Source organism: Alligator mississippiensis, chromosome 8 (genome assembly GCF_030867095.1).
Source record: "Alligator mississippiensis isolate rAllMis1 chromosome 8, rAllMis1, whole genome shotgun sequence".
In the NCBI taxonomy this organism is placed as follows: Eukaryota; Metazoa; Chordata; order Crocodylia; family Alligatoridae; genus Alligator; species Alligator mississippiensis.
In genome coordinates this window covers 21,711,610-21,957,306 of record NC_081831.1, presented here as the reverse complement: position 1 = coordinate 21,957,306, position 245,697 = coordinate 21,711,610, and the positions used below count along the sequence as shown (strand labels likewise).

Genomic DNA, 245,697 nt, shown 5'->3' with positions numbered 1-245,697 from the left:
CATTGCTTTGATGCACAGAGATGCTGTTAGCATCAGCAGTGTGGCCAGGTGCTGGGGCCCAGTGGCTGTAGATGCATATGCTCCTGGTGTGTTTTGCAGTGGAAAACCCTGTGCTCTCATAGTGAGTCACTGTCAGGGCAGGCCCTGCTGTAAAATGTGTTTCTGTGGAGAAGGCTCCTAGGCCATGGTGTGGCGAGCTCTCACTGTTCCTGTAGGCCAATGTCCCTGCCTCCATGGAAGCAGCTGCTAAGGCTGTAGTTTCAGAGCCAGGAATGGAGTCCATTGCACCTGGCCCAGGGCTGCTTCCTCTTTCCCTCTGTAAAGGGGCAGGTTGGTGGGAAAGGTCTCCATCCAGACCAGAGGCAGGACCAGTTCTCTGGCCAGACAGGGATGGCAAGATTCTTGCCCAGGGGCACAGCCTGTCTGCCCATTTGCTAGCAGCACTCTGCTCACAGCTCTCTGATGCCCAGATACGTTTTTCTTCTACATCTCTAGCAACAACACTTTAAAGGAGTCAGCTGACCAGAAGACAAGAGCACTCCCCTCCATCCACCCAGCCTCCCTCATCCCTGGAAGTGACCCGATGTCAGCTGGAGGGGTGCCAAGTTAAGCAACTGTGTGTGTGAATGGAATGTGGTTCTGTGCTGTGCTCTGCCCTCTGCCACTGCCCAGTTCAGAACTGGGCCTGCCAGCAGCACTAAATCTCCCTTGGCAAGTGCCAACACCAAAGGAACATGCTGATTTATAGCTCCTTTAAGTAAGAGAAGCAGAGTGGAAAACAAGAGCATTTTCTGGATGAAAAATTAAAGGGATGCTTTTGTTAGTTCCTCATTCTGGGCTCATGTGTAATTCACTGTATTGGTTTTCAAGTTCCGCTTGAGAGGAAACGAGCCTGAAACCAAAGTCAAAGCAACAGGCTGCAAAATTGCCAGCACACTTCAGTTTCTATTCGGAATTGTCTGCACCAAAAGGAAACAGAAAAACAGAGCAAGGAATTTGCTGGAGGAATGGGGGAATAAAGATGAATAAAGCAGGGCACAAGTCATGCAGTCAGCCAGAGGCAGAGCTGGGAGCAGAACCCAGGAGTCCTAGTACCCGCAGTTGTGACTGCCCAGCTCAAAGGGAGAATGCTGCAGGGTAATAAACCCAGAGCAAGAATGTGAGAGACTGGTCTGTAATGAACCTGGGAATTTTCCAAAAGGACCTCAAAATGGGGCTTCTGGACGCCTACCCCTGGACGCTACAGAGTTCGAGCCTCGAGTTGGTCTGTTCTCTGCTCACGATGAGGATGGGAGTGCCCATCTACCAGCAGCCTGCTCAAATCCATTTTCTTACAGCTCTCACCATGGGAAACAGACTTATCCGCTTATTGATTTGGGCCATTTGGGATTAATTTAGCTGAATCTCTCTGCAGCCTTTGGAGACAGAACAGAATATACAGGTTTGATTGACTGCCTGAAGACTCTTTCCCAGCTCTGCCTGGCGTTGGTGCCTGCTCTCACTTTAACAGCTTTCTGGGGTTGTTTCTTGGGGGGCGATTCTCACCTGACCCCAGATGCAATTGGTGGCAATCCCAACACTTGGTCTTGGCCCACATGCTTCTTTGCTGGCTCTGCCAGGTCATTCTGCAGTGGGTCCTCACTGTCCTAAGGCCCTGGAGCAGAGATGAACCCATCTAGGGTTTCTAATGTCTCTGATTCTAAGAGGCTTCCACTGCCCCCTTGTGCCTTTTGGGAACAACCTTTTCTATCAAATCCCCTCTCTGAGAGGATTAAAAACAACTGGATCTAGTAGTGCAAGCTTTGCAGCATCAGATCTGAGAGCATCTGTCCAGTCCACTGTGGCCAGTACCTTGTGCTCCAGAGCGCTTGCTGGCCATTGTGTCCTTTCTGGCTGTTTCTAGCTGCTCACTTGTGTGCCTGGCTCACTTTGATCCACCAGCAGTTCCCTACCATTACTTCCCCAAACCAGCAACTGCTGCAGTTGGCACCAAGGCTTTAGTTCAGCAGCAGGCTGATGGAAGCAGTTCAAACTGCAAAGGGAAGAGGAAATGGCCAAGAAACATGCTTCTTGCTATTGCAAGACTGGAGGCCTCCCTGCCATAGAGCCAGGCAGGGGCGAGACCAACTGACCACGCAGCACTGGCCAGAGACAAATGTTCCTCCTGGGCTCAGAAGCTGAGAAAACCAGGCGACTGCACATCCAACCCAAAGGGAAAGTGATGGCTGGTCTTGATGGGGCTAACTGCCCTGACATTCCAGAAGAAACCTGACAATGCCACTGGTTGAAGTCAGCAGGGAACTCCCCTCTGGCTGTGCTTGGTAATTCTGGGGAAGATGATGCTTTTAAAAGCTGCCCACCTCTGCAATTCTGCCGCATAAGAGTAGGCCCCTTTCTAAGCCCTGCAGTGCACTGTTTCATCATACTTCCTACCCTAACTTGCACATAATTGTTCTGGATCTGAAGCTGCCCTGCTCATCCCCCATAAGCAAAGTGATGACATTACTTGTCAGGGTGTAGCTGATTGACTGAGCTGACATCAGCAGCCAGCACATGGCAGCACAGTGGTTAAATAGACCAAGCAAGTAATAATGGAGCAGCTCAGGCTGCCGACTGGCAGGAGACATGGTTGGGCTTAACGGGGGGCCCAGTGCACCCTAAACATAATGAAAAACGGCTTTGCCGCTGACGAGCTGACATTTCAATACAATTTCAACAGCGTGTAAAGCACCTTTGTTTCCACGTAACGGCCTTCTTAATAAAGCTCTGCCCACCACAGATATTTATGACTAATGGGACGCTGACTGCTATAAATAATCCCAAGGGATCAGCTAAAAATACCTCTCCCCTTTCCTGCTAGCAGTTGCATCCTCTTGCTGAGTTCACAGCAAGGCAGAGCTGCCATCGCATCCCCTCCCAGCTTCCCTGATTCTCTGGAGCTAGCCCTTTCCCTGGAAGCTGCTCCCAGAGTGCCTAAAGCATGCAAGCTGGACAGTTCTCTACCTCCCTAAAACGCACATTGTTATAAATGACTGACCCCCAGCACGTGGATTACTTGCTACCCCCATAAATACATCACTGCTGAAATGCAGCCACCTGTGGGGCTAAGTCAGAAGCCAGTAGAGCCCCAGCAAGCTGTACAACAGCACTGCCTGCCAGCTGTGCAAGTTGGGCTCTGCTAGGAGCTGGAACAGATGAACTTCAATCTGCCACCAGCTCCCCAAAGGAGGGAACCTTTGCCAAGTTGGTCAGCTGGAGGGCAGTCACCAAATATCATGCACTCAAAGGCAAATGCTTGGACACCTGCCTCTGCTGAAAGGTGGAAAAGGAATAATGTGTCCTGGGCAGGGAGCACAAAGGAGCTAGGAACCAGGTCAGAGCCAGCCTGCCTTGCCCACAGAAGGCACGTAGGCCCCACGTTAAAGAACGCTGCGAAGTTATGCTGGGGTTTAAGGCAAATGCTAGACTCCGGCTCTATGGGACACAGTATCCTCCTTTCCATAGGAGACCTGAAGATTTAGCCCTGCCCAGAGAACTGCTGCATGTGGGCCTGAGCCTGCTGCGGTTTCCAGGCCTCTGGTAACACCAGCAGCCTGCAGAAGGTAAGCTCATAAGTTCTTAGTGTGTGCAGCTACAAAGCCCCACTTGGGCTTGGGAGGTAGAAACCATCACCCCAACCTGACATGCTACAGAGACTTGCCCAAAACATGCAGCAGTGGCCAAAGACCTAGAAATAACCTGGAAGTCCTAAGGCCCAGTACCCTGTATAGCCCCTTGTACATCTTTTTCCACATCTCCAGGTGGTTTCCTTTGCAATCTGAGGGACCTGCTTAATTCACTCCTTGAGAACAGTCAACTACTTCTGGGATCACTTTTAATTCCCATCTAAACCAGAAACAACCTCTTTCCATCCCTACCATGCCCCTTCCACCACCTTTGGGAATGCTGGTGCTCTCCCTGAATTCAATGGTTGCTCCATCATCTCCTTTCTAGCCAGGGGCTGTAAAGCACTTTGGAGCACTTGTTACTGCAGTCTCAGGTCTTCTGGCAACAGTGCTCCCTCTGCTGGCTCTAGAACAGAGCACAAGCCAAGCTACCTCAGCCCTTCAGCCAGGCTGCTCAGTCACCAGGCTATTTTAAAGCGAGACAGACCTGGGACCTGAACAGATCAGGATTCTCACTTCAGTGTTTGCCGGATTTCAGTACAGACAACCCCACCAAGCAGCTCCCAGGGATGATGGGAGAAAGCCAGGGTTGGCACTTTGGTCTTCAAGATGAATTTTTATTGGGGTAAAGGAACACCAGCCCTCAGTATTCCAGAATTGCACGCAGAAGGAAGACAGGACAAGGACCTAGTTCAGCATTCAGTCTCCATATCAGTGCAGAAGAGAGTTGGCCCTTTCATGTCACTTTAATATAGTCTTCGCATAGATTATTGGTGAATTGCATTGTTCAGAACTCTGCCACCAGCACTGACAAGCAGCAGCATTTAAGGGCAGGCCAGGAAAACAGGTAAACCTGCAATGTTCTAGCATCCCAATGTGAATCCAGATTTCTTTGAAGGTGAGAAGCTGGCAGAAGTAATGGTGCAGGAACTTACACACTCCATTTTCAGGGAAGAACCACTGGAATGATGCTCCATGAAAGATTATCGTCCACCCATTTTGGAGGCGAAGGTCCCGGGCACTACCTACACAAAACAAAATATGAGAATGTGAAAACTGCCATTTACTAGGTCAGACCGTAGTCTATTTCACCCTGTCTCCTGTGTCACATAGTGGATGATGAAAGGGTAATGAACAGAGCGTAATCAGTTTTTCCCCTCTTCCTCTCACACTTGCAACCTCCAACACTTAAGGTCCAGGAAGTTCAGAAAGAACTGGCGCTCTGTTGGATGCAAAGCTACAGGTGCAAGATTGCCATATGGTACAAAGACAATGACATCTGCCGCACTGGAGGAATTTCCAGAGTTAATAATCCCTGCTGCAGCTTAGTCACGTTACATGTGGGGGAAGCATGTAGGTCCCCGTGAAATAACCAGGCCTCCCTCTGGTTCTGGTGGAGAAGTGTCCCCAACCACCCAAGCCACTGCCCCCACACACAACCCTTATCCTGCCCCTTGTTGGGCTGACCAGGCAGACACCTGTCACTCACTCTTAAGTTGCCAGCTTCACCTGCTCGGCACACAGTAGGAACCGGTTGACGTGTTCAGTGCAGTTCACCACAGCTGCCTGGTTCTCCGCCAGGCACTGCTCGAAGGCTGTGAAGGACGCTGCACACTCGTGGCGGATCTTCCTCACGATCGGGCTGCAACAGACCATGCCCCTGCGCTGAGCTCTGCCTGGGGGCCTGGCTGCAGAACCCCCGCGGCCGACCAGAGCGAGTGCCGGAGCCAGCCCAGCCTGGCAGTGCCGGCCACCAGTCTGGGCTCGATGCTCAGCTCTGCCACAGGCTGGCTTGTGCAGCCTGGGGGCAAATCATGTGCTGCCTCTGTGCCCCCCATCTCCCCCCTTGTCTGTAAAACAGCACTTCTGTCCCCCACCCTGACATCTGCTCTGGTGCAGGGACCACTGATCACTGGGGCAGGGCAGGGCAGCGCAGGGCAGCAGGGATGTCACTGTGGACTCCCTGCATTCGTTACAGGCTGGAGAGCTGACACACTGGGAAGAGGAGGGGGGGAGGTGCATTAACACCTCTCAGCAAGTTCCCTGTGCCCTAAAGCATTGCTGTGAGGAGCTGGACTGTCTGCCTACCCCTGCGCCCATGCCTCACCTCCACGTCTGCGCACACACGTATGTTGCACGCAGGCCACACACCCACACCGCTCCCGTGCCCCAACGTGCACCTGCGCCCATGCACGCGCGCTCACACCCATGCGCCCACACGTGCACGCGCACACTCCCGTGGCCACACGTGTGCGCGTCCGCGCCCCGCACACACGCTCCCGCACCCGTGCGCACCCACGCGCCCCCCGGGGCTCACTGGGCCGCGGCGCACCGCGCCATGTCGCGCCGGAGGTCACTGCAGTCCTGCTGCCACGAGGCGGGGCGCGCGGCCACGCACTGGCCGTACAGGTCCATCTCGCGGCCGCAGTACCGAGCCGCCACCTCCAGCGCCGCCGCCCTGCGGGGAAACGAGGAGCGTGGGCCGGGGCGCGCGTGGGTCTGCCCCCCCACACCATTGCGCCCCCGCCCTGCGCTCACATGTCACCTGTCCCTGCTGCAGCCGCGAGCCAGACAGGCGGAAGCGACGCAGGGCGCATGCGCCCCACTGCATCGCCATAGCAACGGAGGCAGGCCACGCTGGAGTCACCCTTCGTATCAAGGCGGCAGCTTCCTGCGCACGCGCAGTTGGGGAAGAGGAATCGCTCCGGGGCCGGAAGCGGAAGTACGCTGCAGCCTGGCGTTCTGTCGCAAGATGGCGGCGGCAGGCCCCGCACTCCCGGAAGCGGAAGTAGACGCAGGCGGTTTGTAGGCGGGCTCCCGGAAGATGGCGGCGGCCAACCCGGCTCCGGGGTCCATGGACGAGCTGGTATCGGCGGTGACCCTGTACCGGCGGCGGCCGCGGCTCCTGCACGGCACCGTCCTGCCCTTCGTGGCGGGGCTGTACCCGGCCTGGCTCTGGTTGTGGGGGCCGCGCGTCTGGGCCGCCTGGGCCGGGGTAGGGGAACCCGGCGCGGGGGAGCCCGAGGCGGAGCGCGCCCCGCCCGAGGCCGCGCTGCTCGCGCTCGCCGCCATCGGGGTCGCGCACCTGCTTACCGCGCTCTCGGGTCTCTGGTCCGTGCACGCGCACTGCGCGCTCACCTGCGTCAGGGTACGTCACGGTGTCGCCGCGTGGGGCAGGGTCTCGGGTAGCCGTAGCCGGGTCAAAGGTCGCCACGTGGGAGATTTCCTTCCCTGTCCCTCCGCCCTCAAAGCGCCCCCTGGTGGATCCTGGCCGGGGGCGGGCGGGCAGGTCTCTTCCAGGGCAGCCCCCAGTGGGGTTCACATCCTCCAAGCCCCTGGGATGCTGCTGCCCAGGGCCCCACGGTGCAGGGGGCTCATGCTGGTACTGCAGGCATCGCCACCTAGCCAGCAGCTCCCCAAAGGCTTTGCCTTGGTGCCTTCGTTCCAGCCGCTCTCCCCTCCTACCCCCAGGGGAAGGGCAGCCACCTGCAAAGTAGGGCTGGTGGCTCAGCAACGGGCATCGCTTCCTTCCTCTGTCAGTGCTGCCACGTGACAGCAGCCTCGTCACTGCAGAGCTTGGCCGAGGGTTCGGAGCAGGAAGCGGAAGGAAGGGAAGGGAAGGGCAGGGACGGAGCGAGGGGTCTCCAGCCCAGGGATGGGCTGAAGGGAGTGGCAAGCAGCTGGGCAGGCCAGACCCAGAGGCCCTATGTGACAACTGTGTTGTCTGGGTTTGCCCTGGTGGCAGGTGCCGCAGGGCTGAGAAGCCCTGGTTGCAAGTTAACCACCTGTTGGTAGCGGTGCTGACTGGTTTGCCCCTTCTTTGATAGTTCCTTTAACTGTCTCCTTAGCTTTGTCTGAGAAATGGTTATACATCCTCTAATGTAAAACATCTTGGCAGAAATGATCTTGTTTGCCTTGGTTAGCCAGGCTCTGAAATATAGCTTGGCATTTATTTTGATTGAGAAGTCCCCCAGACAAAGGAGCCCCTCAAACTGGTGGCCAAAACTGTGAGCTTGGCTCCTTACATTTTTTTTTTCCCGATGTCCTGACAGTGTTCCTGATTTGGCAGCTTGTGAGAGCCTTGGACTGCAAGCTGTGATTGCTCATAGCCCTTGGTCTCTGTACATGGAATGGAATAAATTTATCTTTATTATTAACTGTAAAATTTGAAGCCTTGAGCTGAAGGAGTTGAAAGGGGCAAATGGCAAGAAAGTGGGGAGGTTGATCTTGCACCACAGAATAAAGATAGGATGAAAATGAGCAACGGAAAAATTAAGACTGATTGAGGAAAGTGCTCTGACATCTGTCAGGTTGCAGATTATTTCCATCGGGGTTGGAATTGAAGTGATATAATTTGGGATAAAGCCTTAAAGAAAAAGATGTTGGGAACATTTCTGCTTCACTGCAAGGGATAGGGCAAGATGAGTTCAAAGAGGCACGTTCACATTTTATTTCTGGCTCAGTAGCTGGTGTCCCTGGCCCAGCCAGGCTGCAGCAGCAGTGCTCAGGAAGGGTGAAGATTCCTCTGCCCTCTGCGCTTTGCCTTTGGGCTCTTCTGGATGTTTTTGTTAGATGGTTAGATGCTGGGGCGGTGGCAGATCAAATGACCTAAGCTCTGAGGTGACCGATGCACTTGGTCAGGAGGAGGGTTAAGTTGTTTGATTCTCTCTCTTCCCTTTTCCTTTTTTAAGACAAAAAACCCCCCTCCCTTTTTCCTAAAAAGCTGCTGGCTCCTGTCAAGCTATCTGTAGGCTCCTCTCCACTGGTTTCACTGGGGTGCGAGTGGACTTTCACAGCCACATATACGTGCAGGATATTAATCCCATGACCTTTGGTCAGCGTGTCTAAGCCATGGCAGGGCAGAGCCTTCTGTGATTGGAAACAATGTTTTCATTTCCGATTTTGACAATCTGAAGCTCCCTGTCTTGTGGGAAGTAGCACCTTGGAGTCGTTACATGTCAGCTGTTTATAATACTTTTTTGTCGTATCTATTCTCTTTTAAGCCATTCTTCTAAGCAGCTGCACCCTCCTTTCTCACAGCGGTATGCTTAAGAACTGTTCTATTCACGCCCATCCCAGTGTCACTAAATCTTGGCCCAGACAAGTACAGGCTTTACTATAACAGCAGAAACTGCAGATTGGTCCCATTGGGTACTATCTATTCCACTTGCTTGACCCTGAAGACCAAGGCAGCATTGTTTCCGGCAGCATCTTCCCCAGTGATTTATCTAGTTCTGGCCACGGGGGTTTCCATCACTCCCCTTGGAGAGCTATTCTGTTACTTAATGAATCCCAAGCATCAGGAAGACTTCCTGACAGTGCCTGCCTAATACCTGTAGGAAGCAGAAGATGCCAGTCTGCTCCTGCCCCCCTCCTCCCCGCCTGGAGTCAGTCCCTTCTCTGCTTTGTTTGAAAATAAAACACCCACGTTTTGAACGGGAAATTTGTTAACAAAAAGAATATTTAAAATAGACCAGACTTATGAATAGTTTGAATTCAATGCAGGCTCTTCTTGGCTTCGCATGAAGAATTTGTAGCACTTCCCCTAGTGATCCCAGGTTGCAGGATCTCTAAGCCACCAGACAAGCCCTGCATGAATGTTACTCTAGCTTGGTAAGCCTTGAATGGAAGGGAGAGCACTGACACATGACTGTGGCTCTTGCCTTTTCAAAATGATGGTGTGTGTTCTGTGAGAATGGGTTCTGGGTTTCAGGTGATAAGTCCCTCTTGTGTCTTGGGCACACTTTGTTTCAGGAACAAGCCCTCATTTAGTGGCACCAAAGGATTCCTGGTTTGAACTGTGTGGATGTCTCCATCTCTGTCACAGAGTCTATGCAGCAACAGGCCTGTGCAAAGTCAAGGCCCCTCCCTGTTGTGAAGGGCTTGCCTTCCTAGTGACTTAACAATGCCTGCTTGAGATTTAAGAGATGGGTCCTGGTGCACCCTGGATCTTAAAGGGATCTCTTCTGGCTGCCATGAGCCCCAGTGTGCTTGATCTGCTTTACAGAGCATGCACCTGTTTTGTGTCTTTCAGGAACCCAGTCCTAAGAAAGCCACATTGGCTAAAGTTGTGCCAACCCCAAATAATGGATCTGCAGAGCTGGTGCCACTCCACCGTGACCAGGTAAGGGCTTGGCTTTTATAAGCAAAGGTGAGGTCTACCAGCTTCAGGGGAGCTGCTGTTTCTGGTCATATGTAAAGATCTGCAGCCTTCATTACCAAAGCCATTAGCTGCCACTAGCCTAATTTGAAACTGTGGCTGGATGAAAGCTATTTGGTATCAGTCACAGGTGGGAGTAGGACAAGGTCTTAGAGCATGGGTGGGCAATTATTTCAGCTGAAGGGCCACTTAATGAGTTTTGGTGAGCTGTTGAGGGCTGCAACCATTTCGCCCCCTCCTCCCCCCCAAAAAAAGATGTGGGCATGTGGTAGAAGGTGTGGGTATGGGGTGTATGGGAGGATGTGGTTGTGTGTGTATGGATATAGTGGGGTGTGCATGTGGGAGCCCCTCCTCACACCCCGTCCCATAGTACACAGCTTCCACTGGTGGCGGCAGCAGCCCTCAGGGCACTCATGGACAGCACTCGTGGTCCCCCAGCAGCATGCAGCTCCAGCCAGTTCTGGGAGCGGGGCCAAGCCAGCCTAACTTCATTATGCGGAGTTCCCCATGTCTTGCGTGCAGTTCCTGGGACCTGGCCCGAGCCACATGCCGTGGCGGGGACAGACCCATGCAATGGAGTTGGTGGCCTGGCCTCTCTTCCTGCCACCATGTATAGCTCCCAAGACTCTGCTAGGGAGTGGAGCCGAGCTGGCCTGGCTCCATTGTGCAAAGCTCCCCACCACTTTCAGTGGAGTCCTGGGAGCTGCATGTGGTGGCAGATGGGGAAGGTCACTGACTCCTTCATGCAGGGCTTCCCCCCAGTGGCAAGTAAGTCTTGGGAGCTGCACATGAACCACGGGGAGTCCCATGCAATGGAACTGGGCCAGTCCAGACTCCACACTCCCACTAGCCTAATGCTCTGTGTGCCCACCCAGCTGCAGCTTCCCCCTACCTGCCCCTGTTCCCCCTCCTGCTGCCTGGAGTGCTGCAGCCGGAATAGGAGGAGGAGCTATGGGAGGGTGAGGGAGCTGAGCTGAATGCTGGCAGAGTGCAGCAGGGACACCTGCAGCCTGGGCTAGATACCATTAATTGGTGGGCGCCTGCCTGTAGGCCAAATGAAATAATCTCGTGGGTCATATTTTACCCATACCTGCCTTGGAGAATGGAATTAACACCTGCATCCCAGATGATGCTGTTTAGGAGCCAGACCTGTGAATGGCCAGCGAGTCCTGTCTGTCTAGCCCTCCTGGCTAGGCAGACGGTTCCCTACAGGTTGCATGGTGATGTAGCCCTGTTGTAAGGGCCCTCGGGTGAAAGTCTTGTTGCTCTTCCCTGTTGTGTAATCTCTGCAGGGGGAGGATGGGCAGGAGGCCCTGTCCTTTGAGTTTCAGAAGATCAAGTACTCGTATGAGGTAGAGGACAGGAAACAGTTTCTTCCTGTTGCCTTCCCTGTGGAGCATCCCCTGTCCTATTACCAGAATGCCCGAGGCTACCAGGAGGACAAGGATATCCGAGCAGCTGAGAAGAAATATGGCACAAACAAGTGAGTGTCCACAAAGCAGAGCTGAGCTGGACAGAGGCTTTCAGGACCAAAGCCACTTTGAGTAGTATTAAATGACAAGAAAGAGGGTGGGCTGTTGCCATGAGTTTTTTAATATCCTTAATCCAGGTCATCAGCTTCTTCGTAATTGGATCTATTTGAAGGATATACCTGCTTTTGAATAGCATCAAATCTGGAGCCTCCTCTCCCAGAAAGGGCCTGGCTTCAGTTCACCAAATCTAAAAGTAATTGGGGAATAGGAAAGATTTGTTTATCTGGATGTCGTGGGTATACAGGGAGCAAAGCCTCCAGGTTGTATGCCAGTGAGATGTTGGTTGGGATGTTGCTGTAAAACGAAAACAGAGATTGGTAAGGATTTGATTCTTTCCCAGGGCTGAGATGGTGGTGCCAGAGTTCTTGGAGCTCTTCAAAGAGAGAGCCACAGCCCCTTTCTTCGTCTTTCAGGTAAAAAAAAAAAAAAAAAGCTGTAACTACTTTTCCACTGGTTCAAGGGAGGGGTATCCCTTCGAACCTGCAGCCCTGTTTTTGGTGGCAATGAAGTATCAGTGGGTACTGATAACTGAAAATTGTTACTATCCAGTAATCATTGGCAGCTCTTAGTCCAGTCACAAAGAGCAGATCTCCAGGCTACAAAAATCATAGCTAGCATGAACCAGCCCTTTTGTTGGTAGTTCTAATAGAGCGGTAAAGACTGAGTGAGCTGTGACTATGAAGTTCTCTCTTCACCTCTAGCTAATTTCTGAATCAGGTATGGAAGCAGCTTGCTGTGCACAGGCTGTCTATTCTGTGGATAAGCAAAAGGGTTCAATGTCCCATCTCAGACTAGAACAAAGAAAGACTTGGGATTCCCTGTGGTTCTTCTTCCTGAGCCATTACTGTGCCTTTGTAGGTTTCCAGTTTGTGCCATTGTATTGCATGTCCTACTACAAGAGTTCTGAGCTTTCAGGAATATCATAGTTTCTAGGTGGGGTGTGTTGTAGAATGATTCCCATATCTGCTGCTCCCCATAGGTGTTCTGTGTGGCGCTGTGGTGCCTGGATGAATACTGGTATTACAGTGTCTTCACCCTCTCCATGTTGGTGGCTTTTGAAGCTTCTCTGGTCCAGCAGCAGATGAGGAATATGTCAGAAATACGAAAAATGGGGAACAAGCCATACATGATTCAGGTGACTGCTCACATCTCCCCTCTGCTTTCAAACCCAGCAGAGCATAGCGGTGTGCAAGATTTTTTTAGACATGGACTGAACAGGCAAAACATGATGAAAGGAGTCAGGGAAGGGAAATGGGAAGATTTTCCGGTTTGGTTTGGTTTGGTTTGGTTTTGCCTGATTATTCCAAGTCTTTGACCATTTCCTTGTAATAGTTTTTGCTCTAGCCCAGTTTTTTTAGTTTTATGCTGTTTTCTAATGTTAATATTGAGACTTGCTGTGGGACAGCAGGGCTTTGTCTGTTCAGCAAGGAAGAAGGCAGTGAGTTGACTGATTTTTAAAAGGCCCAAGCCCTCTTGCATTGGTTTGGAAAGTGTATGCAGTTCCTGTAATGGTTGTGTATATGGGCAAACATATGTAGTACTGAGTACAACTTTGTGTGCACCAAAGAGGGGAAAATAATTTCAGAGAGGAAGAGGACATCAGCTCCATCCACACTTCTAAAGGATGATGGTAAATGGGGAGTGATAATGGTGTGTAAAAATGCCTCCCTCCCCCCAGGAACTCTGTGATGTTTGCTGAAGTGCTGGAGGGCTCTTTAGGAGGAAACTGACCATTCATCACGGGTGTGAAAGCGGGTTTTAGTTGCAGCTATCTTGTGGGGTGGAAGTTGTTGTTTCTCTTTCTCATGGGGTTCTTTTACTGATCCTCCCCTTAGCATCAAGGTGTTGATTTCTCAAATTGCATTTGTTCACAGGTTTATCGAAACCGGAAGTGGCGCCCCATTTCCAGCGATGAGATCATCCCAGGAGACATTGTTTCCATCGGTAACAGCCTGCACGCTTGCCACAATCAGAAGCACTTGTAAAATGAGACTTCTGGCAGGTGCCTTGACTTGGCACCCTAAGCTTAAATGCACTTAACATTGGACCCACCGGCTGTCTTTATGGAATTTTTTTGTGGGCATTTAATCTGATGCCTGCAGGTCTTGAAAAGCTTCCCTCAGATTCTTATCTCCCAGTCATCTAGCAGCTAACCTACTTCAGCTGGGGTTCAGAAGGTGAAAAGTTCCCTTCTGTACCTGAGATGCTCTGGGGGGTGGATGAGGAAGAGGGAACAATATTTTATATCCAGAGCTCTAGCCCTTTGCCTGTTCCTTAATTTCATTACCCCAGGAGTGGCCCTTGGGGTCTAGAGCCTGAATGGCAGTAGAAATTGTGCTGTTTGCTTTCAAATCTGTCCAGCTTCAGTGCATTCCTAAAAGCCTGCGGGTGATTCTTCTGGTTCCTATCAACTCTGTCATCATCTTCTGTGGAGCCTTGGGACAGATTTGGCAAGTGAGATTTGCCATTAGAAATCCTCCATCTCAGCCAAAGCAAAGGGGAGTCACGCTGTCTCAACAAAACTGTTCTTAATAAGCTGTTCCCCCCATTTGCAGGGCGATCGCCTCACGAGAACCTAGTCCCATGTGATGTGCTGCTGCTCCGTGGAAGATGTATTGTGGATGAAGCCATGCTGACTGGAGAGTCAGTGCCACAAATGAAGGTTTGTGCAGTCCTCAGTTTGGGCCTGTTGTGCCTTCATTGTGTTTACTTTTGTAATGCATTGGGTCCCATGCTAGCCTCTGCAGCAGATAAAATGGGCAGTGTTTATAGGTACAGATCCATCTTTGTGTAAACTTTGGCCCAGGAAATCAGGGTCTGTCTGTGCACTATCACCTTATCAGTGATGGATGATCTCTGGTAAATGAGAAACAGAACGTCTGTTTTGTCTGGCTGAGTCTGCAGCTGCCGGAGCTGGACTGCAGTGTGTGGGCATGGCCCAACGCTCCCCCACATTCCCCAGTCTGGATTCCTTTGACTGGTCAGACAAGGGAGGGACAAGCACAGGGAGCTTCAAACCCAGCAAACATCCCTTGTTTTTGTGCCAGTGGGTAATTTACAAACAATAAAGTCAGACTTCAGAAAGCCTTCTCTGCTATGCCCCTTGTGCCCTGAGTGAACAGATCCCTTAGATCCAGAACTCACAGATGCCAGGACAACTGAGCTAGACCAGATTACATCAACATGAGCAGCTCATTAACATCTGGAGTCAGTTCAGGCTGCTTTTGCCCAGGGGGAGCTGGGAACAGCAAGGGGTAGTGCAAGGTCATTTGGTTGCCATTAACCCAGAACAAGCTCTGCCTCTGAGTCCTGCTGTATCTCATGCAGGAGCCTGTCGAGGATCTTGACTCGGAACATGTCCTGGACATGCAGGCGGACTCCCGGCTGCACATTATATCTGGGGGAACCAAAGTGGTGCAGCACATCCCACCACAGAAGGCCAGCACAGGACTGAAACGTACGTACCTGTGTGGCCACAGGCTGTTGCTGGGTGGAGGGAGGAAGTACCCTGACCTCTTCCACTCAGTATAACTGGCTTGATGTGCTGGGGTTGGGAGCTGTGTTTTCCTTCACACAGTAGTTCAAAATGAGCATTAGACTGAAGTAATCTTCCTGCTGGGTGAGAGGAACATGTGGTCTCAGTTCTGTTCTAGCTGCTATGCATGCACCAAAGAGCCGTATTGTGCGTCACCCCTGTCCCTGCTTCTGTTCCAGCTGTCGATAATGGGTGCGTGGCATATGTGCTGAGGACTGGCTTTAACACATCACAGGTAAGGAAAAAATGAAAGGCGATCTCTTTCTGTTTTCCAGGGTTTGGAGGAGGCACTGGCCTCTCATCGCTTATCTTGGCTCTCCAGAGATGTAATCCTGATTGATTTCATTAGTACAGAAAGTTTAAATCTGGGTGACAAAATTACTCGATTGTTCAGAAGAAGAAAAAAATACGAGCATATCTGGAAATTCCTTTGCCCTGTATGTGAAGAGAGAGATCTAGTGGGTACAGCAGGGGGATGGGACTCAGGAGTCCTGAGTTTGCATCACAACTATTCCAAAGCAACTGAGTCTTTGGACAAATCAATCAGTTAGCATGTGCATAATTGCCAAGCCATGTGATAGCATCCTCAAGTGTCTGTGTGCAGTTCCTGTAGTCCACGGCTGAAATTAGCAGGCAGTCATTGACAGTATGCAACATGGTGTGTGTTTTGCCACAGCTGCAGTCTGGGTTGTCACAAAAACTCCAATGGCCAAGTGACTCCACCTCTTAGCTCTCCTCACATATAAACCAAGTGTGAGAATAGCTACCACATTTTGGTGCTGAACACTAGAAAAGTGCAAGGCAGTAAGCTTTTTTAATAGGACAGGGCAGTGGAACATGAGCTTAATTGACCTAGAAACTACTGTTTTACTAAAAGCCCTGCTTGTAGGAGGCCATAGGCTGGTGACCTTTGTTGTGGCCATAGCAAGAGAGCAAGTTGTGTAGTGGCAGCAGAGGGTGAGAATACAGGGCAGGTTGTAACTTCGAACTTCACCATGTGCTGCAGTCAGCTCTGCATGCTGAAGCCTGTTCTACTCTCAGGGGAAGCTGCTGCGTACGATCCTCTTTGGGGTGAAGAGAGTTACAGCCAATAACCTGGAGACTTTCATTTTCATTCTGTTCCTGCTGGTCTTTGCCATTGCTGCTGCAGCGTATGTCTGGATTGAAGGTGAGTGCTCTTCATGCTTCTTCCTCATGACTAGCTTCATAGAATCTTAGAAGAGTTGAGCTGAGGGGGACCGTAGGACGTCATCTAGTCCAACTCCCTGTTCAAGGCAGGGCTGTCCCCATCTAAGCTTAAGACTGGCAGGATGGGCTGTTCGTTTAGAAGCGGCAGCTGAGGAAGTTGGCCAGTTTTGTTTCATGTGTAAGCAGGATCCGTACCTCAGTAAATTCATCGTTTCCCTCCCTCTTGGGTAGTAGCCTTCCCCTGATGCCTTATTCATCCATCTTTTGGCTATGGAGCACACTGTTTAGGGATGAGAAGTAATGGGTCACTGGTTTTATTGTGTAATTTGGTCTCCTCAGGCACCAAGGACCCAGGCAGGAATCGTTACAAGCTGTTTCTGGAATGCACTTTAATACTGACTTCAGTCGTTCCACCCGAACTTCCCATTGAGCTTTCCCTGGCTGTCAACACCTCCCTTATTGCCTTGGCCAAGCTCTGTAAGTACTGAGCCCAGAAGAGGGAATACAGGCATGCTCTGCTCTGGTGCCCCATTTCTGGGAACGGTAGCACATGGGTATGCAAAGGTGCGTGAAATTGCTGGCTTCTGTGTCTCTTGGCAGCTGCCACCTTCTCCCAGACTCAGTCACGGGGGTTGGGTCCTATGCCTGGGTTTGTTGTGTAGGGGTGCTGCGATGCTTTTTGATACCTCTGAGGCAGCGATCTGGGAGGGGGCAGAGGGTACAAATGTCTCTTGGTGGGGGAAGGGAGTGATATATGCTGTTATATAGTTCTGTGTCGTGGGGCAGAAGATGGGCTCCCCTTCGTGAATCCCAGTTCTGTTGAGGTGCTCTGATGCTCAAGTGATTAGGTGTCTTTCTGAGAACTTCAGCACCTGGTAGCCTCTGAATCTGTCTCCCACTTGTGCACCAGGAGTTGCACCTGGTTTTAGACTCCAGAGCTGTGTGGAGTACAGTGCTTGGGGATCAGTAAAGAAATCATTGTGGTTGAGCACTGTGTTCTGGGGCTTGTTTGTTGTGGGAAGGGCTGTGGAGCAGGGGAGGACCCTGACCTGTCACAGGCTCTCATCCATTCTCTTCCAGATGTGTACTGTACAGAACCTTTCCGAATCCCCTTTGCTGGGAAAGTTGAGGTGTGCTGCTTTGACAAAACAGGCACCCTCACCAGCGACCACCTGGTGGTGAGAGGGGTAGCAGGGCTCAGGTAAGCCATAGGAAGAGCTTCCCACCAGCTTTATTAACTGTACGGTGCAGAGGTGAATTGTCAGCCCAGGGGAAAGCAGATGATGACTGGAAAGGTGGAGAGGAAGGGTCTGATCCAGGAAGGGTCTCTGTATGGAGGAGAGCAGTTGGGTACATCTCTAGCTGTGGCACTTGCCCAGCAGTCTGCAGCTTCAAAGTCCTTGAATTTGGTTCCTCGTTCAGGGTTTTCTAAAGAGGCTTTAAAATGGCTAAAGCCCAGCTCTGCCCCTGCTTCGGTGTCAGCACAAGCAGCTGTCTGCTGGTCAAAGAACTGCAGCAGAAATTATATCCTGGACATCTTGGCAGCAGAATAACTTACACAGCTTGATGGCCTGTGTGGGCCTGTTAATGCGGTCAGTCTCCTTCCCACTGCAGGGATGGAAAGGAAGTAACACCAGTGTCTGACATCCCCGTGGAAACCCACCGAGCCATTGCTACTTGCCACTCACTGGTGCAGCTGGATGATGGGACGTTAGTGGGAGACCCATTGGAGAAAGCCATGCTGATGGCGGTGGACTGGACCCTGACCAAAGGTAAAGGCAATGGCCTGTCCCTGCATGGTCCCATGCAGAAGCTGGTTTTGGAGCTGTCTCTGTGCAGCTAGATATTAATGACAAAAAAAGGCTGCTCCTCCCAGTTCTTTCTCTGTGGGTGAAACTGAGTACTGCAGTGGGCAGTTTCAGGCCACGTGACCTCGGTAACTGGCCTGTGGAAGTGCTGCAGGGGACTTTACCTCCAGGCTGCTGTGAGGGAAATGCACTCTCAACTTAGAAGACCATTGTCAGGGCTGCAGACATGGGGTGCGCTGCAGCCAGCATTGCTCAGAGGCACCTCCTTGTCTCAGTTAAGTGCATCCATGCAGGAACACAGTGCTGGAAACGCCTCAATATAGGCACCAGTGCATTTGAACCAGCAAGGTACCCTGAGGGGCTGGGCTCTGGTGGCTAGCTTATGCTGAAACCCAGGCTGTTGTTACCTGTGTTGGCTAGCACAGGCACATGCAGGTTGGCTTGCCCTTGCTGGAATTATACCTTCCTCTTTTTGCATTGACCTTTCTGCAGGGGCAGTCTGATTGATCTGCCCCTTGGTCTGTGGGGCCAGAACTTTCAGTGTTGTCACAGTGCAACAAGTAGGCCTGGGAGGGGAGACGTATGTTCTCAGTGGGCTCCCCAGAAGCAGAGGGATGTGATGCTGCTTGTGATGCTGAGAAACCTTTCAGGATTTCCTGATGTGTTTGTTTCCAGATGAGAAAGTTTTCTCCAGAAGTATTAAAACTCAGGGACTGAAAATTCACCAGCGCTTTCATTTTGCTAGTGCCCTGAAAAGAATGTCTGTCTTGGCTTCCTACGAGAAGGTTGGCTCGACTGATCTCTGTTACATTGCAGCTGTGAAAGGGGCCCCGGAGACACTGCACCCAATGGTGAGCACAGCACACTTGGAGAGTGGCTTTCAGGCCAGTGGAATCTTTTCTGAGATGGGAGTCTGCTCATGCTCCCTCTTCCCAGTCTGCTTGGACTCGCGGCCAAGTTCAGAGGGGCCTTTGTCCTGATAACGAGCCCAAACAGCCCCACATGGCAAAATTGTGCTGAAGAGATTGAGCACTGATCCTAACGACACCAATGGCACTTCAGTGCAGGGTGTTCCCGGCCTCTGCTTGGCGCCCCTGAGCATCCTGCTCCCAGCTTGGGCACGGAGGCTTCTCTCTGCTCCTTGTTTGATGTGAAATGTTACAACCTGTTTACTTTGTTGTGTGCTGGACTGTGCTTAACGCAGTCATTTTCTTCACCCTTTCTCCAGTTCTCTCAGTGCCCAAGCAACTATCATGTCATCCACACGGAAATCTCACGCGAGGGGGCCAGAGTGCTAGCACTTGGCTACAAGGAGCTGGGGCATCTCACTCACCAGCAGGTATGCTGGGCTCTGTCTAGGACTGTGATATCCAGCTCCTTCCAGCTCTCTGTCATGTCTGTCCCCTGCTCCCCCACCCCACCTCCTTTTGGGGAGGGAGTTGTCACCGTGCTTTGCTTGTTAAGCTCTGACTCCTGTTGGGGTTTAATGCAGGAGACCAGGGCATGGGTCTCCTAGGTTTCATTTCTGGCCCTGCCACTGGCTTCCCATATTACGTAGGGCTATACCTGTCTGTATCCCATTTGTAAGATGGGGACAGCACTTTCCTGGCAGGGGCTTTAGAGCCTCAGCCCTGTGCTACCCTGCCAAAAGGCTGACCAGAGAGGGGAGGTAACTTTTCTTGGGGGAGGCCATCTTTAAGGGCACTCTCCTGGGGAGGCTTCTTACCTATGGCAGTTGAGGCAGCGTGTAATGCACAATTTGATTCCATCCCTCCCAAAGGTGCGTGAGATGAAACGTGATGCACTGGAGTGTGACTTGAGGTTTGTCGGCTTCATTGTGGTCTCCTGCCCTCTCAAAGTTGACTCCCGGCCTGTCATCAGAGAGATCCAGAATGCTTCGCATCACGTGAGTGTCTGCCAGAAGCTGGAGGCTCAAGTAGGCCGGAGAGTTTCTGATACTGGGACCCTTGGAGCTTTCCAGGAAATGCAGGCCCTTGCGCTTCTGGATGGGGACTAGGGAGAAGTGGGGCTGGCACTCAAAGGTGCAATGTGAGCTTGTGCTGGAGATGCCACATGGTAGTTCTGCCCGTGCAGCCCATGCCCTTGGCTGCCAGGGACTTGTCTTTCTGGCGAGACACTGGAATGAGCATGCCTGGTCAGCAGTAGCATCTCATTTGGGGTGTTCCCCATGTCAGGGCTGGGACCCCCTGGGCCTGTGTGCCTCACAGAGCACTCAGGCAGCAGGAGAGCCTCTGTGGTGCAGTACCACAGGCCAAGCCCCTGAGCCGAGGCACAGCATTGTGCGAATGTGACTATGCTGTGTCCTGTTTGGGTGGTGCCTAGGAAGGCAGCTGAGAGTCACAGATGCACCATGTCAGCTTTGTGCACATACAGCCTTGCAGGTGTAGTGTTACCTTCCCTTGTCGGTTTAACCCCCATAGGTAGTGATGATTACAGGAGACAACCCCCTCACTGCCTGCCATGTGGCTCGGGAGCTTCACTTCATCCAGAAGGAGCACACTCTCATCTTGCAGCCTCCTCCTTGCAAAGGTACGGCATCCCAAGATGTGCAGCCTGCCTCTTCTAGCCCATACTGTGCAGCACTGCCCATGGAACTGCTCTGAGACCAGGGTAACCATCTGTTCTCCTGCAGGTCCTTCCTCCGCGCGTCCAGGAGTGTATTGTAGACAGTAGGAACAGTTTGTTCTTCCACCCAGCCCATCGCCAAGGTATCTGAGCACCTTAACAGTAGTAACTGGGAGCCCTTCCCTTTGTATAAAGGGTTGGGTACTAGAATGGCATCCTTCTCCTGCCGCAACCCCTCACTGCTGAGTCTGTGCAGGTCCGTCTCTGGGCTTCAGTTTCCATCTGTAAGAGGCAGGTAATGGCAGGGGACTGTGATGACAAAGTCATTCCAGGCTGAGGTGCTCAGATGCTGCGGTGTTGGGTCCGCGCATGCATCGTAGGTAGATAGGTGTAAGGGATGGAGCAGGACTGGGAGCTGCTTGGGTGTCTGTCATCAGGGCCATTGGAGGGTTTCATTCTGTAGCGATGAGGGGCTTCAAGCAGCAGGAAGCATCATGAGCACAGCACTGATGCAGCCCCACCTCAAACTGCCTGGCATCATCTGTGCTGATGCCATGTATGCTCTCGTTCCAGGCTCTAGCTGGCAGTGGCAGTCCATTGATGGCACTGTAGCACTCCCTGCCCTCCCTCACACCCCGCAGGAGCTGACGCAGCAATATGACCTGTGTATCACAGGCGAGGGTCTTTCATACCTGCTGGCAGCAAGAAGGCAGCTCCTGCTGAAGCTCATCCCATGCATCCAGGTGTTTGCTCGAGTAGCACCAAAGCAAAAGGTGAGGCTCACGGCTGCCCCCTGGCTTCACGAGCAGATCCACACACCAGGGAGACCCATAAGCTTCTGGGGCTCAGTCCCTGCTGTGTTTATTTTAATCAGAATCCTAGGCATTTGGCACCTTAGCCCTTTGTAGCTCACAGGTTTCCTGTAAAGCAGAGGCGGTACAGAGGGTCTGCCAGGCTTGAAAAGACGGGGTAACTATAACTATTGTCGTCTCCAGAGCAGCATCTGGCATGTGCCTATAACTGATGTAAGTGGAGAGACTGGATGGGAAGTGAGCGTGGTTTGGCTCCAGTAGGATGTGTTGCCCAAGGCCACAGCCCCTTGCCTCCAAATACACAGGCTTCTGCCAGAGTGGGCAGGTACAGGTGTTTGACGCTGCCTTTACCCTACAGGAATTTGTGATCACCACACTGAAGGGACTGGGCTATGTCACACTGATGTGTGGGGATGGGACCAATGATGTTGGGGCTCTGAAGCACGCGGATGTGGGTGAGTCCCAGCACAGGGTAGACAGGAGGTTTGCATGTGCCCCTGTGGCTAGCTTCTGGGCCTAGGATTCGGCATTTGGAGGCTGCTCATAGTTCTTTTTCCCACACTGGTTATGCCCCCAGCAGGGAGGGGGTCAGCAATGAATCCTGTTCCCTTTGGACAGAAATTTCTCTTGTAGGAAAGCAAAGCAAGTGCTGGACTGGTGAAATAAACACACAGCTTGTGATTCTGGGCAGAGGGGGGAGCACAGGTTGCAAACTGCACGTCCTGGGAAAGTCTCATGGAGACTGGCCAGCTACCTCGGCCCTTGAGCAGGGGGTGCGAGTGGGGGAGCCCAGCGTGCACATGACATCCCCACATAGCCAGGTTATGCATGAGGCTGCTTTCAGACCTGGAGGGTGGTGTTTGCCTCTGCAAGCCAGGCTTGATCCTGCTAGGAGCAGTCAGAAGCCATCTCCCACAGAATCATTGGGTTGGTATATAACATGCTCTGAACTTTGGTCCTTTCTACCCAGATGAGGCTTGTAGCCTGCTTCCACTTTGCTATTAGCCTTGCTGTTGTTCCCTATGTGCACAGTGATGGCTGCTCCCAGCAGTGACTCCTTGGTAGCACCTACCTCCTGCCTCCAGGAATTACCGGAACATTTCAGAGCCGTTTACACAGGGAGAGGATACGAGCTGCCATGTGGGACATAGGGACCTTGGGGTCCTGGCTTCCAATTCCTGTTCGGCTTCCCGACCCAGACTCATAGCACGGGGTCTTCCCTCTTCTGCTGCCTGCAGCTGACATTTTGGTCCTGCAGGGGTGGCGCTCCTGGCGAATGCTCCGGAGAGACTGCCCGAGAGGAAGAGGAAGCCTCGTGATGGGCCCAGTGATGGGAGACCTGCCCTGCCGGCCATGGGGAGCGGCACTGTGAAGCCGACCTCCCGTGGTGCCAAGCACCGGGTCCTGTCCCAAAGAGAAGAGCAGCTGGCCATCCATCGGGTCGGTAACCACATCTGCCAGGCCTAGGCCTTGCTCTGCCACCTAGGGCTTGAGGGCCAGCTTTGCCCCTAGTGCCCCTACCACCCTCTCCAGCTCCTCCCAGTCCAGAACCTTTATTGGTGGGAAATATTGGGCATAATGTGGGGCACTGCACTTGCTGCACCTTAGAACTTTGGGGGAAGAAAGGGGGTGTGGAGCCCAAGGCGGGTTGCATTTCCTCTCCCTTGGCCCCTGGTCTCTGCCCAGCTCAAGCAGGAACGTTCATGACAGTCAGTTATTTGCATTGCTTGTAACTAGCAGCCTTGTATAGAGCAACAAGCTTGGCCTGTCTGCTTCCCTGGAACACTGGGGGAATTGGCCAGCTGGCTTCCATGATGCAGGATCTGTCATGGGCCATCTAATGGTTGGCAGCCAACTGCCTTGATGGAGAGGTCTGGCAGGGGCAGGCAGGCCTGGAGCATGTCTGTCTCCTAGCCTGTTATAAAAACACATGCACGTCTCTCCCTTTCTCTCTTGTGCTGACAAGCAGGAGAGGATCAGCCAGGTTCTGAAGGACTTGGAGGATGATCATGTGCCCGTTGTGAAACTGGGTGACGCCAGCATCGCTGCTCCCTTCACATCCAAGCTCTCCTCCATTCAGTGCAGTAAGTGCCAGGCTGGGGGGGAGGAGAGTGTGCACAGCTGGGCATGGGTGTAGGCATACAGGATGACTGCCACCTTCCCCCTGCAAGTCTGGCATGAACCAGTCCAAGTTTGAAGGACAAGGTGACTTCAGAGGTGGGAGAAGGGGAGATTCAGACCCTGACTGTCATGGGAAATCTGCCCCAAACCACAGCTCATGGAGCATCCAAACCTAAGAACTGCAGTGCAGTGGTGGCTGAGGGGCAGGAAGAGCCTCATCTTCTAGCCTCTAACCCAAGCACACCAGGCTCTGAGCAGAGTTGTGCTGTCTGTCAGAGGGGAGAGCAGCTGCACGGCAGAGCTGGCTCTCGAAAGGACAGGGCATTTCTATCTCTCTGCAGTCTGCCATGTGATCAAGCAAGGTCGCTGCACGCTAGTGACCACGCTCCAGATGTTTAAAATTCTGGCCCTGAATGCCCTGATCCTCGCCTACAGCCAGAGTGTGCTCTACCTAGAGGGGGTGAAGTTCAGTGATTTCCAGGCGACACTGCAGGGTTTGTTGTTGGCCGGCTGCTTCCTCTTCATCTCCAGGTCAAAGGTACAGGAATCCAGTCAGGGGCTCCTGGACTTGGGGGGTGTTCCCCAGATCATGGAAATGGGGTGCTTAGCATGTTGGGAGGAGTGAAGGGCTCTGCCTGGTCAAAGCAGCTCCTCCCTCTATGCTTAGCCAGAGGTTGTTCATTTCCACAGCGCTAAAATGGAGGGCCGTTCTGTAGCCCACTGGGCACTGCATCCCTGTCCAATTTGCTGGGGTGTGGGAGTGGCGATACAAAGTTCAGTGCAGACCATAGCCATATAATATACTGCTGCCAGGGCTGCACTGCAGATGGTGTCGTGGCTACAGTTCGTACCAGCAGAGCTGCATCCCCCCAGAGCTCACGCTGTCCTGCCAGCCAGTGCTGTGCTCGTTCCATGCTGTTGTCCCTGTGCAGATCCCTTCCAGTCAAACCCTGACTCCCCTGTTTGCTTCCAGCCACTGAAAACTCTTTCTAAGGAGCGACCATTACCCAACATCTTCAACCTGTACACGGTGCTGACAGTGCTGCTGCAGTTCCTCGTCCATTTCCTCAGCCTTGTATACCTGTATCGTGGTGCACAGGTTCGCAGTGAGCCCAAGTGAGTGAAGTGCATTTCCCCAGAATGCCATCACACGGCTGAGTGGGGAAGCCCTGGTTGAGCAGGGAAGGGCCAGACAGACTTGCATTTATCAGGGTGCTTTGTCTTCCCTTCTTGCAGAACCCCCAGGTCACTTTGGATTCAACTTCTAAGCAGCAGGGGAAAGGGAAATGGTCCCAAAGCTTATTTAAGAGTAGATAGGTGGAAGTAGACAACTTGCCAAAGCTCAGTTGAGACTTTAAATTTCGGGGGGAGACTAGGGCACTTGTATGGACCACATTCCGCTGAAAAATGGATTGCTGTCACCATGGGAACATGTCCTGTAGTTGGGCATGCTGGAGGTGAGAGGAGCAGCTCAGGCAGGTTCAGTTTCTCCTTCCAAAAGGACATTTGTTTTGGTCAATCTGCACTGTGTTGTTACAATTAGATAAATTCACAGCAGAAAATTCTAGCAAGTCCTAATCTCCCTACAGAAAACGCTGGGGCTTTGCTTCGCTCTGAAACAAGGCCATGTTTTAGGAGCTCTTGTGAGCTGCGCCTGCTCTGCCAGCCTCTCCCACACAAGTTCTGGCTCAGGGGCATGATGCTGAGAATGGGGGGTGAAGGTCTATGGCCTATGATGTCCCAGAGCCCCTCTGGCCTGTAGAATCCAAGTGCGGACAGGGCCCTGTGTAATCCAGGCCAGGTCCATGGGTCTTTCACAGGGGTACATCTCCATTTCTTTAAAGGAAAGAAGAATTTGTGGATTTGTACAAAGAGTTTGAGCCCAGCTTGGTGAACAGCACAGTCTACATCATGTCAATGGCCATGCAGATGGCCACCTTCGCTATCAATTACAAGGTGAGGTGCACAGGACCTGTATCCCTGGGAAGGAACTGTTCCAGACTGCAGCCTCACCTTTGCAGTTCACATGGAGTTTGGGAGGGGTGGTGCAAAAGGACAGGACATCAATCAGCATGAGACATGTTGCTGGGATATAGAAGGGAGCTCTTTTGCAGGCAGCAGGTGTCAATCCTATGCTTCAGGCCTTTTCCTGGAAGGGGCCAAGAAGAAATTCTACCTCTGGGTGGCACTTGCTTCTGTGGGGCAAAGGATGGGGTTTCTGAACCATTGGGATGTTGGCCAAGGCTGAAGTGAGGTTTGGATTAGGGTGGGCTTATGCAGAGCATTGTGGCTTAAGGGTGTTGCTGTTCTGCTCAGGACTTTTTCCCTGCATCATACTGGGGAGGGCTTTATCACCTTCCATAGTGGAGGGCAGTCTCCCTCCTAGGGTCCTCTGGGCCACACACTAACCAATTACTTTGTTGTGGCATTGGATGTGTCCTGTGGCATGTGGTTGGGTGTTCCTGTTTCTGGTACCTTGCTTGTTGTGAGGCTTTGAAGTGACAATTGAAGGAGTCCTTCAGTTGGCATTTGCCTGTGTGTGATGGGGATGTAGCTCCACAGCCCCGCAGGTACCTTTCACGCCTATGTAGACCTTGGTCCTGAAAAATGCCTCCCTCTGCACCTTGTGAGCGTAGCATGTCTTCCGATGTCATGACTTGGTGCCATGTTACTTTTTCCAGGGCCATCCTTTCATGGAGAGTCTGCGAGAGAACAAGCCTCTGCTATGGAGCATTGTCCTTTCAGGGCTTGCTATTGTGGGCCTTCTGACAGGCTCCTCGCCAGAATTCAGTGAACAGTTTGGTCTGGTGGAAATCCCCACAGAGGTGAGAAGGGACTTGTCCACACACTGCACCACCACCCGGGGGTAACTGCTGAGAAACTTCATGGCACTGGGACTTCCAGAATGGGCTGAGAGGTCAGGGTATGTCCCCACTGGAAGTCACACACTTAACTCACACAGGCACCTTTGCAAAATCCCATGACAAACCTTTAATTACATTGGAGATCACGGACCACAGTGCAAATGGCTGCTTGTTGTGCTGACTTTTCCAGGAGTTGGTATGGGTTCCGACTTCTGTAAATGAATAGCTCACTTCTAAGGGCAGAACAAATCCCTTGACTTGATAGGAGTCCATACATAAGGAATATTAATGGCTGTGTGTTCACTATGAATTCAGTTACTTGTCTGGGTGAGTTAAGATGTCACATCTTGAACAGCAATTTAGTATAGCTTTAAATAGCCTTAAACAAGAACTGCCTCATTTTACACACACACCCCCAGCCCAACCAACCCTTTTTACAAGATACAGAAGATTCTCCCCTTTCCTTGCTCTGAGCACGGCACCACTGCACTCTTGCTTACGCAGCAGCACAGAGTCACTAAACTTTTTTAGCCCAGCCCCCTGCAGGCAGTGGTGCTGGAATATGGCCTTATTATTCTCTACATCATAATCCAGTGTCCTGGTCAGATAAAACAAGAGGTCACTCTTCATATCTGTTCCTTTTTTGCTAGTGCACCATATAGTAAGGTACAGTAGATGCTTACCACCAATCCCTGGCACTGCCAAAAGGCAGACTCACTGTACTTGTGTAAGGCTGAAGCCCACTAAATTCCCCCAACAGTTAATTAAACTATAACTTTATGCATAAAATGAACTGTGTTTGACTAATCTGAGCTCCTGTTCTCTTGGTCCCTCAGTTCAAGATCGTGATCGCTCAGGTCTTGCTGGCTGACTTCTTCCTTGCCTTGTTGGTGGACCGAATTCTTCAGTTTCTTCTGGGGAGTGCAAAACTTAAAGTGCCTTCCTGAAACAGGTCACAGTCCCAGCCCCCCTACAGTGCCAGGTGTGAGGGACAACACAGGAGGACCAGTTTCCAGGGTGCAAGGAGAATCTTTATTCTTTGGACATTGACTCTTAACTTCGCCTGGAAGCAGGCACGGAAAAGCTCTCTTATGTATTCATTGGGAAACTACCCCAGTGTAACACTCAACTGCAAGGGGCATGCTGCTGACTTTTAGATGTTTCCAGGACATGCCACCGCCTGTTGGGAGTTTTGTACTGCCCCACGCTTGAGGAAGCGTTTACAGGATTTGGTAATTAAATCAGAATCAATGTATTTTAAAACCTGTTTGGAATTTCTTCTTTTGGGGACTAAGGACATGAAAGGTGTTCAAGGCAACCTGGTCAGCGAGTGCACTGGTTACAAAAGAAGCAGAGAAAAGCAGGTTACTTGGCTTGTTTACTTGCATATAAACAGGCCTGTAAAAGCTTTGGCAAAAAAAAATCTAGTTTAATCTGTAGGAAAGTATCAGCCTCCAATCCTTTGGGCTGCTTAGTGTTTCTACCATATAAAGAAAGGGAATTATGCACCATGCGTGCCTCTGCTCTGGTGTAGGGAGAGGAGAGTCGATGTAGGTACATCTACCTCCATCAGAACAATTAATGCTGATGGGCCAACACCTCTCACTGGCAATATGACACGCATGATCCCTTGCTGTACAAAGGAATAACATGGCAAACCCATCCTGAGACCTTGCACAGGATGTCTAGCCTAAGTCAGCATGCTCCTCCTCCTGGGCAGGTCACAGGCTAGTGTTCTTCAGGCTACAGCTACAACTACCCTGGGAACAAAATCTTACAGAAGTTGCTAAACAGGAGCACCAAAGAGATCCAGACCCATGTGCTCTAATGAGTACAAGGCTAGAAGGCAGAAGAGAGGGTTTGGTCTGGCACAGGACTGTTCATCTGGGAGAGTCAAGTACAACGCGGCGGTCGTGGACATCGGCCTCAGTGGGTCAGATCTTGCCCACATTTGGAGCCATCTCTGCTGTTAGCAGATGCTGGGTGGGAGTCTGGCAGCTGCAGTCCTTTCAACTACAAAAGTGTAATCGTACTGGAACAAAAAGAGAACAAGCCAAGCTTTGTGAATACCAGGGCCAGCACTGTGCTGCCATGCATAAAGATCCAGCTGCTCCCCCTGTCAGACCAATCTCCTCCCCCAGTGTGTTACCAGTGAGGCTGGAGGGCTCAGTCCTGAAGTCCTTACCTCTTTCTCAATGTCAGCAAGTGACTTGATATTCAGATTATTTAAGAAGGAAAAGGCCTGGAAGAGAGGTAACCATGAGAAGTAAAGCATTTGTGTGTTCTTCACAAGACCCCCACCCCTGCTGCTTCATCCTTAAGGGAAGTCATTTGTTTTAGATTCAGTTCACCTGCTTTGTGTTCCCTGATCCCTACAGGTGACAGAAGGAACTGCCTGCTTCTCTTCTGCCTCTGATGCACAACTGGGTTTTTGGGGACTTTGATGCTTCCCTCAAGCCCAAGAGATTAGCCACAGCTCAAAGGAGAACCAGTCAACTTGGTCTATGTCCCAAAGGACTGAGAACTTCTGCATGCATTGCCAGTGTGTCTTGCTCCAAGTTAAACTGGTCTGACAATCGGAGTATTGACTGACTGTCCTACCCACATCCCTTTTTCCCTTCCTGTTACATAGGGCAAGGTTCATCTACCAGCATCTGAGCACAATTCACCTGCTGTTGCAGAGCCTTAGTCTAGGGCAAAAGCCTCAAAGGTTCTGCCCTGTCTGTTAGACCACAGGACACCAGTGACTAGGCTTGGGGATCCTGGTGGTCCCTCCTAGCCCATTATTCCTGAGTGCTCTGAAAGGCATGTATGGAGTTGGACAATACTAGATGCTGCTCCAGGGATACTGCTGTTGTGCTAACCTATAGCAATACTCACATGAGTGCCACGAGCGAGGCTGCTTTCGAATTTGGGGTGTAATGTAAATGGCACTCCATCCATTGCTGAGGAGAGAGAGATGCTCATTAGACTCAGGCTGCTACCGTCTAAGCCCCAGTACCTGCCATTGATTCCATGCTAGTCTTCCTAGCAAGCAGTGATTGAGTTCTGGGAAGGGATATGCAGCAACTCAGTACAGTGCATCCACATGGCTTCTGTGGGGGAAACATGGGGAGGGGAGGAAAGTGGCTCAGCCTAACTGAGACATCAGTCTTCTGGCAGAAGTACAGGTAAGCTGTCAGTGCTTAACTTCTGAACTAGCAGAGGGCTTGATGCAGCAAGAACAAGTCTGGCTGGATTCCTGTAGCAACTCTACCACCCAAATACCAGAAGGCAGCACGCCCCAAGGAGACATCCCAGCGGTGTGAAAGGCTGTAGCACGCAAGAGATGGAGACCATCTCACAGTTGCTTCTGACTGAGCTACGCAACTGCACTGAAAAGCTGACAGGAGGCCTCCTGCTCACAGATGACTAAGACAGGGGTGGTCTATTAAGCAACTCCTCTGGTTTCAAGAGTGAGCTGCACTTACCCGAAATGCCATAGAGATTAGAGGCCTCGTAAATGGAGTCATGTCGCTTAAGAGATGTGTGTTTTGAGCCAAAGTGAGTGGCAGACTTCTCTGATGGGAACTCCATCCTGCAGAGCAGAAGCTTAACTAAGTCTGTGAAATCCTGTGGACTTCAGCTGTTTTTATCTGCCAGTTCTATGGCACAAATGCCTTCCTCTGCTTAGAGCAGGGGTGGGCAAAATGTGGCCCACCAGGCCATTCTGTCCAGCCTGTGGGCCCCCCCAAAAATTAGGGAAATTAATATTATCTGCCCCTGGCTGCCTGTCATGCAGCCCTTGATGGCTTGCCAAAACTTAGTAAACGGCCCTCTGCCCAAAATAATTGCCCGCCCCGGCTTAGAGCCTTAAAGCAATGCTAACCTGGGCTTCCAGTACTCCTGTGGACAGCAAGTCTCCTCTTTGTGCATAGAAGGTGTAAGGTACTTCCCTAAAGCCTCACCATATAAACAAAGCATTTTAAATGCACAGTACTTTACTGTGCACCTGCTGTATCTGCCTTGCTCTAAGAGAAAACTTTAAAGCTGGTTGTTCAGTTTGAGTAAATGAGCAAACTCCTGAAAGAATTTATCAGTTCAGCTAATGGTGTGTCCCATCCCCTCACTCCTTTAAAATGGCTTAATGTTACAGCTGTCCTTGGGGAGCACAAGCAAAGTGTAACAACAAACCAAGCTGAGGCCGCAATAACCAACCAGGACACAATCACAGTGCAGAAGCATGTCATAAAAACAAAGGTGGCCCCAAACACTCACTTGGCTTGGTTGGATTCAGCTGTTTCTAGTGAAAGCTGCTTCAGGGTGAGACTGATGTTTCTTGGCTTGGGGAGGGGCTTGGGTTTAGGAGCATGCCCCTTTTTACACCAAATAGCAAAGCTGCCAATTTCTCTAAAAAAGACAAGAGCACATTGAAGCCACAGAAAGCAAGTGCTGAGGGGGACCAGAAGGGGAGGGGGCAGCGTGTTACCCAATTTTCACGTAGTGTGGGATTGCTTTGTTTTTGCCACTCAGCTTGATGTCGAATACCACAAGCTCTGCTGTGCCTACGGGCACGAGCCTCACGCACACACGCTTCTTCTTGGAGATTGCCGTTCCTGAGGGGGAGCGAGGGGGCCGTGTCACTGCTCGTATGAACTTGCAAAGCACTAGCATGCAGGGGTCAGCTCTGCCGGCGGCCCTCCCCACAAGCCGCATAGACCCCGCAGGGCTCCTGATGGTGGGAAGCGATACCAGCCCTCTCAGCAGCTTCCCAGCAAGAGCAGGACTGAGCTCTTAAAGCATCGGGTGGTGGCAAAATCCCACTCCCATTAGGGGGGAGAACTGGTCCTAAGTACGGGCCCTGGGAATCATTGGTGGGGCTTTCCCCGCCCCTGCGGGCTACAGGCGAGCCCGGGAGTCGCGGCGCCGCGGGCCCCGAGCAGCCGCCGGGGGGACTCACGGGGCTCCAGGAACTCCTGCGCGTAGCTGTAACCCGCGGGCAGCGCCGTCCTCTCGCCGAGCACCTGCACGTCCGCCACCACGTCCCCCGGGCCGGCCTGCGGGGAGCAGAGGGGCTGAGCACGCGCCGCGCCGCGCCGGGGTCCCGGCTCCTCGCCCAGGCGCGCCCCTCCCCCCTCACCTGGCTGCTCTGGCAGAGGAAGTAGCTGGATTTCTGCCCGAATCCCTTCCCGAAGTTGGCGGCGGCGCCTTCCACCGTGCTCGTGATCTGAGGGCAAGACGCGGGGCTCGGTCAGGCGAGGCCCCGGTACTAGGGTGGCCGCCGCCGGGCAGGGGGCGGTGCCGGGGGCTCGGGGCGGGGCTGCTCACCGGGGTCCAGGCGGCGGGCAGCGCGGCGGGGCTGGAGGCCCAGGCCACCCCCGACAGTGGGACGGGTTCCGCCGGCGCCGCCATCACACCCAGTTGCCGTTCCTCGCGCCGGGAGGCGGGGTTCCCGTACCTCACACGGCCTTTTGCCCCTATTGGCCGCTAGGTGAAGCATCACCCTGCGATTGGCTCCCCCGATGCGATGGACGGCCATCGCAGCCAATAAGACGTTTCCGTGCAGGACGAGCATTACGTCATTTGAATGCGGAAGCGGGAAACACCTGGCGCGAGCCTGGGTTGTGCACGCATGCGCAGCTCGCCAGCTGATCCAGCCCGCGCGCCCCCCCCCCCGCACTGCAGCCCACGAGGCAAGGGCCGTCGCTTCAGCTTTATTCACGGCACCGCAGGCAAGCCCGATACAGGCGCAGACTATTGTAACCACCCACCCCCGGCAGCTGCTGTCCCGGACGCCGGAAGGGGGATGCAAAGGCGGGAGCGACCCCTCTCAGCGCCTGCCTTCAGCCCTCGGCTGGCTGCTGACTCCCAGCACCATGGAGCTGCTTCCTGGACCCCCCCAGCAGCTTCCGCGCAGGCGAGTTCTCCAAGTGGCAGAAGGCTCTTGAGGCTGGAAGAGAAGTCACCATGAGAAGCAGGGCCTGGGACTGGCTCCGGCTTGGTGCACGACAGGGACTCCCAGCATCTAACCACCCGTTGTGCAAGGTGAAGGCCCCAAACCTGTCCCAGCCCTTCACTTAGCCTCAGTTTCCTCATCTCTACAGCCCAGATTTTGTTTTGATGGTACCCTCCACAAACCCCAACATTAGACTCCAACCAGTTACTCTTAGTTCTTCCTCCTAAAAAGCTAGTACAATCCCCAGCAATTTAGGGCTGATGTTGCCAATTCTTGGCTCAAAGAACACCAGGCAGCAGGTTTATGTGGATAGTTTCAACAGGCAGTGTTCAGAGAGGTGCCATATGTTTTTCAGGGTCACATAGAAGTACCTTGGTATCAAGCAGCACAACTTTTAACTAAACCTACGGACATCCTTTATCTAACTTCCAGCATTAGCTAACTGATGGTTTAGATGTCTTAGGGTTGTCCAGAACAACAAATAAGTAGGAAGCATATGCTTGAACAGAGACACCCTGTCCTCTCCCTCCTTTCCCCACAAAAAGGGGGACTACAAGCTGTAATAAAAGTCAATAAATCCTTTGTTAAATAATTGTTCTATCATCCTTAGTCCCCAATACCTTTTATGCCACATAAGACAGTGTTTGCTGGACTGAGCAAAATGCCAGTTCTGAATTCAATAAACAAGCAGCAAGTACTGTCCCACAGAAGAAACAGCCCCTTACCAAGTTGTTCTGATAAATTCTGGAGGTACTGGGTACTGTCTCTCATGAATGCTTGCAACAACTTCAGTGCCATCTGCATTTCATCCAGCTGCAAAACACAAGAGGGAAACTTCAGGGAAACTTCCAACATGCAAGAAAAGCAATGCTTTTGATGGTTTAATGAACTAGATGAATAAGCAAACATTAAACCAAAGCATCAATAATTAATTCAGTAAACATGTTCACAGGTTTTTTAGACCTGTCATACAGGTATGTAACACAGAATGAATATAAAACAGAGCAACACCTTTCTCGTGTTTGTTGTTGGAGAATTTGTCTGTAAACAGTGAATAACCCTTGTGCTAAAATTCCATGCTGCAGAGTACAGAAGAAAACCCTTCTTGAAAGGATCAAAAGTACTCTAAAAGCTCCCACATATTCTGTCTCTTCCGAAGGCAAGTGACCTAACATTGAGAAAAGAATCTGGTGTTTCCACAACAATATACAATAAATGTGTTCTCTCTGTATAGTGAAATCTAGTTAATTCACTGATGTACCCACACAGTGATACTAGTTCACTGTCATTCCAACCCCCTACCCACACCCCTTTCCACCAACAATCAACATCTGATCACTGTTCTCTACCAAATAATTCAACATTATTTCCATTTCCCTTGAAGTGGTAAATTAATACTGTTGCATCTCAGTCCCTGTTACTCACCACAAGCTCCATGCAATCAAAGACCTCACTCTGGCTGTCTAATATTCTCTGGTAGTCAGGCTTGCTGTTGATAACCTTGGCCTGAGATGATCCTAAATAATCAGCAGGATCCACCTCTACTTCGTTTGCCTTGCACTTCTCCAGTTGTCTTTAAAAAAAACCCCAAAAAAATACAAAAACAGCAAAGAACAAATTTAACCACTGCACAATGTTAACTGTCCAGTTTCCATGAAGCCTGGCATAGGCATGACTGGCAGCAGATTATTTGCATGTTATCCCATAGGTGTAACTGTGGGCTGAGACTATGTAAATTCAGTTACACTTAGAGCACACAATTTACAGGTGACCCCAAATGCCAAAGATTTTTTTAAAGTAATTTAAATCTAAAATAGTGCAATAATACTCATAGGGTCAAATTAAAGCCCTGTTAGATTCTCAGTATTAAATCTCATTTTCTTTAATTGAGAAGGATAAGACATAGGATAATCATCTAACCTGGGCATTTCTTCAGCCATTTTCTCATAACTTATTACAAGCTGATCCCAAGACTGACACTCCACAGTAAACCTGCAAAATGAGCAAAAAGAGGACAGGAAGATTAAGTATGGGAGAAAGACCAACTTGCTGGGTTCTTGAGAGAGTTTAGTGTGTTAGTCCTACGTCAAGCTTCTCTTCATATACAGATAGCATTCTCCCCTCATTTCAAGTGCACAACTTGGTGTTTAAACATGGGGCTTAATGACAATACAGAAAACTGCAAGAAGAGGCTCATCTGTATCCAACTGTAGGAAGCTAGGCTTGGACTCAGTTTAATCTCACCTGGCTATATATTCCTTAATCTGGGCCAATGACTCGCCAAGGGCAGGGTCCGACAAAACCCTAAAACACACAAGCATGAAATGAAATACATTCCAAAAGGTATATCAACAGGCAGTTTGTACCCACACAGGATCATGATGATTGCTTAGCTTTTTTGCATTGTGCCTGCACAAACACATAAGGTAACGGACTACAAATGCAACCAAGCACACACTTGTGGATGAGTCTAGTACTACTCCAGACACGAGTGCCCCGACTACTCCAAAGAATATTTTCCATCCGTAGCAGCAGATTTCTTTTTCTTTCTTTAACACATGTATGACTGACCCACCTACAGAGTCCCCACGTTTGTCCAAAGCATGAACTCTCAGGGGCTGTGAGTTCAGTGTTCTCACATGACTTCTGCAGACAAGAGTTGTGGCATTTTAGCTTGTAGACCTTTATCCGTAATTAAAACATTCCAGTACTAAAGACTGTAATCCTGCAACACATCATATCATCCTCAACATCCATATGAGCTTCTTACTGCCTATAGATGCAGAACTTTGATTAGTTTAATGTGCTCCAGTGCAAGGTAGTTGAACAGGAGCTAAATTAGACTCTCCACTCCAACATGGGACAATAACACAGTGACCGTGGAGACGAGTCATTACCCTGGAGTCTCCTCTGTACATTTCTTCAGCGTTCCATCCAGCTTCAATCTCTCTATGCAGCGCTTCAGCTCCTCTAAAACCGAGTTCCCTGCAAACGAGGTCAGTTCTGCATCAGTGGACAGTTTAGTGATCAGTTCCACGGACTTCAATAGAATGAAGCTCAACTCTGCAATCAATGCTTCATTTGGTGCTCTACTGACTTACAGCTCTTCAGCTGCTCACACCCCTGCTTCCCAAAAAACATTTTTTCCATCTTAAACAGAAGATACGACTCTCCCAATGCAGAACTAAAAATATTCCAAAGAGACTCACTGTTTGCTTTAAAAGCCTCAGGGCTGAACCCATCAGTCTGCATCAAGGCACATTCCAGCTTCTGGGCAGAAAACTAAAAGAATAAAAAAAGCAATATCCTTTTTTTTTTTTTTTTTAGAACAGCTATTCAAAGGACATTGAGTAGCTTTTCATTAGGCTACCTGATAGAGAGAGGAAAATGACTGTGGTTTAGCCAAGTGCAACAGGAGGAAGAGTAAAAAGCACTGCAGCAAATTTTCTCCTCTCCCCTTACAGAACTAAAGCCTCACCTGAAAACTGGACAGCAGGAGCTCAGCAAGTCTGTCAGTCCCTGGCAAATCCAGGCTGATTGATTTGCTCAGTTCTAAAAAAAAGGTAAACACAAAACTTTTTAAAAGGTAGCATTTACCCCAAGCTGTGAGTAGCTGAAATAGTCCATACATGGACTCATGCTTTTGCACCTGAGAGACATCAGCAAGACTGAGGAGACTGTTCATTGCAGCAGAACATTTAACTTTCAAGTGCGGGCACAACCAACGCAGTCCACAATGAAGCAACTTTGGGGGCCAAGCTGGTCTCTTTGCGCTTTAAATACTACACCCATTGACTCAAAGCTCTGCTGGCCCAAATTCTCACATAAGTTTCCCATCAGCCTGCTCGCGATAAAGTAGGCAGCACGTACCGGTCACATCAGGGTGAAAAGGAGGCAGTGACTTCCGACGCTTGGTTCCCTTCAGACTGGAGCGACGCCAGGAGCGACGGGACGCTCGCGACCTGGAGGACGAGGGGGGCAACCCAAAAGCCAGGGCCCTCCTGGGACTGCCCTTCCAGGGCGATGCCAGCTTAGGACTGGGCCCCTGCCTGCCCATGGTGGGGCTGTGACCAGACCAGGACCTTTTCCTTTCTTGCCTCTCGCAGGGGCTCGCTCGTGCCCTTGCTGCAGCTCCAGGACTCGGTACTTTCTGCATCTCCGAACAGCCCCAGCGTTCGGCTCCCTCTGCCCCGGCCTCGCCTCCTACGAGAGACAACCAACCAACACATCACCAGGCCGGGGGGTACAGCGAACACGACCTCCCACGGGACTCGCCCGCGGGCCCTGGGCCCGACCCCAATGGCGTCGGCTCCGGCCCGGGGGGCGGCCCCGGTTTCTAGGCAGGTCCGACCGCAAGGGCCGCGCCCGGGACCAGGCGGGAAGTCTCCGGTCGGAGCCCGGGCTCCCGGCTCTGCCGCAGCTGCGCGCCGCCTCACCTTGGGGCATCCCGCCGCCCCGCAGAGGAGTGCTCAGGGCGGGCTCCAGCGCGCCTGCTGCCCCGCGGCCCCAGCCGGGCTCCTGAGCAGCTGCCATCTCTATCGCGCCCGCGTCTCGCTCAAACGTCCGCGGTGCCTGCCGGGACCCGTAGTACTCCGCGCATGCGCCAGCTGCGAGCTAGGCAAGAGCAGGGATGGGGCGAGGCTGAGCCGGCGCGGGGCATTCTGGCTACCGCTAGGGATGCTGGGCAGTGTGGTCCTGCTAGGAGCTGGGCCCCAGCGCACATGCGCAGTCACCGTCGCCCTCTGTCTCGGGCAGACCCGCAGCGGTGGTGCCAGGTGTACGATCATTTCAACCCTTGTACGATGCACAAACAATAAAAGTGCTCACATTGTACAATACGTTTGGAGGCAGCTCACTGATGCAGCAAACTCCAGTCACTCTCAGGGAGTCTTAACCTACTTCTGGGTTTGCTTCAGCACTTTCTTACCTTGCTGGCCTCGAAATAAAGAAATGCCTCAGCTTTAGACAGAGACAGTGAGCAGTAAATAAGACTACTTATTTGGATACGATTCCAATGTACACTTTTTTTTAGCAAATGCAATAGTTTTGAGCCTCCAATATGATTATTTCGTATTTAAGACCTGACCATGCTGACCTACAGTGCCAGGCTGCAAACTCACTGGAACCGCTCTGGAAAGACCAGGAAGCCTCACAACTCTGGCAGCTCCGCAGGAACAGCAGCGCAGAGGGGCAGAGATGGGCCAGGGCCAGGGAAGGAGAGCAGCTGCTTCCCCAGGAACAACTGCCCTTGCAGGTGCTAGCACTGTTGCTCTTCCACTCCCAACCTGCGAGCACTGGGGGCAGGTTTAAAATGAAGGAGATTATTTTTTCTTTTTTATGCAACACCGTTCACTTCAGGAAGGCTTTGCCCTCAGGGCAGCAGAGCCCAATGCACAGAGGGACTGGATACATCCATGCTTGATGGATTGATGCGTTGATTTATGGCTGCTAATCAGAACAGCTTAGGGATGTTTCCTTTGACATCTCTAAACCAATATATGGTAGAGGCGAAGGAGGTGTTGAAGAAAGATCGCCCTAGAGCAGTGGTTCTCAAACTCTTTTGTACCTGGACCCATTTGTAAACAACTACAGCCAGTCCTGAACCAGTGTCCCTCACTCCTGACCTGCAGCCCCTCCCCTCCCCCCCCCCCCCCCCCCAGCACGCTAGGGTGTAGGGCAGGGTGAGCCCCAAGCAGCCCCCTGCAGGCTGGAAGTCTGATGGCCTGCAAGGGAAAAGTCAGTTTCCCCATATTTTTCTCCTTTAAAAGGATAATCCATTTTTAAAGTTTGTTCACAATTCAGATTTTTGCAACCCACTTTTGGGTCACAACCCACAGGCTGAGAAACACTGCTCTAGAACAGTGGTTTTCAACCTGTGGTTCACAAACCCCTGGAAGTACACAGACTGCATCTAAAGGGTCTGTGAAAGACAACTATGATCAAATCAGAAGTACGTTTTTCATTTGTGGATCCCTTTGAATAAGGGTGAAAACTACTTGTTCTAGAGCTACCTGGTTCAACACTCTCCCCCCCAGCATCCACTCCTACAACTGGGCTAGATGGACCATTGATCTGATGAAGCACAGCACTTCTACTGTTCTTATGACACACATATGATGGTTTCCTGACTCTTGAAACAGCTGCAAAATTACCTGCTACTAATTTGTAAGCCCCTAGGAGTTTAAGGAAAGGCTGATAAAAAGGCAGGAAGGAAAAAGGCTTTGGAAGTTTATTATCTTTGATAAAATTTCAACTGAAAATGATGGACTTTGTCTTAACATTTCGTAAATGCACAAAAATCTATTCACAGGGAAGTCAGAGTTTACACTAGACATTAAATTCGAACTATATGAAATGACACAAAAGATGGAAGTTCCTATTCAAGAGCAAAGTCCAATGAAAGTTTTGGTAAAGCAGTGTTCTGTTCTGGTTAATTAGTTCAGAATGAACTTGAGTTAAGAAAAGCTTATTTTCCTATACAAAATTACAATACAGAGAACGCATACAATTACAAATACAGGGGGTTTAATTGTTAGTATCTATCAACTAGAACAGAAGTTTCATAGTAAAAAAATTTTATGGAAATTAAAATAAGTCAATTTTTTTAAACTGGAAAACTTGAGACAAATGCCAAGTCCTAGAAGAAGAGAGATTTTTCAGATTCTTACCATAAAATTGATATTTAAAAAATGAATTTGGTTAGGAAAATGAAGCAAGTTCTTTTAAAACAATTTCACATCCCAATGGGCAGAATCAAGAACTCAACTGTGTGAGGCTGAGAGGTAGAGAGGTATCATTGAAATCACAATCTTCTTCTATTGGTTCCAGGGTTTTGAGGTAATTAGCTGTGTGTCAAGTTGTACAAACTATAATATTGGCAAAAGCAACATTGACAAATTACACTAATGACCTCTTTCCTCTCATCAATCGGTCCTAAAAACTTAATTAGATGCATCCGAATTAACACTTCCAGGGTCTCCAGCAGGTGACGTGATTGATGAAGGAGTTGTAGTGTCCTGCCAGCTGCCATTAGCCTGGAGGGGAGGCAGAAAAAACATATCATTAAAGCCTTAAGATGGAACTTGGATCCAGGACCATCTATGTTCCTATTACCACATCTGAAGGGGAATTAGTGCTTATGAAAATATAGAACTAAATATTAGTTTAGGCAGGACATAATGCAGTTAGATGCCACAAAATGTTGCTTCTGTGTACACTTCTCTGCTAGCACACTTGTGACCTGCACTAGGTTGGTTATTCTTGTGCTCCTTGTACAGACATGGTGGTACAAATGAATTAGAGCAGAGGTTCCAAAACTTTTTCTTATTGCGTACCCCGCTTCCAGATTTACTAGCTACCTGCATACATTTTATAATTATTATAATGGAAATTAAATCTGCTGTTACACAATTTCTCCTGTGTACCCCCCAGAGATGTCCTGCATACTCCCAGGGGTATGCATACCACAATTTGGGAACTCCTGGATTAGAGGATGCAATATATCAAGCTCTCCCTATGGACCTAAGCCAGGTTTTTCCCTGAACTGAAAGGTGGCTTCATAAACATCTTTGTCATTTCAGACCCTTGCTACCACACCCTTTGGGAACATTTCAGGAGACTCCAGATGTCATTAGCTACCCTTTCACAGACAACAGTTGTGTGCTAGTGAAGCAGAATACTTCACACCAAAATTTCTTCATGCCAAAGAGAATAGTTGTGCTGGGCTAGGTAGAGCAAGCCACTAAATGTATTTACTTTGTGAGAGATTTTTTTTTTTTTTTTTTACAAAGCATTACAGTGTAGAGAATAGTCTTTTAGTGGAATAACTTAGACTCGCTAGTTCCTTCAGCTATATGGGCAGGCAGTCTAAACCACTGAACGTTTTCCACTAGCTAAGAGCAAAAGGTCTACAAAGCTTCATCTGTGATAAAAGCACAAAACTCCCCCTAGTGTCTCCTAAAACAATAAATGTTATTAAATGATCAAACTCCTTACATCAATGCGCTGCGTCGTATACAAAGGATTCCCCACAATGGTGTCATATCTTCCCGTCTGGTGTATGACATGATGTAGGGAATCCATCTGCAATAAGACACCATATGGAATGAGATTAACAAGCGAAGTCATTTGGTCAAAAAGAAAGCTGCATAGCTGTCATACAGGTATTATAAAATGTAAGTTTGAGAAGTGTCTTTGGGGTAGGGGTTTTAGTACTGCTGTTTTAGTTTGGCTTTAAAATCATTTGTTGCAAATTAAAGCAGTCCAACAAGAGTTCCAACATGTCGGGAAATGAAAAAAAAAAAGCTATCTATCTTTATTATTGATAAGCTTCCATATTTCATGATATGCTGCATAAAATCTATTGCTTACAATTTAAAAAAGTTGAAGGCACATGAATCTTCCCAGGAAGCAACTAAAACCATATGGGATTTTAGCATCTGAACTGTTACTGAAGTTGTATGACAATCCTCTACATACCTACCTGTGACTGCACATTGGCTCCCACTGGGGAGCTCTGGTAAGAAGTCAGTGACTGCAAGTTTATAAATGAATCCCCAGAATTTGTCATCTTAAAAGAGCCAGAGGAAGCTGAAAAAGGAAAAGTAAGTTCAGCAAGGTGCACAGAAACCATCAGTTCATTCCAAAAGCAAAACTGAAGAGACACCACTTTCACTACACTGATAAAGGGTAACACTAGAGAAGGATGTCTTCAGGAAATGAATAAAGATTAAATATGAGATTCTTTACAAATATCTTTACCTCTATCTGCTGCATGTTACACTCATTCATTTGGTAAATATTTAATGGGACACAATTATAAAAAAATAACAGTTACTAAAACATGGCTTTCATTTCAATCTTCATTTAGATAGCCCTGAATGTTCACACATTTAGGATCAGATTTTTGTGGCAAGTTTTGTGGCATCTAAAAGTTGCAGTGAGATTTTCAAAAGTACCCATGCACCTAATACAGGCTGAGTTCAGTGTAAATCCATTTGGCATTACAATATGCATTTAGGCTTTCTGTTTATTTGCTTTACTTCAAACCATTTTTAAAAGGAAGTGATGAAAGATCCAGGGTAAACACAATTACACTCACACACAACTGAACTTTAGGGACACTACAGTAGAGCCTCACTAAATGTGCGCTAGTTTTTTTAAGTAAGCAAATTAAAGCCCAAGGATAATTATTCAACTGCATATGTAGCTTACATTTTACTTTATATAATACATTTGCATCATCCTATTAAGTCTTCTACTGCATGATTTATAAAGCAATAAATACTTGCTGCTTGAATAGTACTTCCTACCAAGAAGTGGCTTTCCTATAGAATCCAATTTTTTGTTAAGGAGGGAGACCATGATAGTGGAAGGATGTCCTAATTACATGATGCAAAGATTAAGAAGGTAGGAGTTAATATGGTTAAACTGTACCATTAAAATGTCTAGATAACCAGTCAGCAGGATCTGATTACACACCAGCTTCCATCTTTTACAGTGCTCTAATAATTCAATATAAAGAATAAGTGGACAATTTGCAAGAAGCTGGAGAAAGCCTGGGAGCTGTACTGCAGTGGCTTCCCCAGCAGGAGGCAGGGACTATCTTCTTCAGAGATGGCCTTTCCTCCCTGGAAGTGTCACTTACCAGAGTTTGGCGTTGATGGAGAGTTTGCCTGGCTGCCCTGTGCCACCACATTTGTTGCATCCACTGCTGTTTTTGCTGCATAAATATTAGCCTCCTCCTGGAACTTCCCCATGTTTTTTTTGTACCGGATTCGCTTGTTACCAAACCAGTTAGAAACCTAGAAAAGTTGCGTTGTCAGTAAGTATTTCATCACATGAACACCATCTCCTAGTAGTTATTGAGGCCACCAGCAGAGGATGCTCTTGAACTATGCATGAGGATGCTGGGGGGGGCGGGGGTGGAGGGGGGAGCAAGTTGTATAACCTTAACCCGAAAACTTACCTCCCCTCCCAAAAACAACAAACAAAAAAACAACAATTTGTGATCCACAAAAGCACCTTTCTTTACAGCAGATAGCCATTCTGAGCTGGGAGGGTTCAATTATGGTAGTGGTTCTTGGTCACTTATCTAAAGAAGCCACACAAACTTTTCTTTAAATAAAAGAAAGAGCACATTTACAATGTGAGCAACTCCAGACCAAAAAAAACCCCCTGTTCTTACCTGTGAGACTGTAATACCACCCTTCTTTGCTAGCTCTTCTTTGGCTTCTTCACTGGGGTAAGGATTACTCAGGTGAGAATAAAAATATTCATTCAGCACTTCTGTCGCTTGTTTGCTGAAGTTACGTCGTTTACGCCTATAAACACACTATAATTACCCTTACTGCTAGAGAGTTAGGGAATACAACACAGGGTATGTGTCATCTCTAAAATCTGCTCTGTTTGAGTAACTACACAAAAGCAGACCAAACAGCAATTAAATTAGTGTTAATCTTTAAGTACACTTATGCAGACATGATGTGGTGCATTCTTAAAAGGTATTTATACTAGGTCAAGGTTAGGATGGCAGCACTTATAATTACTGGCATCAAGAAACAAAAACAACTTGTTTGGATCCATCAGTTGTTGTCATCAAGTTGTGCTTGCTGATTACCTTGCATCAAGAAATCGTGAACGCAGAATCATCACCGCTTCACATGTGCTCTGTTTCAGCTGCATCTGAATGGTGCTGAATTTGCCATGGATTATGTTCACCATGCGCTCTATTTCTTTTGGTGAAATTGGCCTTGTTCTACTCTGTTCCCTAAGCAGGTTCATAACATGGGTGGTGAATTCGCTACAAGCCTGAAAATAAATTTAACAAATACATTTAATTGACAAACAATAAAAGATCTCCTCAAATTAATTTTCCCAACAAAAAATCTTTCCCAGAAGATTTTAGGAGTCTACATGTTTCAGTTTACTCCATTTGCTCTTAAATGTATTGCAACAAGTATGAACAGACATCAAACTGAAGATAAAAAGTGTCAAGTCCTTTCATCTTATCCTTATTCTAAAACAGTGAGATGAAAGGTTTTTACTTGAATTTGCCCTCCTTGCATTCATATGAAATGAAGATACTCCCTGTTCTGTGCTCACAACCAACAGCAAAGGAAAAATGGTTAATTTTTTTTAATTGAGATGATAAAAACTCTTCCATGCAGAAAGATCACCTGTTCATATTTCTCTAGCTCAGAGTGGTATATCTGTCGGATCTGTGACAGCTTGGCCCTGTAGTCAGAGTGTTCAATGCTATTGTCATTTGGACAGCCACCTGATGTTGCTGCTACAGCCATCGGTCCTCCTCTTCCTCTTTTCTCGGGCCCGGAGACACCCTCTGCCAGCAACATGTTATCTAGTCTCATTAGTTGAGCATCGGGGGGATCTTCCTCCTGAATACCGCGAATACTTAACACTAGATAAATATGAAGAGGAATCACAAGATTATTTCTGAAGCAGAATAAAAAGCCAACTTTAACGTTGATAATTTATTTAAAGTCCTTTTTACACCAGACTTATCAGAATCATGTCTTCAGGCACAAGAAAAAGGAACATAATGAAGCTGGAAGGCAACAAAATTAAGATGCATAGAATATCGTGATTAAGAATAAATATCCATTCAAAAATAGACTGCACACTTCTTCAGATAAATCCCTATTTGTAGTATGTATTAAAACCTCTTGCTTCAGTGCTTAGGCCAATTTCTATCATGTGTTCAAGTAACAGATTATCACCTGTTGGTTTACTGCAAGAGCTCTTACACCACTGAGGTATCTATCCAGTGCTGACTACTGCAAAAAAAATTAAATACATCAGAATACTGACCAGAGGAATCACCATGTCTGACCCACAAGGGCCCTTATTACCTAAAAAATTACACAAGTGTCAGTTCCATTGAAGTCAGTAAACAAGGATGAATTTGATCTACTCCATATTTACACATCACAGATTTGGCAACACTACAGTTCTCTCTAGTAGTACCACTTCATAAGCAGTCCAAAAAGCCACACAGTTCTACATTTGTAACCAAACTGTAAAAGAACCAATCTGCAGGGGAGTTCATGAACTTATATACACCTACCTGTAGTTTGTCCATTATTACCTGTTGAGTCTAAGCTTAGTTTTAACACAGCTGAACACTCTCCATTATAAACTACAGCTTCCAGAATATAAAAGCACAACTTGTTAAAACTAGTCCTTTCTTAATCCAGTTTTTATTATTGATTTGCTAAGAACAACATTTTAAGTCTTTTACAGGGCTTTAGTGCTAAAGATTCTGAAAAATGAGTGAAAGCTTCAAAAGCTTTCTAAACTGGAAATCTTATACGATTAGTATACATTAGAGTACAAACACTTTTCTATTCTACACAAAATAAAGGAAGTGATCTTTCACTGTAGAGTGATCTATATAGTCCCTAGCATACTGAGACCTGGATTTAGGTGAACAACATTAAACTACATACATAATATACATAAAAAGTAACTACTAACTTTCTAGAAATCTACAAATCAGAGATGCAATCCTCAACACACACTGGATTAAAATAAAAAAATTAGCTTCTAATTAAGTTCTGTCAAGTCATAAAATGTTGTAAATCATATGAATGCTATTACACCGTTCTACAGCTAATAAGGATGATGATACAAGGAGACAATGCAGTCTTACTGTAAACTGAGAACATAGATTCTTCTCCAAATCACTGCTACCCATTTGCCAGGAAAAAAGGGTAAAGCAAAGGTTGATTGTGTTCCTGTGTCAGCATAATAGCGAAATTAGTTGCTCCCCACAATGAGGAAGCTCTTCAAAGAAAAAGATAGATTAGACCAAAGCAACCTCCCCAGGTATTTAACTTCCTAAAATGAAACAACTCTGGGGGCTGAGAAGGGAGGTGTCAGTCTCTGACTACAAAAATCAGGAGGACAGACTCCATTTGCTAACTACTTTTCTTGGCTAGAATTCACCCCAAGGTATTTTGATGGGAAAATACAAAACACAATGGACAGCAGTAGATATACTGAAGATCTCACTCCACCGTTGGGAAGGGCTTTGGTAGAACTTCTTTCAAATGTGGACTGTGCTGCACATCAGAGTCTGCCTTACACTAGCATCATGCTCCCAGCTGCAGTTTAATTTTCTGTCACTTGTCTAATTATGGTAATTAGACATTAGTTATCATCAATTACACGTAAGCTCATCTCAAGCAGACTGTTGAAAAGCATGTATAAAATGCTTTTAAATTCTCCAGGGAAGAATTTGGTTGGCTGCCTCTGGTTAAGTCACAAGTGACTGGAGAGGAATTAAATATCATTACCATATCATAGATTATACTTCCAAGCTAGTGAGTTTCATTAAAATAAACTCTGTTAAGATGAGACCTATGAAGTGACTAATTTTTTTTTGTTTCTTTTTTCAACCTATTGTACCAGAGATTTCAAACCCCTCCCCAGCCTTGGCTTACCTGTAGTAAGCTGAGATGTGAGAACACACTTAAGTCGCTTTAAAAAAAACAACAAAACTGATACCTAAACTTACCCAAAAGGAGACCTCTGAGAATAAAACCATAAATCTTCTAAGCAAAAAAAAAAAAAGTGAAGAGCTCATCGGGGCAGCTGTTAATATAGTTCTAGTATTTTCAATAATGTTATTGTTCATCTAGGTCTCAACATTTTGTTGATACTGGCACAAACACAATGTCATTAATTTGTACCGTAAAGCTTGCTGTTAAGAGAGAGATGAGATTTCTACTTAGTCAGGGTTTTTTTGTTTTGTTTTAAACACAGGTTTGCCACACCTACCTATTCATCTAGCAACAAGAATCCAACCCCCCCCCCCCCCCCAAAGGTAATTTCAGTGTTAAGGATGTGAAAGGAGAAGAGTGGAAGCACTAAAGGTTGGCAGTCAATATATCCTCCCAAATTATCTGCAAAATAGCAATGGACATATATAGCTCAATTAAAATGTTTTTGACTAAAATTAAATAACGAAGACAATCAACAGTGCACTAGCTGTCCTCCTAGGGAAGGATCAGGATCTGGAGAGTTTTATTGGAGTTGTCCCAACCTTACTGGATTTCCTCATTGCTAGTAAGGAAATTACCTGCCAGTTTGCTAGGCTGTATCTCTACTAGGAGGACATGAGATATCCAAATTTAAAACTGGCACTGGCTCCTCTAGTTAGAGATACTTTTTCAGCACTGGTCAAGGACAGGGTGCTGGCCATCACCTTTGAAAACTCATGGTAATCAAGAAAGGTGCTGGATGATTGGAAAAGGGCAAATAATGCCCATCTTTAGAAAAGAAAGAAGGAGGATCCAGGGAACTACAAACCAGTCAGCCTCACCTCAGTCCCTAGAAAAATCACGGAGCAGGTCCTCAAGGAATCCATTTCTAAACACTTGGAGGAGAAGGTGATTTAGCAACAGTCGGCATGGATTCACCAAGGCCTGAGCAACCTGATTGCTTTTGACAATGAGATGACTGGCTCTGTGGATGCGAGGAGAGCAGCAGACATGATAAAAGCCTTGCTAAAGTCAAAGTATGATAGTCTCCCACAACATTCTCACAGGCAAGCCACGGAAGTACAGCTGGATGAATGGACTGTAAGGTGGAGAGAGAACTGGCTAAATTGTCAGGCTTGAAGAGTGGTGATCAACAGCTCGATGTCTAGTTAGCAGTCAGTATCAAGTGGAGTGCCCCACAGGTCAGCCCTAGGGCTGGTTTTGTTCAAGGATCAGATGGAATGGAGTGCACCCTCAGCCAGTTCACAGATGACACCAAGCTGGGGAGAATAGTAGATACACTGGAGGGTAGGACTAGGATTCACAGAGACCTTGACAAATTGGAGGACTGGACCAAAAGACACCAGATGAGGTTCAGTGAGGACAAGTGCAAAGTCCTGCACTTTAGAACAGAACAATCCCATGCACCAGTACAGGCTGGATGCTGACTGGCTGGGCAGTAGCTCTGCAGAAAAGGACCTAGGGGTCACAGTGGACTGCAAGCTATATATAAGCTAGCAGCGTGCCCTTGTTGCCAAGGCTAATGGCATACTGGGCTGCAATGGTCGGTGTGTTCCCTTCTATTCATCACTGATGAGGCCACATCTGCAGTACTGTGTTCAGTTTTGGGCCCCTTACTACAAAAAGGATGTGGACAAATTGGAGAGAATCTAGCAGAGGGCAACAAAAGTGGTGAGGGGGCTGGGATCATGACTTGTGAGGAGAGGCTGAGGGAACTCAGTTTATTTAGTCTAGAGATGAGAAGACAGAAGAGATTTAATAGCAGCTTCAACGACCTGAAGGGGGGGGTTCAAAAGAGGACAGAGCGAGACTGTTCTCAGTGGTGGCAGATAACGGAACAAGGAGCAATGGTTTCAACCTGCAGTAAGGGAAGTTTAAGTTAGATATTAGGAAAAACAATTAACTCACTAGGAGGGTAGTAAAACACTGGAGCAGATTACCCAGAGAGGTTGTGGAAATGTCCATCCTTGGAGGTTTCTAAGACCTGGCTAGACAAAGCCTTGGCTGTGATAATCTAGTTGAGGCTGGTCCTGCTTTGAGCAGGGGGTTGGACTAGATGACCTCCTGTGGTCCCTTCCAACCCTAATTTTCTACAATCTGACTATAGCAAGGGTGGGCAATTATTTCAGCTGGAGGGCCACTTAATGAGTTTTGGTGAACTGTTAAGGGCCGCAACAGTAGCCTCGCCCCTTGACAGGTGCCCCACCCCCTGGTCGCCAACTGGGGACTGGAAGTCCTGTCCCTAACCCCTGACCTTTGCCACCAGAAGTCACCCCATTTAAACCTCCCCCCCACATCCCCCATGCCCCTAGAACCCTCTTCAGGTGTTGCCATCTGAACCACAAAAAACCCAAATCATGCACTAGAAGTCAAACACCTACTATAACGTATTTTAATGTTATTATAAAAAATAACTCATAGAGTACGAGTGCCAGGTTCTGCACGTGCGCTGTAGGGAGCCCTACATGATACAGGAAAACCAGCCTAGCTGTGTTCCTTGCCCTCCCATGCAGCACTGGCTGGAGCAGTGTGCTGCTGGACAGCAGCACCTGCGTGGGCCACAAGTACCCAGAGGGCCCCCACCTCCTGCAGCCACTGCTGGCAAGAGCTGTGCGCCATGCAGTGGAGTATGTGGAGGGGTCCCCACACCCACCACCCCACCCTCTCTCTCACACGCCCTACCCACCTGAGCTCTGCACTCATGCCACCCACCCTGAGCATGGGCTCTGCACTCCCACCAGCCCCAGCCCCATGATCTCCACCACTGCCCAGCTGCAGCTCCCTCCACCCCCATTCCCAGTGCAGCTCTCCCATATCCCCGGCCCTGCTGCTTGCAATCCTGCTGTCCAAAGCAAGCACTGCAGCAGTGAGACAAGGAGGAGCTGCTGGATGCTGGGGAAAGCTGCATGCTGGCTGGGCTGGGCTGGGCCGGGCCGGGCCCTTCCATGCACAAGGGTGGGAGTGAGGTGCATAGGCTGGGTGGGGTATAATTAGTTGGTGGGCGCCCACGTGTCAGATGAAATTGTTTGGTGGGCCGGATGTGGCCCACCGGCCATATTTTGCCCTCCCCTGAACCACAGTGCCAGCCACTAGCCTGCCAACTACTGCCAAGCTGCACATTCTGTTACTGTAGTAAAAAAACAATCCCCAAGAGCAGAACAAGCTATTGGGCTATGCAAAGCTTCAGTCGCTGATTTGATTCAGTGGCAATTTGGCCTGAGTCAGTGGCCAAATCTCCAAATCCAAATCAAATCAGGAGACCCATTAATCTCTCCAAATGGAATCGGAAGCCTCCGATTCAATGATTTAGACACAGACACAGCTTTATATGTTTTTTCTATATACCTCAAGGTCCCCAGGCAACCTGTTAACGCTACGATGCTGGGGCAGATGGAGCATCCCAGAGGAGCACAGGGGGGGCCCTCAGCACACTTCTATGTCCGCCACGGAGTGCACAAGGGATGCCCCCCCAGCTCAGCAACTGGTGCCTCCTGGGTCTTGGGGGGAGGGGGGGGGGAGGGTCCCCCATGGCCAATCGCCAAGCCAGTGGGGGCAGATGGGGGTGGTTCCCCCCGAGCTCAGCGGTGGACCCGTAAGTGGACCAGAAGTACTTCCAGCCCACTTCTGGGTCCACCACTGAGCATGTGGGGGCCCCCCCACGTTCCTGTGTGACACTCCATCCACCCCAGCACTGCAGCATTCACGAGCCGTGCCTGGTACCTAGAGGTATGTAGAAAAATATAAAGCTGTGTCTATGGTCAAATCACCGATTCTCCAAATCAGAATTAAATCAAGTCGGAACAGTAATCTGAATCAACAAATCGAATCACTGTCCCCCGAATTGGGCTGAATCCAAATCGAATACAGTCTGCTTTGCACACCCCTAGAAGCTATCCTTGTAAGAGTTCTGTCAGTATAACTGCATCTATACTCTGGGCTTCTGCTGACATGGCAATCCTAGTCAGGCATCACACCTTTTCATGCTTCTGAACAACAGAGCTCTGGCAGCAGAGGTCTGTAATCTATGCCTGGCCTCAGACAAACAACAGATTCACTAAACAAAAAAAACCAAAACCAAACATCAACAAAGGATGAAAAAGTTACCAAGCAAGTTAAAAGCTCCACAAGCAACATAGATGCACCATTTTTTCCGCTCATAGTACTGTGTGGGTTGCCCAAGTCACAACCACTTAAAATAGTACTAACAAAATATGCTTTTTGGTGACCAGTTGAACCAACATTCTATCAAATCAGTTTCTTCACCAGTGTTGCACCAATACCTAAAGGTGATCATTATAAACAAAATAAGAGCTGCAACACATTTTTTATCATTTCAGTTATTCTAATATGTGCTAATGCTAGCCTTTTGGCCAAGATCAAGTATTTTAACACACTAGAATACAAAATGAGCAATATTAATATTCTGAGTCAGAACTCTAGTGAACAGAAGTGGGAGTGGCTGAATTTGTCTGGCAACTGTACTGGATACCAAGCAGTTCACAACTAACATACAGTAGTATCGGAGGATGGGTAAATAAGAGTATAATACTTCCACGGTTCCTACTTTATTATTTTTTGGTTCAACCTGGGAAGACAGGCTAATTTACTGTCCACAAGACAGACAATTTTTAAACCTATTACCAGAATAACAGGATATTACCTTATAACGAATGTTTTAAGTGAGACTTAAGATATATGCTTGCTTAACAGAAAGATTTGGGCATACATTATCCATCCATCATTTTTATGAAAGTTTTTATCAAATGCTGCTCTGGGGCTGTCAGACATACATGATATTGCATACTCCCCAGCAAGATACCCACTCATCAATAATTATACTAAACCAAATAAAATTCCCATCATTTCTAATTAATCCTTAATTAAAATACATCATAACCCAAGGTGCTGAAACTTCACTCAATATGCTAATGTAATCATTACAATATTTTTACATACTATTCATTAAAAGATACACAGCTCTGTGATGAACTGTATGAGATCACTGGTGCCAAAATAAAAATATGCACTTTGTTTAGACTTGTTTTCCTCTCCCAATTCTCCATCAGGAAACAGAGCAGAAAAGCTAGTGGAAAACACATCTATTGGCCACAGAGCACACTCTCAGAACCTCAAATTTTACCTGGATAACCCACTTTGTATAAGTGGCGTGGCATGGCATGGTACTGAAAAGTCAAGTCCTGTGACTCAAGACTATATCTACATTAGATACGTTTTCCTAGTGTCGGAATACTTGCGTCCTAAGACGACAAAGTGTCCCTAGTGTTGATAGGCAAAGCAGCACTTTTACCAGTACAGTAAACCAATCCTCCCCCCCTTCCCCCAACCAAAAATACTGCACAGCCACATCAGGGATCACACCCCTTGACAGACACAGCTAGGACCAACCCTGCTTAGTCCACCTGTGAAAAAGACAGTGACATCTACTTTGTAGGACCACTGAGACTTAGTGAATGTTTGCTCTGCACTTGCAAGATGCAGGGCACTATAATCAGCAATAATAGTTTGTCTTTGCAGATAGCTTCTCTTAAATTTGTCAAGATCTGCTGAACTAGGCTTAAAGTACAGTCCTGCCATGCAAAGCAACATTAACAAGAGTATTGCAGGGTTTCATCTCTCAATAAATCCACAAATATGCTTAGTTTTCCCAAGAGATAGTCTCTTTAAAATAGCAGTTATGCAAAATTCAAGGCGGTGTCTGAAAGCCAAGCTGGAGTCTTCCTTCTTACAAATCAAAAGAAACAAGCTCAGCAAGCCAATGCACACCCTTGGCTGAACACACGTCTCCCTTTGTCTGTGGAGGCCTTGCACCAGGTGTTGGCAGACTGGAATGTGGAAAGCAATTCTGATGATATTTAAGTAAATTCCTCTTTACCCACTGCTTTTAAAAGCAGAAACAGGGAATATTAGAGTAATTGGCTCTGGAGAGGAATTAGGCCTAGAGACCACCTCTGTAATATGTTTGCATACACATGTATTCCAGGACTCTTTGTCCATCATTAGGGTTTGGTTGTTTTTAATACACATTCCATATACATACTGCAAGTATATGCCATCATTTACTGCTACCAAAAGAAAAGCCTCAGCTGCATCGTTCAACAAATAATCCTCTTTCAGCATCCTGAGGGCTCTCACATTCAAGCACAGCTAGCCGTAAGTACAGCAAATTCCACAGCCAACAACCTTCAGCTGAGTAGACCACAGTCACACTGCCAACAGGTCTGCTATTGGGAATACCAAAGGTTGCCTCAGTTGGTCTCAAGTATATTATAATGGAGCTTTCTTAGAATTCAAGACTGATGATCTGACATGCTCACCACAGAGGGCAAGAAGAAAACTTGAATAGGCTTTTAGTATTCAAAGAAAGTATAAATGCTTCTGCCAGGTCTCAAAGAACAGGGCGCCCCAGTAAGGATGTTCACCATGTACCTCAATGGAGTATGAAGCCACTAAATACCACAGAGAGCAGCACTGCCTTAAAACCCCATATACTGTTTGAATTAGCTGTACCTTCAGTGAAGATGTATGAGGACTGCACTTATCCAGGATGCCCTTGAAAATAAAATACATAGTCTGGTATATTTTTCTTGGTGTAGCAATTAACGTCACCTACAACATGTATAGCAACTGATTTAAACCAAAAGTAACAAAAAGAATCTTATAATCCATAGTTTAAGTGGTACTTTGGGAGAAGACTGGGAGTCGGCTAATTACATGCAGGAAGCAAATTGGAAAATTAACATGCACCTTTTAAAAAAAAAGACAGTGTGGGCAGAAGGTCTCTGCACCTTTCAGTTGGCTGCTCAATGGCAAGGCACATGGTTTAGCCTCGCTGTTGTGAATGACACTAGCACACCAACAAAGGGAATGTGGGGGAGAGGTTTGGGGGAGGGGCAAACTTATTTTAAACCGATTCAGAGATAGAAAAGAAGCTTGTGTGCCTGTGTCACAAAGAAAGCCTAAAACCTTGTGCTACAGTATGTCCAGGCTTTTGTCTGCTTCAAGCCATAACATCTGCTCCCCATAATTTAAATAAGGAATAGACAGACCAGCAGACATTAGAAAATCTGAGACCAAAACAAATCCAGCGTAACCGAGGTACTGGAGTCTTTGCTGGCAAACATGCTTAAGTCAAAAGGGAAGTTGCATTTCCAACTTATAAAACAGAGTACACCTAAATACACAACCAGAGTTCACTTGGATTTCTTTCTTTTTAGCAGTCCTATGGTTAACATGGTCAACAGTTTGGCATTATGGAAAGAGTGACTTAAAGTGAATTAAGGTATTTTTTTCAGCACAGGTTCAATACTAAAGGCATTAGGATATTAAACAGACTATAATAAAAAATAAATCCTCTACAATTAAGTTGCTGCTGTAATTATCCACCCTCTAAAAAAAAGCATCCAAGTTCAAAAGGCTCAAAAGTTCACCTAACAAAGCACTAGAAAACATCCAGACATCTCTGCCTGCAAGTTCAGACATGATTAGCAGATATACTGGGTGGCCAAAAATCAGAAGTCCACCAACTCCTACCAGGCCTGCTTCCTCAAAAAGTCACATAAACTACCTGTCAAGACAATTTCCTGCAACTCATGCCTCCTCTGTTCCAGTGTTTCTGGAACTTCTCTCGCAGCCATTTTTCTGTTGATGGGCTACAGCTTTTTCCACCGTTGAGCTCTTAGTTCTTCCAAAGTTTTGGCATCATTCCCTTTAAAAAAATGATACATGGACAACACCTCTAAAGGCATCTTTGGCTGTGCACTTGGGGCATCTGTGCAGCAGCTCACACTGTAATTAATGCTTTATTTGTCTCAGGTTTTCTTTCCAAACCAAAATCCTCCTAGTGAGTAGCAATATTTTCTTCAAGTCAGGGCACTTTCTACTTTATCCAACACAAACTAAATATAATCTACAGAAGAAAGACAACTCAGGCAAGAGCCCTTGTAAGGCCTCAATTTGTAGAGCTTCCACAACAAAAAAAGGCCCATCTGAATAGCACCTGACCTGGGAGCCAGCCATATCTGATACTAGCTTTCCAAAAAACCGTTAAAAATTCCAACACACCTGTTTTTTCCTTGATCTCACACAGCACGCTGAAAAGAGCAGGTTTCATTCTGTGGCAATTCAAGGCATGTTTTCTGCAAAGGAGAGAAAGAAAGGATGAGTGCCAACTGGAACAGAAGAGAGCTAAGAATGCCAAGGTTTAGAAATAACCGGATCTACATATTATTAAGATTAGCATAAATTTAGAAGTTCTGGCAATACAACTCAATCAAGATGCACAACCAAAGTAATTTATAGCCTCAACATACACTGTTTATTGTTCGTGGAAGCACAATAGAAGTTAAGCTCTGCTGAAAACATATTTTATTGATGGGACAAAGGTCTGCCTTCAAAATTAAATATTGTTCCACTTCCTCTAAACAATGTAGTCCTGCCAAAACAAGGAGCATCAGCATTTTTACATTATACAGATTTTAATTTGTTTCCAACATTCAGAGCAGAGGTGCCATTAATTAATCAAACTCCAAAGTATCCATTTATCTGTCTTCTGATGGATAGGAGTTTGCCTTTCCCCTAAAAAGGAACTAGAAGGTGGTTTAAAATTCTGTTATCTCTTAGGACCATAAGTGACCCATGCCCTGTCAGACCCTCCCTGGCATCAACGCTCCTGGCTTAGGAATGTCAGAGGACACAATCCAAACTGTTCCATTTAATAGCTCCCGATGTACCAGAGAATTGCTCAGGTGTCCATACAGAAGGGATGAAGAGTATAGACATCACCTAAGGTGGGGGTGTACTTAATGGGATCAGCAATCTGATAAGCAATACCTCAGTACTAGCAAGTGAGCCTAGTGCCAGGACCTCTCTCTCACATTTTGTTATATTCCAAACCATGAGTTTTCAGTGTGGACTGTCTCCTACATCCATAGTAAGAATCCACAGCACACACTAACTGCTGCTTTGGAACTGCTAAGATGTTTACTGTCATCAGTGTATTCACAACTTTTGCATATTGTGGGATCTCTGTCCCCCTCCCTTGAAGCTGTCACAAAAAAGGGTTACAAGCAAGAACTGACAGCGCTGTAGCTAGAGATGCACCCCCAGCTCCAAAGTCTGTTTATGCTTCCCAGCAACCTCAAAACCATTTGCTTTGACAGAAGCCATATGGCAGTTTTTAACAGGTATAAAAACTCATTGTTAGTTTCTGCATATCTAACAAGAGGCAAAGGGAAGGGAAAAAAAACCCTACACTTGTTTGCGGACAGAACACACTGCTTACACAAGGGCTGTCCAATGTACGAGTGTTCAAGGACCACTTGTCCCTGCTGGTGCAGTCCATGGGGCTGTACCAGTAGGGTCATGGGCCCCTGGCCTGCATACCACATAGATGTCCCCCTGCTGCACCATGCAGCCCTGGCCTCACCTCGAGCTGCCCAAACTGTGCTGAGACTCCCTGCCCCCTGGGGTAGGCACAGAATACAGAAATTGGGGGGAGGGGGGAGGAGACACAGAGCCTAGAGACTCCAGTTGCTGTTATAGCCACAGTGATAGGGGAACTGACAACTGGGCAGGAGCCTGGGGGCTGCAACTTAGCTCATAAGCTGCTTGCAGCCCAAGGGCCGCCAGTTGACTTACACAATTGACCACCCTTGCAAAGAAGCCCAAGATATTACCCCAACAATTATTTCTTATTTGTATTGCAGGAATACCCAGTGTCAAGCCTTGTATAGATGAGGATGTAGTTCCCGACTCAAACAGCTTATAACTAACACAAAACAAAAATAGATAAGGGAGAAAAATGATAAGGTGGAGAGAGGTACCATCCTATGATTTATACATTTTTTTTAAAATAGGAAAAGTACTTGTTCTCTTTTTAAAGAGAATGGAAGCAATGGTTTATATACAAAACCATCTTGAACTCCTTTATAAACAAACTATACTTTACAGGATGCTGCTAATAGATTAAGGGAAGCATAGTCAACTTGGGGAAAAAGCAGCTCTCAAAGTTTTTTTGTTCAAGTAACCACTACATTCATTGTAACCAAGGGATGAGACAAGCACACTGTAGTGCGTCATTTTCCCCCCTTTCCCCCCAAATCCTCTCCACCATTTGATAAAACCTTCATATAGTTTCCCCTACATATCAGGTCTCTCACTTTGTGCTGATCTTTTACAATACAAAAACATTTAACAAAGAAGAAAACAAGAGTGTAAAACTATAAAACTGGTCAAAAACTGAGTGGCAAGTGGCAAGACTATAAGCTACTTTTTATAGCCTGAAATTCACTGCGTCTCAAGTTGACAGTCTCTATACTATTTCAACAACAGCCTTAGCATTCAGCACAAGTTAAATAATGTTAACGTGATTTACTGCATTTGTGAGCAATGTCACAACAATTCTGTGTACATGAGGGGAATGTTATAAGGTTTCACGCTTCCAAACAGTGAGCAAATATAAATACAAAAAACACTCTATAACCTTCTCTGCATTCTACTGAGGGGGGCTAGCAGAGAAACCACAAGAAGAACATATATATATAAACAGCCTGCTGAGATGCCAGCAAAAACTGTTTCCATCATCCTAAAACAAGTTAATTCTTTTGCCCTAACTGAATTTCTACCTCTTCTTCCCATCATCAGAAAGTCTCTCCCCATTACTGCTTCCAGTTTTTTTCTGAGGTTAAGACATACATTTTGATTTCAGTCTCTTTCAGAGGTCTTGATAATAAAGAAGGCCAAGTTTCTTGCAGACTCTGCTACCTTCATTTTTGTTTGGCAGACATCTGCTGTGGGATCTTCGCACACAGTTGGATACTTAAACTACATGAAAATACCTTATACCAGTCTGCTACAATGCAGAGGTGGCAGTGGCATTACATACAACATATACTTCACCAACAAAATAATTCAATTGCTGCTATGCCTCTGGCTATAATTCAGATGAAGCCATCACAGTTGCTAAATAAACTATGTGAGCAGTTTCACAATGTGTCAGAAAAATCTCAGGAGGCTCTGGAGAATAGGATGCTAAAAAAGCTAAAGAAATTGTCATTTCTTTGTGGGAGGTTGGTACCCACACTGACTCCTTTCCCCTCACTTTCAAAATATTTCTTTTTAATTACCACTTAAAGAATATTCATAGCCAGGGGAAATACCTTTTCAGATTTTTTTAAAACATTAAACAGATTGACCTCTTGTATAGCATTAGCACAGCCATGGACAACAGCTCTAAAGAGCACTCAATTGCTTACAAGCCTTCTCCAGTCATGTTTACAACAGGCAACTGCAAACCTCCCATAAACATTATAAACAGAGTACAAGAGTTAAATAGAATTATCACAAGTTGAAGTTCACTGAACAAGTTGATTCACTGCATACAAACAAGAGAGGCCTACTACACACTTAACAAATATCTAAGCAGATCAAGATATGCCCACAGAAAATGTGCCTGAGAACAAAGGCAGCTGAGAAGACAGCCAAGCGGAGTCTATTGTCCTTGCCTGATGACAAGCAAGGAATTCCTAGGCCTTGGAACTCTGCTTGCTTCAAACTAGAACCGAAACCACTGGCTTGCACACAAAACAATAAGTCAGATGTCTTACCAGGTGTATAAAGCTACCCTGAAATCATAAGCCTCTCATTCTTGTGTAAAAGAATGAAGTTGGTAATGTAGTCTAATAACAATGTTACCATAATTTTGGCAGGCTTGTTTCCATGAATAAAACTTCAAGTCCACGTATTTTTAGCTTGCAGCCTAAAATTTACACTGTAGAAACTGAGAGGCCTGGATCTCCAGGGGCCCCAGTAAAGCTTGCAAATTGTAACATGGTACAGTTTAATTACAGGCTTTTTTCAGAAACAAGATAAATCCCTAGCAAGTAAAAGAACTGAAGCTAAACAAATAAGTTCCTGTGCAGAAAGGCAGGAGTCTTGGAACACCCTGCCTATATCCCTGAGGCATCTTGCTGTTACTTACACTGGACTAAGGAGCTTTTCTTTGCTTTTTTAATGGCATTATAGGCCTATTTACCCCAGGTTTCCAGTTCCCAACTACTCCATGAAGATGAAGATGAACTCATTATTGTCAAGGCAAGAACCCTTATTGTGCAAGAACCCTTATTGTATATGTATGATCACTTCAAATGCAAAAAACTTTCAAGTTTCCAGGTCTTCAAAAAGCCACTGTACTCAAAGAGACCTTTTGAATAACATGTTGTTGCTAAAGACCCTGAGATAGCCCAAGCAATAACCTGCACAAAATGCACTAGGCAGCTCAGAGATGGCTTGTCAGAAATAATTGAATTATGACAACACAAGGAAACTTCCTGCTATCCTGAAAATGATTTTAAAAGAAGAAAACAGAACTGCAGTATCATAGGCAAAGATTTTTGTGATTTTTTTTTAAACAAACTGTATGCTTGGAAGAGCATACATTCTGCACAGCAGCTATGGAGAGTTTTGACTGAAGTCTAGTAACAGAAGAGAAAGGAAAGCATTGTAGGGAAGCCTGATCCCATCATTTGTTAAGGGAATTCAAAGGGATATGGCTAAAATTTATCTTAATGAAAGCTGTTTTAGAGAGGTGGAACACGACATCATTTAAACATCCTCTCCCCAAGTCAAGCTAGTCTAAAATATTAATCAAAATTAATATAGATCAAATGCAGCACAGTACAATGTTTTCTTTCCATATATACAGTCTGCAAAACTTTACCATGAATTTCCTCTTAGGACTGCTCCAACAAATACTCTCTTATTCCATCACAATATTGACAGAAACACAGCTACAGTTTTGCTTATATTCCAGTCATCTAGTCAACAAGCTTAGGAGTTTATTTTTAGCAATTCTGTATTTTTACTTGAGTTGCTTACACTAACTGTGCTCAGGGGACAGCACAGCAAGACTTCAAATATAGACAAGAACCAGCCTCGTTCAGCATCGCTTTGGAGGACAATGATAGCCAGTTAGAGAGGTTCTGGAACACTGAAACACACCTCATTTGGGGGGTTTTATAGTGGACAATCAGACAGGCTCCTGACTGAACTCACAGATCACTGACTGCTATTTGAAGTATGAGTATTCATTTAGCTAATTTCATAAGCTAGCTCTGAGCTACAATCCTCCCTTTTCTAAACTGCCTGCTCGTGTTTACCTATTTGCTATAACGGGTACATGTCAAGTGAGCAAAGCATGCAATACACAGAGCCAATCAGGGACACACATCTCTAGGGCAAAGAGAAGCAGCTAGAAAATGCTGAACGATGCCAATATTTTTACAATCAGGTTATGTTACTCCCTGCAATGACTTACATCCTAGAGAGGACTGTAAGAGGCTACAACATACATAGTCTTTCCTGGGCATAGTGCAAGCAGCAATTTAAAGGTGAGTAGGGGACACTTAACTCTTGAAGTGAAGGATTGATAGCGCAGCATCCTTTCGGCCTAGGAAAGGCAGACGTGAAAACTGCTCAAACCTGAACTGCAGTATTCTAGACATTCAGGTCAACTCATCTCCTTGAGCACTTCAATCTTGCCCCACAAACACAAGGCTTTGCAGCCCCCTGGGCCCAGTTCTACGGTAGTTGTGCAATATTAAACACAGCGGCCGTGATGAATCTCAGCCTTCAGCAGTGGAGGGAGGGAGAGCGTAACTCGGCAGTTAACCGGCAGACAAACTTTATATGCCAGCCTAAGGCACCCGTACGGCCGTGGCCCCAAACACAAGCACTAAGCAACCTCCTGCTCCGTCACGAATAGCGCAAAGGGGCACAAAGCAGACGGACAACACGACCGCTCGTCTTCCAAAAGGAAGCTGCGAGCACTCCTTCATGGCACGACAAGCCCACGCCGCTCGCTAGCTCGGGTCCTTCCCAAACGCCAGGCCTGGGGCAGCGGCTCCCAGCGGGTGAGAGCATCCGTCGGGTTCCTCAGGTTGCGGGGGGACAGGCGTGTTCCTCCGAAATCAGCCCCGGCCAAACCCTGCGGCCCTGGAGGGGAGGGCCCGGGCCCGTGGCCGTGCCCGGTCGGCAGCGACTTCCCGCTCCCCGCGCCCCCGCGAGAGACGAGCCCCGCGCCGCGGCCGCGCCCAAGCCACAACGGGGCCGCAGACAATGAACGGAGCCCGCCCCAGCGCCGGGCGCACCCCGCCCTGCAGCCCCCGGGCCGCGCCAGGCCCCGGCGCTCGCAGCGAGGCCGCACCCGGCCGGGCCCTACCTGGCCTGCGCCTCGTCCAGGCTCTGGTCCGTGATGGCCATGATCTGCTGCAGCACGTCCCCGGTGTCCTGGTGCCCGGGCGGCGGCGGCGGCGGGGGCGGCGGCGGGCCCGGCTGGTGCGGCGGGGGCGGAGGCGGCGCGGCGGCGGCGGCCGGGTCCCCGGCGGAGGGCGGCGGCGGGATGCCGCCGGGCAGGGGCACCGCCGCGCCGTGCGCCGCCGCCAGCAACCGGGACGGGCCCTCCATAGCGGGCGGGCGGAGCGGCACCGGCGGCCCGAGCGCCTGGCGCACAACAGGGCCCAGCGCCCAGCAGGCCCCGCCCCGCCCCGCGCGACGTGGCCCCGCCCCCTCCGCGCCCCGGCCCCGCCCCCTCACCCGGGCCCCGCCCCCCGCGGCGGACGGCGGCCGAGAGGGGTCTTCCGCCCCCAGCGCCCCGGCCGGCGGTCACGGGCGGCTGTGCTGGTTCGAGCCCCGCTCCCGCGCTGATGGTTGAACCCATCCCCTGACACTGCGTCTCTCGCGCCTCCCCCAGCGGGCCCGTCCAGGCTGCGCGGCCTGCGGAGCAGGGCTACGTCCCGGCTCTGGCACCTGTGAGGCCGTGGGGTGCCTGCCTCCAGCCGTACGTGCCAGAAGAGCAGCCCGTTCTCCGAAGTGGGGCCCCGCAGCCGCCGGCAGCCCTTTGGAGGTCGCTGGATTCAATCCTGCGGCTCGGGAGTGCCCGCAGGGGCTGCACCGCCGTCAGGTGTTGCATGTGCGCGAGGCATAAGCAGGTGCTTCCCTACGTGAACGCAGGGAGCTGCACGGCTACAGCTGGTCCTGGAGGGAGGCCGCGCCAAGAGGCGTCATCCCGGCGCTGCGTGGACTAAGTGAAACGTCCCGCTGTCACCAAACCCCGGTCGTAAGCGGAGCAGAGACAGTTAAAACGAACCGTGGAATAGGTTTCTAGCGTGATTTTCCAACGCCCTCATTATCTTTTCTTATTTCCATCTCGGGACATGTCCCAGGAATCTGCACTGTCCTGCTGAGCTTGTTTTAGCAGCATTTTAATTATACATCCACACTGGGAACGTATTTACGTATGTTTCCAGAGATGGAAAAAGCGGCTCTTACTGCAGGTCCCAGGGAAGAGACGGCTTGTTTGAAAAAAATGACAGGATCAGTTTCCTCACTAGGAGAAGGAAAGATGAAGCTGAGAGACAGAAGGAGGAAGCTGGGAAGAGGAGAGGAGGCAGAGATAAGCACTGTGAGTCCCCAAGCCCCAGTAACAATCAGCAGCAGCCAGCTACTGCCAGGGTTTATTCTTCGGGGCACATTTTCCAAGCAACATTAGGGAAACCCAAGCAGTTTCTCACAGAGAGTCACGCACTCATTTTCCTCCAGGGCATCATTTTAAAAATGTTTCCCTCTGATTCTACAAAATGGGAGCTGTTCCACTGTGAATATTGACACGCGCACTCGTCCCCGCAGCACTGTCTATACGTATAACCCAATACAGGCTTCCAGAGAGGGGCTGTCTAAAAGCCAGAGCACAGGATTGGGACTTAGGAAATGTGGGGTCTGGTCCCAGCTCCACCACTGATTTACAAGTGACAAATTATTTGGAGAATAAGGAAGAACGGTATTTTGTCCTGGTTTCCAAGTGGGTTGAGATCCTTCAGTAAGAGGTGCTATAAAAACACAAGCTATTCTCCATATTATCTTCAAACACAGCAGTATGCAGATACTACATTTGCAAGCAGGCAATGTATCAACCCTACTTCAAACCAAGATCTGATTCTCCCCACACTTAGGCTAATGTAAATCACCAGCAACTTCACTGAAATCTATGGAAATACACTGACCATAAAGTTAGTGTAAGAAGAGGAGCCCAGCGTATATATATAGCACATGATATTTATGATCCCAAATTACATGTGTCACAGGGATTGGCATTATTCATAACCAAAGTAAAACATGAATCTCTAGCTAAGCTGGAACATTTCTAGGGTTTCCCTGCAAGACCTCCTCTGTAGCAGTCTGTTTCACAGGGTCCAGGGACAATCAAAGCCCACTTACGTCCTAACTGGAGCTAAGAGCCACCTTTAACAGCTAGGTTAGGTCAAAAGTATTTAGCCTGCATGATTCAAACAGCATTCTTTCAGTGTGTCAGCAGAGAAAACCTTCCTTTTTTGCAGGCTCTCTTTAGAAACTTCCATTTCTTGCATTATTATAATATAATTTAATGCCCCAGTCCTGTAAAGATGTAGGTATTTATTTAGCTTTTCACACTGAAAGTAATACCACTGGAGATGACAAGGCAACAAACCTTTGTCTCAGTTGTATAAAGTTAAACATTCATAATTCTGAGATTCTTATTTTATTCATCATATCTTTCATACAAGCTGTGAGCCAGATCCCATCTCTGCTACTCCAGTTTACCTCTTGAGGAAGTTAATTGATAGGCAGAATCTAGCTCAGAACATTTACATTTGACAGGTTTTCATAAAAAAGGAGCCAATCTTCCCATGTCAAAGGGCTGAGCACAGATGACCCCATTCCTCTTTAAATGCTGTGGGAGTGTGGAATGACATAATAAAAGTGCAAGAAACATGGCTTGAGAAAATGCCATATTTTTCAACCTTTTGGTAAAAATGATTAATAAACCATCTTTTCTCATTCACAGGATGCCTGTGGGGGGAAGGAGCTGAATTAAAAGATGACAAGAAATTAAATTGTATTGCAAAAGTTCTTGCTGATGCAGCCAATGGAGCTTGGAGAGCTGTCTCCAGTCCTCTGATAAATCGACCTGTGTATTTTGATAGGAAATAGAGTGGGGTATAATTAGCAAGTGAATCCTCTCCTGTCAGCACAAAAAAAAAAATAGAAATTGAAGCCAAGACTTGAAGCTGATTGGCAAGTGTGTGTGCTAAAGAAAAGCCCATGGAGCCATAAATCTGCAAGCAGATTCATCCCCACCTGTGAACCATACCTTATCTCCATAAACAGCCATAGCAAGGGCTGCAGCCTGAATAAATATTTGCATGGTGATGGTATTAGATTACCTACCAGGCCACTGATCACTGCTTTTCCAATTCTTAGAACTGATGGGTTCCATCTAGAAAACATGCAGCAGTCTCAGAAGGAAAACTATCCTCACTGACCCCACAAATTGCTTCTCTCAGAGTTTATCTGACCAAATAATATACTGCATTTGTATGCATCTAGTCCTATTACATGGATATGTATACATGTCTAAGTATCTTGATATGTGTACACACATGCGTGTGCATGAAACAGAGACTATCTGTGCATGTAACTGCTGCCCCTTGTCAGGATTCCTAGCTTCTAGCTCAATTCAGAGAGGGAGTATGATGTACTGATTCAGCAGGGACTAGGAGGCAGGTCCTCAGTTTTATTCTCTAGTCACGCTGATTTGCTTCGCACCACTGTGTGTCAGTAAAATGGACAGTAACTCTTACTGTTCAAACAGAAAGATGGTGGCACTTCACAAACAAGTATAAAATGATCTAACCCTTATCTGAAACGCACTGTAGAAGTACAAAGGATTCCGTTCTTCCAAAGAGGAAGAAGTTGGTTAGTTTTATAAAAAATACTATAACATTTTCTCCTTGATCTCAAACTATTGATCCAGACTAGGCAAACCTGCCCCACCCATGGGTCTTGCTGAAATCCCCATGCAACAGCAAATGGCTGTATCTGGATGGAAGGGAAGATAAATGCTTAGGAGGCTTAGAAATGTATATCTGCCCTTTTAAAACAATTTCAGGATTCTCCAAGCCCAAGACACTTCTGGATTCTGACTGTACACAAGGGGAGCTCCAATGATCAATGGATGGAACTGGTACTTTCACTATTGGACCATCACTGCTCATCTATTTTCATAACAAGACACTCCCCTGCAGAGGTCTTAATTTTTATCTCACCAGCCAGCATCAGCTATACTCATTCTATCATCTGTCCTTATCAATATGATATCTGAACATCTCCTTCACCTGTCTCCAGCTGACTCAAGGCTGGCCAAAAACACTTGCCCATACAGAAACTGGGCCAGAGCTAAGTTAGCACCTAAATGAAGCCAGGCTTATCCTGCAGCAGCAAGTCTGGTGTACAAGACTCAGCAGGCGCACAGTCTGGCCAGACCTAGTCAGACACCAGAGATGTCCATTAGAAAGAAAGAGGTAGCTAGCTGTATTAGTCTTAAATCAGACAGAAAACAGGGTAGATTTGTACCTTGTAGACTAACTAAATCAGAGATGTGATAAGAGCATTAACTCTTGTGATCCTGACCTCACTTCATCAGATCCATCACTTAATCAGATCACTTCACCTTCATTAGAAAGAGCTGATGGGTACTAGGCACTTGCCTCCCTCAATCTTCACATACTGGCCCTTATTCCCAGTATTCCTTGCCATCATTAAGATGATCCAAGTTCTGGGCTTCACCCTTCCAGCTGTGAGTGCACGCGAGACACAACCCTTTCCTGCAGCACTTCTGAGGTCCAAACAAGAAGCAGCAGATCACCAACTGAATTATTCTACAAGTTGCCACAAGTTTAAAAAATTAAATACAAGCTTACTTATCTCTGTCTCCTTTTTGGCTTCCATTGCAGAATTTTACAATAATCTCAACACACAGATAATAACATTTATGATAGAAGCTGGCAGCTTGGGGGGTGGGCAATACATTTTTTCTAAAAAAAAATAAAAAATCTGTTTAATGGAAAAATTATGAAAAATAGTTTCTTACTGTATCCAAGGAGATGATTTATGTTTAGATGATGCATTGTCATAAATGTGTCCGATATTCGCTGATACTAGATCATGTTCTGTATGTGTACTTGATGTAGATCAAGTCATCAAGATAACATTTCCTAGGTTTTTGTGTTAGAAGTATGTGAGTATTATTAACATTATGAGTCAGGAGTGAGATGAACAGCAGGCAGGCTGACAGATTAGAACTTCTGCTCTGGGATAATGTTCCAGGCCCCATACACAATACAGAATCTGCTGCATTCAATAACTGGTGATGTAACAGTGCCTCCCGCAGAGGCACATGCCATTTTGTCCATGCAGTTTGCAAAAATATGTTCTTACACCAAAAGTCTATTCACTTCACTGAAGAGAATAGTCACAGCTAGCACCTGCTCTGTATGCACATTTCCAACAGGGAGCTGCATCAATGCTAGTACACTGTTGGGAAGCTTTAGGGACAAGGTCTAATGCAGACAAGGACAAAGGATGCTGAACCCAGCTGAGCCTGTTTACCTAGACAGACAGCAGTTTTCAACACTGGCTAATTTTGGAGGGTGGAATTTGTATTTTACCCTTGTTGCAGTCTGAGTTTCTTGCCACTTACTTTATTTGGAGACAGACACTCCTGTGATGTAGAAGAGAATTTCAGCCTCTGTAGTGGCCAGACAGCCTCTGACAGGGGAGGCCCAGAGCTGCATTTCAGAGTAATAAGATAATCAGGGCACCTCCTAGAGGTATTTACATCTTTTTCAAGTAGCTGAAGAATCAAAAGCAAATATAAAGACATCAGCCTGATGGGAGAATTGTAGACACTTTGAACAAGTGTAAAGAGAATCTCATGAAGTGAGCTTCAGCCCACAAAAGCATGTACTGTACACATCTACTGTTCTAGAAGGTGACATTTACCTTGACTTCTACTTGGCTTCAGACTAACACAACTAACTGCAGGTCTCAAGTGTAAATACTTTACATAGCAAGAGTGTCACAAACCAATAAATGAAACACTATTCTTGAATGCCTCCTAGTGGACATGCACTATCTTACGTGCAGAGTGGCTTACCAAATATTCGGTACTGCTGTCTGACACTAACAGTGATTCTGCTGTAAGATTTTCCACACTCATTGACAAGCACAATATAAAGCAAATTCCCAGGAGACAGGAGAAACTGAACCATTTATTTAGGAACATTAAGTCCAAGATGCTCAGGTGCTAGACAATGACAAGGGGGTAAATATCAGTGAATCACAGGCTCCTCCATATTTGTTAAGTGCCCTTTGGCCTCTCCATCAATATTTCAGGCTCCCCCCATAGACCAGCCTTCTTTAGATTTCTTAAAGTATAGTAGGACTGTCACTGAGATGGGACACCACCCAGTGGGCATTTGTGGCAGCACTGATGCTTTTCTAGAGACTCACTGGTAATGCACATTTTCCACTATTGTTTCCAGCACAAAAATTTATAAAATACTTCTGGGTCTTGCCCTGGGCTTTGAGCTCAATATTTACAGCTAGGTGGTTTTATTTCTTTTGAGTTTCTGACACTAACAACCTCACTGCACCCTCTAAAATTTCCTGGCAAAAACATAAGCCACTGGAATGTATCTTGTCTGAACTCCAAGTCTCTGCAATAAAGAAGGTGACTTCTCTGAACAGTCCAAAGGGCCACAAAAAAGAGAGAAAAATCATCAGAGCTGAGGAGGCACCAGAGGCACAGAAACCCAAGAAAGAAGAGAGAGAGAGACAAGACCAGTAGTAGGTGCCTATGGGGCACAGCTAAACATCCAGCCACTGGGATTTCCAGGTCCTCCCTGTGCTAAGGTGCTGTGCTGTGCTTTCATGGTACTACTTTTTTCTGGGCTTTGAAGTACTACCATTCTGACTTGAGAAATACTTTGTGCAAATGCCTATCCAAGGGAGCGGGTGAATCCCCACTTCCCATAATTTTGTTTCCCTTTAATTTTCCAGAACACCAAGGCCTAGACAAAAGGGATTTTATGGTGTTAGAGCCATTTACAGAAACCTCTTGGTGTAACACGTGCCAAATTCCACTTCTTGTTCTCAGTGAATTTTGAGCTAATATTGCTAACTGCTATTTTAAGTGGAGAGAACAAGCGCTAGAGGGCAAGCAAGGAAGATGAACCACACAGTCCACAATGACAAGGGACAATTGGATGTTTCCTTATGTTCCTGCTTAGATGTATACTACATTGAAGCCAGTGCAGGGCTCTATGCTTACCATCTACAGGCTTCATTAAAGAGGCCAAACTTATTAGCTGATAAGTCTGCAACACTAAAGTGTGATTTTCTTCTTGTTGGAAATGTGGGCAAATCCGAGATCCTCCTTGCCACATCACATCTATCTGGCACCTTCTGTAACACTGCTCTGGTCACTGTAAAATTACCAGTCCTCTCTGCTGTGTCATACCTGAAATCCTCCCTGTCTGGGTGGGGCAGGAAGGGCTGGTTGCATTGTCCACAAAGGAACCCTTTTCATCAAGAAGTCAGTGTCAGGCATCATTTGCAAAAGAATTTCTTCCCTAGCCCTGCTGGATGCTATGGTGATGATGCAAACAGCAGGTGTTAGCGGTCAAAGGAACAGATACTAAGGTCAAAGGAATGTTTAAAAAGATGCTTGTAAACTACCAGAAGGCTCCAACATTTATTCTGCTGCCTGATAGGCAGGCATTGCCAAGCAAAGGCCGAAACTACCCCAAGCTATAGAGAGAGAGTAGCTTTTAGCAAAGAAGTCAAGAAGCTTTCTGCAATGGGATCTGCTCATTAGAAAACAGTTCCTGGCCTCTGGATCTGTCCCAAAATCTCAATATTTAAAAGGCCAGAGGATGTAGTGTGGACTTTGCAAATTCCCAAGGAAAAGCTAATTACATTTTATTACTAGTTTTCATTGTTTACCTTACCTTCTTATAAAACTAATTTAAAAACCTGGAAAATATAAGGCCATAACCTGAGTGCATAAAATTAGACATCTAAACAAAAATGACCTGATAGTCGGAGATACTAAACACTCTTAAGTTTTGCTGGCTTCATTAGGAACTGTCAGCAGAGAATGATGCAAAGATACAACTTGATATTTTGAGTAAAGTTTGAAGATGTAACATGAACAGAGTAGACCAGTGGTCTTCTGCACTTCATGCTTGCCATGTGGTATATTATTTTGTTATTTAACATATCAGTACTTGAGCATTCTTATTTTGCATGCTTTTTAAAAAAAACATAGGCTCCATTTGACACAGACACAGCTTAGTCATCCAAACTGAATGTACGTTTAAATGAATGTAAACTGGAGATGTGCATTCTCATTGGTCTGATTTATTTACAATGTGTGGTATATACTTTAATAAAAAAGCTAGATTTATAAAGAGAAAGATGCATTTACATACCCAACCGCCAAACAAAAAACTTAGGCCTATTAAAACAACCTCACTTAATGAGTTGTGCTGCAGCATGCAAGAAAGGACAAGACATTTCAAAAAACAACTTTGACCAAGTAAAGCATGTCAGTAAACAGTTTACTCACATGGCTGATTTTCAAAGAACACACTAATAGATTCCAGTCTCCACCCTCTTGTTGTACTTACTACAGGGTAAGTATCACAGTTCCTACCTTAACTTGAGGACTGTCAAGGACCCATCTGCAGTAGTACTGTCACGTGTTTTATACTACACCATCAGCTTTGTATCTGAGCATCCTAGTTCTGAAATTCAAAAGCAGCCAGCAGCCTAGTAGCGAGGTCTCTGAAGATGCAGTAACAGAATCTCCAGACTAGATCTGATCAGGGGCCCAGTTAGCCCAATCTCTGATTGTAACTACTATCAATTCATTCAGAAGATGCCAGACACCTTGCACTGCCCATTGCAGGATAAACTGCCCCAGGAAAAATCTCCTCGTATGTCCCAATAGTTGGAGTTTGCTTATGCCAGAAGTATGAGAACTGCCTGTGGTCCAGCAAAAGAGACGTTCCCATAGGATTTATTTACTCACAATAACTACTACTGAATGGCCAGGGACACAGCAAGCTACAGAAGTGTAGGGAGATCAACCAAAAACACTGCTCTTTACAAGAGGCAGTATATGATCTGCTTCATAGTAGAATCTCTTTGAACCTCTCTGACAGCGTGGCAGTGTATATAGGAATCAGGCATTTTAATAACCGGACAGCCCATATAACACCTGAAGCCAGTATTTTCCAGCTCACATTCCTAATGTCACGTACCCAAATCTATGTGTAAGCACTTACTTGAGCAGCCCAATTTTCATGGATGCTGAACTCCCAGCTTCCTCAATGGAAGCTGCCACTGAGACCACTGATTTACCAAGCAGATCCCTAAACATAGCTCTAGGTGCCTAAATGTAATTCTCCAAGTCAGAAAACATTGATCCTGGTTCACAATCTCTGCTACTATCTCACAACTGTGACACTATACTTAAGCTTCCCTCCCACCATGATCACAAGATCTGGAGGGGCTAGAGCCAAACTTTGTGAAAAAGTCCATTTAAAGCTAGGCTATTGGGCTGGGGCACATTCTATGTAGCAGCATAGACAGCCCTCAAGTATCCTGCTCACTGCTAACCCACAGCCACAAGCTGTGCATAAGAATGACTATTAAATGACTGACTGCAATCCCCAGACGACCCATATTCAGGAAACCCGGCTGCTCTTGGATACTACCATTGTGCTTTTTATAAAAATGTTTGTATTGGCCAAAACAAATATTCCCCCTCAGGATGATTTAAAGGACACAATGGAAAGCTTCTCATGGAAATACCACAGGGAATAACTGATGTGACCTTTCTTTCCTGTATTACCTCTTTTCTACATGCACTTTCCATGGCAGAAAGAAGCCAGGTTTTGCAGCTACATCAATGCATGTCCAAAGCCAGAACCCCCCCCCCTCCAAACCTTGATGTCCATTGTTTACTGAACTCATAATCCTCTAACCTGTGTCCATCTCCTTACTAGCCTTAAACATTAATTGTTTCCCTTCACTTAAACCAATTATTCTTTACTTATTAAAATTAGATGACAGGCTTGTAGTTATTCTCAGTTACTTGATGCCGAAGTGGTCACTACAAAATGGACATTTTCCCCCAATTCTTTGGAAGGTTTTGGGGGTATACATAAATAACTTCCCCTTGTTAACAATTCCACTTCTCTTCACTCATCTTCACCCCTTAATCCAGTTTCAATTCCAATAAATGAAACTTCCACAGAACCTTCAATATTAATCTCCAGTGTGTCAGGTCCTTTCAGAATACACTTGCCCCATGTTACTTTTGGCAGCAACTTGCTTAAGGAATTCCAACTAGCTAGTAAGCCATGACCTCTCATTCTTGGAGCCATGCAGCCTATCTTTGATCAAGCTGTGTGTCCTCATATGTCCCATATTTGATCCCTTAAAAATAGTTCCTAGATCTCTCTTTCCTCCCACCCAACGCTCAATAAGTCTGTAATAGTTACATGCACCTCTGACATCTAGAACAATACAATGCTGGCCAAGTTCAAACTCCAGAGAGATTTCTTCATCGGAAGAAATTTGATGAAAGATGATGAGCTTTCAAAGCCACTTTCACACTGATTTTAGAAATCTTGAACAGAATAGAGTGAGGGATGCTAGCTTTACAGCCAGTACTGTTGCACTGTGCACTGAGCCAAGACATCTGAGGTGAAAGAACTGGCACAGGTTCAGTGAGTGATGAATCCTGTATGACAGTAAAGACAGAACTCACATGCACCCGATGGCATCTCATTTATCGTGCAATGAGAAAATTAAATCTGGAGACTCTAAGTTGCCCAGAGAAAGTTAATATATTGGCAGATAACATCATAACCTTTCCTGCAAAGTATTTAGTTAGGCATATAGTAAGACGAATGGGAAATCTAATATAAACATGCAAGTCATGACACCACATAATTGGATGAAGTTTTGTGTTTTCAACAAGGGAAGGTGGAAAGTGAACACAAACAGTATATTTAAGCGTCTAAGATCCCTTTTGATTATGTATAGTCTATACATACCATTTATTCCCCCTTCTACCACTGTTTTCAAGTGCTATGTGGCTGGTCTCTGCACATGCTAGAATCCTTGCTGTATCTCCTCCAACTTACTGATTTGCCATGTCTTTTCAAGTCTTATCTGAAAACATCACCTTCCAACCCCTAGCTTCTATACCTCCTGATTTCATTCTGCCTTGTGTGTTTCATACATCTTAAAATCTGCTGGATTTCTACAGGTTAAATTAGTCAGGAAGAAAAACCTTATTAAAGACTCAAGCCGCTCTTAAATGAGTGATAGCTGTCACTCAGATGCTTGTTTTCACAGGAGTGGGACGTCCCCCCTTTCTTTTTAGTTACTATTTTGGTTGAAGGAAGGGAAACATATTTTGAAGGAGGAGACTAAATCATGAGCTGAATTTTTGCATTTTGCCATCATTATTCAAACTCAAACTCCACTGGGACAAATAAAGCACTGGCAGTCTCTGATGCAGGAGACTCTGAGGGAAGTGTCTGGCTGATAAAAGTTAGCCAGATCCTAACTATACTTCCCCCCAAAAGTTTGACTGTCAGGATAACTTTAAACAAACCAAGTAAAAATACAGAGACAATACAAGCCTTTACAGTATCAGCACATCTTCTAATAAGGACACTAACAGAGACAGCTTTCTTACCTCTATGAAGGACACCTGTGTGAAAGCACTTGTAAGAAGGGACTCTTATTGCTCTCTAACACTGTACAACAGCTGCAGCCCAGCAGGATGAGGTCAGGCTAGTTTGCAGGGTCCTTTGGGAGGAATGTGCACAGCTTATTAAAGGCCCAATTGGGCATAAAAGCCAATTGCAGTTCTTTGGAGGGCTGCATGTCATTTCACCCACTACAAAGACTCACTCATAGTCAACTGCAATATGATAAATATTCTGTCCCTTGGAAATCATTTTGGCACCAATCCTCATCTAAACACTACTATTTATGTGACTGTTTACAGGTTTTTTTCCTGTTACTAAATGAGGGACTCTGAACAAATATGTATTTCCAAGATGGGACTTTTTTGCTTTGTATTTGGTGGAAATCTTTTTAATGACTTGCTGCTTTGAGGCTTTTTGTGGAAACAGCAGGAAAACTCTGGGTTTGGACTATATTCAGGAGTCAACAAAGCTCCTGAATCTAACTCTTACTAGTCCACCTGGAGTAGTGGTGCCCAAATCTCCAGCCCACAAGTGTGTGTTACCTGGCCTGTGGAGCTCCCTGCAGGTCTGTAGGGAGCGGTGGCAGTGTTAATTACTGCAGCTCTGATCAAACAAACAGAAGCAATTAACACTGCCACTGCCCCCCAACCATGAAACTTCTGTACATGTGGGGAGCCTTGTGGGTGGGATGACAACTCCAGGTACCACTGCATCACAGCTGGATCTGGCACATAGAGTTGAGCCAGTGTGTGCAGTCACACCAAGGCCAGGTCTGGCAGGTGAGGCTGGGCTGATACACAGGGTCACACCAGTAGCTGGGCTGGTACATGGAGTTGGACCCATGGACTGGCCCCACTCCACTCATCTAGCCTACAGGGCTAGAAGGTTAAGCACCACTGCACTGAATTGATCTGTTTCCTTAAATCCTTACCAATATGAGAAAGCACTACTCATTTTCTTTCTGGAAGTTTGAAAGCTAAGCAGCTTCCAAGCATACCTAAGCTCTGTGTTTGGAAGCTGTTTATTCTGTGGCTGGTGATAATCATCTATCTAAAAAAAAAAAAAAAGTAACTACATATGTAAAGTTGTCCCTGAAAGATCTCAAGGTTAGAGACTAAACAAATGTCTGTCTAACTCCACACTGGCTCAGCAATCCCTTAATTAACTTTGGGTCTGTGAAGGTCAGAGTTTAAGACAGCCAGGATGGACCTCAAACCCTACAGCTTCAGGTTCCTGCATGTTTGAAAATCAAATATTATTTGTTAGAAATTATGGCCTAGGCTTTCAAAAGTGTTCAATATTGTTTTGTTTCTATGGACCCATGGGTAAAATACCCACCAACTTCCATGGGGGCAGAGTTAGGCCAATATGAAGTAGTTTTGCAAATCCCACCTAAAGCTTTCTGAATGACGTGACAGCATCTTGAAGTACTTTGTAGTCACTCACATGCCCAGCATCATAAATATTATCTTTCATGATCCCAGTGACATTATATGCAATGTTCATATACATTTCAAGGGCCAGAATCTCTGATGGAGAAAACACAATGAAGTAAAGATTTACTCCAACAGAGAATATGACTCTAAGTGAAGTAGTGCTGAAAAATCCTTTTCATTTGTCAGGCTGCTGTGTGAAAAGGATGGGGTTTGGTGAACCAAGTTTCAGCTGCTAACAAGCTGTTTGAAGAGTTTAAGCTACAGACCGTATATTAAACCTACAGCAAAGTGCTGATTTCTTTGGAATCTAACATAAAACCTGTCCCAGAGAACCTTTAATGAGTGGAAAATTATTGTTTCAAGGACCATGACTCATCCCTTCTTTACAAACAGGCAACAAATTTTCAGTCAAACCTCCCATGTAGCATCACTTAACAGAAGAATAACACAACTGGATTTTTTAGTTGCAGCATAGCTCTCCGTCTCAGGAAAGCGTTATGCGTTCCTGGACCATCCTAGGAAAGTAATGAATACTTTGAAATTCAGTAACAGACACCATACCAAAGTAGGAACATGCTTTTTAAAAATGAAGTTCATGTAAACTGAAGCCTCTCTAGAGGGTCTTTGAACAGAACATGATTTTAGAAAACTCTGGATCAAAACCTAGCACAGGACACACTCAGGAAAATCATCTCACTGAAATCAGAAGATGCTATGCTTAATGAAGGACTGAATAAAGTGGGGTTTGGCCCTGCAGTATCCTAGTACTGGAAAGGTAATTTGTGTAGACATTAATACTGAAGAATTAAAAAAAACAAGTCTCTCTTGTAGAAAGAGTTATGCAAAGGTCTTGGTTAGCATGTAGCATGCCTGCTGGATGCTGCTAGATTAAATCAGCTATGCTATTAAAATAGCAGTCTTTAATAGCAGGAATATATTTCAAAATATGTTTGTCCCAAGAAATATACCAGTGGGTATGTCTTTAAAGCATTTTTGCCTCACAGAGCTGACAAAAATATTTCATCCAAAAATTTTTGCTGGAGAAGTTTAAAAAAAAAATACTGTTGTTCTGCTTTACAAATGAGCCACCCAAAGTCTTTGCTATCCACAGTCTTCAGATATATATAAGTATATATATTCAGATATATATACACACTGTACATTGGAACTAGATCGAGGAGTCCGCAGTAGAGTGACCATTCTGAGTGAATATCCTGCGGTCTGCAGCATTTAGCTTCATGGGTGCAGGTGAGTATTTGGAATTCCTATAGCAGATGAAGCAGAGAATCTTTCGGAAGGTGCTGCGCATCTCATTGTCCCGGTAGGAGTAGACAATAGCATTGATCACTGAATTGATCTCTGCCAGCAAGAGGACATATTTCTCCACTGCCAGCACATTGCAACTCTTGCAGCCCAACCCATCCAAAAGAAGCACCACCTGTCCGGGAGTCCAGCAGATAACAAAGGCACCTGGCAAAAAAAACAAAAGAAATTAGAGGAAAAGAAAGGCCTCCTTGCTGTGTTACTGACTGACAGGGGGATTTGGGCAAATCATTTGCTTCTAGAACTGGTGAGGAAACAGGGTTTTTCCCTGCCCCACAAAAATTTTTACATGAAAAAGAATTATCAAAATTTTCAAAACAATTTTGTCTTAAAGTTTTTGGAGTTTTCATAGAAAAACTTGTAACCTGTCATTTAAAATGAACACTTCCAGCAAAAAATCTTGTTTCTGCAAAAAAAAAAAAAAACAAACAAAAAACATTTTCTGTTGAAAAAAAACGTAGATGAAAAAATATACAGCTAGTTCTACTCTTCTCCCTTTTCCTCATTTTTTCCATTTATAAGATGAAGATGGAACTGACACTCTCCTCCTTTCCACTCCTCTCCAGGGAGGAAAAGAATTATTATGTACATATAATTAAATGTAATTGTTGACACATGTAACAACATGCACATTGGAGTGAATCCTTTTAATGATTCACTTTACAAGACTCCATTATCAGTATTGACTCAAGGAAAGTCCCCAGCATTACAGTAGGCAATTGAATGGAGCCTTCAGTCCACTGTAAAGCTGCAATGTAAAAAGCAAATAAAACAATTGGATGGATAAGAAAAAAAACCCACAAAAAATATTCCCATGACATTATGTAAAATCAACAGTTCATCTGTACCAGGATTCTGTGCGCAATATGAATCAGTTACCCTATCTCAAAAAGGCACTGCAAATTACAGTGGGTTCATAGAAGAAAAACAAGCTATGATCAAGGACCTGGAAAAGCAAATGCATGAAGTAGAACAGAAAGATTGGGATGATCTCTCTTGGAAAATAAGTGATTAAGAGATGATGGGATGCAGGTAAGCAGAATAATGAATGTTTGCAGAGTTTCTAATAACCCTATCATAACCAGGGATCCAAAAATGTAAATTTGGAGTTACTTTTTTTAAACCGAAAATTGGGGTTTTTTTTTTTTCCCAGAGAAAACCAGGATCCCTTGTCTTAACACAATAGGGAAACTGAAAGGAGGTAAATCCAACATTGAGAAAAGTAAACATTTTCCCCCCTACATAATGCAGTTATCTAGTGGAACTCACTGCCACAAGGTTTCCCTAAGGAAAAGAGCTTGACAACATTTGGATATTTAATCATTTAATTAATGACAAGACTACCCAGAATTATAAGTTAGAATTAAATAAATAATCTAACCTTTCCTGTAACAGGGTATAAACTCCAACTTCTGACTATGAGGGCTCGGGAGATGATAGGATCCCTGTCTCACACAGGCTTCTTATATCTGGTCAGACCCACCTAATGCTAGTCACCAGAAAGGGGAGACTGAACTAGATGAACTGATAGTGTGATCCAGTCCAACCCTTCCTATAATCCTACCATTTGTAAAGCTGTTATGTAGAGGAGGAGTGTCTAAGGGCAAAAGATAATTATTATCCTGTGTGTGAAAAGGGCGCAGGGGGAGGATTTCTAAGGTGAATATTGTGCATTCTGAAAACTTGCTGTTTATGGTCACATTTAAGAAGCTGTTTAATGAACAAGTGCACTTCCTCATACATGTTTCTGACATGCTAGCTCAAGGATTTGTCTCGTTACCCTAGGGTTGTACTGTGTCCTTTGTCCTGGGGAAGGGTGAAGGAAAAGGAGTGGGTCACCAAGAACTTCTTAGCTATACCCTTTATTGGAAAACATCTGCCAGAGAAGACAAATGGCCAAAGGGGCTGCTCTGAACAAAAACACGGATCCCTGAAGTGGTGTAGCAACATAAGAAAGTATAGAAGTAGGGTTGCCAACTGTCCATTAAGTTTACCGACACTATAAATAACCAGGCAAAAAACACCTGTGAAATCTTAAAAATTGTGCTGTCCAATAAAACACAAACCCACCAAAGCTGACTGTTGCTCTGTGGTGGGAAAGAAGTTGGACACAGTGTTAAACCACAGACTGAGTAGAGCAGCATCACCTGATGTTTGAGTGGAAGCACAGCACCCTGAAGGGAGCTCTGCGATCCACAGGACTCTGTGTAGGTCCTTCCCCATCTCCCAGCCACATGCTGGTGCTGGGTCCCATCTGCCTGAAACACTGGTGGGTGGCAGGCAGGCAGACAGCAGTCCTTCTTTGGGGCTCTCTTCCAGTATAATGGGAGTGAGGCTGGAGAGGCAACATGATTTGACTATGGTTTGTATCCAACTCTTGCCCAGGGTCTGGCAGAAGAGTTATATTTACATTATGTAAATCATACATCAGTAAAAAAAAAAATGCAGTTGTTAATAAAAAGTTTTCAGATTGTCAATAATGACAAAATGGTCTTGGGTTAGAAACCCTGCAAAAAAGGAACTTCCTGGGTCAGAGTCCCCTTCCCTGCTATCACAAGGAACCAAGCAATATAATCTCTTGAGCAAACTGATCAAACTTCAGTGTAGTCAAGACAGCTGTAACCATGTTCTGGGCAGCTGTACCTCCAATAAATTTACAAGATTGCCACTTTGGTCCCATTTACTTCTAGCATAAATAAGTAAGTAAGTAAGTAAAAGTAAACCCACAGCTGTATCATTAATGCCATCCCATCAGCTTATGCAAACCTGCACCACAGCAGTTGCAGGACCTGTCTTTAGCAGGCACAGGTTTCTAAGGGGTCTGTCACGGCGGGGTCCTTCAGGAGGGCCGTGATCTCCTCGAGGTCCCTCGCTCCATGTCAAGGCCGGCCCAAGGCACCCTCTTATTCTCGCCCGCCACGTCTTTGATGTTCAGTAGGTTCGGGAGGCTGCCTACGACTCCCTGGGCACGGCTGCTCGGGACCTCTGTCCCCGTGTGTTCCTGGACTCCTGTGGTCTCCCGATATGACGGGTGCTCCCCAGGCACCCTAGACTTATGGGCTGCGCGTGGCTCCTACCACCCCTTATACCACGCCCCAAGCCTCGCTGATGGGATAGATGTTGTCCAGTCACGATGCACCTATGGCCACTCTTGGCCCTTCTCTACAATACACTAGTCCCCTCTGGGACGTCCCCTCGAGCCACCAGTCCTTTTAGGCCCACCGCACCACTACCCTCTCTGGTACAGGCTCACTGCACTGCTATCCCCTTTTGCCGGGGACAACCGCAGCACCTTGCCCTTCTCCTGGGGCGCTATGCCACTAACCCCTTCCGTCGGGGTCCACCGCAGCACCCTGCCCCTGTCCTGGGTTTTCCTCGGTGCTAGCCTGTTACCGGGCTCGCTACTCCTGCCCTGGGCTCCTCAGTATTGCCCCGCTCTAGGGTTCCTAATATGGTGCTCCCCCTCTTCGGGGCTCGCCATGCCCACGCTAGGGCTTCTCAATAGTCCGATATGGCGCTCCCCCGCCTTGGGGCTTGCTGTGCCCACCTTGGGCTTCTCAATTCTGCCCCACTCTGGGGCTGGGGTCTACGTACCCCGCACACAACCTGGGGTCTTTGTTCCCCGCCCGCAACCCACTGGTTGCGCTTTTCACTGCCAGTTGCGCTCTCACTGGCGCACAAGCCGCGCCTTCGCTGGCGCTGGGGTCCCCATGAGAATAATGTGCCCTCTTAGCGCTAGACTGCACCCTCACTGGCGCTAGGACACCCCACCCCTATGGGGTACCTACGAGGCCTCCTCCAACCCCTACAGCCTCACCCAAGCCTCTGGGGTAATAACAAAGCCTGAACAGAAACATAAACTAGAGCCTCCTGGCCATAACTCAGCTCAAAGCCACCTGGCTATAACAACATTGCTCCATATAACAGTGGTACTTGCTATTAGGCTCCTTTCTGCATCCTCACTCCCAGAGCTCCTACCTCCCTAGCTGCTGGCAGAGAACTGCCAGCCTAGCCTCAGCCCTGGGCTTTATGAGGGCCAGGCCCTGCCCCCTTCTGGCCAGCTGATTCTTATTAGCTGCCCCGCAACTGGCAGCTGTGCTCATTAGGCTCTGCCAGGGCTTTGTCTCTCTCTCCCTGGCAGTTCCTCCTCTCTAGGAGCAGGGGGTACCAAGGTGCCCTGCGACAGGGTCCACAACTGCAAAATCTGGTGCCAGTTCTGCAGAACTTGGTTCCTACCAGCTCCCAGTGTTTCATGAATGGTTAGTTTGTCACAAGTGCTCAGTACACAATACCCAGGGTCACATCTGATAATTTGATTCCTACTCTTGTGCCTAAAGCAGTGTTTCCTAACCCGTGTGCTGCGGCACAGAAGTGTGCCATCAGAAATAAACAGGTGTGCTGCAGAATTTTGTCATGGCAATTAGCTACAATAGGTATGAGGATGGAGACTGCCTTAACAGGTTTATTAATGTAAGTGAGCCTTGGGCTGGAAAAGGTTGGGAAACACTGGCCTAAAGGACTGTGGATTTCCTTGGAAAATCCGACTCATCATACCAGACAGTTCACAATGCGGGCTCAACAGAAGACTTTATTATCTCCATCTCCTTGTACTTTGCTCACCTAACAAAGGTACTGTCTAAAATGTTACTTAGAAGTAAAAAAAAATCCATGTACTTTTGGGAAAATCCATATTCACCAATCTTAACAACCTACTGGCTGAACCTGCTCAGGCTAACAACTCTGATGCCTCTCACCACAGAGCAAAGCACTTTCCTACACCATTTTTGTAAACACTATTGATAGCCTCATCAAGATTATTCATGTCAGCAACTTTCTAGTTCTCCTATAGCATACACTTATTCCTCCCCCCTGCCAAACACCTGGATGCTTAACATAAGCCAAGTGCTTCTTATTCCCTTTAATGAACAATTAACTGCTTCACAATCTTGCTCCATTTTCCCTAACTGTATGGAAAGAGTGAGGACTTGTCATTTTGCCTTCCCTAACTAAATTCTAATAATCTCCCCTTTCTTCTAGAGGTGATCAATATTATCACTCACATTTTACAAGTAGGGAAACTGAGACACAAAGCTAAGAGACTTGCAAGGATCACAGAGGAAATCAGCAGCATAGTGAGCTTTAGTGTTCAGGGATTCCTGGATTTCAGGTTTGTGCTCAAATTGTTAACTTGGAAGCTGGTGACTTCAATTAGATATGATCTTTTTCTGTGTATTTTATGTTTATCATTCTCTCAACAATCTCAAATGGGTTAGTTTACTTGCGCAAATTCTTTCCCAGTTAAACTATTCTAATATCAACAGTTACAGCACCAAAGAAACTGGTCCATTATGAATTCCCTGCTAGCCCTCTGGCCCTGCTGGTTTTGGCCAGATGCCTGTGTGCAACGGGCAGATGGTCTTTGAGAGAGCAGGGAGGCAAGGCAGGTAGGCAAGCAAGGCAAAGGGAAGAGTTAGCCTGCTATAAAAATACCTGATATTTAGTCCTACTCCCACCACCCTCCCTTGGTCCATGGCACATGACACGAGACATGGCACATGACATGTTGTCTGCTTGCTCCATCCTTTTGCTCTCATCAGATCCGAGACTTTCAAGGGACCCAAGGGATGGCACGTCATGCACATACCCGCCCACATATCTAAACAAGGATGGGATGTCTCACTGTCAGACCCAACAGCCCTGACCTCATCCCAACTTGCTTTAAAGCCCTGAAGGGCACAGACATTTGTAAGACTCCACAGCTCTTATCTGGAGTAGCCCTGTTAGGATACAGCTGAAGTCCATGCTGTCTGGACTGAGAGATAATGCCTCCTGCTGTCCAGAGTCCCCATGGGCTTTTAATAACTCAGTCTGAAGCCTGCTCAGCAATGACTCTGTTTTGCAGGATTAGGGGCCTGTTTTGCATCACTGGACTTGCAAAATTTGCTCTTGATTTCAGTGGGAGCAGGGCTGGCCCTTCCCTTACCCATCTCCTGCACCTCCCACCCCTACTTCCTCCTTCCTTCTCCTTCAGTGCTTTTCTTTTAGGTCTTTGTACCATATTTTTAACGTTTGTGATCTACTGGTTTTGGAGCCACTGCTCCCTCACCGTCCGGAGGAATTAGGCACACAGGGCCTATGAAGCTCCTCCACCTTCCTTCTCGTCATCACACGCCCAGCAGCAACCACACCCTCCTATGTGTAAGGGGCAAAATATTCTTGTGTGCAGAGCCTCAGCTTGAACGGAGCCTGGGCGTGGGGAGGAACTGTACAGAATTTTTCAGAGGGCAGAAATTCTCTACACTTACAGCTCTGCTGAGGCATGACATTAATAGGTATTTTCCAGTATTGAATAGTAAAAACTCCCTCATTCTCTTCTCCTTCCTCCCGTGCACCCAGATGTTTGAGTGAAGAGATGGTGCTGGCACTTCCCCCAAATATGGATCCATAAAGATGGCAAAACCAGACAGCTCATTCAGTTCCTCTCCTCCCCAAGTACCGCTTGTCAGGTTTCCCCCACACCTCAAAGAGCTGGTGTTCTTCTCTCTGCCTCCACTCAGCCACCACCTCAGCTCCCTGCAGACTTGCACCTACAGTGGCTTTCAAATCCTGCCCACCTGGCTCCCAGAGCAAGGCAGCAGGGGAAGGCAAATTCTGTTGGGAGGACAGACTTGATGGAGAGGGGGCAGAGGGAGTTTTTTTACTGTGGGAGGTAGGTCACGTCTGTATAAGTTTTCACCCTAGACACCCAGTGTGTCACACCTGTCTGGTAACCAGAACCCTTCCTCCTTTATAGCCTGGCTCTCCCAAATCCCAGGGATTAGTCAATCCTGGAACACTCACCCAGGGTGGGAGCAGCGACTAGAATAAGTGGGGGACAGAAAACAAATTTCCCTTTCCCTGGCTTTGCAAAATAAGCAAAACAAAATGTTTTTCAAGTTTTTGGATCCCTGTGCTGCATCAGATTGATTCCCAGGCAACTACAGGATCCCTGCTGAGAACAGGGCTGATTTGGGGAAGACACACAACTAAATCAGAAGGGCACAAAATCCTACTGCTGCTGTTTGCAAGTTGCAACAGGATAAAAGAGCTTGTTCCCCCTCCAACAGGAAGACACCAAGGAACCACTAGGCTCAAGTTCCTATTCCCCCTCCCCCTCCTCAGCCCAGCCCTGCCAGCAGGAGTTTGCAGGGAGTAGTTTCTTTGTTTGCAGTTTGAAGGTTTCCCTGACAGAGCAAATTCTGCACTTATCAGAAAAGATTTGCAAGCTAGGAGGTTGTGACTGCAGTCCCAGAACCCAGCTCGGCTGCAGTGGAGCTTAGCAAGATCATTTATTTTATTCTGATTAAACACTTTAGACTATTAAGGGTGAGAAAGAACTAGAGAATCTCACTATGCCAGTACTGGACACACCACACTAATGTGCCAGGTACATGGCAGCACCTAGACATATGGTATCAAAGTGCACTGAAGCCTGCCTGGCTGTTACTACAAATAATATTTCATGTATATATGAGGGCTTTCCATTCAAACACCCTAAAGCCCTTAACCAGCACCATACCTAGACTCCTGGGGGCCCCAGACAAACTTTTAATATCAGGCCTCCTTTCACCAGAGATAATGATAAGAATAATTTTTAAATTACCATTTTCGGGCCTCCTTTCTGTCCAGGCCCTGGACAGCGGTTTGCCCATGCCTGTTTCCAGCCCTGTCCTTTACAAACTGCACAGCACTGACATGCAGCTGTTTTGGGGATGGAGAGCACTGGCTCCATGCAGAACAATGACCAAAAAGACTGGGAGAAACCTATATGGACCACGTTCTCTTAACGCGGTTTGGACAGAATTCAGCTGACTTCACCAGAGCATCACCAATTTACCCAGGAGTCTGCCCCACTGATTCTCAGAGAGAACGTCCCCTTGGAGCACACAGGACCTGGTATTTCACTCTCCAGAATTATGTCATCTTCACAGCAGATTCAGGAAAGCTCAAGTAGGACCCAAAATGGGGATTTTCAAAGAATCCAAATACCGGTGACAGTGTTAGCCACTAGATTCTTTTGCCTTCCTTGAAAATACCAATCTAACATATCTTTTAATTGTCATCACTGCCCTTTATTAAAAGACTAGCAAATGGCCCACGAATGGGGGGACAGGGTGACACCACCCAGTGCCCTGCAGTGCCACTGCTCTGCCCCCTGGGGCCTCCCCCACACTCTCTGTTCGTGGGGGGGAGGCACGTAGCCACCCCTTGGATGCGGTGACGAGGCCGGAGCCAGGGGACAAGTCCAGCGCTGCATTGCCAGCACCCTGTGCTGGTGCTGCCTCCAAGGAGCAGGGCCAGGGAGAGGACGAGGGCTGGTCTTACCCTGCCACACCACTTCGGCCCCTCAGTCCCTGCTGTCATGGTGTTCTGCCGCATGTGTCTGTCTGTGCAGGGCACTCTGATCGGTTGTGTCAGCCAGCATTGATTGGCTGCCAAGACAACCAGTCAGAATGAAAATAAAGCCTTACGGACAGACAGACAGACACACTAAGGCTTTTATTATATTAGAATGATGCACTGAGGACTTCTTTATTAAGCTCTGTTATAGCTCCCAGTTCTATGCAAGTCCCTGATAAACTCCCATTTTATAAGACCCAAATATTTTGGAGTATTTCTGTACCCAAGCACCCACCAACAGGCAGATCTGGTAGAAGAAATGAACTATCATACCTGTTGGAAGCTCAACAATTAAAGCTGCAGCTGCTGAAGGGCCATGTTAGGGCAGAAAAAGGAGAGGGGGGGGAAAATGTATAACTCCCCTCTTTTCTCTCTCTCATTAGAAAAAAAAAGAAAAACAGTAAGCAAGAAAGGGGAAAAAGGGATGTGGCAAGCAGTGAAAGGAAGAAAAGAGAATAAATATTAGTTTCTCTATCTGGCCATGAGGTGACTGAGGAAGATGAATGGGACCTCGTGAAGAATTTTAAACCGGTGCACAGGTGATTTCTGTGAGATACCCACATACTGTGGTGATTAATACAAATTGATCGAGTGATCAATAGATGTTTGATGTTGCCACAAGTGATCAGATCCTTCAGAAGCACAGCTTATATTCTGTGAAACACATTAAGAACACTCATAAAAACAACAGCTCGCTTTATACAGGGCAGGGCTGGATACTCAGCCTCTCTGCCGCCCTCTGCGCTGTCTCCAGGGACCTGTAAAGCCAGCAGGTCTGGCTGGCTGAGGATTCTGTCAGCCTCAAGGAAGCCCCAGGTGGCAGACACCTGGCACCCCTGGCTCCACCACTACCAGGAAGCAGGCAAGGTAGGGTGGAAGCACTGGGCGTAAATCTAGTAAAAAGGGGTATAGTCAGAGAGCACAAATGTCTTAGTGCTGCCCAAAACAGCACCTTGGCAGCCACCTGAAGTCACATGCAGGTTATAACAGAACCAAGGCATCTCTAAACTATACCTTCCCCCTGCATTCCCAGGGATAACAGAAGCTGGCAGGTATCTCAAAACCATTTCTCTTGTCTTAGCTGCACTGGGCATATGCCCTCTCAACAGCCAAGGGACAGAGATCCAATGTACCATCCCAAACAACTAGAGCAAGAAGTAACTTACTGAGGATGATGATGACAGTCTTGATGAGATTGATCATGGTCTCTTTATAGCGGGGGTGAAAGCTGGTATGCTTGGACATCCGTGTCATCTTCCTCTTGACATAGATGAAGATGTGTGTGTAGACAACCACCATGATAAGGAAGATGACCAGGTTGGAAATGGCCCAGAAGGTCAGATAACTCCTGCTGTAGAGAGGTGCCATCCTGGAGCACTTGTCAAGGGCACACAGACAGTGCCAGCCATAGGAAGGAATAAGGCCCAACAGTAGGGCTGTGATCCAGATACAGAAAATCAGAAACACCACTCGCTGGTTGGACATTTTGCTGTGTAACTGCATGGTAAAGACAGTCTGATGCCGTTCCACTGCAATGGCCAACAGATTCACCACAGAAGCAGTCAGGCTGGTGTCCAGGAGGCTCTGCCGGATGAACCACGTCTTTAGGGAAAGCCCTGCTGTCCGGGGCCCCGTGTGGAACATGAGGAACATGTAAGCAATGCCAGCAAAGAGGTCTGCTGCTGCCAGGTTCCCCAGCAGGTAGTAGATGGGATAGTGGAAGCGCCGGTTAATGATTATAGCAGTGATGACCAACAAGTTGGTCAGGAGCACAATGACACTGACTGTAAGGCCCAGGGCAACAACCAAGACATCTTTTGTCCTCCAGTAGGTTGTCAGCTCCTTCCGACTATTGTTGTAGAAAAAACCTACGGTCTCGTTATAGTAGCAATCCCTCATCTTTACTATACCTAAAGACAGAGGAGAGAAGTATTAGCACATTCATATCCACCTATTGCAGGGGTGGGCAAAATGTGGCCTGCGGGCCGGATCCAGGCACTTGGCCTGCAGCATCCCCCAACAAACTGTGCCCTGCCCAGCCCTTCTCTCCACAGGGCTGGGAGTGAGGCACCCATGTGTACACCCTCCCATAACGTAACCTATTGCACCTTGCTCCCTGCTTCTTGGGCAGAAGGGCCCTGCCCAGCCAGCAGCAGCTTCCGGGCAGGGCTCCTGCTGCAGCCGCCCCACAGGAACCTGCTTGGTTTCTTGGAAGTCCAACTTGCTTGGGGCAGCTGGGCGGAAGTGCAGAGCACAGCGTGAAGCCTGAACCCAGCAGGGTGGCTGGGCTGGGCAGGGTGTGGGTGTGAGGGTAGAGGGTGTAGGGGCCCCCCCACACACTCGCCCCATGGCATGCAGCCCCTGCTGCCAGCAGCAGCAGCAAGTAGGGAGGTCAGGGCGCTCGTGCTGGTGCAGGCGCCCAGTGGGGCACAGCTCTGATCAGCACCGCGCATGGCGGGGAAAACACAGCCTGCCTAGCTGCCTCTTTCACTGGGGCTCTGCTCTGCAAGCCTGCAGCTCCAGCACTTGCAGCGGGGGAGCTCCTGCAGACACCACTAGCACTGTCAGCAGCAGGGTGGGGAGTAGTGGCGAGTGCTGACCAGGGGCAGTGGCCAGGAGTGATCGTGGATCACCCACAGACACCGCCAGCAGTGTCAGTGGCAGGATGGTGAGCAATGACTGTCCGCAGGCACTGCTGACAGTGTCAGTGGCACCTTTTTGCAGAGGATGCACTGCCATGCTCAGGGAGTGCACGTTCACCTGCGTGCACTCCCTATACGTTGCCCCTGTGGCCAGTGCTGCACTGGGGGCAAGGATCGCAGCCCCAGTGCAGCCTGCCTGGCTGCCTCTACCCCAGGGGCTCTGCACTGTGCACCTGCAGCTCCCACACTTGCAGTGGGGAAGCCCTGCACTGGACTCCATGGGGATGGGGCTCCCTCCTCTCCTGGTGGTGTGCAGGGTCCTGCACAGCAGGGGAGGCAGCAGGTTCCAGCAGCAGGCTTTCTCTGCTGCAAGTGCTGGTGTTGCAGGCATGTAGCGCAGAGCCCCAGCAAAAGAAGCAGCAAGGCAGGCTGTGCTCCCTCTGCTGCACACAGCACTGGCACCAGGCAAAAGTGCCCTGACCTCCCTGCCTGCTGCTGCTGCCAGCAAGTGGAGGCTGTACGCCATGGGGGGAGTTGGGGAGGGGTCCCTACACCCCTCACCCTCCCTCACACCCACACCCTGCCCCCACAACTCCCATCAACATATACATACACCCCGACATACCCTATGCCCCTCTACACGGCCACACCCTCTCACAACCCCCCACACCCCACCATACACACACACACACACACAATATAAGCGACACTTTATTTGAGAGCTATTATGCAATCCCTTCCATATACAGTACACAATCAGAAGTCATGACAAATATTTTTTGTAATAAAATTAAAATATATTATAGTAGGTGTTTGTTCTAGTGTATGATTTGTTTTTTTCTGGTTCTAAGATTTCATACATTTCATAGACATTAAGGGTTGGAAGGGACCTCCTGAGATCATCGAGTCCGGCCGCCTGCCATAGACAGGAAGTCAGCTGGGATCACGTGATCCCAGCAAGAAAACTATCCAGATGTTTTCTGAAAGACTCCAGGGTAGGTGCTTGTACCACCTCTGGGGGGAGTCTGTTTCAGACCCTGGACACACACACCATAAAGAACTTTTTTCTTATGTCTAGTCTAAATCGGCCTTCCTGGAGTTTATCACCGTTGGACCTTGTTATCCCTTGGGGAGCTCTGGTGAACAGCTGTTCTCCCAGGTCCTGGTGTACCCCTCTGTGGCAGGGCACTGTGTGTGCTGCCACTTTAAGGGCCAGAAGACAGCAGCCAGCAGGTGCCTGATGAGGGCAGCTATTTTGGATTCAGGGCTGCCCATATAAACAGGACTTTGCTGCTAGCAAGCCGGGCAACAACATTGCTGGGCCGGAGGGCTGCTGGTATCATCTAGAGGTAAGGGAGGAGCTGTAGGGGATGGTAAGGAGGCTCCTAATCCTGGGCATGACCTAAAACTGCACCCTGCTGGGAGTGGGTGGCCTGGTGGGGCTCCCAGTGGCGTGGGAGCCCCCAGGAAATGCCAGGCCAGTTACCACCCCGGTGAAAAGCGGGTTGGGGCGCCTTAACCCCAGCTCCCACAACTGGGTGGGTTACCCACTTTGTAGGGTCTGGAAGGTGGACCCTAGTTAGAGAGTGGAGCCATAGACTCAAACCTGTCTTAACATCCCTGACTGGTCCATGCTGGGCCCAGGACCGGAAGGGCTGAAGGGCTGGGGGCCCACCGCGAGGGATGCCCAGAGCTGAGGGCCTGGGGCTCCGACTGGCCTGGAAGTGGGCCAGGGCCAGTAGAGCCAAAGGTCCTGGGGGGACCACACCCGTAAGGGGGAGCCGCTCAGGGAGCCATGCAGCCGGGAATGAAGACAGCACAGGCCGCTGGAATTGAGGGATCTTAGAGGGGTCCCCATCTGAGAAGTCTGGGCCCAGCACGGGGCCAGTGATTGTAAGAACTATAGATGCTACCTGCGAGGCTTGGGCTGTGGTGTAGGGAAGGAATGGAGCCGCAGATAGCACCCCCTGGCATCGGGGCAAGAAATGGGCAGCCTCCTGCTTAATTAACATCAATCAATTAATTAATTAATTATCATCAAGGTATGGCAGGAAAGAAGGTGGGCGGTTAGCCCAGAAACAGGTGGGCGGGCCACAGAAAAATCAGCCCTGAGAAGGCCCCCTGTTACACCCTCTTATATAATTGTAGGCTGCCACCAAGTCCCCCCTGAGCCTTCTCTGTTCCAGGCTGAAGAGTCCCAGATCCCTCCGCCTCTCCTCATATGACCTGCCCTCCAGGCCTTGAATCATATGAGTGGCTCTCCTCTGGACTCTCTCAAGCTTTTCCACATCCCTCCGGAAGTGGGGGCCTGTCACGGCGGGGTCCTACAGGAGGGCCGTGATCTCCTTGAGGCCCCCTCTCTGTGTCAAGTCGGCCCAAGGGCACCCTCTATTCTCGCCCGCCACGTCTTTGCTCTTACGTTAAGTTGGGAGGCTGCCTTATACCCTCTTGGACACGTAGACTCCTGGACCCCTCGTGGATCTTGTCCAGCACAAATGGGTGCTTCGGGGCACCCTAGCCCTATGGGCTACGCGTGGCTCCTACCAACCCCTAATACCACGCCCCAAGCCTTGCAGATGTGATAGACATTGGTTTGTCCCTCTATACGTACACTGCCCCCTTCTCTGGGGCCTTCTCTAGTGCTGCCCCTTTCTCTGGGGCCTTCTCTCATAAGGCGCTCCCCTCTTTGGGGCTCGCCGTGCCCACCTTGGGCTTCCTAAAATGCTGCCCCCTTCTCTGGGGCCTTTTCTAGTGCTGCCCCTCTTCTCTGGGGCTTCCTCTAAAAGCGTTGTCCCATTCGGGGACCCTTGCCCACTTTGGGACTCTATATCGAGCCTCCAGTCTTTCAGGCCCACTGTGCTGCTTCCCCTTTTCCTGGACGCTGTACTGCTATCCTCTTTTCCTGGGGACCACTGCAGCACCCTGCCCTTCTCTTGGGTGCACTGTGCTGCTAACCCCTTTTCCTGGGGTCCACCGCAGCACCCTGCCCTTCTCTTGGGTGCACTGTGCTGCTAACCCCTTTTCCTGGGGTCCACCGCAGCACCCTGCCCTTCTCTTGGGTTTTCTGTAGTGCTAGCCTGTTACCGGGCTCGTCATGCCCCTCTCGGGCTTCTCACATATTGCCCCTCTTGGGCTTCTCACATAGTGCTGCCCCCTTCTCTAGGGCCTTCCGCAATGCTGCCCCCTCTCTGGGGCTTGCTGTGCCCATGCTGGGCTTCTCTAAAGTACACTCCCCCCTTCCTGGGGCTCGCCACGCCCACGCTCGGGCTTCTTAGTAGTGCCCCCTCCTGGGGTTCGTCAGGCCCACGCTGGGGCTTCTCCAAACGCCCCTCTCTGGGGCTGGGGTCTATGCACCCCGTAAGTTGCACCCTTACTGTCACCGGGGTTCTCACACTCTCTTGTGAGTCCCCGATGAGGCCTCCTCCAACCCCTATAGCCTCACCCAAACCACCTGTCTAATAAATAACAACGCCAAAGCAAAACCACAAGCCCCTAGGCTGTAACACAAATTGAAGTTGCCTGGCTATAACTTAACACCACAGCTCAAGCCTCCCGAGCTGCCTTCTGTAACTGCTTCTAGCGTCATGGCTGAGAGAGCTCCTGCCTCTCTGGCTGCTGGCAGGGAACTGCCAACCTGGCTTCAGCCCTGGGCTTTATAAGGGCCAGGCCCTGCCTCCTACCAGCAGCTGACTCTCCTTAGTTGCCCCAGCAACCCACAGCTGTACTCGCTAATCACCGCTAGGGCTCCTTATGCACTGCCAGAGCTTTTCCTCTGGCAGTTTTCCCCTCTCTAGGAGCAGGGCAGTGAGGTGCGCCGCGACAGGGCCCCAAAACTGGACACAGTACTCCAGCTGTGGCTTCACCAAGGCCGAGTAAAGCAGGAGGATAACATCCCTGGCTCTGCTTGAGATGCATCAGTGGATGCACACCAGAGTTTGGTTTGCTTTGCCAGCCACAGCATCACATTGATGACTTGTATTCATCTTGTGTTCAGTCAGGATCCCCAAGTCTCTTTCGGTCATGGCGCTAGTGAGTGTAGCATTGCTGAGCTTGTCAGTACATTGAGGCTTCTTCCTACCAAGGTGCAGCACCTTACACTTCTCTACATTTGAAGCCCATCCAATTTTGGTCAGCCCACCTTGAGAGTGTGTCCAGGTCGGCCTGTATCCCCAGCCCGTCCTACACTGTGACTGCCCTCCCCCATAATTTGGTGTCATTCACGAACTTTGCCAGTTCACATCTATGCGTCCCCCAACAGCTCGCCAAAACTTGTCAAGTGGCCCTCCACCCAAAATAATTGCCTGCCCTGATCTACTGTCACTGAGAAATGCCTTTGGCTGCAGCCTCTGAAAAAAAGAAAACGAAATGTGATTCACATGACCCTCACTCCAATTTTATGCATAAACACAGTAGAAACCTGAGGGGGAAGGAGAACATTTCTGCCAATACAAACGCCCCGAACAAGGACCTTGATTCTTGGCTTTTTTGTACCTTGAGTAGTTAGTTGGTTGCTATGGCCCAGTGGATATGCAATACTGCAGAATGGAAAGGCAGCAATCTTCACTGTTTTACACTGGTGTGAATAACTGCACAAGGCAACAGGAGGCCCAAGAAATTCAACTGACTCCAATAAAGTTATGTTGAGGATACAACATGATGCCGGAAATGGACCAGGCTTGAGTGGCTTGCCCAGATCTGATAAGGGATTCTTCCTTAGGCATATCTGTTTCCAGACTGAGCAGCTACTATCTGTGGGAGACAGAGCCACAATTGTTATTGTAGTCCCAGCTGGTCTATATAAAAAAATTTAAAACAAAGCACATAACAGAGACATTCAGCAGTCAATCATCAAACAAAAATGTGATGATAACTATGATTCTTTGCAGCTGTCATAGGCTCCCTAGGGTCTCTGCTCTTGGCTTGGGGAATGCACGTCTCTTATAATGGTTGAGGTAATTTTGTTGCCCAAGGCTGTGTGATAAGAAACTCACGGGCTGGTTCTGGATTCTAGTGATCTCCAGGGCTTGCTAACTCTTCCAGAGTAGATGGAAGAAGAGGTAAATGTACATTCTTGGTCTAACACAACCTGACCAAAAGCGGACACTACTGCAGAAAAGCAGCAGACCAGTCCATGCGCCTGGGTTTTTGACAGCTGGATAAACTTAATTGGCTCTAACATTTGTAGCTATTCATGGTAAGAGAGTGGTACAATGGTACAAGAGTAACTGAATTCCATACTCCAGGGTATCAACTACTAGCCCACTTGGTTTAGAAGCAACTTGCCTTTCCCACAAATCCTCAGCACAACACAATTAAACAGCCACCTGATTCAAAGTTCACTGAAGTCAATGGAAAGATTCAGAGGCTGGGATAAATGGACTTTTCTACCTTACAGAGCCATTGCCACTAGAGCTATGCTGGCATAGAATTCCTGTTCAGCATGAGTCTGAGCACATACTTCCTTATATCCAGAAACACAAGACTTTAATTTCAATCCATCCAGATGATCTCACTGTTTTTGTCCCTCACCACTACTTTGTTTCTTTCCCACACCTTACCTAGGACTGGACTCCTCTTCTCTCCATGGGTGCAAATATATTCTCAGCTGTTGCTCTCCTGAACAACCCTTCCCTTTCCTCCAAAACAGGCAGGAAAAGTCTCCTTTTGCACTAAAACTGTTCACCTCTCTCTCCCTGCCTGTTACCTCTTACTTAACATTACAAAGCACTTGAGCAGCAGCAGCTTACATTTGAGATGCCATACAAAACAAAGCAGCCTGAAGTTTCAAGACCTAGTAACAGCATATCCTTCTGCCACCTGAAGCAGATGTGCTTACTCATAGCCAGGGCGCACACAGTGGGTACAACATGCTTGCTTTGTGAGAAACAGGTGTTTAATGTTTTGTAACTACTCAAGGTTTTCCCTTGGTACCTGGCTGCAGGAGTTTACTCCTTGGTGTGGCTTGAGAGAAGGATAATGATGAGTTAATTAAGCAGTCTAAATTGTCTAACCTCATTATGTAACTATAAAATAACACAGCAAGGTAAACAAGCCAGAGAGATCTGGTTGTTTGTAATCTGGGAGTCAATGCTGCACCCAAGGGTGGAAAAAAGCTCAGTTTAGAGCTGCCTTCCTTAAGGCATTCTGAGGACATTAATATCCAACAGACCTTCTGCATTTATTTTCCTTCTCTAGCTTCCAGCCCAGAGCCCTAATATGCATTAAAGATTAACTCTTTAATCCTCACTATTCTTTTATGAACTAGGTTGCCCCAATTTGCAGACGGGGTAACTGATGCACAAAGAGATGGTTCACTTAACCCCACCCCCCTCCCAAAAGTGACTCAAGTAGGAATAGAACCTGGGAGTCCTGTCATGCAATCCCTTTGTGCCAATCATTCCCTTTAATCACACTGCTAGATGGAGCTGGAAATTGAACCTAAGAGTCCCATCTCTTTCTATCTTACTCCACTCGCTGCATGGCTCTGTCTGATTTTTCCCGAGCCTACCCCTGACATAACAGCAGGGCTTGCTGCAATAAGAACGTTGCCAGTAACCAAGCAGTGAGGTCACTGCAGCCAAGCCTACTAGTTACCATGTGTGCCACACTTCTCCCCACACACCCTTTTCTAGTTGTGCAAACACACTGGATGGACAGGCCTGGAAAATATAACATGGAAGGAGCTGGGATCAAAGCTCTCCCAAGTATGAGTGCAGGACAAATGTTAGTTAATATACCTTAGAACTGCCCTGGAACATAGGGGAGTATTCTTATTTGTGTAGCTGGGTAAACCGAGGAACCAAGAGGTTAAGTGATCTAGCCCAGTATCAGTAACCAGAATGGGAAGGGGAAACCAGATTTTCAGATTTTAGGCCGATGCTGTAATTTAGAAGAGGAAGAAAACAGGGTAGATTTGCACATTATAGACTAACTACAGAGATGGAAGCTCATCCTTCCTCTATCTTTTGAGCCAGCAGCAGGAGGCCCAGGTGTAAGTATTTTCTGGACTCCGTGCACCAGTTCAAGGGTGGCATCTTGGTGCGATCACAGCTTAGGTTAGGGTAGAAGCTGGTTTTGATCTGCCCAGGGGGAATCTTCAGATGACTACAGCCTTTTGGATTTGAGCAGTGCAGGATGAAATGAGGAAGGAAGGGAGGAAAGTTTAAGAACAGACAGAAGGAACTGGGAAGGAAGGGAGTCAGAGACAGATGACCATAATTGAGGATGTCTTTCTAGGAAGGAGCTTCATCTTCATTCATCTCAAGAGTACTTCCTGCACAGGCCCACAAAATCTGAGGCCATGTGCAAAGTTTTAAATCAAACAGAATAAGATAAGGTAAAATAAGAATACAAAGCAACTGTTCTCTGCTAAGGCAGGTTAATGACACCAGTCCACTGGAGAAAGAGGATACAAGGTGCTGCACACATCAACCAGCTAGCTGTATGCACTGGAGGCAGGTTTCAAATTCATGTTCCCTTTTTGCTAAAGAATGGCTCAGTGAATGCTAATTTTTTGCAATATAAATACTGAGATTTTATGGTGATTAGTGTATGATGGTTAAACAGATAGATACAGAAACTGGGCTTCAAGCTTTGTACTCTGAACACACCAAACAAAAGGATAGTGCACACCCAACACAGATTTTATACGCCTCCTATCAAATAGATATTGAAAACAACAATGCAACACTATACGTGTGTATGAATGCATCTAGCTTCTAACTTTCCAAAGTCTGCTGAGCTGTGAAACAAAACATTTACTGACACAATGCTGTTTTGGATTTCTACCAAATAATGGAAACCAATCACAGTTAATTGAGAGAATTAAAGATTCAGAAAGCATTGGACAGGCCCCATACACTTTGCTATGTACAGTGGATGCCTCCATCATTCCCCCAGGTTATTGTAAAGGTGCACGTTGAGTTGCATGGAAAGAGTGTAATTTTGGCCTTACTTTCCTTTTACTAAGAACATTTACACCACAAGCAGTTAAAAACCACAGTTTCTCTTTACCAAGCTGCATAAAACAACGAAGGAAACATGTTAAGTATATATATGTAGAGCCCAGGTTTGTGAAACTAGTTCCTTCCATATGCACATAAACCAGTGTTTCTCAGCCTGTGGGTCACAAGAATGAATATATGAAAGGATCACAAACAAACTTTAGAAATGGATCAACAAACTTTAAAAATTAATGATCCTTTAAGGGGGAACAATGTGGGAAACAGTGTCTTGTCCCTTACAGGCTGTCAGAGTTCCTGCAAGGGGGTGTTTGGGGCTCCCCGTGTCCCACACACACACCCCTGGCCCACACACTGGAGGGCTGGGATCTAGGGGGGCAGCAGGTCAGGAGTGAGGGGCACTGGGTGGGGACTGGCCATTGATGTTTACAAATGGATCCTGGTACAAAAAAGGTTGAGAATCACTGACCTGAACAACGGAGTCTTCAATGCTGCTTCAGACAAACACCAAGATGAAGCACATGGAAAAGTTTCAGAGTTACTAAATCCCTCTGAAATGAAGGAAGTCACAGGCTATACCTCTGCAAACTGGTGACGTGGGTGCGGTCCAGATATTACCAGGTAAGTGCCTATGACTGCTTCTGGCAGCTTCCCTGTCACCTCAGCACTACTTCAGAATACGAAAGTGACCTTGGTAGTTCAGCATCAAGGTCAGAGATCACCACAAATCAACATTAAACAGAAGAAATGAAACAAAAATCACCCAGCACCAGCAAATGGAAATCAGGTCAGTTCCATGATGCACAAAGGAACCAGCGAGGTCCATTGCTCAAAGCACAAACATTTCCTTCCCAGGACGTACCTCCTTCTTCGGAATCTTACAAAACTGGGATTTACAAGTGGTTATTTGCCTGGTAAGAAGAAATATTTGAGGCATACAGTAACAACTCAACAGCCTGTTTTCCTGCTGAATGCACATCACTGAGTTCTCTTCCTCATCGCACCATGCCAATCACAGCACAAGTCTTTCCCATAAAGTCGCCCATTACTTGAACTGACTCTGCAGTCAGTGTTAGGTACCAGTAACAGTCACTCCACACCCACCACCCAGTGAAACATTGTGAAAGGAGCGCAGAATGTGCCTCATTTCCTTGCCCTAGCTGCTTTCTCTATACATATGCCATCTTCTTACTTATTCAAAATTAGAACTGCACCTGGCTTACAGAAAATTCAAATTTACTCTTTCAACAAAAAATAAATGCCTTAATGCCCTTGCTTTTTATTTTCTAATATTCAGTACAATTGAAAGCTGTTCCCCAGCTGCTTCAGGTCTGCAAAGGCATTTAACACAAATGAATGAATTACTGATAACCAATATGGTGTGGAAACAAACAGGGGTGTATGACTGAATTTATGTTCCCACTAGTAACCACAATCAAATCCCATCAAGTCAGAACAATGGATCCATACAAACTGATTCCCCTTACACAGAATATAATCCAGTTTGTTTTCCAGCGCCTGCTTTAGCATTCATTTATGTTGTCACGGGTTCAAGCAGTTCCTTTTTATTTAACTTTAGTCACTACAGGGGAAATACTGTGTATGCCTATACTCCAAAAAATAATGCTCTTACCTGAAAGCACAAACTCTGCATCCAAACTTGACACTTAACAATGGTCTATCCACCACAAGAAACCAGAGCAGCTACTCAGCAAAGAAAAATCTGCTGTAGAAAAACTCATCTCTGAAAGACAGAGGGTACTTCCACACCAAGTGTTTAAAGGAGAGTCTGAGAGAGAGTGAGTACCTCCCAAAATCTCTCAGCTTTGAAACAGACTCCAGAGAAGCAACTTTGCAAGAGCCCATCCCTCTTTGTGCCCTCCCCTAGGCGGGCCCTAAAGGCCACATACATCTGCTTGACAGGAGATCTGATCCACCCAGGCATTGTAATCTGAGTCCTCACTGCCTTTATGTTGGCCACAAACTCATTTTCTGAGCACCTCCAGTTTTGCAGCAGCTGGTTTGATGCTGGCTGGAACAAGTTGCCGTAATCTGCAGGCACCACAACATTCTTGGCTCTGGTTTGTGCTTTGTGTTGAGCAAGCAGAAATTAATGGTTGGGGGAGCGGGAATTGCCACTCCCACTGTTCCTAACCCCAAGGCTTTACCTCCTGGTGGCATTTCATTCATCACTATTCCTGACTCCCCTCCTCTCCCCTCCCCAAAGTCCATCAAGCCCCATCCTAGGAGTGCCACAGATTGCTCCCTGGACAACAATGTCAGGATCCCTGCCAAGAGAGTAGCCGGCTGGCTGCCTCATTGCTGAAGCTCCCATTTCTCCGGAGTCTCAGCACACAGCCTGACCTAGGACATCTCTCTCCTGTTACAGTTACAATCACAACATTCATGTCTCCAGCCTGGCTGCCTGGCTGCAATCTGGCACTTACATGCACCATTTATACACCAGGCCCACACAGTGGTATTGCTTTTATCAAGTGCAATAGGAGAAAATAAGGAGAAAGGAAACGCTTGACTCTTGCAATGGCAGACTGCATAGGTAGAAAGGAAACACAGGACCCCTGCAATGGCAGTCTGAACAGGTGGAAAGGAAAAAGTACCTGCTCTTTGTCACAGTGGTAAGGTAATAACATCACTTTTGGCAACACCACAAACCCACTTAAATGGCTTTGAGCTTTACCATTGAAGCATGCCACTCAAAAAGGGTTGATAGTGTTGCTAAAGCCACAAAGCTAGTGTTGCTATTATGAACCCCTCCCACACAGGTGACCTCTGCCCTGTGCCCCTCTTGCGTGGCTCTAGGGAGGGAAGAGTTTGACCCTTTGCTAATTAAATTCTCTTAATTTCAGGAAATGTGACAGCAATTTGCTTAATCCAGAGACAGAATGCAAACACTGTAACCCCCACCCACAATAACACTGGCTCCTGTGCCTTCAATTCCTTGCACTGCACAGACACCTGGGGAGAGAGTCCTTGCTCTGCAGTCTAAACAGAGAAGAGAGACATAAAGCAAGCAGAGGCAGAAAGGGGAAGAGACTTGCCAAAGGTTACCCTGCAGGGAGGTAGCAGATCACAGGCCTCTGGAATCCAAACCACGTTGTTTGACATCCAAGTAATGCAAAGTACTAAGTGACATGCAGAACAGAATCCTATTTCACTTTATGCACCTAAACAGTATATATGCAGCCATGTAACTAGTTTTTGGCACTCTCACACAGTTTTGGATTCTATTTTGCCCCGTACAGGTACTATCTGGCATCAAGGAGGAAGAGGACCCTTTCATGTTTTAGCCCAAATGCCTCATGAGGAGAGTGCTGGACCAGGGAGTGGGAGACACAGGTTGTAGACCCCCTTCAATCCAGAAAGATTTTGAATCCACATCTCCTGCTTCCCAGCAAAGTGCTCACACCATGAGACCACATGTTTAGGATATCTGGACACCTATCCAGCTATCCTCTTGAAGCTGAGCCCTGGTTACTTCCAAGTTGTCCTACTCCCTCTATCAGCTGTTCCTAAAGAAGCAAAAATATTAACATGTGCAGCCAGGACCTTTTGCCATACATCACAGGGAGGTGAGGAAGGGGACACAGAAGGTTTTGGAGGGCCAGCCAGTGTTATGCAAAGTGAGGGAGATTTACAAAAGAGAGCCCAACACAAAAGGAAAAGAGATAGAGGCAAAGATTCTGAGAAATATTAACAGGGAAGGTTGAGTCTGAAATGGGTCAGGTCAGGAATAAAGCTGAAAGAAACAAGGAGAGATGGGGGACGGGAGTGGGGGGTGGTGGTTGCAGAGAAGCCTTAGGCAATGTTTTCATGTGTTTCAGTGGGAGAAGGACTGTCTTAAAGAAGAAAGGACAATGTCCTTGGCTTTCTATCCTCTTTGTGGAAGACTCAAAAGACCAAAATCACTGCAGACAATGCTGATGGAAACACCAGATAGCCCCAAAATTATAGTGATTCTGAAGGCCACAGGAGGGTGGCCAGCTCTGAGAGCACAAGTAGATTGGGAAGGGGGTAGGCAGCACAGTGGCAGATAGGGCAGGGAGCACAAAGCAGAGCAAGAGATCAGGCCCAGGAAGAGAACTGGGTGGCACTCAAAGAGGGCATGGAGCATAATTTGTGGCATGCCTGCTAAAAGGATTGGCCCCCACTGGCCCAGATGATGACAGCAAATTCTGAACTTTCAGGCTGCTACCGACTGAGCTAGTAGGCACACACGACTGGCAATGGTATATTCAGGACAGTGACATTCACTAGATTCTCTGGATAGATAGTCCTCCCCAACTACAATTTATGAAAGAAGCAGGAAACAGGCATGCAGACAACAGTGTTAGAAACTGTCCTTGTTTGGTCTGAAACTCAGGGACAAATTACTATCAAGCTGTCACAAAGCAGGCATAGGCCAAGGACCTGGGATAATCAGAAAGACCAATTTCTTTGGACACTGCTGGCACAGAGTATAAATCAAATGGAACACTTTACTGCAAATTTGGGAAATCTATCTTCCCAATGACACATGGTAGGACCTTCATCTCCAAACACTACATGAGATGATCTCCTTTTTCCAAATGATTAACTTCAGGGCTCTCCTCAAAACCTATCCCTTCTCTCAGGTTATTTCAGAGTAGCAGGGGTAGGTCCTGTGTCTAATTCCAGGCATGCTGGTTGGAACATCAGCATTCTGCAACCGTTTTTGCTGCTGCCTTGATTGGCCTTTTAAAATCTCACACCAATACTCACTGAGTGTTCAGTTGCTGCATTTTCATGAACTAACTTAATGTAGGAAGAGCATGTGGTAAATTTAACAACATATACACTCTAAGTCTTCCTTAGATACACTATAAAATTAATATTCATACATACATAAAAGAGACAGGCTACTTCCACTAAACATTTATATCCTTGGAGTACAGCAAGAAGCATATTGTACTCAGTGAAGTACCAAGGCGGGGAGGGGGGAGGGGGGGGCAAGTGGGGCAACCTCCCCAGGTGCCGAAGCAAAGGAGTGCCAAAAGGCACTGCCCAGCTGTCGCGGGGCACGGGACAGAGCCATGAGTAGCTTGTTTGTGGGGGGTGTGGGAATGGGGGGAGGGACGGTCCTGCCGCTGCATGCACTCCTGGTCAAACCCAGGGAGGGGTGTCCCTTAGATCTGTGCACAGAGCGTGGGTGGGCTTCTACTGCCACTGCAGGCTTTGCCCTGGGCGCCAAACTTCCTTGCCATGGTACTGATTGTACTCTTCCATGTAGCACATATTCCAAGATGCTGTTTTGTTTCTAATACTTTTTTTTAACTGATATAACCAAAATCAGTACATCCAAGCAACCACATTTACCCTATTTGCATTCCTGGTTTACATGCTAAAACATAGTAAAATCAGGCAGGTGTGTATGTTGCAAATTCCCACCAGTCCATGTCCATGAAGATGAAGCAGGATGCAATTTATCTTGTTCTTTGAGAAAAGGGAGGAAAACTACACAATACGCAAGTCCCAGTAAGAACAGTGCAGCTGTGAGCAAAGCCTCGTCTGCTTTGGAACAAACATCTTGGCTTGGAATTCTCATGCGAGGCCATTGGTAGTTGTGAAACTGAGACCTGATTATTCAAAGACCTTCAGGGGAAAAGTGTCTCTTTGAGCTTCCCCTGCAATCAGAAAAACTGCCCAACGTACCCGTAACTGGTTTTAGCTGAGGTGTCAGTGTCTCACTACAACAGATCAACACAATCAGATACAGACCTACTGAGTTCCTAATGCTATCAGAGGCTACCAGAGGGTCAGGATTGTGTTTGAGGCTCTGTTTGTGTATGCAGAAGATGTCTGTGCAAAGAACAGGAACAGAAGAATGGTTAGGCTAAATCAAGCCAGGGGTTCCTCCGGCTCTGTATTAATAAGTGGCCAGAACTGCTTAGTAACTCAAAGCTCTGGCATTTATAATAATAAATTTCTGGCCTCCTGTATCGGGATCTCATACAATTACTAACTAATTAAGCACCATAAGCTAAGTAGGGAAGAATTATATCTATTTTGCAGATGGAGACTGGGATTTTCAAAGGAACCAAATTCTCTGGTATATTTGAAGAACACTAGGCAAAGTGAGTTTAGGTCATTATCCAAGCTCACACAAATTTGTGACAGATCCAGCAATAGGGCCCAGGTGCCTTGATTCTCATTCCTTAACTATCATACCAGGCTTCTAACCAAGGGCCCCACTTACAAATTTTGCACAGGATTTACAACAGGCTGTGTAACAGTATAAATGCCCACATTGGAGATCCTTATCTGCTACTGCTGGAAAATAGGCACAAAGCATCTCCTGTAGACAAGGCTGAGGAGACTAGAGAGAACGCATTGCTTTCTATCCTTACGTGCTGGCTTTTGGGGTTCCATTGGATCTGGATGGGTTTTTAATGTACTCTGTGGCTTTTCTCCACAGCTGGCACCAGGACAACTGCTCAGAGAGGCACTCGGTAACCTGATCTCACAGCAGACTCCAAAACCGATCACATTCTGCTGCCCAGCAGAGAACTGGTGTAGAAATGTGTCCAAAGATAATAGATGTTTGCATCCCCTTAACACACTCTCATTTTTCAAAGCAAAGTTAATTGTTTTAATGTATTTTACATTTGCAAACAAGGTTAAAGCCAAGATTTTTGTCTGAACCCATCCGTGATCACTGACAAACTGAACTTCCCTTCCGCTGAGACCCCACTCTTGGAATCTGAGGAATGTTAGAAGCCTCCTGGAAGGGACCCCTCTCTCACCAGACTGCAGCTCTCCACAAAGAATCTCTAAATACAAATTAAAACTTCCGAAGGTCCAACTAACTCAGAGACTCCCAGCTACAAAGAGAGGTTCTCTTAATGGTGTGGAAAAGGACAACACAAGTGCCCCTTACAAATGCAGGGTAACATAGAAGCTTTAGAAAAAGCAATTTCTGTCTAAAAGAGTTCTAGAGAAACAGGAGCCATACACCATCCATACAACACTGTCACCAGTAGCAGCCTGAGGGGAGGGCAAACCGGGTGACCACCTGGAGACCCACACTTTAGGGGGCCCCAAAACTGTGCAACAAATTTTTTGGAGGGTCAAGTTTTTGCAAGGAAGTGCCTCTATTTTAATTTTAACACTTGACTATTTATCTAATTCCCCCAAAGAATATTTAAAAGATCCACAATACATAGATAATCAAAATAAAGCCTCTAAGGGGCCCCAAATGACTCTCTTGCGCAGGTCCCCAACAACCCTAAGGCCACCACTGCTGTCACTAACAAGTTGAAAAGAGTGGAACACAGCAGACACATGCAAGCACACAATAATATCAGATAGCAATTTAGGACAGGAAGTGAAAAGGGTTGCTAGGTTTAACTCTGAGTGTATAACAGGAATGTTCTTCAAATCTTAGTGGCTTAGAGACTCTTATTTCAGGACAAACCCCAAGGAAAGATGTGACTGGAAATTGCCCTGGTTATACTTAGATTTTGTACCGCTTGTGCTTTGATAGCTGGAATCAGGGTACATTCCCACCATAGACAAGGCCTGAAGCAGCACAAGGGAGTTCAGAGTAGCAGAACAATAATCAGCAAAGACTGAAGTCTGCTCAAGGTGATCTTGCTAGCAATACTATTCAAATCACAGGGGAAAAGCCATGAATGAGAACAGTCTGGATGCATTCTCTCAAATCCACCTGAGTTCCTGGCACAGAACACCTACTTTCCCAGGTAACTCATCTGAAAATGTGCAGTACTGTGATAGCAGTTTACACAATTAGTGGACACTCCTGCACACACATTCCCCACCACCACCCCAAAGCTGCAAGTGTTTGCTCTGTGGCAGCTGAGAGAAAGCATGGCAGAGAGGAAAGAAGAGAAGGTTGTTAATGCAGCTGTTTTGTTTGGAGGCGGGATGGTCCAGGGCCCCCTGTGCTGCCTCTCCTAATTCACACAGGAAGAAGGAGATTATCCTTCATGGAGAAAGGCATTTTCAAAGGCAGAAGCAAGGTTTCTGAGTGGGAGAAGAGTCTGGTCCCCGCATGATGTCCTGTTATTGGGAGCCACATTAAGGTTAATCTCAAGTTGGGATGCTGTGTTTATGAAGCAGGACTTGGTCTCATTTTTAACCAAAGATAATTTTATCTGGCGCGTCGCACTATTGTCAATAAAAACAAAACTGGATGGAAATCCCTCCCTGTGAGCTGCATGCAGGAAGCCTGAGGCTCAGGCTCCGTTTGCAGAGAGGCTGCACCCTGCTTCGTTCTGAACTGCTCTGGACTTGGCAGCAGCCCAGTGAGATGAAGACTCCCTGTTTAGCTTTCACTTGCTGGAAAGGAAGGAAACTTTACAAGGACTCAAGCTCCACATGCTTCAGCATTTGCCTTTGCTTTTATAGGAATTACGTCTGAAAATCCATTTCCCCCCATGTTTCCATTTGATTTAATATCAGACGCCTGCCACTTATGGCTAGATAGTCATAAAAAGCATTTAACATGCCTTTCTGCTTAAGACTGGAAATAAAAAACAAGAACAATTCACAAAGGCCTCCAGCTGAAAAGGGAATGGGTACAGGATTATTGCAGCTACACCATGAAGAAAGAACATAGAAGATTGACACATGGCTGCTATAACTAGGCAGAGACATCTTTCCCTTGTATAAACATTTAAAATATATTGTAATGCAACAATGAGTTTTAAAAGAGATTTTAAGAATGGGTAGTCCTAGAGACTACAGTCCTCTCTCTGCTTAGTGGAAGGTGCAAGATGGCAGCAACAGGCAAGCTTTCCCATCCCAGTCTGCCCATGAATTAATCATTTACAAGAGGGTTTGTGTAATTCTTCAGTCTAGGTTTGTATCAGGAATCTGCTTCAGTGGATCTGCTACATGGTCTGGGTCCAGGTCTATCTGTTCTTCCCAGCTATGATATCTAGGAGAAGGTAGGATAGATTTGTACCTTATAGACTAACAAAATGAGAGACATAAGCTTACTTCATCAGATGTTATGAAGGTACTTCTAGGAGCCAGACTACGTCCTCCATTATGTATAAGTAGATGGAGAAGAACTGCAATTACCTTAGTGTAGATATTCAACCACAAAAACCATGCATGAGGAGGCTCTGATGGTGACACAGGAGGAGGAAGAAGGTGAGCACCATGCTGCCACTCCCAGGAGGAGGAACACTGTGGTGGGGGGACCCCATCCTGTGAGGCACTGAGGGACCCATCTGCTGTCCGGACCCCCTAGCCCGGGAGGTCTGCTGCCTGTCTGGGGCCCACATCCGAGATGTTGTGGAAAGGATCCCCAGGCTGGTCTGGCCTTCCAACTACTACCCTATGCTCCTTATCCATGTGGGAACAAATGACACGGCCAGGAGTATTCCAAACCGGGGCATGAGTGACTACAGAGCTCTGAGGGCTGGGCTCAAGGTGCCGGGGGCTCAGGTAGTCTTCTCCTCTGTGCTCCCTGTTGCAGGCCACGGTCCTAGGAGGGAACAATGCATCGAGGAAGTGAACTGACGTCTCCAACAATAGTACCACCAAGAGAGCTTTGGTTTCCTAGACCACAGCATGCACTTCAGGGAGAGAGGACTCCTGGGAAGAGATGGCATTCACCTCACACAGAGAGGTAAGTTCCTGTTCTTGGCCAGGATGGGCTTTAAACTAAGATTGCTGGGGGACAGGGAAACACTGACTGGAGCATGCTTTGGGACCGACATGCAAGGAAGCACCATAGATAGGGACACCAGGAGGGCCACTCTCGTAGGAACTGAGGGAATAGTTCTCCTTCAGCATGACAGGAAGTTGAGGGCCTCAGTAGGAGGACTCAGGTGCCTGTACATTAATGCCAGGAGCATGGGGAACAAGCAGGAGGAACTAGTCTTCCTGGTCTCCAGTGGCCATTACGATCTAGTAGGGATTGCAGAGACCTGGTGGGGCTCCTCATACAATTAGAGTGTAGCCATAAAGGGCTACACCCTGCATAGAAGGGACTAAGTAGGGAAAAAAGGTGGAGGTGTAACTCTATGTGAAGGAGCAGTACACCTCCTTGGAGGCCGACATCAGCTCCAGACATGAACAGCTTGAAACCCTCTGGGTCAAGCTGAGGGGGGAGGGTGGGGGGCATGGCGAGAGAGATCTAACTGTAGGTGTATACTACAAACCACCAAACCAGGGTGAGGAACTTGATCTAGAGTTTGCCCGAAAACTAACCAAGGCTGCTTGGGCATGGGACATGGTTGTCAGGGGCAACTTCAATAATCCAAACATCTCTTGGGAAGAATGCTCAGCCAAGTCAGATCAGTCGGGTTGCTTCCTGACCTGTATCGAAGAGTTTTTTTCTGACTCAGGACGTGCATGGGCCAAGCAGAGGTAACGCTCTTCTAGACTTGGTCCTGGCCAAAGGAGACAACTTGGTAACTGGCTTAAACATAGAGGGCAGCCTGGGCAATAGTGACCGTGAAACCATTATGTTCACAGTCCGTTGCAAGGCAGACAAAATGGATAGCAGGCTTGAAGTTTTGGACTTAAAAAATGCAAACTTCAACAAGCTCAGGTCAGTAGTAGGGAATGTGCTGTGGGATCAGGGACCAAAGGCGAAAGGAGTGCATGAGGAGTGGTCGTTTCTAAAGGACATGACCCTTGAAGCACAAAGGAAGTCCATTCCCATGCGGAGGAAATGTAGCTGGGAAAAGGGCTGGGAAACCTTCTTGGCTAAATAAGGAATTCATGGTCCTCTTAGGAAGAAGAAAGAGGCGTACAGTCAATGGAAGCTAGGGACAGTCCCCAAGGAGGACTATATAGATATGACCTGCACTTGTAGGGATCAGATTAGAAAAGCTAAGGCAGCAACTGAGCTAAAATTAGCAATGGGAATAAAGGATAATAAGAAGTCTTTCTTTAGGTATGCAGGGAATGGGAGGAAAATGAATGGGGGTGTGGGGCCATTGCTCAACAACTCAGGACAGCTAGTCATCAGCACTCAGGAGAAAACTGAACTCCTGAATTACTGCTTTGCTTTGGTCTTCCACAGGGCCAAGGGGAAAATCACATCAGCTAGGGTACAGAATGAGCAGGGTTCAAATGACTGCCTTTCTACTATTGCCGTAGAACTGGTGTGTGATCAATTAAAGAAATTGGACATATATAAGTCAGCAGGTCCAGAGGAGCTTCATCCGAGAGCATTGAAGGAGTTGGCTGAAGTCATTGCAGAACCCCTAGCGAAGCTCTTCCAAAACTCATGGCACTCTGGGGAGGTCCCTGAGGACTGGAAGAGGGTCAATGTTGTGCCTGTCTTCAAGAAGGGGAGGAGGGAGGACCCGGGCAACTATAGGCCAATTAGCCTAACCTCTATCTCAGGGAAAATCCTGGAATAATTAATTAAAGAGTCTATGTGCAATAGGTTTGCAGAAGGTAGGATTTTGAATGACAGCCAGTATGACTTCGTCGTTGACAAGTCTTGTCTTACCAACCTCATCTCCTTTTATGACCAGGTAACTCATCACCTGGGTAAGAGAGAGTATTATATACCTTGACTTCCAAAAAGGGTAAGAGAGGATATTATATACCTTGACTTCCAAAAATCTTTTGATCTAGTATCTCATGATGTTTTCACAAGAAAATTGGAAGACTGTGGGATTAACCATGAGACAGTCAGGTGAGTAGGAATCTGGTTGTGGGGTAGGATCCAGAGAGTCCTAATGAATGGATCTGTGTCATCTTGGTGAGAAGTGGCCAGTGGTGTCCTGCAGGGGTCGGTGCTTGGTGCAGTGCTATTCAACATCTTCATCAATGATTTGGATGTGGGAGTGAAGAGCTCACTGGCCAAGTTTGCAGATGACACTAAGTTATGGGGGAGCATGGTCACGCTTGAAGATAGGCTACAGATACAGGTGGACCTGGATAGGCTTGCAAGTTGGGTGGACCAGAACCAGACAGGCAAGTAGCGATCATCACCTACGGGAGTTCACCATCCAGTGCAGGGTGTCAAAAGCCTGCAGCAAGGCAACAGCCCTAGACTTCAGGAGGGCGGATTTCAATGAGGTAAGGAGACTAGTCGGGGAGGCACTGAGGTCCCAGAGGGGAGGGGAGTTGGGAGTCCAGGAAGAATGGTCGTTCCTTAGGGAGATTATCCTCCAGGCCCAAAGGGTGACAATCCCAATGCGGATCAAAGGGGGCAAGAGTGCTCAAAAGCCCCCATGGCTCACCAAAAGCATCCAGGAATGTCTCAAAGCTAAAAAGGCGTACACCCAATGGAAGGGAGGGGCCATCACCAAGGAGAATTATACCTCCATTGCTCAAGACTGTAGGGGGGCTGTTAGGAAGGCTAAGGCAGAGATGGAACTGGGACTAGCAACCCGGATCAAGGATAACAAGAAGTCCTTTTTTAAATACATAGCGGGTAAAAAGAAGGTACCGGGTAACGTAGGGCCTCTGCAGGATACGCTAGGAAATCTGGTGGTCACACCAGATGACAAAGCTAACCTCTTTAACAATTTCTTTGCCTCCATCTTTTTGAGCAGGGACTGGGGCATCCCCCCCGCTGGGAGGCGCTGCCAGGCCCAGGGTCAGTGAGGACCTAGTCAGGGAACTTCTGGTGGGACTAGACGTGTACAAATCAGCAGGTCCTGACAATCTCAATCCCAGAGGGCTGAGGAATTAGCAGAGGTCATTGCAGGACCCCTGACACAGCTTTACAAGCACTTATGGTGCTCTGGCGAGGTGCCAGAGGACTGGAAAAGGGCCAATGTGGTCCCCATTTTCAAAAAAGGGAGGAAGGAAGACCCAGGAAAGTACAAGCCTGTTAGTCTTACCTTGGTCCTGGGGAAGCTCATTGAGAAAATTATCCAGGTACACATCTGCGAGGGACCAGCAGGGGAGATTATGCTTAGGGGCAACCAACATGGGTTAATTCGAGGCAGGTCCTGTCAGACCAACCTGGTGGCCTTCTACAACCAGGTCACAAAATCCTTGGACACAGGTGTCGCAGTGGACATAGTCTTTCTGGACTTTAGGAAGGCCTTCAACACTGTGTCTCACCTCATTCTCATTAAAAAATTAGGCAACTGTGGTGTCGATACCTACACAGTCAGATGGGTTGCAAACTGGCTGGAGGGCTGCACCCAGAGAGTGGTGGTGGATGGGTCTTTTTTGACCTGGAGGGATGTGGGCTGTGTGGTCCCCCAGGGCTTGGTCCTTGGGCCCGCACTGTTCAACATCTTCATCAGTGACTTGGACAAGGGGGTGAAAAGCACCTTGTTCAAATTCGCTGATGACACTAAGATGTGGGGAGAAGTGGGGACGCTGCAGGACAGAGACAGGCTGCAACTAGATCTAGACAGGTTACAGGGGTGGGTGGATGAGAACAGGATGGGCTTCAATACTGAGAAGTGCAGGGTACTGCACCTGGGGAGGAAGAACTAGCAGCATACATACAGGCTGGGGAATTCCCTTCTCATCAGCAAAGAGGCAGAAAAGGATCTTGGTATCATTATTGATTCCAAAATGAACATGGGCCGACAGTGTGGGGACGTGGTCAGGAAGGCTAACCGCACCTTGTCATGCATTCACAGATGCATCACGAGCAGATCCAAGCAGGTGATCTTCCCCCTCTGTGCGACACTGGCCAGGCCGCAGTTGGAGTACCATGTCCAGTTCTGGGCGCTGCACTTCAGGAGGGATGTGGACAGCATCAAGAGGGTCCAGAGGGGGGGCCACTCGCATAATCAGGGGACAGCAAGGCAGGCCCTATGAGCGGAGGCTACAGGACCTGAACCTGTTCAGCCTCCACAAGAGAAGGCTGAGAGGGGATCTGGTGGCAGTCTACAAACTGCCCAAGGGGGACCAGCAAGCTATGGGAGAGTCCCCATTCCCCCGAGCACTACCGGGAGTAACGAGAAATAACAGCCATAAGTTGATGGAGAATAGATTCAGGGTAGATATCAGGAGGCGCTACTTCACAGTCAGGGCCACTAGGATCTGGAACCAACTTCCAAGGGAAGTGGTGCTCGCTCCTACCCTGGGGGTCTTCCAAAGGAGGCTAGATAATCACCTAGCTAGGGTTGTTTGACCCCAGCATCCTTTCCTGGCCATGGCAGGGGGTCAGACTTGATGATCTGCTCAGGTCCCTTCTGACCCTACCAACTATGAAACTATGAAACAGATGAAGTTCAACATCAAGAAATGTAAAGTGCTCCACCTGGAGACGAACAATCCCCTGCACACCTATAGGCTTGGCAACGCCAACCTGACCAGCACTACAGATGAAAGGGACCTGGGGGTAATAACTAACCAAAGTATGAACATGAGCTGCCAGTACAATGCTGTAGCCAGCAGGGCTAACAGCACCCTGGCATGCATCAATCAGTGCATCTCCAGTGAACCAAAGAAGTGATTCTCCCGCTCTGCTTGGCATTGGTGAGACCATAGCTGGAGTACTGCGTCCAGTTCAAGGTGCCACACTTTAACAAGGACGTGGTAAAGCTTGAGAAAGTCCAAAGAAGGGCCACCCGTATGATCAGAGACTTGAGTGGCAAGCCAAACAAGGAAAGGCTGAGGGATCTGGGATTCTGCAGCCTGAAAAAGAGAAGGCTGAGAGGGGACTTGGTAGCAGCTTACTGCTACATCAGACGTACATTAAGGGCTTGGTGAACAACTGGTCACCAGGGCATCCTTGGGGAAATTCCTAGGAGTAATTGTCACAAAATCCTGGAAGACCATTTCAGGATCAATATTAGGGAAAACTACTTCACAACTAGGGTGTCCAGACTGTGGAATAAGCTCCCTCCAGAGGTGGTAAAATCGCCTACTCCGGAAATCTTCAAGAGGAGACTGGACAGTCACCTTGCTGGGGTCACCTGACCCAGTTGTCTTTCCTGCTTGGTGCAGGGGGCTGGACCTGATGATTTTCCAAGGTCCCTTCCAGCCTTACAATCTATGAATCTATGAACCACAGTCTGCCCTCCTGATATTTAGGATCTTTTATTAAAAGTAAGTATTTTCATCATGGTCTGCAACTGTTCTTCTGTTTATTTTTACACATCGTATTTTATTTTGGTGCAGCTTTGCTAAATTCATACTCCTATAGGCTACTAATAACAGCTATCTAGCACTTTTCAAATGAGAAAAAAATAAGACTAATTAAAATATTAGGTGCTATGGCTTTTCTTTTTGCTTGTAACATTTTGCCATTAAAAAGATCTGATTTTCCATTAACAAGCACATAGCCTTACTTATAAATAAGCCCTGCCTGTCTAGGACTAGGAAGTCTGATTCATTTGTTAAGCTGTTATTAAGAAATGTAAATTTATTTAAAATCAGCTTTAAAGGTGTCCACAAAGTTGACTGTCACTAAGGACCTTATATCTGAAAGTTGCTGTGTAAGCAGAGTCTGAATTATAGCTCTACAAATCTTTTTTTAAAATAAATGACAGAGGTGAAAAAAGCCAGTGCTCTAAAAGGATTCCAGCCACAAACAGTTGGTCTAAAGGGCATGTACATTTCATTTGATTCATTCCAAATTCTGTCTTTTTGCATGCACTTGCTTTGTATACATTAAGGTGTGCAACACCCAAGGGTGTGTCTGTGCCATGGTGCAAATAAGAAGGAGGAGGCATATTGTCAGCCACTGTCTGAGGCTATATTCCAGTGACCACAATGTTCTCTTGATGTATAAGGGCCAGCTAAACATTTGGTATTTATATACCTAGTTTTAGTTTGTTCATGGTATTGGTCTCTGTGCTTACTGATGTTTCACCAACTCTGTGGGTTCACAAAAGATGAATACACTGCTGGAGCATAAAAATTATATGGAACAAAATGAGAGAAAGAGAGAGAGAGAAATCACACTGTCTGTTTCAGAGAAATACAAAAGTTCTGTGTGCCGTATGTTCAACACACTGTCTTATCCAGTCTGCCACCAGATTGTTAAATGTCCTAATAATAAATTAATCAAGAAAATTATAATACTATCATATATTTATGTGACATTCTGCAGTATGCAAAATCTTGTTACAAGCTACCATTCAGACTACAGTTAGGGACCACTTCACTGACCAACAAAGATATGCAGTCATCTCTGTTGTGAAACAGCACACAACAGTGCTACTCAACAAAACAGCTTAGGAAGAAAATCCAAGTGAAACCTGTATCTAGTGGAAACTACAGAAATAGTATAGGGAGGAAAGATGTAATTTCCTTAAGTAATATTTTACCACAATCAAGCAAACTGAAATCAAGATAGGCTGGTACAAAGGGTGACATTAACAGTTTTTCTTCTTTAAAAAAAAGACAAAAAAACCCCAAAAGTAATTCACTTCTATGCAGTACCTTACACTGAATTATAGTTATCCTTTTACTTCTGTCATCTGACAACATTCATCAATCTCTGCTGCTCTTCTAGTTATCTTGAATGCAACAGAAGACAGATAACACCCCCCCCCCATATTCACTCTCAGAAAAGTACCATATGAGTAATTCACTGACAACAAGCACTCAGGATTTTAGCTCACATCTCACATGAGAGAGAGAAAAGAGCCACGCTGGGGAGAGGGAGAGGGTTCTGGGGTGTGTGAAATAGGTCTCAGCATATCAGCTATCTCTCATGCTGACCAACACTGTTGCCATGTACTCTCCAATCTGTTTATACTAATCTGTTGTGTTCATCATATATAATACATAGGTTACAAGCTCTTTGGAGCAAGGACCATCTTTCTGCTCAGTTTGTACACTGCTGAGGACAACATAGTTCTTGCTGTAGTCTAGATGACTAGAGCTCCAATAATGTAACTGGGTCAGCAATGCCCCTAGTGAATCACATTGCTGCCACTCCCTACAGTACTTCAGTGCAACTTTAAGCAAGAACTGACTCAGCCCAACCTAGTTCAGCTCAGCTTGTGAAATCTGCAAAGGTCAAAGTGCATGGAGACGTAGCTTCCTTTGGAAGAGTTCAGGACCATGGAATGGATTAAATTGATCTCACAGAGGTGATAAAAACAACCTTTTGAACTCAGTTATCTTCACCCTCTGTGTCTTAAATTCTATTCATGTTTGTAGACCATGCCTAACACTGTAGCATTGGAGCATGCACGCCAACATATGGAACCACCTATTCAAGAGACCATCAGGGTGCCTGTGGTAGGATCCTTATCCCAGAAGGGGTCAAAGAAAACTCTTCCTGTTAGCAATGACTGTGATAAAACTGTCCAGTGTCCACTCCACAATTCAACTGGAAGCAGGTACATGCTGCAACCAAGATAGAAGCATAAAAGACAACTCCATGGGAAGCTAATTGTTATGCATATGTGAACCCCTTCATATATCTCTAACTATAAGCATACTTCTCTTGATGCATTTAATAGATCGATAGCAGACAGCAGTCTGCTTGCTTATTAAATTACCCTGTAGTGTCCTTCAGAGTTACAGAAGCTGATAAATATTCTCTCTGCCTAGCTAAAACTCCAACATGCTTGTTTTTAAATGTCTCAATGTATTGAAAACATCAGCAGTAAAATCATGCCAGGGCTCTATGCAGAGATTGGTGGAAGAGCAATGATACAATCCATCGGTTTCCAGTCTGCAAATGTGTGGATGGACTAACCCTGTCACTGTGAGGTTCTAACTCTCATGAATTGAACCAGGGAGGCTCAAGACACCCTAAGCTTCAAATTTTTTAATTTTAGCCCCCAAACAGGAAAAGTGATCACTACATTGTAGGGGTGCACCTTTGGAGATTTTGGGGGCCTATACCGATAGCCAATATTTAAGGAGACGTATTGGCCGATACTGATCCGATATCCAAAACAGCTGCCTCCAGCTAGTAAGTCCGGTGGAAGGGGAGGGGGGAGAGAAGGGGCATGGGGGGCAGATCAATGCCCCCTGTGGTGAGGGAAGGGGCAGGTGCTGCCCACGTGGGGTGGGAAGCATGGCTCATGGGGTGGGAGCAACTCCCACCACTGCTTGCACCCCAGGAGGGCGGGGAGGGGGGGGAGGCATGTGGCCCCAGATCTGCATGGCACGGGGCAGGGTGGGCTGCAGTGTGGAGCCACAGCTGGTGCTGCATGGGGCTCAGAGCGGGCTCTGGCTGCACTGGGAGGAAGTTGCAGCCACCCCCAAATTTCTTCACAGCTCTGCTCCCAGTCCCGCACTGCCACCTGGCACCTGGTGCAGCCCCATCTCCACCCAAGAGCCAGGAAAAGCCAGGGCTGTGCCAGGTGATGGCATAGGGCTGGGAGTGGAGCTGGGGCAAAATTTGGGGTGGCTGCAGCCTCCTCCCAGTGCCTCTGGAGCCCTCTCCAAGCCCAGCCCCCAGCAAGAAAAGCCAGTGCTGGCTCCAGCTCCATCCTGCAGCTGCAGCCCACCCTGCGCCACACAGATCCGGGGACACCCCTCCCAGCATGCAAGCAGCAGTGGGAGCTGCCCCTACCCCATGAGCCATGCCTCCATCCTGTGCCCTCTACCCCCCCTGCTGGGCAACGCTTGCCCCTGCCCGTGCCCCTGCCCCCTCCCTCACCATAGAGGGCATTGATCTGCCCCCCACACCCCTTCCCTCCCCCCTCCTCTTCTGACTTACTAGCTGGAGGCAGCTCTCCATGCTGCTGGCTCTGCTCCGTGCTATGCTCCGGCTGTGTGCATCACAGTCATTTATCAGCCAAATTATCAGCCCCACCATGCTAGTATCTCATATGGACAGTTTTCTTTATCGTTATTGATCTGATATTGGATCAATGTATCGATGCACCTCTACTAAATTGGTGTTTTGGAGCAAGAATCCCAAAGAAATGTGCTTTCTATTGGGCTGTTTGCAGTCTGAGGCCTTGAGAAATGGGGTTCTTAGGAGGGCAGCAGGGACTCTGCTTGATATGATGTGGTACTCAAAATCCTGCTTTTGGTAACACCTGTGCAGCAGCTTTAACAGGCAGGGGACATTCTGACCAGGGCTAGATGGACATAGAGAAACATAGGTAGTAGCCATGTTAGTCTGAAGTCAAGTAGAAGACAGGGTAGATTAGTACCCTGTCAACTAACAAAAGCAGATTATAAATCTCTGTATATATCACAAGTTTAAGTGAGCTGAGGCTTACTTCATCAAATGCTGTGAAAGGACTATGCCTACACAGTCAGATGGACTGCGAATTGGCTGAAGGGTCGTACTCAGAGGATGGTGGTGGACGGCTCATATTTGACCTGGGGGGAAGTGGGCAGCGGAGTCCCCCAGGGCTCGGTCCTTGGGCCCACACTGTTCAATTTCTTTATCAGCGATTTGGACGATGGGGTGAAAAGCAACCTGTTCAAATTTGCTGATGATACCAAAATTTGGGGTGAGGTGGGCACGTTAGCAGGGAGGGAAAGACTGCAGAAAGACCTGGATAGGTTGCAGGGGTGGGCTAACAAAAACAGGATGCGTTTCAATACTGACAAGTGCAGGGTGCTGCACTTGGGCAGTAGTAACCAGCAGCACACTTAAAAGATAGGAAACTCCCTTCTTGAGAGCACGGAGGCAGAAAGGGATCTTGGAGTCATCATTGATTCCAAGATGAACATGGGCCGACAATGCGAGGTCATGGTCGGCAGGGCTAACCGGACCTTATCATGTATCCACAGGTGCATCTCAAGTAGGTCCAAGGAGGTGATCCTCACCCTCTACGCGACACTGGTCAGACCGTAGCTGGAGTACTGTGTCCAGTTCTGGGCACCCCACTTCAAGAGGGATGTGGACAACATTGAGAGGGTCCAAAGGAGGGCCACCCGCATGATCCAGGGACAGCAGGGCAGACCCTACAATGAGAGGCTACAGGACCTGAACCTGTTCAGCCTTCACAAGAGAAAGCTGAGGGGGGACCTGGTGACCATCTATAAACTCACTAGGGGGGACCAGAAGGGGTTGGGGGAGACCTTGTTTCCCCTAGCGCCCCCTGGGATAACAAGGAATAACGGCCACAAGTTGTTGGAGAGTAGGTTTAGGTTAGACATCCGTAAGAACTACTTCACAGTTAGGGCGGCTAGGATCTGGAACCAACTTCCAAGGGAAGTGGTGCTGGCTCCTACCCTGGGGGTCTTTAAGAAGCGGCTTGATGCCTACCTGGCTGGGGTCATTTGAGCCCAGTTTTCTTCCTGCCCAGGCAGGGGGTCGGATCTGAAGATCTACAAGGTCCCTTCCGACCCGACTTCTATGATTCTATGACTACGTGACCAAAGCTGACCCTGACCCTTTATCTTTAACGTACTCTGAGAGTTAAATGTAAGGAAAAGGCTGATTTTGAAGTACACATCTTCCTCTCTTGGTAGGAAGTCAGACGTATGAATTAAACCTCCATCCTATGTGAAAATAAAAGACTTCTCCCTACCAACAAGTTAGACACACATACTTTAGTGAAACTTTTCTTCATAAAATAGGAGAGATGCCTTTTTGTAAAATGGCTCTCCCATTCCAGCCTCTCCTTGACTTGAACAGATGGGTGATGTAACAGAACCCCTTTCTCTGCCTGTTTCCACAAGCTTTAAATAAACTCCAGGGGTGCATCCAGACGAGCATGGCTGTGCAGTATGTAGCTCCACAAACACATCTGCAGTGCCACATACCGCAGTGTCAGGTGTTTGCGCTGCAAAAGCGCACTCCCCATGAGTGTGCTGCTCCATTTTTTTTTCCGCGTTTTTTTGTGACCCCTGGATATCTGCCTGGCAGTATCACCACTGCTGCAGCTCCAGAAGGCCCCCAGGACCCCAGGTGAGGCTGCTGGGCACTAAAGCACGTGTGGCATGAGTGTTCCCCAGGGAACCAAATGCCCACACTCGTCTGGACATGGCCTAGCTGTTTCTCCTGTAAATATTCACTCAAGTTGCTCTAAGTCTGTTTGCAGTGACCAAGTCAAAGATAGGCAGATATGAGCACATGGGGCCTGCTGCTGCTTCCACCAAAGTCAAGAAGGGCAGCCTGTTTACAAGTCAGGTTTGGATGCAATTGCCTCAAGGATGGTATAGATTATAGGATTTTCTTCTCAGTAAACTTTGGACTGTTTTCAGGGAATGGTGGAAGCTTATCATATCTGTTGCCTATCATATTTTGAGGTTTACAATCTGACAGTCCAAATGCCACTCCACATGCTGGCCTTAAAATGCGTTGTCCTGTAAGAACTGGTGGAAATGAGATGCAGAGCCAGCCCCAGGAGAGGAGGAGGAGACGGAGTTCTGTTGGCTTGTAGGTGTCAAATGTCAGTGGGCTAAAATGCCCTTGGCAAGTCACAGGCTTGAGAGCACGCAGCAGCTTGACTTTATAGCATGATGCTTAAAGGCAAGAGGCAGCATAGATCCGCAGAGGTTTTGGTTGTAGCCGTGCTGGTCTAAGGATATAGGCAGGTAAGGTTTTTGGGTAGATGGTCTAATAAAAGATATCAACATAGATCTGTACCTTTATAGAATAGCTAAATAAGAGATGTACAGCTACTCCTCGCTTAATGTTGTAGTTATGTTCTTGAAAAATGCGACTTTAAGAGAAACGATGTAAAGTGAATCCAATTACATCACAGTAGTTACCTACTAGCAGGTGGCGGCCAAACAACAGTATAACCAAACATTGTGTGACTTTAAACAACAGAGAGCTTACTTCATCACATGTTGTGAAGGGACTCCTTCACAAATAATACTTAGCAGAAATACTAAGGCCTCCAAGGGTAACTGATTGGATGGATCAGATTAATAAGTAATGAACAGCACAAGAGACTGAAGTGCATGTTTCCAAGACCTCTTATCTTGGGTAATTTTAGAAAATATACTATAAATGTGCTTTATTCAGTTTGTTCACTCAGAGAGCAGGAAAACATGATGCATGGTGAAGGCCAAAAGGGGCAGTGGTCTAGGGGTGAGTCTGAGCCCTACATAGTCTTGAAGTCCCAGGAAGAGATACAATATTTTGTTTCACTTGAACTTGTTTTTCAGAACCCCCCCTTGGGTCTGCAGGGAACTTGTGGACCTCCTGCATTTAAAAAGAAAAACCTATAAAGGATGGAAGATAGGAATCACCTCAAAGGAGGAGTATTCTGCACAATCCCAACCTGTGGGGAGCAAACCAGAAAAGCCAAGGCTGTGACTGAACTCCAACTGACTACACGTATCAAAGATAATAAAAAGTCCTTTTTTAGATGTGTGGAGAGCCAGAAGAAAAGCAAGGGTAACATTGGACCACTGCTAAACCAAATGAGACAATTGACAACTGACACCCAGGAAAAAGCCAACCTGCTTAATGGGTATTTTGCATCGTTTTTTCACCAGCCCCAAGGGACCGCCCTACTTAATATGGTACGGGACGGCCAGGGTGAGGTCGAATTGTTACCCTACATCAATGTAGACCATGTAAAAGAACACCTTGAGAGGCTGGACACCTTCAAGTCAGCTGGCCCAGACAGCTTACACCCCAGGGCACTTCTGGAGCTGGCAGGCATCATAACTCAGCCACTGGCATGGAACTTCAAGAACTTGTGGCACTTAGGTGAAGTGCCTGAAGATTGGGAGAAGGCCAATGTGGTGCCCATCTTTAAGAAAAGGAGGAAAGTCAATCCAGGGAACTACAGGCCTATCAGCCTGATCTCTATCCCAGGGAATATCTTGGAAAAAATTATCAAAGAGACTATTCTTGACAAGCTAGCTGATGGCAACATCCTGAGGGATAGCCAGCACGGGTTTGTTGCAGGTAGGTCTTGCCTGACCAAACTCATCTCCTTCTATGACCAGGTGGCATATCACCTGGACAAAGGAGAAGAGATTGACATCATATCTCTTGACTTTAAAAAAGCCTTTGATCTGGTGTCCTATGATGTCCTCATGAAAAAAATTGGCCAACTGTGGCCTTGGCTACATCACAGCCTGATGGCTGGGGGATTGGCTCTGAGGTCAGACCCAGAGAGTGGTAATAGACAGAAGTAAATCATTGTGGTGCACCACGATCAGTGGGGTCCCCCAAGGCTCCGTCCTTGGGTCTCTTAACATCTCTTTAACTCTTTAACATCTTTATTAATGATGTAGACATTGGTATCAGAAGCGGACTGACCAAGTTCGCCCATGACACCAAACTTTGAGGTAAAGCGTGGATAGGCTGGTGATCTGAGGATAGGCTGGTGATCTAGGCTGACCTCAACAGGCTCAGAAAGTGGGTGGATGAAAACCTGATGGCATTCAACACTGAAAACTGCAAGGTACTCCACCTTGGGAAAAAAACCCTGCAGCATCCTTATAGGCTTGGCAGTGCTACGCTTGCTAGCACCACGGCTGAAAGGGACTTAGGGGTCGTGATTAACCACAAGATGAATATGAGGCGCCAATGCAATGTCGTAGCTGATAAAGCAAGCAAAACTCTGGCTTGCATCCATAGATGTTTCTCAAGCAAATCCCAGGATGTTATAGTCCTGCTGTACTTGGCCTTGGTGAGGGTGCAGCTGGAGTAATGCATCCAATTCTGGGCTCCGCAATTTAAAAAGGATGTGGAAAAGCTTGAGATAGTCCAGAGGAGAGCCATGTGTATGATCCGAGGACAGGAGAACAGGCCCTCTGATGAGAGGCTGAGAGCCGTGGGACTCTTCAGCCTGCAGAAGTGCAAGCTCATGGAGGACCTGGTGTCTGCCAGTTACTATACAAGGGGTCTACATCAGGATCTGGGGGAATGCCTGTTCACTCCAAGTGATGCCCCAAGTGATGACAAGGTCAAAAGGTCACAAACTCCTCCAAGACCTTTTCAGGCTGGACATAAGGAAAAACTTCTTTACTATCTGAGCCCCCAAGGCCTGTAATAGACTGCTGCTGGAGGCAGTTCAAGCACCTCCTCTGGACTCTTTTAAGAAACTGTCTTGCTGGGATCCTTTGACCCTAGATAACTTCCTGCCTCTGGGGCAGGGGGCTGGATTCAATGATCATCCGAGGTCCCTTCCATCCCTAATGTCTATGAAATCTATGAATTTTAAGTGTGACCCCTCATGGTCGCCCCCACAGAAACACCAAGCAGACCTCTCTTCTCAGGCTGGAGTTATCAATTGTTTTGTTCATGTTGATTTGAAAGGGGACAAAACCAGATCGGACAGACTGTCTGGAGCATCCCTTTCTTTGATGGAAGTGACCTGAGAAGAAGCCTGCTGAGTCTGCAGATAGGGATCTATTTCACCTTAGCCAGCTGACAATTAAACACCTGATTATCAGAAGTCAGCAAACTTTGACTGGTCTTTTCTAGGGTGAGAGAATCCCCTGATCCCATCTTGAAATTATTAAGAGAACCAGCAGCCAACTTACCACTGTTCCTTCCAAAATAGAAGGTAAGCTATTTATTTATTTTACACAAATGCCAGATAATAAAGAACAAAGTAGGCAGCAGCACTGTGAGAAATGATGACTCCCAACTGATTCTAATGGATTCCTGCCTGTCTTACCTAACTTGAAGCTGAGGGATGAATGGCTAGCAAAAGATTACAGGTGGAATTCAGTGTCAGAAATTAGTTTGACATCGAGACTTTTAAAATTCGCTGCTGAAGAGCCCAATGTCAGGAACCTGCCTACATGGCTTCTGACAGAAACAGGGGAACAAGATTTTCTAATGGAGCCTAAAGGTCTTTGGAGCCCCTTTTCCCATGATATTTTGTTATTTAAGAAAAAGTTTGCTGGCATAGTGTAGATACAGCTGATATGGGGGAGGGGAGGGAGTGCTTTTGTTGATATGGCTTATATTGATTGGTTCCTCAAACAAAATAATTTATACTAGGGAAAATACCTTATTTTGGCATTTGTGCTAGGGTTTATGCCAATATACAAATTACATTAAATACAATCAAACCCTAAATATCATTACTATACCAAGAAAAGTCTCTCATGAAGGCCTGGCCCAAGGCTCTTTTGAAAATCCTAGCCTAGGGTCTCTCTTGGATCTTTCCCATCTAGCTAAAATTCCCGTGTGCCAGCTTTTGTTGCTGGTTTAATGGAGGCAACTCCTCGCAACAGAAGCTGGCAGTGTGTGTAACTGAGGGGAGGCTTCACATTTTCTGCAGATATCTCCTGCTAATAAAGAGTAGGGATATTATATGTGAAAAGTAATTTATCTGCATTCATATGAAACATAAAAATATTGATCCCAAGGCCAAAGCCAAACAGCATGGCTAAGTACAGATAGTCAAAAAGCCCAAGGCAGAATCAATTCAATCTAGGCAGCTTCCTCTACGCTGCGTGGGTTGAACTGATATAACCAACTGAACTGATGTTTTCAATTGGGAAAGGCAGGGGGCGCTAGACTATGTCTCCCAGCCTGCTGGCCACTGCCAGCCCAGCCAAGTGTCCCCAGTTGGGTCCCCAGTACATGCCCTCAACATGCTCCTAACCCCTGCTGTCCCCCCACAGGGGGTTAAGGAGCCCCCTGTCCGGTTGCTGGCCCACCTTGAGGGAGCCTCCCCCTCAGGGGGTCCCCAGCCTGGGCAGCCCTGGGGAGCTGAGGGGAATTTCCTCCCTCCCCCTTCCCAGCTGCTGATTGCGACAAGCAGGAGGGAGATGAAGTCCTCCTGGCTGGGTGCCTGCACCTTGAAGCCTAGCATAGAGGCACTGGGGAGCCCTTAGTTTGGGTCCCTCACCGCAGCCCAGGGTCCCCCAGTCCTGGGAAGCCCCAGGGAGCTAAGGGGAATTCTTTCCCTCCCGAATGTCAGAGCTGCTGGCCTCAGCTGCTGCAAGTCTCAGGGATAGCTCAGGGTATCCTCAAGGAGCAGAGGGAAATTTTTCCATCCCCCAGGAACTAATTTTTCCTCAGACTCACAGCAGGAGAGAAGCAGGAGAATTTGCCTCCATTCCCTGAGGCTGCCTGAGACTCCAGGGCTAAGGCAAGCAGCTCTGGGGTTCAGGAGGGGAAGAGTTCCTCTCAGCTCCCTGGGGCTGCCCGGTGCTGAGGGACCCTGGGCTGGGGTGAAGGGAAGCCTACCAAGGTGGGGGCTCCCCAATGCCCCCACGCTGGGCTGCATGGGCAGACATGCCTGGAGGACTTCTCCCTCCCTTGTATGGCAGTGGCAGAAGCAATCAGCAGCTGCCCTCAGCTCCCTGGGTCAAAAAGTCCCAACTGTGGCAGCTTTTCCTCCCCCCACATGCTATGTAGATGGAGAGGAGGGTCTGGGGGTCTGTTCCTCTGCCCCTCCCCTCTCCCCCCTGTCCCTATGGGCTCACAGCCTCAGGCAGGAAGGCTAGGGAGCAGAGGAGAGAGGCAGTCCCTGCTCCGCTGGAGCTGCTAGCATAGCTGAGGGCTACAAAGCTTCCTGGGATGCTGAGGGACTGTGAGTTAACTTGAACCAGGAAGGGATCTGGGACACAAGTTCCACAAACCGGTTTGACCTAAATCAGTTAAGTCTGATGATACATCCAACCAGGTTTATCTTAAACCAGTTTTGGTTATTTTAAAATCGGTTTATGTGCACTGAGTTTCTGTTACAGGTTTAAACCAGTTTCTGATCACTTAAACCAGTTAATGTGTAATTTCTGTAAGCCCAAACACTGCCCTTGAAGCTAGTAGAGTTATCTTAATGTGTGCATTTGTGTCACTGAGAGCAAATTTTGGCCCTTTGGGCGCATCTACACAAGACACTGACTGCGCAGTAGCTGAAAAATACCGCACAGTAGCACCTCACAGTATGGGCAGTGCTAATATGCCATTGTGCAGTATTATTCGGCTATTGCGCAATAGCGACACCTAAAATATGTTATCTGGCACTACTGCACGGTAGCTCCAGTTACTGCACATTTATTTAGTACTTGCTAATACAAGTACTAAATAAATGCACAGTAACAACTGTGCAGTAGTGTCTCATGTAGACATGCCTTCTGTGTAGGAAAAATAAAACTAGGGTCTGATCCAATGCCCAATAAAGTCAACAGAGGGATTTCCTTTTATTCAACAGATATTTGATCAGGCTCCTAATGATTTTGCAAGGGAATCCAATGACAAACGGGGAAGAGGAAAGATCAAATTTCCAGAGATTTGTAAAGAGACAGAGGCAAAGCCTCAAAACTGTATCCTGTTGTCACGCTTCACCTTATATTGGACCTGACAATTTAACAGGCACTTGAGTTCTAATCCAGTCAGAGTTCAGTATATTTAACCCAATTTCTGCCTCACAGTGATGGTGACAAGAGGCTCACAGAACAGAATTAAGGTCTCCAGTTGTGAAACCCTGGGGCCTTTAATTCAGTTTGTGATAAAAGGGTTATCGATTATTCCTGAGACTCAGAAGTACCTTTATTGGCTGGATTAGACAGCTGCATTGTGCCCTGAATGAATATTGACTGATGAAAACGAGCTCAAAGCAAGATGTTTGTTTTCTTGATCGTTTCATGGATAAAAGGCTCTTTGATAAGGTTACTATGGCTTTATGTCCCAATTATATGGAGACCTACGGAAATCACAGCTACCCCCTGGGAACTAGCTCAGCATTACAGGGGTCAGAGGGCGGCCTGTTCATAACACTGCCATGAAAACAGCAAGGAAGGAGAAGCAATGGTAGCAGATAAGCCAATATGCAAAGGCTCCCTTGCTCCTCCTTTGAAGTGGGAGGTGAGAATGAGACCTGGAGACAATTCCTTGTTGGAACTTCACAGGTTCACTCAGGACTGTGAATGGTCTCAGCCACAGACCTTGCACCAAGCAGAAAGAGCAGAGCCCTTTGAAATGGAGGTAAGGCACCAAGGAGGCAACCTTGCCTTGCAGCCTCTAACACAGGGGTGGCCACTCTGCGCCATGTATGCCAGAAGTGGCAAAGGCAGCCTTAGTGTGGCACACAGCAGATCAGGGTAGGAACAGGCAGCGCAGCAGCAGACAGGATGGGGAGCAGAAAGCAGAGTGGCAGATCAGGCAGGGAGTTTAAAGCAGAGCAGCAGATCTGAGAGAGGAAGAGGATTGGAGTGGTACATGGAGGGTGCAGGCTGATTTGTGGCCTGCTTGCCAAAATCCTGGCCCCAACCACTGGAAAGTTAAGCAAACTGCATCAGCTGTGGCTGGAGACTGCTGGCTGGGGCCAGGGCCAGAGCTGTGGTGGCCTAAGTCCTGAGCCAGGCCAGGAGCACTGGTGAAAGCTGTGAGCACTCAGTGCTCCAGGTTACACCTCAGTGTGGGATCCTCATGCAGGGTCCAGGACCTTGAACCCTGCCCCGAGAAGCAGTTCCAGTCTGTCTCTTTGCCCAAACAAGCCCTGAATCCCACCTGCCCCTCTGAGCCATGGTGAGGAGGCACCCCTCGCCAGCACCCCTCATTCAAAATGCCTACCCTCCATGGGCTGCCATTGCCCCCTGTGCAAATGTGGACTGCCACCTTCTGTGCTTTTCAACCGAAGAGAAGCCATGCCCAGAAAACTGGCTGCCATTCTATGGTCCTGGGACAAGAGAGGATGCTCCTAAAAGGCCTGGAAGTAAATAGAGGTGCTGTGGGAGGTGCGAGGCTCAGGGCAGGCTGGAATAGTGGAAGGAGGGCAAGGGGCCTGCATGTGGGGGCAGGATGAAGGGTAGGGCAAGTGCTGCAGGCAGAACCAGGCATAGGGAAAATGGTGCCCCCTCCCTCCCACCCTCCCCTGGCAAGTCAGTGGCATTGCTGCAGGCAGAGGGAGGCGGGCTGGGGTGTGGGACAGTCCAGCAGGGAGGCAGAGTGGCATGGTTTGCCATGCAGGTGGGTGGGCAGGCACTGCTGCTGAGCTGAGCAGCTGCTGGAGGGGAGGGGAGGGGTGGGTTGGGCAGGGCACCAAACCTCCTGCCTGGGGTAGGGATGAGCTGGGGCATGGCAGGGCTGGGGGAGAGCACTGCTGTGAGCGTGGACTGCTCACATGTGTGTGTATGTGTGTGTGGTGCCCCTCTGACCATAGTGCCCTGGGTGGTTACCCACATTGCCTACCCCTAAGGCTGGCTCTGGCTGCTGGTGATGTTTTAAGATGACTGATGCTGAGGCCCCAAGACTCAAAGGTTTTGCACTTTGGGATCAGGCTGCACCCCCCTAAGACCTCACAATCCAGAAAGTAAGTGGGGCCTCACAGATACCATGTATTTATGTGAGAAGCAAGGATTTCTTAGGGTGGTATCTTTTATTGAACCAGCTGTATAACTGGGATAAAGTTAGATAAGCTATTGAATGGAAGACATTCTGGCCTTTGCAAAACCTGATTTGGCTGGGGAAGGAGCTTCCATCGTTTCCCTTAGAAAGCTGTTCCCTAGGTCTTCAGTCTTCCCACTGGGAAACGTATCCTAGTCCCAGTTTCAGCCTGTGGTTTCCGCTGCTTGGTTCCAAGAGCAGCAGCATCAGAATAAAGCCTGCTTGTTGACTCTGCTTGACTCCCCTGAGAGGTGAATCAGCTGCGTGGGGCCTTCTCTAAAGAAAACACACACTTTGCATTCTCTTCCACAGTCACTGCTGGGACATAATAAAAGTGTAATTTGCTGGATATCGTCGCAGAATGACTGAAATGTATTGCCTGCATGCAGTCACCTGACCTGGGTCAACGCTAGAGGCCACTGCCCCTGTTCTATGGCAGGACAGGATCTATTAACAGTAGGGACTAATGCTAAAATATGCCAGAGCTTGGATAGAACAATGACAAGTCCCTGAGAAATTCCAGGCATGGATGGATAGAAAAATGGATAAATTATAATCCTTTTGGCCCCTCTTTCTGGCTGGGGGTCTGTCCAGTTGTGGTGCAGAGTCTCACAGCTCCTCAAAGAAGTTGCTGAATTGGCCTTAGGAAACCCTTCTTTGTAGGAATGGATTTAAACTCAGTGACTCATACTGTGGAAGGAGAATATGAAGAAACTCCTGCATATGGCAGTGATTACAACTAACTGGTTTAAATTACTTGGCCTGCAGCTGGCAAGCTTAAAGTCACAGCATCTTCAAGCCACATTCTGCTTCCTGTCTGTTCTGGAAAGTGTATTGCAATTCATGCTGTAATCCACTGCTTGTTAGCTCAGAGCAATGCTGCAGGGGATGAAACAAGAAGGATCACACTTGTAAGAACCCAGGGGGAGGAGCGGGGAGAGGAAGGATAAGGAGGCAAAATGCGGGCTCAAGTATTTCACTCCGTTGTCAAAACACAGCCTTGGCACCTGGAGAGCAGGGAAATATGAGCAGGATCTGTTTTGTTAAACTGATTTAAAATGAAAGGCTTGAATAGGGATTCACTTGAACCCAAGTATCAAAGGCTAGAGATCTTTGTAGTGTTCCTAAGATTTACATGCTGCTCCCCAGTATTGCCCTTTACCCGTAGGGCCTGTCAGGGATCATTTGCAGCTTTTTCACAGTTACAGTTATAAAAGAGAAAAGAAAAGCAGAATAGCTGGATTTTGCTCCAAAGCCCAATAGCTTGGTAGGTCCTCCAGGTTTTTACTTTTGACTTCTGCTCTTTTTTTTCTTGCAATCTTGAGGAAACTGTCAGCTCACAAAGAGGTAGGAGGACCTGGAAAGCATTCTGGCCTGTTCTTCTGCTTCTAGAAATCTTGGTAAACCCCTGGCATATACTTATGAGACCTTTCCTACAGCTAATACTGTGATTGATCTTGGCCTATTTGAATCCTCCCCACCCTCCCTTGCCCATTGTGAGGGACCTTGAAAAATGGTGCCTCATGGCTGGAGGGAGCCTAATGCAGTCTGTGACCCAGCTACCGTTCTTCTACCTTGGCAGTACTTCAAGGTGTGATATTTCTTGTTACTGTCAAACACCTGCAGTCTCTTTCTTGCAGGCCCTGTCTGTGTTCTCTTTGAGCATCCAGGTTTAAAGTTGGGGTGATTTAACTTAGTTGTACTGCTACAGGCTCATGCACACATAACAGTTACAGCACAAGAGTTGCTCCTGAGCTGCGATTCCCCTTCTGTAACTGCTGCAAGGGGACATTTTCCTTAGTTGCTGTTACATATCATGTTTCTGGAGTTAAGTCCTGGGGTACAGTCATGGGCGCTCTCTAGTGGCACTATGGAGGCAGCACCTCAACCAATGTAAATCCTCAAAGTCAGTTTATGATGGTCAGGGATCAGTTCCACGAAGTGTGTAGAAAGTTTAGAAAATATTCTGTCTGGTGAATGTGAGGCCAGCTGTGTTCAAACTGGTGTTTTAAAGGGCCTGAGTATTACTAGATCCAAACAGTCTGCTTGATCACATGTGAGCTGCTCTGGGGTCCCTGTTCACTAGAAGCCCTTTGGTGGATTTGCAAAGTACAGCATCCATAAAGAGTAGCCTAATGGTACATGTATGTAACCAGAGCTCACGTTGCAGGATCTGTAGGACTGTGGAGACTGCAGTCTTAATGGTTCAAACAGGGAGCAAGGAAGGGAAATCTGGGTTATCTTCCTCCTCTGGCTCTTGCAGTGCATCTTGTCTTCTTCCTGTCAGTCCCTTAGATTGTGAGCTCTTCAGGGGCAAGGAGTCTTTAATTTTGGTTTGATAAAGTGCCAAGCACACTGCTGGCATGTACCAGTAACAAAACAAGTCAATAAATGTACATCCATGGATTTCATAAATGCTTATTTAACTAATAGAACATGAAGAGCTTATAATAAAACTCCCAGTTACTTATTAAAGAAACCAGTTTTATTAAAGATAACTTAATGTTCAAGGATACAAACAACATATTAACAATAAATACATAATTATTCAGGGGAACAGTAAGGAGTGATTTTTTTTTGTTTATATATTCTCCCCCCCCCCGACTTCATTTCTTTGGCCTATGCCATACAACTGCTGGGAACAAATCCTTAGCGTTTCTCATAAACTTTTGTTAAGAAATGGAGAAAGTGGAAAGATTAGAGATGAGGGGAGGAAAGGGAAATGGTGGCCAAATTTACCAGGGTAAAAAAGAGACACCCTCTCTAATGGCTTGGGGAAATGACATGTTAGTTTTAAACCATTTGTCTATGGCTTTCTTAGAGAGATGGTGCTAAGTTGGTATGTACTTTACTTCTGTCATAACCCAAGGGTATGATTTTGTGTGCGCTTCGGCACTGCAGAATTATTTCCCGCCACGAGGAGCTTCCTTTGCACGGTGCAATTCTCAGTTGCAAAGAGAAAACCCTGGTGCAAAGGAGTTCCCGCCATTCGCATGCAAATTTGTGTCCCACTATTGGCCAGTTCTAAATTATTCTCATGTGGCGGCTAGCGATTGGCTTGCTAGCCGTATAAGAGGCTTGAGCGGTTTCCGCCCAAGTTGGAGAACTTCAAGGAGAACCCCGCAAGGGAGGACTCCACAACCATCTGGAGGAGGAGGAGGAGGAGGAGGAGGAGTTCACATCTTGTGAAGAACTCTAAGCGCTGCGGAGCCTAACAAACCCAGCGCGTGCCTTAAGAAGGATATAGGGGCCTGATCAACCTCTAGCCTCTCCCCGTCGCCGCCTAATCCCTTGACGAACCCTTCCCTGCATGCTTTCGTTCCATGGAGCCTAGCAAACTTTGTGTGTGTGTATCCAGAGCTCTGCCCGAGTTATTTCAAGAGGCTCGAGTTTTTCTACGGGTCTTGTTTGTACGAGTTTTGTAACTGCAACTTAAGCGAAGTTTTCTCCTGCCTGCACCGCGACCATCTACGGTGTAAGTAAAATAATCTTTAATCAACCACTACGTGTCCGTGCCTAATTCTAGTCCGCTGGCCTGCATTCCCTGACCCACGTGCCAGGGCTGCTGGCCACAGCCCACCGTGCGCCCCCGAAAGCCTCGGACCGCTCCCGGCCCGCACAACTTCCAGTGAAATTCTCCCTGTGCAGATGTCCTTTCACTGTTGCTAGAAGAGAGGCAAGCTTTGGACTATGTACATAACCAAAGAGCAAGGAAATCCATAGCAGTGGATCACAGTGCTGACCCTATACATTATTCCATGTAACTACCTAACATTTTATTTCAAGGTAGCCTGTCAGTTTTAAGACTAGAATGAGCCATTCAAGTGTCAGCTCATTATTAGGATGGGGTTTCAGCTAAATCCTGTCTGGGTGGGAGGAAGATCCAGGCATTGAAGATGTTAAGAACAGTCAGGCTACAATGACCTAGCCTGTCTCTGATTGCTGATAATCTTCCCTTTTGCAATGGGAGCAGGGATTGTATTTGTGACACAGCAACTTTTAATGGTTCTACTAATTCAACATGCTTCAGTTAAGGACAGAGGGGAGTGAGGAGTCTGTGAAAAAGCAAGGAGGTGGAATTAAGATATAAAGAAAAGATGGAGGGGGGGGAGCGGCCCACTGGGAAATGCAACCTTTCTGTTTTTAAAATTACTTCTGTGTTTATAGAAACTGGAGACGGCGACAATGGAAGCACTATAACCCAGAGTACACAGACTTGCCAGTGTACCTGCTTCACTGGATTTATATTGAAGAATGAGGAAGGCTGTGAACTTAAAAACAAGCAAACAGTGCAAGTTGTATCTGGAAGAAAGTAACAGTTTGTGAGGGTTTCCTTTCCAGTGGTGTAAGCTTCAGTAAATTTTCTTTCCTTGGCTACTGCTAAATACGGCAGCTCTCGCTCTCTCTGTATTGCCTGAATTGTGCATTACACTGAACTGGACTGTGTAACCAGATTGGATCCATCTCTTCCAACTAAGCACCTGGCACCAAGTGCAGACATTTTGTTTTCAGTGCCAGAACCTCTGGACTTATTAATCCTCACATGAAGCTTGCTGACGTGTAAAAAAACAAAAAAAAACAAAAAACAAAAAAATTTCTGGGCTACCCCTAAGCTTGTCTGGTTATCTGCATCAGAGGCCTTTCCTCCTATCTTCATCCTGAACACAGTTGCAGAGATTTGGTCATTACCTTGTTAACTTCTGTCCTTTCCTTCAGCAGGAAGCACATTACAGGAGCGTAGCACTTTCCTTTTCAATCAATGTGATCTCCACTGTTCTCAAAAAGGTTTCCCTATAGTGGTGTCTCCTCCAGGTTGGGGTTTGTTGCTGGCTCAGTGCAGTCTGTGTTTCCCCTCCCCAGAAAAACCTGAGGGCATGTTGTGGAAGTGTCATCAGTTTGAAACTTGGAGACAATCCTAGCAGTTTCTTGAGTAATCTCAAAATGTCTGAGTTGCTGCTGTTTCCCTCCTGAGCGACGCTGCAATGTGCTGGTCTCTGGTGAGCTGGTCCTGCTGTTGCTGCCTTTTTTCTCCAGGACTTCCTTTGGCCTGGGGCTGTTGTCTTCCAGATTGCCTGCTGCATCAGCATCGATCACAGCACTAGACAGAGAAGCAGTCATCAAAGGCAAACTGGGAGGTTTGGGAATGACTGGCTTCACTTTTGCCTGTGTTCGAGCATACTTCACAGGCTGCCGGCTGAAGTGCCCCCTGGCTTGTGTTCCTAGAACAGCATCTGAATCTATATCTGGCTTTTCCTGTAGAGATTCCTCAGGATCCTCCAGCTCGGTGCCAATATTTCTGTTCAATTCTGAACAAAAATTAGAGAGAGTTATTTTAACGTGAGACTCCCATTAGGCCCCGGGTTTGAGGCCTGGTTAATGTAAAAAGCTGTTTTCTCCTATAAAAATGCACAAGTAGAGGCTACTGTCAGCACTGTTGGATGGAGCATCCTCCCTCTGTAATGGTGTTAATCAGAAGTGACTTCAGACACCAGTGGTGTGAAATGTGTATATGAGGAGAATCAGACTTGTATTTTTAAGCCAGTGCATCCTGCCTGTAACACCTTAGGGCGTTTATAGATGTGCTCCGTGAGGGGGTGCGCTTTGATTAGCGAGCTATGCTAATTAAAAGCACCCGAGCTTCATGTGTATCAGCGTCCTTTCCCTGAACTGAAAAAATGGCGGTGGAGCACTTTGAACTAAATCTTGTTCAATGAGCTTCAGTTCAAAGAGTCCTACCATCATTTTTCAGCACGGGGATACTGATGCACGTGACACCGGAGGCTGCTGGAGCGCATTGACTTCTGTGATCCTGCAGAGTCTGCTCAGCACACTGGATTTACAGCACATCAGAGCAACCTCCTTGCATGTGTGTTGGTGCCCTCAGAGAACTGACTACTGGCCTGTAACTCTGGGCCTCCAGTAGCAGTCCCTGGGTAGAGTGAAAGAAAATCCCAGCTGAGAAGGGCAGAATGTACTCTGAAACCACAAGGCAAGGTGGTGTGGTAGTTGCGCTGCCACGGCAGGCTGTCTACACAAAGGGACTAGTATGGTAAGGCTAAAAAGGAGCCAGCCGTGTGTTTAGTGCTGTTGTGCATGTTCCTACAGGAGGATATATTGCTGTAAAAACTCAGAAACATATCAGAACACCCCAAATCGGAACAGGTGTGCCTGCTTCACATTTACCTAGGGTATCCAGGCTTAGGGGTCTGCAAGCTCCCTCCAGAGTCAGCTCATTGATGGCTTCACTGGAAGATGGATAATCAGACAGGTAGCCCTCTCTCGAATCGTGCTTGGAGGAGAAGTTCTGTTGGAAAAAGCCATGACTGTGAACCCGCTTTTACAGGGCTCTCTTTTTGGAATCATTAAGATACTCTCAACCCCCTAGGTTCTGCAGCCAGTAGCCAAGTGAACAGAGTTAAATTGTTAGGGGTAAAACTGTCTTGATCTCCATTTTGGCTTGTCCAGCACAGAACCACCTCATCTAAGCTGGCAGACTCAGTGGGAGAGAGAGACAGCCAGATCAACAAGCAGGGGACAAATGCCTTAGAGCTGGAGTCCAGGGTAAGGAAGAAACTTGTACTGCAGTGGCCCCTGGAGACCTCTGTTCTGGACCCTGCAAGTAATTAGTGAGACAGCCTCCATCCTGAAGAGTTCACTCTAAATAGGCAAAAGGTAGAAGGGCAAAGAGAAGGATCTTGTCAAAGTTACAGGTCAGGTCAGAACAAAAAGTATAACCCAGGTCTTGAGTCCCAGCTCAGGGCCTTACCCAGTGGACTACATCGACTGCCACAAAAGGCATACAAGGAGTGACTTACATTTGGGGAGAGGAAAGTGCTGTGATGAAGTTTAGAAGCACATCCCATTCACAGGATTGAAACAGACCACCTTAGATAGGTACAAGTTATTCCACCTTGGGGATCTGTGATTCATGCCCTGTTTATTGTACATGCAGAACACCCTGCATGGAATGGCAGTTCTGTAGTCTACAGCAGACTTATGCCCAGTGTTAATCAGGAGTGAGCCAATAAAAAGCTCAGTGTGATTGTTTATGAAACTGGTGCTAAATTCATGTCAGCTCTCCGATTTCCTCTGGATGGATTGTGATGCACAGCTTTATTGGGCAGGAATCGAGTTATTTATCATGTGCAGGGATCACTTGATGATTCCCTCCCATCTTTCCCTTGCAGAAGGGGAAAGATGGATAGGGAGCAGCAGAAATAACTCTTAACTACAGTTAAGTACTTGCTATCAGATACAAACAAGAGGGGTGAGGAACTGGCATGAACAAAAGCTCAGGAATCAGCTTGTATGGGACCAGTCCTCTTACAGAAGGCAACGGGAGTCTTGTGTAAGGACTGAATAAACTTAAGCATAGACTCCAGGATTCAGCTTTATTAATTACTATTGCATGGAAAGCTCCCTTAGAACGTAATAGATGACCCTGTTTCTAAAAAGTTTTTGACACTAGCCACAAAACTTAACCATTCCTGCTGCAAAGTTATACAGGATATCTTAGGGGATTTTTAATAAAGAAAGCATTAGGTAATAAGGAATGATCATCTTCCCAGGCTAGAAGTTTTTGAGAAGGGCCCAGTCATCTTCCTAGGAGCCTTTGACCATGTACTAATTACTTCTCTGTCATTGCAGTGGTAGAGCATTGGTAGCACCCTTGTCTCCCCAGTCTACCCACTGCACATAACAGGTGGTTCCTGGAGTTTCTGATTTTGTACACTGTAGTTGCATGTGAGGATTTGAAATGGCAATTTTGGGAACTTCTTGGGTAAACAGTTGCCTGCACATGCAGGGGACAGGACTTTAGGGCCCCTTACCCTATAATTCTGGCAGCTGCCTCCCTCTCTGCTGCCCTCTGACTACTTCCCCACTCCCTGGCTTCAGTTAAGCCAATTGTCAAATTAATATTATAACCCTGATCCAGTTCCCAAGGTGTTGTGCCAATTCAGGTTTTAAAGTGCTGTGAAGAGGAATACTGCTAATAGTGATTGTGAGGGAAGAGTGGGGAAGAAGGGAGCTGGGAATGCTTCAGGTTTACAGCAGCACAGAAATACAGCATGTTTGGCTACCACCCTCCCACACTTCAGGGGAGCAGTCCCAGCAAAGCCATGTGGGATGTGCTGGGCATCCTGCCAGTCTTTGCTATTTATATATTGCCAGTTCCACAAGCTGTAAAACTATCTGTTTACTGAGAGAAACAGTAATATCCTAAGTAACTTAATCTGGAGAAACCTGAATCATATCAGGAGGACTGCACACTCTGAGTGATCTGTTGCTTAACATTTCTTCATTACTCCCATTCCACAAGGATTGACCCATCTGCTTTTTGCTCTCTGAATAACCTACTGATGCCAAATTTGACCACTTTCTGTAAGAAAGTTTTCTTTAGCTTCCAGTCCTCTTCCCTGTCACAACAGGGTCACTGAGGCCAGCTCAGTGTCTGGGAGCTCTACCTCTTGGGTCATAGTCTTGTCTTTGCTGGGGCTCTGCTGCTCTTCATCTTTCGGTGCCAAGGCCTCTTGTGAAGGGTTTTCGCATCCAGGGGCCAAGGCAAAATGCTCAAAGACCCTTTCATGGTTCAGAATGAGAAACTCTACAATCTGTGCCTGGTATCCAGAGTCTACAAGACAGGTCATGGAGACATCGCTCCCTGCACTGGGTCGGATCAGCGTTGGCCCAAAGATTATCCCCAAGTTGTTGGCGGACATCCTGTTCTCCTCATATCTCTCAGACACCCTGGAGAAGGGAAACAACATTGTTAGGGGCTTCTAACCCTGAGCCCTACTGCAATGGGCAGACAGATGGAATGAGCTGGTATAGAGTAAGCTGATTCAATCCTTTCCTAGTAAAGAAAGGCAGAAGGCAGGGTAGCTTTGCACCTTACAGACTGACTAAATCAGATGCATAAGCTTCATTCATCAAATGAAGTAAGCTGCCGCTTATGAAAGCTCATGCACTTCTGATTTGGTTAGTCTGTAAAGTACAAATCTACCATATCTTCTCCTTGACTTCAGACTAACATGGCTAATTACCTCTAACAAAGAAATAAATTACTGCAGGGAGCTAGACAGGTGGGAATGGTGGAGGGAATGGACAGACAATGCACTGCTTTGCATACACTCAGACTACAGAGCTGCTCCTGGGGTTTCTCTAAGCCTGGTGAAAAGTGCAGCTCCCAGAGAAGGGGGTTATCACTGTGATCCTTCTTCCATGCTGGATGAAAGGAGCTAGCAGTCCAAAGTGCTTGTCAGTTACTGGCTTTTTGCTTTGCAAAAGACATCCCATTTCACATCAATAGCTTTTCCTTCCCCCTTGCTTGGAGTCACTAGAATCCAAACTTCCCTTTGGCCTTTTGCCTCTCTCACAGCTCTCCTCCCTGGCCTCTTTTGATGCAGACACCATAGCTGCTCCTCTTGGTGTGTCTAATCAACAAGACAACTGCTGCATCCCTTACCTGTATAGATGTGCAGCAAGATGATGCAGGGTGTTGTGGTTCGTTAGAGGCAGTTTGTGCAGCACGTCCTTCATGTTCTGGATAGGGTCTGATGAAAACCCTGAGCTGTCTCTCTTCCCTTCTCCAGGTCTCTGCAGATCCTTGGCAAGTGCAATTAACTCATCATAGAGTTGATACAGGAGCACAGGTTCTGAGAGCTACAAGGGGCAGGGTGGGAAAACTGTTATTGCATCCTGCCTGTTTGATTATCTGAGCAAAATCTCATCATGACCCTTTGCTGCTGTCAGTGGCCCCCAGTTCTAGCCCCAATCAACCTTGCACTTTCAGACTCTCTCCAGTTCTTATCTCAGTGTTGAGGCCGGCCCCCACCAGAATTGCCATTTACATAGGCTAAATATGGGGAAGGATCAAAAGTATCCAAGACTTGCTACTGCTTAGGGAAGCATTAGGTTCCCTGCTTGACATCACCCATTGTAAGCCATGAGCATTCACACTGTACCTAGCTAGGACTGGGAGTCCACAGGCATCCTGGACAGTCATGCCTATAGCACCACAGAAGAGGTTGTAACAATCAGTTTCTAGGAGTAGACAACTGACAGAATTAATGCCTGATCCCACAACAAAGAGGCATTGCCACATTTCAGTGCCTCAAAAACCTAGCAAAGAGAAACATGAGAGCAGGAGCTGCCCCCAAGGCTGCCCCAGGAAGCCAAACCTGGAGCTTTCAAGTGCTTGGGACCAGAGATGGGTTCTGGCTTTCCTGAGAGACTTGCTACTCACCTCCTTCAGGAAATGTTTCAGGACACTAGTGATGTCATGGGGAGAGTGTTCCGAGAGCTCCACCAGGTCTCTGCCGTTTTCAAATGCTTGGCAGAGCTTCTCTACCCGGGCCTTGGACCCGCTTATCCGATAGATCCCCTGCATTGTTAAATAGAGCGAAGTCAAGGAATCTCAGGTTCAGAGTGGAGAAGAGAAGAGGGAGCAGGCATTTGCCAGCAAAAACAAAGAAAGAACATGGCATTGATATGATATCGTCTCTAGAACATGTAACATGCAGAGACTGAATGGCAGGGACAGCAGAGCTGATAGGAATTGAAGAGAATTCTTTCTGTGTCTCAGTGTGGGATATGCCAGCTGCCAGAGGACCTGTCAGTGATTAACACTGTGAAGTGCCTTGAGATGAAAGGTGCCAAGGGCCCAACCTAGCTCCCATTAAAACCAAAGGAAGCCTTGTCCTAGGCCTCAGCAGGAGCAGGGTTGGGTCTTATGTGGGTGCAATTGCTGTGCTGCTCACCTGGACTCCGAGGGCACGAGCCTCAATTTCTGACGTGCATTTTGTGACTATGAATGGAATTTTATTTGGGGAATCCAAGGAGACCTGCTGTAAGTTGATGCCGAAGAGGGACATGCGGGCAGGCAGCTTCTTACGGCCACAGGTGACCAGAAGGTTCTCCAGGCATTTCTTGTGGCAGGCCAAGTAGCACTGCAATGACAGGACAGTGTTGGGTTAGATATGAATTGCAGCTCAGCAATGACAACTCAGCTGTTCAATAATTCAGGTATTTCTTTGGGAAATATCACAGGCTGCTTCCCCTTATGCATTGTTCCTTTGCCTCCCGTTGGGAGATGCACCCTCCTCTGCCTTCATTCTGGCCCTTGAGCAAGGTTACTGCAGGTACAGTTGGCAGACTCAGGACGGTTGTGGGGTTCTGGGCTCTCTCACCTCTTCACACTCAATGCCGTTGACCATGAAGGTTTCACATTCCCTGCATTTGGATGGGCCCCGGAGTTTTCGCAGCCGGTGGGTCTGTGCCGCAGTTGACAAAGTGAGGTTCTTGAACTGGCACTGGAATGATCCATTATCTGATGCAGAATCATTTAAACAGAAAAAGGGCACATTGTAAAAGGTCATCCATGTTTATTAGAAATGTAAAGGAATTTGGCAGCCTGTTTGTTCAGACAGTGCCACAGCAGATCTGTACCTCTGGCTAGAAGAGCAGGGAGTGCTCAACAGATTGCTGGCAGAACAGCACTATAGAGTGAGAAGGACCTGGGATGGGATTTTAGCTAGCACTGCCAGCATGCCTACCAGGACCAGAGCTGGCTAGTTTGGGTATGTTTACTTGAGCTGCAATCAAATAGTGGGGTATTCCCTGAGAAGCAGCTGCAGAGTTTTAATGAGACTTGGGCTGGGATAACAAGAGGGGACTGTGAGTTGTGATGGAGGAGTCTCAGCAGAGCAGTGTGTGTGTCTGTGTTTGGGGAAGGCTGGAAACCATAGGTGCGATGCTTACAGCTTGCAACTGAGTTGGAGGGCCGTATGACTGCATGGGATCCTGAACTAGACAGCTACAGCACTGGCAGGGCTGCATGTGTGAATCTCACTTAAGTACGCATAACATCAATGGGAAGCAGAATTCTACTGTGTTCTCTCATCTGTCAATCATTTTTCTTTACTGCTTACCATTTTCATATGTTTGAGATGAATCTCTCTCCTCAAAATCATCCAAGGAGGACATGGTGCCTGTGGATGAAGCTTTTAGCAACCTCCTATTAAAGTTCCCTGGAGACAAGAAAGAAGGGTTTATATTTTAGACAGTAAAGGAGTTCTTTGGGTTTTTTTCCCTACAGCATGTGAAAAAACTCCAATGCCACATTTTATTTCTGTTTGTAATTTTTTTGTTAGTTTGAATATTGGGTAGAAATTACTGTTCTTCTCACCTGGGCTGGAAGTGGGAGAATCCGGGGATTGGAATTCACCGCTCCCACCAAGGCTTTCTGTGTCACTCCATGATTTGTTTGCACCTATAAAAGGTGAATAACATGATAAGAATCATCACAACACCATAATGTTTCAGTAGTGATTGCTAAGTGCTGCTATGCATATTTCTTCTGCCTGGGTCTTTATTTGTATTAATAATTCCCCAGAACCACAGGACCCCTTCAACCTTCTGTGGATAACTCTAAAGTGAAAACACAGGCATAGTGACAAACAAATAGACACATACAGTGATCTGCAGGTATTTTGCTGAACCATGTCAGACTTTAGGAAGTCCTCCAGGAATGTCCTTTTGTGTCATAAAAGTGTAAAGAGAGTTGTTTTCTACTGAAGGGATGTAATTTCCAAAATGTCTTTGAGAGAGATTTTTAGGTGGTAAAAACAGTGTCAGACCTGTAATGAAATGTGATATCCTATGAAAGGAGGATGTAAAACTTGAGTGCTGTATACTCCGGGGACTGAACTGATAAGAATAATGGTAGAAGGCTGATGGGCTTCACTGCACCATCACATCCACTCTGAGCTGGGATGCACATAAGAAATAGTCAAGTATGAAATCAAATATGGAGTTATAAAAAGGGCCAGTGATGTGCAGGCTGTCACCAAGTCCCTAGTTGCCAGAAAAATCCATTACTATTTTCACAGGATAAAGAAACAAGAGGCAAAGATTCAGGGGGAAGGGAACACAGTCCTAATCTCTAAACCTGGATGGAAATCTCCAGTTCAGGTCATATCGCTGGAGATGAACAAGAGCTTTCAAAGCATGCAGGCCAGGGACCAGCATTTTGTGTCCCATTGTTAAATTGCTACAAGGCTTGTCATGGAAATAAACCATTCCCCAAATGACACTTTGGCATCTGACAGAATCTCAGAATGACACTGGAGGAGAATTTTCCTTTTGGAACATTCTTCTGGTCTCAGAGGTAGATGGTGAATGAGTTACACCTGAATTCGTGGTAAAAATAAAATGCCTGGAGTCAATCAGGGACCAGACTTCTATGGGCCTGAAATCTTTTCTATACAAATGCAGCCTTCAAATCACTTCCAGTTGCAAGCTGGAAAATGGGTTTGGTCTTACTTTAGAGGTAATTATAAACCAATCTTTGTGACTCGTGGCTACCTAAATACAGAAATCAAGCTTCAGTATCACAAGGGAGAATATTAATGTTTCTTTTCAAATTAATCTGACTTTGTTCACAGTTTTAGGAAAGCTGCTTTCCTGATGCATCTTCTGAGGAGGAGGTCAGATCAGTAGCTGAGGAGATTCCAGTGTGCTGGGGTGGATTCTTTCTTCTACCGCTAGAGGGAGACCTGAGAATGAGGTACAAGCAGATTTTGTGAAATGGCTTATCCCAGATAACAATAAGGTAATAACAATAAGTACTAATATATATAATTCTACCATAGATGTACACAGTGCTTTATATCTATAAGAAGACAAAACTCTCAAGCAGTTCTCTACTTCTTTACCTCTTCCCCACAGGAGTATATGGCTCAAATTCAAACACCTCCACGATGTTCTCTTTCTTCTGCAGCTTCTGAATAAAATCCAGGTATTTCTCACCCATTTTGTAGGGTTTGCAGGATTCAGTCATGGTCTGGTAATCCAGTGGAATCTTCTCTGCCTGATCTTGCCGCAGCTTGAACATCCTCAGGGTAACCTTTATGGAAACAACAAAAAGCTTGAAACACTGAGGCTGGGGGTCTTCCCTGGGCTCTAACTTCAACTTGTTTGTCGAACTCTTGCACAAACCCTTTGATTACTTGCACTTCTCTTGCTTATGGATATTCCTACCTACCCTTAAATTATATTTAGAAAATGCACTTAGTTTAAATGAGTCTGCATGAAAACCATCAAAATCCAGTCCCTTTCCCCACCTCTAGCTGCTGAAGGAAATGTAATTCTAGTATGAGAACCAACAGGGACTCCTTTGGCAACCAAGAGAGAACTTTGCCTACCCTGTGCCAAGTTAACTACAGCATGAGTTTTTTTCCACTGATTCTTACCCTGCATCCTGATCTCAGGTTTCTGTATTAACCATCAGTTGTTCAGCCGTAAACCAGAGACTCTCCAATGCAGTAGGAGATTTGTGGTTGTAATTGCTAGGTATATTGAGTGCTACTCTTTGTAAAGCTAGTGCTGAATGCTAAACAAATGTCTGGAATATGACCTGATGTCTCCTATGGGCAGCCATGTGTAGGATAATTACTAGTAAAGCAGAGAGGGACCATGGAGACATGACTCAAACAGCAGCTCCTCTGTGTCTGAGATAGAGGGACGTTGCGTAGTTGTTGTTTCCTACTTACCCGGGTTAGCACCTCATCTCCTTGGTAAACAAGTTTCCGTATGTGGGAGACAATCCTCTCTCGCACCTTTTCCAGTTCCTGCCGGCGAAAGTTGGCATCAGTGATGCATGTCTTGTAAGTAGTTTCAGTTTCCTGAACCTGGGGGCAGGTAAACACAGAATGAAACAGAAGCCAGTGCCAGGCATCCTCACCCTGAGAATGATGAAAAGGAGTCCATGGTGCAGATCACAGAGCAGCCATGAATGGGATTGTCAAGTGAGATAGGAGCCAGAGCAAGCTGGAGGCTATGGGCTTCTTAGTGCTGGTAAATGGTAAGTCCCAGGCCTGCTGCTACATCCTGAACAGAGTTCACCTTATGCTCCTAAGATAAATCTAGAGACTAGAGTGGTCACTGCCATGTCTGCAGACTCCAGGCACTTCAACAAGCATCTTTTAGTATCTCGGATAGGGATTTGGCTGCTACTCAGGCAGGTCTTAGCTTGTTGTCACACCAGGAAATCTTAAGGTCAAAGCACTGATCCTAGAGCTGGATGAAAATGTAAACCTAGTGAAACAAACTAATGTATGGTATTCCCCAAATTGCTGTCATTCCATTTTAAACTGAAAATGTTATCAATATTTTATTTAGCCCAGAACAAGTTTTGGCAAATGAAAAGTGTCCATAACAGCATGGTGACATTTTCTTCATGAGTGAGCAAGAGAGAGAGCTCCATGATCCATGACAGTTACCTTTGCTTGTGCTTCCTCACGAGACCGGCGCCGTTTCTCCAGCTGCTTGCTGGCACTGCCAGGGTGAGTTGCAGCCATGTTCTGGTATTCATCCTCTGCCTTGGCACTCAGTGACTTGGCTTTCTCCAGCTCCTCACAGCGCTGTATGTAGTACAGACGGGACTTGCGCAAGGATGATAAGGAATCATTCTGTAATCGGACAAAGAGCTTACTTAGGACACATCATCAGGCTGGAGGGAGACCACTGCTGCTGAGGGTCACACACATGCCTACCTTCATTCCCATATAGCTAGGAATCAGCAGGAAAGGTGAGGCTATACACCAGTATTGCTTACACCATCGACTATCGGGAACAGATTTCAATATCTGCTAATTTCCTTCTCTAGTCCCATTGCCCTAACTCACCATCCTTGTTTTAGACCTTCAGCTACTTATACACATGTTCATGATCATTATTGTTAGGTGTCAGAGTTGTTTTGTGTTCTTTGCAAATTCAGGCGGACATTGCTGCACTAAGAGATATTAAGAAAGTTTTTTTTGGGCATGTCTACACATTGCACTACCTTGCCATAGCAATGCACTACAGCAATGTAGTGACCACGTGCATCTACATGTCACCGGCAGCTACCTTACCATAGTGGTGTGCTCCCCTGTTTTAGTGCACTGCTACGGCAAAGTGGTGGCTAAAAATAACGGTGTGCCATCCATACGGTGCAGTATGGGCAGTTACTGCAACATCCTTTAGTGTTTCCAAAAGGTTAATAGGTAGCCATTGCATCTGCTTTTCCAAAAGGAAGTACTAAAGCATGGCGCAGTAACAACATCACCATAGGGTGACGTGTAGATGTGCCTTTGAGTCCTAAAAACTAGAAAACTGAGGCATGATTTTTCCCTTGCATGTGGCTAATCAGAAGTGTTTTCCACATAGTTTATTGGCAGGGGGTTCTCCTGATGATCCTGTCGGGGAGGAATTGGCTGTCACAGGGTTCCTCACCACCTCATCCCTTTTAAGGAGAGCTAGCGGAAAAGAGATTAACCTGGGGTATACTGCCTTTCTGTATGATCTTTGCATGGGGATGTAGCAAGTGCTTTCCTGCCTTTACCAATAGGGCAGTGTAGGACAGGAAAAAGCAGTCCCAGTTAGGATGCTGTTAGCACTTTTTACTGTGTGCTCTCACAGGCCTGGCATTCTCATTATTTTGCCAGACATACGCATGTGGCTCTCTCACAGCCTGCCATCTCCAGGGCTCTTACCATTCTCTTCTGTTCTTTTGTCCATTGATCCTTAAATTCTTTCCGCCACTTTTCAATTTCATTCCTCTTGGCTGTAAGAGGCTGCAAGGAAATTACAGTGCAAGTGAAAATTACATGCCTACATACTATCTCCATCACAAGCTTCTGGGCTTAGCACAGGCCTCTGACTGAAGTCCTATGGCTTGTATTAGACAGGAGGTCACAGAAGATAGACCCAAGAAGTGTCCCTAATATTTTTGTGCTCCAGTCATGCTCCTTTGGCCTGGTCTACAAAGGCTGGTGGTGCTTAAGGAGCCTTTTTAGGATTAGACCTAGATGGGAAAAAGTTTTCCCATTCCCCCAAATTTTTCAAAATTTCAGAAATTTTCCAGTTCTGCATTAGGTCAAACCCAAGACTTGTTGAAATTTTCCATGACAAACCATGGACAGCAGCATCCAGAATAGCCAGTAACCCAGTAGTTATGAACCCAGCATTCATCCAGGATATAGGCTTCCTGTTCTGAATCAGGTTTTGAATAGAAATTACAGGCTGGGCTTGAGAAACATTCCTGAAGAAGGCTCTGTTGAAACTGATACTTTCCCTCAAAGTCTAATTAAATTGGCATTTTCTGATGAAAACCATTTTGGTATAAAATGTCCAATTGGCTTCAATCAGGATGCTAACCTTGCCTCTGTTAGTGGGGCAGCTTGCTGAGGTTAATAGTAGCCATTGCATCTGCTTTTCATGCACCCACCAGAACGTTTAATGGAACCAGATTACTCTGTGTTGCCCCACACTATAACGAGGGTAAGTCTGCAGCACCAGTTCTACCTCCGCCCTAAAGTACTTAGCTGGGCACCGTGAGAGTTAGTGGGAAGCCAGAAACCCTCAACCTTGAGCTACTCTACAACTGCACTTGCAACCTAAAGCAGACCGTGTCACCTCTCCATTGCAGATGGCTTGAATAGCTACAGTGCACACGCTCCAGGGTGGGAGAGTGGGGGGACACCTTGGGGAGCTGCTCTGATTAAAATGCCCATAATGTCTCGTGTATTCATCATCCCACACTTCAAAATAGTGGCAGACGTGCTTTAACTAAAGCTTGTTCGACAAGCTTCAGTTAAAGTACCCCTGCTGCCATTTTGAAATGCAGGGGCACTGAATATATGTGACAGCAAGGCTGCTACAGCATTCCAATTAGAATGCTCCAATCGAGTTTGCTCCAACTTATTCTAATTGTAACTAATTGGAGCATGCATCCCGCACGTGTACAGGCACCTAGTTCTGAAGAGCTGGGCCTGGAACCCCTGTGGGGTGAAGGTGCCTGCCCTACAGAGCATGTGCACTGCCTCCTGCATCTTTCCTGCTCAGTAGAGCAGGAACAGCCTCTGCAAGCATGGAAGAATGGGCAGGATCGGATTGCAATGTGTTTTGCTCTGGAACATGACTCTAAAAAGGCCCTAAGGGGCTCTAGGCTTGTGCTCTTGCAGGAAGTTACAGAACAACATGGATAATTCCTTAGTAAGGAGGACATCCACTTGGTAAGGAGGACATGCTGATTTCTGGCTCATTTGCCAATACCTGTCTACCTGACTCAGCTGAGCTTCATTATGGATGCTCTGAACAGGAAAGCAAGAAGAGCTAGGGTCTGATGACAGCACCAGCTCTTGTTAAGGTAGGAAGAATCATTGAGTGGCTGAGATTGTAACATCAGATACTGAACTTCTCAGGCTACTGCATTCCTAGGGGTAATTTCATTCTTTCTGAAACTAGATGTGAATTTTCCTCCCTTTACTTTCAATCAGATTAATGGGCTCTTGAGCTATTGTGGCTGCTCGCTTGCCTAACCACTGCAGTGAAGCTGTCCAACAAAAGCAGGAAATACTCTACCTGGTAGTATTCTCTCATCTGTAGCTGCACTACAGTGTCAGTGGCTGTACTCCCAGCCTTTATGTCATAGTCCATGACGCTGGTGTAAAGCAACTGGAGAGGCATGTCACACTGTGGAGAAAGAGTATGTATATCAAATACTAGACAATCACCACAGCCTCTCCAAATCAAAGAGATTTTTCTTATTATAAACAAAAATGATCATCCACATTGATTACATTGGTGGTAGGCATTTCAGATCCTGTACATTACAAAGTAGCAAAGGAGCTTTTATTCTCTATTGTGCTCCTTTGACATAATACAAATTCATCCCTTTATCTAGAGCTGAAGCTCATGGGTCAGATCTAGCCCACGGAGCTGTATCATCTGCTTGTGGGGCCCCCCTCAGATCCAAAAACTTGGCAGCAGAAGAGCAGTGGCAGTGTTAATTGCTGCTTCCCTGCTGCCGAATTTCCAGACCCATAGGGAGCTCCACAAGCTGGATAACATAGCCCTGCACAACAGATCATGCCAGCATATGGTCAGATCCAGTAGGTGGACAGCACACAGCTGGACTGAGCTGGTGTGGGGGCGAATCAGAGCGGTGTGTGGTGTGTGGCTGGATCCAGTAGGCAGATGGTGTGAGGCTGGATTGGGATGGTGGATCTCTGTGACACAAGGTCAAGATCAGGGCAGAGTGCAGCATGAGGCTGAATCAGTTGGATGCCAGTGGTCTAGAATCTAAGATGACTCTTGTTCCTTTTATTATCATATGTAGGAATATATAAAAAGGAATTGTCCCAATGCTGAGTGGACAATTAAAAACAGTTCTGCAAGGGACAAAAAGTTCGTGCTTTGAGACTTTAGTAGGAGTCAAGATGAAATTTGCCACTGGAAGAGAGAATAGCCCACATTAGCCTGTTGCAAGGTTTCTGGTGCCTTCCTCAGAAACATTTGGTTCTGTCTGTCATCAGAGACCAGGGCATACTGTATTGGAAGGACCATGGATCTGATTTGGTTTCGCTATTTGGCATTTAGAATGTTCTTAATCCCCTTATTTCGTCTTGCCTACAGCAAACTACTGAACTTCCCTGAAGTGCCTTCCTTGCTTTTAAAGAATTGGAAATCATACTCTATAGACCTTAGCATGATTCAAAACAGAGCTCCATGGGTGATTTATGGAGTGGAACAATTAGCTCCATGAACAGGGAAAGCCGTGAAAGAAAGAGTATTCCAAATAAATTGTACCTGATGCCTAATGGCATGTCGGCCTGATTCTGCTATCTTCACAATGCTTTTGGCAAACTCTATTTCTGTGAAAGGGAAGAACAGGTTAGATTCTATATTTCCCCTGGCAGGGAACACATCTCCCCAAAACAGCTACTGCAATGTGTGAATCAGTCATCCTAGCAGAATTCTAAGAAATGTTTGAGGACACGCACAAAAAAAATCTAGTTTTGGCTACTGAGAATGTGAATCTTTATTTTTATACCTGTCTGAGACCCAAGTTAGAAGATGAGCTTTTAACCTACTCAATAGTATATTTGCATCCACTACTGTCTACAGTCACCCTGCTGTTGGCTTTGCAAAGTCCCACCCTAGCAGAGTGCACCAACTCAGAGCTGGCCTGTTGCCCTGAGCTGACTATGGACTCCACTAAAGGGACTCACCATAATTCAGGCGTTTGTCAATCCAAAAGAGCAGCTCTTTGACATATTTACACCACATTTTGGCATATTCAAGAGCATATTCCACACCACCTTCACATTTTATCAGCATCTCATCAGCCTCTTCAACTGCAAAAATAAATTCAGATTCATGAGCTTCAGTTGGCAGAGGCTCCCCAAGTGTGGTAAAAACCTGAGTCTCTCTGATATCTCGTGCCATCTCAGATAATAGCTGTAGAAAATGAACTCCCAGAGGATAATAGCTGATCTCATGGTAATTCCCAGAAGAGCTCTATGAGTTCTAGGCAATTTAAGCTTATTTGGTCTCCAGTAAAATGTTTTAAAATGGACATTTTTATGAAGCTTATTTTGTAATTAGAGACTGGATCCCTTTGTGTGATGGTCTCTCAATGCTTGATATGCTGACCTGCAGTTACTTTGCCTTTCCTCTCCTTGGATATGCTGAGATAGAATTACCTATTTCATTGATTTGAGACTAAAAGAATTTCAAGGAAAAAAATGACAGTTCCAACAGCTTGGAAAATGGCTTATGTTTATGATAATGTAAACATTATCCACCAGAAGCAAGACGTGGTTTTATACTGAATCGCATGATGCCATTGATGAATATGGCACCAAGCCTCTCCCACATGAGCAACAATAGCATATTAAAAACAGGGTCTTAGTTGCATTAAGGGGCAGATATTTATTATACAATATTATTTATTATTGTATTTATTATACAGTATTTATTATACACAAAACAGGCAGATGCTTATTGTAATTAAACTCTTGAAGCTCAAAAGTCAAAACCAATGTTAGAATGTAGTTTAACAGGATACTAGGGCAATAACAGGTGAAGATGTGCACACAAGGAGCTTGGCAAGATTTTTAACTTAAACAGACCATAATGAAATGTATGTATCTCTGCTGGACTGTGTCATGGTGACATCTGAAAGACACTTTCTTGTTAGTGGGAGTGTACAAACACAGATGCCAGAATATATATCCGTTATTCTTGGATTATCTCTGTGTCTTATTTTACTTTTCTTAAGTTACCTGAGATGTCTTTCCGCACCTTTCCCTCTGAGTTGCTTTTGCTTTTGCAGAAACTTTCATTTTTCTGTAAATCAAAGAGGAAAAAAAGGTCAGAACTTCATGTGTCAAGCTGTTTAGAGAAAGTTACTGAGAGCTAATCTTCCGCTTTTTCCTATCTAGGAAACCCTCTGTAGTTGAGGTTATTGCCATAACGTGACAGAGTGGGGCAGGGCATAGCATAAGACTCAACCATGAACAAAAGTATGAAGAACATTTCTAATACAGTTACACAGAGTTTTAGATTGGAAAGGATTTGCTATCTTCAAATGTTGCTAACTCTCCAAATATTCAATATGGCTTTTGTGGAGTCACAAAATTACTTGAGAATCTTCGATTCCCACAGGAAAACAAAGAAGTTCCTAGCCTTTTTGGCTGTAGTGAATGAGAATGATTGTATGTAACCAAAAGACTCAAGTTTCCAAATTATGATTTATTAGAAAAAAAAATCCCTCCATTTTAAGCCAATTTCATTCTTTAGGCTGGCTCACAATTGTTAAATAGTTTGAGGTGGCTATACTGACATCTTGTCTGATCTCTTATATAACACAGAGCACAGAACATGACCCAGTGATTTCCATCTGAATTACTCTTCTTAATTGGCAAGAATAAATCTAAATTACATGTGTTTGAAAGTTCACATGAAGCAGTCTCTTCTCTTCAGGTTAACTGAAAAAAATAAGACAAGCCCCAGTTCTTATCCTTTCTTCTGTATACGCTCTTACAGTACTATTATCACCATTGTATCTGAGCACACTACTATCGCTTGCTTTCTCTGTAGATGAGAGAGATAAACTTTTATTCAGATACTCGCTGCCAAAACAAGCAGCATTTATTTCAGCAAAGGGAATTATTAATGTCTTCATTGAAGTAGGGTCTCACTCTTGTCCTACCGGAGATGTCTCTGTCTCTGAGGTCAGGTCAGTGGTGCCAGGGCTGTCAATGTCACTAATGAACATGTCAGCTGCCCTGTAAAATAAACGAACCAATTAAATAATAATAAATACTTGGAGGTGTTTTAGAAGCTGCGAAGTGTATGACTAGGGCTTTAACTGCAGAATAAGAAGAGGAGAAACAGTTAAAGATGAGTTGATCTGGTTGAGTTCAAATATACATGATCTAATTTTTTACCCATTGGAAGCAGTTATTACAAAGCTAGGTGACCAATTCCAAATCTTTTATACGATGACTTTTGTAGGTTTTATGGGTGCAACTAAGAGCACATGAGTTATAAAAAGCAGTGCTTTCATGCACCTTTTAGCCATTGCATAACCAGCTGAAGGTACTTGTAGCTACCTGCATTTATCTCTAAATTAATTATGAACAGGATAAACAAAATCTGAATAAGTCCTCTGCTATCACTGAAATTTTATCTGTTTAACTTTAATATACTACCAACCATTATGTGTTTTTTATTATTAGTCCCTTTCATTTATCATTTCATATGATACAAAGCAGTAATGATTATCTGTGTTCTTCCTCCTCTGTACATCTGCTTTGGAAGTTAGCCTCTAATAAGCTCACAAAGCGTGTATGTGTGGATTAAGACTGAGAGGGGCAGGGACTTTTGTATAATCTTTGCTAATACTAGGACATTATCTAGGACAATGGGCCTTGAACCTGAGTGGTCTGTAGGAATTACAGCAAAATACATTGTACATTGTATTATTGTTATTAAACAATAATACAAATAGTGAGCCACATTCTGCTGCCACTGTCATTGATGTAAATTAAAAAATTCCTGAAAATATCCTCTTTCTAGTAAGATGTTCTAGCATTCAGAAAGACAAGCTGACTGATTAGCACAGAAAATAGGCAAAATGTAGTAAAGTAACCCAGACAATGGGCAGAAGATCTCTGATCTGGAGTATGGAAGGGGCTGTGAAGGTTTTCCAAATCTAAAAGCTCTTAATGAGAAATTGAGATAATGAATAATAAGTATATACACAATGAACGTATAACTATAGTTAAAGGAAGAAGAGGAAAGAACAGATACAGAGATGTGAAGCCTCAAGCTAGTTCCATCCCATTTCTGTACATACCCATTTCCGAGTGAAATTTCTAAGGCATCCAAACACCCGAAGATGTCACTGTATCGCTTTCTATTTTCAGACCCTTTCACAGGATTGTTGAGACCTAGAGGTGAGTAGGAGAGAGAGACAGTTTCACTGAGAAATCCTAATAAACCTAATCCAGTATCCACTGATATCAAAAGAGTCCAGGGATTACAGTGGGCTTTGGATCATGGCCAATGCACAGAGCATGACCAAACTAAGAGGGAATGACCAGGAAAGTGGCAAACCATAATACAAATGGTAAAACAGAGAATCTGTCAGAGCTCCATGGTAGAAACTCCAGGTAATAAAAGAGATCCAAAGCGCCTGATGTCAATGGGAAACTTTCTATTGATTTCAGAGGGCTGGGGGTCAAGCCCAAGGTCAGATGGCTAAATTTGCAAAAACTCCTTTTAGTAGAGGCTATCAACTACACAGTGGGTACATCTACATGTGAATTTAGTATGGTGCAATAAACTCTGGAGTTGTTCGCGCTGGAGTTACCTGCTCCCAGGAGCAGTGTCTACACATGCGCATGGGACACCAACACTTAGAGGTGGGGTGGAACAGCCCCAGGCTGACAGCAGACTCAGGGGGTCAGCCCTGGGTGATGGCATTAGGTGGCAGAGGGGATGGCTGGGGCACAAGGGTGCAGAACCTGCGGAGCTGTGTGGCTAGGTGGCAGGCAGCCCACACACTTTAGCACCCTCATGCCCCAACCAGCCCCTGTCACCATCTACTTGTGTGTTTCTTCACACTTAACTCACCATAAGATAATAACAGTACTATTTTACAGCAGAGTTCATTTTCTGTGCCCTAATACCAGTGCATGTATGTAGACGGTGATGCTTTACTATGGAGCTAATTAGTCAACTCCACAGTAAAGCGCACATGTAGATGCACCCAATAGTGTCTACACTATTTTTGTATCGAATAAGTGATTAACCTATACTTAGAAAGAGACTCAGGTGTATTGTTGTAGTGGGTGCTGCAGATCATTTGTAATATGCTTAGGCTGAGTGAGAGAGTGTGTGTGTGTGTGCGCATGCATGCATATGTGCATGGATTTGTAATGTGCAGAGCTATGTGTGCTGGGATAGCAGGAAGTGCTGTGATGAGGAACTAGGGTCAGGGGCAGAGCTCAGTTGCAGAAGTTGTCCATTGCTTGAACAACACACATTCCCCAGTGTTGCAATATGTTGTACACAGTAACCATTTCTCAATATCACATATGCTTAATTATGGTGATACAGTGTTTTATCATCTAAAGTATTTGCCTCTTTTTACAGCATGTATCATTTTGCATGCATATAAAGTATAGAATGTGCATGTCTCCACATGCAAAGTATTGAAAAATACAGCAATAAAGCTTTTCAAAAGCTGAAGTGTAAGCTTCCAGAAATTGCAGAAACACAGAGTGGTGGTGACCAGGAGGCTTTACTCGAGCTGTGCATTGCACTAAGTCTTGTTTTCTATTCAGTTTTACTCATTTGCGACTGTGGACAGAAACTGAATTGACTCAGGTTCAGCAAAGTAACTACCGACTTTTTAGAAAACAGAAGTAAGCCTTCATTGTATCAACAAAAGAAACCTTCACTCTTTTTTTTTTTTTTTTTTTTGTCCCCTGATATTCCAGGAAACAGGATGTGGTTGACCCAAATCAAGAGTTGCTTCATTGGTAGTTGAATCTCTGTCAGTGAACAAGCACTTGCAAATATCAGTCATTGGTAGTAGATGGAAAAGTCAAGCTTGTTGTTTCATTCAGCTCAAGGTACACCTGGCCTCTGGTGGCAGTCACTGCTGAACGATGCAGATTTTCAAGTGCGAGCAGTTTCTCTGTAAATGATGCTGTGTACAGTTGGTGCATCACAGAACACCACGCTGCCCTTGGGGAATTCTGTGGAGCAAGCACAATTCTGCCTATCTGAATTACCCAGCATACAGAGGAAATGCATCTGTTCCTCTGCTCCTTCATGGGGTGCTGTATACTCACCATGGCTAACAGCCCTTGTCTTCAGGATAACACAGAGACACGAGCGTTGTAGCCTGTCCTGCTCCTTGTGCCCTTTGGGGTGCCCTAAGCTTATGCTATCAGAGGGAGTTGTAAGGATAGGTGGTTTCTCCCTTAAATCTCTCTTTGAATCATAGTGCAATAAGCTTCATGGAAATGTTAAATACATTTATGGAGGGTGGAAGGGTCCTTCATACCTGATGCAGAAGGTCAAAGTAGAATTGCTGACAAGTTGCCAGCAGCCTCTGTCTTGATCTACTTCAAATGTCTCTGGCTTTTATGTCAATATGGACTGGACTTTAAAAACAGGAAATATACTGGACAAAAGCATATTGCAAATGTTTCCATTTTGTATCCTCTTTACTGATCAGTTTAACCACGTTTTTATACCCTGTCTTTAAGAGTTCTCCCTGATTTCCTTCTTAATCATAGTGATGGAGCAGTAATGAAATCCTTCCACCAGCACCAACAGATATACACACCAATGAAAGGGCACCGCTGTGTAAGGCTGATGCCATAGTCAAAGCTGACCAAGTATCCATAGTTACACAGGCCTTGGTGGATACAATAAGACACAGGGTTGCTCGATGTACATCTACCCTGTAAAAGGCCAATTAATTAGCCGTTTCTTCTTGGTATAGTTGTGGGGAAGGCAGGTTTTCACAGTAGTGGGTGTAAAGTACATCATGGATATTTTTAGTAGTAGCAGCAGAATGGCAAAAGCATCACTTCCCTTTCAGCCATGGGACTGTGTAATGAGGCAAATGAATAATACCAAGCCTAGGGCCTTTGCCTTCTTAGTTTGGCTCTTGCCTTCCACAGCATCAAACCCTTAGACCTGCTTAAGAAATTTCCAAGGGTGCCTCCTCTTTCCATTCTTGGTACTGATGTTTTCTACCAGATTACATCTCCTTTTGTCAAATAATGAAGCAGAGTTAGCACAACTGGTGTGAGCATATGCAGACCTTCTGACTGCCAGAGCCCTTGTTCTCAAAGCCCAGTTCATGTTCATCTTTTGAACAGCTATGGAAACTAAATCCCTCCTTCATATGATGACAAGGTAAAGCCACAGTAGCAATAGAAATACACTTTTGGCTACTGCAGTTTGACCCAAATTAGACCAAACTAGTCCAAGACTCTTTTCTTGAGTCCTGCTGCCCTTGTATGAAATTCTCCCTCCTACTCAATCTTAGCCATCTTGTAATGCCTCATTCTCCTACTGTTAATACCACAGAAGGCTGCTCAAGCTGCACATTTGGAGAGAGAGAGAAGAAGTCCGAGTTGGAATTCAGATGGGTGACAAAGGCAGCAGGAACAGGATATATGTTTAAAGTACAAGGTCTCTGGCTCCTTGAGACATGTGGGTTTTAGAAAGGATTTCAGAACAGCCTCTGGAATTGTCAGAACCAAGCTGTTGTACAGAAGCAAGACCATTTTCTACCTGTCTCTATGATCTCCTATGCCTTTCTCATGTTGTCCACCTACTTGAGTGGAACTACAGACCTAAAACAAAATGAGGTTATAAGTTGCTTAATTCTTGAGGAGATCAGAACTATACACTGAACCAAATATGTACCCATGTTTGGCAGGAAATAGAGGACTGGTAATGCCAGACTTTCTCAGAAAGGGGAAGGGAACCTGACATGAGAATGATATAGAGAAAAACTGGGTGGTTCTAAATTTGACACTGGCCCTAAAGGACAGACAGACCTTTTTTTGAGACAACTCTGAGGTCCCAAATTGCTGGTCATTCATGGGTGTAATACAGAGAAGATTTGATTGATTCAGCAAAAGTTCAAGGGAAGGCAATCCTGGTCAAAAGTGCAGGCAACTTGGTAGTTTGCAGTATCTGGAGCACTGTCAACAATATCAAAACTTCAAGTATAATGAGCTCAGACTTACAATTCTCTCCCGTGTTCCTCACCCCAGTGGTGTACTTGGGGTCTTCCCATCATGTCTCCCAATATCTATGGTAACTTTAATTATCCCGGGTCTGAAAATAGCTAAGCTTTGTTACAGACAGATGAGCCAAGTACTTTAAGTTACACACAGTCAGCTGCAGCAGATAGTATATTAGAATCCAGAAGTCCTGACTCCTGGTCTCTTACTTCAATCACTAGACCCTATTTCCCTCTTAAATTATTCTATAGGCTTTTAGTTGTATGGAATAATGCTAGTTTGTCATCTAATGTTGACTGAAATACTTAGTGGGAAAAAATACTTAGTGAAAAATATTTAGCTCCCTAGTAGTAAGAATAATTAAACGATAGAACACCTTACAGGGGGAGGTGGTAGGCTCCCTATTGTTTGGACTCTTTTTAAGGATATTAGATATTGCTTTAATACAGCTTTTGGGAGAAATTCTGTGACCTGTGTGTGGAGGTGGTTGGGTGGGATGGATGGTTGTGGTGATCCATTATGGCCCTGGATTCTACCAATCTCTGAGCTCCACTGTGTAAGCTGCCATCATGGATGTGGGGAGAACAAAATTGCCTGCACTGCCCCCCACGTGGCCGCCACTCTTGCAGCTACACCTCAACCTCAAATCCCTTGCTTCAGATGGTCACCCAGACAGGTCAGGAAGGAATGATTTTCCCCACTGGTTAAAGATATTCTGGGATGTTTTTCACCTTCCTTTGAAGCATTAGAGAGTGGCCACAGTTACAGATAGGTCCCTGGTGGGTCATATTCACATGCTCATCATAGTCAGTCACCAGATTTGTGGACGGGAAGGAAATTTTTCCCAAATCTAATCAGCAGGTAGTTCCTTCCCCTCTCTCCAGCCGGGGGTACAGTTTGCCTGCTGGGGTCATATGGACCAATTTCACTCTGTCAATTCCCTGCCATTGCAAGAGCCATGGACACTAGGCAGTGAAGTTGCTCTTGTTCTCTGCCCGGGGCACAGAACATTTTAATCTTCATAATAAAATGCTTTAGTACCAGGGCAAAAACTAGTTTAGCTTTCAGCATATTATAGATGTCTTAATGCTTCCTTTTGGACTTTAGCTCTATCTAGCTATGAAGCACCTTGTGAAGGAAAAACAGTTCCTAAAAATGCATAACAACAAAATAAAAGGTTTGAGGAACGTCAACCAGAGAAATACAAGTAGCAGCACAGTGTAAGACAGGAAATGTTTCCATTTTTGTACAGAGAACACTGCAGCCTGTAACTCCTCATAAAGAAGGCTTGACATTCTGTTTTTTTACTTCATAGCTTCTAGAACAAACTAATTAGGATTCATCATCAATTTTGTCTGGCAGAGAGAAAAAAGATGCAGTAAGGTACGTTAAACAGCTAGGGTCTTCATGAAAAGCCAAAGCTGAAAGAACAGTTATTAGACTACTGACAAATTGCATGCACAGCCTGCTAGGTAGTCCGAAGGTTGTCAGGAAAGGCTATCTCATGCTCAAAAGAGGTTACATTTATTAACAATTTAAATGATTATTTCAAATACCAACACATACCATTTGGTTCAGGGTCTCCCATGGCTGAATCTTCAGTGTTTTGGTCTGAAAGTAGCAGGATCCCAGTTTACACTGCTTTGAATTGCAGCCAGATTGACAAAAACACAAATCCTTGACCAGTTCAGATGGTAGCAGGTTAGCCAAAAGAGTCCCATAGGAGTTGCATACTAAGAAGACTTGCCTGAGTGAATTGACAGAGAAGCTCTGGCCTGTGAGTGCAGCTGCCTTAACCAATCTGTTTCCTGCAGACACATTTCCGTGTAAGGAAACTGTGCTTAGCGTAATTTGTTTGATCATACAATTTGCATACATTTAGCTATCTCTCTCTAAATAAAAAGAAGGGATGGCCCAATTTAAAGTTCTGTTGCCTTCAGTGCCTGCAGCTTCCCAGAGCAGAATAAGCACCCACTATTTCAATGTCTTGAACAAGTAGTATTCACTATCTCTCTTGGAAAACAACCCAGTTTCAAACTTCTGACGTACACACACACACAAATGATGGGCCTCCTATGATGCTTCCAGGGATGCTGGGTTCCCCTCCTCCCTCTAAATAGTGTAGCAAAGATAGATAGTTCACCTGAAACATGGGCACTGCTTTGCAAGAAACTTCTTAATTAATTTCAGTAAAGCACCAGGAAGCAACAGTTATTGCAGAATAGCAAACCTAAGCATGGCTCGGGAAAGGAACTGGTTTAAAACTGAGAGTAAAAGGAGAAGAGTAGAAATTAAGCAAAATAACTCTTAATCCTTGCATTGCATGTTTCTGTGGTCTGGAAAAAATGGACTCAAGTGCACAGCCGCTTCAGATACCAACTTTGCAAAACCTAAATGTAACCAAGGCTTTTCTAAAACCAGCTCCTGGTCCCTCTAGCTCATTTCATACCACAATCTGCTACCTGCTTCAGTCTGTATCCTGAAGACCCATCAGAAGGTTTCTCAGATTGGAAGCATTAAATCCAACAGTGTACTATTTATCTGGAATGTACCTTTTTAAAAGATATCCAGTCTTGATTTGAATCAACACACATTTAGTTCAAAAGCTGTACGTCAGTCACTTATAAAAATCAGGTAAACCACACTCACAGCATAAACTGGTCCTTCATACTCAGCAATAATGCAGTTCAATCTTCCTCACTAAATAATAATTATTTTTAAAAGGTAGTTTATGTGACTGGAAAAATAAAATTGGTTATAACTTCAGCCTCCAAGCTTCAATTGTGTTCGAATCAAAATGACAAATCCCCTGACTGTTAGTTCTCCCCGTTAATATGAACTGAGCTGAAATGTAGACATCTGGGGTTGTGAGGTTTATTACCAGCTGCCAGGAGTAATCCTAGAATGAGCCCTTTCTCTGCTTTATACCATGAGCTGGAGAAATTCTCCTTATGTGATGGAGCACTTTTCTAGACTCCATCATATCAGTAGGCTCTGTGATGGAGCACATTTCTGTTCTTGTGGCTGTTTCTGGACAGGCATAAAAGGGTATCATGCAGACACAGGCAGAAAGCTTATTGGCAGAGAGCTCTGGGTAACTGTTGTTGACAAGAAATTTCTGTGGTTAAAAATGCAGAACTGTGAACACAAAGCATTACATTTCCTTTTAAGTCATCAGCCTTCTTCCTTCTTCTGACTTGATCTTATGATCTCTTTCTTTCATTGCTTTGTCTTGAGTGAGAAGGCTCAGTCCACCGTCGAAGGGGCAACATACCATTCTGGACTTAGACAGGTGTTATGGGCACACCAGAATTTTTGTGGCTCACAGAACACATCAAGAAGAACTATTTCATATTTTCTGCTGTCTGTTGATGGCTAGGATTAATGCAATAAAATATTTTCTGCAAAAGATCTCACTGCAGTTTACACTACCATCTCTGTGGCCACATTGAAACCACAGCCCAGAACTTGCTGTTCTGTCACATGTTCAATCTACAGAGAGTCAGGAATATATTATTGAGTATATTATTGAGGCTAGAGTTACAGTGGAGGTGTCATTTCCATTATAAACACTGCTTTTTAAAATTACATAACATGAAACTTGTCCTTTGCCCTGCCATTTATCAAGCTGATGTGACTACTATATAAAATTTCACAAAATTCTACTGAAATTATTGGAATTCCAGAATAGTGAAAGTGTTTTAAAGGAAGAAAAGATGAACAGAAATTGCTCTGGACCAAAGTAAGCCATGTTGTAATACCACTGAGAACAATTAAATTACAGTTACATCAGGGATTGGTTTGGCCCAGTATTCCAAATGGTATCTTGTTCCATTGCCCTGCTTCTCATGGCATCATTTACATAGTGCAAAGAGAGTGTAAAACATTATTGGATCACCAGATTACACCAGGTAGACTCCAAGGGAAGCCTAGCGGGAGTGCGGTAATTACCACAGACAGACTAAGGCCCAAAGTACACGTGCTCTGGGAGCCACTTTAATTAAAGAACCTGAAGTGTCTTGTGTATCAGTGTCCCTGCACTTCAAAATGGTGGTAGCGGTGCTTTAACTAAAGATCATCAAACTGCCATTTAGAAGTACGGGGATGCTGATACACAAGACACAGAGGTTGGCTGGAGTGCAGTAATTACCACAGATTCACAGAAGTTTAGGGTAGAAGGGACAGCATGAGATTATCGGGTTCAGCCCCCCTGCTCTGGGCAGGAAAGACTGCTGGAGTCAAATAACCCCAGCAAGGTGTACGTCCAGTCTCCTTTTGAAGATCTCCAGGGTAGATGCCTGCACCAGCCCCTCTGGGAGTCTATTCCAGACTGGTCACATGAACCGTGAAGAAGTTTTTCCTTATATCCAGTCTGAAATCTTCTAGGACTTTATGACTGTTGCTCCTGGTTTTCTCCTGGGGTGCTTTGGTGAATAGTTGTTCGCCTAGCCCCTGATGCTCCCCCCTGATATATTTGTAAGCTGCCGCAACCACCAAATCCCTACAAAGTCTTCTCTTTCCTAAGCTGAACAGTCCCATATCTGTCAGCCTATCCTCACATGGCTTGCTCTTCAGGCCTCTAATCATACGAGTGGCTCTTCTCTGGACTCTCTCAGGCTTCTCCACATCCTCCTTGAAGTGTGGCACTCAGAACGGGATGCAGTACTCCAGCTGCGGCCTCACCAATGCCGAGCAGAGCGGGAGAATAACTTCCTTAGTTTTCCTTGAGATGCATCAGCTGATGCGTGCCAGTGTATTGTTTGCTCTGCTAACTGTAGCATCACACTGGTGGCTCATATTCATTTTATGGGCAATTATGACCCCCAGGTCCCTTTTGGACATGGTGCTAGCTAGCGTAGCACCATTGAGCCTGTAAATTTGTTGTGGATTTTTCCTCCCCAGATGGAGAACTTTATACTCCTCAGCGTTGAACAGCATCTGGTTCTGGTCCACCTATCTAACTAATCTCTCTAGGTCTGCCTGGATCATCAGCTGACCTTGAGGTGTGGCCGCACTTCCCCACAGCTTAGTGTCATCGGTGAACTTTGCTAGTGTGTTTTTCACCCCCACATCCAGATCATTGGTGAAGATGTTGAAAAGCACTAGTCCAAGTACTGAACCCTGGGGGACCCCACTGGCTACCTTCTGCCAGGTTGACACAGACCCATTTATTAGTATACTCTGGGTTTGACCCTGCAGCCAGTTTCCCATCCATCTGACCGTTGAATTGTTGAGGCTGTAGTCCCCTAGATTTACCTTGAGAGCCTCATGGGACACCAGGCCAAAGGCCTTCCTAAAGTCCAAGTAAATGATGTTGACCTCATCTCGCTTATCTAGGTGGTAAGCAACCTGGTTGTAGAAGGAGATGAGGTTAGTCAGACATGACCTACTTGTGACAAAACTGTGGTGGCTGTCATTCAGAATTTTGCCTTCTATTATCGCATATGAACTCCTTGAAAAATGTTTTGAGGATTTTTCCTGGGATTGAGGTCAGGCTGATCAGATTGTAATTCCCTGGGTCCTCTCTCCTCCCCTTCTTGAAGATGGACACAACATTGGCCCTCTTCCAGTCTTCTGGGATCTCTCCTGAGCGCCATGAATTCTCAAAGAGGTTTGCTAGCAGTCTTGTGATGACTGGCTAGTTCCTTCAGCACTCTTGGATGGAGTTCATGCAGTCCTGCTGACTTATAGATAACCAGCCTCTCTAACTGTTCTTCCACCAGCTCTGCATTGACTGTTGGTAGGTGATCATCCCTACTGTGACTATTCTGTGTCAAATTTGCATTTCACAGGCTATCACTCTTAGACTGGTGAAATACAGATGCGAAGTACTCATTTACGAGTTCAGTTTCCTCCTTGGTGTCAATGATCAGATGTCCAGATGCATTGAGCAGTGTTTCCACTGGTTTTCCTCCTGTTACCTATGTACCTATAAAAGGACTTCTTATTGTCCTTGATTTTGGTTGCTAACCTAAATTCGGTCACTGCCTTTGCTTTTCTAATCTGCTTCCTACAGGTGTGGGCCAATCTTATGTAGCTCTCCTTGGGGCCTATTCCTAGCTTCTATCATTGGTAAGCCTCCCTTTTCTTTTTCAAAAGATCTGGGACTTCCCTATTGAGCCAAGATGGCCTCCCAGCCCCTGTGCCACCTTTTTTGCTTACAGGTATGGGCAAACTCTGTGCACCGAGGATTGTGTCCATAAGGAACCATGCTCCAGCAGACTCAATTTATCAAGTCTGCTTCAATGCACTGTAATTACAGTGCATCAGAGCAGCCTCCCAGCTTTTGTGTACAGGCATCCAAAGTTTCCAAATTATTGTTTGTGAATGTCATCAGGAGGTGTGGAAAATCAGATGGAAAGAATGGTTTTGTGTCCATTACACAGGGAGGCAAGTGTCTGATGTGTTTATTTGGGCTTGGGGATAGGTTTTACACTAGTATTGAAAGATACATTCTCTGGTGATGTTTTGGGCCTACATTTCCACTCAGTAACACTGCTTCTATGCCAGAGACACTGGATTTAGAACACTGCATATAAGAGAAGGAGAACAGCTCTCTCCAGCTAAAAAATGTAGAGCTAGTTGACAAGTTAGGAGGTGCCTTGTGGGATGTGTGTGCATCACTCATTAAGCATCATCCCAGACAGGCACAAACCTCTACATGCATATTCAGACACTCTCTGCATTGGGAGGGTGTTTGGAATCGGAGCTTGCACCACCTCCAATTGAAATGGCTCATTTCTTTCCCTTCTAAGACCCTTGGACCCTATGCTGCTGGCTTCCCTCTTCCCTTCTCCTGCTGTCCTCTCAAGGATGGTAGCTTGCTCAGAGATGCATTGTTGCCAAGCAGCCTGGAGGTTATTTTCACTTTCCTTTTGTTCTTATTTTCACTTATTAATGGAGAGTGACCTTTCTTTTACGGAACACGTTTTCTCCTTTCTCTGCCTCAGAACAACAGCACAGCTGCAAGAGCAGCCACAATGGTGCGATTCCACTTTCTGTTTTTGGTGGCAATAAATCCTGTGCTTGTTCAGATTAAAATCCAGAACTAACTAGTTTTAGACCCATTGTCCATTTTTTCCCAGTAAATAAAGCGAAGAAACAGAGAAAATTGAGTAGTATTCACATTCTGTTAATGTTCTAAGTTCTGAGTTGCTGCTTTGAAAGTCTTTTGACTTCAGACAGAGGTAGTACAGTATGGTGGAAGTATAGAACTGAGATACATTTCCAATGTTGCCTCTGAAATTCTGTATGACTTCATTAAACCTCTCTGTGCCTCAGTTCCCGTTTACTAAATGAAGATAATTACCCCTACCAGCTTTGTATAGGAGTTCAATACTAACAGATAGAAAGTGCCATAGAAGTGTTTTATGCTGTGTAGAGATGTTTATAACCATCTGGTTGCAGTGTGATATAACAGATAAATGCAAACAAACCTTAGGCACTATATGGGCTGTTACCCATAGGGAGCTCTTTGTGTTATAGAAATATGTAATTTAGGAGTTAGGATGTTCATGTATCCAATTAAATTGCATCATACCATGTAAGACAGTCCACAATACAAGTTTATACGGAATTTGTAATCTGAGTTAAACATCACATCTCTTGCTCCTCATTCTTTGAATGTGATGATTTCCCACAGTCAGTCTCCAGTAAATTATTCAGTTTAGAGTCTTGGACTTCACTGGATCCAAATGTGGACTGTTATTTGGATTATTAGTTGAATTTCTATGATTCTAACTTTACTTGATCAGGGTCCATTGTACCCATCCCAGTTGATGTTCATTAATTACTCATCAGACATCCCTGATTTCCTCTCCTATCTCATACACTCAGTGGGAGAAGTCAGTGCACTGACTCACTTGCTGTCAGCTTATTTCCGTCTTCCACACCTAGCAGTTTCTGCGTACTTCCCCATTTCAATGTCAGTCTTAGACTCACTGACTGATAAGATTTTTCCAGATAAATTCTTTAAAACATACAAACTAGTGGATACAGATGCCAAAGAAACTGAACATGATGTGTCTGGACCAAGGTGCTATTTCTGAGCTTGCATTACTATATAGGTGAGTCTAAACCAAAACCCTGGATCCACATGTACTGAGCTTCAGTAAAGATTGAAATTAAACTTGCAAATCAGGCATATCCCTAATATCTACAGGACTGCAGAAGCAGCTGGACTCGGTACATCCATTCTGAGCTGACAGGTTCTTCAGCTTTTGATTAACTTCTACATGGCAGTTACCAGATAGAAGCAGGGAGTGACTATCAAGAACAGCCCTTTACAGTCATTTGCTCTTCAGAAAGGAGGAACAGTGTTCCAGGAAGAGCAGCACAAATGAGAGGAGAGACTGTGACTGACTATTGGATTTTCATTCTCAATACAGGTCAACTCTGCAGTATGTAAAATGAATCAGGGAGTATTCCCATGAGACATCTAAACTGTCCAGAAGCAATTAATTCTGCAGGAAGTGGCTAAAGTACATCAGAATAGGAAAGCGAGCTATCCATTACTTCAACCTGGCATAGAACCCAAAAGTCCTGACTCCCCAACCCAGTGGTTCTCAAACTTTTTAGACTTGAGGAACCCTTGTTAGACTGGAAAATGACAGCTCTTAGTTTTCACTTGTTTTTTGACTGGAGAAAAATAATAGAGCAATTCTTCTACTGCAAAGAATAAGAAAGACTACATCAGACCAGAATATCTTTAATACTGTGGATTCCTATTTGAAATCTCTGAGTTTATCTTGTGAATTTATCACTCTTAGAACCTAACAGTGCTAACATTGTGTGGCATCCCACAGAACCCTTGAAAGGATCTCAAGGACTCTAGGGTGTTGCACCTTGGTTGAAAATCATTACCCCAGCCCCATGCTTCTAAATGCTCATTGAGACTTTCTTGTTTTATATTTCATTCTCTCAATTTATATTTATAAAAGCACAGAAAATAAAGTCCTAGCATTCCTTTGAGCCCAAAGCATCACAAAAGGGAAGTACAGGAATTCTTTAGAAATAAACAAGCTTCTCCTTTCACAATACAATATGCTACAGAGATTTTGGTAGAGACTCATCCATGCCCCTTGGGTATTTAAGGTCTTGAGTTAAACACCTTATTCCTCATTTTGTGGGTGGGGCAAAATTATCACATAACTTTCCTTGGCATGTTTTCCAAGGGGGCAGTCCTTTTTGGATGTGGTAGGGAAGAACAGCCACCACTCAAAGCTGTTATTTAGTTACTAGACTTTCCCTTCCTAGAGCTGCTATGAGTAGCCTTTGCTCCTTAGGAACCAGACCCGGACACAGGCATGGGTGAACCAGGTGGCTGCCCAGGGCCCAGACAGAAAGGGACCCCGAAAATAGAAAAAAAAAATTACAATTGCAAAAAAAAAGTTTTAATATTACGCATATACAGGACTGGCAATGTTATCAATTGAGAGTGAACTATTTAAAGACATTGATACCACAGATGTGATAAAGACTTGCAACAAAAAAATCATTATCTCTGGTGAAGGGGGGCCTGATACTAAAAGTTTGCCTGGGGCTGCCAGGAGTCCAGGTATGGCACCGTTAACAGCACTGGCATGTTCTTCCACAAGTTTTCCTGAACTCTGGGTTTTTTTTCAGATAGGATATAGAAGAATGATGGGTTCTTTGTCTTCAATTAGATTTTTACATCTTTATATTTCAAGGAAAGCATATTTGCCTGAAATGAAATGGGGATCTGGCTCTTTCCCTATAGCATAGAAGGCTGGGGTTTGGATTCCATTCCTACTCGATACAGAAATTACTACATACCAACAGTAGCCTGAGCTGCCGTGATCTAAACTGAACTGAATCATGTGGGGTGCAGCGAGTATCTGTTAGGACACAGAATCCATCACAACTGGTGCTAATATTGGGTATCGGCCACTCCTAGAAGAGCTTGCAAGTCAGAGTTTGGGCCAGGACACTGAGGAGGTTGCCAGTTTCCTGGGTTTAATCATAATACCTCTTTGATTTTGGAAGATAGTGACAATTGCAGGATAACAGCCAAATTAAACAGAGAGCACATGCCTTTGCTCTGAACAGTCCTATTTCTAGAAGGTTTAACAGTAAGGTCTCCCTTAAACACAAGCTTTTTCATATAAATAAACATTCATTACATTCACTTATTTCCTGCTTTAGAACATCTGCAGTATTAGGCACTGATACCTGCCTCTGCCTGTGCAGAGCTCTGTGTAATAAGAGTGGCTTATTTTGAGTGGTTTTGCGGCCACAGCCCAGACAACAAACGATATTTAGGGATTTACCGTTCACACTGTTGATGAGGGCTGCTGTGGCAGGCTGGATGATTTCACCGTTCAAAGCAGGATACTTGTATACGAGGGAAGAGATAGCTTGTAGTAAGTCTACCAGTTTGGCTTCAACAGGACCTGAAACAACTGGTCCTAAAATTAAAAGAAAAAAGGAAAAAATGGACCTCTGGTGTTTGACCACATGAAATAACATTCTTTCTCATCCTCTTAAGCATCCCCTACCAACCAGGCTGAGCTGCAGTCCCTATGACAGGAAACTGGCACACAAGTGGCATGCAAAACAGAAGCAAATTAGGATCTCAGACTGAAGCATTTCTTCTACATGCAAACCCACATGCACTACTGGGATGGAGCCAGGAAATGCCCAACCACAGGTCATTTAAACCAGCTTTTCCTACTTGTTCATATATCTGCTCTGTTTCTCCCATTTGACCGTAGTTATTTGTGGTAGAATTTCAGGGGCTTATTTTTTTTAAAGACTTGTTGCTGCATTCTTGCCCATACCTGTACTTTCTACATTAATCTTCTATCTTGTTGATACAAGTGGTGAATCTTCCTTCTCTCTGCCACAGGAATGTGGCAGTCCAAAACATATCTCTATACAGCTTTATGTGCAATGTAATGACAGGATTTTATATAAACAGCATTGAACTCTACCATTGATACCATTCCTCACAGGCCTTTGGCTCTCACTCCTGGGACTTTTCTCCACTGATGCATCTCAACTCTCTCATTGAAAAGCCCATCCAGGACAAAACCAGATGGAGAGGGGCATTCCCTTCAGCTATGCCAGAACCAGTACAGAAACAGTCTTAAGTTGCTCCCCAGTTTTGTGTAGTTCACAGGGGTCACCTTTTTTTTTTTTTCCCCTATGGAAATTGCATTCAGCAGCAGAATGTGGATATGCTACCTCCTTCCCATTGAATTTCTGTGAAACACTCCATTTCTTTGGCAGTGAAAGGCAAGAATTTCTTGGGGTGATATTTTTTATTGGACCAACCATGTAGTTGAGATAAAGTTAGACAAGTTTTCAAATGCAAGACAGTGAACGAAAGACATAGAAAAGAAGGGCTTTGGACATCAAGGCAGCTCCAGAAAAAGGAAGTCTTGTCCCAGCGATGACATCAGGAGGAGGAGGGATGTTGATGTTAAAGATGTTGATGTCATGAGCCATTAAACAGTCATTTTGCCACTTAGCAAAAAAAAAAAGTGCTTTGTCTGGTACTATCCATCCCCATGTAGGGTAGGATCAGGGAATCCTACTTGTTAGTAAAGTAGGTACAGTTCTTCATCAGCTGTCTCCTGATAGTGTGTGTAGTTAATTACATGCAAAATCAAGAAGTTGAATTAAGCAACTGCATAAACAAGGAAAGCAGGGAATAAAAACTTGGCTCAAGCGTTGTAAGGGCTGCCTACATTTATTGTTTTATGTAAGCTGGGTAGTAAAGAGCATTTACTACTCGGTTTGCATAAAACAATGAAGGCAGGCAGCTCTCACTAGACCAGAGCTGCCTCTCCAGATTTAGAATGGCATTAACTCTCATGCCAGCCTCTCATGTAGGAAATACATTTTTAGACACTTACCTTCTTTTTGAAAAAGCTCCCGGAAATTCCTGAATTTCCCATCAATGTTTCTGAGATGTCTTGTGATATGGAGCACTTCATTGGCACAGAGGTCCGGGTGGCTGATGCAGTCACCAGAGGTGGGAGTCTGGATTGAAGCCCAGACAGCGGTCAGAAACCCAGAGTCTGATTCATGATCATCAGTGAAAATGCCATTGTTTGGTGATTTGCTGCCAATCTCAATGTAATGGGCATTATTGAGGTGTCCGGTCCCAGTCATATTAATGTCAAGGTGTATTAGAGAGCGCTCAGAAGCACTTACTGTTCCCAGAGTCTCTGTTGGAGCTGAAGCTCTTTGTTACAAACGTTCTTTTTTGGTGCACTGTTCTACAGTATTAGAGACTTCCCCGAGGCTTGCTGTCTCTGAAGCAAAAAGAACCAACATTCTATAAAAGATCTTATGAGAAATACAAAATTCTGGGAAAAACAAGAGGGTTTGAGGTTAATTCTGAAGTTGTTGCTCCCAGCATTTATTCAAATAACACTAATTCTGTGGAATTGTCATTGCTACCTTTCAAGAATCCAGAAACTAGGCTTTAATCACTTAAAACCTGCAGTAAACACCATCAGGATATTCTTCCGGATATATTACCTCCCGCACATTCCAGCAAATGGAGACACAAGTTCAACAAATGCTCAAGTTTTCCTGACAAGATTCTTTGGGTAAATCCAAAATCTTTTAATAGACCAACTAAAATAGTTGGAAAAATTCTTCTTTGTAAGCTTTCGGGTACAAACACTCTTCTTCAGGCTGAGGAAGTGAGTTTTCCTGAGAGAGACTTTCATGTCAAAGTGAAATCAAAATATCCTTACCAGCTGGGTTTTCATAAGGGGTCTCTCACTTAATGCAAAATTCTTTAAAAGTGAAAGTCTTTGTTCAGAGGAAATGCGTGGAATATTTTGAGTCTCCTTCATTCTCTTTCTCCATTGAAGTTATGGAGGAGAAAACCTGACGACCTATTTGAAAAAATAGGTTGCTGAATATCCTAAGTGCACAGCCACCTTGCTCTTCGCTGATGATTAAACTCGAAAACTTAGTAGTCGTCCTGATTCTATGCCCTCTTGTCAGCAACAGCTCCCGATGGCCACAGTCAGTTTCTGAATTCTCCTGATACACCTTTAATTTTGAACCCATTCAGAGGGCACCAGCCGTGTAAATCTCACTATGTGCCGTCTGTGTGGGATGAATCTGAAACTTCAGACAAGTGTCAAGCTATGTGGATTTTCCACATTCCTGCCAGGAGTTATGAAATCATTCACTTCCCAGAGTGATTTGGTATTATATATACCATGTATAACACCAAACTTATCCTCCTACCAGTCTTGTTAACCTTTTTTCTAACTGAACTTCTAAATGGATTCAAAGTCATTAGGAAATGGAACTGCAAAGCATAGCAAGCTGTTATATGTATAATTAATGTATAATTAAAAAGAAGAGTTCAGCAGACAAGCCAGAAGGTGGAGAATTTGGAAAATAAAATTGCTTATATAAACTAACTATTTGTACTGTGCTATATCAGAGCTTAGATTCCCACCTAAGGGATTAGAGCCCTTTCTTTCTTTGCTGTATGCACATATAATAAAAAGTTTAGTTGTGAATTAATAGATACATTTGTAATATTCTCAGCATGTTATATTGTGCTTTTAAATTCAAAGAGATTTGCAGACATTAGCAAATTAACTCTTACAACACCCTGTAAATTGGGTCAACATCAGTGTTATCATCTAGATGGTGCCTGAGATGCAGAGAAATTAAATGATTTGCCCAAGGCCACAACTGGAACAAGTAACCAAAGCAGAATTAAAACAAAGGAGCTCCCAGCTTCTATTTCTGTGCTTGGGCTAATAAGCAAACCTGGGTCTAATAGAATACTTATACACAGTGTGCAGGTTATATGCTGTTCAACCAATATGGTTCTGTAACAATATACTTAGAATAATCACTGTATCAAGGTACCAAGCACGCTCATTTTTGTACTTGTATACTTCCTTTCTACCTCACTGTTTCCTTTATCATCATACCACTAAGTGTCTAGGATGTCTTTTATAAATTCAGATCTTCAGACCTATCTATAGTCATTGCCATTCAGAATTATGTTGTGGTGAAGGACTTAACTTGCGGCTGTTTCCTCTTAAATCCATAATTATTACACATTGTGTGCTTCATTATGTATATTACCAACCATAATAAAAGTCCTTTTAAATAGGATGACTTGAACTTTCCCACTGGGGGTTTAAAATGTTGAACTCTCAGTAACCAGTGAGGTTAGGACACAAGCTACTTTGTGGCCTACCAGTGAATGTAGAAGTGGGCAGCACCAGGTCCGATTTCTGCATACAATTGGTAACTTTGTTCACACACATTCTGTACACTTATTATCTCTGGATACTGGGTAGTTTAAGTGAGTTTCCAAGTGACAATGCTGATGTCCAATTTAGCTACACCTTTTCCCTGAAGAGGTCACAACATAAGCTGGACAGTACATGAAAGCGGATTTGCCAGTTACATAACTTGCATAGGCTGTGCTGCGTCCTTATTATCCTGGGATGGCCTCGAACAACAACATGCTCATGCCCACGAGGCTCTAATTCCCTTTCATTGGGATTTCTAGCAGGGTTTCTCAGTTGCTTTTAGGGAGCACAACATGCAATTGCATGTTTACTCACTAGGCGGAGCAGCTGCGGTCTTATGCCCTTGTCCTCAATTCTGTACACGATTGCTACAGGTCGATTTGAAGGTGGTTCTGCTCTGGAGGCTTTGTGAGATTCACAAGTGAGATATGCACTGTTCACTTAAATTACAGATCTGTGTGAAAACTATATTACTACCATTGTTATAACTAACTCCTCAGATGCTTGTCGTTGAAAGCATTTAATGCAAATTAATGACATCTCTGCTTATCAGTGTGACAGCACTTTTGCGTGTAGCTCAGCTTTTTTCCCTTTCTGTATGTGTGGATCTTTCACATAGTAACAGGGAAGAGAAAGCATTTAAAATATCAGAAAATGTGATTGTAAAATCACAAAAATAGACACAGGATGTCAGGTGATCCATTCTGGACTAATGTCCAGGCTGCTGAAGAAGAATAAAATGCAACAGGTCACTTCACATTCTTAATCTTAAAAAAAAAAAGCAAGGTATTCTGCAGTTTGTTACTTTTCTGATTGTGTCCTAGCATGTCAGAAGTGTTGTAAGTCTTCAGATACACTCCTTTCGTAAGCTGAGCTGGCTATGGTTGTACTCACATCGTTGCAGCTGTGGGTAGCATTGAGCCCCTCCCAATAAGTCATTTTCCTCCTTTTCCTTCTTTCTTCTACCTGCCAGACAGCCCCAGGGTAAAGTGAAGGAGGATCAAGTGGGTAAACAAGTTGAACAGGCTGGTCTTGCCTTGTGCCTGTCTCCTTTTCACCAAAAACAGACACCTCCTTTTAGTTCTTCCAGTAATTCACGTAGGCTCTTTACAGTCTCAGGCAGAATGACTCTCTGCTCTTACGTTAGTCAGGTCACGGCACACATTTAGGCATCTAAATTTTTAGGCAACTATATAAGTGGTTTGACCTCCAGATGTGTTGAATAATGGGATTAGGGGGAAACGAGTTGCTGGACTGGAGTCGTATGTTTTCTCTCTGCAGACCCAAGTGCTAAAGTCTTGTGAGATACCAGGGACTGGGCTATTCATCAGCTTAGCCTTTCAAGAATTAGCAGTGTGTCCTCATGCAAAACTCAGTGCAGTTAATGAATAACAGCAGCCAGGGATTAGTTTAGAAAGAAGAAAGAAGCCAAGGATTCCTCAAAGCAGGCTTCATTCAGATTATGCCTTGTTACATCAGGGACTAAAGGAAATGGAACTGGCTCTTTATTTCAAATCCCCCCATTAAACCATGATGATGATACACTTAAGTTTTAAGGTTGTAGCTAGCAGAAAAAGCTTAAAAGACATTATTGAAATTTGCTGAAATTACTGTGAAGTGAGAGCCAGAGCCTTGTTTGTAACCATGATATAGGTAGGTTTCTCCACAACTGTCACTTACTTCCAGGAGATGGCAATAGAGGTTAGCGAATAATGAATTATAGTTAGCCACAGTTTTACATAATCTGTGCATAACATCTAGGATAATGGAGTGCATCAATGAGCATAAAAAATGGTGATGAAGCCGTCTGACCAGTAGCACCGAAATGAGTTAATCCTAGAAGTTAAACTTTAAGCTGTGTAATGTTACCAGTGATAGTAGAAGGTAGATCCTACAGCTGCCACAGAAATCCTGAGATTTTTGTGGGAATACAATTATCTATAAATACAAAGTCATGCTCTGAAAGTGACTGCCTTAGAGCTGAAGGCAGCTGGTATTTGCTGGGGAGTCTCTATATTCCAGTCTTCTAGCTGGTATACGTGTAGCTGGAGCATCTTAACTCCCAATCAGGACCATGAACGCTGCGTGCCCCCAGAGGCTGGGGGGACACAGTGAGCTCCTGCAAGTGACAGCAGCGGTAGGCAGTGCTATTGGTAGGAGGAGCGTGGTGGCGGCAAGCAGGGAGCTCCCGCAGGCGGCCACAGTGCTGTCAGTGGTGGGAGGGTGGGGAGGGAGTGGCAAGTGCCGACTGGCAGTCAGTGACCACCTGCAGACGCCGCCAGCAGTGGTGGCAGCGGCCAGCGGCAATCACAGACCACCTGCAGATGCCACTGGCAGTGATGGGGGTGGGGGTGGCAAGCGGTGACCGCCTGCAGGTGCCACTGGCAGTGTCGGCAGCACTTTTTCACAGGGGATGCACAGGCACGCTCAGGGGGTGCACACGCACCTGTGTGTACCCCCTATGCGTCGCCAGTGATCAGGACATAGCATCTTCCTCTTCATTTTCCCTCTCTTCTTTCTTCATCTTCTTGTCCAGCTTGTACTTGAGGCGGCGGATGGGGTCAGTGATGCTTCTCAGGGACATGTCATCAAAATCCTCTGCCAGGAGAAAATTCCTGTTGATCAGGTCAGCAGCTTCCTCCCAATTCTTGAAACAGGCAGGACCCAGATGCTCGATTTCCTCCACAGCATTCCCAGAAATCACTTCTCCATTGGGCTTCAGTACCACCACTATAGGCGTGTCACACACAACAAACATTGATTCCAGCTCCCTGGAAACCAAAATCAGAAAGTTTAAATCACAAAGCCCAGAGCTTTTTAGACAAGGTGCTAAAGACTACATGCTACCCACCAGAGCCCTCTTTAGGTACAACTGCTGCCTTTCCTACTGCAGGCTGCGGGCTGGATTTCCAGACCTGTTGGTGGTGGTCAGTTGCAGGACATGCAGTTGCTTACCTGGCAGGGGAAATACCATGACTACTAAGGTGGTTTTCCTGCTGGCTAGGGAAAACCACAAACGTGGCAGGGTGTAGTACACTGGCTGAGGTAATGCACAGTTAGCACTTTCACTTATAGTGGGAAGATCTCGGCTATAAACCGCTTTTAAGGAAATGGGAGACTTCTCCCTAGCTTGCTCCTGTGGCCATATGGCTGAGGGCAAGTGAAAATCAGGGGCATCCAAACCCCAAGCTTCCAGGCTTGGGCCTGCACATAGGATGCCTGCCAAAAGATCTGAAGCCCCAGGCAGGGGTGGAGGATGTTTGCTGGTAGTAGGGCCACATGTGATTCTTGAATGACTCACAAATGAGACACAACATATTTTCCTTAAAAAAGGACATGGATTTGCTCTGAAGTGAAACAGTCCTTACCATTGGAAGGCAGCATGGGAACAGCCTGAGAAACAGAAGCTAAGTTAGGAATCCTGCCTGCTAGTCCTGACTTTGAAAATGGTTCTCACAGAGAAGGCTCTGGCCTTAACAGAGCACTTCCCTGCCTGTGCCTCTAGAAGAGGAAGGAATACTTCAGCTCACCTCCAAGGGAAGAATGAACTCATAAATATTAGTAAGAAGCTTTGAAGCTGTATCATACTCTGATTAATCATCAAGGCTAGGGACAGAAGTTACATATAAACCAGTGAAAGTGATCAGAAACTAGTTTAAACCTGTAACAGGACAGAAGTTCAGTGCACATAAACCAGTTTCAGAATAGCTGAAACTGGGTTAAGATAAAGCTGGTTGAATGTAGTACCAGACTTAACTGATTTAGGTCAAACCGGTTTATGAAACTTCTGTCGCAGACCCATTCCTGGTACAAGTTAAATCAGAGTCCTCCAGCATCCCAGCATGCTTTGCAGCCCTGGACTGGGCTGTGCTGTCTGCTCCAGAGAGCAGGGCTGGCCCTGCCCCTCTGCTCCCTAGCTGGAGCAGTGAAGGCTGGTTCACTGGCCCGCTCACTGCCTTCCCCCGCCCTGGGAAACCCTTGCTGGGGTCTAGGGCTGGGGATGGGGGTTAAACTCACTGTTCCCTGAGTACAGAGCTGCCCTGCCCTGCCCTGCCCTGCCGGATTACTTACTGCTGGCTGCAACTGTGGACTACAAATCCTGGAAGCAGGAAGAGGAAGTGATGAGCAACCCTGCGGAGTCCTGCTGCTGTGACTGTGAACTGCAAATCCAAGAGACCTTGGGGGCAGCAGGAAGAGGAAGTGAACACACAGCCCATGCTGGTTACCTGCCAGAGAGCCATGCTCTAGCACCCCCTGGCTTCTGGTTTGAGCCACTGTAGGCATGTGGCCACATTTCCTGAATCACAAATAAATGTCTGTTCAATTGCTTATTGGTTCAATCTTTGCAGCCTAGACTAACCTGCAAAGACTGAATCAATTCAGCCTTGGGCTTTTTGACTGTCTGTACTTAGCCCAAAGGAACAGTCATGCCATTTAATTTCTGCTTATTTTATATTAATGAAGTCACAGTAACTTGCAGCCTTTTTCCCTTTGGTGTGACGTGAGAATTTGGAGGACTGTTGCCAAGTGCTTCCATAACGTTTTTCTCATGTCTTTCTTACAGCCTACAGGGACAATCTCTTTGTTGGATCCTTTTAAGAACAAGAAATAAACAGGAGTCTGTAAGGGCAATTCTCAACCGGCGTGCCAGTGGAAGATGAGAAGAGATCCCAGGTCCTCTGCTCAGATATCTGGACACACTGCCTTTCACCCAGAATGGTCTGTGTTGTAGACAGCACTGGTGGTGATCTGTTCAGATCTTTTCCTGTTGCCTTTGCTTTTCCTGCACTTTCCTCATTGCACTCTGGTGTTTTCTAGTCTTTCCCTTATGACTGTCCCCACTACTCTGTAGGAGCTGGTCTTGTTTTGTTCAAAAAATCCTTAGAAATAACTTCTTTCATGAAGCCAGTTGATACATATCCACCAAGTACATGTTTAAAATAAATTATGATGAGATCAAAGCCTCAGCTTTGGGAGGAAAAGGTGGGTGTGATGGACTAATATTAAGATTGGGAGTCAGAACTCAAAATTCTGATTTTTTTCTGACTCTATCCCTGCAAGGCCTTGGGCAAGTCATTTCCTTTTCCAGACCTCAGTTTCTCCATCTATAGATAGAAAAAATGAAGACCTACCTTCTGAGAGAGAAGCACAAAGTACTGCTGTCATCTATGTATCTGCAGTGTTAACTATGCTTGGTTACATTATAGGATCCAAGACAGGGAATATCTGTGTTCACTTAATATAGTTAACACACACCCTGGAGTAGTTTGATAATGCATACAGGAATAATTTGCCCTTTACCAGACTTTATGGAACACTGATGCTGTAATGCGAGGCTTTGGATAATAATAGAACTATTTGAAAGTTTGGAAGAAATAACAGCATCTGGAAAAAAAATTCAGAAGGGTACTTATTACTATCTTATTGCTTTATCAAGCTCTTACCTTTTAAACTCATCCTGGAAAGGCAGGGACAGCCATCTTTTTGGCATGGTCTTCAGGAACTTTTCTTGTTTTTCCTCTGTTTCATCCTGAGACACATACACCAGGACCAGCTGAGAAGCTCTTTCCACATAGAACTCATCAGTGAGTCTCACAAAGAAATCTTTGAGGACCGGAGAGAATTCCTGGCATCGAGGACATTCACCAGATCCAAAATAAAGCAGCATCACTTTGTTTTCCAACCTTCGACTCAGTTCATGCTCTGTGTCCAGCTCATCACAGTCCTTGTTGTTTACAATCAGGATCTTCCCAGTAAAAAGGGAAGCCATAGCTAAGCCTAGGCATTCAGGTTGATACTGTTAGTTAAATAATTAATCCATTTTGGAGGTTTTGCAAGGCACAGTTCCATTCTGGTATTTGGAAACTCAGTGCGAAGGAAATCTTGTGCAGTTTCTTCAGAGTCTGTCTTTTTGTGTGGCTCATGAAGTTTGCCTACAGGTGTTTGTCATTAGAACCTTTCCTTCTGTATGTTGTCTGCATCATAAAACTTTAGATAATGCTTCAGTCTTGCTACTAGTTTGAAGGGTTGGTTGAGTTTATAGTAAATCCAATAATCTGTCTGTTGTATTTCATCTACCGAGCTATTAATAAACTGAGGACTCAAACTCTGCAAAGTCATCTTTAATCTTTTAAAACTGATATAGCGGCTGCTGCTTAACTATCCAGAATAGCTAATAAACTATAACAGGTATTCAGCAAATTCTGATAATTTGCTGGTGGTAAAGCAGGTTCACTGATGATTATCAATGTTCCCTCTAAGGTGTAGCAATCTGTGAGCACGCTGCTTCAGTCTGTGAGCATGCCACTTTGGTCCCACCTCCTCCTTTCAGTGCACGCTGTTATTCAGAAGCATGGCTGGTATTCTCAGGCAGTATTTGCTCTTGGCTACTATTCAGAAGCTTATCGGTGGTATTCCTGTATTCACCTAAGCTAATACAAGATTTTCATTTATAATTTTAGTCTATGCATATGTTTTTTTAAAGGTGTGATCATTTACATTTTCGTAAATGTATCTAATTAAGCGAAATGTGTGTGGGGTGCAAATGTCTTTTCTGGTCACCTTTCCCTTGTTATGGCAGGTTATGGATGGATGGACATAAATACAGCTAACCCCTGTTTCCATGGAACAGGACTATTTCCCAATTTTGAGAGCGAGAAGATAACTGACTTTGTGTGATTCTTAAATGAACAAGCCCCCAGCTTCCACCTCGCCTTGCCTTGGGGAGCGAGGAGGCACGTGGTGTCGGGACTGGGGAGCACAGCAGATCCCTGGAGTCCCGCAGTCTCTCCCCACCTGCATTATGCAAACCTCACTTGAGCCTCTGATTGCAGCACAGCAAATCTTCTCTTTGATCTCAGATGATTTTAATTTGGGGTGGCAGGGATACCCATGGAGGAGCTGCTGCAGAGAAGACACTTGGGACATATTTGGTCTGCAAGGAGCAACTGCTATTAGTCTTAGAGAGCTTCTCTCTCCCTTTCTTGGAGGATCTACGGCTGGGGAGGGGAGTAGTTGCCCAGCGCCAGCCCTGAGCTCCAGCCCCTGTCCCCGCCTCGCCTTGGGGAGCAAGGACTCGCCCAGCCCCAGCCCCCATCCCCAACCCCACCTCACTTCGGGGAGAAGCCGCTGCTTGAGCTTACCTCCGGTAAATGTCCCACGCCAGCCCTGGTGCCTCTACCACTCTCTGCACCCAGCTCCTCTCTGGACGGGTGCATGGCATTAATAAGTTAGTGCGCGGCAAGATTTTTAATTGTGCATGGCTGTACACATGCACAGCTTGGAGGGAACATTGATGATTATTGCCAAAAAGCAGGAGAGAATGGGAACCTTGCTACAACATATACTCTGTAACTGGGGATACTGGGGAATGAAGCCTGAATTACTGGAAAATCTTCTTTTACAGTGATCTGCAAAATCTCATGTTCAGATAAGCCTAATACAGAGGAAGGAATGCAGAACAGAGTGCTTCAGGCTCTTGTGATACCAGTAACTTTGGCAGGAAAATCAACCCAGTGTTTGATGGATAAATCAAAATAAGTATTTTGAAACATTGTTTAATGCACACACATTATACTTCCTACATATTCACAGATACTACAACTTACACGGAATAGTGCCCAAATGAGGGGTGCATCCACCATATCATAGTTTACTTGAAGGATGCAAGAACAATGGAATGCAGCTCAATGATGTTGTTGTATTTCTCACAGAGTATGTGCCTCTCAAATTGCTTCTCTGAATCAAACATGTGGGACTTGCAGAAATATAAAACTTTTTTTTTCTCATTAGGATGGTATAATGCCAGATGTCTCATAAATGAACGTGTAGAAACAGAACTATGGGAAAGGTCAGCATCATCTGTTTGGAACAAATTTAATTTTGAACAGAAAGGAGTGAAGACAATAGTCAGGGTTGCATAAGGACATAAAAATACTTTAGGAATATATTAGAAAAAAAAGATGTAGGAGTTTGCAAAGTGCTGCTGGAAATCCAAAGGGCTCAGTAACTGCTGGAAACCATTTTACAGTTTGTGACCCAGTAGAGAGGAAGCAGGAACCTGAAGAGCTTCTTGTCTATACACTGCTCATTTTGCATGAACTGTTCCTAGCAACCAAGACTAAACAGCCTCTCTGAACATAAATGTTATAACACTAAGTCTTTTAGAAGCAGATGTGGGAATGTGACCAGATAATACAAGCTGGACACTTGAGTTGTTGTCAATGCTTTAATTTGTTGCACATTCTCTCAGACCCTTTTACCTATAAAATTATTTCAAAGAACTGAGTAGGTACACAAACATACAGCTCTGCAGCAAGTGATGCAGCCTGTTTAAATCCTGTTTTTTTGCTAACTTGGTAGCGATACATGCTGTGAAACACAGTAATACCCATGGGACCGAAGGAAAGTCCCAGAGACAGTACTCTGGCACTGCTTGCACTACAAATGCAGCCATCTCTGGGAACCTGCTTTCAAACCAGTTGCCCCGGGTGCAAGCCCTTTTCTCATCTACAGAACCAGGGGAACTGTGGGCTTCGTAGCAGTGCCTAGACTGGATGCAGCAAGACGTCATGGTGTGGTGGCATCACACCTTCCTGATAACGCAGTGTGACACCAGTTCAATTCCATTTATTAAGAATTGTGGCTAAATGCCACGCTCCTGAAAATGACACAACACACATACAACCATAATATAAATAAGTTTGAACAAAGTAATCAAACTACAACTATTATATTAAAAATAGAGCCCACCAACATAAAAGAATATTCATATATAGTAGTAAATCAAGACATGAATCTGTAATATTGTTGTACATAGATCCACAATTGATCAGTGTGATGCTAAGAAAGCAAAGACATGGGACAGGGTGTGATGTCACACAATAGTTTCTTATGTCACTGCTGCACCAGGGCAGAAAGGCAGCCAGATACACACTTTGCAACTGCAAAAAGCAGTCACAACTCCTGGTAGAGGAAATATCTTTTATTAGACCTGCTAGATAGTTGCCAAAAAAAAAAAAAAAGTATTTGTAAGCTTTCAGGCTCACGCGCCCTTCCCCAGGCATGCAAAGAGTGTTAAACTTTGCATTCTCCTTTACCTGAAGAAGGGCACACGAGCCCAAAAGCTTGCAAATAAGGACATTTTTTTGCAACGGTCCAGTGCAGGGGTAGGCAATGATTTTTGGCTGGAGTGCTGCTGAAAAAACCCACACTGTCTACCTGAGAAGGTGCGGGAGTGCCAACACGTCCGAGCCCGGAGCAGCTGTTTGCAGCCTCCCGGCTGCAGCCAGCCCACAGAGCCGGGTCCACTTGCAGCGGGGCTTACAGCCTCTCAGCCACCTGCTGGGAGCAGCCTGGGCTCCGTGGCTGGCAGCAGCTGCTTAGAGCCCGGGCTGGCGGTGGTGTGCCGACCAAAATACCCTTGTCCACCACGCTCAGCAGGCGTGCCGGGGGTTGCGGACCCCTGGTCTAGTGGGTCCACTAAACCACACCCCCTCACTCTACCAACAGCTCCGCCTACTTCCGCCTCAGGACCCGGCCCACGGCTCCACACCGCCTCCTGCGGGCGGACCCGAGCGCGGCCGTTCTAGCCTCAGACTCTCTATGCTCCGGCCTGTCTGGCCTGGCGTTCTCGCTGGTCCCAGCCCCGGCGGGAGGCGGAGCCTGCTCGGCCCGCCCCCTGCCTGACGCTACTTCCGGGGTGGGCGGCCCGCGCGCAGAACGCTCTGCAGCTGACAAGGTAGCGGCGGGCGGGGGCCAAGGCGCACGGGGAGCTGCCGCTGCCCTTGGCCCGGGGTCGGTGCGTGCACACGTCGCCCTGGTGCCGGGCGCCTACCGCCTTCGCTCTCCGCGGGGTCAGGCTGGGAGCGCGGCTTTCCCTGCGGACCTGCTGGGGGCTTGTCCCGGGATAAGGGGCAGGGGCCGCCGAGCGACCGGCTGGGTCTCTCGGGACAAATGCAGCAGCCGGAGGGGCTGCAGAGCTCACCTACGCCGCGGTGCATCTAAGGCAGACGGTGCCTGGTCCCGTGCAGCCCCGGGGGATGCTTCCCCTTCCCGGCCCGGCCCCATATCCACACCTGCGACCTGTTTCTCACGAACTGCTGAAAACAAAGCGAGGGATTGGGGCTTGTCGTGGTGCTCTAGTCACAGCGATCAGCCCGGTCGGTGTCCTCTCCAGTAGCAGCCAGGGAGGTTTAGGTTGGATATTGGGAAAAACTCCCACAGGAGGGTGGTAAAACACTGGAGCAGGTTACCCAGAGAGGTGGGGGAATCTCCATCCTTGGAGGTTTTTGAGGCCTGGCTGGACAAAGTCCTGGCTGGGACTATCTAATTGGGGTTGATCCTGCTTTGAGCAGGGGGTTGGACTAGATGTGCCCTCCTGAGGTCTCACCCAGCCCTCGCGGTGTATGATCCTAGTCCAGGGTCTGAGAACTCCTCCTCGTTGTCTAGGGCAGACCAGGTTCTTTGGGTAAATCCACTCTTTTTTATTAGACCAACCACAATAGTTGGAAAAATTCTTCTTTGCAAGCTTTCAGGTACAAATGCCCTTCTTCAGGCTGAGGAAGTCTGTGGTTGGTTTAGAGAACTACTTCAAGTCTGACTCGTGGTTTTACATTTTGGCATGTACAATTGCTAGAAAAATCATAAATCCAAATGTGTTACTGAACGTTGCAGAAATTAATTTGGAAGAGTCCTGTTCCCTGTGCTTTGCTGTTTTGACAGAGTCATTAAACTTTTTTTTTTATAACTGCGAGTCCTGCGAGCACAACAGTGTCTCCTGCTGGTTTCAGTAGTGCTAGGATGTGACTCTTGCCTGTTGCTGGTGGTCACGAAGGGGTCAGAGTTGACTGCTTGGCTCTGATGATTCTGAAATCTCTCTCCCTCCTTAGATGCGCATGGTTGGGGTTTATACTGCTTCTCTGGGCTCTCTTGGGCTAATGAGATTTTTTGGTGTGCCCTGGTCATGGAGTCTGGCAGCTACACTGGGCATTTACATTGGCAGTGGAGGGTGGAGGTTTCTTCGTATCATCTTTAAGACTGCTCTGAGAGATCTCTTGTAAGTATTGCCTTGTGGACCTTCCTCTTGTGCCATAATGTGCTTTTTTTTCGTTTGTTTCTGTAAAATAGCTTTTCACCACTAAAAACGAACCTGCGTTTATTTCGGCTCCAACAGCATGCACTAACAACCCTGGAGGGGGTTATAACCTAGACTGTTGGGAATGTGTCTTCAGGACCTGTTTTAGACTTAGCAGGAAGGGGGATAGATTTCACATTTCAGAAATGGTGTGAAAGGGCATGGAATCAGAGGTTATAGTAAACTGGCTTTGTGCCAATTTAATGGTGTCAGGGTTTTTTCTGAATCAAAAGCTCTTTTGATTACACATTGTGGTTTGAATGGTGCAATTTTTGTAGGAACAGCTGAATATTTATGGTTCACAGAATAAGAACTTACACTAAGGAGATGGCCTCATTGTGCAATTTAACAAGGGGTGAGTAAAGCTTGTTACAGAAGTGAAGCATGTTATTGTTCCTCCTAAAGTGAAAACTACAGTAGGTCAATATTAAAATTATAGTTTTTTTATATGTTTTTATTGCATATAATACCTTGGAGTCTACTGCCTGTCTTACCTCCTGGGACTCTGTTTTTAGTATTTCAGTTCTGTGTCTCTTAGGCTACTGTGAGGGGTTCCCTTTGTTCCAAAGGATTTAAGGCTCTTATGATCACCAGAGACTGCCTAGCTTTACTGTGGCTGTCACTGTGCTTTGAAGGGCTGTTTCCTCCTGATTGCGTGGCAAGTGAGGAATAATGGCAGAAAATAATGTGAGGAGAATAAAGCCCTTTAAGAATCTGAGAAGTGTAGCTAACCAGTGAAAAGGCTCTTCTGTTCTGTCTCTGGCACAGCTCAGTGTAGGGTCACCATGAAAGGCCAGCTCAACCTGACAAAGTGCCAGCAAGTTGTTTCTAAAATGGCACCCTCCCCCCTTCCCTGGAGCTTTGCTGACCAGGGTTCCTGTCTTTGGCACTCAGTCATGAGGGGTTTTTAAGAGCTGATATTAAATGACCTTTCATGTTTCTGGATATTTATCCAGACACCTATGTTGCAACTCTTTCCTGTCTGATGGAAATAATACTGTCACAAGCTTCCTGCCATCAGGAAATCAGGAGATCTTGGTGCTAAGATGGTGTATTTATCTGCATATTACAAATTATAAAACATCTCCCATTAGAGACCACATATCTGTAAAAGTAAGAAAAAGCAAAAGAATCATGGCAAATGTAGAGTACTCCATGGTTATGTTTCAGATGATGAAATATTTTGTTACTCTTAAGTGTGAACTGCTTCAAGATGCATTTAGCTGCTAAAGCCTGCCTGCTTTAAAATAATCATAGCAATTGGAAAAAGTGGAAAAGACCTGTTAAGTCAAATGTAGTTTGTTCTGCTTGGTTAGTGCAAGGTTATTCCTCATATTTTCAGTACTTTTTTTTCTAATACTGAGTATCCAGAGAGGTGAACACAGTTCCCTTTTCCTTGGGATTCCTATTTAGAATCTAGTAGATCTTTCTGTTTTGCAGTTATTCAACCTGTTTTTCCCCTTGATCATCTATTAACTCCTAGTCATGTTCTTTTGGATGATCTTTAGCAAGCACTCTCCTTGTGTTTGTTCCCTCCAGCAATTTCTAAATTATTTTGTCCTCTTTCCCACATAGTTTTCATTTGGCAACATCAAGAGAGTGCCTCTTCCTACCCCATGGTAGGAGTGGCATGGGGGTGTGAATGGAAAGAAGATGCATATGAAAAGCGATACACTGAAGGGTTCTGTTCTGAGTAGGAACAGCATACTCGCTCACAATTGTGTACGATTTTTTATATTGGAAGCCTTTGGCTGTGTTCTGTTAAACCTCATTATGAGTTGATGTCACACGATGAAACTCTCTCTCTTTTTTTTTTTTAAACCTTTTTAGAGTCCTGAAAATACCTAAAGTAACCTGCTGATCCTGAGGGAGCATGAACGTTTAAAAAATAGCACAGGGCCATTACAAAGTGTGTCAAGGCAAGTAAGGCTTGGTCTAGTACAAAGTCAGTTAGTATCTGTTGCCTTGTCTCAGTTGGAAGCATCTTCTTTCCTAGTTCCCCCAAAGAGAACTGCAAAGAGGAGGTTTGCAGTTTGGCCTCACACTGTGATATAATCTATTTCCAAGAGACCTGCTTACTGCATTTTGCAATATTTTGTTTCCTGACTTTGTGAGGATATTTAATGGCTGGCAGGATTTAACCATATCCGTTGATTCCTTGGTAAAACATGCCGAGTCTCCAAATCCAGGGTTGCTAAAAGCTTAGCACTAGGAATTTGATTTCCAAGTCAAATCCAGAATTGTAAATGCTGCAGTTCCCTTGGCCTCTGTGTGATTCCAGCACTAAAGCATGAAAACCTTAGCAGGTGCCAGCTAGCTAGATGCTAATACAAAAGATGGAAGAGATGGATGCGAGTGAGATTGAAGGCAGTGCCCAAATAGTGGGATGGAGGAGGTGGATGGAATTTTTAACATGGGTCTATTTGCAGTTTGTACTTTAAAACGCCATCTTTTTGTATTACATGCAACTAATAGATGTCCATTTCCTTTGGAGGCCTTTGTCCCTGCTGAAAGGAGGATTTTTTTTTCTCTTTGTTCTCCTCCCTCCCTTTTTCCCCCTTTCTCCCAGTCCCTTCAGTGTTGGATCATGGACCCTTTGCTTCTTAAGTACTGCTATGTGAATAAGTCCTTTTCCTGCTGGAAAGATTTCCAAGCACCAGTAGAGTAAAACATCTTGTTGCTTTGCTTGTCCACATACTGCTAGAGAAGCTGTATAATTCTATATAGTCTAGCCACTTGCACTTTGAATCTTCAAGAGAAGGCTTTTTGGGAGCAGTAGAAGTTCAGGACCATGCTTATATCTGTAAGTGCTGAACTGTGTCAGCCAAAAAGAAACTTTTTATTTAACTGAAAGTTTAGATTCTCCTGAATTTGGTGGTTTAGGCTTCCTGACTGCAGTAAACAGCTTTCATGTGTACCCTAGTGACAGGTAGAAGGTTTTTAGCCCAAATGGCAGGGTAGAAAATTGTGCCAAATGTTATCAGCCTGTATATTAGGCAGACAGTATTGGACTGTATGTTAAACCCTTTTGGGGGGTGCTGGTTTGTTTGTTTTTGGTTTTTTTGCTAGAGTTGACTTTCTTCTCCTTGCTGCAGTGGCCTCTCAGTGCTGTTACGAGTCAAATATGAGTTGCGAAAGCATCAACGAGCCAAAACTACTGTTCCAAAGATCTTCCAGGATGTTGTCCGCAGGCACCCTGACAAAGTGGCACTGGTCTATGAAGCCACTGATGAGAAATGGACTTTCAAGCGGCTGGATGAATATTCCAACGCAGTCGCTAACTTCTTCTACCAGCAGGGATACCAGCTGGGTGATGTGATTGCCATCTTCATGGAGAGCCGTCCTGAGTATGTGGGCCTCTGGCTGGGGATGGCAAAAGTTGGCATTGAGGCAGCCCTTATCAACTTCAATTTGCGTCTTGATTCTCTGGTTTACTGTGTGACAACCTCAGGTGCAAAAGCTGTGATCTTTGGAGGAGAGCTGTCTGCAGGTGAGTCACTTAGGAGTTTGCATGCACTATGGACCACCTCCTGGAGTTCTTTCTTAGTCCTGAGGAAGGATGTAAAAAAAGGCAAAGATTTTCGGTCGGTCTATATGTTCTGTATATGGAAAGAAACAGGATGATGTATCAGATGAGGATGATGGAAGTACTTTCCAGTCCATTTTTAGCTAAGGAGGTTGTTAAGCAATTACAAGGAGTAAAGGTGTTTTAGCTCAGCAAGTCCAGACTGCTTGCTTCCAAGAATTGGCTGAGGCAGTCTCTGGTTCACTGATGTTAATACCATAGAAATTCTGGTAGATTGCTAATGTTGTACCACTATACATGGTACAAGTGGATGGAGAGATGAATTTGCCTAGACTTCCAGGAAGGTCTTCTGTTGAAACTAGGATGTTGGAATTGTGGTAATTTGGATGTTACTAGGATAGTCTCTTAAATACTCTTTGCGTCTCTTGGTCTGAGCATTGTAGATGCCTTTTGAGACATAAAAGCACTCGCTTAGTATTGGTGGTATTATTAATGTGGCCTAGACCATTGTACTTTTGCAATGGAACATGTTGTATGTTGCAGCAATATCTGAAGTGAATGGGATGCTGGGCAAGAACATGACAAAGTTCTGCTCTGGAGACTTTAACCCGGACTCTGTCCCCATGGAGACGAAACATCTTGATCCTCTTCTGAGTGCCACATCAAAATCTCCTCCGCATCAAATCCCAGCCAAAGGTTTAGATGGTAAATTTCTTGGTATTCTTATTCTCTTTGGTTGCATGTGTGAGACTCCAATTTGAGAACTTTGTGTTTGAATACCCAAATCTAGAGGCAAATTTAGAGGACCTTGCATTGTAGTGTTTGAAGTACAAATCTCCCTGTGCATGTAAGAACCTGAACTGCACGGTGGTAGATGCCTGCTTGAGAATCATTCCAGAGCTTTGACAAAAGTGAGCTGGCTGTTACTTTTTTAAAGACCCTTGGTCCACCTCACCCTACCAGGGATGCAGTTTCTGCAAAGAAATGCTCTGTCACCTTACTCCTGCTGAAGTCAATAGACTTGAGGGCACATCTTCCAGAATTGAGTCTCAGGAGAGAGGCTTGCCAATTAATTGTGTATTGTTGGGAAAGTGGAGACAAATTTTCCTAGATTCAGATTCTCCTATTTTCCTGTAATACCTACATCGGGGGTTTAGGTTTTACAAATAGCTCAACCTCTTTTTGTGGAGAGAGGAGGGAAGGAAGGAGAGAGCTGGCTGGGCAGCATTTCATATCTACTGGAACTGGAAGTAGTTCACGTAATATTTTTGAGACCATTAACTGTGTTAGAACTGGTGAATGTGTTCCTTCTGTTTCGGTCACTCTTAGTATATGAACAGGGGGAACTCTTAGTATATGAGCAGGGGGAATTGCGATGTCTTGGAATGCAGACTTGCTGGATTCCCTTCAGAATCTCAGGAACTTTGCTCTGTGCTACTTGCTTGTCTCAGGCATAGGTTGGAGTGACCTTTCCCCTAGATTCATCTTCCCATTAATGTCTAAGTCTGACAGCTGACCTATTTCCAAGGCAGTTCGGAGAGAGAAGAAAAATGTGTGCCTTTAGGCCCCTGCATTGTAAATTCAGTGATTTAGGAAGGTGCCTTTGCCTGCCTGTGTGGGTGAAGCTCCTGGGGACTGAGTGCTCTCTTGCAGCTGTGACAGCTTCCATGCCAGCCCTATCAGCTTACTGCCTCGTGAGCTGTCACCAGCTCACAGCCATCACTCGTGATTTGCCAAAAGACTGATGAGAAGAAAGTACCGTAGGCAAAATGGGATTTGTCCGCAGAAATAGCTGAGAATGATCTGCCCTACACCTGCTTTCTCTTCTTTAGATAGACTCTTCTATATCTACACCTCTGGCACAACTGGGATGCCGAAAGCTGCCATCGTAGTTCATAGTAGGTGAGAAACTAATGAGAAGCTCCCCCCAGAAGTTGCTCTTCAGCCAGTGATGGTCAAGGCTGTATTTGTGTCACTTCCTTAGCATTTTTCGTGTTCTTCTAGGTACTATCGTATAGCTGCCTTTGGGTACTACGCCTACAGAATGCATCCTGAGGACATCATGTACAACTGCCTGCCCCTCTACCATTCAGCAGGTAGGCTGCTTTTTCTTCAGAGGCAAAGGGTCACGCTAGTTCTGCCTGTTTTAGTTCTCAGGTGGATCCAGGTGTTGCCAAGGACCCTCCAGTAGTCTTGTAAAAGAATCCATTTTGAAGTGATTAAACTCAGAGCAGCACTGATGTCCTGCTTCTCTTGGTCTTCCAGGTAACATCATGGGAGTTGGACAGTGTCTTATCCATGGTCTCACTGTGGTGATCAGGAAGAAGTTCTCAGCAAGTCGCTTTTGGGATGATTGCACAAAATACAAATGCACAGTAAGGAACACTGAAAACTCTGCCAGCAGACCAGTGTTGTCTCTGCAGCCTGAAGCAGATGAGCAATTGTTTTGAACAGGGGTTATTTCTAGATGCAGACCTCTCTTCTGACATTTCCCTGCTATCCACCTCACACATTCTGCCATGAGTCTTATCACTCCTCCAAAGTCTTTCTTTTCCTTCTCCTATCTTTAAGCATTATGCTATAAACCTTCCAGGGCCTGGACTATAGTACTTTGTCCTGGATAACCACAGAAATGGGAGTGGAGAGATTGGATTGTCCATCTGACAGTGCTCCATGTTCACTATCCCAATAGCAAACAGCAAGTTTAATTTGTTCAGTCAGTCCATATGTAAATGAATAAAGTGAGCATCAGGAAATGTGGGGCATAAAGGCAGAGAAGTGATCATTCCTGCCTCTGTCATTCATGATTCCAGTGCATACAATGAGTTTAACTTAATCCTGTTGAAATAACAGCATCTCATTTCTCTAGTTTCTAAGAATTTATAACCTCAGTGTAAACATAAAACGTGAGAGTACCTTGTGGTTCTACCTCCTGTGACTTTCCAAAAGCACAGTTAAGGGAAGAAGTTTTAGACTGTGTTTTAACTGTTAGTCTCATCTAGTGACTTCAGAGAGTTCTTGGCCTTTGCCCTGAGTGGGCAGCTGATTCATGGAAGGAGGGATTTGTCTTGACTGTTTCAGTTCTTTTCTTTCAAATATATCTGCTTTGGGTGATGCACAGTAGATAAATTCTGGCTCTGAACACACAGCTGCTTCCATCTTCTGGAAATGGACAGAGCTGTGGTAGGAGGAGGATTGTGACCAGCACAACATGAGGAGAACTGGACTGATCAAAATTCTTCCCCAACCCCCAGGGGTATTGATTGACTCATGGCTTGGAGGCTGGTATTGAAAATTCTGTATACTTCCCCCAGCTCCAGTGTATTATTCTGAACTGCTTAGCTGCACTCTGATCCAAAAAAACCAGCATTCTCATTTGCCCTGGCTCTTTGAGGTCCTTGCATTGTAGATGCAACCCATTCTTAGGCAGGCATAAGCCTCTCTCTCTTGCAGTGTAACACACTGCAGGGAACATCAGATCAGGGCCTCAGCAGTACAGGGAGCAGCAGAGACTTCTCCAGACAAGAGAAGCAGCAGTGGAGCAGGGGGAGGGCCTACCCAGACTGGGGAGAGGGGGAGAACTGACCTCTTGTGATGCAGCCAGGGATGACTCTGCAGCAGCTACAGGGAAACAGTCACTTTCAGGATCCCTGGACATCGGCATACTGTGATTTATTATCTGAATTTAACATTGTTTTCCCCTCTGACTAACCAAACCTTTTTATTTCCCTCCACTTAACAGTCCTGCAGCTGCAAGAGTATTCTTTGGGGGCCTTCCTGTCTTCCTTAACACAACTCAGTAGTCCACTTCCTCCCCTTTCTGTATGCGCTTGCATATTGTCTTCTGCTGTGACCTATAACAAATCTATGGGCACTTGCTCTAATTTGCTGGCTGCTCCAGTTGCAGCCATGGAGAGAAGCACTGGGCCTCTGTGCAGCTCAGGCAGGCAAAAAAAAAAAAAAAATCAGGCTTGCTGCTTTTTTTTTTTCCCCTTTCAGTGAAGCCTGCCTGCACGGGTTGCTGCCGGGCCACCTGCACAGCCCCTGAGCTGCACCAGGCCTGGTGCTTCCCTCCACAGCTGTAAGGTAGCAAACTAAAACACTTCAGGTGTTCTATTTTGCTATGTCTCAAAGTCATTTAATGCACAATATGCTGCTGACAGTGTAAACAGCTGCACCATTAAAGTAGTGCAAAAGGGTATTTAAGCCACTTTTAAGGCCAATTTTGTGGCATGTACAAAGGCCCAAGAAGACTGCAATATAAACCACACAGCAGATGCTATGATAGCTCATCCCGTGAATATGCAGCCATATACATTGATGTATCGGGTTTTCCCAGCACACCTAATAAAAGCCTCTTGAAGTCTGATCTGTACTTATGTTTACTGCTTCAGATTATTCAGTATATTGGGGAGATCTGCAGGTATCTTCTGAATCAGCCAGCACGGGAGGCAGAAACACAGCATCAGGTGCGGCTGGCCGTGGGAAATGGCTTGAGACCCACCATATGGGAAGACTTCACAAAGCGTTTCCGAATTAAGCAGATTGGGGAGTTCTATGGAGCCACAGAGTGTAACTGCAGCATTGCTAACCTGGATGGAAAGGTAGGCTATGCATGGCTACAGTGAAGACAGATGTGTTCTGTCTGCTTATGCAGACGATCTGCCCTGCTTCTCTCATAGCCCTGATAGTACCCTACAATGAACCAAATCTGCAACTTTATGTGAACATTGCCTCTACAGGACAGTTGCCATCTGGGGTGCACTTGCCTACCTGTTTAGCTGAGAAGAGGTTCAGAAAACATCTATGTCTTTGTTAGAAAGAAGGCAGCCAGATGCAATGGAAGGGGCAGCTGAGAGGCCAAGCCCTTCAATGTTCTTCATTTGTTTTTACTTTGTTTTTGTAAGGTTGGTGCTTGTGGCTTCAACAGCCGGATTTTGCCCAATGTTTATCCCATTCGTTTGGTAAAGGTAAATGAGGACACTATGGAGCTTATCCGTGACTCCAGTGGGCTCTGCATTCCCTGCCGCCCAGGTAAATGTTACTGTTTACAAAGCCTTAACTGTTCTAGAAGGCTATCAGATAAGCAACTGCTAGCTCCAGGGACTGGTAATAGAATAAAAAGCCTTTCCCTTCCAGGTCCCTGCTTCAAAAACCCAGCTCAGTTAGTGACTGGCTGGTAAGACAGTCTGCATGAATTGAGTACAAGTGGCAAAAACCATCATTAGTCTGGGCACCCTTGATTGCATTTGTCACCTCATGGAGTCATGTCCTATTTTCTCTAGGAGAGCCAGGCCTCCTTGTGGGTCGAATAAACCAGCAGGACCCCTTACGACGGTTTGATGGCTATGTCAGTGAGAGTGCCACCAATAAGAAGATAGCATTCAATGTGTTCCAAAAAGGAGACCGAGCATACCTTTCAGGTACTGTCAGAATGAGTGCAGGCTTCACTGTCATGAGATGCAGACATGTTCTCAGTCATAGATGTAAGAGTTCCCAGTGTTTTAATGGGTAATAGCGAGCAATTTAAGTAGAGTCTGTGTAGTCCAATAGCTTCTTTCCTGTTGCCATCAGCCTAGTATCTCTGATTTTAGTAGCATAGGGGTGTCAAACTCACCCGAGTCCCTGGACTTGTACTGTGGGGTTATTTGTGGGCTGGATACAGGCCAGGGCATGGGGGGTGGCCACCGCAATGGCAGCAGTGAAGGGTACACCAGTGGCAAGAGGGGTATGCTAGCAGGGGTCCATTGGCAGCAGTGGGTCCAGGGGAGGGGGCCTGGGGGCCATGGCCAGAGGAGCCAAAGGACCCTGATTATGTGGCAGGCCATGCTCACCCACTTCCAGTCTCCTGCAGTAGCCAAGCAAACTGGATAAGAGTGGCTTCACAGGCCAGGCCTGGCCTATGGGCTGTATGTTTGATACCCCTGTGGTAGTGTGACTATGGCAAGGCAAGTGGGGCACCAGCATTGGGGTGGGGAGGGTGCCAGAATGGTGGCATCTGGGAAAGCTGCTGGTCTGACCGCAGCAGCCAGGGTGGAGTAACCCAAATGGTGGAAGCAGCAGTTTGGCATCCCCTGCTGTGCTGCAGCATCACTGCATAATGCCCTGAAAATGCTAGTTACATCTCTGCTGGATTCAATAGGGAATGTCCAAACTAGAAGAAGAAATCCAGTAGGGACAGATTCTTGCTGGCACCCCTCATTGTATTGGCTTTCCTCTCTCCCTCTTGCTCCATGTGCAGGTACTGTGGAAACTAGAGAAATGATTGCCACTCTAGCCACCCAGCTTGGGAGCTGTGAATAGTTTTCTCATTAACTGCAAAGTGCTTTATCTAGCTGGCCTATCCAAGGGCAGTGAGGCAGGCTGTAGAGCCACTGGGTTGATGCCATTTCCTGTCTATTCCACCACAGGAGATGTGTTAGTGATGGATGAACTTGGGTACATGTACTTCAAAGATCGGAGTGGGGACACATTCCGATGGCGAGGTGAAAATGTCTCCACCACAGAAGTAGAAGGAATCCTGAGTCACATCCTCAACCAGACAGATGTTGCAGTGTATGGAGTGGAGGTACCAGGTAACTGGAGACCCAGAGCTCCCATGGTTGTGGGGGAGGGGGATGTGGCCATTAAATTTCTCTCATTTTCTCCAGGATAAATTGAAATTGGTTGTCATTTGGTGAAGTAGGGCCCAATGTGGGTGGGCAGCAAAGGACTCTGAAAAGCAGTCTCTCTGGGTATCTAGCAATCTCTGGTCTTCAGATAATCCTTCATTATGGGTTGTTCATTTACATACTTCTAACTGTGGCTTGTGATATCTTACACCTTAAAGAAAGGGCTTGCCTAAGGGGGATACTCCTGTGTTGGCCTGTTTGTAGCCTGAGCTCTGCAGAAACCCTGGATTAAAATAATAGTCAGAGTTCCATGAAAACAGAAATATTTGTGGGTCCTGAAAGAGTGATGGCCAGATTGAGGTTGGGTGCTTACTCTGTTAACAAAGGGTTAGCTGCTACTCAGCACTGAGGGACTTGTCTGGCTTCCCTCCCAATAATTCTCTTTTGTGAAGCCTAGGTTTCTGGCATGGGAAACTGGTACAGAACAAAATGAGCCTTTATAAAGAGTAAATAAATAGCCCTTAAGTGCTCTGTGTAAGAAGGACCTGGAAAAAGCTACAGCAAGTGAGAGGAAAAGTCCCTTTGTGAAAGAGAGAACTGTTCCAAGAAAATCTGTGGTTAGAAAAGTTCCCATTAAATGGCTGTTCTGTCCCCTTGGTTTCATCCTAGATTTGGTGCGAGAAGGGGAGGAGGTTTGATAAGGCAGGAGTTGGGTAGACTCTCTGGAACAAAGACAAGATAAGGTATCTTTAAGGAAGGTAGGAAGCGATTCCTATTAGGGCTTGTCAGGATTACAAAGAACTGCCCTTTTTTGTGGCTGGACAGAGTGAAGAGGTGGGCTTTGGGTGGATGTCTGTGCTTACATCTGTGTAATGTTTGAAGCCCACCCAGCCACGTGTCCTTTTTATGCCTTGTAAATCCATCTGAGGTCTATTGTTTGTTTCAGGGGTTGAAGGGAAAGCTGGAATGGCAGCTATAGCTGATCCTAAATCTAAACTGAATCCTAATGCTTTGTATCAGGAGTTGCAGAAGGTGCTGCCTCCCTATGCACGACCCATCTTTCTCCGACTCCTGCCCCAGGTTGACACCACAGGTATTTGTGATTTATTTTTTTTTAAGTTTGTTCTTTTGTGACTGTTGGAAACTTTTAGCCCCAGAATGAACTCTGAAGTCAGAAGTATCAGAGTTGCCACTTGCTTTGGTTCTACACAGAGATCAGAAACCTGTACTTAGTAACTTGGTTTTAGAATTAATTGGCTGCGGTCCCCAGTGTTTCTTTTTCATGGATTGTGAAATGAGGCCAAATGTATCTTTCACTCCAGGCGTGCACACTCTGAGCGGATTAATGACGGTAGTTTAGTTTTATTACTGGAGAACAGCCAGTCCAGGGCCGCTAACTGAAGAGACCTCTGCAGAAGAAAATTACTTTATTCCTTTGGGATACATGCTCGGAGTCAAGTGCTGATATGTAGGCAGGCTGTGTGCTGGGTCAGTGGGAGCCTTTTGCCCAACAGTAAAGTAAGTGTGTGTGTGGTTGGCTGTTAAGTAATCTAAAGCGTTCTCATTACCTGCGAAAGGAAATCACTTGCACGTGCAGACTTTTGTGGTTTTACATGCATATGCTATTTTCTTGCCTAACTACTTACCCCTGTTATGTTAGAGGTCTTGCACACTTGTGTTTTACACTTGCTGACACTGTGACTAATAGGCTCTTAGTCCAGCCAGCCAGCCAATAGCTAGTCTCATAATACTTCCCTGAAGAAATATTATGTTAGTTCATGTTTCTGTTCTTAATTCTACTGTTTCCACACACTATAGGAGCCCTACAAGCTTATTGCTTTAATGTTTTTTTTTCTCTCTCTCTCTCTTTTTTTAAGGCACATTTAAGATCCAGAAAACTCGTTTACAGAGGGAAGGATTTGACCCCCACCAAACATCAGATCGGTTGTACTTTCTGGATCTAAAGCTGGGAAAATATGTTCTGCTGGATGAATGTTTCTATGAGAGGATCCTTGGTGGAAAGGTCACTCTGTGATGGGATTTGCCTTAACAAAAAACAAAACACTACTGACTAGTATAAGAAGGGGGCCTCACCTGTGGAAGTGATGGACTACTAGATAAGTGGTGCAAAACTCTTGCACAATGCATTGGCTGCAGGAGGCAATTTCACTGCCTTGTGGGATGTTGCCCTTGCATAAAGCACATTCACCTATGACCTACTCCCATTCTGAGCACAGACATCTTATTTTTCTGCAGTTCAGCACCTAGAGAGATTTTTCTTTTCTTCTTGTAACCACTACAAACCTGAGTGACTGCAACATGGGACAAATTTTTGGTCTAATTTATTGTGATGTGTGAAAGATATCACTGAACAGAGATGAATGTGTCCTAAGTAGGTTTCCTCCCAGCAAGTCTCTTAACTTTGCTTTGCTATTTAGAGGGCTTTCCTTGGTATCATGTTTACATAAGGTAGAATCCTTAATTGTCCCAGCTAACACATCATTGTTCTAACAACACATCTAAAGTTTACTGTACTAAAGTATATCATTTACCTATGCTTGAAATTGATCAGATTAGTGTTTGCTAGAGTGCAGTATCCGTGAATCTTCACAAACTTTGGTTGGCAGTGTAAGCTGATTTCTTCACTAAATCAAAAAAAAAAAAAATATGGGGTGGAAAATGGCTAAATGTCAAAGCTAGGGGGAGAATGATCACATTATTGCTCTACAGAAGGCCATGTGCAGCAATCTGTGGACCAGGCAGGGAAGTGAGGGGGAAATGGGAGATCATGTGAAGTCTTGTTAATGTTACCTTATATGTCATGCTGCTGTATATCCTTTTAACTGATTTTTGTTTGCTTTGCTAGTTTCAAACTTTAACCTATGCTGCCATCTATGGGAAATGTGTGGCAACTGCTGAACACCAGTTCTGGCCACAAGGGCTGCTTGCAGATGCTTAACACCCCCCCCCCCCCTTCCTCCCCCAGCCAGCAAACAAATGGCACTTGGAACTTGGAGTGCTCCCCTGCCAAGCTCTGTATGCCTACAAGAGGCAGTGCCTTGGTTGGACCCAGCTTGCCTGATGTCTGTATAGATTGGGCACTTTTATCTAATAGCTGATTGACTCGGCTTCAAAAGCACCAAAAAGCTCTGCTGAAGCACCCAATCTAAATGCTGTAGAACGAGGTTGAAGTAATGCGCTGCAGCTTCTAGTAAAACGGGGGGGGGGGGGGTTGTATTTTTGATATCTGCAAGCAGCAAAGATGAAGTGAGCTTCAACTCATAGATTATATGTAGCAGAAGCTTTCATATCCATAGGTATTTACCAACTTTGGGTAATCTTTAAAGTGCAAATCTACCCTGCCTTCCACAAGAAGACAAATCAGACCATTATTTTAGTTCCCACTTTCCTCTATTCCAGCCCTGTCAGGATTCTATTGTCATTCTTTGAATATAGTAAATCCATTATCAGGGTTTTCTAACTTGTGTTGCTGGTGCTCTTGCCAAAACTAGAACTAAATCTCCTAAAAACTGAAGGAGTTGGCATTTGCAGGTGTGGGCGGAGACCAGCTCCCCACCTGTACTACAAACAATGGCTAATTTCCTTGTTCAATCAGTCCTCTGTTTGAAAGTACCAGGGTGACTACTGTCCTGTTCAGCAGCTACCATTTGTCCATTCATCTGTGTAGTGCCTTAAGGACTTTAAATGATCTAACACTTATGTAACCCGTGTTTTCGTTCTGTTGCACTCGATTACTCTAGTAATGGTGTTGTGCTCACATAAGGAGTAAGTAACAGCAGGACTTTGCCTGAAGAATCATTGTTTTTCTGACAGTATTTCATGTGTACTATTTTTAAGAAGAGTTTTGCAAACAGTTTGAGCCATGTTTTAATATTTGTCCACACTGGAAACTGGACCTCTTGGCAGTGGCTTAAATGATTTTTACCGAAATTGTGCCTTTTTTTGGAAAAGACGCTCTCCACGGTTATTAATGCTGATAACGGACCTAGTTGTGTTAACTGGAACTGTGCCCCTATGTAAAGCAAAGGGAGGGGGCCTGCGGCCTAGGCCTGGAGCTCCCGCCAGATCTCAGGGGCACAGACCGGATCGAGTTCACCTACTAAAGTGTCTTGTGATCTAAACAGCCCGTCCGCACTAATTAAACTTTTTAAACTTGCTCGTTGTCAGACTGGATCACTGTGGTCTCGGAAACTGGCCTGAAAGCCGCAGCCACCGCCCTCCCCTGCCCTGCCGGCTGGTCCCCAGGACCGCCCCTCGCTGCGGGAGCAGGGGCGGGGCTGTGGCGGGAGCGTCAAGGGCTGTTGGGGTCGGTTGCTTGGCAACGCAGACGCTTCCTCGCTTCCGGTGCGCCACTTCCGCTTCCCTTTTTCTCCCCGCGCCCCGCTCTCTCGCAGGAAGCCCGGCTGAGGGCACTTTTTTCCTCCCTCCGGCTTCCGGTTGCGACCGCAGAAGCTTTCCCCGATTTCCGCTTGCTCGGGTGCGCCGCGTCCCCCGCGCCCCCCGCCCCGCGTTCCGGCCCCGGCCCCTCCCTGCCGCCGTCCTCCCTCCCTCCCTCCCGTGCGCCGCCGCCGCCGCCGCCATGCCCGGCTCCGCGCCCCGCCACATCTCGGTCTTCCCGTCCCCGCAGGAGCTGGGCTCCTCCCTGGCGCAGCTGGTGGCGCAGCGCGCGGCCGAGGCCGGCGGCCGCTTCTCGCTGGGGCTGTCGGGCGGGAGCCTGGTGCGGATCCTGGCGCAGGAGCTGCCCTCCGCCGCCCCGCCCGCCGGCCCCGCCGCCCCGGCGCGCTGGGTCCTGGCCTTCTGCGACGAGCGCCTCGTGCCGCCCGAGCACCCGGACAGCACCTTCGGGGCCTATAAGGTGCCGGCGCGGCGGGGCGGGCGGGCGGGCGGGGACCCCGGGCCCCTGCAGGGGAACGGGCTCCCGGGGACGGGGGGACAGAAGTTACAAGTAACCCGGTATAAGTGATCGGAAACCGGTTCAAATCTGTAACCCTGCAGAAGTTCCCTGCACGCAAACTGCTTTCAGAATGGCCCAAACGGCTTTCAGATCCACCTGGGTGGGTGTTGTATCGGACTGAACTGACGGAGGTGAAATCGGTTTCTTAAACATCTGCCCCCCGATCTCAGGGAGCGAGATCTGTGAGCAGAGAGCGGGGGTTTGGTGACCCGTGGCCCCTTTGTCGGGTGCTTCCTGAGCAGGACTTCGTGGGTGCCCAGCGGAGGCATCCTGCGTTCGCAAAGCTCGAGCTCTCTAGGGTGGGCTCAGATGTTCAAAGAGCCCAAGGCGGGATCGATGTCAGCCAGCCACACCGTCTTCTGTGCGCAGCGTAGTTCACATCGACTCAAACAGGGCACACGTCCCCCCTTTGGTGGAGGGAGCAAACCTTAGCCTAGTTTTGCCTATTTATACCAGTCTGTGTGCGCCAGAAGTCTGTTCTGTTACAGGTACAGGCAGACTGGTTTCTGATCACTTATACCAATAAAAATGTAATGTCTGTACTGGGCCCACCCGTGTCAAATTCAGCTGGTCTGTAGGCACGGCTCTGCCCTGCCTTCTTTGTTACTGATGATCACAGCCTTGCCCCGAGCAGCAGTCCCTGCAGCATGTGCAGCTGGATTACTTCTCCAAGCAGTCAGCATCTGCCAGCAACAGCGTGAGCCAGCAGGGTGCTCCCAGCCTGACAGAAAGAGAAACTGAGGCAGGGAGAAAATGCCTGGCCTCTGGCCACACAGGGGAGCAGGGACATGGCTGGGGGAGAGCTCCAATGTGCAGTGTCTGCCGTGTCAAATCCAAGTAGGTTTGCAATGCCACATATCACAAAGCTCCTGAATCCAGTAACACTGAGTTAATAGCAGTTACAGTCTCTGGCTCTTGCAGATGTTGTCCCCTGCACAAGAGCTTGGAAAGAAATGTGGTAATTTTCTTGATTGGTGGGAAGGAAAAAGGCTCTTGCATAAAACAGTGTGGCTTTGTTCCTGGTTGTAATTTTGTGGGACTGGATTGTTGTTTCAGACTCATCTCCTCTCTAAGATTTCCATCCCAGAAAACCAAGTGATTACCATTAACTCTTCGTTACCTGTTGATGAGGCTGCTTCAGATTATGCTGCAAAGTTAAAAGAGGTGCAGTAATATTGTTTTGTGTGTCACTCTGTCAAATCCGAGTTAATCAGTCACTATGTTCTTAAAAGTCATAAATTAGAACCCGTATTTGCATAGCTGTGTTGCCACTAATGATGCCAGATGTTAAAAACTTTTGAGTTTAATTTATTTTTGGCTGCAAATACCGTTTGCACTCTTGTGGCTTTTTAGTCAGTTAGAAAAATTGAATTAAATTTACTTGAGGTTTAGGTTCTAGTTTGAAGCTTCAGTATCTGAATTAGAAATATTGTCATAAAATGCGTCTCCCCACAGATGGAAGCATGTTATGCTAAAGTATTTTAAAAAATAAGATGCTTAATAATGTAATTCAGTAAAAAAATAAATGCATTTAAAATAAAATCTTAACTTTGACCTTAAATTCAGTCGTTTTCTCCTAAATTTGGTTTTTCTACAATAGCCTCTTTTTCTCCCATATGTCTTTGTTAATAATTTCCCCAGAAGACTCTGTAGAGAGCTTTGTGCTTTAAAACAATTGGGTTTAACAGAACTGCTCTTAAATGGACCAAATTATTGAGCTGCCAAAAGAAACTGATAAAGTTAGCTTGGGATCCTAAGAATCAGCTTTTCAAGATATACTGAACCAGTTGAATAGCCCAGACTCAGGTGTGATTTAGGCTTTTTTTCTGTTCAGTGCCCTGGTTTACTCTTTGTTCGATTTAATTTTTCTGGGTTTGTGTTCCTTTCTGCAGGCCTTTCAAGGTGAGAATATGCCTGTCTTTGATTTGCTGATTTTGGGAGTAGGGCCAGATGGTCATACCTGCTCTCTGTTCCCAGACCATCCACTTCTCCAGGTGAGATTTTTAGAGCTAGAGAGGGTATACTGTATAGTAGATATCAATGATGCATTTTACTAATGAGTCTGATGAGACATGATTTGTCTGCTATAGTTTAAACTTTATGGTTGATAGATATATGCGTACATGCATGTGGTTGTTCCAAGCTGCTGAAGAGCTTTGCGGTGGGATGAACAGCTGCAAAGATGATATTTTGAAAGGAAGGAGGGAAGGGAAGGAAAGCTGCAGGAATCTGACTCTTCTTACAGGCATTGTCCCCTTAAGTCTGCTCCTGCATTGTGATTCTTGCTGGTGCCTGGTGCCCCTGTTGAGCCTCACTGAAGCCACAGGGATCTGTCTGTATGGAGTCTAGCTCACATCTGGCTGAAGGTTTTTAGTACTGATTTGTGGCGATGTGGAGCTGAGGCCTGGTACTGATCTTTAGTCTCATACAGGCTGCCTTTTAGCTTGACCCCTCCCTCTGTACCATTCTGACAGATTTTCACATTTCGATTTTGTTTTTCCTGGCAGGAGAAAGACAAGATAGTTGCCCCTATTAGTGATTCTCCAAAGCCACCGCCAGAGCGGATAACGCTAACTCTGCCTGTTCTGAATGCTGCGCGGACTGTGGTTTTTGTTGCTACAGGGGACGGTAAAGCTGCCATCTTAAAGGTAAGCTTTCAAAATGAAAAGTTGTGGTTCTTTTTTAAAATGAAAAGCCCCAAATCTTTACAAAATCTTCAAGTTAGTCAAAAAGACATCTTCTATTGGAGGATTAAAAGGCTTGAATTTTTTTAGCCAGCCCTACAATGTGTGCTTGGTTTTTATGAAAATCTCATTGGTCGTCTCATTGTGTGGTTTCCCCTGCATTAACAGAACTGATTAAGATAATATTTTGTTTCTTTGGACAGCGAATTTTGGAAGGTGATGAGGCGAACCCTCTCCCTGCTGCTCTTGTCCAGCCTCATACTGGGAAGCTGCACTGGTTTCTGGATGAGTCTGCAGCCAAGGAGCTGACTGTTCCCTTCGAGAAGCACTCTATCTTGTAGAACCAAATGTTCAGCTGGGTTTCAGGATCGGGATCCAGTAGCACTGACTGCAAGACCTGCAAAGAGCTGGCTCTGTAACATTCCAAGTCAAGGACTCCACATCTGGTCGTAGTACTTGGGAGTGGCACTAAACTAATGTTGTCTTTTTTGTTTCTCTTTTTAAGCAAGTGGTACTTTGTGGAGCACTGTATAATCTCTTTGGTTGGGGAGGGAAGATATAGGGTGCTTGTGTTTGATCTCTAGCTGCAACTGGAAACGCTTGGGATCGCGGAGGAGGATAGTGTGGTGCAGTCTGTCTTGTGAACGGTTCATGTGGTGTAAAGTGAATACACAATATTAAAGATGTAAATTTCAGCCCTTTGGCTCTTGTGTGCTCTATCTTTGGGTAGCAGCTTTGCTTCATTAGCAGCTCTAGGCATGAGCTTTCAGCCCTTATTCTTGTGAAGGAGCAGTCTTGGGATTTGGGAAGTTGTTGATTCTGGGGCTTTTAATGCTCCTTCAGGGGAAAGTACTATAGATGTCTGGGTGATGGGAGGTTTGTTTGGAAACACAGCAAACTCTTTGGAGTTGGGGTAAATGTTATTCCCAATTTACTGGTGAACAAACAGTAGAGGATGGTGAAATATTTATACAAGGAATCAGAGCAAATCTGTGGCAAACTGGGAATAAAACTCAGGAATCCAAACTCCTGTTCCTGAGCTGTAAATTGAAGGTCACATATTATAGAAATGATGTGCAAAAGCTGGACAGAACTTTGGACAAACAGGAAGGATTGAAACCAGGTTTTTGACCCAGGACATGTGCTTTCTGTGGGTATATCCCTTTCCTTTTATCCAAATAGATCCAAAAGAGGGTCGTGCTAAGGGACTGGTCCAGACAAGACTTTGCTTATCCTCCATGGATCAAATCCCCTGTCTCTTTCTAACAGTCAGCACTGTATAACTTCTGCCACTTCCCCAACAGCATTTTCTTTCTTGGTCTGGGATTCTTCTCAACACCATTGGATTCTGCTGTATTCATCTCCTAGTTCATAAATTCCAGTAGGATTAGGCAAAAGAAGGCTGGTTTGTGAGCTCTTCTCTTCACCCTTCTGTCAGCTTTCATTAAAAGCAGCTGTACAGAGATGCAGATAGACTCTGACACATTGACATCTGTGGTTCTTGCTGCTCCTTGTCTCAGAATCTCCTGACTCTTGAGGCAGCTGCAGTCTGTGTGCAGAAACAGGAAACAGATTTAGTAACACACTGTCAGGCAGAAATGCACCTGTACTTTCTCCCTAATCTGACTGAGTAAAAGCTGGAGTTGGGAGACTTAGAAGACTGTTGCGTGTGTGTGTTTATGCTTTCTGCATTTGTTATCAGTCCTCCTGCTTTTGTGTCGCATTCATCTTTCTCTCATTCGCTGGGGGTCTATTGCATGCTTCCCCTCATACCTGAAGTAGCCCTTCCATTTACTGAATGCCCTATTTTGTCCTAAAAATTGCGTCCTCTGAGGGCCTGTTCCTATTGTGTCTCACTCATAGGCTCTGCAACCTTCCTTTTCTGCATTACTGTTCCAATTCTTGCCTTGATCTTGTTTAACTTAATCTGTGAGGCCCTGAGTGCATTCCACTCCTATTGACTTGCATTGGAGTGAAAGGTACACAGCATCTCCTGAGATTAGGCAATTAGAAGCACTCTTCCTTTTCAAAAACTCTTCATGCTTTCTTAAAGGACACTCCCCAGAAAGGATGCAACTGCCTGTTTCACCTTCCTTGAAAGTGCAAAACAAGACCCAAATTCCTGGTTGGGGTTTGGAATTAGTTCTGTAAATCATAATAAAAGAAAATGGCATCATGCTTATTCTTGCCTAATTCTAGAGCTCTCTTTTTTGGAATGTGAAAACAAAGAAACTAGCAAAATGCACACATGCTCAGTGGGAATTCTGCATACAACTGGTGGTTGATAACATGTTCCTTCAGATATCTGACAGATGCTTATCCTGACTCGCAACTCTCACAGGCATGATTTAAGTAGGTTTTGAGTTATATGAGCAGTAAAAGAGTCTGGAAATAATTCCTCAGATGGAGCAAAGAAGCATGTCTGATTAGTCTTACTCCTTATACTGAGTGTTGTTTTACAGGACACTGCCAACTCTTCTTCATCTCTGCTGTATGGTCCTGGATCATCTCTTGGTGATTCTGAGGCCATTTTTCCATAAGATTTTTGTATTTCATTTATGTAGTTTTCAGTTCTGTTGCTTCTTGGTAGAGTTCTGTTTGGCTTTTCAACTGATGAATGCTCCAGCTCAGAGAGAGCAGAGCATTTCCTCTTTCTACATATCCTGGGGTGAGGTCGTTTAGTCATTGGAAACTGCCTGATGCACAACATTAAAAGTAGAAGATCACTTAGTTCAATTTAATCAGGAGAAGCAGAAACTCTGTAAAGGAACTGAGAACTGAAAACAGGTGCAAGGCAATGACCTGTACAGTGTTTCCATAAGAAGCTGTTCTTAATATAAACTCTGCTTTCAAGTTCTGAAATGCTTCAAAAACATCCTAACGTCAGACACTGCTAGATTTGGTCACTGTTGCTTGGTTTGCAAATGAAATTATCTCTGGCTTTCAATTCTTGTGGAGGGAGTCCTTTAATTCATTGTGGGATGCTTTGCATTGCTGGTGGTCAGAATTGTGGAAGGAGCAAGAGGGATTTGCAAGTAAGCTTGGGGCACCTGTGATTAAAATCTTAGAGCAGATTACATCACACCCAATGACTTTATAGTCTGCATGTCCCCAGCCACCATAAATCCCAACTCCAGTGCAGTGGGACTTGGTGAAAGAGAAATCCTTTTTTCCTTCCTCTGCACAGGTGAGGTTGCTGTAAGCAGAACTTTTCCTAGGTGAGAAATTGCTATTTGCACCTTGCAGTATATTGAAGCAATTTGGTATTTTTACTCTTTGGTGTAAAGTTCCATTGTGCCTAAGATTACGGCAAGGTTGTTCCACTCTATTTAATAATGAATAGAGCTATTGACACAGTTATATCAGCCATGACCACACACAGACCCTCTCAGGATTAACAACAACACAACAATCCTGTAAGTGGCTTAAACCTTTTCTTAACGTTTGTGTCTAAGGTATGGGTGTGGGGCTTGCAGTGCTGCTGTCTCTTTAAGACCTGCTTGTGTGTAGGGGTGTGGGTGTAGGGGCTGCTCTGAAAGAAATATTTGAATATTTATGAGCGGAAAATCTGGAGAAGAATATGACAGAAAGGGGCAATCCCTGCTGCAGAGCCTAACAAATTGTTCTGTGGGGCAGCTCCTTTCTGCTTAGGACTTTGGACAGGAAGCTTAGGAAACGGGAAGGATTACAGCGTGGAAGATGGGAGGGAGGTATTCTAGACCACTAGGTGGAAAGCAGCGCAGGTACTTGAGAGGTAAGGAGTGGCTTTTACTTGTTACTGTTTTCAGCATCAAAGTTTGTGTTTAATTACATAATTCAGCTGATGACTACCTGATGCCAGTGAGGACTCAAAGGTTAAAGCCTGGCTGCCATTTAAATACCAATATTCATGTTTACATACAGCTGTTATAAAGTGCAAACGCTGTCTGCATCACTCCAGCTATGGCTTGCAGGTTAGTAATTCATAAGAGTATTTGCTTGACTACTTAAGTTCCCATCCTGGCCTCTGCTCACCTGGACAGCAGGAGAATTTGTTTGGGCAGATAGCTGAGATGATCTATTTTTTTAGGACATCTTCACTACAGAACAATCAAAATCTTGGTAATCAAGACAAGTAGTCCAAGTATTTGTAGTGAAGATAAGTACTAAAGCTTAATTTAATTGTGTCCTCCTGTTGTCCTGCAGCCCTTTCCTGCTGAAGATTGTTTTTATGGTGTGTATTCCAGCTAATGGGAAATGTCTTATCTATATGGTATATTTTATAATGATGCCAATTTGCATTTCATTAGCACTTTATCATTCAGGACTCCAAAGTACACCAGTACCAGTATACAGGAATCTATTCACCAGTGAGCCAGACCGAGCAACGGGAAGATAAGAGCTTCAGCACAGGTTTGGGACTTGGTACCCTGTGGGACCTGTGTTGCTGCTTCTATTGTTAGTCATCTACAGTTTATCTTGTACTACCATTGACCACCATAAACCTTTCATTGACCAACTGGCACCACGGAGGAAACGGGAAGTATAGGTTACTTGCCTAACTTGGAACCAGACAGCAAGAGGCCTGGCAAGGTTAAATAAGTAAAATGGTAAAAGCACTTGGAACAGGTAGCATAAGAAGATAAGGTGCCCTTGTTTCACAGTGGATTGATTGCATGTCCTCTTGAGTCCCTGACTTAATTAGACTGTATTTGTTGAAGGAGCGCATTTGCAAATCATCAGGCACTGTTAAGCTCAGGACTAGAGAGACTGCAGTGAAAACACTTTAAAAATTGTTATATTGCTGGCTATACATGTACAGGGGATCTAGGACAAGTGAGAGAGCATTATAAGAGTGGATTTGGCTGTCCTTAAGTTTTTATTAGGATTCCACTTAACACTGTAGGAAATGAGCCAGTACACTGGTGAGCTGTCACAAGCAAGCTGCACTGAACCTTGGCAAGACTTCTGGTCTTGCACCATTATCTCATGGAAGTGGTGAATGAGACCAGAAGTTTAAGACATGGGGAGTGTCCTTCCCAAAAGTTACATAGGTGGGAGTGGGAAGAGCAGAAGGGGGTGAGTGAAAATTCAGTCTTGAGTGTTTATTTTTCTGTGCAATTGTTGCAATGGCTTTGTCTTGTAAGGGATGTAAAAACCTTTGAGTATTTTCCTTAATAGCCTCCCAAACCCTCAAGTGTGGCTCCTGAGCACCTGCTTCTCAGTGCAAACCTTGTCTAGGTTCATTTTTGGGGCCTTAGTACAGTGGTCTCAAGTTCTTTTCTCCTAACTATTGCTGTCAACCCCCAGGGCTTGGAAGTGGGGGCAGGTTTCACTCACTTGCATCAATTAGATGCCTTGGACCTGACTTCCCCTCACCTGGCACCTTGCATTGTCCTTTTATACCTGTGCAAAGTGGTTGTAACACACAACTATTCTGATCTGGTGGCATTTTGCACTCACTCTGCGAAGGGACAAACAACAGAGTCAGGTGATGGAGAATCAAGCCCACTGGTTTCACAGATGAAGTCACTATTGCCAAAGCTACTTAACAGCTGCTTGGTAGAGTGTCTGTAGCAAAAAGATTTTGAAATCTCTGTTGAAGACATTGCCTGTGCCACAGATCCCACAGTATGTCGCATCCATGTAAGCAGCCTCAGTGGTACCATTAAGCTCTGACCAAGACTCCATATAGAAGGTAGTGCAATTGCTTGCTGCATTGCCTTCCTTTCCAGTAGCTGGCAGATTTTGCAGTGGTCAGTAGGAGCACAGCTCAAACCTTGCTGTGCATGGCTGGAGAGCTGCCAGTGCTGGCTCTGAATTCTGATGGAGACACGAAACCAAATTTAGGCTTTGATTACTGCTCTCTTCCATAGTAAAACAGCCTGTGGCTCAAAGACTTTGAGCTACTCAGGCAAACATTGGTGGGGAAAAAAAAAAACAGCCGTTCTCTGGTTCTCTCCTTGTGAATGGGCCTGTGTGAGAGAGCTGGGAAATGCCTTGTTTTTAGATGCTTGTCACTTCCCCCCACTCATTGTGTTTGAGCCACATTTTTCTCTGCCTCTTCATGAGTCTCCAGACTAAAGGGAGTGGGGTAGGGAACGTACCACAGGAAACCTTCAGAGCTCCGTACTGTGGCTGCATTGTCAGCTTCGTCTGAGCTCACAGAGGAATCCTGGCATGACATTTCGATAGCTCGGCAGCTGTTACTGAAATCGTTCCCTTGTTCTCATCTCTTTCTAGTCAGGAGAAAGAATTTATTTGGAGAAGCAGTGGCACACAGGGATCTTTTATCTTTTAATAGCATCAGACTCTTTGACATTCAGACTCCCCTCCCTCATGTTTCACTTAGACATTTTTCACATGCTGCACTGACTGAATTTCCCTCTCATGTTGTGCAAATACAGGCTATTTGGGAATATGGTCCGGGGAATACAACAAGAAATGGAGACCTGGGGTCCCTGGCTTCTATGTATCCTTGTGGGCTATCTGTGTGGCCTAATGGAGCACAGTGCAGAACTATCTGACAGCTCTGAAAGAGCTCCCTTGAGCATCAGAAGCAGTTAATGCTGTTGCTGGCTAATTAGTCCTGGTTCTTCTCAGCAGAGGTACTGAGTTTGGCCAGACTGATATGCTTATGTGACTTGCTTCAGTAATGGGAGCTGTTCCTTCCTCAGCTACAGCAAGCAACCCCCAGAGTGGGCTCTGTCCTAGTGTTTGCCAGGCCTTCTCTCTACTATTGCTTTCACCTAGACGAGCAGAGGGTTCCCAGTATTGGCTCTATGTGCACTGTTTCAATTCCCCCTCTCAGGCACGTTGCTTCACTCTCAGACTCTGGCTGTAGCTTCGCAGCAATCCTACGGTCCTGTGGTGCAGCCAGCATTGGCCTAGATTGGCACCCTTACACTGGAGTCCTCGAGGGCTTGTGTTTCTGCATCTGAACTTAGCAGCCTCCGTCCCTGGGGTCTATGTTAGTAATTCTAAAGCTATTTTTGGATGAGGGGAACAATGTTAATTAGACACAGATGCCTGCGTCTCCTCCTTCGGGAGAGCAAGTGCTTAGAGAACTTGGCTGTCCCTATTCACTCCCAGGTTGCACAGATGCCATGGTGAAGAACTTCATGCCCTATTACCAACGACAGCTTGCAGCTGCTGTTCTGAGAGAGATCTCGAGGGAGTTGGACGCGCAAAGCAAACCCACTCTGCAGCTGCTGCAGAGTCAAGTAAGTACCTTACAAACCTGAATACAAGGCATAGCTGTGTTCCCCTGGAAATTTCTGTCCTTTTAGCAGTTGCTATAAGATGAATCCTACAGTGGCTGCTTCCTTGTCCTTTGCACCTTTACCGTGTAATTGGCTATGGGGGTCCGGATTACTGATTTGAACAGGAAGGGGCTGCTTTGTCTTTTATACCCTGGCACTGAGTGTTCAAAGGCATCTTAAGATCCGTTGTAATGGCTGAGCCATATGCATAGAGTGTACCTATGGGTGTATGTGCTGAGATGGGCAGTTTGTACCTGTATGTTCCCTCTGCACACACCCCTCTCACTGACTTGTGGGAGCAGAGAAATCACAAGAGAGGTACTATTTTATCAGGTACACTACAGAAGGATTTTTTTCTGCTAGAGTCACTTGAATTGCTGGCTTCTCCCTGGGTGCTCCTGTACTTTCTAGTATCTTTCAGTACTGTAAGGGCTGCAGTGTCATTAATCTCTGGCATGCATTTGTATGTGCTGTCTCATAAGACAAGTGTGAGGATATGAACCTCAATGACCACAGCATGGGGATAGGAGCTGCTGGTTTCCATGTTGTAAGCCTTGTTGTCCTGCCACTAGATGTCCTTGTTCAGTTGCCTCATTGATGATAGCTGATACTACAATTATTATCATTGCCATAGTTCATGTTCAGGTCTGGGAGACATTGTGCTGGGTGCCGCACAACCAAGAACAGCTTAATACCTCTCCCAAAAATCTGTACTTTCACTGCTTTTTCCTGTCTTGTGTGTTCTCAGCTCTGGAAGCCACCTAACAGTCTTCTACATGAGGGATTCCTGACCCAGTATCATGGGGACTCCCACAAGTGGAAGGAAAATTATTTCATCCTGTTGGGAGATTGCAGGCTGGAGTGCTTTGATAGTAAAGAGGTAAACGTGCTTCTTCTGTTCTTAAGTAGTTTGCAATTGTCACCCAGGTCACAAAAACCTAATATCACAGTTTGTGGGAAGAATTTTGTCCTTGAACCCTCACTGAATGCTCATTTGTTTGTCTGCTTTATCAGGCTTGGGGGAAGGGCTGTGAGCCCAGAGAATCCACTACTCTGTCTGGGTACTTGCTGGTGACCACATGGAGGGAGTACACCACACTGGTTAACAATCTCTGCCAGGGATTTGTAGGTAAGTCTGTGATGTTTCCTGCTGGAGACACGTATGTGTGAATCAGAGATATATAAGCAGGACTGCAGCTGTCTCAGCATTACATGAAAAAGTAATACCAGTTCTCCATAGGAAGGGCTATGTATCTGACCAATGGATGCTGTCTGACTAGAGGATGTTGTAATTCCTTCATCTAAAAAAAGAAAGAATCCAACATGCGGAAGAGTCTTGTTATACATGAACAGGGGCCTCAATGCTCCTCCGGCTTCTGTGCTGCTTAGAGCTAGAAATCACAATGTAAATGAAACATTATGTTGATGAGGGTCAAACACTATGTTTTCAGGATCTCCCTGTTTATACCTGCTGCCTTCTTCCGAATGATTTTCTGTCTCCTTTTTTTTCTCTTTAGAAAATGCCTGTATTTAGCACCGTTGGCAGGCCACAGGGCTTTGTTTGGCCAGATGAAGAAACAAGGTTTTTACAAGGAAGTGATATGAAATTAGAAGCAGCTGCAGAGAGATGTTGCCAATGAAAGAAACTTAAGACAACTTATTCTACTCTCTTTTCAGGGGAAACTATCAGCTCCTAAAAGAAACTGCCAATGTACTCCTTAAAGTTACATGCAGTTATAGCAATATGTTAATTGCTGATAGCTTTTTATATTATTATTATAAAGAGTCCACACTCAAAATTTCTAACAGCAAAGGAATATTTCCAGTCTGGAAAGAGTTATTAGGAAAGGAAGTAAGACTTTAACAGGCGCTTTCAGAACAGAACAGATTGTGTTAATGCTTGCTGTACAGGAGCAATCTTGGCCATGTATAGTTTTGACATATTTTCTAGAAGATGCTAACGAAAAAAAAAAAAGACTTGGTTTAAAGCAGCTGTGCAATTCTTTGGCTGAACTTTACTGCATTCAGCTTCCGAGCAGTATTTTTTCAGCCACAACTTATGGGCCAAATCCTGACTAGTATTAATCATTTACGATTCCCTCTCTAACTTCCTTAGCTAGCATGTCTCAGGTCACTTGCAGAAGACAGGATTTCCTCTTGGCACTAAAGTGGCAGTCTTCAGTAAGAAATACCAGGGTCACTAAGAGTTATGGGGAACATCACATGTTATTTCTAGAAACAGTCAATTCAAACAGTCACTGTTTGTACCTATTTTGGTGCTTTTCAAGGTAATTACTCCCATGAAGACCAAGACCCTTTAACTGACCCTCCAACAGAGTTTCTGCTCTTCCTCTACCACCCGCTCCGAAAGCATCTTTGTCTTTGCACAGACTCTGCAGAATCCCAGCATACTTGGAAATCTGCCCTTCAAGATGGGATCCGATATTGCAGTACAGGTAACACCCGGAAGTAGCAGCATCTGCCCCATTTGCAGATGTTGCCTCAGGTGCAGAGAGAGGAGTTCTAGTGACACGAGGATCATCAAAAACACAGTGAAGTCCTTTTGCTGAAGGTTTATCTATGAATAACATGACACTTTAGAGACCTCTGAATACTGGGTTTCTGAACAAGTAAGCGCTAGGTGCTGATGGGAAGCTCCAAGATTTGAGAGACTTTTTTTTTTAATACATAGCTAGATCTGAATGCACAAAGTTTATCATGTTTTTTTCTAACTGATTTGAGCTAAACAATACTGAAATTAACTGGTGTTTGGGATTCAGTTTTACAGAGGAGGGACAATGTGGAGGTTGAAGCGTTCTTGGAAGCTGTGCGGTTTTACAGGCAAGGAAAAGGTAGCTACAAAGTTGGGGATCTTCTCCTGGGAACAGAACCAGAGGTTTGTTTAGTACTGAGAATTCCAAGACCAAAGATCTGTTGTATGCACCATGCAAATAGCTTGTCTAAGATGACCCCCTTTTTTTGGGTTTAGATTCTCAGTAATGTGTTGGTGGAGGATTTGTTGCCAGTACTACAGTCGCAGGTCCTCCCAAATCTCAAAGGGTCAGAAAACAGGAGGAGACAGACCTGGTGTCAAGTAAGTCCATGGGGCAATACTCACCTCTGATACTGGAACACTGTCTCATTTAATTTTTTGGAGACTATGACTGGGGAGACCATGCAGAATTTGTATATAAAGCTTAAATTTTTTGCCTCAGAGCAAAGATCTGTTTCACTGCCCCCACCCCACAATCTGTCTGTCTTTCATAATGCCTATAAAACTGTTGCCTTTGCTGTAATGTATTCTGCAAAAGTAAACCAGAATATTTAGAATGTGATAGCCATGTCATCTGCTGCTTATGGCTTCATGTGGATGAAAAAGATGATGTCCCAAGAAGTGATTATGTTGACCTTTGAGTTGGGCCAGGTGGGACTGACTTGACTAATCCAGAGCCAACAAACTCAAGTATTACCATATATAGGGGGAAGAAAACAGGCTAGTTAGCAGTGAGCACAGTGACCCAACAATAAACTTGTATACAACAGCACCACCAGATAGTTCCCCTGATCACTGCATATGGCTTGTAAGAAGACTCTAACTTTTCCCCTATTCTTATCTCTCTTTTTCTTCATCTGGTCCCCACTTGGCTGGTCCAGTTCCTGGAGGAAGTCTACATGCTGGTCCTCAGCCAGATTTCTAGTGAATTCCTGGATTTTCAGAAGGAGCAAGAGAAACTCCATATTCAGCTAGAGAAGAAGATTCGCCCTGACCTGGATCAAATGCTGACTTTAAAGGATCAGATATCCAGAAAACTCCAAGGTTGAAGGAAAAGTGGGCAAAGACCCAGGGCATGTAGTGTTTATTCTGTGAAAGTGTAGTCTTTGCTTTTGGCATTTTGACTTTCTCAATTCTATTTGAAATTCTAAGAATTGTGCTGTATTGCAGTTGGAGTAGGAATGCATTTGTTATGAAGAGCTGGTTTGAACATTGCCACATAAATCCTCATTTCAGTGTTTATGTTTAGATCATATTGTGACGTGTGCTCTGTAGTCTTGTGCTTTAGCTTAGTGAATCCAGATCAGTGTGGATTCCATTCTAGTTCTTTAGGACAAACTTAGGGATTTTGATTTTTGGCAGCTGTGGTGCAGAGCCCAGCAGAGTCCTGCTGTCGGCAGGAAGTGGAACCTGACTTGGATTGTGTGATGGAGGAGCTCATGCATCCGATCAGCCAAGGATTTGATATGGTACGTTCACGCTTTGTGGACAGAGTTGACGAGATGATCACAGTTGTCCAGAGCTCCTCGACCTCCGCCTTGCAGAAGGAGGTATGACATGGGTGATTTTATTTGATTTATATGCTGCCCTCACGGCAGCTCAGAATAAAATACGATAAATTATAAAAACAGAAAAAATATTAAAATAAATATTAAACAGACTCCCTAAACAGTGCCCCAAAACTTAACCCGGCCTGCCAAAAGTCTGCCCAAATAAGAGGGTCTTGTATCATTTCCAGAAGATGTTCAGGCCTGGGCTCTGATGGGCCACAAGAGGGAGAGAGTTCAAAAGCTTGAAGAGTAGCTACTGAGTGTGACTTCCCATGCGTTTTCACCAAACAAGCTCGGTGAACACATGGTACTACCTTGCAGGAAGTTGCTCTCAGATGATTTTAGGGATTGTGATGGAATGTAAGCGACAAGACGGTCCCTTAAATATGTAGGAGCCCAGCCATTTAGAGCTTTAAAAATCAAAACCAACACCTTTGAATTGCCTCTGGAAAGTGCAGACTCTGTACTGTGCTCCTGGCGAAACCACCCCCCATCAGAAGGTGGGCTGCTGTGTTCTGCACCAGCTGCATCTTCTGGATGGTCCTCAAGGGCAGCCTTAGGTAGAGTCCATGGGAGTTGTCTGGGCTTGGTGGCCAGATCTGAATCTGAAAGAAAATGTCCCTAACATGAAGCTGGTGAAAGGAGGGCCTGCTTTCTCTTCATCCCCTGCACAGCACCAAACACTCTACTCTCTACACTGAGAATAGAAGCTGAGTTCCACCTGTCTAACTGGCACAGGAATGCAAATAGACCACGTACTTCTGCATGCTGCCTCCAGCAGTAGCCAGCTCAGGAAGCTTCAGGTGTATTCTCCCAATTGCATTAAGCTCTTTCTGACTGCTTGTGAAAGCTTATATTCTGAACTGCGAAGTCAGTGTGCTCCTGTGATCCAATTGGTGCTACATCATGGTTTGACTCTTACTCCAACACCACAAATGTAGCCTAATAAAGGGAAGCGGCTTTAGAGAAAAATGTATCTGAACTTCTCTCAAAGATTGCGGGGGGGGTTCTACCTGTTCATGAATTACTTTGGGGCACATACTGTGAGCAAAAGTCGGCTCCAAAGACAAGGGTCAGACTTGACATCCTTTTTGTAGTGGTTTGGAGTGAATAACTGCTTAATCCTGACCATTTCCCATATAATAACAATAATTAGCAGTTACATAGATCACTATAGACCTAGATCACTATGGGCACTGTACACAACTTAACTAATTCTCCACTGCTCTAATACAGTTTCTCACACTTGGGAAAATATCCCAGAACCCTGGATTCATGCATCTCTGTTACGAGAAGGCAGAACTCTATAAAGACAGCCTGCAGGGATTGAAGGAGAGATTTAACTTCTACAGCATGACAAGTTTGGTCCTCGGAGCTCAGAACCTCATGCAGCAGGTAAATGATGAAACTGAGAGGACAGAATTGGGAGAGGCCAGCATGCCATTCATAGTGAAGTAGGGAGAGAGAGCTGTTCAGGTACTCCCTGTATGTCTGTCTCAGAAATGGTCAATTTTTAGCTATATTTTCATGGTGTCTTTGTTCCCCTGGGCATCTGCATGATTCAAAGAGATTGCTGAGAAAACTGGCTGGGCTGCCCAGAAGGCAGGGAGAGGTAGAAATGAGCTTTGACTACAGGACTCTGAATATCCAGGATCTGCTACTCATTTAAGTGACTTGCTTTTGTAGCTGATGCAGAATTCGATCCATACATTCCAGCAACTTTCAGAGCAACACCTGAGCATGGCAAATAACCGCAACCAGATCACTCAGGTTCTGGAAAAGGTCAAGGGTCGGGTGCTAAAGGTAAGTTTCCAGAAGATGTTGCTTGGGATTGTCTTTTCTTGGGATCTCTCAACTGTCTTCTAACAAATTTAGCAGTTGAGGGACACTGACAGCCCTTATCCCCCTGCTTTGCTTCTGGCAGGTTAGGGTACCTCTTGGTGTCTTTGGATAATATGCCTTATTGTTATGCAGAAGGGTTGTTGTTTAGTTTTATGAATAGGTTAGACAAGGACTTGTATGGGGTGGTTTGGATAGGGAGCATCCTGCTTTGAGCAGGGCGTTGGATTAGATGACCTCTGGAGATGTCTCTTTCTATGATTCTACGCTCAGATTATCACAGCACTTCCGCTGTACTTGAACCCTTGATTGCTATGCTCCCTGTGTATCACAGTCCCTGAGCTGTCCCAGGTGAAACAGATACAGCAGTGTTCTGAAGAAAGCACCTCACTGCTGCACAGATTCCTTCTTAAATGTGGTTGTGCTTGCCTTTTAGAAATTTGATTACGACAGCAGCTCTATGCGGAAGCAGTTTGCTCAGGAGTGGCTGCTTCAGATCTTTCTTCCCTTTCTACTGAAGAGCCTGGAGCCCCAGTGTAAATTGGTAAGCCTGAATCTGAAAGAGGGTGAAAGGGGCCCAGACCTCAGCTGTCACCTGATGGTGCTAATACAAGTGGATTCTATTCTGTTCTTCAGAAAGTCTTTCCAAGCCCAGTAGATTTCAGTAGGCTGACAAGAGAATTCTCTTCCCAGTAGCATCTCTCTCTACAGCTTTACAGCCACACTGGTGGGCAGGACTGAAGAGAGAGGAGACTTTAAACAACTGTACCAGGTCCTTAGTGCCAAAACTCTGTCTAAATGGATGGGAATCCACTCATTTCATATAATAACATCTGGCGTATTGTGTCCAGTTTTGCCCCCCACCCCCCACTATAGGAAGGGCATGGACAAGTTGGAGAGAGTCCAGTGAAGTGCAATGAAAATAGTTCAGGGTCTGGGGCACATGACTTGTGAGGAAAGGCTGAGGGAACTGGGCTTATTTAGTTTGCAGAAAAGAAGACTGAAGGGGGATTTAATAGCAGCCTTCAATTACCTGAAGGGGGGGTCCAAAGAGGATGGACCTGGACTGCTCTCAGTGGTGGGAGATGACACAAGAAGCAATGGTCTCAAGTTGCAGCGAGGGAAGTTTAGGTTGGATATTAGGAAAAACTTTTTCACTAGGAGGGTGGTAAAGCACTGGTAATGGGTTACCTAGAGGGGTGGTGGAATCTCCATCCTTGGAGGTTTTTAAGGTCTGACTTGACAAAACTTTGGCTGGGATGATCTCATTGGGGATGGTCCTGCCTTGAGTAAAGGGTTGGACTAGATGACCTCCTGAGGTCCCTTCCAACCCTAATTTTCTATGATTCTATAACACGTATGGGCTAGTGGTAATTTCCCCAACATTTTTAACCTTTACCTTCTCCACCACCAGTCTGATCCAATGCCTTGTACAAGGAGCCTTGAGCCTAGCTCGATTATCCCTCCTGACTTCTGTGGAGTCTGAACTGTCTCATGTAAATACCTCCCATTTTGATTGCTAACCATGAAATCTCCACCATCCTTGTGAAGGTTGTAAATAAGCATGGCATGTTATATATGGAGGGCCAGCAATAGTGACTGGATAATCAAGTTAAGTTACAGAAATTACAGAGTATCATCAGAATTAAATGCAAACATTTATCTTCCAAAACAGTGGGGAATGCCATATTTTGGCTCAACTCAGGTGCTGTCTGACCAAAGACTGGCCCTGACTGTGTCTCTGACATGTATCTGTTACTGACACTGGCTGACTTCCCTTTTTCCTACCTGCTTTGGTAGGAGCTGCCCAAGTATGAAAGTTACGTGTTTGCTGACTTCAGTGACATCATAAACGTGGAAAATATTTATGAAGAAATGGTTCTGGCTATATTGATGGAGGCAGTCAGCAAAGGTAAGGAAATGGATTTCACCTTAACATTCTGTAACAGACCAAACTCAGCCCTGTTTGGTGCTTTACTCTCTGCTAAAGAGAGGATAGATTATACTAACTAAAAATGTTTACAGAAGCTAATCTGTAATATTCTTTCTGCAGTATGGCTATTTTTTAAAAAGACATTACATAGTGAGTTTCATGTTTTCCTATTCAAAACATTTTCCAGATGTTGTCTGTGGTTAGTTCCAGGATTCCAGTGTTGAAATATCGTGCTTCTGCCAATCTTCACTCTTTTTTTCTCTCCTGTTGCCTGGAGCAACAAAACTTCTCACTGGCTAGTGTGGAAATAAATCCCATTTTACAGCCATGATGTCATTGGAAGGCTGCATATTAGTTACTTTTGTGTTTTTAACATTAAATAGAAGAGCCTTTATGCTAAAGCTGCATCGTTAATGTGCTTGTTTTAGAGCCAAGTCTCTGGCCCATCTGCTTGCATTGGCTCCTCTGAACAAACCAGCCCCAAAGACCATTTTAAGTCTCTTAAAATCTGCTTTTGTGAAGGATGAGCCTGCTGTGGCTGTGCCATGTGACAGCCTAGCTTCCCTGTTAGAAAAGAAAATGTTGAGCAGCGAGTACTCAAGCTCCATCATACAGGATAAACAAAATATCATGTAGGCATGTGTACAGGACAAGGAGCCACATATAGGGTTGTATGCAGTGGAGTAGGAGCAAAGATAGAGAGTGGAGGAAGATTTGGTATTTCTCTCACTTTTTACTGTTCCTTGTTTCAGCCCTGAAAAAAGCCTCCAGCCAGAACAGACACAATCTTTACAGTGACAGCTTCTCCTGTGTTCCGGACAGTGTGGACAACCTGCAGCGGGATGCGGCCTCTGAAATGAGGACAGGAGTTGAAGGTGGTAGTGCTCCATCAGACATTGTGACCCTTATCCCGTCTCATGTCAGAGAAACTGTGTTAGATGTGACAGAATGGGACTATGAAGGAGGCTGTGCTTGGGTTGCAAACTCTCCAAAAGATGAAGGCCAGATCTGCCTACAGGTTTCCACAGAGGCTCTCTGTACAGAAGAAAAATCTTTGTGTGTGTCGCCTGATGACAGGAATTGGAGAAACCAGGTCTTTGGCCCAGACATGCAGAGTGAAAACAATGCTAAGATGGACAACCTGAATAAAAACAAATATCATGACAAGTCATGGACCTCTTCTACAGGCACCAAAACCCCACAAGAACCAGACTTCACAAAGGAATGTTTTGCAGACAAATGTGTAGCAGAGAACTTGCAAGAGGAATGGGGGAAAGTAGATCAGGGAGGTCAGAGGCATACTGAAGGTTCAGCATGTAATCTAGCTTGGAATAAAGATGCAGGACAGAGTAGTAAGAATGGCAATTCTGAGAAAAAACAAATATATGAAGGATTAGTGCAGGACCTAGATCTCTGCACGGAACGTGGTGATTGCCCTGTGGGTGGAAGTACACCCTCAGCCAGGAACCGCCCAGCATCACAAACTGCACAGTCTGGCAAACCTTGGGACACCAATTGGCTTGAGTCCACTTCAGTGCAGGTTACAGATTTGGCCAGAGAAGCAAGTAGAGAAGATGGAAATTTAACAGATGGAAAATTACATGGAACAGCAACAAGTCATGTGGCATCAATTCAATGGGAGAGAGGCAGAGCAGGAAAAAATCAGTGTGGTTGGGAAATGGGCACAAAGATAGTGGACAAAGGTGAATCCAGCAAGGGAGAAGTTTGTAATGGACAAATGACCCATCTGTGCCCATTTCCTGTGAAAGGAACAGGAGATGCAACTCGCTCACAACAGCTGCAAGTGCACAGTGATGAAATGATCCATGAAGAATCCTACACTCCAGAGATGCCTCCTGCAATAAATCTGGAAACAGCTAAAAATGCCCAGCAGGCATTCAAGAATCATGGGGATGTGGATGGGCAGATCAAAAGCAACTCTAGTGCCTTTTTAATCACTGGGAGCTTGAGATATGAAGATGTACAAAGGACCCTCATCCCTGAGCCCGACGAAGCTAGAGAGATTGCTTGCAAGATCTCTCAGCCCCCAGAGGAGAACGAAGAGGAAATGCTACAGGCAGAATTCAGTGGGACAGATAGGACTGTGTTTCTCGAGAGCCTCTCCATAGCCATTGAAATGGAAGTATTCCAAGCAGATCTGCTAGAAATGGATCTTGAAGATAAGAAACCAGAAAAATTGTTGCCAACAGACAGCGCCTCTGAAATCTAAGTACAGAGTCAGATTTAACTGGCAATGACAGGCATGCTGCGAAGAAATGAAAAAACCTGACACATTCAGCTTTCCTGACATGAGGTGAATTCTTCACATCCCCACATCAACACGGAATTGAGCCCACTTGGGCAAAGGAAAACATAGAGGGACTGCAGGCCATGTGGCCTTCTCACCCCATGTGCCATCACCTCTACCTGATGAGAAACTTCTGGACCTTTAGCCAGTGGCATGGTAGCTGCAGGTCGTCTGCTGGAGGATCAGTATGTAGCATTGACCAACTCCTAAGAGGAGATGCAGCTATTTTCATCCTCAGAGCTGAAAGTATGTGAAGTTTGAGTGTGCTTCTCCAAGCAACATGAATTGAGAAGCTGAGGAACTGGAAAGGAATGGACTCCCCAAGGCATGTAATGCTCATGCGTGTTGTATGATGTACAGGCAGGCCTCGGACTTATGAGACAATCGGTTCCTGAAAACTGCATCCTAAGTCGAAACGTTGTAACTCGGAACCATTTTTCCCATAGGAAACAATGTAATAAATGGGGATTGGTTCCTGAACCGAGGCCTGATGCCCTATTTTCACCAAAAAAACCCCAGAATTTTGTACTCAATCAATTATAGATGAATAATATAGCTATATTAACGCATTTATTTTGTAAATAGCAATCATACTGACTTGGAAAGACTTCTCTGAGGTGACTTTGCTAGACTTTCTGAAGGGCTCTTGGTTGGACTTTTTGAAGGGTTCTTGGCTGGAGTCTTCTCGGGAGTCTTGTCTGCTTTCTTATAGAAAGTGTCCAAGCAAGTTTGGACAGATGTTCTCCAGGGACACGGGCGATACAGCGAACTCGTTTGCTGGTGTGGCGTTGCGTCAGATCAAGCATTGTAAAGTTGAAACCGATGTCAGAAAGTTGAAACGCGTGTACATTTATAAACTTGAAATGTTGGAAGTCGGGGACTGCCTGTATATCAGTCTGTTACAAAGGCCCCAAGCTCCCCATCCTCTCCCTTGACCCCCTTTGTGGCTTTTCTTTCTGCTTGTAAGAGATGACGCTGGAGATCTTTTGTAAGGGGCCTTGGTGGCAAGGTGTGCGCTCAGTACAGCATTTTGTAAGACGCTCCAATTACAAGTGTCCTGGAAAAGCGATGGAGGGAATCGACTGAATTCCGTAGTTACGGATTCATCTCCAGTACCCTTTGCCTAGTCTCTTCCAAAGCTCCCGTGCTGCTGGGCCCCCTTTCCTTGCTGGCTACCTGCCCCTGTGCCGCAGGCGGGGGAACAGGAGGTGGAGGAAGAGCTGCCCGGGACGGGCTCTGCTAGTGGGTGGGGTGACGGGTGGGATTTGGAAACGAAACCTGATCCCCGCCGGGGTCCCGGGAGAGCAGGGCGCTGATGGGGACTGCAGCGCCAAGCCTCCCCCTCCCCCCACAGCATCTGTCCACTGGGACTGGGGTGTCAGGGGCACGTGGCGGAGCTTGGCCGCCCCGCTCCTCCAAGGGGCTGCCCGCTGGCCCTTGACAGGCTCCGCACGTGCTCGACCGAGCGGCCCCTGCAGCAGCGTGAGTCCCGCCACCGCCCCGGGGCTGCGGCGTGTGGACGGATCAGCACGAGCCGCCTGGACCTTCCCTTTAAGGCCGCCTGCCGGTCGGCGTAGAGGAGCAGCCTTAAAGCGGCGTCGGCACACCCACAGGGTGGGAGCAGGGCCTCCGGGCCGGGCCAGGCTCGCCCGCGCTTCCCCTTTAAGCCCTAGTTCCCGTCGGAGGGCAGCCGTGTGCTGGCTGCTCGGACGCGCCATGGCGGCGGCCGCCCGCCTCGCGCTGCTGCTGCACCTCCTGCTGCTGCCGCCGCTGCCGCCGGGCCCGGGCCCCGCCGCCGCCTACTTCCCCGAGGAGCGCTGGAGCCCCGAGTCGCCGCTGCAGGCGCCGCGTGTGCTCATCGCCCTGCTGGCCCGCAACGCGGCGCACGCGCTGCCCGCCGTGCTGGGCGCCCTCGAGCGGCTGCGGCACCCCAAGGCGCGCGCCGCGCTGTGGTGAGAGCAGAGCCCGGGCCCCGCTCCCCGCCTGGGACCGCTCCCGGGTGCCCGCGCCCGCGCCAGGGCTGCCGCAGACACGCCGGGGAGGAAGCTTTTCCTGCCACGGAGCAGCCGGAAGGGCCTGGAGGGAGCTCCTGGCTCCGGGCAGCTTTCCCGGGGCGGAGGCGGGCGGCGGGGGGAGGGAGGCGCACTGCAGCCGCCTCGGGAGCAGCCCGGCCCGGTCGGTCCTGGGCCCTGGCAAATCTGGCAGTGGTGATGGGGGAGGAGAGGCAGCATCCCTGTGTCTTGAGGGGGCCAGGGCAGGGCAGCGCTGGCAGGCGCCCTGAGGAAGAGGGCAGCTCTGAGGCGCGCTCCCACCCCTGCATGGAGCGGGGGCCAGGCGGGGAGGCTGGGAAGCCGGCTGCGTAACGGTGAGTTGCTGCTGGGTGTCTGCAGGGTGGCGACAGACCACAACGTTGACAACACGACAGCCGTGCTGCGGGAATGGCTGATCCACGTGCAGAGCCTCTATCACCACGTGGAGTGGAGGCCGATGGAGGAGCCCAGGTGAGGTGTCGCCAGTGAATTCAGGGGGTACTGCTCAGGTCATTGACGTCCTGGGTAATAGGGTAAACGCAGGGCTGAAGGCTTGGGTAAAGGTGAGGCTAACCTTGGGGGTAGGGCAGGGATTGGGAAAGATCTGGTGGATCCTTGTGCTGCTGGAGAGCTGATGGGGTTATGTGCTCAGTGACCGGTGTCCTTGCTTTGAGGCACGTGGTGACTACTTTTCTTGTTGTACAATCTGTTTCTGCACCCCACGAAGTCCTTGCGAGCACATGGGTCAACAACTGATTCTTTTCTCCCCATTCTCAGCACTGCCCTGACCCCTTCCCAGCCACTGCCGTCCTCTTCATCTCCATACCAGTTCCCTCCCTGATTCTACAGACCCATACCTCTAACTGGTGTGCTGCCTACTGCTTGTCCCTCTCCAAGCCAGTGTGAGCGAGTGTCAGGAACTAGAAGGTAGTTTGCTAACACAGGACTTGTTTTTTGGAGGCAAGTCAGCTTGCTCTGGGCTTCTGACAGCGGAAGGCATCCTGGCCCCTTCGGCCTTGCACATCTGCCTGGCTGAAAATCGTGGAACATGGCCCATCTGCAGGTGCTGTCCCTTGTCACCTTAGCACTGCTCTAACCTTTGCACATTAGAAAAAATATTTGTATTTACCCTTTCAGAAACTGCTGGCACTGAGGAGATGGAATGAGATCTTGCTTTATTTGGTTTTGCTGGCTTGAGAGGGGTCACTTGGGAGCAGTGTTCTGGAGAGCAGGTCAGGGCAGAGCAGTGATAGAAGTCACTGTGTGGTGAGATTGGCTTAGCTGTGATTGCAGAGCCAATAGGCATTCAGAAACGTTCCCATGCTAGCTGGGTGAAGGCAGTGGATTCTTCTGCGCGTTGAGGATATCTTAATCTAGGGTGTAATTGTGTCTGTGGAATGTAGGAGAAAAATCATGCCTCTGTACTGAGTGGCTTCCCTTTCCTGTAATGTGTTGGGAACCTTTACAAAGGAGTGAGAGAGGCTGCTGCTTGTTGCTGCTCTCTACGGAGAAAGTATAAAAAACATGCAGGGCGACTGTTAGTACCTTGGTTTAAAAAGCCTCCTGGACCGGTGTGTTGCTAAAGGAGGATGGGTGCATTCTGCAGATACTCCCTTTTCACGTCTGGCATTTGCTCCTGCTGAGCTCATTCCTACTGTACCTTTTAGTTCTGTATTTTCATCTCGCATAGATATTTTCAGAAAGGAGAATAAGGGGGTGGGTTGAATCTGACTGGAACTTTAACTGCATTTGAATCTCTGGCAGGTCATACCCGGATGAGGAAGGCCCAAAGCACTGGTCAAATTCTCGCTATGAGTATGTGATGAAGCTCAGACAGGCAGCCTTGAAATCTGCCCGGGACATGTGGGCTGACTACATCCTGGTAAGAGAATCTGTGATGCTAGTAGGCTTGACTGTTTGTTTCATCACAGTTTTTCAGATGAGCAGAAATGCTAGCTAGCATTTGCTGAAATAAGGAGGGGTGAACCAATAGAGAATTTTTGGGCCAATACTAATGACTGATTTTTAATGAGCCATATCAGAATTGGATTGTTATCGGCTTATATGCAGTCAGGCAGCTGGAGACTGGTGTCTGGTTGGTAAGTCTGTGGGGGGGGGGGGGGGGGCGCAGATTGAGGTCCCCGTGGTGAGGGAGGGAATGGGGCAGGGGCAGGTGCTGCACAGCCGGGGCAGGGCAGGGGACAGAGCTGCAAGCAGCTTGTCTGGGGGGGTTCAGCTCCCTCCGTTGCATGCACCCTGGGAGGGCATGGGGGGCATCTGCCCCTGGATCTGCGTGCAGGGTGGACTGCCGCTGTGAGCTGTGGTCGGGAGCGGTGCCAAGCCTTTTCCAACAAGGGCTGGGTTGAGCTGTGCTCGGGGCAGATGGCAGTGGTGCTGGGAGGGGGCCTATGGTGGGGAGCTATAGTAGGGCTGTGCGAGGCTTTGGACTGTGCTTCAGATCCAGACAAGCTTTGGGCACTTTGGCATCCGAAGCAGCATGTCTAGATCAAAGCGTTGGCTTCGTTAGGCTTTCCGAAGTGGTTCGGAGTTTCTGAAGCACTTCGGAAAAGCTTTGGAGCCACTTCAGAGATCCGGCCATAGGGTATAATGGGGAAACAATTAAATATGTATAACTTTGTTGTTTTTTGTCTGATTTGGATGAAATTTGCAGGGGTTGTAACCTCTGCTGAGAGCATGAAGCCTGCCAAGTTTCAAGAAGATGCAGGGGTTCGGGGGGAACTGCACCCCAAATTCTTGAAAGCAAAACTCGTGTCACGTCTACGTGTTACACCACAGGGGGGTGAAAACTGCAGGGGTGGTGGCCTCTGCTCAGGCCATGAAGCCTGCCACGTTTCGAAGAGATAAGTGCAGGGGTTTGGGGGAAACTGCACCTCAAGCTGCTGACAGGCAAAACTCGTGACGTGGGTGATGCTTTGTGTGTTAAGGCACAGCAGAGTGAAAGCTGCAGGGATGGTAGCCCCTACTGTGGCCACGACGCCTGCCAGCTGTCGAGGAGATCAGTGCAGGGCTTCTGGGTTCTGGGGCCCTGCATCTCTGGTCACAGGCAGGCAAAATTTGTGACAAGGGGGCTTGTGCAACTGTGTCTGTCTTGGGACATGGTGGGGGGGATGGGGGGACACAGGGGATGACGACTACTGCAGGCCTGGCTGCTAAGCTACTACATTACAAGTTACCAATTAATCATGATTCACTCAGGGACCAGCTCAATACAGTTGCTAGCTAATGTAACAGTTAATTAGCATCAATTAACACCTACAAATCTGAGACTAAGGAGAGGAAGGAATCAATACAGACAGTCAACTGCCCCAAGACGGAGACAGTTAGTTGCACAAGCACCCACGTCACGAGTTTTGTCTGTCAGTAGCTAGAGGTGCAGGACCCCAGAACCCAGAAGCCCTGCGCTTATCTCCTTGAAAGCTGGCAGGCTTCATGGCCGCAGCAGGGGCCACCGTCCCTGCAGCTTTCACCCTGCTGTCCCTTAACACATGCTGTCACCCATGTCACGAGTTTTGCCTGTCAGCAGCTTGAGGTGCAGTTCCCCCCAAACCTTTGCTCCTTTCAACTTGAAACTTGGCAGGCTTTGTGGCCTCAGCAGGGGCCACCACCTCTGCAGTTTTCACCCCACTGTGGCTTAACACATACACGTGACATGAGTTTTGCTTTCAGAAATTTGGGGTGCAGTTCCCCCCAAACCCCTGCACCAATCTTCTTGAAACTTGGCAAGCTTTATGCTCTCAACAGAGGATACAACCCCTGCAAATTTCATCCAGATCAGACAAAAAACAACAAATTTATAGATATTTCATTGATTCCCCATTATACCCTATGGCCGGATCTCTGAAGTGGCTCCAAAGTTTCAGAGCCGCTTCAGCTGGACTGAAGTGTAAACCTGGTCCAGAGCTCCGGATTGGATCTTTGGCATCCGAAACGGCCGGATCTGAAGCCAGATCAAATAGCTGCCTACTCACACAGGCCTAGGCTGCAGCCACCCCAGTATTCTCTGTAGCCACCACCCAGTGCCACCCCAGCCCACAGTGGCAGCCTGCCTTCAGCCTGCACACAGATCCAGGGGCACATGCCCCCCATGCCCTCCCGGGGTGCATGCAGGAGGAGGCGCCTCCCCACTTCCCCCGGGACGGCTTCGTCCCGTGCTCCGCTCTGGCTGTGCAGCACCAGCCCCAAACCCAATCCTTCTGTCACCACGGAGGCCTCAAACTGCACCCCACCCCTTCCTTCGCAATGGACTTAACAGCTGGACCTGGCTGCTCTCCATACTGCTGGGCTGTGCTCCTGGCTGCCTCATGCTGTGCTGCAGCTGCACGCATGCATGGGGTGTTTAGCAGTGGCATTATCAGCCACATTTTCCTTATATCGATCTGATATGGAAACAATGCATCGGTGCACCTTTAGAAATAAGGGCAGTATTATGTAGTTAGTATGGACAGCCTGGGGTTGGAGACATCCCCAGTGGTGTGTTTTGAAGCCAGTGAAATACATTAACAGAGTGTGAACAGGAGCAGTTTTAACAACCTGACTGGTTAATATTAACTGTGGTTTGTTTTGGCTGTTTGTAGTTTGTGGATGCAGATAATATCCTGACAAACCCAGACACTCTGAGCCTGCTGATGGCGGAGAATAAGACGGTGATAGCACCTATGCTAGATTCTCGTGCTGCCTATTCTAACTTCTGGTGTGGGATGACCTCACAGGTAGGGAGAGACATCTGACCCTGAAACACCTATTTTACGGCTTTCCTACTGCTTTTCTAAATCATTTTAAATGATGTTGATGGTCCCTGTTTATACCTCTTTGGGGGATTGGATTATAGGGCAGCGTTTCCTAACCTTTTTCACCCTGTGGTACACTTATATGGCCGCCTCCACCCCACGGTGCACCAGCCGAGCAGGGGGGAGGGGGGCAGTAGCAAGTGGCCGAACGCCGTGGAGTGGGGTGGGGGAGGGAGGCAGGGGATTGGGTGGCGAGTGGTGTCTGAATCAGTGTCTGGAGCCATGCTCCCCATCTGTCTGGCTGCTGGCAGTAGCAGCAGGTGTGGGACATGGCTCCAGCCCAAAATGCTACAGCACAGCAGTTGGAAAACACTGCTGTAGGGGTTTAAGGAGTTCACAGCTGTGCCCCCCTAGTTTTTGCTCGCTATATTGCAGTCACACAGCAGCTCCTGTTCCTCTCTGCTGCTACTTGGGGACCCCTGGGTCATTGCTGGAATAGTTCAGTACTGCTGCGGCTGGAGGGGGCAGCGGGGAGCAATCATAAACCCATGCCTTCCTCGTGATGGCTCATGTGAGACTGTCCACTTCTCCTTTTCAGGGTTATTACAAACGTACTCCTGCCTACATTCCTATTCGGAAGCGGGATCGTCGTGGTTGCTTTGCTGTCCCCATGGTGCATTCCACCTTCCTGATCGACCTGAGAAAGGAGGCCTCCTGGGATCTCACCTTCTACCCTCCACACCCAGACTACACCTGGTCCTTTGACGATATCATTGTCTTTGCATTTTCCTGTAAGCAGGCAGGTGAGGCAATGGATGTTTGCTTGCATATGTTATGTGTACTTCTGCTCTGTGGTGACTATGGAAATGCCTTCTGTCAGCCTTCAGAAAGGGAAGTAGGTTTCCTGCCACATTGATAATGGGAGATGTTTTAGCCTCATGAGCATATTATATGTTAATGTTTTTATTTTTTTTCCATTGCAGCATCTGTCCCTGTCTCTGCCCTTTTTTCTGCTTGTAGCCTTGCTGCAGTGATATTACAGGGCCAAAGAATAAAACTTTTACCACTGTTAGTCTGTTTATGAAATTACTTTCAGCTGCCTTTGCACAAAAGTTCACAGCTGCTTTGGAACAGGAACTAGTCTGAGCTGGCTGAGCAAGGCTTTTTAGACAGAAGGTGGAAAGAGTGATACAAAATAGGAGGTATAAAGCAGGGAAGGAAAATGACATGAAGGAATGGGTGTGATAACAAGAACTTGAGGGTCACATTGTAGATAGTGTTCAGGATGTGACCAAAGCTGCTGGAGATGCTCATTTCATTTTCTGCTCTTTCTCTGACCAGTCTGGTCTGGCCATCTTTTAGGATGAGGATGATGGTCTACCTGCTTTTTCAGTGACCCAGTGACTAAGCAGTGTTCAGAAAAGGGCTGGTAACCTTATTCTGTGAAACAGTAACCAGTAAAACATATTTGGATTGCTTCAGCAACAAAATAACTTCCTTCCTTATTTTTAGAAGTGTTTGCTATGACAATTTGAGCTTCTCTCAGCAGTTTGTTATAGTCACTACCATACTTATTTTTACTTAATCCATCCCTGCCTTTGAGGCAGAGCCAGGACTCTGCATGGGTGCTAGCTGTCAACAGGCAATGTCAAGTTCAGCAAAACTCGGCCCTCTGAAACCCAGGAGCTGCAGAGTTAAGGTACATGCCAGTGCAACTCTAACTCTGTCCCCCTACTGAGAGGTGCTCCAGTAGATTTCTATCAATACTCACACTTGGCAGACCATTCACATCACTCGCGAAATGGAGCATAGAGCTACTCTAGGAAAGAGCCTAAATTATTCTCTCAGCTGAGGCAAAAAGTGTGCTTAGATGAGAGACTGAACAGGAGCAGCCTATGTCTACTACATACAATTGAGGAGCTGAGCCTACGTTCCAGAAGCAGCCTTGCACCCTTAGCACAGTATGCCATCTAGAGCAACATATTTACATACCCATCATAACACATACCAGTCTTGTATCCTACCTCCCTGCTGACTTTCCCCAGAACAAGAAGATGCCAAGGCACTGCTGCTGGCACAATTTATGTAGCTAAATACTGTATGCTTAGGTGTTATGCATGCGTCTAATAGCTCTCATCACATGTGGAGTGAGGTGAGATACTCAGAGGACAGGCTTCTCAAATCATCTCATATTACAGCCATAGGTCTGCCAAGCTTTTTCAGCTAATTCTTCTATCATTCTGTGCAACTACATCTACCACAACTGGAGGGCTTGTGAATGATTACAGGTGGGTATTGGCAGGTAATTCCCCAGGAGCCAGATTTAGCAGGCTGGTATATACCAATTCTATACAACTTTTGGTTTCTCAGTTGTTTTCCCCCCCTAAGTTTACTGAACTTGACATTGTGGCAGGGCCTGAGATATCACCAGGTATTAACAAAACATCTGTGTAAATGAAGATTTTTGGAGTGGCAATGTGTGGAGGGTTCAAATTTTTAACAGGATGAGAAGGGCTTTTTTGGAGGAAATGGGTATTCATCCCATTTAGGGAACTGTGACTATTACATAGGTCTCCAGTTGAGGTATTATTGTGGCCAGCTAAAGGGTGTGAATCCAAAGTAGTCCTTTCTGCTTTTGTACCCCGTATTATAGTATAGTGGAATTCACACTTTTTTCTGTTTGTTTTACTGATGTGTACCCCTGCAATTATGTGTGATGGATAGTAAAATGAATGCTTTGTTACCACAAGCACCCTATAATCCCTTTAGCAACTGGAGAGAGATGACAAAATCTTCATGTCTTCTGCTTTTTTCCTCCATTTACAATTTCCCTTTCCTATGTTTTCCCATTCCCTCTGCTTGTGTACTCTCCAGAAGTTAACAGTGTACCTACAGAAGCATGTGTGGTCCAGTCTGAGATACTCTTAGGGTGGAATGGGGAGTGTGGTCACAGTTTGAAATGTTTGGAGAATGGAGTTGTTGACAAGGTAGGAAGGGAAACTGTGGATGTGGTTTGTCTACAAAACCTTGACAGTTTTATTCTATGCTACTTATTGCAACATTTAGTTTGCAAAGGAAGACTGGTATGTCTGTCTTCATCTGTACCCACTTTGCCCACTGCCACCATTTCCCAGTTTACTTCTTGCCCCATTAAGCAACTTAGGTCTTTAGAACCTGTGACCTTGTGTCATACCATGTTGCTTCACAGTTGCTGCAGGCAGCAGCTTATTGTATGGTGGTTCGCTTTCTTAGTTGTCCACGTTCTTAGCTCTGTAAACCAAAGCTGCACATTGAACCAGAACCCCGTGCCCCTACTGTGTGTCATGTCCCCACTTCCCCAGCCATGTCCTGGCCTGCCTAGTCCGCTTCCAAACTCCACCTGTTCTGGTCAGCTTCCTTTCCACATACCAGAGTGGCACATACCTTTACTTTCTTATTCTGTGTCTTTCAGAAGCTTACATTTCTGTTATTTTTCAGGGACCCAAAACTCTACCTTAGGAGCACCCTTGCTTCTCTCTCTGCCGTACTAGTGCACATGTTGGCCTGTGTCCTCTGGAGGGGACTGAAGCCTTTGGATCTTAGTGTACAGCATGTGTAGATCAGGACAGCTGAATTATTTGTTTAATAGTGATTTCAGTATCTCTTCCCCAAAAGATCGAGGGAAGGGATGCCAGGCATTGGGGGTGGGTTGGGGGCAGAATGTCACCTAACTCGGCTTTGCTGCCTGACAGTCAGAACTGTAATTTGAGCTCCAAATCTTACCAAAAATTTTGGTAAAGTTTGTGAATTATAAGAAATGTTGGCACGGTGGGGGGGCGATGACAACGGGGGGCAGTGAACCTTTTGGGAGGTTGTATCTTGTGAACTCTTTGTTTGGCTGCCCCCCTGCTCTGGATGACTTGCCTTATCCCACATCCTCATGAGGTAGAGTGAATTTTTGCAGGGAATCCTAGTACTAGGAGTTGACTTTCAAACAGTAAGGGCTTCCCACATTGCACTCTAGCAGAGCTGGCGCTCTGTTATAACAAGCAACTCCACATAACAGGCACTGTTAGGATTTTGTTACCTTGCAGCACTTGGACTATAGGTTTTGGCCCAATGTAGTCCTTTGCTGTTGTTTTACTCAGGCCATGGGAGATCCCTTGTCCCCAGCTTCTTAAGTCAGCCAAAGAACACCTTGTCAGGTGTACAGGGCTAGTTTTGTCACTTGTGGAGAGCTGAGCACTGTCCTACTTGTGCCTGTTTGTGTGTGTTCATTTCAGAAGTCCAGATGTTTGTGTGCAACAAGGACGTTTATGGCTACCTGCCAGTACCTCTGAGATCCCACAGCACTCTTCGGGACGAGGCGGAGAGCTTCATGCATGCGCAGCTGGAGGTCATGGGTAAGGGCCATATCTGGCACATGCAAAATTAAGGCCCACAGAGGCCCGGGAAGGGAGTTACTTTAGTGTGTGTGTTTTTTTGTTTTTTTGTTTTTTTTCTCCTGTACTCCTTTGCCTTTGTCCTGGAGATTTGCTCTCTGGCGTCAAACCTAGATTTTCTTATTTTTGGAAGTGGGGGGAGGCAGGGGGGGTCAGGAACTCTGCCCCCTACATGTAGTGAGGAGAGCAGCATGGTCTTGTCTGCTGGTAGCTGAATAACTTGTTTAGCTTCTATGAATGCTTTTTGTGCTGCATAAAAACAGACCAAAGATGTGGTGGCATCCCTTTAGTGGTAAGAAGTACTACAATCCTTTGAGGCCTCTGGTTTCCTTGGGCTACAGTGTGCCACACAAGCCTCTTTCAGTTTCCCTTCTCCTGGCCTCTGGTCTCAGCAGGACTGTATGGCAGCGCCATCCACCCTGGCATGTGTGTGCATTGCTGTCAAGTCTGGTGTGTACTGTACAGGGAGTGTCCTGGAGTTTGCTGGACTCCATCCCTGCTCCCTTGGGTAATAAGCAGGGTAAGATTCACAGTATATCTTTGTATTGCCCCTGGCAGCACAAAGATTCTTTTAGTAAAGTGGAACTGACCTCTCTTGACCAGTAGTTAAAGGGATGGGGACTGATTCCTTGATGTTTAGAAGCAACTTGTAAATTGGAGTACTGCAGAAGGGGGAGTATGGGCTAATACCATTCGTTTCCAAACAGTTTTATAAATCTGAGGCTAGAGCCCTATTCCTCTGACTTTCTTAGGCTGCATGTAGGGCGTACATACTTCTTCATTCTTCACAAGCTTCCATTCTCCTGATCTCTGAAACTGAATGGCTTCTGCCGATGGAGCTCTAGTCAATGGTTTCCTGTTCAAACATACTGTCCTTAATTGACTGGTGGAGATAGGGGTGTCCTCCCAACAAGAAGAATAACCAGAGGCATATAGTAAATTTCATAATGCGGCAGCTGCTTGTTCAACAGGAGTAAAAAATGTAAAGTCTATGGTGGAAAGAGGCTGCAGTTGTGGAAAAGATCCTTTATTTCCCTTTCTCCAGCCTTAGTTGATTCACAGAATCATAGAAAAATAGGGCGGGAAGTGATTTCTGGATTAATTGGATTGTTTATATCCAGGTGTTCTGGTGTGAGTTTTCTTGGAGGCTTGCCCCCACTGTTGCAATTGATGGTGCCTCTTTTGCAGTTGTAGGGGTTGAAAGAGATCCCTTGGTTGCGGTCTATGGAAGTTAATGTCTTTGATGAAATGGACTGTAAATGGGTTTCTGTATTTTCCCCTTAGTGAAGAACCCTCCAGTGGAACCTTCGCAATATGTGTCGGTCCCGCCCAAGATACCTGATAAGATGGGTTTTGATGAGGTGAGATGAGGCTTTTTGCCATGCGCTTGCATTGCTGAAAGCAAGAATGACGTTTAGTCTGCATGAGTTGATGCAACAGGCTTCCCCCTTTTCATTCTGTACTGACTTCAGACTAATATCTGTGAGCCACTCTGTTGAATCTTGATGAAACTCCTGCTGAGATGCGACATGGAGCAGGGTTGTTGTGGTGTCCTTTCTTTTCCTGATGTGACAGGAGCCTCCTTTCTAGCCATGGACTTCCTTTTTTCCAGGTGTTCATGATTAATCTGAAGCACCGGACAGACCGACGTGACCGAATGCTGCAGACGCTATATGAGCAGCAGATAGAGTGCAAAATTGTTGAGGCTGTGGATGGAAAGTAAGTGTGAAGCATAACCTTGTGGCCAGTCCAGTTCTAACATGCAAAAGTAGTGGGGACACTCATCCCAGTCAGTCCCTGGGTAGGAGTTGACAGTGATTATTTTTTTCCTAGAGATGCAGCAGCGGGAGAAGGCAACTTGGTTGCTTGGTGGAGGGGAGAAAGAGGAGCCAGATGCTCTGGATTTCAGTGCTTTGCAGTCACTGTTAAAAGCACTGAGGCCTAGGAGTTCTGCATGCACTGAGACATTTTCTTTTTCCTTCCACCTGGTCTATGGTTAAAGAGGCAGTAGAGTACAGAAGATTTGGCCTTATGCATTCCTCTGATAATCTCTTCTCTGTGCACATGCATGCACACACATCTCTTCAGGCTGAGGGAACAAGCTGCTGGCTGCATAGCACCTTGAGCTGTTTCCAGAAAAGTTGTTGTAATGACCTAAACTGCCTGTGTCCTGTATAAATTGACCATGTGGCAGTGAATAATCCTAGAAACTTGTGTTCTGTTTCTCTACAGAAACAGCCATGTGAAAGGCTCAGGTAAGTGGCTTAGGCATTCCTTGGGGAGGGAAGTTGTGTTGGTGAACATTAGCAGAGAATCCAAAGTGAGCCTGTGATGTGTGCTGACTAGGAGGTACTAATCCTTGTTTTACTTGTTTACAGAGCTATGAACAGCAGCGAGGTGGAGGCTTTGGGGATTAAAATGCTTCCAGGTTATCAGGATCCATACCATGGCCGTCCACTCACTAAAGGGGAGCTGGGATGTTTTCTTAGTCACTACAAGATCTGGAAGGAGGTGAGTGAGCGAGTGATACTGTGTTCTTTGGTGGACCTCTGCCACCATTGGGATATTGTTCTTCTTTGGGTCTGAGACCTGATAAAGAAAAAGCTGCAGCAAGGCAGGGAGGAGGGGCATGCTTTGCAGGTGCTCTGACTTGACTGTGAGAAGTCTCTCTCTGCTAAATTGCCAGATTGTGGAGAGAGGGCTGGAGAAATCAGTCGTGTTTGAGGATGACCTGCGTTTTGAGATTTTCTTTAAGCGACGTTTGATGAACCTAATGTACGACTTGGAAGACGAGGGCCTAGATTGGGACCTGATGTAAGTGCAGAGCCTGAAAAGTTATTTTGGTGCTATATATGATTTTTCTGCATGAAAAGGGGATGGGGAGTGAATAGTGAGATGACAGACTGGGAGCAGGGTGGGACACACACTTATCTGTGACAAGTTACATTCTGGTTACAGCAGAGGCCCATGGGCAACTAACTACTTCAGGTTTTTTCATTGGAAAGCACAGGATTGGTGAGCATGGAGTGTCCTTCCAAATGGAAAGTGGATTTCTGCTGTGCCAGGAAGTTGTTATTCTATAAGAGTGCCTCCTTGACTTCTGCCTAGCATGTGTAGCTGCGGGCATGAGGATTTCATAGATTCAGGGACCCAGAAGAGATTGCTATGACAATTTAATCTGACCTCTGACTATCACACAGGCCTCAGAACTTTGCCTATGCATAAACCCCTAATACGGAAGCCAGAGCTGGAACATACCTGTTAACACAAACCTCTACTTCTTGCTGCTCTGTGCCCCACAGCTACATTGGGAGAAAGCGAATGCAAGTGGAGCACCCAGAGAAGTCTGTGCCTCATGTGAGAAACCTAGTGGAAGCTGATTATTCCTACTGGACTCTGGCCTATGTGATTTCACTGCAGGGCGCCCAGAAGCTGCTGGCAGCTGAGCCGCTGTCTAAAATGTTACCGGTGGATGAATTCCTTCCTGTCATGTTTGACAAGCATCCTGTGTGAGTCTTGGCAGTGTTCACATGGGGCATTGATGGTAGGGGGTAGGGAAAGGACCTGCTGCCTTAGTTAATAGAAATAATGGGTTATGGGCAGGGACAAGGGGATATTAGGCATTGTACTCTGAACTGAGAAGCTCACTTAACCACTTCAGGGATGCCCCACAGCTTCTCTCTTTGGTGAAGGAATCTGTGTCATCTATTAGCATCAGTAGGTTACCAGGGAACAGTTCCAGTGTTCTCAAGTGAGAAACAAAATCTGACTTCTCCATCATAGTAAATGGACTTGATGCTGGGCATATTGCAGAGGCCTAAATAGCTTTTGCTCCTGTCAGCAATTTCCATGAAGAACGTTGGGTTGTTAACATTTTTCTTCAAATGTTTTTGGACTTTTGTTGGCGGAAGGAACCCCAAACTGTTTCAGTCTTCAGTACCCCTTAGAGTTTTCACCAGATGCCCATCGTGGGTGAGATCAGACATTTCCTGAAGAAGTTTCTATTTGAACAAATATAGTATTTGTTGTCAATGCTCAGAAATCCTACTAGGTACTAGTTCTTCCATGAGCAGGCCACTGGAATTGCAGAGGCTGCTGGGTAACTTGCTTACTCTTGGGGAGCAGGAGAAGGGACACACTGTAGCCTATTTGTAGTTCCTTGGTTGGCCCAAAAACCTTAATGACATGGCTTTAGAACAGGGGTGGGCAGAATGGTGGATCTGGCTAACAGCTGGACTCCATTTCCCAGCAGCCCCTGCCTGTGTTGCTGCAGCGGGCGTCCGTGAAGACCGCAGAAGTGGCAGGGCAGTGACAGGGGGACCAGGGTTTCCATGGAGACCAGTTCCAGCAGCACTGGCAGGGCATGCACCTGGGTGGGGAGCAGCTCCGGGGCCTGGATCTCGCAGCAGTGACGGCATGGTCCAGAGCCAGGGCAGAGCTGTAATTCACTGCCTGCATGCCCCTGCCCAGGGCAGTCAGGCAGTGGCTCTGCCCCAACTCCAGACCATGCTATCACTGCTGCAAAATCCTGGCCCTTGGAGCAATTCTCCACCCGCTGCCTTGCCACTTCTTGGGGTCTCCATGGAAAGTGGCTGCAGGAACACAGTCAGGGGCTGCTGGGAAATGGAGTCCACCACTCCCAATCTGGCCCGTGAGTTGGATTTTGCCTGCCCCTGCTTTAGAACCTGCTGTTTTACTGATTTCTGGGAGTGAGCCTCTGATTGCCAGTCTCAGTGGTGGAAAGTTGGGATTCCCTACCTTTGTCAGTGAAAGCTGATGTGGGACGGTTAGGTCATTTTGCCCTCTGGTGTCAGTCTCTGGCATGGCAGTAAGTACCACCTGGCCTTTATGAAACCTCATCACAAGCCAGCTAGGTGAGATTCAGTTGGAGCTCACTGTAACAGGAGGGCGGGCAGGGTTGCCGTGCTCTCCCCTGCTGCCTCCTTTACCGTGCCAAGCTGCCAACTAGCACCCTCAAATTCTTGCCCGCCACGACTTTGATCTCATATATATATTTTATAGGGAGGCTGCCTTTCGTCCTCTTGTCCACGGTTCTCCTGTTATCACTAGTTCCTTTCCTGTATTGGGTGTTCTGTACACCCCAGCCTTATGGGCTATGCGTGGCTCCAACCACGCCCCAAGCCTTGCAGATGTAACTGACATTGTTTGGTCTCCCTCTGCGCCCTCTCTCTCCCTCTGCGCCCTTGCTGGCGCTCGGGCTCTCTGCATCCCCGTCACTCTCTGGGGCTTCTTGCTGCCCCCACTCTCTGGGGCTGGGGTTCCCACACTGCTGTGGGTCCCCTATGAGGCCTCCTCCATCCCCTCTTAGCCTCACCCAAACCACCGGTAACAAACAGCAAACGAAACACAAGCCCCTGAGCTACAATGCAAACTCCAGCCGTCCGGCTATAACATTAATCCAGCCACCCCTAGGGTGCTCCATCCTTTACCAGTCTCCCACAGCTGATGCGTTCAGGGCTCTTCCCTCTCCTCGCTCAGGCAGAGAGCTCCTTCCCCTTTGTCTGCCAGCAGGGAACTGCCTCCTGGCCTCCAGCCTGTGATTTACATAGGAGCCAGGCCCTGCCCCTTCTTGGTCAGCTAACTAGGCAGGTGAGGGTCACTAGTTCCCTCTAGTTGCCTTAGCAACCGGCACCTGATGAGTTATCCTGGCTCTCCAAGTAGCAGGCACCTTAGTGCCCTGCTACAGTCACTCAGACTTTGACAGTGAGCTTGAAAAGCCTCAGACTTTGAAACGTTTTCTGCAGCTGCTGTTCTTTCAGAAGAAAGGTTCCAGGAAGATGATAGAGATGTGAAGGAATTATAGTATGCAAGAACAGGGGATTGGATTTGGGACTGGAGGATTTCCTGGGTCGTCGTGTCTTTATGTGCATCATTCTTTTGAGAGTGGCTGGAGAGATTTGGTTTGGAAGGTTGTGAGAGGTGTGCACTGTATGTGATTGTAATCATGTAGTGGGAAGATGAAGGGTGTCTCAAACAATTATAGGGTGGACAGAGGGACTGGGTTGGAGGATAAAGGTGGACTGAAGGGTGAAAGTAGTGGATATAGCCATGTTTTCTTTTTTCTGCACAGATCTGAGTACAAGAAGCATTTTGAAAACCGGAATTTGCTGGCCTTTTCAGTGGAACCACTTCTGATTTACCCCACACATTACACTGGTGACGATGGTTATATAAGTGATACCGAGACCTCGGTGGTTTGGAATAATGAGAAAGTAAAAACTGACTGGGACCGTGCCAAATCTCAAAAAATGAAAGAGCAACAAGAGCTGAAAAATGAGGCCAGGAACTCAGATGTGCTCCAGTCTCCTCTTGACAGTGCAGCCCGGGATGAACTATGACCAGAGCAGGCCCCTGACAGGGAAAGGAAAAAGGGACTGAGAGGTATAGGGTAGACAGCAGGAGGAGAGTTATAGTAGTAACATCGTTTTTGTGGGGATTACTGGGCTTTCCTTTCCTGTCCAAGGATATGATGGCAAAATAACTTACAGAAAAAAGCCCACAAGGGTTATGGTTGGAGCCCTACTGATCACTGCTGTTTTCAGACTGTAGGAGGGAGAATGCTGGAGGAAGTCAGGTTTGCCAGGCAAATTCATTTAGCTATTGACAGATCCATTGTGCGGCGGAGGTCTTCATACAGCCAGTCACTGTAATGGAGAAGTTTTATTCTTCAGTTTAGGAAATGGGTACCTGGTAGAAAATCTCTTTTCTTGCCTCTGTTGCCACATATGTGCATCTGCACTGGGAATCTCTCTCTTGACATTTGACTGTTCCTTTGGGGAAGTGGGCTGAAATGCAGGCAGATCCTGCAGATTCCAGGGAACAGTTTGTCCTGATATATAGCCTGAGGTCCCCTCTCTGTGTAAGACTTTTCTAGTTTTGTGAAATGTTTGGCTATGGCTTGAACTATGTTCTGCCACCTTGCAAACAGCCCAAAGTGCCTAGAGAAGGAGCACAAGAAGTACTGATATCTCCTCTATTAAGCTCCATCTTGTACCTTAACTGAGTGCTGGCTTCTTAGCCCTGGAGGCTGAAGTGTATTTGCAGGATGGGCAGCAGTGGCACACAGCCCTTAGGCTGTCTAACCCTGATCTGGAGGAGCCTAGAGATGAGAGGGGGTCTGAGAACTGGTGAACCTCCAGTCTTTGCTTGGGTGGGTACTGTACTGATCCAGTCAGTTCTGCCTGGAAGAATAATTGAAAATACCTACAAAATGCTAAGAAATGTCTGGTTTTTTTTCCCATGCATCTTCCACTGTACAGGCAGCTCAGATCCTCTGGGAAAGGTCTGGCCTACCTTTTACAATGAGGGACTGCTGGTTTTTACTCTCTCTCCTGCTGTGGATAACCAAATACTCTCCTCCAGGTGGAGACTTGAGAAGAGTACTTAGTTTGTCTTCCATGATGGGATGTAGGACCTGGGGACAGATGTCCAGATTTTGGTCGTGTTGTCATTTCATCTGTTTGTTGCCAACATTTCCTGGGTCACTTAAAGGACTCATGTTATGGACAATGATTTGATCTCCAATTTTTGCTTCAGTTTTCTGCAGGGCTCTGGTAAAGCTTTCTGTGCACTGCCCCCAGTCCCCATGGCTTTTAGTAGGTTGCCTGTTTTTATTTTGTTTTTCATGCTTTTCCTTTTCTTTGGGTTATGAATCTTTGCAATGTTTCATGTTGGGTCCCATGACAGGACTAGCTGAAATGTGGTTTTCTTTTCTGGGCTCATAAAAGGCACCTTGAGAGCAAAATCCTCCTTGCACTGAAATGCCCCCTGTTCTTCTCCTCTCCAGACCACTTCCTCCTTACAGCTTCTCACAAGAATTTCAGGTTTGAATATCTCCTGCCTTTTTTTTTTTAGGTATAATTTTGAAGCCAAAGCTCCTCTGGCCTTGTGTGAGTGATGCAGCTGGGAACAGAAGCTGCCTTTTAAAATAAAGTTTGAATTGAAATTCTCTACTCAGGTGTTGCAAATGATGGTGGGGAAGAAAAAGGGGCTTTGCTTGAAGCTGGCAGCAGAGGGAGGTGGGGCAGGGTCAGCAGAGGTTGTTGGAGGGGGAAGGGACCCTGGGGGTCAAAGGCATGAGGCTGAGGACCCTATAGACCTTGCTGCAGGGGGTACAGAGGCATTGCCCACATAGGCCTGGGGGTAGGCCTCATAGCAGGAGCCCTGAACCACCAACCATGGCATATATGCCCCCCTCCACCCTGGTAGAGACATGTGCAAGGGCCAGCCCAACTAGTGCCATACCGTGCATGTGCAACTTGGAGGGGACCAGCTGTGCAGTAGGACCTCTGCTGAACTTTCCCTGCACGTGCATACCTAATATGTTTCCTTCACCCCCACCCCCCCACCCCAGGTGGCACATGGGCAGAGGCCAGCTGGATGGGCACTACAATACACACACATAATCAGGAAGGTGGGTCTTGCTGCATTGTGCATGAGTGACTGGACTGGGAGGGGTGGGTGTCCTCATGCCCTTGTGCAGTCTGCACCCCGTTCACTGTGCATGGCCAGGTAAGAGCTCTCTATGCCTCCCAAGCCCACTTAGCCCATTGACAGGGCTGCTCAGCCAGTCACAGCAGGAGGCAGGAGAGTCCAGTGTGCCCGGGCCTCAGAGTGTGCCACCAGACCAATGAGTGTTGCCATTAGCAAAGGGCCAGGACTGGTGTGGTCTGCCCTGATCAGGTCCTTGTGGCCACAGCTGCCCCCGGGGATGGAGCTCTACCCATGGGAGTCACTGAGGCCACAGCTGGCACCTGTGTTACTCCCTGCAAGGACTCCTAGTTCCTGGGGCTGCCAGTCTGCCCTACTCCCTGCACCCAGCACTGCACAGCCTAGGTAAGGAACCCTGCTCTGGGCTGCACCACAGAAATGCCCCCCATGTACTGCCCCTGGTATCACATAACCCCCACCCCAAACCTCCCCATGGAGAAACATCTATGATCCCAGTGTGACCCCTTGACCCTGCCAGGTCCTTCCCAGCACCCATTCTGAAGCCCCAATGCTTATATTAGGGCTCCATGTGCAGCAACCCTGGCCTGTGCACAGCCTCTGCACATGATGACGAGGTGCAATGCAGAGTGATGCTCAGATCTGAGGCTCCAGTAGAACCAGAAGGTACAAGTCATTAGAAATGACAGGAGCTCGCAATACCAGACAAAAATCATACACATAAAAAGACAATATAACAAACCAAACTCCTCTCCTACCTATCCCACCTCACCCCACCTATTGCCACTTCCTACCACTGACCTAGGAGAGGGTCTCCATATCCAACACGTCACTACATAACCTCGTCACCATGTCCAGTAAAGAATGCAGTGCATTTCCCCATGTCCCTCCCCCCCCCCCCAAGCGGTGGGACTCCTCCACCTTACACCCATCCCTCCCTTATTGTCCTCCCCCAAGTCTGTGCCTGCTTCTCTCTCAGGGAGAGTAATATCTGCAGAGCATACATCCACAAAGCAGGGGCAGCTGTGGAGAATACTTTCCTTCAGACCTCTGCCTGAAACACTGCTGAGTCCCCTATGTGCTTCGTGTCCAGCCTCGAGCACCCAGAGAGCAAAACCCTGGGTATTCCCTTTCCTCCCCCATGGAGGATTTGGCCAGCAGCCCACAGCTGATTCCAGAGAACTGTCCAGGGGGCTGGCTCCACCTCCGCACCCCCTGGTTGCTGCAGGACAAGAGTAGGAGGAGGAAGCTTTGGAGCTCCCAGTACAATGTGGTGGATTTTACTTGCGACCCTCCTGCTGAACGCTCTAGACTTGCTTCTGAGGCTCTGGCCAGCTTGAAGGAATCAGAACAACTCCCTGTAGCAGATCATCCCCCACAATATGGGACCAAGGCCCTGGTAGGGAGTGACATTGGCTCCAAGAGCTACACCTCCATGCTGGTTTGTGAGGTGACAGCAGGAGTACCCATAGAAACCACTGCAAGGGACCATGCAAGTAATGACCTGCGTGCAAGGGCAGACCCAGAGTTCCTGCCTTTCTTTTATAAACACCGGCTAATAACCTGCCCTTTGTGGCTGTACCAGATGTTCACAGGGGGACGGGGCCCTGTGGCAGAGACCCCTGTCTGGGGCGTACTGGTGGCTGTGCAGGGGAGCTAGATGCACATGGAACAGCTGTGTGTCAAGCTGTGATCACCTCCCCTCTGCTCCAACCCTGCACCTATTCTGGACCCTGGGAGCAGCTGTCCTTCAGACACCGCCTCATACTTCCTCATTCCTCTTGGACAGTAAAGTGAGATCATTATTATTCTAGGGACACTGAGGCATGGAGGGGTTAGACCCCAATTTTCAAAACAGGGCCCTTAATTTTTTAGATGCTTCTATGTTCAGGTTCCCAGTTTGAGTCTCCCTGGGCCGGTGTGTCAGCCTGGGCACATATACACTATAGTATATAATATGACCTGCAGGTGTTTGAGTCAGCCTTAGTGACCCATGGGTGCTCGGATCAGTCTAACTGGCTTATGGGTGCTCTGGTCTGCTCAATTGACTTTCAGCTGCTTGCTTTGGCCCGGCTGACCAGCAGGTGCTTAGGTCAGCCCAAATGACCCTTAGGTGCTCGCTTTGGTCTGATGGTTCTATGGATGCTCAGGTCTGCTCGCCCACAAGGGCTTGGGTTGTCTTGACTGACCTGTCAGTGTTTGGGTCTACCTAGCTGCTGCATAAGTGTTTGGGGTGGTCCTACTGACTGGCAGGTGCTCGGGTTGGCCTGATGTACTTGTGGGTGTTTGGTTCTGTCCAACTGACCTGTGGTTACTCATGTTGGCCTGACTGATTTGCGGGTCCTTGCTTTGGCTTGAGTAATTGTGGGTTCTTGGGTCAGCCCAACTGACCTATGGGTGCTTAGGTTGGCCACACTGGCCCACAGATGACCATAGAATCAAAGAATCATAGAAAATGAAGGTTGGAAGGGACCTCAGGAGTCTAGTCCAACCCCCTGCCCAAAGCAGGAACATCCTCAACTAGATCATCTCAGCCAAAGCTTTGTCTAGCCTGGTCTTAAAAACCTTCAAGGATGTAGACTCCACAACCTCTCTGGGTAGCCTGTCCCACTGCTTTACTACCCTCCGTGTAAGAGAGTTTTTCCTAATATAAACCTAAAATTCCCTTGTTGCAACTTGAGACCACTGCTCCTTGTTCTGTCATCTGCCACCACTGAGAACAGTCCAGCTCCATTCTCTTTGGAACCACCCATAAGGTAATTGAAGGCTGCTATCAAATCTCCCTTCAGGCTTCTCATCTCCAGACTAAATAAGCCCAGTTCCCTCAGCCTGTCCTCAGAAGTCATGTGCCCCAGCCCTTTAACCATTTTTGTTGCTTTTCTGAAGTCCAGGGCCCTTACTCCACTGCTCTATGTTCCCCACGACTTCTCTTTTTGTGAGCAGCAGAGCAAGAAGACCACAGCTCCTAGTTGATCTCTAACACTTGTACTAGGAAGTTGTCCCCAACAGTCTCCACAAAGCTCTTGGATTACCTGGGCAAGGCAATGACCACAGAGAAATCTCTCAGTAAGCTCTATTAGATAAGCATATAATAGCGAACTTACCTGGAATTGTGACATCTTTCTGATATGTCTGTGTTCCTAACAAATAGATCAACAGTTGGTGTAAGATACCCACATTGGTCTTTGATCTTCCCAGCAATTGGCATATACCAGCATAGGGAGGGTGTTTTGGATTCAGCATCTGACAGATATGGTTCAGGCAAATCAAGGCCAGACATGAAACCCTGTAATAGCAAATCAAACCCTGCCATATGTCACCAGAAAAGAGCTGGCAATAGTTGAAGTAAGTTTCCCTGTAATGCAATGAACCTCTGGTATAAGCAGTGTCCCAGTGCCAGAAAGGGACGTACCTAAATTGTCCAGCTCCATCCATGGCATATGTAGAAACTGCAGAATACAGAGGTTGGTAGCTGTGTTTGTCTTAAGTCAGGCAGGTGATTGGGCACTTTGGGCCCCTGGCAGACATTATGCATAAGACACAATTGACCAGTTAATTTTATCTTAAATAGTAACCTGGCCACACATTCCGGCAATTACTGTATTGACTTGAATCCAAAACACGGTTTTTGACCCCAGGGGAAAACCCTCACCTTAGATTCAGGTACTGGCCCAGGGAGCTTTCTACATAGTGTGAGTCCTGGTGCAATCCCTGGAGCTGGCGGATGATCAGTTAAGTATTGGCTGGATTGGTACAATACTGAAGCTCAAACTGGCCTCAGTCTGAGCCCTGGTTAAGCTCTCAAAGATGACAAATTATCAACTATCATTGGCTGAATTGGAACCGCACCAGGGTGGCTCAGCTTGCTGGGGGTTGAGGCAGCTCGTGAAGCTGTGGGGTGAGGGAGACCACATGTTTTGGGGAGAGGGTATATGGGGAAACCATATGGTGGTTGAGAGGTGCATGGGAGAGACACACAATGTGTAGCTTGCAGGGAGCATGAGGCAGCCTGCCCCACTACTGCCTACCTCCCACACTGCTTACCTTCAGCTCTGACTCTGGCTCTGGCCCCAACCTGACTGTGAGGAGGGAGGCAGGCAGCACTGGCACTGGCATTGGCATAGGCAGGAAAAATGGGGGAAGAGGCAGGAGGCAGACACAGGCACGGTGGGTGGGGATTGGGGGAGCAAGTGGCAGGGGATGAGGGGGCAAGGTACAGGGGTCTGGCCCCTTGCCCTCCACCATTGCTTTCTCTACTGCAGCAGGGGAGAAAAGGGGGACGGGGGACAGACAAATTTAAAATGACCCTCCAATAGTTAAATTCTATACATAGAAAATCATAACAAATTTATTATTTTCCATGTATAGAATCTAATTATTGAAGGGGTAGTCTTAAATTCAAAGGTAACTTGGACTGGGTAAATACAATAATAGCACAATTAAATGGGTGATAAACTACAAAATTATTCTGCAAAATATGTGTAATAATTTTGTGGTTGTTTTCCATTGTACCTTAAATTGAACATTTGGCAGAATGAGGACCTATACAAACCCACCCTAATGTGGTCCATATCAGCTGATGATCAGCTGATCATCGGCCAGCTCCAGGGTCAGCTAGAGCCCTGGTTCGGTTCCAGTTCAGCCAATGATAATTGATAATCTGTCATCTTTGAGAGCTTAACCAGGGCTCAGACTGAGGCCAGTTTGAACTTCAGTATTGTACCAATCTAGCCAATACTTAACTGATCATCCGCCAGCTCCAGGGATTGCACCAGGACTCGAACTATGTAGAAAGCTCCCAGGCTTGGGAGCTGAGATCAGCTGATGGGACCCAGAGTGCATGGTACGCTGCCTGGCTGGGAGCCTGGATCAGCTGTGAGCTTTTGTGCCTCTGCAGCTGGGAGCCTCATCAGAGAATAAGGATCCCAGTCACTGGAGTGCATGGTGCTCCCCCACAGCTGGGGGCTGTGTGAAGCTTCAGGTGGTGGCCTGATTCAGTGGCCGAATCTTGTGACCCCCTGCTGAACAGGATCCGAATCCGAATTGAATCAGGGGACCAATTTAAAGGTCTGAATCGATTCAAAGCTCTCTGAATCTTCAGCAAAGCTTTGATGATTCGGGCAGTCCCCGGTGGCTGCAGAAGAGAGCTGCAGCAGACTCCAAGCTGGTAAGTACTGGAGGGCTGGGGGACGGGACCATGGGGGGACCCCTGCCAGCCCCTCCGACCCTCCCCCACTCCCCCAGCCCCCCCACGGCTGCCCCCCCTCCACCCCAGGTTGGTACTTTAAAGAAAAGCCCCAGTGCTCACCAGGTGCTGCCAGGCGGGGGGCTATCCCTGCTACCCCCCACTGCCCCACACTGCATGGGGAGCAAACACTCATCTCATCCAATGCACCAAATGCCCTGATGGAAAATATGTAGGCCAGACCAAACAACAACTGCGCACCAGAATGAACGCACACCGGAAATCTATCAAAGACAGGAATACCCACGTGCCAGTGGGGGCACGTTCCTCACAAGAAAACTGCTCTCTCTCCAGTCTCTCGGTTCTAATCCTCAAAGGAAACTTACAAAACACTTCTCAGAGACAAGCCTGTGAACTGCACTTCATCAGCCTCCTGGATACAAAAAATCACGGTCTAAATATAGGCATTGGATTTATGACACATTATAACCTGCCTGACATCTGACTCCCCAGGTACCTCTCCACTTTCTAAATGGTACATTCATCCTCCTTCTCCTCCCCCCTGCAGCCTCTCTCTCACCCACTGACTCCTCAATTTACATCTTCACTGACTGTCTGTCTTGCATCCATGCAACCCAGCCTCTGGAGTCTTTACTTTTCATTCCATCCAGGAAGAGCACACACCAACTGCAGAGACTTTCTCAGCCTGACGAAGGGTTTTTAAACCTGAAAGCTTGCTATAAAATTTTTTCCAACTATTACAGTTGGTCTAATAAAAGATATCATATTCACCCAAAGAACCTTGTCTGCCTACCATCTCCCTAGATAACCCATTCCAGTGGTTCAACCACCCTCCTAGTGAGAGAGTTTTTTCCTAATATCCAACCTAAATTTCCCTTGCTACAACTTGAGACCATTGCTCCTTGTTTTGTTTTGCTCATTGAGACTATCCCACTCTTACAGTGAGTGCTGTTCCTTATGATAGTAGGTTTTGGTGGCTTTGTGTGACTATAGTCAAACACACAACAAGGAGCATAACACATGGGGCTCTGTGGAGCTACCTAGTGAATGGACCATTAAGAGTGAAAACCTAATTGATAACCTCTAAGGCCATCCTTGATAAACAGTTGTTAAATATTTGTCATAAATTCTTCACTTTTCTGAGAAGGGGGTCTTCATAATCAGACCCCTTTATTACCATATACTCAGGTTGTAGAGAGATGCATGTCATTAATGACTGTGTATAAATTATTGAATATATATTATGTAAACTGGGGGGGAAGTGGAGAATCATGGACCTGAACTGCTGGAAGAACTGAACAAGAATTCAGATTTCCTGGGGTCCAGCCTATACTCATCCTCCCAGGCATGAGTATGTTTTTGCATTACCATTGCCTGAATCTGAATGCTAGTTAAGCTTACGTTTAGCTTTCTGATGAAATGATATTCTTGTGAAGAGACTGGCATGCACTGCCTTTATTTCAGGGCCTTGTCCAACAAAGTAAGCTCCCTTTGTACCAGTTTGGGGATAGAGGGTTTCCTTTCACCAATAGGCAGAAAAAGGATCCCCTTGTGCCAATCCAATGCTGGGTGGGACAGGCGATTCTGAGCAGTGGTATAGGATGGCTCACAGCAGAGAACTTTCTTTAAAAAAACAAAACACAATCAATCTTTGGAAAGAAAAAAAGCCAAGAGTTTCTATTCCAGGGACATCATGTTATGCTCTTTAAGTAATCTGGAAACCAACAAGGAGTTTGTAAAATCTGCAACTCTGACCATGCATTTTACCCATTATTAATGCACAGAGCTGCTATGGGCCAACATCGTAGCTGAGCTCTGCCCTCTCAAGGACACTGGGCAAACAGCCATTCCAGACAAACTCCATCTACCTCATTTCACTAAAGGTGTTTAATTGACCAGGTATTCACAATCAAGACCTGGAACACTTGTATAGCAACATTTTGTGTAAAATACAGATTAAGCAAAAGGAACTATTACAAAAGGTGCTGCCCTGCCTCCTGTCTCAGGAGTTGACTGGAGTATTTCTCAGTGAGTAGGATTCTCTTTTGCAACTCAGTGCATGAAGGAATTTATCCTGTGACCACAAGCAGCCATGCCCTGCATGTCTCATCCTAGCTTTGAGATGGTGCCTCCTAGCTGCCTCATCGCCAACAAAGCCATTTGTGTAGTGCCAACAGGGATGTGCCCCAACAAGGGTAGAGTTTGGCTCCGAGTCAAAAGGAAGAGCAACACCTGTGGAATCACAGGCATCATTTTTTCCAAAAGCTGGGCTTTCAGAAGACATCTCCCATCTAGGCACTGGCTCTTAAACCTTTATTCATTTACATTGTGGCTATCTGTGGGATTTCCTTCTGGCAGACAATCTGATGACCTGTCACAACATGATGAGCCCTGCACAGGAGAAGTGGTATTCATCTTGGGAGTGTGGAGTATTTCTGCAAGTGGCAAGTTGCTCTCGGTACACTGCTCCACGTGGGTCATATTTTCAGGATTCCCCACTCCTGCTCATGAGCTCCTCTTCACCAGTAAGACCCAAGGGAGTACTGCTGCTAAAAGGGCAACTATAGAGATGAGGAAAACAGCCAGTACAATGGGTGACTGATAGCACTTGATCCCCACAGAACTTCTGGATGACACCGACTGTTGGGTTTCTGCTCTGCCACGTCTAATGACCAAGCTAAAATTATCATCAACCAATGGCATCCCGTGATCACTGATCACAAAAATGTGCACTTCTTGAGACAGCCCATCCTTCAGACTCATGGAGTCTGAGAGGATGCTACTCCTATTGTGATATGTCTCATAGCTCTGCAAAGGCATCACAAAACGGCTGGGGACCACCAAGGTGTTGTCTGACCCTGATATTACTGAATGGAGCAAAGATGTGGGGGAGAGAGACAATTCCGGATCCTGGGGATTTTCTCCTGGCTTGGGAGGCCAGTGGTCTTTCTTCTTGTAAAGGAAAGTCACATAGCGACAGATGGGACAGATGATGCAGTTCTGGATCTGGCCCTCCGGTTTGGAGGACAACAAGTACTTCACCAGACAGTCATGGCAGAAGGCGTGCCCACAGGTCAGCTTCCGGTGGGCAGTCTTTAGAGCGTGGAATTTTTCATAGCACACAGGGCACTCTCCGGGGGAATTTTCCTTGCCGGTTGGAGTCTCAGACATCTCTGTTGTGTCAACCACACGCGCTCCCCAGCTATGTTAAAGAGAAAAGGTGGGTGCTGATGAGTAGCAGTGACAACAGCATTGGTTAGTCTAGATGACCTGGGAGAACACCCAGGCATTATTATACGCTCCTCATTGTCTCTCCCTTGAACTCAGATTGGCCACAATAATTCTCTCTCTTTTAATTGGCACAGATTCAATATATGCACAAAATTGCAACAAATTCCATGCCTACATGCCCAGACCCCCGCTCAGTCTTTCTTCTCAATACTTCCTTTGGTTGTGGTTGGTCCCTAATGGAAAGTGTGGATCTCTCCATCTCCTCCTACCAAGTGGAATTCAGGTCTGTATTACACTGTGCCTTGTACCAGGTGGAGGGAGCCAACAAGGAAGGACCAGAAGCAGTGGTGGGCATGTGGGGAAGATTTCTGAGGAGAGCAGTCATCATAAAGGAGCGGATGATGGTAGCCCATCACAATACAACATCAGTGGAATCATTCTTTAGTTACTGATAATTAGCAGTGCTGTTATTATACCAAACGCTCTAAGTGGCTATCAGTAGGTTTGTGCTTGCAGACTATACAGTTACGATTAAATACTGTATTTCAGTTATGCAAAACAGAAGCCCTCAGCCATTCAAAATTACACAGTGGAAAGAAACCACAGCTGTGAGTTAGTATTTGGACAACATCCCTAAACTGAATGCAATAAATTTTAAGCTTTTAATTAATCTCTTGTAAAAAGGTTCATTATGAGAAGCTCACTTGGGTTGAATTTTCATCTGTTAGAAGCAACAATATCCAAATGTAAAATATTATGGGAAAATTAATTGGTTCATAGCTGGGACTGGTTGAGCCTCCTCGTGCCAGATGATGGATATAATAAGTTCTCTAGGAAATTTAACATCTGTCATAGAGTGACCTCCAGGTTTCAATGGCAACAGGTGCACAGCTCGTGTGTGACATGAACTACCAGGCTAAGAATTCATAACCTGTACAGTTCAAAGGGCACTGCATGTCAGCTGGAAGGTAGTTGCTCCCCTACTGCTGGAAAAGTCAGATACAGCAAAAAAGTAAAGCCAGGTCAGAGGAAAGTATGGCGAGCAGGCAAAAATATTACCCAGGGCAGTCAAATACAGTGAGGAACATGCAGTGAGGCAGCTTGGTAGACTTCAACTAGGGGAGGGTAAAACATGGCCCGTGGGCTGGATCTGGCCCGCCAACTAACTGGATCCAGCCCGCGGCTGCCTCTGTGGCACTCTGCATGGGGCCAAGCCTTGCTGGCTCCCACTGGACCAGCCCATGCCATGCTCCCACCCATGCCAGCTGGCCTGGGCCCCGAGCAGCATGTGCAGCTTCTGGCAGGGCTGTTCCCAGTGCCACTCTGCTCTCCTTGCCTCCAGTGGGAGCTGCCCAGCTGAAGCTTCCTCCTCTGCCCAGAGCAGTGCAGTGGGGGAGGAGTGGGAAGGGGAGCCGCCACTGGAGGTGAGGGGAGCACAGCAGCACCTGGCCAGCTGCAGCCACACTGGAAACAGCCCTGCCAGAAGCTGCATGTTGGCTGGGGCTGAGGTTGGGGCTGGGCCAGCAGGCGTGGGCTGGAGTGGGGTGCAGGCTGCCCAGGCAGGGCTCAGCCCCATGCATAGTGCCATGGGGGCAGCCACGAACTGCACCACCTGGGTGAGATCTGGTGTATGTAGCTCCTGCCTCCCTCTCCCTCCCCTCACCCCTGACTGGCTCCTGGGACCTAGTGCCCAGGCAGCTCCCCCACCCCATGCACCCCATACACACACTTCCCCCACATAGGGCAGGGTGTTCAGGGAGTGGATTGCAGCTCAACCTGGGCCATGGCTCTGAGCTGTAACCACCCCATGACCCGGCCCCATTATCCCAGCCTCCTGCTCCTGAACACTGTTTCCCCCGCTTCCAAAACCTGATAGGGGCTTTGGTGAGTTGTTGGTGGGGGTGGGTGCTGACTTGGGTACCAACAGCTCATCAAAATTCCCTATGTGGCCCTTGGCCCCAAATAATTGCCCACCCCAGCTTTAAATAGTACTTTTGAGGTCTTTCAGAGATTGCCTGAGTATCTCACAGGCTAGAGACTTTTGCTAAGTTGGGGTGGCCCTCCAGCATTTTTAGATTTTTCTCATTATGTGGATGTAACACTGGAATGTGATGCCATTTTGACAGCTTTGGAGATTGAACTCCTTTGTTAGTCATTGTATGGGGGGAACCCATGAAGCAGCAAGGTGAACGTTCCCTACAGCCTGCCTCTACCTTCTCTGGAGCACAGAAAGAGACCGTTTTGCCCTATGCTTTCCTGCTGGGACTGGTAGAACTAGTAACAGAAGCCTTTCACCATGTAGCCACCCATCCGACCAGGAACTGACCTGGACCTCACTGATCTATTTCCTAGAGCACAAGACAAATGTCATATAATAAGTGTGCAGTAACAATTTTCAGAAATTAACAAACTATTAAATTAAATAGATTTTCATAAATATTATACTATAAAACACATTTGTTATACTTTGAATCATTCTTGTAGATCTTTTCTGAATCTTTTCCAATTTTTAAATTTCCTTTGCAAGTGTAGATATTGTAGCTAGCAATGGTCTCACACATGCTGTTGATACCTTCCATCCCCTACTCAGTCTTTTATTGTCACTCTTTCTGCCATTGCTCACTTAAACACAAAATGAAGTGTTTACCTGGTGCAGAACGACACTGTAGCTTCTCTCCAATCCAGTAATTTCAGAAACCTCAATAGATCATAATCACACCTGGTATAAGCATCTCTCACTCTACCGGAGTTAAAGGGGACGGATATATTTGCACCTGCCCTGCATCAAGTGATGCATTTAGAACAGGGCAGGCCCTTGAACCCAGCCCTTTTCCCCCACTTAACCCCACAAATTCCAGCCCCTGCTTTTAGAGACCCATTACCTTTTCTAGGGAAAGAAAGCAATAGCCTCTTCATCCACTTCACTTTTGTCTCCAAGGACTGAGGATCAGCTGCATCTGACCTCCTTTGCAAAATATTTGGACAAGAAGTATGATCTGCCTATTTAATAAGCAGGTGTTTACTTTGCGTTTCATCCTGCTGCATTGCATAAGCACCATGACAAGGAGCACCAATGGCTCTTGAGGAATGAATGTGGTAGAACTTGTTCATATTTTAAAAGCTCTATGACAGAGAATTGGGAAGGAGCCAGCGTCAGGTATCAGAGGTAGGAGGCAATCCAGAAACACTAGTATAGCGGCATTCACCTCTGCACAGAACCAGGAGTGGGAACATCAAAGTTGCAGGTACCGTTCCATTTGCCATTATATAACGGGCAAGGTCCCTCCTTTGTGCCATTTGTTCATCGAGACACACACCAGTATCGGCTCTTCTGCCACCCTAAACTTTCTGCTGCTAGTAACAAAGGGGGAATGCTGCCATGTCTAGGGCCTTACTTGGCTGGATGGATTTCTCACACTGAGGTCTACGAATACCAGCTTTGCCAGGGCAATGTCAAAGAATATTCCCACTGGCCAAGCTGCAAGGAGAATGTGCTATGCTGAACTTAAACCCAGGAGGGGGATTGCAGGGGGAGAGAGGCCTGCTAGAAGCTGAGGCCTTGTTGAACCAAGGTTTTGTAGAAACCTTAGTAAGACACAGTGTCAGGGTAGAGGGTCTCTAGTCTGTTCAACATAAATATCTGAAATTCCTTTGAAATGCTCCATCTGGGCAAGTTCCCACAGCTTGAGGTTAGTCATATAATGATGCAAGCCAAACCAGAGACAGCAAAGTTGGGGTCCTCTCTCTTCCCATTTAGCCTGTAATGGGTACAATGAAGTCTCCAGGATCCACTGCACAGGTAACAAGGTGAAGTACAGACAGATCTATGCATCCCTGGGATGTGGCACTTCTGGCAGCATACAGGACTCACTGCATGGGCAGAGGCATATGTTTGTGGGAGCAGCAAAGATGCCTCTTGGGTTGCAATACATGGGCAAGCATCTAGCTGAAGGATGGGGAGACAGGTAAAGACTGCCTTATTGTGCTGCAAGGCAAAAGAAAGCTGCCTAGTTGGGCCTACATGCAGGCCGTGACTGAAGCTAGCTCTTGTGACTTGGGGTTTAGGCACTTGGGGCATTTACACACATGTTCCAGTGGGGGGGGGGGGGTGCACTTTAATTAGAGGATCTCCAAGAACTGCTCTAATTAATGTGTGGCACATGTATCAGCATCCCCATGCTGAGAAATGGTGATGGGGGCACTTTAATTAAAGCTTGCTGCCATTTTTCAGCATGGGAATACTGATACATGTGACACTGGAGTTTGCTGGAGCACGGTAAATTACTATGTTCCAGCAGACTTGAGTCTGCTCCAACGTGCTGTAATTACAGCATTGGAGCAGCTTCACTGCATATCTATAGGCGCCCTTAGGTACATAGGAGTGAAAGAGACCTCCTATCTTATCAAGTCCAGTTCCCTGCAGTTGCAGGCACCATGATTTTAGGAACTGACAAAACTGCTCTTAAAAGCCACCAGTCCTACCAGAAGGTTGTTTCACCTCATTGCTCTGATGGTTAGAAACCGTCTTCTAATTTCCATCCTTTATTTATTTATGCTCAGTTTGTACCCATTTGTTTCTGTGATGGTCAGCAGAGCTTGGAGCTTGAAAAGACTCAGAATAGATTTCAGTGAGTCATACGGAGTTAGGTGCCTGCTGCGCATGAGTTCACACTGTCCTACTTTCACATGAATATGACCCAATCCTCTTAGACTCAGACAGGAACACTCACCTGTCTCCTTTTGAGTATCTGGCTCAATAAGCCAGCCCATGTCCATGCTATATTAGCATGTGGTGAGCTCCCTAGAGCTGCCTTTGGATTCAGCAAGATTTCCATAGCAAAGCCCCAGAAGCGAGGCCTAGTGCCACTTGTTTTGATTTGTTTTGCACTGACAGAGATGGTGCTGAAACACATGCTTTCTATTATTAGACTGTTCTCCATAGTCTGAAACTCTGACCTCAGAATGCTATATAAGGACACTGGAAAAACGTGTTGGTCTTGTTTTGTCTTGCTGTTCTTGGCATACTAAAATAAAAGGTATTTGGGCTTTGGGCTTTGCTGGCTGTACCACTCCTCTATGCTTCTTCCTTTTGGATGTTTTGCCACGCTTGAACATTGCACACCATGTTCCAGGTCTCTTGTGGTTTGCAATCTGCAAACACTTCAAGGGGAGGCAGCCAGATTCAGCTGAAAGAACCAACCCAAAATATCACCCAAAAGTCTGGCTGATTTTTTTCCTTAGTTCAGAGATGTAGCTTATGCTTGTGATTCATTGTCAGGTAGCTCTTAATTCTGCCTGGGGCTGAAATTTAAGGAACACAAGCAAATCAGGAAGTCCCAGAAATCTTGTCAGATTTGATGGGCTTTCTAGAACTGGGAGGGCGGACAGGAGCAGGGGAGGGGGCATGGCAAAAACAGAGAAAAAAATGTTGCTATTCATCAAAATCATTCAGCTCCTCCAGTCATTGCTTTGGTGCATTGTTTTGGTTTTGTCTCAGCACTTATTTCATTCATCCCTAACATTATAGCTACCTTCCAGGACAGCATGTTGAGACTGTCATTCAAGATCCCTGCATGCTAGCCTCCATCTCTGCTGATGCTGTAATAGGGACACATGTCTGCACACACCCCTGCCTCCCAGGCCTAACCAAGTTTCAGAGATACCAACAGGATGACAATGTCAATGTGGGAGTTGTGCTACTTGTATCAAGCAACAATTTCATAAGTAAGACCTTCAGAAAGAGAGAGGACCCCAACTTTGCTGTCTTTGCTTGTTCAGTTGCAGCCTGAAGCTCAGCGCCCCGCCCCCACCAGGGTGTCCAAATCACTAGCTTTTCCAGACCCTAGCACCTCCACCAACCCTAAAATATTTTAATAGTTAATTTCTAGCTAAATAATACCAGGCATTTTTCAATATCAATTTCTGATTACTTGCTTAATGTGCAAACAGACTCTTTCCTAGAAATGCTCTCTTGGTTATACTCAGGCTATACAAAGGGAACAGAAACCAAATGAAAATGCTTTCTTCCCATAAGGATATCACAAGCAGGGATGTCTCCAGCAGACAGAGCGATGGTGTTACCAGACTTAATATTAGACTTTAGGTTGTAGCACTGAATTCATAAATGCTTGAACAAGAATAATCCGTTGCAATTTGCAACTTCAAGCACGTGGCAAAGAACAACAGAAAGACTTCATCTAAGCAAAGACACAGCCCAGCACACACACCTTAGCCTAACTTAAAATGTAACATAATAAGCCAAAAAGACAACAGAAAGCCTTGCATAGGGTTATATAATCCTGAGGGCAGAGTGTCTTCTTGCAGCCAGGGACTGAGGAAATCCTTCTGGGGGATCCACAGGTCTTCTGAGGTGATGAGGAGGAGATTCCACAGGCCTCATCTCTGACTGGGTTTTTATAGCATGCTTTTCACATCCCTCACGTATGGCATACCTTTCACGACTCTCATACATTCAGTGTCTTTGTCTCTTCTCAGGTATTCCAGGCTCTCGCCCCTTATGGGTTCTCCTTTGAAATGTAAATCTAGTTCCCTGCTTTTTTGGTCGCACCAGCCCAAGCAGCCTGTGACCCTCCTCTGCTACCTTAAGTCTGTCTCCAGCCCACGCTTGTGATGATTGTGTCAAGTCTTTGCCAACAATGGCAGTTGGTTTCTATACCTTTCTCTACATTGATGGGAGGCATTGGGCAGGATGAGCATGTTGCCAAATAACTGCAACTGGATCATCCCCACTTAGTTTTACAATAGGGTCACCAGTGGTTCATAGCCAGCTGGCAATGTTTTGAACAGCCACCAGACTACTCTATCCTGCAACAGCCATATTAAGGATACGTCCTCTTGATAAAATTACACCACCATGTTGGAGTGAATGGGTTCGCTTCTTCAGAAGAATTCAGTAAAGGAAAACAAAGTGTGAACTGACAGCTCAAGAGGATAGTAAGAAAAGGACTAGAGCGTATTTGCACATTGCAAATAGTACATCTATAATACATAATAGTAATTCAACCTTTTAAAAGGATCCAAGGAGAAGCACAGACAAACAAATCAAACATATCCTCTTTACTTTGGCACTCCCATTTCTAGAGTCAATAGTCTTTGCACTTGGGCACAGACTTCTGGTTCCCTAGTTGTAAGGCTTCTAGTCCCTGCTTGCTGCTGAGCTTTCTTTTCCTGCTTAATCGGCCCAGCCCTGGGATGGAGCAACCAGCCTTCTTGATGACACCCAGGCTGTTTTGACTCTAGGTTCTAACCTGTCCCATAAAGACATGGCACACCCCTTTACAACAGGACTGGGCAAAATATGGCCTGCGGGCTAGATTTGGCCC

General features: G+C 46.5%; 13 protein-coding genes and 1 long non-coding RNA gene across 23 annotated transcripts; 5 read left to right on the top strand and 9 right to left on the bottom strand.

The window, feature by feature from the left end:
* Positions 1–4,261: 4,261 nt before the first annotated feature.
* CHCHD5 (coiled-coil-helix-coiled-coil-helix domain containing 5) lies at positions 4,262–6,304 on the bottom strand. Its single transcript, XM_019485694.2, has 4 exons — positions 6,204–6,304; positions 5,983–6,123; positions 5,155–5,307; positions 4,262–4,690 (listed from the first exon to the last, which is right to left on the bottom strand). Exons 1-3 carry the CDS (start codon positions 6,260–6,262, stop codon positions 5,157–5,159), a joined length of 351 nt encoding a protein of 116 aa, XP_019341239.1. The 5' UTR covers positions 6,263–6,304; the 3' UTR covers positions 4,262–4,690; positions 5,155–5,156.
* Positions 6,305–6,489: 185 nt separating this feature from the next.
* Positions 6,490–27,534, top strand: ATP13A1 (ATPase 13A1). The gene is made up of 26 exons (XM_006277072.4): positions 6,490–6,813; positions 9,700–9,789; positions 11,118–11,308; positions 11,698–11,770; positions 12,337–12,492; positions 13,232–13,301; positions 13,913–14,019; positions 14,685–14,814; positions 15,072–15,127; positions 15,934–16,060; positions 16,420–16,557; positions 17,161–17,281; positions 17,695–17,852; positions 18,564–18,739; positions 19,117–19,227; positions 19,669–19,794; positions 20,330–20,438; positions 21,048–21,247; positions 21,645–21,741; positions 22,545–22,726; positions 23,256–23,370; positions 23,749–23,945; positions 24,381–24,523; positions 25,252–25,363; positions 26,089–26,232; positions 27,108–27,534. Exons 1-26 carry the CDS (start codon positions 6,490–6,492, stop codon positions 27,216–27,218), a joined length of 3,564 nt encoding a protein of 1,187 aa, XP_006277134.1. The 3' UTR covers positions 27,219–27,534.
* On the bottom strand, positions 27,281–31,707 carry MVB12A (multivesicular body subunit 12A). 2 transcript variants are annotated; one of them, XM_006277045.4, is made up of 9 exons: positions 31,579–31,702; positions 31,391–31,477; positions 31,211–31,307; positions 30,740–30,866; positions 30,529–30,660; positions 29,742–29,848; positions 29,152–29,216; positions 28,457–28,513; positions 27,281–28,303 (listed from the first exon to the last, which is right to left on the bottom strand). In XM_006277045.4, the coding sequence occupies exons 1-9, from the start codon at positions 31,660–31,662 to the stop codon at positions 28,241–28,243; spliced, it is 819 nt and encodes a 272-aa protein (XP_006277107.1). In that variant the 5' UTR covers positions 31,663–31,702; the 3' UTR covers positions 27,281–28,240. The 2 variants fall into 2 exon arrangements, with proteins under 2 accessions (XP_006277107.1, XP_019341238.1); XM_019485693.2 differs by lacking the exons at positions 27,281–28,303; positions 28,457–28,513; positions 29,152–29,216 and adding an exon at positions 29,223–29,366 and having other exon boundaries at positions 31,579–31,707.
* A 241-nt stretch (positions 31,708–31,948) lies between these two features.
* Positions 31,949–36,803, bottom strand: DSN1 (DSN1 component of MIS12 kinetochore complex). Its single transcript, XM_006277071.4, has 10 exons — positions 36,643–36,803; positions 36,077–36,409; positions 35,685–35,758; positions 35,416–35,488; positions 35,104–35,191; positions 34,451–34,510; positions 34,127–34,198; positions 33,632–33,779; positions 32,932–33,019; positions 31,949–32,200 (listed from the first exon to the last, which is right to left on the bottom strand). The coding sequence occupies exons 1-10, from the start codon at positions 36,737–36,739 to the stop codon at positions 32,094–32,096; spliced, it is 1,140 nt and encodes a 379-aa protein (XP_006277133.4). The 5' UTR covers positions 36,740–36,803; the 3' UTR covers positions 31,949–32,093.
* A 1,614-nt stretch (positions 36,804–38,417) lies between these two features.
* Positions 38,418–94,859, bottom strand: PBX4 (PBX homeobox 4). Of its 4 annotated transcripts, none has more exons than XM_059732209.1 (9): positions 94,852–94,859; positions 53,812–53,885; positions 43,384–43,625; positions 42,825–43,015; positions 42,393–42,528; positions 41,853–42,009; positions 40,689–40,795; positions 40,202–40,288; positions 38,418–39,240 (listed from the first exon to the last, which is right to left on the bottom strand). In XM_059732209.1, exons 2-9 carry the CDS (start codon positions 53,858–53,860, stop codon positions 39,148–39,150), a joined length of 1,062 nt encoding a protein of 353 aa, XP_059588192.1. In that variant the 5' UTR covers positions 53,861–53,885; positions 94,852–94,859; the 3' UTR covers positions 38,418–39,147. The 4 variants fall into 4 exon arrangements, with proteins under 4 accessions (XP_059588192.1, XP_014451563.3, XP_059588191.1 ...); XM_014596077.3 differs by lacking the exon at positions 94,852–94,859 and adding an exon at positions 60,553–60,641; XM_059732208.1 differs by lacking the exon at positions 94,852–94,859 and adding an exon at positions 59,966–60,238.
* On the bottom strand, positions 65,879–94,942 carry LPAR2 (lysophosphatidic acid receptor 2). 2 transcript variants are annotated; one of them, XM_014595789.3, is made up of 4 exons: positions 94,852–94,942; positions 89,749–90,006; positions 83,782–84,525; positions 65,879–74,323 (listed from the first exon to the last, which is right to left on the bottom strand). In XM_014595789.3, the coding sequence occupies exons 3-4, from the start codon at positions 84,512–84,514 to the stop codon at positions 74,022–74,024; spliced, it is 1,035 nt and encodes a 344-aa protein (XP_014451275.1). In that variant the 5' UTR covers positions 84,515–84,525; positions 89,749–90,006; positions 94,852–94,942; the 3' UTR covers positions 65,879–74,021. The 2 variants fall into 2 exon arrangements, with proteins under 2 accessions (XP_014451275.1, XP_006277105.1); XM_006277043.4 differs by lacking the exon at positions 89,749–90,006 and having other exon boundaries at positions 94,852–94,936.
* Positions 94,943–124,758: 29,816 nt separating this feature from the next.
* Positions 124,759–165,029, bottom strand: GMIP (GEM interacting protein). The gene is made up of 22 exons (XM_059732986.1): positions 161,285–165,029; positions 159,695–159,832; positions 145,484–145,577; positions 144,335–144,410; positions 143,406–143,469; positions 142,350–142,475; positions 141,928–141,992; positions 140,701–140,811; positions 138,831–138,911; positions 137,577–137,765; positions 136,848–136,985; positions 136,011–136,201; positions 135,746–135,851; positions 134,483–134,567; positions 134,226–134,324; positions 133,485–133,624; positions 133,056–133,244; positions 132,542–132,679; positions 131,762–131,958; positions 130,761–131,043; positions 128,479–128,599; positions 124,759–127,601 (listed from the first exon to the last, which is right to left on the bottom strand). The coding sequence occupies exons 1-22, from the start codon at positions 161,541–161,543 to the stop codon at positions 127,087–127,089; spliced, it is 3,405 nt and encodes a 1,134-aa protein (XP_059588969.1). The 5' UTR covers positions 161,544–165,029; the 3' UTR covers positions 124,759–127,086.
* Positions 165,030–165,110: 81 nt separating this feature from the next.
* On the bottom strand, positions 165,111–170,984 carry NXNL1 (nucleoredoxin like 1). The gene is made up of 3 exons (XM_006277042.4): positions 170,818–170,984; positions 169,120–170,106; positions 165,111–166,446 (listed from the first exon to the last, which is right to left on the bottom strand). Exons 2-3 carry the CDS (start codon positions 169,443–169,445, stop codon positions 166,152–166,154), a joined length of 621 nt encoding a protein of 206 aa, XP_006277104.3. The 5' UTR covers positions 169,446–170,106; positions 170,818–170,984; the 3' UTR covers positions 165,111–166,151.
* Positions 170,985–173,327: 2,343 nt separating this feature from the next.
* SLC27A1 (solute carrier family 27 member 1) lies at positions 173,328–189,123 on the top strand. Of its 4 annotated transcripts, none has more exons than XM_006277041.4 (13): positions 173,328–173,414; positions 174,565–174,731; positions 177,905–178,299; positions 178,879–179,040; positions 180,168–180,237; positions 180,340–180,431; positions 180,601–180,710; positions 182,730–182,939; positions 183,243–183,369; positions 183,621–183,758; positions 184,746–184,910; positions 185,893–186,039; positions 186,824–189,123. In XM_006277041.4, exons 2-13 carry the CDS (start codon positions 174,565–174,567, stop codon positions 186,979–186,981), a joined length of 1,941 nt encoding a protein of 646 aa, XP_006277103.1. In that variant the 5' UTR covers positions 173,328–173,414; the 3' UTR covers positions 186,982–189,123. The 4 variants fall into 4 exon arrangements, with proteins under 4 accessions (XP_006277103.1, XP_019341245.1, XP_014451542.2 ...); XM_019485700.2 differs by lacking the exon at positions 173,328–173,414 and adding an exon at positions 173,452–173,474; XM_014596056.3 differs by lacking the exon at positions 173,328–173,414 and adding an exon at positions 173,505–173,835 and having other exon boundaries at positions 185,967–186,039; positions 186,824–186,912.
* A 343-nt stretch (positions 189,124–189,466) lies between these two features.
* PGLS (6-phosphogluconolactonase) lies at positions 189,467–193,300 on the top strand. The gene is made up of 5 exons (XM_006277069.3): positions 189,467–189,822; positions 190,978–191,085; positions 191,814–191,915; positions 192,429–192,569; positions 192,809–193,300. The coding sequence occupies exons 1-5, from the start codon at positions 189,547–189,549 to the stop codon at positions 192,944–192,946; spliced, it is 765 nt and encodes a 254-aa protein (XP_006277131.1). The 5' UTR covers positions 189,467–189,546; the 3' UTR covers positions 192,947–193,300.
* Positions 193,064–211,542, bottom strand: LOC109282745 (uncharacterized). Its single transcript, XR_002089769.2, has 2 exons — positions 210,848–211,542; positions 193,064–194,154 (listed from the first exon to the last, which is right to left on the bottom strand). It is a non-coding gene; the product is annotated as an uncharacterized LOC109282745 (long non-coding RNA).
* Positions 196,177–211,126, top strand: NIBAN3 (niban apoptosis regulator 3). Of its 2 annotated transcripts, XM_019485702.2 has the most exons (14): positions 196,177–196,359; positions 199,677–199,807; positions 200,595–200,726; positions 200,861–200,975; positions 202,135–202,302; positions 202,627–202,742; positions 202,836–202,940; positions 203,501–203,663; positions 203,982–204,169; positions 205,406–205,564; positions 205,856–205,972; positions 206,445–206,552; positions 207,809–207,920; positions 208,694–211,126. In XM_019485702.2, exons 1-14 carry the CDS (start codon positions 196,305–196,307, stop codon positions 210,169–210,171), a joined length of 3,147 nt encoding a protein of 1,048 aa, XP_019341247.1. In that variant the 5' UTR covers positions 196,177–196,304; the 3' UTR covers positions 210,172–211,126. The 2 variants fall into 2 exon arrangements, with proteins under 2 accessions (XP_019341247.1, XP_059588190.1); XM_059732207.1 differs by lacking the exon at positions 196,177–196,359 and having other exon boundaries at positions 198,295–199,807.
* Positions 211,543–211,861: 319 nt separating the features above from the next.
* Positions 211,862–229,421, top strand: COLGALT1 (collagen beta(1-O)galactosyltransferase 1). The gene is made up of 12 exons (XM_006277067.4): positions 211,862–212,201; positions 212,640–212,750; positions 214,044–214,161; positions 216,875–217,009; positions 217,626–217,830; positions 221,290–221,409; positions 222,733–222,809; positions 223,061–223,167; positions 223,827–223,959; positions 224,135–224,262; positions 224,751–224,957; positions 227,540–229,421. The coding sequence occupies exons 1-12, from the start codon at positions 211,966–211,968 to the stop codon at positions 227,805–227,807; spliced, it is 1,845 nt and encodes a 614-aa protein (XP_006277129.3). The 5' UTR covers positions 211,862–211,965; the 3' UTR covers positions 227,808–229,421.
* A 7,571-nt stretch (positions 229,422–236,992) lies between these two features.
* Positions 236,993–241,334, bottom strand: RNF222 (ring finger protein 222). The gene is made up of 2 exons (XM_006277066.4): positions 241,237–241,334; positions 236,993–238,325 (listed from the first exon to the last, which is right to left on the bottom strand). Exon 2 carries the CDS (start codon positions 238,292–238,294, stop codon positions 237,629–237,631), a length of 666 nt encoding a protein of 221 aa, XP_006277128.1. The 5' UTR covers positions 238,295–238,325; positions 241,237–241,334; the 3' UTR covers positions 236,993–237,628.
* Between the last annotated feature and the right edge of the window lie 4,363 nt (positions 241,335–245,697).

What these genes read in the sequence shown, in the direction of transcription:
- DSN1 (XM_006277071.4), bottom strand. Translation starts at nt 36,739, where the DNA reads ATGGCAGCTGCTCAGGAGCCCGGCTGGGGCCGCGGGGCAGCAGGCGCG. An exon ending in TCCTGCTGTCCAGTTTTCAG is followed by an intron (nt 35,489 to 35,684) that starts GTGAGGCTTTAG and finishes TTATTCTTTTAG; the next exon opens with TTTTCTGCCCAGAAGCTGGA. An exon ending in GAATTTATCAGAACAACTTG is followed by an intron (nt 32,201 to 32,931) that starts GTAAGGGGCTGT and finishes CTTCTCTTCCAG; the next exon opens with CCTCAAGAGCCTTCTGCCAC.
- PBX4 (XM_059732208.1), bottom strand. Translation starts at nt 60,210, where the DNA reads ATGGAGGGCCCGTCCCGGTTGCTGGCGGCGGCGCACGGCGCGGCGGTG. An exon ending in AGCTAGAGAAATATGAACAG is followed by an intron (nt 43,016 to 43,383) that starts GTGATCTTTCTG and finishes ATTTATTTTCAG; the next exon opens with GCTTGTAGCGAATTCACCAC. An exon ending in GTGGTATTACAGTCTCACAG is followed by an intron (nt 42,010 to 42,392) that starts GTAAGAACAGGG and finishes CAACTTTTCTAG; the next exon opens with GTTTCTAACTGGTTTGGTAA.
- LPAR2 (XM_014595789.3), bottom strand. Translation starts at nt 84,514, where the DNA reads ATGAGGGATTGCTACTATAACGAGACCGTAGGTTTTTTCTACAACAAT. An exon ending in GACTGTCATCATCATCCTCA is followed by an intron (nt 74,324 to 83,781) that starts GTAAGTTACTTC and finishes TTTTTTTGCCAG; the next exon opens with GTGCCTTTGTTATCTGCTGG.
- SLC27A1 (XM_019485699.2), top strand. Translation starts at nt 173,716, where the DNA reads ATGCTTCCCCTTCCCGGCCCGGCCCCATATCCACACCTGCGACCTGTT. An exon ending in TGGAGGAGAGCTGTCTGCAG is followed by an intron (nt 178,300 to 178,878) that starts GTGAGTCACTTA and finishes TGTATGTTGCAG; the next exon opens with CAATATCTGAAGTGAATGGG. An exon ending in CCCAGCCAAAGGTTTAGATG is followed by an intron (nt 179,041 to 180,167) that starts GTAAATTTCTTG and finishes TCTCTTCTTTAG; the next exon opens with ATAGACTCTTCTATATCTAC.
- COLGALT1 (XM_006277067.4), top strand. Translation starts at nt 211,966, where the DNA reads ATGGCGGCGGCCGCCCGCCTCGCGCTGCTGCTGCACCTCCTGCTGCTG. An exon ending in ATAAGATGGGTTTTGATGAG is followed by an intron (nt 222,810 to 223,060) that starts GTGAGATGAGGC and finishes CCTTTTTTCCAG; the next exon opens with GTGTTCATGATTAATCTGAA. An exon ending in GGCCTAGATTGGGACCTGAT is followed by an intron (nt 224,263 to 224,750) that starts GTAAGTGCAGAG and finishes TGTGCCCCACAG; the next exon opens with CTACATTGGGAGAAAGCGAA.
- GMIP (XM_059732986.1), bottom strand. Translation starts at nt 161,543, where the DNA reads ATGACTGGGACCGGACACCTCAATAATGCCCATTACATTGAGATTGGC. An exon ending in TGACAAACGCCTGAATTATG is followed by an intron (nt 141,993 to 142,349) that starts GTGAGTCCCTTT and finishes TCCCTTTCACAG; the next exon opens with AAATAGAGTTTGCCAAAAGC. An exon ending in CATCAGGAAAGCAGCTTTCC is followed by an intron (nt 134,568 to 135,745) that starts TAAAACTGTGAA and finishes TCACCTTTTATA; the next exon opens with GGTGCAAACAAATCATGGAG.
- ATP13A1 (XM_006277072.4), top strand. Translation starts at nt 6,490, where the DNA reads ATGGCGGCGGCCAACCCGGCTCCGGGGTCCATGGACGAGCTGGTATCG. An exon ending in CCCCTTTCTTCGTCTTTCAG is followed by an intron (nt 11,771 to 12,336) that starts GTAAAAAAAAAA and finishes TGCTCCCCATAG; the next exon opens with GTGTTCTGTGTGGCGCTGTG. An exon ending in AGAGGGGTAGCAGGGCTCAG is followed by an intron (nt 17,282 to 17,694) that starts GTAAGCCATAGG and finishes TTCCCACTGCAG; the next exon opens with GGATGGAAAGGAAGTAACAC.
- CHCHD5 (XM_019485694.2), bottom strand. Translation starts at nt 6,262, where the DNA reads ATGCGCCCTGCGTCGCTTCCGCCTGTCTGGCTCGCGGCTGCAGCAGGG. An exon ending in GCAGCAGGGACAGGTGACAT is followed by an intron (nt 6,124 to 6,203) that starts GTGAGCGCAGGG and finishes GTTTCCCCGCAG; the next exon opens with GGCGGCGGCGCTGGAGGTGG. An exon ending in GCGCGGTGCGCCGCGGCCCA is followed by an intron (nt 5,308 to 5,982) that starts GTGAGCCCCGGG and finishes GGTCTGTTGCAG; the next exon opens with CCCGATCGTGAGGAAGATCC.
- RNF222 (XM_006277066.4), bottom strand. Translation starts at nt 238,294, where the DNA reads ATGTCTGAGACTCCAACCGGCAAGGAAAATTCCCCCGGAGAGTGCCCT.
- MVB12A (XM_006277045.4), bottom strand. Translation starts at nt 31,662, where the DNA reads ATGGCGGCGCCGGCGGAACCCGTCCCACTGTCGGGGGTGGCCTGGGCC. An exon ending in CCACACTACGTGAAAATTGG is followed by an intron (nt 30,661 to 30,739) that starts GTAACACGCTGC and finishes TGTCTTTTTTAG; the next exon opens with AGAAATTGGCAGCTTTGCTA. An exon ending in GCCTCGCTCGTGGCACTCAT is followed by an intron (nt 28,514 to 29,151) that starts GTGAGTATTGCT and finishes CCTCTCTTCCAG; the next exon opens with GCCTTTTCCTTCTTAAATAA.
- NXNL1 (XM_006277042.4), bottom strand. Translation starts at nt 169,445, where the DNA reads ATGGCTTCCCTTTTTACTGGGAAGATCCTGATTGTAAACAACAAGGAC. An exon ending in TTCCAGGATGAGTTTAAAAG is followed by an intron (nt 166,447 to 169,119) that starts GTAAGAGCTTGA and finishes TTTGGTTTCCAG; the next exon opens with GGAGCTGGAATCAATGTTTG.
- PGLS (XM_006277069.3), top strand. Translation starts at nt 189,547, where the DNA reads ATGCCCGGCTCCGCGCCCCGCCACATCTCGGTCTTCCCGTCCCCGCAG. An exon ending in CAGACCATCCACTTCTCCAG is followed by an intron (nt 191,916 to 192,428) that starts GTGAGATTTTTA and finishes TTTTCCTGGCAG; the next exon opens with GAGAAAGACAAGATAGTTGC. An exon ending in GTAAAGCTGCCATCTTAAAG is followed by an intron (nt 192,570 to 192,808) that starts GTAAGCTTTCAA and finishes TTCTTTGGACAG; the next exon opens with CGAATTTTGGAAGGTGATGA.
- NIBAN3 (XM_059732207.1), top strand. Translation starts at nt 199,610, where the DNA reads ATGCCTGCGTCTCCTCCTTCGGGAGAGCAAGTGCTTAGAGAACTTGGC. An exon ending in GATATCCAGAAAACTCCAAG is followed by an intron (nt 203,664 to 203,981) that starts GTTGAAGGAAAA and finishes GATTTTTGGCAG; the next exon opens with CTGTGGTGCAGAGCCCAGCA. An exon ending in CCTCCGCCTTGCAGAAGGAG is followed by an intron (nt 204,170 to 205,405) that starts GTATGACATGGG and finishes GCTCTAATACAG; the next exon opens with TTTCTCACACTTGGGAAAAT.